General features: G+C 53.1%; 79 protein-coding genes across 79 annotated transcripts in view; 41 read left to right on the top strand and 38 right to left on the bottom strand.

Annotated features, from left to right (window-relative positions):
- The window catches only part of LTHEOB_10523 (AAA family ATPase), a gene marked incomplete at both ends in the record, with an annotated part of 3,075 nt that extends 2,383 nt beyond the window's left edge, over positions 1 to 692 (top strand). Inside the window, one exon of the mRNA XM_035507178.1 lies at positions 1 to 692. This exon is cut by the window's left edge and continues 36 nt beyond it. Within this exon, the coding sequence (XP_035367832.1) occupies positions 1 to 692 (692 nt within the window).
- A 334-nt stretch (positions 693 to 1,026) lies between these two features.
- LTHEOB_10522 (Hypersensitive response-inducing protein elicitor) lies at positions 1,027 to 1,479 on the bottom strand (the record flags this gene model as incomplete). The annotated part of the gene is made up of 2 exons (XM_035507177.1): positions 1,027 to 1,138; positions 1,208 to 1,479. 2 exons carry the CDS (start codon positions 1,477 to 1,479, stop codon positions 1,027 to 1,029), a joined length of 384 nt encoding a protein of 127 aa, XP_035367831.1.
- A 2,246-nt stretch (positions 1,480 to 3,725) lies between these two features.
- On the top strand, positions 3,726 to 5,536 carry LTHEOB_10521 (Feruloyl esterase b; the record flags this gene model as incomplete). The annotated part of the gene is made up of 5 exons (XM_035507176.1): positions 3,726 to 4,021; positions 4,070 to 4,109; positions 4,160 to 4,477; positions 4,527 to 5,167; positions 5,221 to 5,536. The coding sequence occupies 5 exons, from the start codon at positions 3,726 to 3,728 to the stop codon at positions 5,534 to 5,536; spliced, it is 1,611 nt and encodes a 536-aa protein (XP_035367830.1).
- A 630-nt stretch (positions 5,537 to 6,166) lies between these two features.
- Positions 6,167 to 9,812, bottom strand: LTHEOB_10520 (uncharacterized protein; the record flags this gene model as incomplete). Its single annotated transcript, XM_035507175.1, has 2 exons — positions 6,167 to 6,905; positions 6,988 to 9,812. The coding sequence occupies 2 exons, from the start codon at positions 9,810 to 9,812 to the stop codon at positions 6,167 to 6,169; spliced, it is 3,564 nt and encodes a 1,187-aa protein (XP_035367829.1).
- A 1,266-nt stretch (positions 9,813 to 11,078) lies between these two features.
- LTHEOB_10519 (ATP-dependent helicase Nam7 protein) lies at positions 11,079 to 16,140 on the bottom strand (the record flags this gene model as incomplete). The annotated part of the gene is made up of 8 exons (XM_035507173.1): positions 11,079 to 11,111; positions 11,347 to 12,850; positions 13,736 to 14,281; positions 14,506 to 14,863; positions 14,925 to 15,015; positions 15,121 to 15,617; positions 15,782 to 16,066; positions 16,119 to 16,140. 8 exons carry the CDS (start codon positions 16,138 to 16,140, stop codon positions 11,079 to 11,081), a joined length of 3,336 nt encoding a protein of 1,111 aa, XP_035367828.1.
- Positions 16,141 to 17,990: 1,850 nt separating this feature from the next.
- LTHEOB_10518 (uncharacterized protein) lies at positions 17,991 to 18,704 on the top strand (the record flags this gene model as incomplete). Its single annotated transcript, XM_035507172.1, has 1 exon — positions 17,991 to 18,704. The coding sequence occupies one exon, from the start codon at positions 17,991 to 17,993 to the stop codon at positions 18,702 to 18,704; it is 714 nt and encodes a 237-aa protein (XP_035367827.1).
- A 2,085-nt stretch (positions 18,705 to 20,789) lies between these two features.
- On the top strand, positions 20,790 to 21,470 carry LTHEOB_10517 (Toxin biosynthesis protein (Fum3); the record flags this gene model as incomplete). Its single annotated transcript, XM_035507171.1, has 2 exons — positions 20,790 to 21,060; positions 21,112 to 21,470. 2 exons carry the CDS (start codon positions 20,790 to 20,792, stop codon positions 21,468 to 21,470), a joined length of 630 nt encoding a protein of 209 aa, XP_035367826.1.
- A 420-nt stretch (positions 21,471 to 21,890) lies between these two features.
- Positions 21,891 to 22,765, bottom strand: LTHEOB_10516 (uncharacterized protein; the record flags this gene model as incomplete). The annotated part of the gene is made up of 2 exons (XM_035507170.1): positions 21,891 to 22,588; positions 22,645 to 22,765. 2 exons carry the CDS (start codon positions 22,763 to 22,765, stop codon positions 21,891 to 21,893), a joined length of 819 nt encoding a protein of 272 aa, XP_035367825.1.
- An 828-nt stretch (positions 22,766 to 23,593) lies between these two features.
- On the bottom strand, positions 23,594 to 24,337 carry LTHEOB_10515 (Steroid alpha reductase family protein; the record flags this gene model as incomplete). Its single annotated transcript, XM_035507169.1, has 2 exons — positions 23,594 to 24,171; positions 24,229 to 24,337. The coding sequence occupies 2 exons, from the start codon at positions 24,335 to 24,337 to the stop codon at positions 23,594 to 23,596; spliced, it is 687 nt and encodes a 228-aa protein (XP_035367824.1).
- Positions 24,338 to 24,820: 483 nt separating this feature from the next.
- On the top strand, positions 24,821 to 25,348 carry LTHEOB_10514 (Toll-like receptor 3; the record flags this gene model as incomplete). The annotated part of the gene is made up of 1 exon (XM_035507168.1): positions 24,821 to 25,348. The coding sequence occupies one exon, from the start codon at positions 24,821 to 24,823 to the stop codon at positions 25,346 to 25,348; it is 528 nt and encodes a 175-aa protein (XP_035367823.1).
- A 1,023-nt stretch (positions 25,349 to 26,371) lies between these two features.
- LTHEOB_10513 (alpha beta-hydrolase) lies at positions 26,372 to 26,989 on the top strand (the record flags this gene model as incomplete). Its single annotated transcript, XM_035507167.1, has 3 exons — positions 26,372 to 26,423; positions 26,476 to 26,594; positions 26,651 to 26,989. 3 exons carry the CDS (start codon positions 26,372 to 26,374, stop codon positions 26,987 to 26,989), a joined length of 510 nt encoding a protein of 169 aa, XP_035367822.1.
- A 287-nt stretch (positions 26,990 to 27,276) lies between these two features.
- Positions 27,277 to 27,963, bottom strand: LTHEOB_10512 (uncharacterized protein; the record flags this gene model as incomplete). The annotated part of the gene is made up of 1 exon (XM_035507166.1): positions 27,277 to 27,963. The coding sequence occupies one exon, from the start codon at positions 27,961 to 27,963 to the stop codon at positions 27,277 to 27,279; it is 687 nt and encodes a 228-aa protein (XP_035367821.1).
- A 1,299-nt stretch (positions 27,964 to 29,262) lies between these two features.
- Positions 29,263 to 30,348, top strand: LTHEOB_10511 (Beta-lactamase; the record flags this gene model as incomplete). The annotated part of the gene is made up of 1 exon (XM_035507165.1): positions 29,263 to 30,348. One exon carries the CDS (start codon positions 29,263 to 29,265, stop codon positions 30,346 to 30,348), a length of 1,086 nt encoding a protein of 361 aa, XP_035367820.1.
- Positions 30,349 to 30,830: 482 nt separating this feature from the next.
- LTHEOB_10510 (Ribonuclease t1) lies at positions 30,831 to 31,472 on the bottom strand (the record flags this gene model as incomplete). The annotated part of the gene is made up of 3 exons (XM_035507164.1): positions 30,831 to 31,120; positions 31,176 to 31,262; positions 31,316 to 31,472. The coding sequence occupies 3 exons, from the start codon at positions 31,470 to 31,472 to the stop codon at positions 30,831 to 30,833; spliced, it is 534 nt and encodes a 177-aa protein (XP_035367819.1).
- Positions 31,473 to 32,133: 661 nt separating this feature from the next.
- LTHEOB_10509 (uncharacterized protein) lies at positions 32,134 to 33,023 on the top strand (the record flags this gene model as incomplete). The annotated part of the gene is made up of 2 exons (XM_035507162.1): positions 32,134 to 32,518; positions 32,572 to 33,023. 2 exons carry the CDS (start codon positions 32,134 to 32,136, stop codon positions 33,021 to 33,023), a joined length of 837 nt encoding a protein of 278 aa, XP_035367818.1.
- A 1,430-nt stretch (positions 33,024 to 34,453) lies between these two features.
- Positions 34,454 to 36,459, bottom strand: LTHEOB_10508 (Nacht domain protein; the record flags this gene model as incomplete). Its single annotated transcript, XM_035507161.1, has 4 exons — positions 34,454 to 34,461; positions 34,818 to 35,554; positions 35,609 to 36,296; positions 36,387 to 36,459. The coding sequence occupies 4 exons, from the start codon at positions 36,457 to 36,459 to the stop codon at positions 34,454 to 34,456; spliced, it is 1,506 nt and encodes a 501-aa protein (XP_035367817.1).
- Positions 36,460 to 38,365: 1,906 nt separating this feature from the next.
- On the bottom strand, positions 38,366 to 39,037 carry LTHEOB_10507 (uncharacterized protein; the record flags this gene model as incomplete). The annotated part of the gene is made up of 1 exon (XM_035507160.1): positions 38,366 to 39,037. The coding sequence occupies one exon, from the start codon at positions 39,035 to 39,037 to the stop codon at positions 38,366 to 38,368; it is 672 nt and encodes a 223-aa protein (XP_035367816.1).
- Positions 39,038 to 40,202: 1,165 nt separating this feature from the next.
- On the bottom strand, positions 40,203 to 42,225 carry LTHEOB_10506 (Peptidase S8/S53 subtilisin/kexin/sedolisin; the record flags this gene model as incomplete). Its single annotated transcript, XM_035507159.1, has 3 exons — positions 40,203 to 40,753; positions 40,812 to 41,813; positions 41,865 to 42,225. 3 exons carry the CDS (start codon positions 42,223 to 42,225, stop codon positions 40,203 to 40,205), a joined length of 1,914 nt encoding a protein of 637 aa, XP_035367815.1.
- A 1,086-nt stretch (positions 42,226 to 43,311) lies between these two features.
- LTHEOB_10505 (putative vps9-ankyrin repeat-containing protein) lies at positions 43,312 to 47,212 on the bottom strand (the record flags this gene model as incomplete). The annotated part of the gene is made up of 5 exons (XM_035507158.1): positions 43,312 to 45,190; positions 45,246 to 46,017; positions 46,073 to 46,114; positions 46,167 to 46,787; positions 46,837 to 47,212. The coding sequence occupies 5 exons, from the start codon at positions 47,210 to 47,212 to the stop codon at positions 43,312 to 43,314; spliced, it is 3,690 nt and encodes a 1,229-aa protein (XP_035367814.1).
- Positions 47,213 to 48,811: 1,599 nt separating this feature from the next.
- On the bottom strand, positions 48,812 to 49,741 carry LTHEOB_10504 (uncharacterized protein; the record flags this gene model as incomplete). The annotated part of the gene is made up of 1 exon (XM_035507157.1): positions 48,812 to 49,741. One exon carries the CDS (start codon positions 49,739 to 49,741, stop codon positions 48,812 to 48,814), a length of 930 nt encoding a protein of 309 aa, XP_035367813.1.
- A 1,920-nt stretch (positions 49,742 to 51,661) lies between these two features.
- On the top strand, positions 51,662 to 52,351 carry LTHEOB_10503 (uncharacterized protein; the record flags this gene model as incomplete). Its single annotated transcript, XM_035507156.1, has 1 exon — positions 51,662 to 52,351. The coding sequence occupies one exon, from the start codon at positions 51,662 to 51,664 to the stop codon at positions 52,349 to 52,351; it is 690 nt and encodes a 229-aa protein (XP_035367812.1).
- A 196-nt stretch (positions 52,352 to 52,547) lies between these two features.
- Positions 52,548 to 54,412, bottom strand: LTHEOB_10502 (MFS transporter; the record flags this gene model as incomplete). Its single annotated transcript, XM_035507155.1, has 6 exons — positions 52,548 to 52,579; positions 52,717 to 53,761; positions 53,825 to 53,883; positions 53,933 to 54,045; positions 54,093 to 54,159; positions 54,211 to 54,412. The coding sequence occupies 6 exons, from the start codon at positions 54,410 to 54,412 to the stop codon at positions 52,548 to 52,550; spliced, it is 1,518 nt and encodes a 505-aa protein (XP_035367811.1).
- Positions 54,413 to 55,018: 606 nt separating this feature from the next.
- Positions 55,019 to 55,780, bottom strand: LTHEOB_10501 (Transcriptional protein; the record flags this gene model as incomplete). Its single annotated transcript, XM_035507154.1, has 1 exon — positions 55,019 to 55,780. One exon carries the CDS (start codon positions 55,778 to 55,780, stop codon positions 55,019 to 55,021), a length of 762 nt encoding a protein of 253 aa, XP_035367810.1.
- Positions 55,781 to 56,262: 482 nt separating this feature from the next.
- On the bottom strand, positions 56,263 to 58,006 carry LTHEOB_10500 (Aminotriazole resistance protein; the record flags this gene model as incomplete). Its single annotated transcript, XM_035507153.1, has 3 exons — positions 56,263 to 56,812; positions 56,873 to 57,631; positions 57,705 to 58,006. 3 exons carry the CDS (start codon positions 58,004 to 58,006, stop codon positions 56,263 to 56,265), a joined length of 1,611 nt encoding a protein of 536 aa, XP_035367809.1.
- Positions 58,007 to 59,374: 1,368 nt separating this feature from the next.
- LTHEOB_10499 (Acyl-n-acyltransferase protein) lies at positions 59,375 to 59,956 on the top strand (the record flags this gene model as incomplete). Its single annotated transcript, XM_035507150.1, has 1 exon — positions 59,375 to 59,956. One exon carries the CDS (start codon positions 59,375 to 59,377, stop codon positions 59,954 to 59,956), a length of 582 nt encoding a protein of 193 aa, XP_035367808.1.
- Positions 59,957 to 60,879: 923 nt separating this feature from the next.
- LTHEOB_10498 (Arrestin domain-containing protein) lies at positions 60,880 to 62,129 on the top strand (the record flags this gene model as incomplete). The annotated part of the gene is made up of 2 exons (XM_035507149.1): positions 60,880 to 61,057; positions 61,114 to 62,129. 2 exons carry the CDS (start codon positions 60,880 to 60,882, stop codon positions 62,127 to 62,129), a joined length of 1,194 nt encoding a protein of 397 aa, XP_035367807.1.
- A 346-nt stretch (positions 62,130 to 62,475) lies between these two features.
- LTHEOB_10497 (Carboxylesterase) lies at positions 62,476 to 64,220 on the top strand (the record flags this gene model as incomplete). Its single annotated transcript, XM_035507148.1, has 2 exons — positions 62,476 to 63,594; positions 63,657 to 64,220. The coding sequence occupies 2 exons, from the start codon at positions 62,476 to 62,478 to the stop codon at positions 64,218 to 64,220; spliced, it is 1,683 nt and encodes a 560-aa protein (XP_035367806.1).
- Positions 64,221 to 65,176: 956 nt separating this feature from the next.
- On the top strand, positions 65,177 to 67,018 carry LTHEOB_10496 (Serine threonine protein kinase; the record flags this gene model as incomplete). The annotated part of the gene is made up of 3 exons (XM_035507147.1): positions 65,177 to 65,809; positions 65,863 to 66,848; positions 66,901 to 67,018. 3 exons carry the CDS (start codon positions 65,177 to 65,179, stop codon positions 67,016 to 67,018), a joined length of 1,737 nt encoding a protein of 578 aa, XP_035367805.1.
- A 9,553-nt stretch (positions 67,019 to 76,571) lies between these two features.
- Positions 76,572 to 77,812, bottom strand: LTHEOB_10495 (Nucleoside diphosphatase gda1; the record flags this gene model as incomplete). Its single annotated transcript, XM_035507146.1, has 2 exons — positions 76,572 to 77,400; positions 77,466 to 77,812. The coding sequence occupies 2 exons, from the start codon at positions 77,810 to 77,812 to the stop codon at positions 76,572 to 76,574; spliced, it is 1,176 nt and encodes a 391-aa protein (XP_035367804.1).
- An 813-nt stretch (positions 77,813 to 78,625) lies between these two features.
- LTHEOB_10494 (Adenylate kinase 1 ATP binding protein) lies at positions 78,626 to 79,443 on the bottom strand (the record flags this gene model as incomplete). Its single annotated transcript, XM_035507145.1, has 3 exons — positions 78,626 to 78,745; positions 78,794 to 79,329; positions 79,386 to 79,443. 3 exons carry the CDS (start codon positions 79,441 to 79,443, stop codon positions 78,626 to 78,628), a joined length of 714 nt encoding a protein of 237 aa, XP_035367803.1.
- Positions 79,444 to 79,813: 370 nt separating this feature from the next.
- Positions 79,814 to 80,851, top strand: LTHEOB_10493 (Radical s-adenosyl methionine domain-containing protein 2; the record flags this gene model as incomplete). The annotated part of the gene is made up of 1 exon (XM_035507144.1): positions 79,814 to 80,851. One exon carries the CDS (start codon positions 79,814 to 79,816, stop codon positions 80,849 to 80,851), a length of 1,038 nt encoding a protein of 345 aa, XP_035367802.1.
- A 3,072-nt stretch (positions 80,852 to 83,923) lies between these two features.
- Positions 83,924 to 84,739, bottom strand: LTHEOB_10492 (uncharacterized protein; the record flags this gene model as incomplete). The annotated part of the gene is made up of 1 exon (XM_035507143.1): positions 83,924 to 84,739. The coding sequence occupies one exon, from the start codon at positions 84,737 to 84,739 to the stop codon at positions 83,924 to 83,926; it is 816 nt and encodes a 271-aa protein (XP_035367801.1).
- Positions 84,740 to 85,374: 635 nt separating this feature from the next.
- Positions 85,375 to 86,529, top strand: LTHEOB_10491 (Short-chain dehydrogenase/reductase SDR; the record flags this gene model as incomplete). Its single annotated transcript, XM_035507142.1, has 5 exons — positions 85,375 to 85,453; positions 85,504 to 85,552; positions 85,616 to 85,681; positions 85,738 to 86,196; positions 86,289 to 86,529. 5 exons carry the CDS (start codon positions 85,375 to 85,377, stop codon positions 86,527 to 86,529), a joined length of 894 nt encoding a protein of 297 aa, XP_035367800.1.
- A 2,041-nt stretch (positions 86,530 to 88,570) lies between these two features.
- On the bottom strand, positions 88,571 to 90,723 carry LTHEOB_10490 (uncharacterized protein; the record flags this gene model as incomplete). The annotated part of the gene is made up of 4 exons (XM_035507141.1): positions 88,571 to 88,630; positions 89,031 to 89,949; positions 90,002 to 90,197; positions 90,249 to 90,723. The coding sequence occupies 4 exons, from the start codon at positions 90,721 to 90,723 to the stop codon at positions 88,571 to 88,573; spliced, it is 1,650 nt and encodes a 549-aa protein (XP_035367799.1).
- A 1,909-nt stretch (positions 90,724 to 92,632) lies between these two features.
- LTHEOB_10489 (uncharacterized protein) lies at positions 92,633 to 95,625 on the bottom strand (the record flags this gene model as incomplete). Its single annotated transcript, XM_035507139.1, has 5 exons — positions 92,633 to 92,957; positions 93,022 to 93,453; positions 93,501 to 94,779; positions 94,834 to 95,241; positions 95,292 to 95,625. 5 exons carry the CDS (start codon positions 95,623 to 95,625, stop codon positions 92,633 to 92,635), a joined length of 2,778 nt encoding a protein of 925 aa, XP_035367798.1.
- Positions 95,626 to 96,896: 1,271 nt separating this feature from the next.
- Positions 96,897 to 100,861, top strand: LTHEOB_10488 (uncharacterized protein; the record flags this gene model as incomplete). The annotated part of the gene is made up of 3 exons (XM_035507138.1): positions 96,897 to 97,395; positions 97,448 to 100,103; positions 100,165 to 100,861. 3 exons carry the CDS (start codon positions 96,897 to 96,899, stop codon positions 100,859 to 100,861), a joined length of 3,852 nt encoding a protein of 1,283 aa, XP_035367797.1.
- A 622-nt stretch (positions 100,862 to 101,483) lies between these two features.
- LTHEOB_10487 (MFS aflatoxin efflux) lies at positions 101,484 to 103,705 on the top strand (the record flags this gene model as incomplete). Its single annotated transcript, XM_035507137.1, has 4 exons — positions 101,484 to 101,566; positions 101,607 to 101,783; positions 101,831 to 101,858; positions 101,912 to 103,705. The coding sequence occupies 4 exons, from the start codon at positions 101,484 to 101,486 to the stop codon at positions 103,703 to 103,705; spliced, it is 2,082 nt and encodes a 693-aa protein (XP_035367796.1).
- A 530-nt stretch (positions 103,706 to 104,235) lies between these two features.
- Positions 104,236 to 104,925, bottom strand: LTHEOB_10486 (uncharacterized protein; the record flags this gene model as incomplete). Its single annotated transcript, XM_035507136.1, has 1 exon — positions 104,236 to 104,925. The coding sequence occupies one exon, from the start codon at positions 104,923 to 104,925 to the stop codon at positions 104,236 to 104,238; it is 690 nt and encodes a 229-aa protein (XP_035367795.1).
- Positions 104,926 to 105,490: 565 nt separating this feature from the next.
- LTHEOB_10485 (Ankyrin repeat protein) lies at positions 105,491 to 106,345 on the top strand (the record flags this gene model as incomplete). The annotated part of the gene is made up of 1 exon (XM_035507135.1): positions 105,491 to 106,345. One exon carries the CDS (start codon positions 105,491 to 105,493, stop codon positions 106,343 to 106,345), a length of 855 nt encoding a protein of 284 aa, XP_035367794.1.
- Positions 106,346 to 116,308: 9,963 nt separating this feature from the next.
- LTHEOB_10484 (MFS aflatoxin efflux) lies at positions 116,309 to 118,261 on the top strand (the record flags this gene model as incomplete). Its single annotated transcript, XM_035507134.1, has 5 exons — positions 116,309 to 116,524; positions 116,576 to 116,836; positions 116,892 to 117,230; positions 117,285 to 117,465; positions 117,528 to 118,261. The coding sequence occupies 5 exons, from the start codon at positions 116,309 to 116,311 to the stop codon at positions 118,259 to 118,261; spliced, it is 1,731 nt and encodes a 576-aa protein (XP_035367793.1).
- Positions 118,262 to 119,836: 1,575 nt separating this feature from the next.
- On the top strand, positions 119,837 to 131,920 carry LTHEOB_10483 (Nonribosomal peptide protein; the record flags this gene model as incomplete). The annotated part of the gene is made up of 5 exons (XM_035507133.1): positions 119,837 to 120,068; positions 120,136 to 120,304; positions 120,353 to 120,538; positions 120,614 to 131,576; positions 131,837 to 131,920. 5 exons carry the CDS (start codon positions 119,837 to 119,839, stop codon positions 131,918 to 131,920), a joined length of 11,634 nt encoding a protein of 3,877 aa, XP_035367792.1.
- Positions 131,921 to 137,881: 5,961 nt separating this feature from the next.
- LTHEOB_10482 (Tyrosinase) lies at positions 137,882 to 139,925 on the bottom strand (the record flags this gene model as incomplete). The annotated part of the gene is made up of 7 exons (XM_035507132.1): positions 137,882 to 138,009; positions 138,070 to 138,502; positions 138,553 to 138,888; positions 138,946 to 139,037; positions 139,095 to 139,233; positions 139,315 to 139,593; positions 139,641 to 139,925. The coding sequence occupies 7 exons, from the start codon at positions 139,923 to 139,925 to the stop codon at positions 137,882 to 137,884; spliced, it is 1,692 nt and encodes a 563-aa protein (XP_035367791.1).
- A 520-nt stretch (positions 139,926 to 140,445) lies between these two features.
- Positions 140,446 to 141,543, top strand: LTHEOB_10481 (alcohol dehydrogenase; the record flags this gene model as incomplete). The annotated part of the gene is made up of 1 exon (XM_035507131.1): positions 140,446 to 141,543. The coding sequence occupies one exon, from the start codon at positions 140,446 to 140,448 to the stop codon at positions 141,541 to 141,543; it is 1,098 nt and encodes a 365-aa protein (XP_035367790.1).
- Positions 141,544 to 142,434: 891 nt separating this feature from the next.
- LTHEOB_10480 (uncharacterized protein) lies at positions 142,435 to 143,127 on the bottom strand (the record flags this gene model as incomplete). The annotated part of the gene is made up of 2 exons (XM_035507130.1): positions 142,435 to 142,947; positions 143,002 to 143,127. 2 exons carry the CDS (start codon positions 143,125 to 143,127, stop codon positions 142,435 to 142,437), a joined length of 639 nt encoding a protein of 212 aa, XP_035367789.1.
- A 611-nt stretch (positions 143,128 to 143,738) lies between these two features.
- LTHEOB_10479 (MFS monocarboxylate transporter) lies at positions 143,739 to 145,106 on the top strand (the record flags this gene model as incomplete). Its single annotated transcript, XM_035507128.1, has 2 exons — positions 143,739 to 143,929; positions 143,984 to 145,106. The coding sequence occupies 2 exons, from the start codon at positions 143,739 to 143,741 to the stop codon at positions 145,104 to 145,106; spliced, it is 1,314 nt and encodes a 437-aa protein (XP_035367788.1).
- Positions 145,107 to 147,571: 2,465 nt separating this feature from the next.
- Positions 147,572 to 155,371, top strand: LTHEOB_10478 (AMP-dependent synthetase/ligase; the record flags this gene model as incomplete). The annotated part of the gene is made up of 9 exons (XM_035507127.1): positions 147,572 to 147,836; positions 147,914 to 148,197; positions 148,252 to 148,616; positions 148,674 to 149,336; positions 149,394 to 149,849; positions 149,907 to 152,957; positions 153,016 to 153,239; positions 153,288 to 154,085; positions 154,134 to 155,371. 9 exons carry the CDS (start codon positions 147,572 to 147,574, stop codon positions 155,369 to 155,371), a joined length of 7,344 nt encoding a protein of 2,447 aa, XP_035367787.1.
- A 1,161-nt stretch (positions 155,372 to 156,532) lies between these two features.
- Positions 156,533 to 157,369, bottom strand: LTHEOB_10477 (uncharacterized protein; the record flags this gene model as incomplete). Its single annotated transcript, XM_035507126.1, has 1 exon — positions 156,533 to 157,369. One exon carries the CDS (start codon positions 157,367 to 157,369, stop codon positions 156,533 to 156,535), a length of 837 nt encoding a protein of 278 aa, XP_035367786.1.
- Positions 157,370 to 157,968: 599 nt separating this feature from the next.
- LTHEOB_10476 (Short-chain dehydrogenase/reductase SDR) lies at positions 157,969 to 158,962 on the top strand (the record flags this gene model as incomplete). The annotated part of the gene is made up of 2 exons (XM_035507125.1): positions 157,969 to 158,022; positions 158,072 to 158,962. The coding sequence occupies 2 exons, from the start codon at positions 157,969 to 157,971 to the stop codon at positions 158,960 to 158,962; spliced, it is 945 nt and encodes a 314-aa protein (XP_035367785.1).
- A 35-nt stretch (positions 158,963 to 158,997) lies between these two features.
- On the bottom strand, positions 158,998 to 161,144 carry LTHEOB_10475 (uncharacterized protein; the record flags this gene model as incomplete). The annotated part of the gene is made up of 6 exons (XM_035507124.1): positions 158,998 to 159,047; positions 159,102 to 159,704; positions 159,764 to 159,908; positions 159,958 to 160,677; positions 160,732 to 160,922; positions 160,985 to 161,144. 6 exons carry the CDS (start codon positions 161,142 to 161,144, stop codon positions 158,998 to 159,000), a joined length of 1,869 nt encoding a protein of 622 aa, XP_035367784.1.
- Positions 161,145 to 162,067: 923 nt separating this feature from the next.
- On the bottom strand, positions 162,068 to 164,066 carry LTHEOB_10474 (putative efflux pump antibiotic resistance protein; the record flags this gene model as incomplete). The annotated part of the gene is made up of 8 exons (XM_035507123.1): positions 162,068 to 162,091; positions 162,148 to 162,205; positions 162,266 to 162,350; positions 162,405 to 162,530; positions 162,585 to 162,657; positions 162,713 to 162,795; positions 162,855 to 163,908; positions 163,959 to 164,066. 8 exons carry the CDS (start codon positions 164,064 to 164,066, stop codon positions 162,068 to 162,070), a joined length of 1,611 nt encoding a protein of 536 aa, XP_035367783.1.
- Positions 164,067 to 164,858: 792 nt separating this feature from the next.
- On the bottom strand, positions 164,859 to 166,491 carry LTHEOB_10473 (putative cytochrome P450 oxidoreductase; the record flags this gene model as incomplete). Its single annotated transcript, XM_035507122.1, has 3 exons — positions 164,859 to 165,044; positions 165,106 to 166,134; positions 166,186 to 166,491. 3 exons carry the CDS (start codon positions 166,489 to 166,491, stop codon positions 164,859 to 164,861), a joined length of 1,521 nt encoding a protein of 506 aa, XP_035367782.1.
- Positions 166,492 to 167,193: 702 nt separating this feature from the next.
- Positions 167,194 to 167,959, top strand: LTHEOB_10472 (uncharacterized protein; the record flags this gene model as incomplete). The annotated part of the gene is made up of 2 exons (XM_035507121.1): positions 167,194 to 167,445; positions 167,504 to 167,959. The coding sequence occupies 2 exons, from the start codon at positions 167,194 to 167,196 to the stop codon at positions 167,957 to 167,959; spliced, it is 708 nt and encodes a 235-aa protein (XP_035367781.1).
- Positions 167,960 to 168,568: 609 nt separating this feature from the next.
- On the bottom strand, positions 168,569 to 169,627 carry LTHEOB_10471 (putative mitochondrial enoyl reductase; the record flags this gene model as incomplete). Its single annotated transcript, XM_035507120.1, has 1 exon — positions 168,569 to 169,627. One exon carries the CDS (start codon positions 169,625 to 169,627, stop codon positions 168,569 to 168,571), a length of 1,059 nt encoding a protein of 352 aa, XP_035367780.1.
- Positions 169,628 to 170,370: 743 nt separating this feature from the next.
- Positions 170,371 to 176,773, top strand: LTHEOB_10470 (putative nonribosomal peptide synthase; the record flags this gene model as incomplete). Its single annotated transcript, XM_035507119.1, has 9 exons — positions 170,371 to 170,978; positions 171,039 to 171,279; positions 171,337 to 171,426; positions 171,472 to 171,600; positions 171,640 to 172,116; positions 172,171 to 172,398; positions 172,462 to 172,667; positions 172,734 to 174,368; positions 174,421 to 176,773. 9 exons carry the CDS (start codon positions 170,371 to 170,373, stop codon positions 176,771 to 176,773), a joined length of 5,967 nt encoding a protein of 1,988 aa, XP_035367779.1.
- Positions 176,774 to 177,755: 982 nt separating this feature from the next.
- LTHEOB_10469 (Carboxypeptidase s1) lies at positions 177,756 to 179,685 on the top strand (the record flags this gene model as incomplete). Its single annotated transcript, XM_035507117.1, has 6 exons — positions 177,756 to 177,943; positions 177,993 to 178,135; positions 178,190 to 178,535; positions 178,667 to 178,757; positions 178,817 to 179,373; positions 179,442 to 179,685. The coding sequence occupies 6 exons, from the start codon at positions 177,756 to 177,758 to the stop codon at positions 179,683 to 179,685; spliced, it is 1,569 nt and encodes a 522-aa protein (XP_035367778.1).
- A 2,268-nt stretch (positions 179,686 to 181,953) lies between these two features.
- On the bottom strand, positions 181,954 to 184,665 carry LTHEOB_10468 (Heterokaryon incompatibility protein; the record flags this gene model as incomplete). Its single annotated transcript, XM_035507116.1, has 3 exons — positions 181,954 to 181,994; positions 182,116 to 183,675; positions 183,873 to 184,665. The coding sequence occupies 3 exons, from the start codon at positions 184,663 to 184,665 to the stop codon at positions 181,954 to 181,956; spliced, it is 2,394 nt and encodes a 797-aa protein (XP_035367777.1).
- Positions 184,666 to 186,087: 1,422 nt separating this feature from the next.
- On the bottom strand, positions 186,088 to 187,344 carry LTHEOB_10467 (uncharacterized protein; the record flags this gene model as incomplete). Its single annotated transcript, XM_035507115.1, has 1 exon — positions 186,088 to 187,344. One exon carries the CDS (start codon positions 187,342 to 187,344, stop codon positions 186,088 to 186,090), a length of 1,257 nt encoding a protein of 418 aa, XP_035367776.1.
- A 5,088-nt stretch (positions 187,345 to 192,432) lies between these two features.
- On the top strand, positions 192,433 to 193,619 carry LTHEOB_10466 (Iron-sulfur cluster-binding protein, rieske family domain protein; the record flags this gene model as incomplete). The annotated part of the gene is made up of 4 exons (XM_035507114.1): positions 192,433 to 192,763; positions 192,819 to 193,117; positions 193,167 to 193,339; positions 193,388 to 193,619. The coding sequence occupies 4 exons, from the start codon at positions 192,433 to 192,435 to the stop codon at positions 193,617 to 193,619; spliced, it is 1,035 nt and encodes a 344-aa protein (XP_035367775.1).
- A 781-nt stretch (positions 193,620 to 194,400) lies between these two features.
- On the top strand, positions 194,401 to 196,008 carry LTHEOB_10465 (Sugar transporter; the record flags this gene model as incomplete). Its single annotated transcript, XM_035507113.1, has 5 exons — positions 194,401 to 194,560; positions 194,993 to 195,103; positions 195,155 to 195,557; positions 195,612 to 195,724; positions 195,992 to 196,008. 5 exons carry the CDS (start codon positions 194,401 to 194,403, stop codon positions 196,006 to 196,008), a joined length of 804 nt encoding a protein of 267 aa, XP_035367774.1.
- Positions 196,009 to 198,815: 2,807 nt separating this feature from the next.
- LTHEOB_10464 (uncharacterized protein) lies at positions 198,816 to 199,959 on the top strand (the record flags this gene model as incomplete). Its single annotated transcript, XM_035507112.1, has 3 exons — positions 198,816 to 199,341; positions 199,394 to 199,558; positions 199,628 to 199,959. 3 exons carry the CDS (start codon positions 198,816 to 198,818, stop codon positions 199,957 to 199,959), a joined length of 1,023 nt encoding a protein of 340 aa, XP_035367773.1.
- Positions 199,960 to 200,374: 415 nt separating this feature from the next.
- LTHEOB_10463 (Peptidase M28) lies at positions 200,375 to 202,018 on the bottom strand (the record flags this gene model as incomplete). Its single annotated transcript, XM_035507111.1, has 3 exons — positions 200,375 to 200,474; positions 200,679 to 201,275; positions 201,711 to 202,018. The coding sequence occupies 3 exons, from the start codon at positions 202,016 to 202,018 to the stop codon at positions 200,375 to 200,377; spliced, it is 1,005 nt and encodes a 334-aa protein (XP_035367772.1).
- A 1,806-nt stretch (positions 202,019 to 203,824) lies between these two features.
- Positions 203,825 to 204,712, top strand: LTHEOB_10462 (uncharacterized protein; the record flags this gene model as incomplete). Its single annotated transcript, XM_035507110.1, has 1 exon — positions 203,825 to 204,712. The coding sequence occupies one exon, from the start codon at positions 203,825 to 203,827 to the stop codon at positions 204,710 to 204,712; it is 888 nt and encodes a 295-aa protein (XP_035367771.1).
- Positions 204,713 to 206,791: 2,079 nt separating this feature from the next.
- Positions 206,792 to 208,694, top strand: LTHEOB_10461 (Heterokaryon incompatibility protein; the record flags this gene model as incomplete). The annotated part of the gene is made up of 3 exons (XM_035507109.1): positions 206,792 to 206,794; positions 206,860 to 208,616; positions 208,667 to 208,694. 3 exons carry the CDS (start codon positions 206,792 to 206,794, stop codon positions 208,692 to 208,694), a joined length of 1,788 nt encoding a protein of 595 aa, XP_035367770.1.
- Positions 208,695 to 210,155: 1,461 nt separating this feature from the next.
- Positions 210,156 to 211,538, bottom strand: LTHEOB_10460 (Coatomer beta' subunit; the record flags this gene model as incomplete). The annotated part of the gene is made up of 1 exon (XM_035507108.1): positions 210,156 to 211,538. The coding sequence occupies one exon, from the start codon at positions 211,536 to 211,538 to the stop codon at positions 210,156 to 210,158; it is 1,383 nt and encodes a 460-aa protein (XP_035367769.1).
- Positions 211,539 to 211,737: 199 nt separating this feature from the next.
- Positions 211,738 to 214,452, bottom strand: LTHEOB_10459 (uncharacterized protein; the record flags this gene model as incomplete). Its single annotated transcript, XM_035507106.1, has 8 exons — positions 211,738 to 212,153; positions 212,213 to 212,428; positions 212,475 to 212,622; positions 212,671 to 213,003; positions 213,050 to 213,102; positions 213,162 to 213,214; positions 213,269 to 213,829; positions 213,878 to 214,452. 8 exons carry the CDS (start codon positions 214,450 to 214,452, stop codon positions 211,738 to 211,740), a joined length of 2,355 nt encoding a protein of 784 aa, XP_035367768.1.
- A 902-nt stretch (positions 214,453 to 215,354) lies between these two features.
- Positions 215,355 to 221,338, top strand: LTHEOB_10458 (Glycosyl hydrolases family 18; the record flags this gene model as incomplete). Its single annotated transcript, XM_035507105.1, has 10 exons — positions 215,355 to 216,683; positions 216,730 to 216,902; positions 216,951 to 217,674; positions 217,724 to 217,833; positions 217,884 to 218,067; positions 218,118 to 218,342; positions 218,396 to 218,890; positions 218,947 to 219,196; positions 219,246 to 220,281; positions 220,333 to 221,338. 10 exons carry the CDS (start codon positions 215,355 to 215,357, stop codon positions 221,336 to 221,338), a joined length of 5,532 nt encoding a protein of 1,843 aa, XP_035367767.1.
- A 602-nt stretch (positions 221,339 to 221,940) lies between these two features.
- On the bottom strand, positions 221,941 to 223,109 carry LTHEOB_10457 (Integral membrane protein; the record flags this gene model as incomplete). The annotated part of the gene is made up of 6 exons (XM_035507104.1): positions 221,941 to 221,981; positions 222,033 to 222,417; positions 222,472 to 222,533; positions 222,600 to 222,738; positions 222,794 to 222,907; positions 223,035 to 223,109. The coding sequence occupies 6 exons, from the start codon at positions 223,107 to 223,109 to the stop codon at positions 221,941 to 221,943; spliced, it is 816 nt and encodes a 271-aa protein (XP_035367766.1).
- A 676-nt stretch (positions 223,110 to 223,785) lies between these two features.
- LTHEOB_10456 (Cytochrome p450) lies at positions 223,786 to 225,800 on the top strand (the record flags this gene model as incomplete). The annotated part of the gene is made up of 7 exons (XM_035507103.1): positions 223,786 to 224,224; positions 224,284 to 224,334; positions 224,390 to 224,530; positions 224,581 to 224,915; positions 224,973 to 225,106; positions 225,157 to 225,554; positions 225,610 to 225,800. The coding sequence occupies 7 exons, from the start codon at positions 223,786 to 223,788 to the stop codon at positions 225,798 to 225,800; spliced, it is 1,689 nt and encodes a 562-aa protein (XP_035367765.1).
- Positions 225,801 to 226,063: 263 nt separating this feature from the next.
- On the bottom strand, positions 226,064 to 227,617 carry LTHEOB_10455 (Cytochrome P450; the record flags this gene model as incomplete). Its single annotated transcript, XM_035507102.1, has 1 exon — positions 226,064 to 227,617. One exon carries the CDS (start codon positions 227,615 to 227,617, stop codon positions 226,064 to 226,066), a length of 1,554 nt encoding a protein of 517 aa, XP_035367764.1.
- A 2,852-nt stretch (positions 227,618 to 230,469) lies between these two features.
- LTHEOB_10454 (Het domain protein) lies at positions 230,470 to 231,684 on the top strand (the record flags this gene model as incomplete). The annotated part of the gene is made up of 1 exon (XM_035507101.1): positions 230,470 to 231,684. The coding sequence occupies one exon, from the start codon at positions 230,470 to 230,472 to the stop codon at positions 231,682 to 231,684; it is 1,215 nt and encodes a 404-aa protein (XP_035367763.1).
- A 406-nt stretch (positions 231,685 to 232,090) lies between these two features.
- On the bottom strand, positions 232,091 to 233,080 carry LTHEOB_10453 (uncharacterized protein; the record flags this gene model as incomplete). Its single annotated transcript, XM_035507100.1, has 2 exons — positions 232,091 to 232,108; positions 232,160 to 233,080. The coding sequence occupies 2 exons, from the start codon at positions 233,078 to 233,080 to the stop codon at positions 232,091 to 232,093; spliced, it is 939 nt and encodes a 312-aa protein (XP_035367762.1).
- Positions 233,081 to 235,431: 2,351 nt separating this feature from the next.
- LTHEOB_10452 (uncharacterized protein) lies at positions 235,432 to 236,271 on the bottom strand (the record flags this gene model as incomplete). Its single annotated transcript, XM_035507099.1, has 1 exon — positions 235,432 to 236,271. One exon carries the CDS (start codon positions 236,269 to 236,271, stop codon positions 235,432 to 235,434), a length of 840 nt encoding a protein of 279 aa, XP_035367761.1.
- Positions 236,272 to 237,504: 1,233 nt separating this feature from the next.
- Positions 237,505 to 238,257, top strand: LTHEOB_10451 (Transcriptional protein; the record flags this gene model as incomplete). The annotated part of the gene is made up of 1 exon (XM_035507098.1): positions 237,505 to 238,257. The coding sequence occupies one exon, from the start codon at positions 237,505 to 237,507 to the stop codon at positions 238,255 to 238,257; it is 753 nt and encodes a 250-aa protein (XP_035367760.1).
- Positions 238,258 to 244,735: 6,478 nt separating this feature from the next.
- LTHEOB_10450 (Actin cytoskeleton-regulatory complex protein PAN1) lies at positions 244,736 to 245,402 on the top strand (the record flags this gene model as incomplete). The annotated part of the gene is made up of 2 exons (XM_035507097.1): positions 244,736 to 245,317; positions 245,385 to 245,402. 2 exons carry the CDS (start codon positions 244,736 to 244,738, stop codon positions 245,400 to 245,402), a joined length of 600 nt encoding a protein of 199 aa, XP_035367759.1.
- A 2,064-nt stretch (positions 245,403 to 247,466) lies between these two features.
- LTHEOB_10449 (Cyclohexanone -monooxygenase) lies at positions 247,467 to 249,427 on the top strand (the record flags this gene model as incomplete). The annotated part of the gene is made up of 2 exons (XM_035507095.1): positions 247,467 to 247,876; positions 247,930 to 249,427. The coding sequence occupies 2 exons, from the start codon at positions 247,467 to 247,469 to the stop codon at positions 249,425 to 249,427; spliced, it is 1,908 nt and encodes a 635-aa protein (XP_035367758.1).
- A 5,272-nt stretch (positions 249,428 to 254,699) lies between these two features.
- LTHEOB_10448 (Hainantoxin) lies at positions 254,700 to 255,011 on the top strand (the record flags this gene model as incomplete). Its single annotated transcript, XM_035507094.1, has 2 exons — positions 254,700 to 254,777; positions 254,832 to 255,011. 2 exons carry the CDS (start codon positions 254,700 to 254,702, stop codon positions 255,009 to 255,011), a joined length of 258 nt encoding a protein of 85 aa, XP_035367757.1.
- Positions 255,012 to 256,304: 1,293 nt separating this feature from the next.
- On the bottom strand, positions 256,305 to 256,670 carry LTHEOB_10447 (putative ankyrin repeat-containing protein; the record flags this gene model as incomplete). The annotated part of the gene is made up of 1 exon (XM_035507093.1): positions 256,305 to 256,670. The coding sequence occupies one exon, from the start codon at positions 256,668 to 256,670 to the stop codon at positions 256,305 to 256,307; it is 366 nt and encodes a 121-aa protein (XP_035367756.1).
- Positions 256,671 to 261,173: 4,503 nt separating this feature from the next.
- LTHEOB_10446 (RNA recognition motif protein) lies at positions 261,174 to 263,147 on the top strand (the record flags this gene model as incomplete). Its single annotated transcript, XM_035507092.1, has 3 exons — positions 261,174 to 262,155; positions 262,312 to 262,584; positions 262,645 to 263,147. The coding sequence occupies 3 exons, from the start codon at positions 261,174 to 261,176 to the stop codon at positions 263,145 to 263,147; spliced, it is 1,758 nt and encodes a 585-aa protein (XP_035367755.1).
- A 334-nt stretch (positions 263,148 to 263,481) lies between these two features.
- On the top strand, positions 263,482 to 263,862 carry LTHEOB_10445 (uncharacterized protein; the record flags this gene model as incomplete). Its single annotated transcript, XM_035507091.1, has 1 exon — positions 263,482 to 263,862. The coding sequence occupies one exon, from the start codon at positions 263,482 to 263,484 to the stop codon at positions 263,860 to 263,862; it is 381 nt and encodes a 126-aa protein (XP_035367754.1).
- Between the last annotated feature and the right edge of the window lie 4,761 nt (positions 263,863 to 268,623).

The following is a 268,623-nucleotide window of genomic DNA, read 5'->3' as shown; positions in this document are numbered from 1 at the left end:
TCATTCTCACGACGAACCGCGTTGGCGATTTCGACGAGGCAGTCAAGTCACGTGTACATTGCGCATTGTACTATCCGCCACTCGACCGCAGGAACACTAAGAAGATCTGGAAGATGAACCTGGAACTCCTTCAAAAGCAGAACGAGAGCCCAGACTGCAATGTGCCGGTTCGCTTCGACCGAAAAGAGATCCTGGAATTTGCGGACAGCCACTGGAAAGATGGAAACCGTTGGAACGGGAGGCAGATCAAGAACGCCTTCCAAACCGCCGTCGCGTTGGCTGACTGGGACAGTCTGAAGGGTTCATCTGGAGGTGACTCTAGACTCTTCGGGCCGCAGCTGGAACGCAGGCATTTTGAAACTGTTTCCAGGGCCAGCACCCACTTCGACACGTATCTTAGCGAAGTCCGGGGAGATGATGAGACTCGGGCTAAGATGAATGAGGTCAGGGATGATGAGTATGATCTTCCAAGAGGACATGGCCGCAAGTCGAAGCCTGCAAGAGGGAAGAATGCATCCGGCGGGAAGGCTAAGCACTTCGAATACTCGGAGTCAGATACATCGGAGAGCTCGAGCTCAGAAGAAGCAGAGTTTTCCGACGGCACCGACTCAGAATCTACCAAAATTGTTGAGCCGATAAGAAAGAAGGGGGCAAAAAGGCCTGATAAGCGTAAAGGGCGGAAAGACTACTAGTATCTTTCTTTATCTGAATCCAAATTCAAATCGCTGTGTTCATGCCGTAGTCAGATCAGAACTTGATATAAGCGTACATAGCCTTCCAAAATTGCTTGTGGATGTAACTCGTGCTTCATACTGCATATAGTAAAGATTTCATTCATTTTTTATATTTTGGTTTGATAGTAATTTCACGAGCGTTGAACATGGCCTGGGCTTTCACGAGAGAGGAACGATAGTAGCGTTTCAAAACATTATTTGTCGCAATAATCATGGCTAATCATACAATTGACATTCCCAACCCTTCCAAAGCCGGTGTTGAGCAATAAGCCGCGACGCTAGGCGAGCCAATTTACTGAAGCTCGACCGAGAGGTCGCCGACCTGGGTGCAGACGAAGTCGTTCTGGCCGTTACCGCCAGCGTGGCAGTAGACGGGAGGCTTGCCACCACCGTTGAGGCCGCGGCTATTTTCACCCCATCATCAGCAAAAAGTCCCTCATTACAAAAGCGAGAGCGGAGAACAGGAAACTTACACAGAGCCGTCGTTCTTGTGCAGCCAGAGCTGGTAGTCGGACAGGCCGTTCTTCTCAACGGAGAAGGTGAAGTCGGGCGGGCTGGCGGCACCGCAGGCGTTGGCGCCGTTGCCGGCGAGGGTGGCGGCGCTGACCGAGCTGCAGTCGGTGCCGTCGACCTTGAAGGAGACGGCCTGGAGGCCATCGTTATCGCGGATGGAGATGTCGGTGACCTTGACGGTGGTGGCGGCGGCGGCGAGGCCAGCGAAGAGAGCGGCGGCGAAGACCTTCATTTTGGATTTGGTGGTGGTGGTGGGGTTGGGTTCGGAGTGGAACGAGAGACTGTTGTTTTGCTGAGTGATTGAAGCTGTGGATGGTCGATTGAGAGGACTACTGGGACGTCTTTATATATCTCTCGTTGACGCCCCTTTTAGATCGTTGTTGGTATGGCTGCCAGCGTGATGGGTAACGGTCACTTCGGAGAGACCGTAGTATACGAGTTGATCGACGAGTCTACGTCATAGTCCATAGCCCGGCTCGGAACGTGAATACGAGCTTCTGGAAAGGTGGTGTTACAACATTTCTACAGGGACCTGGGGAGCTTCTACACCTCAATGGACGGAATATCACTCCAATTAGATGAAATTTCTATTCTCATGGCAATGTACAATGGGCAAAAAGATCGGTAGGGCTGAGAAAATGTTGCAGGCATCTGGAAAAGGGGCGGCGAGGAGTGGCCCGGACTGAGGCCGGGACAGCCAAGACATGCGGGGCAGCCCTACGTGCAACTCTTGTACCGGTGTAGCTAGTGGCCTCACACGTACATGAACCAGCAAACTGCCCGACTCTGGTCTGACCGTTGTGCCGGCCCCCTATGTGCCAGATGCTCACCGATGTTTGGACGTGCCTTGATGTCCTAATTTAGAACGGCAAAAATCGCCCGAGGACAACAGATTCATGCCCCACCACTATTTCTCCAATCGGATTCGGTCTCACTCCCTACCTGTATTGCTTAAGCCGATGCTTAAAGTAGCTGTGGTGATGCTTTAGGCCCCCAACCCAAGCTACTCTGGAAACTCGGGCGCAGTTCGGCTTCAGCCAAGCTGCTGACATTTCAGGTACCAGTGCTTCTGTCATCATCCAGAAGGCCCGCAATATCGCGGCGTTTCGGAGGTTCTATGGTAGTATGGCCGTAGGATGGCCCTGGCATAAGAGCGTGACCTGAACAACACGCAAGGGCCACGATTCAACAAAATGGAGAGCAAATTGGTCTTTGCTCGTATGATGGTAGCAGTCGTGCACATTTTGGTGACTGCTCGGTCATACCTTTACGTTCTTCAGACCGCCGGAAGGGGTCTCGGGCGTTTTCGCCCAATTGTAGCCTAATGTAGTATAACAGCACGAGTGTCTTCGGCTTATCTCCGAGAGCTCGGATGGTATGCCACCCGATTGGTCGGATCTGACTTTACGGGCGGCACCTATAATCTGTGGATTGGGATTGGCTCTTACGCTTCCTGGTGTCCACTTGAGTATGAAAGCTCTGATCTTCAGATACAGGACCTACATTCCTCACATAAGAGCCATCACCTCCGAGACTCCATATTGCTGAACCTTCTCGTTTGTATGTACCTTCAAACACGAACAACGCGGACCGAATCCCTCAGCACGTGAGGGCGGGCTAGTGGAGGCAATGGCCGGAAAAGACGTCGAAGAGCAATTTACTAAAAACTCCTTATCCGCTATTCCAGATATTATACCAGCAGCTAACCAAACATGCTCTCCTGTGGCTTAGTTATCGTCTTTTCACCGGACCTCTCAGTGTACTTCAAATTCGAAACGCTGATCAACGAATACAAAAACACAATTTATCAACGATTCCCATCGCTACCGTACCCTGACCACTTTCCGGATTCCTGTACTTTGCCCTGAACATTGACGGGTATGGACTTGGATGATATATAGTCTGTAGGACGTATTCAAATGCCGATGCTGCAAAATCGGCGTTTGCTATGCCTACCGACTGCATATTGAGACAAGCGGCCATGATGCCCCCCCAAGTCTGGTCGTGATGTGGACTCGTCGCTCTTATGTCCGAGGATCTCCGAGCCCTAACCCCTTCCACATCGGTGTCTGTTTAGACGCTACTTAGATATGTCCGACACGTAGATTTTATCTCCGATCTTGTTTGCGCCGCATTGCGGAGATTCTCTCGTGGGGTACAGTAGCGCGCCACTTTTCATCAAGGAAATGTGGCACAAACAAGCTTATTTGTAAGCCGATGGCGGTAGCTCATCACCTCCTCTCAAGGAAGACGTGTGATGTTTAGTATTCCACATACGCGTCCTCGCTTGGATCTACCCTAATGCGGACGATGCACCGCTGCTATAGTGTCCGCTGTTTGACCCCTCCAGATCCGGAAAACAGCAGTAACCGGTGCCGTGTCGTCGTGCCACCGTTGAAACATGATTATAAGAAGTAATGAAGCCTTGGATCAAGATCAGCACCACCACCATTCGTTTCCAAACATTTCCAATTGAACATGAAGCCTCAAACGGTCCTGGGCTCTCTGGCGTTGGCAAGAGCGGCGTCAGCGCTGAACTGCAGCGTTGATGCGTTCCAGTCTTTCTTGAACTCGAATGGCACCACTGCCAACGTCACGTTCGCCGCTGCGCACACGGTGAACAGCACGATGGTCCTTCCGGCTGACGCTGATGCCGCTCTTTCCAGCGACCTCCCCAATCTCTGCGCGGTGGAGGTCAACGTCACTGGTCCAGTGGCAGGTTCTCACTACAGCTTTGGCCTTTTCCTACCCGAGGACTGGAACGGACGTCTCATGTATGAATCTCAATTGCTCTGATAGCACGCACTACTAACAACCTGAAGCGCTGCCGCACCCGGAGGAGGCATCAACTGGCGTGATATTGTAACAGGTAACTTGCCTCACTTTCAGAAGTCATGCTAATGGCAATACAGGGTGCGTCTGTGAGATATGGCTTTGCTGCTGTGTCCTCCGACAGCGGTCACTCGGGTATGGACGGAGTGCCAGGCTGGCAGACTCCTGAGTCCTTGATCGATTGGGGATACCGCGGCGTGCACGGTTGCACTGTGGTGGCCAAGAACATCATCGAGGCTTGGTACGGCAAGGCCTCCAGCTACAACTACTTCACTGGCTGTTCCGTCGGTGGAAGGCATGCCTTGAAGCAACTACAAACTTACCCCGAGGACTATGACGGTGTCCTCGCTGGAGCCCCAGCATGGTGGACCACCCACCAGCAGCTCTGGAACTTGAAGGTGCCGTGACTTGACCCCTTCGTGCATATCGTGCTAACCGGTGGCATAGCAAACCACATACAATGCCCCGGCAAACTCCTCGCACACCATCCCGACGGCCATGTACGACGTCATCGGCGCCGAAGTCCTCCGCCAATGCGACCCCCAGGACGGCCTGACCGACCAAGTCATCTCCGACCCCCTCGGCTGCAACTTCAACCCGACCACGCTCCTCTGCGGCGCCGCCAACAGCACAACCGACTGCCTCTCCAGCGCGCAACTCGACACGCTCTACAAAATCTACAACAACTGGGTCGACGTCAACCAAACCTTCGTCTACCCGCACGTCGCGCTGGGCAGCGAAGCCATGTTCGCGAGCCAACTCGGCGACGGCAGCGAGAGCAGCATCTCGGGCCAGCTGTGGTACATGCAGAACGTCATGGGGCTGACCAACTTCACCTGGACGGACCTCGACTACGCCTTCCTGCAGTACGCGGAGCAAGCCAACCCGGGCAACGCCACCGCGGATGACTTCGACCTCGCGCCGTTCTACGCCCGCGGCGGCAAGCTCATCCACTGGCACGGCTTCTCCGACGCCACCGTCGCGCCTGGCGCGAGCGTTTACTATCACGACCATGTGGAACGCGCGCTCGCGCCGCAGGGCATCGACGTCGATGAGTTCTACAAGCTCTTCTTGGTCCCCGGCCTCGAGTACGCCCTGCCCCCTCTCCATGTCTCCCCCCCAACCGCTAACCCTCCCACAGACACTGCACCGGCACCCCCGCCTCCATGAACGCCGCCTGGTACATCGGCGGGCCCACGCAAGCCGGCGAGTTCGACGTCCCCCCTTCGGGCATCGCCGCCGACGCGCAGCACGATCCGCTGCTGGCCATCATGGCGTGGGTGGAGAACGGCACCGCGCCGGCCAGCCTCGTCGCGTCGAAGTTCAGCAACGACTCGGACCCCGTCAGTGGCGTCGCGCTGCAGCGGCCGATCTGTCCGTATCCGCAGCAGGCGAGGTACAAAGGAACGGGCGAGGTGGCGGAGGCGGGGAGTTGGGAGTGTGCGGGGTTGTATTGAACATGAAGCATTGGAACCATGCTCTGCGAATGGCAAATCTGCTCACGTGGTTTGAGATGGTGCAACGAAACAGCAAGTGCGGGCACGGGAGGAGGAGGAGGCTTTCAAGGTTAGGGGTCGGGAATAATTGTTTAAGGATTATGATTGACCACGAAGGCCATAAGTACTGGAAATGAACGTACTCTACGTAAATAGTCGACTGGAACTTGTTGAGTCCAGGCGCTGGCGGAACCAGTTGGTAGGCAAAGAAGAATCTGGCCTCCCTACTGTACGATACACGCGTGGTGTATCTTTCTAGAACGAATAAAATGCAAAAACTCTGACCCGCCGCCCGACTGCAGATCCTCGTCCTCTGCTTTAACTACGTTTTGTCTGTCTTTCGTTCTTTTCAGCTTTAATCCTTCAATAGATTATATTCACTATAAGGATTTACATAGAACTAGTAGTTGTAATAGTTAATATTATCATTACTTTTAATAATCTTAACCTAAATTATCAACACTGATGCGTACGGCAGCCCATAGAATACCTACGGGCAGCGTAGAACATGTGCGTCGCCGGTTGACTCACTACCAACAAACAACGAACGGAAGAGACGCCGACGTAAGATATAGTCTTCTAGCTAGTCGGTCAGATACCATACCCATGGTTAGTCTCAACCCCATCAATCGCAATCCCCTCGCAAGCCTCGACATCGCCATTCGCCAACTGCTTACTCGCCGCGTCGCCTCTCTCCAGCGTCTCGATCGCCTTGTCGACATTCTGGGCGATAAACACCTTATTCACCGTCATCTCCTCCTCGGGCGACGACGACGACGAGGGGTCATTCATGGTGACAGCACACGAGATAGTCCCAAAGCTGTTCCCCTCCGTATCCTCCGGCTCAAAAACCCAGTCGTCCTCGTCTCTCGTCTCGCCGCCGGCGACCAGGATAGGCAACAGGGCGATAGCCCTATCACCACTACCAATGTCCTTTTCATCAACGAAGCTGAGCGGCGAGACGCCCCACTTATCGACGGCGTCGCGGTCGTAGTGCAGCAGGCGGTCCTGCGCGTCAGCCACGACGACGTCGTGCATGTGCGCGAACGCCTGCTGTGCGTACGCCGGCTTGTTGGCGTTTGTTCCCTCGGGTGCTGCCACCAGCTCGACGCCGCCGGTTGCGCCGGCGAAGAGGTACCACTCGCCGCCGCCCGCCGTCACCGTGTCGAAGTAGAAGTCGCCGGCGGCCTTGGCGTCCTTGACGGCTTTGCGGGCGGTGGCGTAGACGGAGCTGCTGTTGAGTTGGGGGCGGCTGGGCTTCTTGTCTTGGGGGTCTGTGAATTGCTCGACGAGCCCTTTGGGCATGTATTTGGCGATTGAGGACGGGATCCTGTTGGGGGGAGGGAGAAGGTCAGCATGGTGGGTTTTGTGGTGGCGGTGAAAATAAAAAGAAGGGGAGGGGGGGAACCTACGGTACACAGCCTGAGACAATGGGTGGCGCTTCGTCCTGTCGTATATCGATGGTCTTGTACTTGAGCACGTCGACGTAGATGTCGTTGCCGGCGTTGACCTTGTAGTCGATTCCCCTGGTGCAGTTCTTGGTGTCGCCGTAGCTCGCCACGGCCTGGAGGTACGGCTCGCTCGTAATGACGAGGCCCACGTCCTTTTGGATCAAGGGGAGGTGCAGGGTGACGCCGATGCTGAACGGGGAGCCAAGCCGCACTCCGGCCCGGATCGACCCGAAGGCCTCGAACCGTGTCGTCCACGTAGGGACGAATCCCTCGAAAGAGACGGGCGCACTGCGGTCGACCAGGTCGACGGTAGACGTGAAGTTGGAGAAGGTGCCCTCGACGCCGGCCAGCACGTTGCCCTCAGCCTCGAGCTTTAGCGATGCCCGTATGTCCCACCGCACGGCGGGCCCCAGGGTGATGACCTTGGGGATGGAGAAGCCCGGAGGGATGGCGACTTCGGCGACGTTCCTCTGTCGTGACCACGGCGTGGCCTGGGCAAAGGCGTCCAGCCCGATCATGAGCTTCGCCGCCAGATCGCTGCCCTCGACGGTAATGGAACCCTTGGTCATCTGCATCTGGCTCACGCTGAAGCTGACGTGGCCCTCGACGTAGATTGTCGCCGTGAAGCCGCAGTCGACGCAGTAGAACTTGAACAGCGTGCTGGAATTTCCTTTTTCGTATTCCGTTTTGTTCTCATAGAGAAGCACCTGCGAACCCCACGGACTGTCGTCATCCACCTTGGGGAAAGGTGCAAGCCCCAACCCCTGCTGGACCCTTACCATACTCACGAGCGAATAGTCAACCTGGATGCTGAAATCCGGCTTGATATTGGACAGCGTCTCTGAGGCCTGTCTGACAACCTTGACCAACTTCTTGTAAGCCGACCTGATATACCCGCGGAGGCCTCGTGCCGTCTTCTGGGCGTCTCGGCGGACTTGCGCGTCGTCCTGAAGATTGGAAATGGTGCTCTGAGCCACCCTTTCGGCGACGGCCATCGGGTTGGCCTTTCCAACCTTGTTCTTCGAGCCACCACCCTTGCCGTCCTGAGCTTCCTCGATAGACAGCAGCCTCGCCGCCTTCCTCCTCGCCGCCCGCTTCGCAACCGCTTCGGACCGTGCAATGTCTGACGCCAGTTTGGCTGCCTTGTTCGCTGTTCTAAGCTTGGCTTTGGCCGTCCTTAATTTCCAGGCCATCCCCCAGTCGGCTGGATTGCGCCTGGAGTCGAATCGACGGTGGTAGTAATTGGCCCGGGCTTCTTCAGCGGCTTCCCTGGCTTTCTGGAGATTTTCCTGCGCGATGCTGTACGCCTCTTCCGTTACCTTTGCGCCCTCTTTGGCAACGACGGCGTCCTGGGCTACTTGTTCCTTCGGTCGCCTCGGTGGACCGTAGGGCTTATTGGCCGGCTCCGGCAATGGATAATCGTCGGGGTTCTGGGACTTCTGCTTCTTCTGTTCTTCCGGCGGACCGTAGGGCTTCTTGGCTGGCGCTGGGATTGGATAATCTTGGGCATTCTTGGCCTTCTGTGCCGGCTTGGGTTCCGGCGGGTCGTAGGGCTTCCGGGCTGGCGCTGGGAGCGGGTAATCCTGACGCTTCTCGATCGGTTCGTCGGATGGCTGCGCGCCTTCGGTGTCGATGATGCCGCTGTTCCAGATGTCGTAGTCCGGGTCGCCAGCCGTCCCGTTGGCCGGGCTGTCCTCGTCCTCGTAGTCCTCCTCGGCGTAAGTAGACAGCCCAGGGGCGAAGTCATGGAGCGCGTCGGCGAAGTCCTCGTCAAAGTCGAGGGCGCCTCCCTCATCATCGCTGTCGTCGTCGTCATCATCATCGTCGTCCGTCAGTGATGTACCAGTGTCCGTCTGGCTCGGTGAAGGAGCACCGGGCGTGGTACTCTGGGGCACGTTGGCGCCCCAGACTAGGTCGACGTGGTCGAAAAAGTCTGCGACGTCGATTTCCACGGCGTCGAGGAGGGCCGTGAGCGTGGCATCCGGGTAGGTTACGGCCGTCACATTCCAGTAGCTGTGCTGGCCGCTGGCCGGCGTGCCGCCGCAGTCTGCGCTCGACGTGATGGCGACGAAGTTCTCGTCCCATGCGGACCGGGCGAAATCCACAGCTTCCTCAGTCGATAGATCAACCTTCAGGCCCTGCGGGGCGCAGCTGACGTCTACGATTTGCGCCGAGTGCTCCAGGACGACGGCCGGGGTGGTGTGGTTTGCCGTCATTTCGGCGACTAGGTGTTTGGTCGAGAGATCCGAGTTGCCGTCCAGGGTAAAGGTCAACTTGGAGCTGTTTGTCGGAGTCAAGCTGTCGAGGCCCTCCGAAGGCTGGTTGCCGGGCACTGCGGGCAGCAATGTCGGCCAGCCAGACGCGTCCAGGGTGGAAGTCGAAGTCTGGTCATCGCTTGCTGGAGCTGGCGCAGTACTCGGTGCTTGAGAAGGCTCTTCAGGAGTAGATGAGCCTTCCGGAGAGCCCTCGTCGCCGTCGTCCGCAGCCGGAAGAGTGGCTGTGACATATGCAGTCTGGGTGGCGGTGGTGGTGGCGGTAGTGACTGTTGTCGAGGTGGCAGTTAATGTAGTGGCCGGAGTGCCAGCGTCGTCATCATGCGGGGCGAGTAATGTAGTGGCAGGAATTCCATCATCGTCATCATACGGGACACTCTTGGTAATGACATTGGTCACCTCAATAGTGCTGTGTACGGTGCTATCGAGAGGGGCATCGTCAACCTCAAGCTCTGGCAAGGCGAAGCCCAGAACAGACCCTGCAAGGGAGGCGATGAGGAGAGGACGGTGCATGGCCGTGAAAGATTGACGCTGCAAAAGCTGGCCGCGACTCACGGGAAAGGTGATCTGCAAGAGCTCATGTTGCTTCTAACCAAGGCGGAGAGCATGCATATATATGCATTGATAGGAACTTCACAGGAATTGAACAACACTCCGGTTCAACTTGGTTTTCACATGCACTACATGGTGATCAGGGCATTTAGCGAAAAGTTTAAATCCACAATGACAACTGTTAAACGCGCGTAAGTTGATTTGCGTTTACCAAATACGGTATAGCGCTTTGCCGACATCACCAGTCTGAGCTCAGGGTACCTCACGATAGACATCTTAGGTGATGATTTTTACTGGCGATTGGGGTACACTCTGCGTCATTGAGTTGAAACATTCTCGGCAGTACTCCCTTGTTCACCTCGCGCTACAATGTTCTGCCGTGGTACGGCGTCTATGAGCTTTTCAACCGCTTGTAGTGCCTCTTTCCTCCGTGTGCTTTCTCCCGTGTTCAGGAAATGTTCACCGGGAACAGAGCTCACTTATATCTGAGGACAGTGGTGAGCTGCTCTCCCTGGCCGTGTGTCGTTAGCAGATGTCTTACCCCTCAAACCCCTCGATATGCCAAGGCATTGAACCCGTAGCGCTAGGCCTACGAGAGCAGCCATCTATCCCTCATTCCACTTATTTGACGCTTGCAATTGAACTAGCAAATTTTATATGTCGCATACAGCTGAGTGGGTAGCAAAAGAGGACTGGAGAGCTGACGTGCGGTGCTGGTGCAACGGCTAGCGCGTTGCGGCTGAAAAAAACGGCCCCGTTGCGGCTGACACCATCCCTGGATTCCAGATCGATCATCTCCCAAGCTGCTTGCGCTTAAGACGGGAATAGAATTATACCATACCAGAGAACAACACACAAGAACAGCAAATTGGCCTGGAAAATGTATCGCAGTAGCTATGAGGTGGGCGCGGCGGATCGGAACTAAGCGCCACCCGCCCTTACCGCCCCTCGCAGCCAGTAGAAACTGTAATGATAGTGGTTCAAGGATCAATGATGAGCACAATTGGAATCCAGATCGAATCGCTGAGGGGCAGAGTCGCTTGGAAAATACATTGTTTGAATACCTCACTCTATGCTATGTAACGTGACTCTTCATAGTGAACTGGCTCTCAACGGGGGCTCCCTGGGGTCAGCGGGCTGCCATTGAGTCGTATTCAGTTTTGGTGAACTAGTATGAGGCGGGCCGTTACAGAATCCTTCGGTGCGATAGGAGAAGTGTAAGGTGTACTATCCTTTCTGAATAGTCTCCTTGGAAGAAATCTAAAAATGTCAGAGGATACTTAGTGGGCTTGTACTAATCATCGACCTCCGCGGATAGATAGCACAGGTTGTTTCAGGAATGGATTTGGGATAGTCAGGCCTCCTAAGCTCATACGTGAAGCCGCGCCTCAGGGCATTTTTAATATCTCACTATTGGGGGAGTCGAAGCTAACGTCAGGACGCAGGTGTCAAATTTAAAAATGGACATGTTCATCCGGACATTTGCTTCACGTACGCCTGTTTCAGCAAACCCGAAAAGCCTCTTTGTCCTGCAGGTACGACAAGTAGTTGCGGAAGAGTGACAACTTGTCGTGTTCAGAATGGAAATCACGCCTGTGATCGCCATCGCCAGCCCATTCGCGTCTCCGACAAATGTAACCGAGCCACGATCAGTGTTCGATTTTACGGTGTGGTAGATGACGATGGGCTTTTCTTGGCCTTGATAACCGTCGATGGTGCGCATTCTCACGTCGAAAAAGCTGCTCGTACCCCCTTTGTATTCAATGTACTCACGCCGCATGCCCGTCCACGCGTACTTGTCGTTTGTATATGCTGTCAAAATGACAACATCGTCTGAAGTCCCCTTCCGGCCTTGAGCGGGCGTGTGCGAGAGAAGCTCAAAGAGGGATTGCATCAACCGGGCCTGTGATCCTAGATTTACAAGCGATATCTCTCCTGGAGCTCTCTGGGATGTTGAGTTGACGGAGAAGCGCAGCGTTTTGCTGCGCTGGTTGCAGAGTGCCTCGTGGTAGGGTCCTGTTGTGAAGAAGTTCTCCAGGCCGCTGAGCAGGTCCTCATCTTCACAGTGGTAGGCGCTAGTGAGTCTTGTCTTGTACACTTCCTTCTCAACGAACTCCGTGCAACCAGGGTTGGCACGGTATTGCGTGATGAGGATGAGAGCGCGGCGGCTGAGGACTTTTTCCGCGTATGTGAGGATGGACGACACGTCCCAGGCTGCGAACTTGGACTCTCTCTGACTTGCTACCATGCAGGTGGGAGGGAGTTGATGAGGATCACCCGCAAGAACGATTGTACTGATTTTGTCTTGCGCAGTGATCGCTCTCAAGAATTGCGGGACGGAGGTAGCGCCAGCTTCCTCGTTGATAAGGTACGTGGCGCCGTAGTGTCGAACTTTGGCGCTATTTACGCCTTCGGGAGTTGTGATGAGGATATCTGTCTCGTTCAAAGCAACGCCCACAGTCTGCCTGAACTTCTGATCGAACTCCTGCTTGCCTTTCCAGCTGTTACCAGACTCAGGATCTGTCTGAACTCGTTCGGCTCGCAGCTCCAAAAAGCGGTCTGCCACCTCGTTCTCACGATTGTCTCTAGCCCATCTGATCGCTGTCTGGGCTAGCGAGAATCTGTGGTCCAGGGAGTTTCGCTGGGCACTGGTGGAAAGCCGGTTGCTGCCGTAGAGCAGCATTGCCTCATTCCCGTCGATGTGTGATATTCCCGATGGTTCGTTATCTTCCTCATCACGGGTGGAGAGGATGGACTTTTCCACCATGCCAATGTTGGCACGGCATAGGGATATGAAGTCGCCGAGGACGCCATGACTCGTTGCGGTTTTGTAGAGCGTGGCGAGGAAACTTCTGGCAGCTCCGTCAGTTGGCGCTACGACCTTCACCTTGCCGCCAAGCAACGCAGCTGCAACAGCGATGGCGGCGTCTGTCCGAGACTTTCCGTTGCCAGGAGGGCCGATGGTCATGGCTACCCCGTCCTTGATGTCATGGATAGCGCTGTTAAAAGCCGCGATCCAGGTCTGCACGTATGCCGATGAGTAGGACTTGGATGCGCTCGGATGTTGAGGGATTGGCCATGAGGAAGTCGACCTCCATGTCTCTCCGATGCTCACTTGATGATCGAGTTTCCCAGAGGGATGACTGGATGTCGAACATAGTGGGAGGGATTGTTTGCGTCGAGGCGGCTCGCTTGGATATGCTTGCAATGCCTTGCGCAAGGTTATCCACCAGGCAGCCGGCATCCTCAATGCTCACATGCACATCCTCAGAGCAATCATATTGAGACGGCCCATTAACGAAAGGCACATTTGATGGGGGCATCTGTTCTTGAATCGGGAAGGTGGCTGTCGAATTCTGGTCAACCATGTCTCGAATTTTCCAGAGGGATTGACGAAAGTAAATAAACATTGCTGCGGCCGGAAAAGTAGTAAGATATAAGTCAAAGCGCAGTGGGACCACAGGTGGAGCATGTGACTGAACTTTTAACCATGGATGTTCAGGGGGGCATTGCAGCCGACGGCTAGCGTTAGTTGAATTTTCGCTCATACCATGGGTAGTTGAAGCTGTCGTCCGGACGTGAATGTATAATTATTAATTCCACATTTGCATCCGGATGATAGCTTCAACTACCCAGACATGTTGATTTTCATTGTGATTCAGCAACGCCTTCCACGGAGTTGGAAGAGCAAGTCCTCTTGGGGAAAAAGAACACGGGTGCGAGGTAGGACTTTGCATGGAAATGCTTTCTGGACACCTCCGACGTGTTGACGACAATAATGAGTGAGCTGAAGTTGCTTAGGGTCTTTGTTTGTTGGCTGATTCGAAGAACCAGCTCTCTTGAGGAAGGAGAACACGCGTGCTAGACAGCTCTTAGCGTAAAACCTCTTCTTCGTGACCACTGAAGTGTTCGCCACAACGACCAGACCACGCTTTGCCCGAGAGAGGCCGACGTTCAAGCGGGTGGGGTCATCCAAGAAGCCCATGCTATCGTGGTTAGGAAGGTTCACGATCACGATGTCGGCCTGGCGGCCTTGATAGGCGTCGATCTTTCCCAGCGCGATTTCCCGCATGTCGGCGAGAGGGTACATGGCCTGAAGGCCAGTGAGCGCCTGGCGGTATTGAGAAAATTGAGCATTGTTTGGAGTCAAAATGGCGATCGATGATGGTTCAACACCGCGCTCCATGAGGCCGCGGACCAGGTGGCCAACCAGTCTAACATGCGTGTTGTTGAACACGCTGCTGTGGGCGTCGCACTCAGCGACGCTTTCGACGCAATTGAGGAGAGCCGCATTTCGCGGTAGCTTGAAATGTTCTTGCATGTATTCGCGGAACGTCTGACTGAGTGGATTGTCGTCGGTTCCTGGCGCAGTTCGGATCTTCCCGTCGTAGAAGGTGGTCGAAACCACCTTACAGATGCTGGAATGCATCCTATGTTGTTCATCAACCATTACTAACGGGTATCCGATCGTTGCGAAGCGCCCCATCAGCGACAAGGAGAATTGCTCTCGTAATGGGCAGGTGGTTTAAGCTGCGCCATATCTGCAACCAGAATCTTCGGCGTGTCCACAGCGTAGAATGCGAACAGACTCCATGAGTCTGGCTCGGGGACTCGTGCAGCCTCATCGACGAATATCATGGAGGGCTAGACCCACTCATAGAGCTTTTCATCTCCGGCATTGCTCGCGCTTGTAACGATGACGTCCATGATCTCGAAGACGTGCTTGCGTAATTCCGTGATCGTGCCGGCGAAATTTGCCCTTTGCTCCTTGTCCATTCGAACGTTCATCGCGTATTGCCTAAAATACTCGATGAACTTCGCATGGCGCGTTGCGTCGCCGAGAGGATCTTGTTCGTTGATTCCCGACACTCGTACCATCCAATGGCCTAACGAGCTTTCGATAAGCTTGACCCGCCTATCAACGATACCGGCGTAAGGACGGAAGGTAAACGTCTCGTATTCCTGTGAGGCGATTAAACTCGCAAGCATTTGGCTCAAGTCTTCCTCCTTCCCTTGGAGTATAGCAGGCTTGAGTTGCTACGCTGAGCCTCGGCATCACGCTCTAGGTCATACCACCTTCTCTGGTGATTTTCACCATGGTACCCTCTACGGGCTCGACAAGCTCGTTGGAGTAATGGACGAGCCTTAGTTGAATGGTGAAGATCTGCGTGCTTTGGATGCGACGGAAAGTAGCAGAGTGTATGGAATCTGCAGGGATGGCATCACCGATGATTCTCCTTTAAAGTGACCTCTCTCGGTAGAGGTTCACCATCATGACGGTCTCGAAGGAGTATCTGTCGATGAAGAACGGCATCACTTCTTCTCCATTCTGTTGGACCTGGTTTGGCGAGAGGTTCGGGTGGCCTTCAGCACCGACGAGCCATGGTGGCAATGGAAGGCTGACTTCGGCGGTAAGCAATCCGTATGCGAACGTGTCGGCCTTGTTCCAAACAGTCTTTTCTTCTTCGGGGTGCCAGGCCTGTGCGCAACGGAAGTTTCGGTTCTGCGCAAACCACCAAAAGGACGAGCCTTGGGTGCGAGCGTGATCTTGAGGGTGCCAGGCGATGCTCGGGCTGTGCCTCAGCATGAAGAATCTCTGCCAGTAGTTCAAGCTAGCAATGATTTTGTTGTCAACCTCCATGAGTGCCTCTATCCTCTTCGAACCTGACAGCGCAGTCAGGATGTGATCGTGGGTTGCTGAAGAGGACTCATTGATGAGCTTGCCGAACATGGCAGGAGAATACTCAGGAGCGATGTTGAGGGTCACTAGCGCAAGATTGGTATTCATCAGATGGTGCTTACGTGCGGTGATTGTGGCTCTGGCGTCAGCCGCCGCTGTTAATGCTGGATTGAGGACCGATTAGCCCGGGGGGCGAATTCGATGACCGGGATGCACATTCCACCTTGGCTCGGGTCTGGTTGGAGCATACCGCCATTCAAGTGAACCTCAGATGACGTTGTCTTGAGTCTGCCTTGGAGAAGCGTGACGTCCTCCGGGTCTTGCAACGTGATGGTGAAGGCGGGGTCAAGGCTGAACAAACGGCATCGTGCGAAAGGTTGGACAGCGTGGACCCTCTTCACAGAACCAAAGGTTTTCATTGAACCACCCTTTCCCGTCGTAATGAGAATGACTGGCCGAGCCGGAATATTCTTTACGTCCGGGGGCCTATCTTGGGTGAGGCGGGCGGTCTTGAACCAGTTTTCCAACGATTGGCCTGGCGGCTGTCAGCTCTGGCATTTTCTACATGGTAAAGCAGAGTATCATACCGCTGGTGGGTGTGGAGGCCATTGTTGTTGATGATCGCTCAAATTCAGTGTTTTGAACCAGCCTGCAGTGGTGACAACGGAGGTGGTGGGTGAGCGAGGATTGTGTATTCAGCAAAAGAAGGTCCCGACAGCGATGGCGCGCAGATCTAAGCCAGGACTGATGAGTTTGAAGGTTCGTGGTAGAGGGAGAAGAGTTGGAGGGTGCGTGACGGAGGAGGCGGGTGAAGATATTCTTGTGCAGCAGCCCAAGACAAGCGAAGCAAAGACGGCAGGCGCGGGACCCCATGTAGCGCCGATCCGGCCGCCTGTAGGTGATGCGAGAGCTGACCTTTGAACTTGTGTGCTGGACGGGGAGAGGCGTGTAATCGGGCGGAATTAGGGCGTGTGTGGTGTGGTGTGCTAATAAAATTTACTTCCAAGCTGCTGGGACGTGTTACGACACAGCTATTGACGGAGGCGTTTCGCGAGCGGTAGAGCAGAGCCCTGTACGGCCAGGCGGCTTTGCAGTAGGAAATTGACGCTGACGCTGCGGCAGGCGCGTTGCGAGTCCGCTAGGCGGGCTGGATCAGTGTGCCTGACGATAACCCGATTGGTCGGGCTGCACGACTCTTGGGCCGGACCTCATGGGGAGTTGCCACTATAAAGACTAACAGAGCTTCCGATGAGGTCCTGGGAATCATTCCTCACACACTACATCATGATTATGCGTGACTTGACACGCTCTCTATGGTGGCATACCTAAGCCAAAACATGAAGTGCCTCCACGAGTGAAATGTGGACGAGGATAGGCTCGAAAAGTCGCACCAACAGGAGTGAGAACGTGCGGGGCAGATGAACAGAATCGGGGGGAAGATACAGCGTGTGGGCGAAGGATTTGTTTGACAGAGGCGGGCATTGTTCGCAGGTGTGATCGCCAAGGGGGGTAATTCAGTGCTTTCTCCTAGGTAGCTCAATGCATCACACGTCCATCACCTCGATCACGGACGGGACCGTCGCTTTTCGTCAACGCCAATAGACATAACTCGGCGCGTCATTAGACCGCACGTGATTCTGCATCTGAATTTGGAATCGTTTGGCCTCCTGCTCTGAGAGCCTGCGCCCGATGTTCCGTTGTTGCGAAGTTCTCACCTTAGAAGCAGAGCTCGTTGGACATCAGCGAGCATAAGCTAATCGGAACTTCCGCACGCCGCAACTACCCGGCGATCAAAATTCCAGCTCAGCCCCATTGGCAAATAATCCTTGACCGGGTGAACAGTAGTCGCACTAGGGCCAATCATGTTTCTTGTGGGTGAGGCTGCTTGAGTCTTGATCTCACCTATTCGAGACTGCACAATGCAGTCCAGGTCATGATTCATTTTGCTGGACGCGTTTACTGGAATGCCATCACGGGTGTAGCAAACAGACCAGAGAACACGAAAAAGCGCGTCTCACGTGTCACGGTACCCGCGCTAGTATCTTCCACCTGCTCCGAAACATTATCCGTGCATTCTGACGCATTGCATCACCTCTGAGCCCATCTTTCACAGCCAAACATCTACCCTCACCGCAGGGTGCCGGCCTCTCACTCGCCATGCTCTGACCTGAATCGGCACAGCTTGCTGGCGCCTCTCTTCGCTGCTCACACCTCACTGTCCATGCCGACTGTAGATACTTGCCATTTCTCATCCTAGCTCCAAGGTAACGAATACCCACGCACCCGCTCCGCTCAGGTTGCCCGCTCACATCAGACTGAATGGGATGCTGGTCCCTAACAACGGATAGTGCTCGCCACCCCGGCTGACCTTTATGAAACCAAGTACTCAGACGGCGAAGCGCGGACACGACCTTCCACTCCCAGCGTACGATCTCGCAAACCCCAAACGCAAGCAGAACATGCCACGAGCCTCCCCCGAAGATGGCAAAGGTCTTGAGGATCCCCTAGCGCCAGCCAGCATCGCTGCCAGCTATCGGATGTTTGATGCTACTGCAGCGCCGGTGCCTCAACAGCTCAGCTATCACTTCTACTCCTCATTCCGTCCTGGTCCACGTGAACGGTCTCTCGACCGTGGCAGCATCAACAAAGTTATTCAACAAACAGTGCCCGAAAAGACCATGACTGATGGCTCCCATGTCACTGACGCAAATGACATCGAAATTTTGCAAGTAACGGAAGCCACGCCAGGTCCAGCAGCCAAGGGGTTGGAAGCAGGAAGTGACTCTAACCTGAAGAAGGACCTCACCCGCGGGCAGCAGGAATACCAGAACCCGAAGGAACATGAGGTGCCCACCGCTCCGAAGAAAAGATTCAGTGATATTGAGCTGCCACAGGTGGCAAGCAAGAAGGCGAAAATGACAGCGTCGGATAGCTCTCTCAGCCCCAATATCAGCATCGATGTGCCGGACAGCTCCAAGACACGTACAGAGGAGCCATACGTCAGCACCAAGATCATTGACGACCGGCCGGCACGAACTGCCGTCCAAAGAAACTCCTCATATCAGCACGAGCGTCATAATCAAGATGACACGGATGATGACGAGGATAAGCCGCAGGTGCTGACCGAGGGCCAGAATAGTACGTCTGAGTCTATCGACTGCAAAGTTTTCTGATTCAAAGAGACGAAACAAATGGCTGACCAGCATATCATGAAGCAGACTATAAAGCCCCCATTACAGCGCCCGACCAATCTTCGCCTGACCAATCCACTCCCGACCAATCCATTCCTGGCCAATCCACGCTCGATCGCACGTCCTCAGCCATGGATGCGATTACAGCGGCTTGGGGTGAGAAAAACGTAAACAGCATCCCCGGAAAAATCAAAAAAGACGTCTCATTGCAGGAAGTTATCGTCAAGTGGGTTAGCAGAAGCAACACGCCCAGATTTGAACACGCAAGGAGCTGGGTGAACCACGCTACCATCCAAAGACTTAGATACGGTGGTCATACTAGCTCCAAGAAGCGACGTGCTATCAGAGAAGACTGGGATACGGCTTTGCAGGGGTGTGCCGTCATTATGAATGATCCTGGTGGCATGCCATTCTTAAAGGCTCTAAATCCTAGCCATGTTGAATTGGAGGATTTTGCCTTGAAGATTGATGAAAAGACTGGCTTTCTGAAGGCGGACCGAGGCAGGAAGCCAAAGCCCAAGGAGGAGAGAATATCTACTCTATTGCAACACATAGGAGACTAAATGCTGGTTCGCAAACGCACCGGAGGCTACACGAAGGGAAAAGCCTGCGATAAAGGATGCAGACGCCGAGGCTAGTGAGCTATTTGATGAGAATCTAATTCAAGCTAGAAGTCTTTTAGAGAGCAAAGATACTTGAAGCGAAGAAAGCTTTCAGAAAGAAGGTTTAAGCGAGAAATATGAGGTAGTTAGATTTTAAGCCTACTGAGCACCAAGATATGGTTCCAAAATAATAGATAGCTACTCCTCGCTATAGTTCTTTCCCCAAATCAAACCGATTAATTTTTATCATTGAAAATGCGGTGCATTATTCTTTACCTTTTTCGCTACAGGAAAATCAACAGATTCGTACGATCCGCATATGTCTATGCTCTGTGATGATGACGCACCGCGCTGCGCTGAATGAGTCATCACGCTTGTCCGACTTGAAGCCTGGGTACGTCACTGAAATGGCGTAACAGTCTAAACATAGATGCACCACCAGTTCCCTCAGCCACTTTTCACTAAGACATCTGGTCAGTCGATCGTCTTTCACGCCACTCTGCGCCGAAAGCACACATGGCTATTCACACAAGGCCTACGGCGGCAGAATTTGTCCAATATCGCAACGATGCACCTTGTTTGAGCCTCGCCGGGCTTTCCCGTCGCCGATCACCTCACCTTAGCAAAAGTAGACGACACGGTGAAAGGTGATCTGATGCGCTTGCCAATTCAGGATTGGCACGGAACATGGAGTGCCGCCGGCAAAGCCCAGCCCAGCACTCGGGGCGAAACCTTAAACGGAGAGCATACCCTGACGAACGCCATCGCCCGTCCCTTTCCGACGCCTAAAATGATGCCCTAAGCCGTCCTAGGCATATCGCCTGGAATACAGGCAAGTCTGACCAATATCCCAGTCTTTAGCTCAATTCTGCATGAACTCAGCCACCTGGTCCGATACCCTGTCTTGTACACCAATCCGCCACCTTCTCTTGAAAACAAGGACCCAATGTACATAAAGACCGTCTAGCTCTTCACTGCGGTGCGGTAAAACTGCACCGCGAGACAGCTGACAGATCCGTTGCTGCCGGGCTGTGGTGGCAGCAGAGGAAGCGGTTTGGCAGCTGAGGCGTGCGCTTGGGCAGGCACTTCAGGGTCGGTGGTGCCTTCCTGTCAACCGCAGTCGCGCGCCACCACGACGAACCACGCTCCAGCGTGAAGTCAAACCGAACCATGGTCTTATCCCTCATCATTCCGCACTGTGGCTTCGTTACCACTTCTGCCGAAAAAAAAAGAAAAACTTCCCACTTCTGCCCGGGGAAAATCTTCCTTGTCTCCGCAACATGCCCAACACAAAAGGGCAGCCGCGCAGCCCTGCGGTAAGACATTTGCATCTTCCCGTCGCACGGCTCTTACTTACAAGCAGCGGACGTCCAGGTCCACAGCGGAAATCTCAGCGTCCCCCCAACATCCTGAGGAGCCGTCCACGCGTCGCGACGCATTGTTGCCACGGGAACCTCCGCCCGCCATGACATCAAGCCCCGAAGCAGTTTTCATGGACCAAGTCTACATCGCCATCCTCGATGTCGCACGGAAGATCAAGAGTCGCATGGGGCAGCAAGACACGTGCAGCGCCACCCTCTTCAAGTTCATCGACGTCACCACATTACTAGTCAAGCTGCAGGAGGAGTACGGCGCTACAATGCTGGCATCTGGTTTTTCCGAATGGGATGAAGCGGGTTACATGAGGGGCCTGGTCAACACGTGGCTTTGCTGCATAGGCGACGTCTTGGTCAATGGTAAATCACCTCATCCTCGTTCATAGATTTTGTCTCATAGAAGCTGTACAGGTCTCGCCGAGCGTTTATCGAAGACGGAACTGGACAGACAATCACTGGTTGGATCGGTGCTCCCTGCTCTGCTTGCCTCTGATGAAGCCAGCGACGTTTCACAATTCTTGTTTCACCAGGCGTACGACTCCGCTACAGCAGAGCAGCTGGTCGAGCTTGTCCAATTTATGGTCACGCAGATTGATCAGCTGGGCGAGACCTTCGATGACGAACTCAGATACCCCATCGGAGGCGGCACGACAGCACAGGACACCTCGCGCAAACCCACATTGAACTTCGCGGTAGGAAATCAGGAGGAATCTGGTCTTTATTGTCGCCTGAGGTCGATGTTCAAGCCTAAGAGTAAGGGAGATACCTAAGTGATACTGCGTGGGATGGGTGGAGGCTTCGTTCTAAAACTCCTTTGATTGTTCAATTGGGCCTTCGCTTTGTTTGGACCAATGCACAAGGTTTGTCGTGCATCATCGTCCTTTCATTGCCTCTCATAATGACATTCTTCACTGGGTGCAATCCCCGGAAAGACACAGCTAGACACTATTGTGTAGTGAAATGCATATTTCTAGTGCTCACAGTGTACCTGAAACTTGTTGATAGCCCGTACCCATGCCCAGACGTTTTGTAGCCTGCGCACGGAAAACGGAAAAGGAAAGAATGAAAGAATGAAAGAATGAATGGAGAAAGCCGCGATTATCTCCATTCAGGATAGGCTGCACCCTCTCATTTGCTGGTGCATCTGGCTTGGAAGAAATACTTCTCATCAATAGAGCTCCAGTCCCGCTTCATCTGAGCTCCCTTTGCCATTGCCCCTCTGTTAGATCAAGTGGATATTTCCTCGAGTTCCACAAGTCTTTACCGACGTCAGGGATGAAGAAGCCGATAAATCCGCCGAGAATAACCATAGCGAGTATAGTGACCATGACCGTGCGAATATCGAGGGACCACTTGGCACTGATCTGACGCAGCTTGGCGAGCTCCTCCTCCTCAAAATTACCGCTGCGAGTCAAAGGCTGGAGGCCGCCGTAGGCAATCCTCTTGACCTCCCACTTGCAGAATGCCTTGGTCTTCTTAGGCTCCTGAAAGGCGATGACATCTCCAGGGCGAAGGGCCCTCAGCTTTCCCTTGGAGACGACCTTTTCGTTTACGAAAATAGGCGGAACCGCCTTGTCCGGGTTACTATGCGAGAATGGGGTTATGACGATACCATTGCCGCTCCACTTCATGACGGCGTGGAACGTCGAGATGTATGGAGAAGGGATGTAAAGGCAATCAACTTCGAATTGCGGGCCGTCGGAAGCTATTCCTAACACTTTCTCCCGCCGAGGCTGAGCTATGGGGGTTCTTTTAGGGTTGTCGATATCTTCCGTTGACTGGTATTCTCGGTCGATGAGCACTTCGCCGTCGGGGTAGTTGATTACGAAGTCCTGGGTATACGTGTCGCCCATGCGCGCGCGGGGCTCGATCGTGACAACCGCAAATGCTGTGAACATGTCAGGGAATCTGGAAACTGAATGAACGGGCCGGAAAACGTCTTACCGGGTGCCATGGCGACCTGTTCTTGTTCCTGCCGATAGCGAGGGTCGATGAACGTTCCAGTGCGCCGCGCAACCGATGCTGCCTCAGCCAGCTTCTCGCTCATGGTCGACTTGGATGTCATCTGAGCAGATGCGCCGAGCCGCTGGAGGCTTGTGGGATCGTCTCTATCTTGGTGAGGTTGTGGATCAGGCGTTCGTGCGACGGGTCACCAGGGCGATGGCTTTTGCAGGAAGGTAAACTGGGTGGAAGAGGGTACGGTGTAAGGCAAAGACTTTAAGTGACCGGGCGGGCAAGTGGAACCGGCGGTTCGGTGCGGCACGTGACTGGTCAAGCTCACCTTTATGGCAGGTGCGTGGCGCAGGAATCTTGGGCTCATACGAGGTGCCCCAGCCCCAGCTCCAGCTCCAGCCCGCGCTCATCGGCCGCTCGTCTAGCACACATTCTACACGCATGAGCTGCTCAGCGGGCTAGGCTGGGGTCTCAGAGCTTCTTTCCCTGCCGTCGCCTTTCTTTGCCTATGTTTCGGCCACCATCTCCACGTTGTCATGCGTACCAGGGTCATAACTCTTGCCTTCAATTACATTATTCGCAGGGAACAACATTATATAGAGTAATAGATCGCTCGACCAGGGGTAGCTCCATGAATTGATAAGGCTCGGTGTTCAGCTCACCGGAAACTTCTTGCTATCTTAAAATGTGGTTTTGGAGGTGTAGGCTACCCTGAGAAGAAGAAAGAAAGGAAGACAGAAAGACCACGACATCCCCTCTGACCTTTGTTGGTGCCGCAGTAGTTGTACAATTTCACCCGCTCATTTTTGTGCCACCGAATTGCATGAGACCCTTTCACCCAATCTAGCCTTTTGCATGAATATGAAAACCTCGCCGCTCAAGTTCTGCTTTCCTCCACCGTTCGTTCATCATGGCCCTCCTCGTCGAAATGCCAATATGGCTACGCATTGTGCCGAAAGAAACGGACGAGGTTGCTGAAGGAGAATGCTTGCGGCATGATGAGGTTGAGTATAGCAATGACAACTGCGCCTAGAACGACTACGACGAAGATGATCACAATGGCAATCATCGCCATGATCGCGAGTACATGGAGGATCGACTTGGTGAGCTTCTTCCCCCCAGGGCCATCGCCATCGTTGTCGAACGAAGTGCTAGCGAGGATACTGTCAAAGTCGGCCTCAGGCTGATCCAACTCATAACAGGAGATAATGTCGCCAGTCTCAAGAATCCTGACACGTCCCACAGGGAGTGACATCCCGTTGACGAAGGTGGTGAACATCCTCTTGCCAGGCTCGCTGGGCATGATAGCCAGAGGCTTTCCCTTCCACTTGACGACAGTATGGAGCTCAGCCCTGAACATGTAGGCCGTGTTACAGAGGCAGGCAAGCGCCGATGCCTTCCTGATGGTCTGTGTCTTGCTTGTGGTCGCGGAGCCATGGCAGTATGAGTACTTGATGACAATGTTCTCGAGCTTCCTGGAATCAGGGTGGACCGGCTCCCAAGCTAGCAAGATAAACGCTGAGAATGTGTCAGGGACGCTAAATGTGACGGATGTAGGCCAGGACTGTGTCTTACCAGGTGTCACGAACCGATCACGATTCTCCTGCATCTCGGCGTCGGATAGGCTCACGTCCATGTTCGCCAGCATAGCCTGCTCTTCGTCCGTACTCGACTTGGCCGCCATTGCTACGACTGCAGATGGCTGTCTGGCGGCGTTGTTGTTCAATGTATCTCGCGGCGACCGGGTAATGCAACCTTTGTGCGATAGGCTGTTGGGGGTGAGCAGTTTTAAGGTGGAGTGGAAGAGGTGCGGTCGAGGGCGATGATTTTGAGTGCAGGCTCCCGCCGACGCAGCTCGGCACGTGACTCATGCATATCACCTCGCGGTCGCTGCATGCTTGCGGCCGCAGCCCAGACGGCAGTCCGCGCGAGTCATCCGCGCCTTCCTCCAGAGCTTCGAAACCTCGCGCAAAACTTCCTGTGATCGCATCGGCTTCCGCAAACCCTTCCTCCTTATCCCTGCACTGTCGTGACCGTAAACAACGGCGTGAATGTCCGAAGAACAGCAGAGGGTCGCACTGTCAGCTTCTTGAAGCAGTGAATATCTCTTCGCCCCATACTACAACAGGTGCTAATCATGCAAGCCGCAGCAAACACCACCTCCGCCATGTCCGCGAACGGCCCCAGCGCCACCCTCCGACCGCCGGGCCAAAACGGTCCTCAAGGCGCAAAGCCTTCGAGTCTCACGCCTGAAAAACGGTCCTACCTCATACAGTACCTCAACTCGACCATCGCGAACGAGTTGCCCGCCGAGACTCAAGACGACGTTCCAGCCAAGGATGCCGCCGTCGCCAACAACGCGCCCGATGCGGAACGCCGACTGACGCCAACCGACGCTGCTCTCAAACTACTTCTCATGCGCAAAGTCAGCGTGGCTCTAATTGCTGACTGGCGCGACTTGGTTCTTATGTTGCAAATTTGGCTCATGCGAAACGGGGTCAACTACATGATAGATTATCAGGAAAGCGACAATAACGTGGAATTTGTGTTCGAGGGCTCTGTGGAAGGCAAGAAGGCGGCTCAACACTTTTACAAGGTCTGGAATGGAAGGGCTCACACCGATGCTTCTGATTCACCTATTTGCGCCATGAAGATGATGGTTATCACGGACATCGTGTCACTGCGTAAGCAGTAACTACACCTTTTACGGTCGCACTTCTAGCATCAACCATATAGAAACTCCTCTAATCTCATGGCTGTCGTCAGTTCGATGTTTTCGTGACATTGTTCGTGTTCCAGATGTGAAGTCACAAATCTGGCTGTCTGTTACCTCTGGAGTTTGTGACAGGCTCGAGAGAGTCTATGGGTGGCGTACTTCCCACGTCGGAAGCTACTAATCTTGGAGCGGTTGCACCTACTGTGGTAAGACACAGATGCTATTTGACCGCAAATATCTTCTACCCTCGTGCCACAATCCCTCGTCACACTTCCTCCTCCTCCTCCTCTGACCAGCATGCGCTACTCCCATCCCACCTCTCACTCCTCCACGCCGTTCTTCTTCGCCGCTCCTCGTCGCTGCCCTCTTTCAGGCTCCTGCACGATATTCCGACACATTCACCACTTACATCGCGCCTTTGCTATCTTGCCAAGCTCATACGGAAGCCCGCGCCCTGCTTGGCCAAAATCCGGCCTTCACCAAGCCGAAGCAACTCACCGCTGTGAAACATCCGAAGCTGCTTCAAACCGAACTCTGGCGCTCCATAGCCTCGCTCAGCGGCCCCGCTTCAAATAGAATCTGCTTCAACCTCATCCTCTGATGCCGGTGTGCCCCACCACCACCACCGCCACGGACGTTGCACGTCATGTGGATTTCTTGTACAAGATGTTCGGAGATGAGGCAGAGGGCCTAATTCGAGAAAGGCGGGCAAAGAAAGGACTTCAACTCGGGCGATATGAGCCAATTCCTCTCCATGAGTACTCCGCCGACATAGTCCGATATCTCGCCTCTGCCGTCAAAGTAAGGCCCCTGCTAGGCGTATCTCACCACGCCAAAGGTATATTGGAACTGGTTGAAGGACGACTTGGCAAAGATCACCGTAACGGCGGAACGTACCAGAAGTCGCGCTCATCGCTCTTCACTCGATTGGACATTGAGCGACACCTCAAAAATCAATGCGCCGATGCCAGAGTTGACTTTGAGACTACGAAGAACCCCAGAATGGGCCAGACCAGAGGACGAAAAGGTCAGCGCCAGGAGAAGAAGCTGAAAGGTTTGTTAGCGAGAACATTCATACTTTGCAGGATCATACTGAGATGCAGCAGTGCGCCGCCTAGCAACACTCCGCATCTTGCCCACTGAGCAGCAGCAACCCCACAACATCAACGGTCCCCCCCCCCCCCCATACCAACTGATGATGGCTTCACTCAAGATGATACAAATCGTAGCTCATCTCCGATCCCCTCTTATTCTGAGCGGACCTCAATTGCAGCCCTAAAGTCGAGCTTCGAGACGAATGAGAAGGCGATTTCTGATGCCGCAACCACTCAGAAGACTCCATGGAAGAAGGTCGAGATGATGGAAGACCCGGAGCTGGCTGCATGGAAACCCCCCAAGTTACCAAATGGACCCCCGGCTGTGAGAGCGCTTTGGCTGCAGGAGGAGATACGCATCTGGGCCAAGGCTCGTGAAAACCCTAAAGACGTGACCCGCCATGAAATCCTGTTCAACACCACTAACCATGAGAGCGGCGGGTGGCGATCAAAGCGAGTACCCCCGCGCTTTGCTACAGAGCTGCTGGGGATTCCTCTTCCCATCGACATCCCGGACGATTTCTGAAACCGGCACAAGGTTGGTTTCCACGACATGTTTCGCGCAAGGACTGTATTGGTTTTGGTCTTCTCCTCAAGCTTTGTATTATCATCTGCTATCTATTGTGTTTACCTCCTCAGCTGAGCTTTCGTTTTGGGCGCCCACGAATTTGACTCTTCCAAATCCAGATTGCCAGCCGCATTTAACGAGACCCTTTATGCCCCGCAGACTCCCCCAGTCACTCGCCCCGTATGCTATCCACTAGTCCTCTCCGCCGTCCGAGATCAAGTCCCGTCGCGAGTGCACTATGCGCCTTAAGACCGGTGTCTCTTGTTATCCGAGCCGCCGATGTGGTCACCGGACCTCTTCTTGCTCTTCCAACCATGGTAGCTGTTCAAGAACTCAGAACTAGCCCCATCTGGCGCGCGTTGATACGTCATCTCGTTTGATGTGGTGACTGACTCTGAGTCTGGCACCTGCGGGGGACTGGCTGCGGGTAGAGTCGTCGCTGCTTGGAATGGACGGTGGTCATCGCTCATGTGGCGGTCTGGCTCGCAAAGCGCTGTGACGGCGTCCCATACGGCCTGGACTTCGATGGTATGGTCTCGGTGTGAGGCAGCCGGAGGGGGGTGGAGAGGGGGCCAAATCTCAGTCGGAGGACTCGGGGGGCGGGGATTGACCGCGGCGCGAAGCATTGGCGTTTGGGTTTGCTCGCTGTCCTGAGTGTGCATGACGGTGCTTTGTTTGGTTGGCGAAAGTGCTTCATCGCGCATGGTTTTCATGTGGTTCGAAGTAGGGTCAGGCACTTGCGTCATGGCGGTGTGGTTGCTTTGACCAGGCTTAGGTATGACCTGTGTGTTGCGAGAGTCTTGTTGAAGGCCGTCCATGACATCGAGCTGCTGTGTTTCTCTGGGAGTTTCGCCTCGTTGCCGCAGTGCTAACGCAGGGTGCTGAGTCGGCTTGGGAGGGCCTTCGGCGGTTGACAGCCACGGTGGAGCCATGGCGGCAAGGTGAGGTGGTTAGGAGAAGGCGAATGGCGGAGTGCGGGTGAAACTGTGGTTGACCTTAGAATCGCGCAGTCCTGCATGTGATGGACTAATCGGGTTAGCGTGAGATACGCAAACCTAGTCCACCTGCAATGCTGAACAGCGCATCTTCTGTCTGCTCGTTCTTTGCTTTGTTTCTTTGGTTGACGTTTTCTATCTGCTCGTCGGGTGCTTGCGGCGTGCGGGGGTTCTGGTTGGTCAGAACTAATCCTCTATCGAGCTTGGGAACACCATGCCCGCACATTAGCAATTGCCAAAAAAAAAACACTAATTCAAATGAGCAAAAAACTCACCCTGCTCCCCGGCAGACTTGAACCCAGAGGGCTCGGTCGGCTCAGCAGGAGTTGGGGGGAGAAAAACCCACCACGTAGTAGATTTTTGCTACCAGCCTATACCACCACACCAGCTGACTCGAACAGCCCTTCGAGGCACGGGTCCGTCCTCACGATGCCCGATGTAGGTGGCGCGATGAGGGGAGGACCGATTCTTTAATATATATAGTAAACATATGGCTTCGCGCACCTGGCGGAGATACGGGAAGCGAAGCCAGCCGTGTAATTAACGTCTGTAGAAGCTATGGGAGGAATGGAGATGTGTTTCTGACGCACCTAAACTCTAGAAACATGTCTGATCAGAGCTAAGAATCTCGCAACATATGACTGGAGCTGGAGCTAACGTCTGGACGTGTTTGTCAGGTTTTAAATTATACAAACATGTCCGGACATTAGCTTCAGCTCCCCAGGTAAGTCGAATTAATGCTGCGGACGGCGTCTGGTACCACTAGTTTCTCAGTGCTGCCAAGGCTGCTGAGCCGACCATTATCAGCACTGCGAATGTATCAGATGATCCCTCGATGCAGCTCAAACCACCCTCGCATTCATCACCCTTTTCCTCAGCACTGTCCCTGTTGAAGAGCTACGGCATTCTCGAAAGGGAACAAGTATAGATTTATGTCAATGAATGACTTTATATTCGTCTCTTCTCTGACTAGAGGCGATTACTTTATAATGTGAGGCCATGTACCGTCACTAGTGTCTGATATTTGGCTCCCTTCGTCCACGAGACCCCTCCTGTGGTAACCCCGATGTCCGGCTGTCACGGCTCTCCTTGACTCCTTCTTGGAGATTTCATGGTGTGGTGGCACAACATATCGAAAAAGCAACTTCATCTCGGCAACAAGCTTAAAAGCACTTCCTCGCCAACGTATTTGCCGCTTTCCTTCACCCCAAACAGCCACACGACATTCCAAACACCATGCCCCGCCTCACACTCACCCCCACCCTAACCCTCCTCCTCGCCCCCCTCACCACCGCCCAATTCACCCCCGTCACCCAATTCTTCAACACCACCACCTTCCCCCACGCCCAACCCGCCAACGTCACCCACCACCTCACCACCGCCCTCTCCCTCGCCTCGACCTCCGGCCCGCTGTACCAATTCTTCCTATCCCTCTGCATCGCGCAGCCCGTCTACCCAGCGCTGTTTATCCCGCCGAGCGGCTTCGTCGAGCCTTTCTCCCCCTTCTCCTCCCTCTTCTTCGTCGGCCACAGCTTCGTCTCATCCTGGGCCTACGACACCGGCGCGGGGCTGGTCGTCATCGACGCGCTCTCCAGCCCGGACGAGGTCGACGCCGTTCTCCTCCCCAGCCTGGCGCACTTCGGGTACGCCGGGGAGGATGTTAAACATGTGGTGCTCACGCACGAGCACTTCGACCACTACGGCGGCGCGCGCGTGCTGCAGGAGCGCTTCGGCGCGGCCCTCTACGCGTCGGCGAGGGCGTGGGAGGGGATGGAGGGGCTGGGGGCAGATGCAGGGCTGCCGGCGCCGCCGACCAGGGACCGCACGCTGGAGGACGGCCAGACGTTGGTCGTGGGCGACGTGGCGTTCGAAGTCGTGTTGACGCCGGGCCACACGCCGGGGACGCTGTCGCTGATTTTCCCGGTTTGGGAGGAAGGCGACGAAGGGGGCGGCAGCTGCGCGGATGACGGCAGCGGCACGGTCGGCGGCGCGAAGAAGGGTCGCGGCGGGCGGGGCACGCAGCACGTGGCGGGGTTGTCGGGCGGGACGGCGACGCCGGCGGGGCGGGCGGCGCGGGAGGAGAAGGTCAGGTCGCAGGAGAGGTTTGCGGCGATCGCGCGGGAGAGGGGCGTGGATGTGTTGTTGTCGAATCACCATGTGGCGGATGGGGCGTTGTGGAATGCGGATTTGTTGAAGTATCGGGCGCCCGGCGCGCCGAATCCGTTTGTGGTGGGTGTGGACGGGTTTGAAAGGTATATGCGGATTAATGCGGTGTCGACGAGGGTGATTGCGGCGAGGGAGGGGATGGGACTGGATGTGTAGGTCGTGGAATCGAGCTTTGGGGTGAAGGGGGGACGAGAGAGAAGTGCATGAGGATGCAGAGGCTGGGAAGTCAGGTCATCGCAGTGTTGTCATCTCGGGATATTGGGAGCAGCGGCAATCGGTTGGCATCAATTGTCATTGTTTACAAAGGATGGAATAAACCAAAGACTGTTATCTAAAGAATGCAGCGTAAAGAAATGATCGCTCAGAATTTCCTTCATCGAGAATTATTCGACTTGCGTGGGTAGTTGAAGCTACCATCCGGACGTAGATGTAGAATTATTAAATAAACATCTACGTCCGGATTGAAGCTTCAACTACCCACGTAACGACGATCGAATGGCTAAACAGCAGTTCGGAGCAGCGAGCGAATGGAGTACAAAGCCTCAGAAACTATGTCGTATCTTCTTGCAAACAAACTCTTCCAATCTCCATGTGGTAGTGCCAGTGCCGAAAGGCACAATTGCCCTCGAGATAAACCTCTAAGAGCTATCCTTCTTGCACCAGTTGAAGCTCGTCCCGCCAAGGCCTCGGTGAGAAATGACGCCGCAGAAGATGACAATAGTGCCATTGTTGAATCGGTCCCACATGATGACACGGTCATTGTCCGGGTTGACGCCATTCGCATAGGCCTTTCCATTTTCCATGATAGGCCACTCGACGAGCGCGCTGCCTCGGGCGTTGACATCGCACTCGGCCGGCAGATTACTCCGAACGTTGCCGCCGTTGCCTCCGTACTTCTTAGGGAAGCAGTTGCCGTTGTAGCAACGGGCTTTACCCTTGCCGTCAGCATTGATGGCAGGAGAGACTGGGGAAGATCGACTCACAGTCATCGTAATTCTTCCAGTACTTCTTACCATTGTTGTACGCCTTCTTGACCGCATCCTTGCCATATTTCTGTTGGTTGTTAGACGCTAGGATAGGATTTAGTAGGTCAATCTAATCTGCAAAAAGTCTTGACACGTACGACCGCAAATGACTGCTTGAGGACTAGGATTGGCCCGTTCAAGGAGCACATGTCGAGGTGCCGGTGACAGGGTGGCGTCTTCGGCAGCCGGGACAGCCGCACAACTGATTTGGGCAGCCGCGAAAAGGGCAAGACCAAGGATCTGGATGAAGTGCATCTTGGTAGTTGGTTCTCAAATGGATGTACTAGATTGGAACAATGGGTTGTTGTGCTGATTCTGGAGAGTTGAGTAGCCTTAATATATACATGATCACATTCGAAGGATGCGGATATGACGGCAATATCATCCCTTCATCGTCTCTTTCAATGGCTCGATTCAATCAACGAGGTGTGTATGGTTGTGTTGGTAGTGTCGGGAATTGCGGCAGCTTACGCCGATGCTGTAGCACAGAATTCCTCTGAGTAGGCCATTTTCAATCGGTCCGTTACCATTTCGACGTTTGCATGAACAGTGCGGCTGAGGTATGTAGCACAATATTCAGCTTCAAGCGTGGTGTTGATGGGCCGAGCCCTAATCCTTCACGATCGACGTCGGAGGGAGCAGTGGATGCAAGGGCGGTGGGGGCCGATTAGCCGAACAGGCTGACACACACCGCCGTGTGCGGCGTAGTATCAGCACTAGTTTCGGTACTGCTGCCTGTGCCCCTTGCTGAACATATGGAGGTCGAGTCCACGCCGGAGCTGTGACGTCGTTGTGCTGATGCGCCTCTATACATCGGCCCTGATCCATTGAAGTGAGCGTAACCTCTACAAACTACAAGTCTCTCTTTCATTTTGCGTGAACATCCCACATCCATACCCCGCAAACAAAGAACAACATGGCCGACGCGTGGGCTGAGAACACGCTTGCGAATCTACCAGTTGACGACGGCCCCGACGGCCGCAGAGTCGTCGACATGATCCACTCGTTGCTCAATCGCAGGACCTCACCCCAGGAAACGGCCGAGTCTCTGGCTTCACTCTACGACCCGCACATCAAGAGTGGCAAGACGAACACAGCGGCCCTATGGAGCATCTACTGCACAGCCATTTCACATATCGAGCACGACGAGTCCAGCTTCAACCTTCTCATCGAGACGCTGCTGAGCCTTGCCCGGCTTCCGGACGTCGTAGACAATAACGGCCAGCCCGTCAAGGAAAACGGCAATGTATTTTGGCGCGAGCTCCCCGAATTCCCTTTCTGGCTCAGCCAAGGCCCTGCGAGTAAGTCTTTGCCAAATATAACGATAAGCAAATGATGCTAAGAACTCGTACAGGCCCCGTCTCGCCAAGGGACATGCGCAACAACCCTCAAAGACTCACGCGATCCATGAGAGCAGCCAAGTTCGGGGCGCTGTACCTGCGCGAGCTCGACAGCCAGCCGATCGAGCATACGCCCCGCGGCCCGCGCGATGGCATGCGGGACGTTGGCCTGAACACCATCGTCGACGCCCTCCGCTGGGAGGTTGAGGGCGAAAGCGATGTGGAGCAGGCGCGGCTGGCGGTGCCGCAGGCGGTGACGTGGATCGTGACGGCCGGACGCAGTATGTTTCAAGCCGCCAAGGAGGGGTTTTCTATTGGGCCGGATTGCACTCTTGACACGGGCATGTGGAATTTGTGGAAGGGGCGGTTTGCTGCGCTGGCTGGGTTTGAGGGCGCTGATGGTGAGCTGAGGCGGGTTGCGGGTGAGGCGGCGGATGAGATGGCGAAGATTGAACGGGAGGGTTAGCTAGATAACGGAGACCTGGTTTGATGATAGCTTTCGAGGGTTTGAAAAATTTCACTTCTTCTGAGCTCAAGTTTTCTGTCTTAGTTAAATGTGTCCGACCTTCAACCGGTCGTGTTAGACGTGGTTAGAAACTCTTGAATTCCTTTCCGTTTAACACTTTCAATCCTCCTTTACACCGCACCTCGTCATTGCGAGATAATCAAAGACTACGTAATGATGGAAAAAGCCCAAGGGAAACAGCGAGAGCAAGTACCAAAGCATTCAAGATGAAGAAAAAAAGGCCACAAAAACAAACCGAAACAAATATCAAAACATTTTTGTTAATAACAACCGTGGATTTCTGAATTTCAAAAAACCTTGGAGAGTTTTCCCTACCTGTATTTGCGCATGGCAAATGATTGTAATCAGAATCTTCGTTCTTCGAAGTCCAACGTCTTGAGGCTGAGCTGGTGTGATTCTGATCATCCTTCCGAGAATACATGGGGAATAGAGACTCTGGTGTCTGCCGTCGGTCGACAATGGTCTTTGAGCTGGCCGCCAGTGCTAGGCCTTCAGGGTGGTGCGGGAAGTCCGGTGTATCAAACTCATAACTGTCACCCTGGCTTCTCTTCGTATCCTCTGGAGTTCTGTCTCTTTGTCCTCCTTCACGTCGTTCTCTCTCAAGTCGCCCCCTCCGTTCATTCTCTGCTAGAATCCGATATCTCCGTCTTGCGTCTCTTTCTTGCTCTCGTTTTCTATCTTCTCTTTCCCTGTCCTCCTCTATCTTCTCTCTCTTTCCCCTCTCAAGTCGTTCCGTTATTTCGTCTTGTGCCTCGGTTTGACGCCTCCGTATTTCGTCTCTCCTCTGTTGCAGATTTTCCGCTTCACTGGCTTCTCTTTCGGTCATTTCCTCTCGGGTTATCTCTTTCCCATCCAGCTCCTTGGAAAATTCCAGCATTCCGCAAAAGGATGTGACAATATTCCCCTGTACGATACGGTGCTGCATGTAGAGATCCTCTCGGAGTTCACGCAGAGAGAGTAAATTGGTTGCCCTTGCATGAGAGGTACGATTGGCAACGGCTTTACAAAGAACGGTGAGTAGTTCATCCCGGCCGTCAAGGCCGGCTTGGAGCATTTGTCGACGTTGAGGAACGATGCCTACGGAGGTGAGGATCTCAACGCAGACGACATCATCCATCTCGATTGCTTCATCGAGTTGGAGAGGAAAGATGGTGCTGTAGTCTGTAGTGGAGTGTTTCCACTTTTGTCCATACCAGGGCTGGCTCCGAGTTGTGTTGGACCATATAGAGGATGATACTCTGCCGTATCCTATGCAGACGCGGCTGTCGTGCATAGAGGATAATGCTTGAGCAAATGCATCTGGTTTTTTTAACGACAATAGGGCATTGATCTCATCGAGTGGAACTACCCATCCTTGTTCTTTGATAGCCCTAACCACCTGGTTTGTGTTAAGACTACAAAGGCTCGAGGCTGCCCTTCTCAGGACTTGGCGGCTTGGAAGAGTACTTTGGGACTCAAAGCGGATGTACTCATCGATTCCCACGTGATGATACTCAAGTATCATTTGCAAGAGACCGGCAACGCCTTCGTCGATCGACCAACGGAAAGCAGCGAATGCAGGTGGTGGCGGATTTCTCTTGAGTGAAGGAAAATGTGTTGGAGAGAGATCTGAATATTCTGGTATGTCCCAAGGTCGACAACGGAAAGTGAATTCTTTCTCGAATGCGATTCTATGGGCCATCACAGCTATGCCATTGTTGTACTGGGTTTCAGGTAGGTGATATGGCCAATTACCCGTGACATAGTCCAGCATATGGTATTTCTGCTCCAGTGGATTGTACTCTCGCTTTTGTGGAAATTTCAAAGTTATGTCGCGTGTTCTGTGGGTAGGTCGGAAGAAGCGGTCTGCGACCGTTCTGGCAATCGGAGAGAGCTGTTGTGGGACAATAGCCTCGATGAATCCTTCATTGAAAGGAACGGCAGTTTGATTTTCGGAGCGTAATGTGATCTGACTTTCGAAGTCGCTGAAGTGCAGATACTGCAGACAAAGTCGTGCGATCTTAGAATTCGCATCCGGCAGGATGCTGTGGTTCTGGGCATCGTCCTCGTCAGTCAAGTTGACAATGATGCTGAGCTCCCAGTGTCTCCGAATGAAAAACTCTCGGACGGTGTGGTGTGCGAATTTGACAGTTCCGTCCTCTGGATCAACGACAACTAAGTTACCACAGTCTTGTAGAAGCTGCTTTCCATCCAGCACGATCCGATCTCGAACGAGGCAAGTGTCATCTTCCCTAATCGCCAATGCCTCTGATAGCTCCTCGATGGTCAATAGTCGTCGAGCGCACATCAGCCAGCAGAATATCAACTCCACTCTTTCTGTAGAGAATGCTGTTTTTGAACCGAATATGCGGGTTACGATTCGCAGATAAGTCTTCGAAAGGTCTCTTGGTAGGTCTGTCAAGGCTCTTCGTATTTCATCCTCGCTCCTGGCTTCACAGAGCTCCGCAATCTGGAAGTGCACCCACAGAAACCTGGGGACTGTTAGCATAACAGTATTGGTGGTAAAATGAAAGGGGTTTCCATACATAGCTTGCGCGCCATCAGTCAGCTTTGCAACAACTTCCTGTTTTAGAAGCACGTTGTTCAGATTTAACTCTCCATCTTGGATCTTTTTGTCGATGGCATGTTCCACGAAGACTTCCATGTCCCCGCCTAGTTCCTGTGGCGACATAGTAACAGAGAAGCCCGAATACCAAAACACTTTTCGCTTCATTGACTCTCCTCGACAAGATGCAACAATTTTCACCTGGCATTGATTGACCTGCAATAGCCTCGCCATGGTCGTGGCCAGGATAACTTGCTCGTCGTCATCCAGCTCATCGAGGCCGTCCAACACAAGGCACACTTCAGTCGATTCGGCCAGGACCTCTAGGACCTTGGAGATGAGATCGTCGATTGGTGGTCGAAATTGCTGTTCATAGAACTGATCGATGATCCATTCTTGCAGTCCTACTTTCTGCCCAACGGGGTGGCCTAGCCATTGACGGAGTATCGTGGCAATGATGGTATACGCTGATAACGTTCGGCAGTCTGCATAGTCGCAGTAGTAATAGCATAAATTTGCTTCCCCATCGTACGAAGATGACAGGGTATCAATGACTTGTGAGGCGAGAATAGATTTACCCGACCCTGGTATGCCGAAGATGCCGAGCAGTGCTGAATCCGCCTGCGCAAACCAACGCAGGTAGTTGTCGTTGTCGAATATCCAAGTAGCTGTACTAGCACATCTCGCTTGTCGAAGTTTCTCGTGCTGTATTTGATAATTCACGGGTGACATTTTGTCCAATGCCTGCCGGAGCTTACTCTCTCTTCTGTTCCGCTCAATCAATGCTCTTGCATTTTTCTGGAGGATCCGCTCCTTCTTTGCTTCAGTCATGTGAGAGATGTCGACTTCGAGAATGATCTGCTTGTGCTGTTGTTGGAATTGCTCTAGGAAGTGCGCAAACTTGTCCGTGAATGGTGGCCACAATGATTTGCAAGAGAGAGTAAAGCTGAGCTTGGAAACTTTGTAAAGTTAGTCGAGGATCTTTTTGAATGATATCGAATGATTACCCTTTCGGCCTTTAGCAGTCTTAAATAAACACTTCACTTCCTTGCAGAATCGGACCATATTCAGGTATGCGTCAGAAAGCCTGAGTAGTAATCTATCATGATTCGAAAACAGCCTCTCGTAATCTTGGAACTGGGGGAGGCAGTTCCCAATCTGAAGGAGCATGTCGATGAGCTTTTCGAAAAACTCGTACGTCTGTTGAGCCATCTGTCGCGGCACGAACATATTAAGTAAGCCTCAGGTTGATTTGCATGACAGGTAAGAAGGACATACGTAGAGGACCACCCGCATACTACCCCATAAAGGTGCCATGATAGCGCTCACTGTAGACACATTTGAGATGACATCAAGCCCTTTGCCGTATCCATCAAGAGCGTTTACTAACGGCTTGAGCTTCTGCCGTAGTCTGTTGAGGGTGTCTGTCTGGATGAACCGTTGGTGCGATTCATTTGCTTCATTAAGAATGGTCTCCATTGAAGCATCTTCGTATAACCGTCTTTCGGCTGGGGACAAGTCGCGCAGAAATTCCTTTTTTTCCTCAAGAAAGCGATTCCTGGCCAAATCCCACGCATTGGTCGCTTGCGTCGTATTGGCAGTCATGGTGAACGACAAGAACGAAGTTCTCTGGCATCTGTAGGTAGGACTGGATGAAATTGGGGCGGAAACATCAGAAATCGGATGACAGAGGTTATAAGCTGAGCGCCTCTCGGATGCGCAAGGCTGAGCCAACACCTTCGCTGCGTTTATTGGATCACAGTCTGCCTTGCTTTGCATCAAGCCATGGCTGCACGTCGCCAGAGTTTGCATGAGGCTGATACGGCCCCCGTGCCATGATTGGATGAGTTTCAGTTCAATGCAGGGCTAACTTTGTGATGGGGGTGTGGCTAAGGCTGCGCCTCATCGCGCTTAGAGAGGTGGGGTTGCTTCGCGCACGTTGTTGTAGACGAGCTGCGATTGAAACAGCTTCCATTTGACGAGGCTTTACTGTTTGCCCTAAACGTGATTTCATGGTTGGGAAAGCCATGAAAAGAGTATCATACGGCTCATAATGCATCAACGGCTACGCTTTGACGCACTAATGCGGGGTGGCCACAGCCCTTATCTGTACAACGAGGCTGAAGGATCACCTTAGGCTGTAACGCCCCAGTGGACCAATAAATTTTCTCGGATCCCTGTCATGTACGATTTGGCCCCCAGGAAGCTCGCTTACAGCAGCTCCAGCCACTGTGACGATCGCTCCCCCTACGCGTTGTATATCTTAAAGAAAGCCAGGTTAACATAGCAGAGGACCAGTCATGCCGTATTGAATCAGCTTACGCGCATAAATGCACCTATCTATTTCCACCGTGACTGCCAACTTCTACTTCAAACGCCTGCTGCAATACATCAACGGCCGCAAGAGATGCCTGCCCTACACTATTACACGCGACAGCTGGTTTTAACGATTAGCGCTCAATAAATCAGACAGACTTTAAATAATCAGCTTCGAGGGCAGGTTCTTCTGGCCTTTTTAACTCAATACGGCGACACTGGGAAAAGCAGGCACGGCAACATCTGGGGCGTAGCTGGGAAGCAGTAGTGAACCATGTTGAAATTCTGACAGTCTAGCTCGAGGGGGTGCCTTACGACCACGAGTTCCACCGCTTCTGGGACTGCACTGTTTGATCAAAGACACTCATCTCATTGCTAGCCTAGGTAGAGTATCTGTTGGGCCTCGAGGCGGACCTCGAACCTACTCAGTAGAGAGCTCCAGCGCCCAACCGCTGTCCTTCTTCACGATGGTGAAATTCTCCATACCCATGAAGTTGAGCTTGGTGGCGAGGCCTTCAATGGCCGAAAAGTTGTCGGCACCGTTGTTGTGGCCGAAATCATCTCCCTCGAACCATCCCTCGATGACAGTCGAATAGCCCTTGTGCCAGTTGTTCCTGGCGCGCTCAAACTGCCTGATCTTATTCTCTGCGGCATTGTTTTCCGGTAGCCAGTACTGCAGGCTGCTCGCAGCACCATTCAGCCATTCCCTAGCGCTGGAATAGAAGTCGTCGACGGCGTTGGTCACGCCAATGAAGGTGTTGTTGGCAGAGGACGTGGCCTGGCGGGCCAGGTTGGCGTCTGTGAGCTTCTTGGTGCCGAACTGCCTTAGATCTCCAACTTGCTGGAGGGAATGCTTCGCCAGAGAGCCAGTCGCTTCGATGAGCAACTGCTGCCACTCCCGCTCGTTGTTGCTCTCGTTTTCGTTCGCCAGGTTTTCCATCCTTTTCTGGATTCTGTTTGTTTCGTCCAAAATCTGGTCCAAGGCATCCTTGGTGCGGTTGCGAAAGGCGTCCATAACTTTACGGGGATCCTCGGAGTAGGGCTTTGCCCCCGAAGAGAGGGAGGCGGGGACAACAGTAGAGTTTGCGGGCATTTTTCTATTCTATAGCGTTAATATCACGGGTTATGGCAATCATAATGGAGGCGGACTCTTACGTGGGATGTTGGTTGTTTTTGGGTGTAGGATAGAAAGCGTGTCGGATGGATTGAAGATGATGGCGGCGATGGGGGAGGACACAAGCTCACATTTATACACCTCTAATTTCTATTGAAGCCAAAATGTATTATCTTGAGGAATTTGTCGTAGGTTGCAAGGGATAATCCACTCTGGCTAACTAGAGTTGAGGGAATTAATGATGCAGAGTGTGTATGCCCGAAAACAACCATTGTGTTCCAATATTGCCTTGGGTTGTTGAGCTACTTTTGAACATGAGCACATGCGAAAACGGAGATGTCTAGTGAAAACAGACAAGCAACATTTTTAAAAAGGAAACTGAGGAAAAGTTTTACATGTGTGAGTTGCTAGCAAGGTACCCAGTAAGGAACTAAAACAGAAAGAGAAGATGGGGATGGAATCTGAAGTGTAGCCAATGCGGGGTGAGACCCCTGGCTGAGGGCCGAGCGTGGTAAATGTGCGGGGTATTTCACGTGTAAAGGGCTGTAAAAGTCCTGAACACAACCTGGATTACGTACTTTGGCAGGGAAGGAGGCTACGCTAAGATCCTTAATCCCTTCCCTAAAACAAATGCCCGCAACCTTATTGCCGGGGCTTGAATCATGTTCAACAGAAAAAGTTTGGTATTGAGGAATTTCACTATTCTTCAGTAGAATGCTGCTGCAATTTACTCCTCGAACCGTTGACCCTCCTGCTCACTCTGCATTGGTCTGTCATACTGGCAGCTGGCCAAGTATATCAGTGTGTGAATGCCGCGTCACGGTCGTATTCATCGCCTTGGTTATTGAGTGACATGAGGAAAATGGCGTCATACTCGAAAGGCTTGTCGATTTCCATAGTGTTCTCACAAATGCGGTGGTCCGGGCTATCATAGGTAGCACCGAAAACGATAGAGCTAAAACTTCAACTTCAAACAGCGGCTTAAACTTTTCTCACGCTCTATTGCATATTTTCACAAAGAACACAGCAAGCATAGACAGGCTACGCGGAAGCCAGCGTTCGCGATTAGCCTTGCGTAGTGTAGGCCATCAGAACGCGGATCATACATATATGTAAATGCACTACTACATCCCGCTCATCCCCATCACGGCAGCCCCAAAAAGATTTCCCTCAACTTCTCATACCTCGGCGTGCCCAACCCCGTAACCGGATCCCACCCCGGCCTTGCCGCAAAGCCCTCGGTCCCACACCCCGGGTTAGCCCCCTCCGTGATATCATTAAACGCCTCCGGGTGCGCATAAAAGATCGGATTCAAAAACCCCACCGGCCCCTTCCCCCTCTGCATCCTCTCCTCATTCAGCAGGTTGACCAACGACGCGACGATGGGCGTGCTGGCAGACGTCCCGCCCACGCCGTACGTCTGGTTCAGGTAGACGGTCGTGATGTTCAGGCCGAGCGCCGAGACGTCCGGGTACGCGCGAGACGTGCCGCTGTTGTTGTAGGTTTTGGCGTTGTAGGGTGGTGGGTACGAAGAGAGGTAGCCGCTTACGGCGGACTTCTGGTAGTCGGGGACGGTGAAGATGTTAGAAAAACCGCCTCCGCTGTAGTAGTCCAGCTTGTGGTTTGTTAGGTTTGGTTTCGCGACGGCGACTTCGCCGCCGGTGATGGAGGACGTGGCGAGTTGCGTTGCGCCGACTGTGGGGAGGTTAGCGGCGGGGGGGTGAGGGCGGGGCGGGGGGTTGGGTATACATACCGACGGTGACGTAGGGGCAGTTGCACGGAAACGACGGGGAGAACCGCGTGCCGTTGACGTCGACGTACGGCTCGTCGGTATTCAAGCAGCTGTTCTCGTAGCCGGCGTTGTACCGGTTGGCAACACCGGAGTCACCGCTGGCGAAGAGCACGCTGACGCCCTGCAATCCGAGCTTCATCCACTCGTGGCACTGCCTCCGCTGGTAGAACTCGGGTAGCGCAGCTTCGATCTGGTTGTATGAGAATGAGAAGACGTTCGAGACGGGCGCGCCGCCGCATTGCAGGGGCCCGGTGTAGCCGCCGAGGTTGGGATCGGGGTAGGCCGGGTCGACGTACGGCGCGTCGCCGCCCTTGTAGGTGCAGTAGCTGGCGTCGAGCGCGTCGAGGAAGATGTTGAAGGTTCCGACGCTGTCCACGTTGACGCCGTCGCCGACTTGGTACAGGCGGAGCTTTTGGGGCCAGATGATGGAGTAGGCGGTCTGGAAGTCGAGCGCGGACTCGATGACATTGCCTGCTTCGGCCTGGGTGGCGTTGGAAGCTTTGCCGCCGTCGATGCTGATGAATTCGGGGAGCGTGTTGCTGGGGATCTGTGGAGAGGTCCAGTTCTGGAAGAAGGGGACAAGGTCGGGGTCGTAGAGATAGTCGGCCCATTCGGCGATGCCCATTTCGTTCCCGGGGAGGCTGGAGTTGAGGAAGCTGAAGCTGTAGAGGGCGCGCAGGCAGTCGATGGTGATCAGCTCGTTGCAATTTTTCGTGCCCGTAAGCCCGGTGAGAGGGCTTGGCGCGGTCAGGGCAGGATCGAGGTTGGCGATGGGACGGAGGCCGTCAAGTTGGATGGTCGGCATTGCAAAATCAACATGACTGCTGACGTGCATTGGGAGATGGTACTCATCGCAAGCAATGCGGAAGCCACCGGTTTGCTTGTGCTCGAAGAAATGGTACTCGGTGTTGAACAGGCGCTCAGCCTCCTCCAAGGTGCCGTTAAACTGGATCCAGTTGCGGCCTTCGACAGTACATCAGCATGAATCCATAAATATGTTTCCCTGAAACCTACCAGTTGAGTATGTCAAACGAGAGGCATCGATGCCAGAGTCCAACAACCAGTTGGTAACAGTGTCCGTGGCCTCTCGGGATGGCGCAAAAGTATTGGCGATCTTTTCGGCACTCCAATGCTTGCCAAAGTTTGGCGACGCAGGATCGGAGACATCGATAAGAAATTCATCCGCAAGGTGGAGATTGCGCTGCTGGAGACCAATACGAATGGGAAGGATTTTCTGACCGTGAGCGCGCGACCGCTTTGTCCACTCGTGGGGGTGGCCATTGCGCTTCTCATGCAGACGATGATTTGAAGGCGCCGGCGCCGCAGAAACAAGGGCGCAGCATGCTGCAATGCTCAAGTAGCCAAAGAACCGCATCGTTCCGTGTTCCCTGATGCTTTCCGCTGCGTCCGAGACTGTATTTAAGTCTCCCCGACCGCTCATGTCAATCACGAATGCCAACAGTACCACCTGCCGTATCTGGTTGGGCGATACCGCCTAGTGTCGGTCTAATCGAAACAAGCATGACAAGCTTCTGATCTTCGTGCTTGGTTCCACGCATGTGGCTTGGCCGACCCATTATTTCCACATCTCTTATTGGCACGGTGTTGTGAGCACAAATCCTTTTTATTCTTTCCACAACCCGGGATACCCGTGCGGTCGCTTACTACGTCATAAGTAACAAGGATGTGACAAACAATTGCCGCAAGGAACGCGCCACCGACTTTTACCCCGCTTCCCATCACCATCATTAGTTTTTCCCCCATCGGTTACCTGATTGCAAGGTTACACCGCTTCCGAGCTCATGATTTTAATCTGTCTTTGCCGAGCAGCATAATTAATAAAGCAGCCACCATCACGCCGTAGACTTGTGGCGTTACTCCACTCGCTGATAAGGGACGTGGACATCTGTGCCTTGCTCTGCCTCTCCAGCGTCACTGCCCAAGTTCTCACCGACCACTATTACATCTCGGCTGGATGTATATCCTCGGAGGAGGTTCCACAGAGATCTCAATACAGGGTGCGACATATGAGATGACGGTAGGATAATAATACTTGATAGTATAGCATCAAAGCCTAAGTCAAGAAGGGTTTAACCGCACAATATTTATTCCGACATTCGAGGCAAAGGAAAGTTACTATTCAAGACGTCTAAGTTCTCTTTACGAACTCAGGTCGACTTCTACTTAACTGCGCGAGAATTTGTTATCTCGCTCCCACGAGCAGCCATGGGTTTATTAATCTCAATATTTGCTTTCAAGGGCATTAAGAAGTTTGTATAGTACGCTTAATAACATTATAAAATGTCTAGTACCTACAGAAATGCTAGAAAACGATTCCCATTGCAATATCTGAATTTCGAAATTAAGTCGAATAGTCAAAGAAAGTTTTGGGGTTTGCAAGATTTTATTGCAGGTTCGGCTCAATATTCCAACACAACTACACTTCGATAGCTACTGCACTCTACCTAGTGTTTTCAGGAAAGAGCTTTACAAATTCCGGCCGTGAGAAAGCTGCTAAGCTTCTTGCTGTGTCACCATCCGCGTCCTTGATATCAAAATCGACTCTTTCCCCGAGGCCAATGAGAAGCTCCGCAATCTCATAACTCCCTTTTACTATAGCAAGATGCAGAGCCGTTCCGCGATCCGACATGCGCGCATTGACATCTACCTTTTCTGGACCGAGACTACAAAGTGACTTGACGACCTTGACATGGCCTTTCCACACTGCCTCTAACAGGGGTGTCCATTCACCATGACGAATCTTCTGGTTAAAATTCACTCTTCCTTCATCGATGCGGATCAGCGCATCAACCACCGCATCATGCCCTCGCATTGCTGCCAGATACAATGGTGTGCGGCCGTATGCGTCTTGTGCATCGATGTCAACTCTGTCGACGTGTAGACTCCCAAGTGCCTCCACAATGGCAGCGTGCCCTTTGTATGCTGCGTGGTGAAGAGCTGTTTTACCGTCAGAATCGCGCGCATTGCCGTTGACCTGCTCTGGACCGAGATCTACGAGAAATTTCGCGGCATCCGAATGGCCTCTATTGACCGCTCTCATGAGTGGAGTCTGGTGTTGAAGGCCGCCAGCATCCGGGTCGATGGTAGGACAGGAGGAAAGTAGAAGTCGCATCATGTTGCAGTCGTTATTTTCTGCGGCACGCTGAAATGGATTTGTCAAGCAATTGTCATGGCCGCCATTTGGGTCCACTCTATCCGGTCCAAGGTCTATGAGTAGCTTCACAATGTCGCTAAATCCGTTCTTGACAGCTAGACTAAGCGGTGAGAACTCCGGATACCATGGATGTGGATGTGCGCTGAGGTCCAATCTATCGGCAGGGAGTTCAGTGAATAGCTTCACTATTGCGTAGTTCCCCTTCTCGATTGCGCGGCCAACAGCTGTCCATTCATAACGTGAATAGTTGATATTCACATCGCACGGTGAGCGCAAGTTAAGAAGGAAGCGAACAACATCCACGCTGTCATACTCGATGGCCACGCATAGAGGAGTATCCGTAAAGCTATCCGCGTAGTCAATGTCGGAGCTTGTGAAGCTGTGCCCGAGGTGATCTTTGACGATGTATTCGAATATGTTGCTGAGTCCAAAGCTCGCGAGGTAGTGAGACCATCGCCAATTCTGTGAATAACCCGGCATCCATTCATTCGTATAACAGGCCCCAATAATGTGGTTCTTGCTTCCCAAGAACATGAGCAGCAACTCCTCAAAGTCTTTCCAGGAGTCGTCACTGCAGCGTTTAATGTGGTGGCCCCAGTTCCGGTAAGCGTATTGAAAGAATGCCCACCGCGTGGAAAAGACCCCTAAAATAATACTGGTATTCCAAGCATAGTTCAATGGGCGGGTGACGGCAAATTCTCCAAAAGAGAGGTATGTAAGACAGGAGATTGCCATCTTTTCATGTGCTTTAAACATCCATTCCGGTCTGTTGTTCTCGAAAAATTCCTTTGTGGTATAGTGAACCAGTTGCACGGTGTTGGTCTCTTCATTGATGGTGACAAGCCCGGCACAAAGTGAAATGACGTCGGCGGGGTCTGCAAAGTCATCCTCGTCAATTGAGTCCTTTCCAGGTTTGATGGCAAGTGCGTGTTGCAGCTCCCATGGACTTAGAGGCCGAATGGCATAGACGACCCAAGTCAGAATTTTGTACGCCCATGCGCAGTCCTGGTCGCGCTGTTCGATGCGCTCGATTGCATTTCGGTAGGCCTTTTCTAGCTTAGACTGGCCCTGTGGAGCGCTCCTAAAATTTCGAAGAGCTCTTCTGATATCACCGGGAGTGTGTGCTTGGCTCAAAGTGTCGAAATGTAGCTTTGCCAGCAGGAACCTGGTAATAACAATCATTAGAAAGCCGTTAGTTTGCTTTATCGGTAGACACTTACATTCCATCAACTCCTTCCGTGATGCCTTCTACAACCTCTTTCGTCAGAGATGAATTTTTGCGAAGCACTGCAATTTCTTGGATCCTCGTGTCAAGATACATTCTGATGTCTTCCTTGCTCGCTTCGATTCTCAGTTGGATGTCCCATTCCAAGAGCTGGGTAACCTCAGGAACATTTCGTGATGTTAGCATCAGGGAGACTGCGGCTCTCCCATAGAAATCCTGGATTGAGGAAACCAGCTCAAGGAGGGCTTCATTGGAACATTCGTCAAGGGCGTCCACGACAAGAAAGATACGGCGGTAGTCCTGTGCAACGTCTATAAGAGTAGTGTTCAACTCGCTATAGGTAGGTAGGCGTTCCTCGCCCTGGCGAAATTTGCATTCTCGGGCAAGCTTTCTCAGCGCCGCAGGAAGCGAGGCTTTGTATGCTGATAGCTGTCTTAGTAGAGCTGCGACAAGACTGGTGCTGGTTTGCTCGGACTGCCTTGCGTATTCGCAGTATAGATAGACCACCGCCGTGTCTCTATCTTTCTCATGAACAAACAACAGTTCGTCAATGACGCGGGATGCCACAAAGGTCTTCCCAGCACCCGGTTTTCCTGGACAGAAAAGCGTGCTCTTTGATAATTTGAGCCATTCTTGAAATTCCTGAGAGTCTAGGAACCACTGGCCAGCATTTCCTTTGCGCTCTACATGCACGTTCTTGTGCTTTTCTCTGTGCGCTGATTTGCTGAGCCAGTCAAGGATCTTTTCATCTTCTTTACTCTGCCGAGCTGTAGAGAGATTAGCAACGTCACAGCATACATCATAGTTCTAAGAGCAAGTTACCATTCAAAAGTGGATCCAGGCGATCGTCGATATCAGAGAGTACTTCATAAAAAGTTAGACATGATCTGAGGTACGAGGGATCTGGTTCACTTACGCCGGTCGCAAATCTTGTTCGCGAGGTCGGCGTTCTCGACCGCCGTTGGTGTTACCTTCCCCAGCAATTCCTTTGCGTAGGCTGCTGCTACCATAGCAGCGTACAGCTGCCAGCGCTTGTTCTTGTGTGAATCTGCATAATCGCAAATCCCCCTGATCACAATGCAAGGAAAGTGATTCATGAGGCCGGCAGCCTCCATTTCGAAGCAAAGGACTCCAAACTCTTTCCACAGACGGTCCCTGTTTGGCCCGTTCTTCTGAACTTGATTTCCAGAAGCGATGAGCCCGTAATGGATAACAGGATCAGTCCCAGGACGTTCTAATCTTTCGACAAGTCTACACTCTTCGCAGCTCTCGCAAGTGTCCATGCCCCAGGGATGGTTGTAACTAGCCTCATAAAGCTTGTCTTTTGCCGAGTCGTATGAGATCTCCTCGGCCTTTTGCGGCCATCGCCGTCGAATACCAGCAAGGATATCCGGGAGTGCTCCAGATTCATTGAAAACACTTTCGGCCTCCATCTCTGCAAGAGCAGTCAAAAGCAGGTCTGGTGGTCTGTTGAGCATGCCGGTCCGCTCAAAGCCCTGGGTTGTGTCCTTTCCAAGGTCGATTTGGATAACGCCGCCTTTCATGATCAGGTCAACGTTACTTCATGAGATTCTATTAGGTCTTACCGAACTCCCCTTGTGGTTTGCTGACGACCACGTCCCCAAGCCGAACATCATGACTTTTACTTGGCACGCCTCCTCCAATGCCGACCATCAAGCCAAAACGAAGGTTGGGAAAGGTTCTCATCATGTGGGATGCAACAACGGCGGCGGAATTGGTGCCATATGATCCACTGGGCAGGCACGCAAGTACAACGTTGTGGTCACCAACTCGCCCGAGGACATAAGTGTTTGTGTCTCCAGCAACTGCGTTCGGCTTGTTCGGGTGTATTTCGTCCATCATCTCCTTGGCCGCAGCAAGCTCTATTGGAAGTGCAGAGATCCATCCAATGGTGTAGTCTTGGAGCGTCGTATCGCTCTTCTGAGCTTGTGCAGTCGCCATGGGCACGTGCACTCGGGACGTGGGTTTTGATGTGAGCTTTGCCTCCTTGGCTGGTGGATTTTCGTGATAGTCGTTGGCAAATGTTCGTCCGCTAGCTCTTGGTGTTGATTGAGCCGGCCCTTTTGATGGATCCGGCACCCTTTCGGGCCTGTTCGACTCTTACAGCGCAAGAAGGCCGTCGGGATTGAAAGATACTTTGTGGATGATGCAACACGGAATGTCCTTTGCAACAGCGAAAATGAGTAAATCATCATCAGTTGGCTCGCAGAAATCTTACAGTGTTCATCAATGAAATCGGCAAGAGCACTTAGAAAAAGCCAAAGGTCAGGAAAAGAGTACTGCTGTTTGCAAGGCTGGCGCTTACTACACTCGTGAGATGTGTGTTCGAACAACGGCGATCTGTGACTTAGGAAAAAGGAGCATTCCCTAGCGATGTGAAGCAAATTATAGAGTTGAGCCAAAAGAGGGATAAGGTCTCAAAGCAGAGGGGAATTGGGCGCTTTAAGGTCAGCATTCAGGCAGCGGCGGTTCAGCGCTTGGCAGCTGACAGCCGGGTTGCCGAAAGGATGTGATTTTCTTCGGCATGGGATGCAAGACCCCACATCCGAGCGAATCACTCTAGCGGGATGGTCCGCTCAGCTGCAATAGCTTACCGGTTTCGATTACCTACATATATTGTCTTGGGGGCTGAAGAGACGCGCGCTATTTATGGATCAGCAAGCGAGGTTGGGCGCTTAGTGCAACAACTTGTGCAAACCCCACTCTATCAAGTCTGCCACGAATGTGATAGTAGTAATCGGGCTTAGAGCCTGACGCAGAAGCAACGGTGTTTTCCTGTACGCATTTCCCTCAAGAATGTTCGGAAAAAGCGGATGGCTTCCCCATGTCGTATTGTCTCTTATTCACAATGAGAAGCGGCAATTGCGGAGAGTCCTGACAAAAATGAATAGTGTCAACGGCGATATAGATGTCTTGCTATCGCGAATGGTGCAAATGACTGGGTTGGTGGAAAAGGGTGACATACTGTGTGTGCTCTTGGTTACTCCTACCCGGTTGTTCTGAGACTCTACATACCCTTGTCATCACTGTACCTTTTCGTCTTCCATTGTAAAATCGGCCCAGTCATACGAGGAAGCCTTTGGAATAATTCGTAGCAAATGAAATTCCCCACACTGTGTAGGCGCCGTGTAGGCAGATCAACTGCCACATCAACAGACATTCTCAGAGGGCTTCCGATGATCCTCTGCTTTCTTGATCATGGCGGAACGCAATAACTGTTAGCTAGCTCTCAGGGACAGCTCGTGCGGCAGCCGCTTCAATGGCCGACATGTCCTCAATATTCTTCGTGACTGAATACCTTGGCGAAGTGCTAAAATTACTTCTACCCCACGCGCACTGAAAGGCGTCTTATCCCCACAACCACATTCCGTCATACTGCATGCATGTCGGCAATGGTTGCACTTCGCCATTTTCACTCGCAAAATCTGCACACAAAGTGATGACAATGTTGATACTATTGCGGTGGCAATCTGTTACTTAGTTTCGTACATTCGAGTCCGTGAAGCGCGAAAGAAGCTATCAAGCCTCTAAACAACGTGCTCAGTTCAGCAAAGCTTCTTTGTGCTCCTCCAGCCACTCTCGAACAGTCTTCGGCTTCCTGCCCAGGGTTATCTCAACGAACTTATTCGGAGCCCACACCACCTCATTCTGCTCCTCGTACCGGAAAAACTCATACAGGTATTTAACCTTCTCACCCATATGCGGCCCATACTCCTCGAAAAAGGCCTCCTTGCTCGAATCATACGCGATCTTCTCCCCCCAGACCTCCGTCATCAACTCGGCCACATCCTGAAACCTCATCAAATCATGCCCATTATTCACCGTATGAAACTGGCCAATGTGCCGCTGATTCGGGCTCAGCAGCAGCGTCCCCGCCACCTCGGCGATATCGCGCGGATCGATCCACGGGATCAGGCGCTCGGGCCAGATGAGCTTGCGCTCCTCCTTCAGGCCGCGCTTCATCCAGAAGAAGTTGTCCATGAACGTCGCGCCGATGTTGAGGTACGTCACCGGCAGCCCGCTCTCGTCGAACATGCGCTTGGCCAGCGCGTGCTGCACGGGCAGGCTGAGCGAGTTGCGCAGGCTCTCCGGGATGCGGCGCGGGTTGGCTTCGGGCTGCAGGCCGACGAGCTTGAGGATGTGGATGGCGCTGTTGTGCGCTTTGAGGGCGCTGATGATGTTGGTGGCGGCCGCGCCCTCGTCGGTGCCGCCGGGCGTGATGATGAAGACGCCTTCCATGCCGGCGGTGGCGCGGAGAAGGGACGGTTCGTCGGAGAAGTTGGCTTCGACGACTTCGGCGGCTGGGAAGGCGGCTTGCAGGGTTGAGACCTTTGCGGGACTGCTGGTTGCTAGGCGCAGCTTGATGGAGGGGGCTTCGCGCTGGAGGAACTCGGCGAGCGGGCGGCCGATGTGGGCGGCTGCGCCGAAAATGAGGACGCTCTTGGGAATAGGCTTCGTGTTGGGAGGCATGGTGGGATGTTGGTGTTGTGAAGAGTCTGCTTGGATCTGTATGTTGTACCGAAAGACTGTGGTTAACTGTGAATTGCTTTGAATTTTTATCGCTATTCATTTAGCTATCTTATATACAACCTTTTGATTTGTAATGCCCTCTGAGCAAAGTAAGAGGGTGGGCATCTATTGGTCCGGATACGGCCGGTTCCCGTCGGTTCTCTACGGATGCCGCACAGACTGAGATGTTTCATCATGGACGCCTATTACCTATTTCCCCATCCAGTAATAACAACTACTATTATTGCGACGAAACACTGAGTCATACGCCGCTTGGCCCCGCGATCTTGGCGATATTTCCTTCTGGTGACGTACTCCGTCGTCTCGGTACTGGCTGATCCACTGCAGTGGAGTATTCACAGATCTTCGCTGCTATGCTTTTGACTTTAGCCGGCGCTTTCCGTTATTCACCCGTAATAGGCGGTAACAAGCTAGGTTTTACTCTTGCCCGCTCTCTTCCGCACCTAAGATATAACTTCACCGCTTGCCCCTTTTATCGTCGGACATAAACAATGCCGACGCGGTTTTTGCAGCAGAAAGTATATAGCAGTCGCAATTCAATGACGGGACCTGGGATGCTCTATTTCATTGGATCGACTCCGATGAGACAACATCAGGTGGCCGCCAGTACCTGGCGATCGCTCACACCCAGCTGACCACTGCATCGGAGCTACTCCATCCTTAATCCTCAGCCCAAAATACAACTGGTGGTAGTTGAGGCGCGAGAGATGTGCTTAGGAGCAACCTGATGCGCTGGCGGCCATATTAAGACGATGGGGTTCGGAATCTGAGAGGAGCGCACGCGGGCGGACGGTATCGAGGAAGCCTTCGGCATCACCGCTTTCGAGCACAGCCATCTAGACGCCATAGGAACAGCGACGGAGGAGAGCGGGTCATTCACCTAATCATGCCAGATCTGTGCAATAAAAACTAAAACTAAATCTCATCGTGTTAAAGGAAAAGAAAGGGCGCCACTTAAAAAGCACGAGAAGGATTGGGAGAACTCACCACTTTTTCCATCTCTACCTCATGCACATCTCTTATTGCTTCCACAGGCCCCTGCGCAAAATGTAGCCGCAAGGGCAGACGCATCGGAAGGCGGTATGCTGGAAACAAGCGATGCTTAAAGTCGAGAGAGAGAGCGAATAATGTTCCTTTGAAATCGCAAGCGGAGAAAGACAATCGCGCGACAACAGATACGAGTGAAATAAAGCCGGCAAAGTTTAATTCAATTAATGCTCCTAGAATTCATGTGCTATTTATAACCTTTCAACGCAACCTTATCCATAAAGCAAGCATCAGCCTAAGTTCAAAGTTCCCACGTGATATAAACCAGCATGATGTCAGAGCATATCTTGAGTTCAAAGTGATGGTATTGAAGGATGATCGATTAGCAGCTACGATAGGTTTGGACTACGTGCAAAGCAAACTACACTAAGCCTAATCGGGCAACGAACATGTTGTAGCAAACGCAGCCGGCCTACGCCTGCTGACACGATCCTCAGAAAGAAACCACAAAATTGGATATGAGAGGTATGCACCATCAGACGAATCAGTGAGGCGAGTGCGCTGCAAGAAAATCTATCGCGAGCTTGGCGAGAAGAGGGTCCCTTCCCGATACAGGGATTTTAAGCGCTTGTGCCAACGTTGCTGCCTGGCGGTTGCCACATTGGTTTAGGGACGTCATGTGAATACGCGACCCCGCTGAAAGGAAAGGCGCGTCAACCTCGCATATGTGTGCGCGTCGCTTCTTCACCCTCCGCACCCACCATCCGCACTCACCACCCTGCCAAGCTTCATATCACTCAGGTCACAGCGTCTTGTACGTGCCATGGCCGCCTTTCTTCTACATCAACTGCTAACGATGCCTCAGTCTCAACCATGGGAACACGTAACCTCACTCTCGTCTACTACAAAGGCGCGTGGCACATCGCTCAGTACGGCCAATGGGACGGCTACCCGGAGGGCCAAGGCCTCACCGTCCTCCGCTTCGTCGCGAATCCCGAGAACGTTTCCAAGCTGAAGGCCGTCATCGACGCCGGCAACATGCTCTACGAACCCACGGAGGAGCAGGTCATGGCCTGGCACGACGAAAGGGCCCGTGCCAAGAGGGAATACTACAATCATCGGTCCCACGTCCTCATCAGCAAAATAGAGGATCTCGAAAAGGAGGAGGCGAACGAGCCCAAAGTGGTCCCGTCCGTCAGCCGCGATACGTGTGCCAAGATCCTGGGCCTCGTTGCCAATGCCACCGAGCCGGTCCCGATCGTCAAAGAACTATCGTTCATCGGCGACACCCTCTTCTGCGAGTGGGCTTACGTGGTTGATCTTGACGAGGGCGCTGTCGAGGTGTACGCTGGTCTCTACGACGCGCCGAACTTGATCAAGGAGGGCGCGGAAACCCGCTTCGTGCAGGATGAGAACTTCAAGGACTGCGAAGCTTTTCCGGATCTGGTTGGCAAGTGGATGCTCGACAATCTTCCCAGTGAGCATGAATTCCTGGGCTGGTTCGAAAAGAGCGAATGCCGTGAAATTCTGGGCGGCTGTGATGCTGGAGAGCACGAGAACTGAAGTGCCGCCTACAAAGGTGACCGAGGTATTCCAAATCTTCACTAACCATGACGTCGGTGAGGACGTGTCATAGGATCTCGGGTAGTTCTAGGTATTATGGCTTCACTACATGAGTCTCCAAGCTTAAGATGGAGATTGACTGCTCCCATACCAACTCTTCACTTGCAGAAGTATCATAAAACTCTTCTCTAGATCTTCAGACAATGCAAAGACTCATGGCAATGATCCCTGTTCCAGTCTGTCAGATGTCAAACCCGCTCACCACCAGCACACGCTCCAAAACCCACCGCCTCCAAAGCACCACGCCCACCCGTCACCTCCACCCCACCACGCGCAACCTCACACAATATACCTAAACAACGGACTCTTATCCCCCATCCTCCTCAACTGCTCCTCCGTAAACCTCGCCCGCACCTCCTCCTCGCTCCCCATCTTCTCCTTCTCAGCATTCAACCTCTCAAACGCAACTTTCAGAACCACCGTCGCCGCAATCGCCGCCAACGATATCCCCAACCCAAACCCAAACCCCAACCAATAATGCGGCGCCTGCGCCTCGAGATACACATTACTCCCAATCGCACCCCCCAAGTTCCCCATCGAAATCAGCAGCGCCATCCCCACCGCGCGCTTCCACGACGGCGCCAAATTATTCCCAATCCACGACAACACGCCTATCAGCGGCGGGTACACGCCGGCGGGGATGCAGAACAGAAACGCGTAGGTCAGCCCGGGCAGCCGCGGGTGCGGGATGCAGAGCAAGCCGAGGAAGCCGGCGGCGGCGAGGCAGAAGGGCGCGACGATGAAGGGCCAGCGCGTTTGGTGCTTGTCGGCGTAATACGAAACGGCGATGGTCGAGATGACGCCGAGGACGTAGATGGGGATGGTCAGGAGTTGGGCGTTGGCGGCGGAGTAGCCGAGGCCGAGGATGACGCTGGGGGCGGAGTAGGTGAAGCCGTAGAGGGAGATGGAGTTGCCCCAGTAGATGATGATGGCGAACCAGATCTTCCACTCCACCAGCGCCGCCCGTATCGTCGGCCAGTGGAACAGGTCCTCCGTCTCGACGTGGCCTGTTTTGGTGCCTGAGTCCGCCTGCAGCCGCCGCACGAGGAAGCGGCGCTCCTCGGGCTTCAGGAACGACGCGGTTTCGGGGCTGTTTGGCAGCAGTTTGAGACATGATACGCCAATAACGACAGTAGCAATGCCTTCAAGAATGAAGATCCAGCGCCATCCGCCCAGCCCCGCCACGCCGTCCATGTTCTGGATGGCGAAGGCGAGGAGGCCGGAGAAGGCGCCGGCGAGCGACGCCGCGCTGAAGAAGACGGCCATCCGCGTTTGCAGCTCGAAGCGCTTGTACCAGGTCGTGAGGAGGTACGTGCTGGCGGGGAAGAAGCCGGTTTCGGCGAAGCCGAGCTGAGTTTGGTGGTGTTAGGGGTGGGGTGGGATGAAGGGTGGTGGGGAAGAGAGGAGGCTTACTGCGACGCGGGCGCCGACGAGGCCGCCGTAGCTTTGGACGATGCCCATGAGGGTCATGACTGATGGTGTTAGCGGCTACTTTGGGCGTGGAAAGGAATCAAGGTGTACCTGTGCCCCACGCGATCATCATGGATGCGATCCAAATCGATGGCTTTACAAGCTTCAGAACGACATTGCTGGGGACTTCAAATAAAGCGTAGGGGAAGAAGAAGACGGTCAGGCTGCAGCGTCATTAGTAGATGGTCAATGGCTGTTTGGAGCAACGTACGCGATGTTGTACTGAGAGCCCGTCAGACCGAGGTCTTTGTTCATCCCCGCTACCTTTGCGTTTCCGACTACGAGACTTTCGTCAGCCAATGCACGTTGCATGTGGTGGTTATACGCACTGTTGCTCCTGTCAATGAAAGACAGAACATACAGAAGAGTCAACATGGGCAGCAGCCGATAGTCGACCTTGCGGAGAATTCGCCGGGTCTCCTTAGCGTCGAACTCAGGTACGTCTACATGTTCATCGGAGGTGTTCGTTTCGACATCCTCGAGGTGGTGCGGTAGGTCAACTTTCTCGCACTTTGCGTCACCTGAAGCCATTGTCGGAGTACAAAAAACTTGCGGTCTGGTTCTCGGGACAGATGAGGAACGATGTCACAAATATAGATTCCCAAGTACCGGTGATGACGCACTCGGTTGTTGCACGAGATGCGGGGAGCTTGGCAGCGAACCCGATCGGCACTCCAACCCCGCAAATGCGAGATCCTTTTCCTTCTCGCCGCAGCGGAGATTCGGGAGTGCGGGGTTGAGTGGCCCGGAATTTTTGGTGAGTTCGTCCAATGGGCTCTTGAGATTGTTCGACGGTGGGTAACGCCGGTGTTCTCGGCGATTCCGGAAATCCCGAACAACACATTCGGTCTTAAGACATATGACGGTCCCTCATGTTAATTTCAAGACGCTCGCCTGTTTTATTTACTGTTTGCTGCTCCGTTTGCTGTTTGCTGGTAGTTGGCCATCTGGTGGCCTCTAGCGTCTACGCTTCCTCCAGGTATTCTCTGGATAATCCGGCTCATCTTTTCCAATGTCCCATCAGGAATGTGGGCCAATATTTCCGCGCAGCTGACCTCAATGCAGGCCTTTCCGGTTCTCTCAAACCAAGCATCCTCTCCAATCCTCCATCCCTCCACGCGCATCCTCCTCTTCCCTCTACTCCCACACCCCCCTCTCCCTCACCATCCCCGCAACCTTCCCCCCCACCTCCGTCCCCAACGCCTCAAACCCCTCCACAACCCCCTGCCTATCCCCCACCCCCATCTCCTGACTCATCTTCCACTTGCCCCCCAAGTCCGTAATCTCAATCTCGATCCCGATAATCGCCTTCTTCAACGCATCCGTATACGCCTTGGGCGCATCATCCACCTTCCACGGCTTCTCGTACCCCATAATCCGCGTCTCCGACAGCTGCGAGAGCTCCGCCACCTGCTTCGCCAGAAACGCTTCCGTCGACGCGGCTTTGCTGTCGAAGTAGACGGTGGCCCGCCCGTACGCCTGCACCGCCGCGTAGTTCCACGTCGGGACGACCTTGCCCGTCGCGGGCTTGGTGGCGGTGTAGAACTTCGGCGTGACGTAGTGGTGCGCGGGCGCGTTGAAGAGGATCATTACGTCCCGGGACAGCTGTTGCGGGAGCGCAGCGGCGTCGGGTGAGGCAGCGGCGGCCGACGTGGCTTTCAGGTGCTCCATCAACGCCTTCGCTTGCGGGTTCGCCCGCGCCATGTGGCCGCGCAGCACGCCGAGTTCGGTTTCGCTGGCGTCGTCTTGCACGTCGAGGACGAAGGGGATGTGGCTGGATTGGAGGAAAGGGAACGAGGGGGAGTCGATGGCCGTGGTGAAGATGCCGAGGGGGTTGTCGCGGATGAAGGCGCGGAGGGTGGGGATGTGGCGCTCGGCGTGGGCGGCGCGGAGGTACATGGTTGGAGGTGTGTGTGTGGACGGAGGACTGGGGTGGAGGGATGGTTTGGGGGAAAGCAGGTGCTGCGGGAGGGATGATGGAGGTGGTGGTAGGTTTTATATCTCGTGGCCGCCGCCGGCAGCTTCGTGAGTCAACCGGAGGATTCATCATGGACGTTGGAATTCACCCCGCCGCCACCTTCGGCTGCACTTTCCGGAAGAGGGAGAACCGGGATCTGCGAGCTAATCGCTTGCAAACTGTGCCACGCGGTACGACTCCGCGGGCCGCGCGTGGACCCTGGGTAGCTTGTGCTGTCATGCTGCCAATAAACCGTTTCTGATTGGCTGCGATGACTAAACGCGTTCCAGCTCCGCTTTCATTGGCGCCGCTGTTGCCGCCAGGTACAACAACTCCTTGTTGGCTTATCACTACTTTCCATTTTCAGCTCTTTCCCCATCTTCACCCACTTTTGGCATTCATTCACTACGTAAGCTCTTAACGGCTATTCGACCTTGACGCCAAACTTCCCAACATCCCTCAACCCCGCACACCCAATCCCCACGGACAAAATCATGGCCGCAAAGCACGCCCAAAACGCCGCGCGGTACCCCTCGAGCAGTGCAGGCGGGGATGTCTTAACTGCATAATCCGACTGCTCCGTCACATTCGACGAAATAACCGCCATGACGGCCAGCCCCACCGCGCCGCCAAACTGGGCCACCGTATTGAACACGGCGCCCGCCAGCGCCTGCGTCGACGGCGGGAAGATGTTGGTGATGACGAGCGTCGACACAACGAATAGCACGTCGACAGCCACGGCCGACAGCAGCATCGCCCAGAACTGCGCGTACCAGTAGGACCAGGTCGGCTCGGCGATGGCGAAGAGCATCGGCGACAGCGCGCTGATGACGGAGGCGGCGAGGACGATCCAGTAGGCTGAGAATTTGTGTAGGATCATGCCCGTGCCGATGCTGAGGATGATGCCGGAGATGGCGTTCGGGAGGAAGCGGAGGGAGGTTTGGAGGGCGGGGAGGGATTGGACGTCTTGGAAGCTGCGGCGGGGGTGGTTGTCAGCGCGGGGGATGGGGGGACTGGTAAAGGAGGAGGCTTACAAGAGGCTGGAGTAGAAGTTGACGGCGTTGAGGACGGCCCAGGTGAAGAAGACCATGACGCAGATGGTCGAGAAGGCCGTCTTCTTCCAGAGCGCGTTGGGGATCAGCGCCGTCATGTTCCTCTTCGTGCGTAGGTCCATCCAGAAGATGAACGACGGCAGCAGCGCGCCGGCGATGCAGAGAAGCGCGATGTTCCTCCCCTGCTTGATCTGCGACGGGCCATCCGAAATCATGGCCAGCACGTACGACAGGATGCCCAGGCACGCGCTCGCCATGCCCGCCCCGACCACATCCAGCTGCCGGAACAGCCCGCCCCATGAATACCTAACCTCAGCCCGCTTCCGCGGCAGCGCCCAGACGGCGACGACGAACACGGCCATCGACACCGCTGCGGCCAGATACCACGAATACCGCCACCCAATCGAGTCGACGAAGAAACCGCTCAGGAACAACCCTAGCGAGAACCCTAGCGGCTGCCCGGCGCCCATGATCGCGAACCCGACGTTGCGGCGCCGCCCGCCGGGGAAGTACTCGGACATGAGACTCACGGCCGTCGGGAGGCAGCACGACGCCGCCACGCCCTGGCAGCCGCGGAAGACGATGATCTGCGTGCTGTTCTGCGCCAGCCCGCTCGCCAGCATCGACAGCGAGAGGAAGAGGCAGCCGACGAGGTACACGATCCGGCTGCCAACGTAGTCCGCGATAGCCCCGGCTAGCAGCAGCGAGCAGCCGCTGGTGAGCCCGTAGATGGAGGCGGGCCTGTATAGTAATAGCCGCGTCAGTCAACAGAGAGCGATTGGGGACGCAGCAAAAAAAAAAAAAAACAACGCACCAGAGCAGAAGGTGCTCCGGGATCTCCAGATCCTTGGCCATGGTCGGCAGCGCGACGGTGATGAGGCCGGTCGTCATGCTGCTCGCGACGAGGACGCCCGTTATCGCGGCGGCGATGGTGCCTAGCCGGAAGAGCGAGAGCTGCTGCTGCTGCGGCGCATCATCCGAACCCGATCTGCTGTTTTCTTCTTCTTCTGGCTCGTTAATGGACTGCCGTGCAGCAGCAGAAGTGGCAACGACTGCGATAGCTGCGCCATCTCCGTGCAGATGCTGCAGCTCGTGGACCACGGCTGTTTGCGACATGGCAGCGGCGTGAGAGGTGGAGAGTTGGCCGGTCGTAGAAACGAGGGATTCGCGCTAGGTTTTAAGCCGCAGGACCCACTGCGCCGCTAAAGTGGGCAGCCGCATAAGGTAGGGCGAGGCGAGATGCGCTTTGCGGCGGAAACATGGCCGGATGAGGAGTGGTCACAGCCACGTGATTGAAGGTCGAAGCAGCCTCTGCGTGCGTTCTGATTGGAATTGATGAGGCGAGGATAGCTGTTGTAGCTTATATTCAACGGCGGCGAGCTTGATCAGATATGCATCGTAGCTCGAGCAATTGTAATGGAAGAGAGCTGCAGCTATTTAACTCTCATGCACTCTCTCGGCCGAGAGACCATGTCCCAGATGGCGAGGGACCAGCTGTATACCGGAGCGGCGGCGAGGGAAAGAGGTGCGAACTTCATGCTGAATAGAGCCATGTTGAAGGTCCTGCAGCTCTGTTACCTGTCACTGTGGCTCTTTATATATCAGGCCTGCCTGTGGGATGAAGAGTATTTGACGACCTTCTCGTATTCGATGGTCCGGATTGAGGCACATGTCCTGATCGTCTCCTTCTGATTGTCGCTGTTGTTCTTCCGTACTCATCTGCATGAAATTGAACGACTGTTGTCTTTGTGAAACAACCTTACCCACATTTTCCTATCTTCCATTCTTGCCAAAATTTATGTATACAAACGTACAAACAACAATTGGATCACCCGATGGTTGGCCGTTATTGTAACTTAACTCAAGCAATATAAATGAAATTTTAAGGGAATTCCCCATCATCCGCAGTCATGGAAGAGCAGGCTGGTCTCCGCTGTGCATCGGAATAATGACCGAGTGACCCTCAGCCACGTGATTGCATGTCGATGTAGCTTGAACGCCGATTTTAATGGACTTGATGTACGGAAGGCCATTAGAACTTGTGTACCATGAGATGTGTTTAGGAATTCACCGCAACGTCAAAAAGATGTAGCTATATTTATTGTGAGACAATCTCTCGGCCGAGACAGTCCTCAGCCTCGGGCGCTTAGGGCATGCCCGTATTCGTACTTAAAGTTACCCCTTTGAACGGACGAGGCAATCCGCCCCGACTACATAAAAGTGTTCACGTCATACCGCTCACATAGCACAGAAAATCCTTTTCTACGCCCTACGAATTACATATCGCAGAACTAAGATTCTTGCGGCGGCGCACTAGTCGTCGCGGCCAATTTACTTTTATTAACCATGCACCGATTCCTGAAGCCACACCGCCGCACCTTCTTCTCTCTCAGCCGCAAACATCTCGGAAGTCCACTCATTCGACAACCGCAGTGTTTATTCCCCCCTCTTTCGTTCACGCCGCACCAAACATCGAACACAACCATGGCCGCCACAATCACCACCACCACCACCACCAACGGCCGGCGGCCACCACCACCACCACCAGTCCAAATCCGGCCCGCCGCACCCACCGACGCCGCCACCATCGCTACCCTCGGCGCGCACGTCTTCAGCGTGACATTCGGGCACTCCGTCACCGCCGACGAACTGCAGGCCTACCTCGCCAAAGAATACACGCCTACCGCCATCGCCAACGATCTTTCCAACCCGCAGAAAGACACCATCCTCGCCGTCGACCCCTCCTCTGGCGAGGTCCTCGGGTTTGCAGTACTTACCCGCGGCTCCAGCGAACCCTGCGTCGAGCAACTCGAGAGCAAGGTCGAGCTGCAGCGCATCTACGTGCATCCGGATGCGCACGGCAAGGGGGTTGGTGGGAGGTTGGGGAGAAGGGTGGAGGAGATGGCGAGGGAGCAGGGGTTTCGGTGGATGTGGCTGGGGGTGTGGGAGGAGAATGTTGTGGCGCAGAAGGCGTATGAGAAGTGGGGGTACAAGAAGGTGGGAGAGCATGATTTTGTGGTTGGGGGGGTTGTGCAGACGGATTGGATTATGACGAAGGAGCTTTAGGGGTTTTAGAAGAGGGCGTTAAGAGAGGGTGGGGGAGTTGGTGGGGGGGTTTTTGATGATATGGTTTTTAGAGTAGATGTTTAGAGCATGGGAAAAGCACGTTTCGAGCATGATTAATATGAGAGAATCATGTTGTCTACCAAATTACTGCAGTCGGAATTCCAGCAGGAGGCTGGCGTGGGAAGCAATTCCACCATATTCTGATGTGTTTACGTTTCTCCGCGGGAGAATTGATGATGTGGCCTTGATATCTAGCCCTGTCGCATGCATGGTTGCCGACGCTAAGCGGACCGGTGGTGGGGACAAGCGTGCTACCTAGCCACATTTCATTGCGGAGGATCCACTTTCCCTGAAAGCACTGTGCACTTGGGACCTGGAAAAGCGCGTAGCGGGCAGAAAGTGCAAATTCCAAATAATTCGGAATTTCCGAAATGTGTCCTCCAACTATCATGCAGAGGATGTGCCGAAAAAGTTTAATAAAAATTTAGGCTCAAAAGTCTGTGTAGCTCGCTGTTAGTTGCTGGCACGGAGTTCGGCACCGCCACAGCGGGACCTTGTCATCGATAGGGCGGGACGCTTGTTTCAGCGGGCTAGACTAATTTAAGTAAAGTATCATCGGCGGCCGTTGCAAAGGCTCTTGGACCTGGTGAGCGACTTGTCATGGCACATGCAGGTTAGTCATTGAAAATTTGCAGGCTCGGAAACTCCTGCCAATCGCACGTCTTACGTACACCGGTAACGTTCAAGGCTTCGCGGCGTGCATGCCGGCGCCGGAGAATCTTCCAAGTGGCCAGCGGGGGAAGGGATCGGCGAGCGGTCAAGGCTTAGCGGCGGGCGAACGTCATAACCTTATTTTGTCACAACCGCTCGAACCACCCATCCCTTGTTAGCTTTGTCTGACCGCTCGTCTCCGTCTCCTTTACATGGCCGCCGTTTCCCAGAGCTCCAGCACAAATGTTGCCGAGCTGGCGATACGTGTGAACACCAAAGGCAGCGCAAGCAACCATGGAGCATTCGGTTCAGGGGATGAAGTCGCAGGAGAGGTCGAGGTCAGCACGCGTGACGAGGCCCGCATCGAGACCGTGAGAGTATACCTCACGGGTGCGCATTCAACGAGTCCCGGACTTTGACGAGACGGTGTGCTTACGAGGCTGCAGGAAAGGCACGGACACGTGTCGAACACATCGTCTGGGCCATGCCGTCCATCATGAAAAAACGGCTGCTGAGGATGCACCAAACCATCAGACCATCGGGTGACGACGCGGCGTTGCCTGCACAAGGCAAACGCACATTCCAGTTCAGCCTCACCATTCCACATGGGCTCCCTGAAACCCATTGTCTATGTCCCCCAATGAACGACGACGACCATCTGCAAGTTCCACCAACCATGGGCGGATGGCACAGATGGGAACACGACGGAGAGATCCTCAGTGACCCAACACCCGACATGGTTGAGGTATGCTACAAAGTCACCGCAATAGCGACGCTCAAGGACCCCGAAGGCCGATCCACCACGGCGGAAACAGCTCAGCGGATCTGCATTGTCCCAAGTTTCCCGGAAGCCCCACCGCAGTTTTCAAGCAGCTATCGCATCCGCGAAGAGAGCATCGTCAAGCGGAACATTCTATCTAATAGACTAGGCTGTTTGGTCATGGAGGCGCAGCCGCCAAGCGCGCTCAAAGGGATCAAGTCCGGCAACGCCGTTTCCTGCAGAGTGCTCGTGCGGTTTGACCCCGCATCCCACGAGTGGGGGCCTCCGCCGGCCGACGGCATCATGCGGAAAATCCACGTCACGACGATATACACATCGGGGGCCGCCCTTGCTGCCGACAACTCCGACGGGCAGGAGCGCTCATATACGGACGCAATATCGTTACCTCCATTCAACCTCAGCGGCGTGCAGTGGCTGAAGAAGTATCCCGGCTGGGAGCACATGCAGCTGTCGCACGGCCGCATGACGCCGTCGGAGGTCATTGCGCCGTCGGCGGGCTACGTTGGCGGAGTCTACTACCTGCTGAAGCTCTCGATTCCCGTCGAGTTCCCGGCCGGCAAGATACTCGTGCCCACGTTCCGCTCCTGTCTGGTGTCGCGGACCTACGAGCTGGAAATCTCGCTTTCTCTCTCTTCAACAGCGCCTATATCCGTGCGTTTTCCGCTACAGATCTGTACATAGCTTCTACGTAAAGAAGCAGAAATGACAAATATCACGCTTTACGGAAACTCAAGATTTATTTTCCCCTCCCGTCCCGTCTCCGGCCGGTAGTGCAGCTGAATACGGGATCGTTTGCGGGCTTGGTAGTACGAGATGGTGCAAGCGCCACTGCGGAGACGGGAAGCGAGGCGGCTCACCTGCCTGATGCGCGATAAGATCCGCCGCACTTAATCTACATCGTCCGATACCTAGTGCTGACCCGCTCCAGACCCCACGGGAACCACTTTTAAGCTTCTTTTAACATTCGCGATGCCATTGCCCCCCTCCGCATTTTGCTTTTCTTCCCCTTCGCCATTCTCCCGCCATCATGTTCCTACCCCTCATCACTCTACTCCCCATCCTCCTCGCAGCCGCCCCCGCATTCGCCGACAACAATGCCTACCTAGCCCTCACCACCAACGGCCCAATCATCGGCCACCCCGCCGCCACCGCCCCAGACGTCGTCACCGAGTACCTGGGCATCCCGTACGCTGCGCCGCCAATCGGCCCTCTGCGCTTCGCCGCGCCGCAGCCGTACGTCGCCGCCGGCAACCCGAACAACGACACGGCGGCGCCCTTCATCGCCGGGCACTACGGCTACACCTGCCCGCAAACCGCCTCCGCCCGCGTCGCCTACCCAGACCGCACGCCGCAGGCGCAGCGCATCGTCGCCGCCTTCGCGGGCCAGCTCAACCACACGCAAAGCGAGGACTGCTTGACGCTGAACGTCTGGACCCGCACCGCCGCCGAGCAGAACGCAACGACGACGCTGAAGCCCATCCTCGTCTTCATCCACGGCGGCCGCTTCACCATCGGCGAGAGCCACACGCCCTTCTTCGACGGGACCAAGCTGGCCGCCGCGCAGGACGTCGTCGTCGTCACGCTCAACTACCGCGTGTCGATCTTCGGCTTCCCGGGCGATGCGGCGGGGCCGAAGAACCTGGCGTTCCGCGATCAGCGGTTGGCGGTGGAGTGGGTGCGGGATAACGCGGAGGCGTTTGGCGGCGATGCGGGGAGGATTGTGGTTGCCGGGCAGAGCGCGGGGGGCGCGGCGGTGGATTATTGGGCGTATGCGCACAGGGAGGACCCGGTGGTGGCGGGCATTGTGCCGATGAGTGGGAATGTGTGGAGTTTTCCGGTCAGCAGTGAGAGCACGGCGGCGGAGCGGTGGGCGAATGTTTCGGCGGCGGCGGGATGTGCGGCGGGGGTTGTAGGGGGGGATGTAGGGGGGAATGCAGGCGAGGATGCAGGCGGAGATGGGGTGCTGGAGTGTATGCGGGGGAAGGATTTCGAAGTTATCAAGAAGGCTGTGGCAGGGCTAAAACTGCCGACTGTGAGCGGCCAGGGGCGGTCAGAGGCTGTGTTTCAGCCGACGGTGGATAATGAGACGGTGTTTGACCAGGAAACGCTGAAGAAGATGACGGATGCCGGGGAGTTTGCGCGCGTGGTGAGGCTGAATCTCTTGTCCATTGGTGTGGTTGGAAGGGGAAGGAGACTAACGATTGGCAGCCTTATCTTGTCGGGAACACCCATTTCGAAGCCGGGTACTACCGCTGGGCTGCTTACGGTGCAGGAAGCATCTTGACAGACGCCCAGTGGGACAACTTTAACCTCGTTACTTTCACGTGCCCCAGCACCTACGGCGCAGCCGCGCGTGCTCGGTTCGGCGTGCCGTCGTGGGTGTACCGCTACGGCGGCGATTGGGATAACCTGCGGCTCTACCCCAACTCCTCCGCTTATCACGGCAGTGACATGCACGCGCTATTCGGCAACTCCGAGGAAGTCAGTGGGCTGCCGGAAGAGGAGGCGCAGGCTGGGCTGACGCGAGTGGTGATGGAGGCGTGGGCGGCTTTTGCGAGGGATTCGCGGGGTGGGTTACACGACCTGGGCTGGGGGGAGTATTCTGACAGTAAGATTCTGCCCCATTTCAATGCAGACACGTTGCCTGTCCTGACTGGTGCAGATATTCTCGTGGAGTTGGGCTTCAACAAGAGCGCCTTGCCGACTTTCGCCTCGCCACAGAAATATGCCTCCACATGCGCATCGCTGAACCTGTCATTCTACAGTGATTAGCGCCGCCAAGGAGGTCACTGGATGTAAGCGATTGATTGTTACACAAAATACGAGTTGATCGGCTGGCATCACAAGACGAAAATTAGTTTCCAAACTCTTGATTCGATCATCAATTAGCCGTGTCTCCGCATCTTAACTTGGCATTTTATTTAGTGGATGCGTTCGCCCTGAAATGCTGGTGAGATTGGCGAGGCTAAACTGACTGAGATTGTTGCCTGCATAAGGCTGAGGCTCAAGCATCATTTGTTCACCTGTAAGAGCGAATTGACTGCAAGATCATTCTGCCTACCCATCCAGCCCTGATTAATGATCAATGAAATGGTTCGCTTAGTGGGCTGTGTTAATTCAATGAGAGTTCTTGTGTTACAATTCGTAAGCCACCCAAGCAACCACACTCCGTATTCCAATCCAATAACCAAGTCATGGCGCTGGCTGATTTTGCCACCCGCATCATTCCACATCATATTTCGCACCTTCACGAAGAATGTGGGCCATGAGTGGCTTTCCAAGTTGCGCGCCCGCCTATAGCTGCAGACCTCCAAACCTTATTTCAAGCTTCAACAGACTACGAGAATCCCGCCAGTCGAATACAGAGGGTCTTCTGACCTTCTGTAGCACCAAGACACGTAAACGATGCGCAGACTTCCAGGCAGCAGTGGAGGCTGCCGTTTCCTGCATTGCCACTTGGAAAGCCTTTTTGGAAACGGCTAGCATGGCATCGAGATCACACATAAAATGGTTGTTTAGTAACAGAGATAAGGCCTTGTTATAAAACGTGAGAACACTTCGCATAAGATAAACCTCCTTAGATCAACCGCATCAAGTTATCACATTTTTGAGATTCCCTCCAAGTGGCGTCTTTATTGGAAATGCCATACAGATACATTTTGCTCACGTTGATCACATCCATTCCCGTCATTTATCCCATCGCCTCTATCCTTTCCTTTTTGTTCAGCATGGGGGATGCGAAAGAGGTGACAGGGTCCCCGAAGTCTGTCTCAAAACAACATGATTCGATCAAGCTACGAGACCGGATCTGCAGGGCTACGTTGTCAGTCACATCCAGCCGTGACCGGACAGAGTTCGTCCCTGCGAATAAGTTCAACGAGCTTGTCACAGAGGAAAGCATTGAAGCGGAAATCCCAGATTCCCCACGCGAGCTCATCGAGTTCATCTACAAAGATGCCAAAATGGTATTCATGACCGTACTTGACATCAAGGAACACGACAACCAGAGCGAGTTGGGGTCCATGATGCAATCGTTTCGAGCCAGTGGGTTTACCGACAAGCATTTACCGATCCGTAACCCTCGTGATCTTCTAGCCGAACACGACAATGGCCATCATTTTCCAGTACTACCACCCGATACTTTCGATCATGAAAAATGGACAACAGACGCAAAAGTACGATTCTACCGATCCCAGTGGACTTTTCTGGCTCCTATCTTCACGGAAGGCAAGCTCAAACATGACTTCCCCCAAGAAACTATGTTGCCTTTTACAGAAATCTCCCCTTCGGTAAGGGAAGGCTTCTTCAGCACTGTATCCCAAGTGAAAATCCATCCAGCTCACCAGAAAGTGCTGTGCAAGGTAAGCTACTCGTAATAATCCTCCTACAGGTGCAGTCTAATGTATAAACACAGGAAAATGGGAAAGCACTGTGCTTCGCGATCAAGGAGCTAAAGTATCTCGATCATGAACCTGGATATGATCCAGCAACGGCCTGGGAGCTCGAAGCAAACTCACTCCATCAAATTGGCAAGCTTAACGACTCCCACCTGATCAAACCGGTCGCAGCCTACAAGATAGGTATCCGCCATTGCTTCATCTTTGAATGGGCCGAAGGAGGAACACTACGGGATTACTGGAAGAATTATCGTCATCCAGTTCTCGACAAGGCACTCATTCTGAATGTCCTCAAACAACTCCTCGGTCTCGCTAAAGCTCTTGAAGTATTACACACCGGTTACGGAGCAGACAACCACTCTGAAGATGAAGCGAGATCAGAAAGCCACTGGCGCCATGGTGATCTGAAACCCGACAATATTCTCAGATTTCAGGATCTTTCAGAGGTAAAGGAGCTGGGGGAGCTTCGCATAGCTGACCTGGGTTTGGCGAAGCTGCACACATTTCGGACCAACGCGAGAAACAAACCAACGGGTACGAAGTACCTGACATCGCATTACGAGCCTCCCGAAGCCTTTACTCTGCCAAATAAACCAAGATCACGCCTGTATGACTTATGGTCCATGGGCTGTGTTATTCTGGAGTTCATCATATGGCTCCTTTATGGTTCTGACTCCTTGGACGAATTCGTAGATGAAAAGCTGGGGAAACATGAGCATGGCACGATTTACTATCTCATTGAAGGTCCAGACCTTCCAAGTCCGTCTGCCAGGATGAACGAGAAGATTGCTTCGAAATGGATGGATGATATTCTTCCGGTAGACCCGGATTGTCAGCCGGAGAAGACTGCCATTGGAGACCTGCTCATGATGGTCAAGACAAAGCTCCTTGTTATCAAGCTCCCGGATGATGGGTCTGGTAGTTTGACTCCAAGCAGAGCAAGTGCCACGGACTTCAGGACATGCATCGACGACATCCTGAAACGAGCAACCGACGACGAAAAGTATGCGTTCGTACAGAGAGATAGGACCGATCTACGACCTTCCGGACGGCAGACAATTGCTGGGCAACCACAAGAGCAAAGACCTCGATCTGCAGCATTCCTCACACCAGACATGGCTCGTCGTCCGCCTCATACTCAGCAAGAAGCTGGTAATCTATCTCAGAATGTAAGTTGCTTCCACCCTAGACAGACTTGGTCAACTCTCTAAATGTACAATAGTAACACATCTCGTAGATTGTACGTATAATCCGCGAGTAGTTTTTTACTTTGTTTTCATCAAAAAAAAAAGACGAGGAATACTAACACGTAAGACACTTTTAGACAGTACGTTAACTATATTCTCTGCATATAGGTTTATAACTAACAACTATAATAGTACGTAAGTAAATTCTCTATAGTAAATTAGAAAAATGTTCGTTAATCATCGTTCTATTTTTGGTAAAAGACTGTAAGTAAAAATATGAAAAAAAATCAAGAACGTAACTAATATCTCTATCTAGCACGTAAGTTTAATATACTTTTTTAACGTTACTATGTTAATATCAGCTGATTTGTGTATAATAATAGCTGGTACGTAACCCTGATCTTAATAAGATGGGAGGGCAATTTACTAATACACGGAGTAGCCGGTATGCGAAAATTTATCTATACGTATTTTAACAGTACTAAAGTATTACTAGTTTAATGACGATTGGAATTTCCACCTCGATAACGCATTTGCAACGTCATTTATTGGCCAGATCGATGAGCAAGACATCCGTTCAAAATCGTCTAACAGACAACAACTCTGTCATCGATGCAGACTTCTATGTTTTAGAGATTCGCCCATGCGCCTGGAGCAATCCCGAGAAAACCTATGTGGGAGTACTTCCAATTGCCCGCTCTGTAAGTTGCTGCTTCAGTTATGTGAACGTTTAGGTGTACAGAAGATCCGTCTGGGGAAAGACGGATCCATCATGAGAAACATGGATGATGGCCGTCCTATTCTTTCCATCTGTTCAGACGCATGTGAGTAAACGTGTTCCTACATCTTTTCTCAGTATCCAAAAAATAACGAAAAGCTTCGACGCAGCGCATGAAAACATCCAGGTTGGACTTCCAAACTTGCCTGTGGCTGGGAGTCGAACACACTTCAAATTAATGCGGCAGTGGCTCAAGAACTGCAACGAGAACCACATGTGCTGTTCAACTGCTTCCGGGTTTCTCCCTACTCGAGTCATCGACGTTGGAAACGGAAACACGCCGACTGTGCGGCTTTGCGTACCTAAGGAAGAAGGTCTTTGCAAGGCGCCCGGAAAGGCTGGCGGGAATCAAAGATTCATTGCATTGTCACATCGGTGGGGAGATCCGAACACGAATGACTCTTATTGTACGTTGAAACGCAATGTCTCCGAGCGGAAAGTTGGAATCGGCCTCTGCAATCTTCCTAAAACCTTTCAAGACGCCGTCACGATTACGAGAGAGCTTGATGTGCAATACCTGTGGATCGATTCTCTTTGTATCATTCAAGACGACGTGGAAGACTGGGGCCAAGAGGCAACCCTAATGGAGGATGTCTTTAGCTCTGCCTACTGTGTTCTTGCGGCCAGCTGTTCTTCAGGAATCAGTGATGGCTTTCTTAAGGGGCCCTCCGCTCGAAAGTCCGTTATGGTCTCCGAGTTAGACCCACCACTCTACATTTGCGAGTTCATTGATGATTTTGATCGTCAAGTCCTACAGGCAGACTTGAACAAACGGGGATGGGTTTTACAAGAGCGAGCCTTGGCGCGTCGAACTATCCATTTTGCTGAAGAGCAAACATACTGGGAATGCGGAGACGGCGTCCGTTGTGAAACGTTGACGAAAATGACAAAGTGAGTTTTATGGCTGCTTAATGGATACGTCGAGGATGCTAACATTGCCATTCAGTCGGAAAGCGGCATTTCTTGGAGATCCCGGATTTCCTAATCTAGCAATTCAATCATCTAAAGGTGGTAGGATCCGCCTTTTCCAGATGCTCTACCAACATTACTCGAGGCTTGCGCTATCACGTACAGTTGATCGGCCTCTTGCAATAGCAGGCCTTGAAAAGAGAATGATACATGCTCTCTACACGCATGCAGGAGTGTACGGTGGATATGGGATTTTGAAGAGCAAGCGCCCAGAGTATGAGAGTCTTCTCGGCCGAAGCCTTCTATGGCAGCGAGGCTCTGGAGGAAGGGTATTGAAACGAATCAAACTCACTACCCGAGTTCCAAGCTGGTCTTGGATGGCTTACGAAGGCCCAATCGACTATGTTGACCTCCCTTTCGGAAAGGTTTACTGGTATACTGAGGAGATCGAAGTATCATGGGACCAAGACACTCAGTCCTCACCATGGCATACCGGGGATAGATCGAACCCGGTGAAGCTGAGGGTCGCATGCAGATGTTTCACACTCAACACAGGAGATCGGGTCGAGCTTGATGACTGCGAAAAGACATTGGATGATAGTTGGAGATGCGTTCAAATTGGTTCAACAAAGGACTTCTACAAGAAGGTTTACGTTCTTCTCTTACGCCCAAAGCCCGCTGAACCGCGAAATGGGTGCTGGGAGAGAGTTGGAGTCGGATTATTCCAAGAAAGCTCTATCTCTTTGGTTCAAGAGCAATGGGTCGATGTAGGTTAAGATACGGGGTTTCTGTGGGACGCATCCAAGACAGGAACATGCCGATGCTGGAAACCTTGGCATCAGCTTTGCCTCCCAACCGCACGTTGTGATGCAGCACAATGGTACCTGCGAGAGTGGATGTAATGTTGGCTCATCATTATCTCATAAATAAAGCATTGGGTGGACAAGTGAGACTTGCATTGAGCGTGAACCCATGTGTAGCGATTCTCTTGATAGTGACTTGACGTCAGATGTAGTTTTCGGTGGTCGAAGCCCAGCAAGCCATTGTGAGATAATCTCACCCATGAATTATACGAATTAGTAAGTTCAAGACTACTCTTATCTCTGGCAATAACGAAGTTTGGCTTCGCCGCATGACCTTGCATGCATGGCACCGTGTTGGTAAGATATTCTGCTTCAAACAAAAGTAGTTAGGATGGATTCATGTCTTGAGCATAGCGGATATTCGGCCTAGGAAGGTAATTAAGAGTCGAAATTTCGCAGCCTATCATGTTCGACTGCATCTGCTCAGGCTTGGCATCACCACGTGATTGCAGCATACACGAGGTTGTGTGTGCCAGTGTGGCTGATTTATGGGGTAATTACCAAACAGCATATGTTTCGCGCCGCGCGGACCAAACAGCATATATAGGACCAAACAGCATACGTCGAAATTCTTTTTTCTAAAACGCCAACGTTTCCACGTAGATAAAAACTATTTTTATAATAAATAATATTTTTTAGCCTTTTTACTATTATAAAGATTAAAAAAATAACTAAATTTTAGTCGTTCTTAACGTTTTTTTACGCGATAAAAAAAGTCGATTTTAAAAGAGATTTTAGCTAAATAAGTCGATAGTTTTATTATAAAAATAATATTTTTTAATTATAATAAGTAAATATAAGTTAAAGTACTATTATATATATATAAATATACTTATATTTTAACTTCGTTGAGGCTTCTACGTTGTTGTAAAAATTTTAAAGATATGCTATTTGGTCTGCTCGGGTACTGAACATATGCTGTTTGGTAATTACTTCTTGATTTATTTGGGAAGATTTGTGGCGGTATCCTGTCAGCCACCTCTGGAAACGGCCTATTGCAACAGAGGAAAGTAGTGTGTGATGAGCTTCGACGACCAATGGCTAGAGGTCAAATGTTGTGAGGCATTTTTGCAAGAGAGCGATCGGCACGAGTTCACGGGCAGTTGCTGTCAGCATTGCTGCATCCACAGCCCCCACACCTGTTATCTGCCGATGGAACGTAATAAAAATGTATGCTGAATAAATAGCCCCGTTATAAGGCTTCCTGGATGGCTCAGCTGCTGCCCAACGTACGCGGCTGTCCACACCCCGACTTCCATACTCCCCTCCAAAAATGCACCCCCCTCCTCTATCCAGGGATTTACCGAGGACAGGAACGTATGGGCGCAGCGCCAGGGCGGCGTGAAGCCGACGATCACTCTTCCCCTCGGCTTTGATTCTGTTGGTTGTATTCTGAGAAGTCTTTCAGCCGTGCTGGCATTTTGTGGCTGGCTGTACTGCGGGCGCTGATCGTGGTTCGAGAGATAAGATCTTCAATCACGTTCCGCCTCAGCCTTGTCTTTCTAGCCGAAATAGGAATAATGTTACACGTGGGTATCACGGCAGTGGTTCATCCACTGCGGAAATGTGTTTGTCGACCGATAGAATATGCGGATACCTTAGTAGACGCACCAAACATCTTAGTTAAATTGCCTGAATATGCAGAGAAAGCTTTGAAATCTGTTCGTGCGGGGTATCGGTGCGGATCTTTGTCGCCAAGGCAATGGGCCGGACCGGTCCTGCTGCATCAATGAGGCTGAGATTCGAGCAGCATCTGATCGCTTATGTAGGCGAATGAACGCAAAGATTCTTCACACCAAGTCTTCATCCGATGCGATAAATCGGGCACCATCGCCAATAGAATTATTATTAATCTCGACGAACTAATCAGAACGAGGGTGCATATCATCGATTACAAATCTCCATGCATGACCCAACTACCAAACCCCGCTGAAGATGGCCACCGCTTACGTTACACAGCATTTATTTTGCGAAAATCGCATTGGCTGTTCGTCGCTGAACGGCTAAATCGGATGTTCGGCTACGAAATAGCTCGCCTCAAAGCAAGCGAGGTCAAAGCTCTCTTTGCTGAAGCAAATGTAGGAATTCTACGTTCAGGACAGGTGGATGATGAGAATGAAGTAGTTCGTTACCGCTAACGTGAACGGAGATCTCATCAACGAATGAATGGGCAGTGAAGTGACTGTGGCCGTAAAGTCCTGCAAGGGTAAAGTGAGAAAAGGCTTCAACCAACAAATCTAGATGGCCTCGCTTCATTGAAGCAGTGAGTTTCATCCCACCGAAGCTGCGCACCAAGCGATATCCCGGAATCCTACGCTCTCATCACGCTCGAGTTGGTGGACGACGGCCCTGGTAAAATAGGATCTGGCCAGCTTCGCCACCCACAGCCTCGCAAGGCAGGCTTGAGATTATTGATACCCATTGGTTGTGTGTTGGCGCCACGCTGCTATCGCTTCCAATCAACCAAAGAGCTTCAGAGACGACGCACTGCCGCGTTTTGGACAGCATGGTGAGGCGCTTGTTTCCCCTCTTTTCCTGACCAACTACTACAACACACGTCCTCATTTCCCCTCAACGCTTACCCACACGTTCTAATTATACTCGCTGAATCATAGAGGATGACGGGAGTTTCAACTGATTCGTAGCACCCAGGGACTGTGCCATGCTGGCCTTACAGTCGCATGTGAATGATCACTATATTATTTGAACAGCCTTACCCAGTTATACAGCGAGCTCTCAGCTCATACCTGTACTCTTCAACAGCTCCGTAAATCATTTCTTTATGTTCGGTATCACAGCAATCATCGGAATGATTCTATCATTGGTGTGGGGAGGCTCAGACGCAAAAGATGACAAAGGTACTTTACTTCCCCCGCACTAGCAATACTTGGCTGAATTCTCGTAGAGTCGCGTTCTTCAGAAGCCGCTGAGGATCCTCAACTATTGGACAAAATCACTAAGTGTTTAGTGATGAGCAAACTGGACAATAAAAGATTCCTCCCAGAGAAGTGCTTCCTTTCGATCTTCTCTGAAAAAAACACGAGAGCGGCATTGCTGGGGGCATCACAAGCCCTAATTGAATTCGTGAACAATAAAGCAACAAAGCTTTTCGCGACGGTGTTGAAGGCCAGCAGAAAGTCGAACAAAGAACTCGTCGCAATCATGGACTCCTTCCATGAAAAAGGCTTGGATGACACACGTCTGGCTGATGGATACGAACCTCAATGTGTATCCGCAGGTGACATCGAATGTGTGCATGACGATTTATTCAACGTTCTCCACAACAAGGAGTTATGGGACATGGCCGCCGTCCAGGGCTTCTTCGATCAACGATGGTCATTTTTAGCACCTGTGTTCAGTGCGTCTGAGTTCGGGCATGATCTCGCTCCCAGCGCCATCCTACCATTTGACTGGATTGAGCCTGATCGTAGCAAGAATCCTGTTGGAGGATTCAGCAGAGTTCAAAAGGCCAGAATACATCCCGACCACCATGAAATCATCTCAAAAGTATGAGCACCCATGAAAGAATGGTGGCATAATGTTAATTCCGTGTGCTTTTAGGATGGACTCGGACTTCTTGTTGCCATCAAAGAACTACAACCATCGCAAGACACAAGTTATCCAGATCCCAAAACAGCGTGGGAGCAGGAACTGAGTGCACTGACTGGTACGAGGAGGCACCAGCACAAACATTTAACCAGCGCCATTGCCGCCTTTCAAAGAGACAAGAAGTACTATCTCGTCTTCGAATGGGCAGACGGAGGCAGTCTTGAAAACTTCTGGGAAACGGTTCCAGTACCAGCTCTTAGTCCACAGCTCATTCAAGACGTCTTGGAACAGCTCCATGGCCTTGCTGATGCGCTTGTCTGTCTGCACGGCGATGGAAGTGGCGAATCGAAGGCCATCAAATCCAACACGGACAACTTGGGCGGGGATTCAAGAACGATTGACGCTGGCCACTATCGTCACGGACATCTCAAACCTGAGAACATTTTGAGGCTCAGGTGTTCCGATCAGCCGGAGAAACTGGGAACACTTCAGATCGCGGATCTTGGCCTAGCCAGACACCACACGATGGCCACTCGAGATCGGGTAGGACTAACTAGTATGAGATTCGGTACCATGATGTACGAGAGTCCCGAGGGTCACCCCGTGAGGGCCAAGTCCCAACCAAGAAGTCGCCTTTACCATGTATGGTTAATGGGATGTATCGTCCTGGAACTTGTCATATGGCTTTTGTATGGTCATAAAGGACTGAGGATGTTTAGAAAGGAAACACGAGATGGATCCATCATGGGCGACGGCATCCAGCAAGATTTCAACGGGACAAATTTCTACAAACTCGCAATCGACGGCAACTTCGATGTGAACAACGTTGTCAAGGACTGGATGCAAGCTATTCAAGAGGAAGATCCAGAATTCGTCAATGGCAAGAAAAGTGCTCTCAGTGATTTACTCAACCTTGTCAAAATGAGGCTCCTCGTCGTTAGGACTGATGAGAAAGACAATATTGGTGAAAGTGGGAGCGGCTCTGAAAGCGGTGAAAGTACCACAGGGTGCCGCGCAACTGCATCTCAACTCAAGAAAGAGCTGGGGAGAATTTTAAGCCAGGGGAGGAACAATCAAAACTACTTATTCACGGGCGCGAGTCGAGAGAATGTCGTACCCCCGAGCCAGACCAGTCAGCATCTAGCGGTACCCCCTGGAGGGGTGCCAACGGTTGTCGTTTCACCTGATGATTCCACTCCTTACGAAGAGACGAGCATTGCAGTTCCGCAATTGAATACCCAATATGCGCATGTACGTAGCAATACTCAAGAGTAGCCGCATTACTTGACATTCCACACCCTGGGACTCGTTCCAAGGTAGTCAATGGTTATTTTACTTACATATTATCAGGCGTTGACTGACACTTGGGTGTTTATCGTCGATAATGATTTTGCGATTGAGATCTTCCACGACCTCAAACCAGACTGCATTGTACCCCCTCGATCGAAGAGCGAAAATCTTTGCCATTGTTGCCAGAACCTAGGTCTTTCGGATCCGTACTTTCGGCTAGAAGCAGATGTAGCCAGTGTCTGCAAAAGAGCCCAGCAGTGTGACTTCTGCCTCCTCATGAGTCAAGCTTTTAGACGATTGGATGTTACCGGACAGGCTACGCTGTATCGGGATTGCTCGACATTGCGGATCCGAGACATTGACCGTCCTGCCCTGTCCATATGTCGGGATCTAAATATCTCGAAGCCTTTGAATGACATTCAAATTGGCTTCCCAGGCCTACCACAGGAAGGAGACGCACCACGTTTCAAGGTCATTCGCCAATGGCTGAAACACTGTGATCACCATCACACTTGTTCTCCTCGTGCCCCCACGATGTTGCCAACAAGAGTAATCGATGTAGGATCAGATGATCCAAAGATAGTGAGACTATGTGAGACGCAGGGCTGCCGTGGAAAATACGTTGCGCTGTCCCATCGATGGGGAAACACAGACATAAATCCACCATTTTCGACGAACCAAGAAAATATCGATATCCGCATGCGGGGTATTCACATTATGGATCTACCAGTGACCTTCAGAGATGCTGTCATTGTTACCAGGAAACTCGGCATACGGTACCTGTGGATTGATTCAATTTGCATTATTCAAGGAAGTGATGGAGACTGGAGTGACGAAGCGAAGCGCATGGAAGACGTATTCAGCTGCGCATACTGTGTAATTGCTGCAACTAGAGCTTCGGGTACCGCAGATGGATTCCTAAAACGACCATCTTCGCGAAGCTTCGTGACGTTTCCAGATGGCTCAGAAAACTGCTTTTACGTATGCGAAGCTATTGACGACTTCGATTAGCACGTTACTCAAGCGGATCTAAACAGGCGAGGCTGGGTAGATCAAGAAAGAGCTTTAGCACGAAGAACAATTCACTTCACGCAGGAGCAGATGTATTGGGAGTGTGGTGATGGGATTCGGTGCGAAACTCTTACGAAGATGAACAAGTAAGCCACCAAAAGACCGTTATATGCTACTCGAACTTACGACCATACAGCAGCAAGGCAGAACTGTTCGGAGATCCGGAGTTGCCCAAAGTTGCAAGGAACCAATCCAAGGGTGGAATAATTGCGTTCTTTGAGGACTTTTACAGGCAATACTCCAGATTGGCACTATCTGTAAGTACAGACAGACCAGTGGCGATCGCTGGACTGGAGAAGAGATTGATTCGCGCCCTCGGGGTTCATGGAGGATTTGGAATCATCGATAGCCACAAGCCCGGACATGGCAGCTATCTGGGAAGAAGCCTACTGTGGATGCGTGGCGCAGGTGTGGCATCAATGACAAAAATCCAGTTTAGCCCTGGTAGTGAGGTACCATCGTGGTCTTGGATGTTGAATCAGGGCGGTATCGACTACTTGGACGCCCCGTTCAACGAAGTGAATTGGGAGAGGGAAGAGGTCCGGTCGCCTTGGGACCAGAAGCTTCTTCAACGGTCATCGTGGCATACGGCGGATCGGGCGAGTGGTAAAAAGCTTACAGTTGTAGCGCGTGAGTTTGACAGCTCAGCACAAGGCACGATCATTTACGATAGAGGAACCAGACCAGAGGAGCAAGAGTTGAAGTGTGTTGTCATCGGTAGATCGAAGTCCGGAGAGAACGAAGACCTAAAGATGCATTACGTACTGATCATAGCCAAGTTAGACGACTATACGTGGGAACGCGTTGGGGTGGCAAATTTCATGGGGAAGAACATAGGTCTCCACCCTCCTGGTACACCAGTTACTATTTCCTAGAACGATAGTGCACAACTCATCTCGGTTAGTCCTTTTGTTCAAAGCAGAGTTGAGTCGGGAATCAGGGGGACAAATGCAATATCATGATGCGTATAAAGCTTGAAGAGCCCACTCAATAGGCGATTGAAAGAAATTTGAGACAATAATATCGTTACGCAGCGCGAATCTGTTGAAATAAGACGTTCAATAAATATTCTAGATGAGTCAAAAATCGAAAGTTGCTTTAAACATATTGAACGGCCCATCCGGTCCCTGTGAGAAGTAAAGCTCCTTATGCGATCCGCCTGGTGAGTACTCCGGATGAGCGTGGCTCCCGTACCCAGCGCCCCACCCTTCCAGCAATCCATACTCCGCACTCCACGGACCCCATGGCTGATCAGCCACATACATGTTCGTAAAATGCATGTACGCGGAACAGATGATGGTGTATTTGCGCAAGTAGTTCGAGTAGAATACGGAGCCGTACACGTTACAGCCAAACTTGCCATCCGCGTTCGCCGTCTGCATCCCATACTCCGTCGATGTCGGGGCAGGGATAATGCCAGGTATCTTCCACGTTGGGCTGTCGCTTCCCCCGGCCACCAAGAACTCGTATTTCGCAGCATCAAACGCATCATCCGACGCGGTCACGCGGCTCACCATAATGCCGGACGGGCCGCCCATCGAGTAACTGTAGATGTGGTCGCCATCACGCAGGATTGCCAGAAGGCCCATCTGCACGGCATCCGGGCCGCTGAGCAATGGCCCCAGGCGCGTGGCTATGGGCTTGGTCTCCCCGAGCGTGACGGCCACAACAGCATTGCCGCGGTCGACGAAGGATCCGTCGGGAGCACCGCGCCAGATCTCCCAGGCGTATGCGATGCCGTGGGTGTCATTGATGGCAGCGACGTTCGACGTGTCCATGCCCCACGCTGTCTGCGGTGCTTGCGGCGCGGGGTCGCCGGACCACGCAGTGGCGAAGTCGTTGTCCTGTACCAGGGCGATCCCCGTGGTGTTGACTACCATAACTGAATCGGTACCGTAGAAGGCAGGGCTGGGACGAGGTGCATCAGCTCCGCGTGGATGCGGGGGCGCGGATGAGCAAGGAAGAGGACTCACCCCATGGAGAACCCACAGACTCGCCAGTCACCGGCGCACTCCATGTCGCCGCAGTTCCAGATGACTTTGTCGCCGAACACGCTGCTGCGGCACTTATCGCCACCCAGCCCTTCCGTGCCAGGGGCGCCGGAGAACTGGAGGTTGCCGACGTATTCGATTTTCCATTTGGTGCCGTTCTGGGCCTTGAATGTTGCCGGGTCTGGGAGATCACCGGTTGGTAGAGCAGAGGTGAGCTTGGTAGGCGTTGTAGCATGGTCAGAGGCAGCGATTGGCGTTACTGCTCGTGCGCCCACAGCAACTGCTGCAGTTGTGGATAGGGTGGCCGAGAAAGCCGTGAGAAGTCGCATTGTGAGAAGGAATAGATGGTCTATGAAAGCAAATTTATGGTGGAGATTAGCTTCACCGCTGTGAGAGATCTTGAAATGATGGAGATTTTCACAAGGGTATTTAAGGAAATTATGGCTGGCCCAAACACATCCCTCATCAATGGCGAAGAATATCGAACGGGGTGGAGATTACGTTGATCCTCTTTGCAGTCCAGTAACCTCGGGGCGCCAACAGTCTGACTATATATACACGTTGAAACGGGCGGTTGTGGGAAGTACAAATCCTTCAGAGAATGACTTGGCCATCTTGGGATGAACTTGTTTCATGCGTTGTTTCTGACGTGCTAGTGGCTGCCTTAGCGCCTATGCTTAGTACCACCAGCCACGCAGGAAAGGAAGTCGTAAAGGCCAATGATCATTTATGTTGAACGTAAATGAAGTGTCAGTTTCTATTTGCGAGGAGTTCCAGGGCCTACGGTTCCTACAAGCCTATCGCGATCACCATCTCCCTCATCAAAATACGTTATGGCTTGCTAGGGATTGCGCAAGCCTTCCGCAAAATGCCGGTATTTGGTGGCCAGGTTAGGCGTTCAGCCGGTGTACATCCGGATGGAGTTGCCTTTTTGATGAAGCTAACCTCCATAAGCCCCGCCTTGTGTAATTCCCCAAAGTACCACGCAACGCCGTCCCTTCTTTGTTATTTATGCTTCACAAATATGATGATAAGAAAAACCTCTCCATTTCAGCGCTCTGTGAAACCTTGAGCAAGTGACACCCCTGGCACGCGAACATGAGGTAGTACCACACTACCGATGCTTCTCTTATTCATGCCCTTTACACGAGAAAATGCGCTTCTGACCTCCCTTCAACCATGATCTTCTGCCATAGTCTGCTCTCTCCGAGTGTCTTCGTCATCGTATCGACGTTTTCCTCCCTTGTTCCGTTTGAATCAATCTACGCTCGTTAGCATTTCACTCTCAACGTAGACTATTTGATACTCACATCGATCAGTTTGCGGCGCTGCCGATAGACTTCTTCAACATACACAGTCTTGTCCTCATACTCCGCGAAACGCCTTTCGAACTTCTCTTCGCTGTCATTGCTATCCCGCGTTCGGGCCAGATACCTCGCTCTCGCATTCTCCTTGGTGACGCTGAAACAAAGCACGATATCCGGCTTTGCAATTGGCATCACCGCGCCTTGATAGCTCGGAACGAGTGGTAGTTCGATGATGAACGGCCATGTGAGGAAGCCTTCTAGCTGCCCTGCGCATCGTGGAAACCCATCGATGAGAATGCCCTGTAATTCCGGCTCCGCTTGATAGAGGGCATCCTTGATTGCCTGGAGGATGAACGGGTTCAGATCGTCAGAGTCGAGGAAGCCCTGGTCGTCAAGCTTGTCCTGGATTTGGACTGCAAGTGGTGCGGTACGGTTTTCGCGCATCCAACTGCGGAGACTATCGCCGACCGAGTAGTGCTTCAGGTTGTGGGTTTGGGCGAGGTGGGTGCAGAGTGTGCCTTTTCCGGCGCCAGGTGGCCCTTGAAAAACTGTTAGAGCAGGTCCAAAATGTGGTTGAGGGTCTAAGCGCACGCACCAAGGACGAAGATCACGGCAAAGTTACGGAGCATGGGGATGGTGGGAGGCGTCTGCATGGTGTCGATAGGCCTCGAAGTCAATAGTGCTGGGATGCAGATGATGGTCCTAGCGTGGGTTGTGTCAAAGTGAGCAGGTGGTGCTGGCTCTTTATCGCCACACCACGAGCGGAAGTTTGATGTTTTCAGATGCGCATGACCAGAGAAAGCACCAGACGTCATTTGACAAACAAGTATGCCGCAGGTGGTCAGGTGCACGTGCCTAAGTCAATCAAGCATGCCGCTTTTTTTAAGTGACCACGTCGGGCAGTGATATTCGCCTCTGAACCTCAACCTCTGCGGCCCGCCGTCAACACCAACGCCCGAGGCTACACCGGCGAAGTAGCCAAGCTCGAATCACTGATCGGCCGCCGCATCGGGGCACCAAGTTATGGCTCTCAATTCTCTTCTGACAAGCGTACCGACGGCCTCATGGCTCTTTATCGCCATCCTCCTCGCCGTTGTTACGTTGACCAAGCACTCCAACCCAAGCGCTATCAACAACCCACCCGCGGACCCCAACGCCCCAGTCTCCGTCAACTACTTCCCGTCCCGCAAATGCAACTACACGTGTGGCTTCTGCTTCCACATGGACACGTCGTCCTACGTCCTCCCCATCGACGAGGCGAAGCGCGGTCTCCGCCTGCTCAAAGAGGCCGGCATGCGCAAGCTGAACATCGCGGGCGGCGAGCCCTTCCTTTACTCGCGCCTCCTCACTGAGCTCCTCCGCTACTGCAAAGAGGAGCTGAGCGTGGAAAGCATCAGCATCGTCAGCAACGGCAGCAAGATCACGGAGAAATGGATGCGCGAAAACTGCCAGTGGCTGGACATCTTGGCCGTGTCGTGTGACTCGTTCCACGCGGAGACGAACAAGAAGATCGGCCGCGGCGACGACGGCGGGAATGTGGCACGGCTGTTCCGCATTGCGGACTGGTGCAGGAAGTTCGGCGTCAAGTTCAAGCTCAACACCGTTGTCAACACGTACAACTGGGACGAGGACATGGTTGCTAATATCGAGCGCCTCGCGCCGTTCCGCTGGAAGGTCTTTCAGTGTCTCATCGTGGCTGGCGAGAACGACGACGAGACGAGGAAGCGGGATGCGCGGACTTTCTTGGTGACGGACGAACAGTGGCGCACCTTCTGTGACCGCCACAAACATCTTCCGTGCTGTGTTCCTGAGGATAATCAGACGATGGCCGGCAGCTACCTGCTTCTCGATGAGTACATGTGTTTCCTCGACAAGGGAGAAGGCGTCATGACGAAGAGCGAGTCCATTCTCAAAGTCGGCGTCAAGGAAGCCATGAAGCAGGTGGTTTGGGACAAGAAGTCGTTCGTTGACCGAGGTGGTGTTTATGACTGGGGCAGGTCGGACATGCAGCAGCAGAATGGTTGTGGTGGTGGCTGCAGCAACAAGGACCTGGAATTCTGATCGGACGTGTCAATCACACTTCGGAGTTTTGGGCTTTGGCGTTGATATTGGGACTTATTGAAGGTATCAGGATGGCAAGATTAAGTGTTGAGACATAGTTTGAGAATCAGTTGGGAAGGAAGAGGACGATGACTTCACGACCACCCGTGCTGTCAGAATGCCATAGATTGGAAAAAGGGATTAAAAGGTTAAATGGCATAGATAGAACGGGTCTAGATAGAGTCCTCTCATGAGCATCCCCAACTCAATCATCATCCTCAGTTGTGCTCAATCTCCCCCGCGTCTACTTCTAGCAAGTGCATTTTTCATCAGCCATTAGCGCGGAGCCGAACTGTGGTAGTAGAAATGATATTTGACAAAAGCCCTCTCCACTCTGCCACAATTTTGTGTAAGTAAATCAGTGTGCCTATTTTCCGGTTTCTTTTGCTGCTCAAGTCCCTATGAAACGCAAATACACTTCTTAAAAAGACTTGTTGATTCTTCATAAAAAAATACTAAATGAACAAGCAAAGGAGCGTTTCGTTTGCTCCATCTAAACAATCACTATATCCCTATAGTCCCCTGCGTCGTGAGTCCACGCATCAATGACGTTCTTATTCTCCTCTTCCGGGTGTTTGTAGACCTCCAAATCTCCCACCAATAACCTGCCCCTGTATTCATAGACATCGCCTTTTATGCCTTTTCCATGATGCAACAACGCAACAGCAAGCTTCATGCTCTCATACCCACCAAGATGCGGAAGCATTGCGAAACTGTCAAACTCAATCGAGTCGCTATTCGCTGTAGATCTGAAGGTCGATTTTGTCACTTTCATCAATCTGTCCCCTAAGCGGAGTGTAACAGCATCTCCGTACTCGACACATACAGTGCTCGAGAGCTGAGTCACAACATACTTCCCTCTTAACCCTCCTTCATCTAGTACTTCCGCCCACTGAGCGCTTGGGCTCATGGTAAGACTCCATCTATCAGAAGACGTAGTTTCATTCATTAAGAATGACGTGGGAGCCCAGAGAAATCCTTGGCCTTCCATCCTTTTCTTGCTACCAAAGATGATATCGCTTGGCACCTTCTTCAATGTCTTATACAGAATGCGCATGCGCGCCTCTGGGTCATGCGTTTTGAGCATGGGGCCCACATCGACATCCAGCAACCCTGCAATGACAATTGCTTCATCTCGTGCCTTTGAAGTTGATCGTATCCTGAGCATGCGGGAGACGTGTCCAAGCTCAAGCGTCCTTTGTTCTTCGGGGACACCAGCCATGACGGAAGATGATTGGAGAAGTCGGTGAAACTCGTTGCCCAGAACCTGAGTAACAGGGTTGAGGCGGCTTTGAAAAATCCTGTGGAGTCCGATATAGATCTCTGCAGCAGAGGCCATGGTGTTCTGGAACTGAAACACGAGAGATCCCGAGAGAACTGCCTCTTGAAGTGTCCAAAGCCGCTGCATCCATGGAGACGTGACTAGCATTAGGAGCAGTCTTTCGATGGAGGCAGAACTAAGCCCAAAGTGAATGCGTCTGATCTGCGAATCAAGGACCAAGGTGATTGCCGCGTCTCGATATGTTTTGGCCATGAGCTGGATTGCCTTTGAGCGTGTGCCGGGTTCGGCAGGAACACACAAGGAGTCAATCCAGATGCAGCTTTGTCCGTAGGCTTTCGCTCGGATGAACAGGCTCTCAATAACGCAGGAAGGCAGACCACGTTCTGAATTGCTCCCAATACCATCTGACCAAACATGCGAAATTGCAGCAAACCCTCCCTCGGAGTCTGTGCCGTCCAAGACATCCAGGTGGATTTGCTCCTTGCCTGTGCTTGATTGATTCCGAAGAGTAATGATGGGGATGCTTCCGGCATGAAGCCGCTTTGTTATTTCTTCCATGGGAGGTGAAACGTATGCACATGTGCAGCCCAAAATTTCGTGTCGTGGCTGGTAGGTTGATGTATCTATATCGTATGCCACGCATTGTTCAGGAGAACATTGACTGTGACTCCTGCCGAATTTTGGCTCTAATTTGTTCCAGAATGATGCATATTCGGCAACCGAATATCGATACGTGTTCAGCATCCGTGCCATGAATGGACACCAGCCAACCTTGACGAGGCGAGCAACAAGTCTTCTCTCCTCTAAAGGGGTGTATGCTCCGGCAAATCCTTTTGCGTTAGGTAGCATTGGCGTGTGAAGGTAAGTTCTTGCTGTGTTGATGGCCTCTCCGGTCAACGTCAATAGCCTGCATGTAGCGTCAAGCTCTGTCGGGGGAGATTGCGTTCCGTTGGAATCGTTGAGCGCCAGGTCTGAAGACGCGAGCTTGAAGCACCAGAACTGAATTTCTGACAGGATCTCCCGCACATCGTCGTTCCAAACCTCGCGTCGTGGCAATGGTAAATCTTGTGTGGACTTCTCCCATGTATCTAGTAGAGGTGCAATGAAGCGTGTGGAAACAACTGGTTTGTTCAGCCTTGTTCGCAAAAAGTCGCTTTCAGGTATTCGGCGTCCTGCAATGAACTCCAAAGCACCGATGAAGAGCCAGCTTTGCAGCATCGGTAGAAAGTTGCATACAAAATCGCTGTCAACCTTCGTTGACTTGAGCGCTTCCAAATCTACATGGCACAGTCCACGATTGAGAAGATAGTCTTTGAAGCTGCATGGAGGATGACTAGCGTGGTCATAACCAAGCCAACGTATTGGCCGTAAGGGTGCGTCGCCGTATCGAAATTGGTCGAGGCTTTCGAAGTGATCCATTCGTGGTACCCTCACCGCGGGTTGTAAGTGATCGGAGTTGCAAAGATGGTTCCTTGCTTACGCGGCTGAACAGAACAAACTTTTCAGGTTGCACGATGGTGACAAAGCAGTTGACAGCTGACAGGCTCACACTTGGCAGGACATGATAAGATAAGCCAATTGCGGGGGATCGTCTCGTAAGCCCGGCTTGTCTTATCTTGATAGGAATACAGATATACTCAACAGCTGTCTGCATGCATGTGCGAGGAATTTATCATAAGAGAGGTATTGAATCAGTCAATTGCCAAGAAGCGTTTCACAAGTGAGCATCTCATTTTCCAATAAACGTTCCACTACCTGGAAGTGTAACCTCCATCAACCATAAGCGCGGAGCCAGTGACAAAAGAGCTCCTTCCACCAGCCAGGTACAGCACACCATCAGCAATTTCCTTGGGATTCCCCATACGCTGCATCGGCACCGCCGTCATAACCCTCTCCGCCATAGCCTTCGCAACATCAGGATTCTTCGTCGTCAGCGGCGTCTCCGTGTAACCCGGGCAAACAGCATTGATGCGCAGCCCCTTGTTCGCGTAATCCTCCGACGCCGTCCGCGTCAGCCCAATAACCGCGTGCTTCGTCGTCGTATACGCCGCCGACAGCGTGATGCCGACGACGCTCTGAATAGATCCGAAATTGACGATGGACCCGCGCTGCAGCGGCCTGCCGTCGATGGACGACAGGATGGGCTCCTGCTTCAGCATGATCTGCGCCGCGGCTTTGAGGACGTAGAAGGTGCCGTTGAGGTTGATGTCCATGATGCGCTGCCAGTCGGGTGTTTTGGCGAAGGCGGCGCCGCCCTCGTGTTTCATGGCGATGCCGGCGGCGTTGACGGCGTAGTCGAGGCGGCCGAACTTTTGGGCGACGGAGTTGACGACTTGGATGACTTGGTCTTCGTTGGAGATGTCGATGGTGTAGGTTTCGATTTGGCACGGCTTGCCGTTCGGCTTTATGATTTCGTTCTCGATTTCTTGCTTGACGGCTGCTAAGGCTTCTTGGTTGATGTCGAGTAGGGCGATGCCGGCGGAGCCTTCGGCTGCGAAGCCTTTCGCGCATGCTCTTCCGATGCCTGAGGCTGCTCCCGTGATCAATGCGAAGCCTGGTACGTCCATTATGGTAATTGTGGCGTTTCTGTGTAGTGCTTGATTTTTCTTTCTTGCTTCAGCCGTTATATGATTAAGTATTATTGGTATGGACGGCGATAGATACTGCTTAAATAAATCTGGTGCTCATACACGAAGCAATTGATGCCCGGGTTGCACTTTCCTCATAGATTTTCGGCTACGTGCGGGGAACACTTTCCTGAAGGATAATCCATCCACTTTTGCCTGGGGCATACTTGCCTCGACCTCAATTCAATGCCTTTAGGGTATTTTCTTTTAAGTATAGTGCCATACTCCCCACTACATGCCAATAAGTGGCCGCAGATCGATTTGTATGGTGTCGCGACAATGTAGTGTGGTGGTAGAAGCGGGGGTGGGGGCCACTTTCAGGCGGGCGGGGTTGGATGGGATCTCACGTGGACTAGGGCTGAGGCGTTGATGCAGGGGCCGCGCGAAGGAATCTCTACCTATAGTCGCTATTAAGTTCTAGTAAGCTACCCGTGGCTCTGGCTTTATTGGCTACGGTATCCAATGTGGGGAAGTCCGAGATTTTCAGCTCAGCGTCAAACATAAAACCAGGAGGTTAGTTCTCAGCAAAGATGGTGTCAGCTCTAGGAAAATAATCTCTCCTATCTTCTAAAACAATGGCTTCATCACTGGTTGATTGCAACACGGATTTCGATGTCGGTGCGGTTCGCGGGAAAACTGCGATTGTCACTGGCGGTGAGTACATAAAGGCACTCCGTATTTCACTTGGTTGACCGTTTATGCAGGGGCGCAAGGAATCGGAGAATCCTACGTCAGAGCTCTCGTTAATGCGGGGTAAGGCATCCACTCGGAAAATAATATAACATTTCCAGAACGAATCTAACGTTCAAATCATAGCGCATACGTCGTCATCGGCGACATCGCCTCCAAACCAGCCGAAAAGCTAGTCTCCGAGTTCCCAGAGTACGTACCTGCCCCCAGCTGAAACCCATTACCCCAAATTCTAACAACGCCCCCAGCCAACTCCACTTCGCCAAATGCGACGTCACCCAATGGCCGGACCAAGTCGCCCTCTTCCGCGCCGCGCGCACCTTCTCGCCAACCTCGCTCATCCACATCGTCGTCGCCAACGCCGGCATCAGCACCAGCGTCGACAGCATCTTCGCGACCAACGAAGAATCTCTCGACGCGGAGCCCGCTGAGCCCTCGCTCGCCATGGTCGACGTCAACTACAAGGGCGTTCTCTACACGACCAAGCTTGCCCTGCACTGCTTCCGCCGCCAGCACGCGGCTGCCCTCGCCGACGGTGCCCCGCCGCCCGAGACGAGTCTCGTGCTGCAGGGGTCCATCGCGGCGTATTTGGATGCGTCGACGTTTTGCCAGTATGCGTCGGGGAAGTGGGCGGTGCGTGGGCTGATGAGGTCGCTGAGGCGGGTTGTTGGCGCGCATGGGACGAGGGTGAATACGATTTGTCCTTCGTGAGTAATTTCCAACCTTACCTTATGCGCATTGCCTCGATGGCGTGGCTGAGTGCATGCTGACGGGCGGCTGCTTATTTTTCGTGACACAGGTTCCTCAGGACGGCGCTGGTTCCGCCGCAGCTGATTGAACACCTCGACGCGAATGGTATTGCGCTGGCGTCCGGTGAAGACGCGGGGCAGTGTCTGCTGCGTATCGTGAGCGACCGCGAGATGAATGGGCGGGCACTGTGCGTTCTGGCTAGGAGCTTGGTCAAGCAGGCACCGAGGGGGTACTACGATATGGACTCGGAGGGAATTCTTGAGGGTCCCTGGCAGAAGATATTTCAGTAGTGTTGTTCCATAATTTCGGTATTAAGTCGCTATTCAATTTGATCCTTGACGCCATGAACGACACTAAATGATTCTTTCATAATGTACCCCAGACTAACCATTCCCCACGTAACTGTGGATGCCATACTGTATTCTTTGCAGGGGACCATGAGTGAAATTCCCGACCTCTCCCATCCTAACTCTGCAAATCTATTTGTATAATGAAGTCAATCTCGTTCGTCATATGGACTTTTTCCAGCTGCCTCTCGTGTTAATATCAAGTCACATTGGGAGATTTGGCTTTGTCTTACATGCAGAGAGTTCCGTCGTCACCTCCAGAGGCAAATATTGTGGGGTCATTGGGATGCCACGAGACATCATTGACGCATTCGCTCAGAGAGTGCTCAAGTATCGCCAGGAGCCTCGCTTCCCTATCCCAAACGAAGACACGGCCATCTGTGATATCGATCAGCGCAAGACCCAGACTAAAAGTCTCATTACATGCCTTCGCTGCCACTAAGCACATATTCGTCATTGGGTCCACCAAAAGCACCGCGGATGATGAACCATTTATGGGATGGACCATGAAATGCCCTGACCACTTCATAGCTCTCAGAGTCGATCATTATTAGACAAGGATTTGTACCACCATTGTTCAGAAGGATATGTCGAGAGTCCTTCGTCATGTCAACGCTTATTAGGCTTGCCCCATCGACAGCCAACTCCCCGATCTTTTCTTTTGTTTCCATACGGTACTTGTGAAGGCTGCAGTCGGTGATCGTCACGAGAGTCTGACCATCTTCGCTCACTCTGAGTCCGTTGGTCCGGTAGTTTTCGCCCCATTCATCACTTACGGACCCCGACTCGGTCCAGGACCTCAAACCATGCACACTGTCTTGTGATCCGACAATGAGTGTTGAACCCTGTGTGGGATCCCAATCGCCAGAGGTTGGAGGGGCATCAAAACCGCGGAGAACTGTCATCGTGGTGGACTTCTGAGTAATGAGTCAGTAAGCTTTTTTTTTTTTTTGAACTGAAAGGGTGGAATTTACTTGAACATCCCAGACACGAGCCATATCATCCTGGTATGTTGCCAAGATCTTTGAGTCGTCAGGGCTCCAGGCGATATTGGTCGTGCGGTAATCTGGTATTGGATCGCCATCAATGCCACTGGAGTGTTCCCTCAAGCGCTGTAGTGAAGTGTAGTTCTTCGTATCGTAGATGAGTATGTCACCACATCGACCGGTAATTGCCAGCTTTTTGCCATCGTGTGAAAAGGCAATGCGCCATACTTCATCTTGATATTCTGAAAGCCTGTGTAACAGTGTGAACGGTTGGCATTGCGTTTTCAACAATGAAGAGATTTGGGCGGTCTCTAGGATGCGGTGGTAATTGACGCTTTTGCGAACAGCCATATCATCTTCTGTACAGGATTCACAATCAAAATGCTCAGTCTGCAAGGCCAGGCCGACACAACCAGTAGTACTGCCATGATCCGGAAGAACCAAAACATATGACTCGGCAAGTTCGTCCATGAAGCCTTTGTTAAGACTCTCGGTTAGCCTCATGGAGAAGAGCACGTGTGATTCGGTCACTCGGGCGAATAGAACAGGCATATTACTGCTTTTAGTCTCCCACCCGAAGAGAAGAGGGCCGAATGCTGTTGTATCAAGTCGGTAGATATGGGTTGATTGTGGCATGCTTTCCAGAATCTCTCCCACAAACCATTGCTGCTGTAGATTTCTTGCGACAAGGGCGCTTAGAAATTCGTGAAACAGTCGTCTAACCTTGATGTTAGTGTCAGCCAGACGCATCAGATCCTTTATGGCTCCCAGATTTCTGTCCTTCACTGCATCTTTGACAGCTGTGTGCCAAAGCGCGCTTTTGACGTCTGAGTCTTGGATCTCTTGGAACACCATCTGCACAGCTATGATGGGCTGCTCCAAAGTGGCTTGATAAAGAACGGTCTGGCCAAAGAAGTTTCTACGGTCAACTATTGTCCCGGCTTGAAGCAGGTCAGGGACAATTGTGTGATTCCTTCGATGCACCGCTATCTCCAGGGCTAAACGGCCATGATGATCCAAGGCATTGATGTCAGGTACTCTTTGAATGAGCTCATGGGCTATCCATGTCAAATCTCGAGCAATGGCGAAGTGAAGCGGAGCGGATGCATTTGGGTCTCGAGAGATGAAGAGTCCCTTCCTCTGCATATACTCCATTTGGTAGGAGCTTCCAAACAGAGTTGTGCTAGTAAGCAGATCCAGAGCTTTCTCCCGCAGGGGACCGTCTACAGAACTGTCGGCCTCTGCATCACGCAGATGTATTGCCCAGTAAGGTGCGGCATAAGTGAAAAACGGATATCTGCTGAGACGGATGGAGAATAGATCCCTTGAGGGACTACAACCACTTTGGAACTCTCTTATGGAGAGGTATGCAAGACAAGTACCTGCGATATCCCGGTGTGCTAGAGGAAAGTGGGTCGCCCGACTACGTAGAAAATAGTCTTGAGTTGTAAGATGGACCAGCCTGATCACGTCGCTTGATTCATCAATAGTGATCAACCCAGCACAGATGTCGACTAGCGTTGTAACGTCGGGCATAGCTTCCAGGTCCAACGTGTCCTCGTCTAAATCCATGGCCAGAGCTTGGAGTAACTCGATGATCCTCAACGGTCGCTGTGCACACGAAATCCAGGCTAAGACGCGTACAGCTAGCTCTGCGTCGTCTTTGTTTTGCTGCTCAATGCGGAGCATAGCTTCGTTGTACACGCCATCCAGATGTTCGGGAATGGTATCGAGAGCTTTGCGCACTTTAGAGAGGCTATGCTTAGAGGCAAGCGAAGCGAGATGAAGCTCAGCCGCAAGAAACATGCCATTGGCTTTGGAGACTACTGTGCCGACTATCCGTTGCCGTAGGTCTGGATCGGGTCTGATGATGCGTGACAACCGTTCCTCGTGATCAATTTGGTTTTCGAGATATAATCGAATATCTTCCGGATTTGCGTGAATCTCCAAGGTCTGTGTCCTGGCTGGGTCGATTTCGACTTGTGTCATTGGTCTTGCAGTGATGAGAAGTCGTACTCGTGGGTCCTTGATAACCTTGCGCAATTCGCACAGGAGACCTGGTCGCGCTCGATTCACTTCAGAGCATTCATCGAATGCATCAATCACAATGTAAATGTGATCCAAACTGGAAACCTCATGTAGAAGGCATTTTGTCCATTCGTCGATAGACGGAGCCTTTTGTGTTTTCATGAAGTTGTTGTAAAGATTGCTGACTGTGCGTGAGATAGTGCTCTGTCTTTCGACGATCTGTCTCACAAGGCTCTTGACAAGATTCAGGGCTGTGTGTTCGGTTTGTTCCTTGTAATTGCAATACAGGAACGCGACATGAGCATTCTGTCTCTCAGTTTGAGACTCTAAGTGGTCGATTATGACGGAGCTGTGGCATGTAAGGACGATGTTAAAAAGGGGAAATACTTGATAGGACTTACGCTAAAATAGTCTTGCCTGCTGCAGGGATACCTGGACACCAGAGCACACTGGGGTGTCCGAGGAGCCAGCCCTGGAACAAAGGCTCGTTCAGGAACCACGTCCCAGTACCTTCCTGACGACGCCTGAGGTGGTCTTGTTGCTTTGACGCGAATGTAATCTTCGAAATCCAGTCCAAAACTTGTTGCCGTTTGATATCTTGGGTCACACATCAGCTGTGCCTGAAGCAATAAAAGCGACATGGTTTACCCGTGTTGGCCGACGAAATATCGTCTAGCTTGTCTTTGATAGCCAGTGACAAATTAAAGTGGTCTTGCGTAAGTGCCGCCGCTATCAGGGTCTGTAGTCGATGAATGTGTGAGAGAGCAGTCTGAGTGTCCTGTTTCGAAAGCGGCCACAAAATCATTTTGCCATATTTCTTGGCCCCCTTCGCAGGTTTGAGAGCTTTTGCGAGCTTCTCTAATGATTCTTTGAACTGTTCGAGTGGTCCATCGCCGCAGGCCAACTTCCGAACGCCGTCGAACCACGCATCGGTTGGATCGGTCGTCTCCGCTCGGGATTTAAGGTCGTTGAGCTGGCCAAGAAGACTGACACACTCTTTGGTGATTTCATTGCGCTCGGCGGGCGCGTTCCTGACGTTGTTGACGTACTTGACGATCTTTCCGGTGTATTCGAACAGTTGGGAGACGCTGACAATAAGACCTGTGACGGTAACAGGATCCATGGCAGCTGAGGCATAGTCCTGTAAAAGGAGAGTTCAAGTCATGAAGGTAAGTTGTATTCTCAAATGCTTTGTTGAGGTGCATAGCAAGGCTGAGCTTACGCCACGTCAGAAGCGGGGTCGCCAGCGGTGTCCAATCAACTAAGTGTATGGAGTGCGAGGCACACGTACGCTGGCTTGTGACGATAAGCAGCAGGCAGCAGCGCTTTCTGAGCTTTGTGGCGCAGGAAACTTTTTTTTGTGTACAGCGTGTATGATCTAAAGACTTTTTCGTTTAATAGCTAAATGTCTTTTTCCTTTTGCACAACCGTCTTCAGCTTTTTTTTTTTAGAAAGACAAACCAATAAGCCGAACACCTTTTAGGTGATAGGCATCCGAGATCAGCAAGCTGGATTCTTTCTAAATTTTCCTAGCTGGCAGTCTCCTAGCTGGCAAGGACATATACCACAAGACGGATTTCCGCACACATTTTATCTACGTTCGATGCCTCGCGCGCGCTTGGTCCCCATTGACTGTCCGTGCAGTCTTCTTCTTTCACTCATGGCATCGGCTGACTGTTGTTCCGAGATCCGATTTTTCACTCTGCTGTTCTGACTTTTTGTGGGGAGGTCGCATTGATCCCTGCATCAAATCCGGGATCGCGATCCGGCTTCCACGGCGTCACACGTTATAGAGGCTAAATACCTCCAATGATGGTGCACCAAGCACTCGATCTTACCTGCCTTCTGTGTACCTAGTGTCAGCATATCCTCGGAGCCCGGCCCGTGCCATCAAATGATCAAGCGATTATACATCAGTAGCAAGCATTAGTTCTCATATTCGTGAGATGAAAAAGCACCATGACGCTTCTTCGTTGGAGAGAGGGATTGAAACTGAGTAGTCTGGCACGTTAGACGATAGAAGTATTTTAATTTCACTGTAGTACTTGCAGTCGTGGTGTTGTTATGGCCAGATTAGTGAACTATCGAACAACCCAGCTGCCGAATATGAATATCCGCTTCTTGGTCTTTATGCATCCTATACCCCGCATGTTAAGTAGCATCCCCTTTGAAGCATCCCATCGGAGCTTCTAATGGAGCCTCTTGGCATTAAAAAGCATGAGCTGATGATTTGATGGCCTGCTGGGCTGATGGAGAAATGATCGGCGTCCAAAGTTGAGCTATTAAAGAGACCTCTTTTCTTCCTTTGCTCCCCACCTCAGCCTCACCTTCATCGAATCCTCTTATCATCCAAAATGCGCTTTGCCATCATCTTCTTCTTTGCCGGTCTCGTTGCCAGCGCTCCTGCCACCCTGCAGGCTCGCGAAGACTGCCCTGCCGGTGCCTACGGAGCTCTTTGCCCGGGTAATGCGCCCGCCGATGCTGTTTGCTGCGATACCAGGGGTGTAAGTCGTCGACAGTCCCATTTCTCTTGTTTTGTTTACGAGAACTTCATTGACTCGTCGGTGACTAGGTCGGGCATTGCGACGGCCCTGGAAGGCTCTACAACGTATGCAAGGTGGAGTAGGGAGACTCGGCCTTTCTTCGTCTATCCAAACGGCTTTACCGGCCAGTCATTCGAAAAGTGCCGCACAATTTCCCGTCGGCTGTTCATATAGACGAAGGTAGTTCGTGGTAGCTAGGGTCTTCGTGGTCAATTAAATGAAATTGATGGTGCACATGTAATATGTTCATTTGAGAAGTGAACATCGTTGATTGAGGAATATTTGCGAGAACTGATGTTCGTTGGACACAAAGTGCAAATTAACCGAGCTGTAGGCTCATTGAATATCACGAAATATCTGGACATTTCATGGTATCTGCTTCTATAGTCCTTTTCATATAAGTACAGTTTGGAAATGCCTTACAACTCTGTAGGCTGCGTCTCTTCAATACCATCACGCGTCTGCGCTAAGAAGTGGCCTGACTTCCTTCTAAAGGAGGTCTCCAGAATTGAATATCGATGCATCTGGATCCTCCTGGTACACACTGCCAACGTACTGCCCTTCCCCATCATCGCCACGAACCAAGCCCAGCGGCCAGCAGTCCGCGACCGCTCCATTCGTAATCGAGTAGATGATGCTGGGTGACTTGAGCGTCTCGATGCCCTTCTTGAGGTCCTCGACGACGAAGACCTTGTTCGGCAGGGCATCGTCCGTATACTTGCACACGACCGGGAAGAATATGTTGCCCGACACATCAACAGCAACCAATCCGCGCTTCTCAGTATTCTCCAGTGGGGCTGCGGGGGCGAGCGCTCTGATTGATGGGAATTTTCATATCAGCTGAGGCAGAAACGTTAATGGAGGGGAGGGGGCCATACACGTAGATGGAGCTGCGAGGCACCCATTCTGGCGGCGCGGTGCGCAGCCGGCTGACGCCGAGGCGGGCCATGGTGTTTCCGTAGTAGTGGAGCAGAGTGTTGTCGGCAGTAAGCAGCGCCGTTTCGTTACCGAAGCGGAAGAAGGAGGAGCAGTAACTGCCATCGTCGCTAGTGCCAACGTAGAAGTTGTCGTCGGCGCAGTTGAAGAGCGAGCTCCTGCTCCCGCTGTCGTCGTAGACGTTCACGCCCGCGTATCCGAAGCCGTCCGTAGTGCTGTAGGCTACAGGCTGGATCATAGGGTCCGAGTAAAGTATAATATCCGGATCGAGCTGGGGGCCGGATTGGCGTTTGCTGTTAGCTACAGCGGGACGCTCGGTCGATGGAGAATTGTTGCCTGCTGCTTCATCGGCAGCTGGGGGCCGCGAGCCAAGCCTTCATGTGTCAGTGAGGCTACCGGAGCGGGATTTAAAGAAGCTTACTTGATACACTTTGTCAAAAGTTCCTTCGATATCTTGTGGAACTCATACTCTTCATTGAATAAATTCTTGATTATCTTTACCGTTGCATGGCCGAAAACGCGATTTGTCCAAGTAAGTTTAGTTGAGATGCCTTGGCAGCCACCCGGTGTTGTCAGGCCGCGAGTGATGGACCTGTCTTCATTCAATGACAATTCGGCAGAGATTTGGGCAGTGCCAGTCAACGATGGGGTGTCGGTGATGCCAACTGTCGCATCAAACTTCCCTCCCAAAGCTTTCAGACCGAGACTCAGGGATACAGGCAAGCCGACATCAGCCGAAGCAGTAATATCTCCGTCTGCCTCAAAGATCGGGTTGAATATGGGGTCCCAGTTCTTTTTCAGTGTTGTTTTCCCTGTCGAGAGATCAACTCGCCACGACGCATCCGTCAACGTGAACGTTCCGCCGGCGAGCACCTTCCCGCTGGCCACGGCGTTGAATTGGAAGGCGGCAGAAACATCGAAGATGGGACCGACGTCAAATGCACCCGCAACTGAATACGGGTTCAACGACTTCCGGAATAATGACGTCTTCAGGGGACCTGAATCGTACTCGAGCTCGGCCTCAACTCCAAGCTTCAGCGCCAACTCGGTTGAGACGTCGACCTGAGCCCAGCCGTTACTCAGCCTTAGGAGCGCCCCTAAAATGTTGACAAACGATGTCTTGCCCGAAACAGCAAATGATCCCTTGGCACTGCAGTCGACGCAGTACAGATTCAGTGAGCCCGTAAAGCTGGACTCTTTTGCCTTCTTGCCTTTGCCCTTGGTGAAAGCTTTTCCCTTTTTACCTTTGTTGTTCGTCTTGCTCGAGTCCCAGCTGTACAGCAGAAGTTGTTTTCCCCACGGGGATTGACGAATCTTTGCCAATGAGCCCTGGACAGGTGTACACGAATTGTCGCTGCAGTCGCTCGGCTGGACGGAGGGGATCGAGAAGCTAAATCGCCGAGTGTTTGGCTGCGCAATGATAGGAAGACCTTGGAGAGCCTTCGAAAGTTGTTGTGTTGTTATACCAACTGGGGCTGGGGAGATTGGCGGTCCTGCGAGTGGATTGAGTTGTACTGAGAATCCGGGAAACCCTAGCGAAACAGCTTGACGTGCGACTAGATAATTTTCGAAGTTCTCGTCGCCGTCTTGGTCGATTCCAGGAACTGTCAGGTTCACATAGTCGGCAAATTCGAACTCGCTCATATCACCGTAGCCAAGGGCATCGTCGAGCTGGAGGTCGAAGTCGTCGCCCAAGCAAGCTGTTGGGAGTCCATATTCATTGTCCACAGGTGGAGTACATGATACACTGGAACTTGGCTCTGAAGTGGAGGTTGCTGTTGACGCCGTCGCAGATGCAGATGGCCGCCATAGTCCCCACTCGAAGGTGACGTCGTTAACAATGTCCGCAAAAATCTGATTGTCGCCGGACACCCTAACCGACAGGTTTGGCCGATCGAAGTTGAGCGTAGTGACGGCAAAGTAACAACGCTCGCCGCCATCGTAGTTTCCACAGCCCGGTGTGTTTGTGATGAGGAGCAAGTTTGTTTCGTTCCAGCTTTTGACAGCTGCATCATAGGCCTCCGGGGACCCGAACTGGATGTTAAGATGCCCGGATCCTGAGTGGAACACTACGTCGCTGACATGGTCTGAATGGTCCAGGACAACGGCCGTGTAGTTGAAGGCTGGCGTCATAGACGCTATCATAGCCTCCATGTTTGGATCTGGCTCAGCATTAGCCACTGTCCATTCAAGGATAACGTGACACTCTTACCACATGATCCACCTTCGGAGTAGAACAATGCAACTGTTTCACCAGCTGGAACGGGATGCAAGTTCTCGATGCTACTCGTATCCTGGTCCCAATGGATGGCAGGAAGGAGCACGGTAGTTGGAGACGCATTCGACGCAGACTCGGTGCTGGAAGTCACCGGAGAGTCCTCAAAGTCTGCCTCCGTACAGTCTGCGTCAAAGACATAAGCTGTCTCCGTTTTCGTCGTAACCTCGGTAGTGAGCGTGGTAAAAACCTCAACTGCTGTGTGTGTCTCGCCCAGGCATGACCTCAAAAAGGCCAAAGCAAGATAAGTGGCTGGGGCACGGTGGCGCATGATTGGGATGATGTGGTGAGGCTACAGCTGCAGAGCTGTGATCATTTATACAAGATCCCCGCCATTACCTGGAAATCTTTCCACTTCTTTCAACGAAAGCATGTAGAGAGCAGTGTTACTCTGACTCAAACTGCTATCCTCGCCACAGTGACTGCAGATGAGGAATGCATCGGCCTGCGTGCAGATCTGAGCACTGACCCTGATGGCACTTGGACACAAGGCGCCTGTCCGAGCAGACTTCATAGCTACCGATGGCTGTCTGCTTTCAATTCACGCTTTCCCTTCAATGTAAGCCGCACTAGCGAAGTACATGACCTTCCTCCAGGCGAACAGGGTCTCTGGTAAGCGCAAGCGGGTACAGAAATGATCAATCCGGAATTGAGGGGCGAGATCACGTCTGCTGGCCGCAATGGTCAGCGGGCACCCTGCTGCCCACTTATTTCTGGCTTTCCGTGAGCCATGGATCCATTCGCTGAGTTGTAAGCGCCAAAACAGTGGGATAAGAGTTAGATACCTACTCTAATTGGCTTAGCGTTGTAAGGTTAAAATCTCTGATGAGCATACCTATTGCGGGGTTGTAAGCCTGAAGCTACGGGTAGCTAGCGCGCCCCACAAGAGTCACTGCCTTACGACATACAATTATGAAAATCAGGATTTGAAGAGGATCGAGTTATCGCAATTTCTCAGGGAAATCTCCTTTATAAGATATACCCACCTAACTATTTTACCAGCTTCAGATGAAAGATTCGCATTGACTATGGCGCCTTTAGGTTCCTCATTAATACGGTAGGGTGCTCCATAAAGGGTAAGGTTAGTAAATGCTTGGGGAAGCTTAACAGCTACCAAGCAGAGCCGCTCAAGTGATCAGCCGTTGGCTTGCAAGCGGACCCTCAAACACCAATTACGCTTGCAGCCGGCCTCCGTCGAAGCACATGGCCGCAAACTGCTTAGCCGTCGAAACACCCGCGTGGTCGATTTACACGACACATCTGGGGTCGAGAACAGCAATATCGCTCAGTACGCTCTCGAGTAGCCCGTCAATACTCCGTGACAAACACAAACGCTGTTCTTGGCATGGTTTGCATGGGCTCGGCAGAGGATTCCTGGAGCAACGACAGACTGCAAACGATAGAAGAGGTCATGGAGGCAGCATATATATTTTAGAATTTGCGTCTCAATTCGAATCTTCAACAGCAGCAGCGGTGTGTACTTCGTTATTCGCAGATCACCTCTTGTCTGATTCTTGTGAGCGATTGCCGGCTTCCGCGGCCATGCGCCGTCCTCTCCTCATCGCCTCCCTTGCGGGGTCTGTTCTCGGCATCGCCCTACCAGAACATGGTATTCGCGATGTCCCGCTGGATGCCAACGTGTACGACGGCGACTTCGTCACTGTGCAAGCCACTGAGACTACCTACGTCATTGACACGACTGGCCCGTGCGAAGATGAGGATAGCACCATCGCCCCCACGACGACGACAACCACCACCACCACGACCACCACTACAACTACAACTACCACCACTACTCTGAAAGGCTCCCCAGCTCCTGAAGTTACACCCGCGGCAGTGCTTGATGAACCTTCAAATGGGTCCTCGACCTCAGCCGACAGTGGCCAGGCTGACATCAGCTATGCCTCGTCTTCTATCACGGACTCCTCGCCTTGGCCAACGATGCTGCCTGCAGTGCCTGGAAACCAGCCTGTTGTTGGCCTCGACTGCTTGGCCCCGACCAACAGCACCAAGTTCACTTTCACTTTGGATGGCAACTCAGGTAATTCCCATCCCAAATACATGCCCGTCTTATGTCCATCTCACACCGTTAGATCCATCGACCGAGCACCTTTTCGCTGAGATGACCGCAAACCATTCAACCCTTGCTGTTGTTTTGGAATACTCCCAGCTCGTCCTAAATGTCAGGTGCGCCGACCAGGGTCTGGAGGTCGATTTCTGGACTGCATCGGCATTAGAATACGTTCAGTCCGCCTGGGACGTGAACTTCATCGCCATTACCTGGAGTGCGGATTGCGGCTCGGCTCCCACCGGCCACCACAGCTACTGGAACGTAACCAGAGTGTCCTATCCAGACAGCACACTTACCGCTCTTCTTGACGCCACCGAGATCGCCATTGAGGACGCCATGGACCAAATTCACTTGATATGGGGCACTCACGTCCCGGAAGATCCTTTAGACTCTGGCGCTGGCTCTGGCTCTGGCTCTGGCTCATCAGATGATGGCGCTTCCAACTACGCTCCCAACAACGACACCGATCCCACTCTCTCCGATGACTCCGATGCCGACGTTGATGCGGACTGGGTTGATGATCTGGGCTACTACGACGCTGAGGGCAACTACTATTACTACAATCTCAACACCGACTCGGACGACGATGAAGAGGGCTACTACGACTTCGAGAACGACTTCTCGAACGCACTGCATGCTTTTGCTCCGGGGCTGACCACGTACATGGAAGACGATTTCGATGAGGATGACAGCCCGGCTAATGCCACCGCCGGTGACCCTGACTACGATCTTGAGTGGAGTGGCATCCTGCGCCGCGACCCAGCTCCGCAAAATAAAAACGGCGCCAAAGGGGGGACAACATCATCGACGAAAGGCGGTGCAGCATCAAATGCAAATGCAGGTGGGAAGGGTAGCACGCCAGCAGGTGGAGCAACAGGAGGTAAGACTGGCAACGCGCCGGCGAATCCTGCAGGTGGGGCAACAGGAGGAAAAGGACAAGTTGGAACAGGTAACCAACCGGCCAATCCTGCAGGTGGGACAGCCAACGTGCCGGCGAACCCTGCAGGTGGAACAGCGGGAGGAAAAGTACCAGGTGGACCGGGTACCTCAGGGACGTCCCCATCGGCAAATAATGCAGGTGGAGCATCGGGAGCAAACCCAGGAGGCGGTACAGTCAACGCGGCCGCGAATGGTGCAGGTGGAGTGCCGGGAGGAAAAGCACCAGGCGGATCGGGGACGTCGGCAGCGCCAGCGGCAGCAGCGAACGGTGGAGGTGCAGCACCAGACGGTGGCCGCCAGAGATCGAATTCAGTCGGAGGCCTCACCGACGCACAGAAGAACGTTATTGCAAACACCAAAAATACCGCCAAGAAAGACAGGATAGCCAACCAGAAGAATGTGGCTACTGTGATGGCCCAAAACGCGAAGCAGATCACCGAGAACGAGCAAAAGTCGTTCGATAACGCCGTTAGCAGTCTCGGAAAAGCCAAAACACAGGCCTCAGACGCCCGGAAAGATTATCTCAATGCGAAAGCCGCCGCAGACGCCAATCCATCGGACAAGGCGCTTGCTGCAAAAATGCAGGCTGCTAAGAAGGCGCTTGACGACAAGAACAAGCAAGTTACAAATGCCTCAAAGACTGTTCAGGATAACGCAAAATCGCTTAAGACGGCCAAAGACAAGGAAAGTGCAGCAAGGATTGCCAGTGAGCTCACAGAGCCCAAGAAACTTCTAACCGGAGCGGCGAAAGATCTAAAAACCGACGCGTTGGCCATCGCGAAGGCTGTGACAAAGGACACGCTGGCCAAGCTGGAGGAAGACAAGGGACTCTTCCAAAGTATCGTGGACAAAGCGACAGGTATCTTCGACTTCTTCAAGAAAGCCTATGATTTGATCCAGGATGTAAAGAACGTTGTCAGTGGGTCTACTCTCAAGCCAGAGTCTACGTTCGAGATCGACATTTCGCCCGCTCTCAAGAACCCGGATCAGGTTTTCGATTCTCCTTGGGGTGAACAGTATAGGATTACGAGCGGAGGAGAGGATAAGTCAAAGTACAGCCTATACTGTGTCGACTGCGGCATCCAAGCGAACATTCGTATTGCTGGCGAAGTACGGTTGAACATACTCGAGGGAAAGCTAGACAAAAGCACCATTACGGTCGAAGGCAGTAACATCAAGGCGAAACTCTTCCTCGGGCTGGAGGTCGATATTGAAGAAACAGCAGAAAAGACGTACAACATCTTTAAAGCCCCAATCCACCCAGGATTCAGCATCCCCAAGATCATTACGATAGGTCCGGCAGTGCGTCTGGACGCGCGGCTGAAGATGAAGCTGTACGCCAAGGGTACGCTTCTCGCGGGAGCCGAGGCTGGCTTCACCGACTTCAAAGCCACTCTCGACCTAGCTAACAGTAAGAATTCCGGGTTAAACGGCTTTGTGCCTAAATTTGATCCCAAGTTTGAGGCGTTCGGCTCGATCCGGGCAAGTACTCGGCTGGGATTCCCGCTTAGTATAGGCATCGGTATCGACATCCCCTTGGCCAAGTTCAACAAAGGTATTTCCATTGCAAATGAGCCTTTTATCAAAGGAACAGCAAGCTACGGCGTCGAAAAGAGCTGTCCTAAGGGCATCGATTACAGCGTTGGAGGCGGCAACAATATTTACGCCAACCTTCTCGAGCTTACAACAGTCACTTTCCTCACTTATACCGCGCCGCCGCTGACCACCGGCTGCTACTCGTAAGCCTCAACCCCTCCTCCCATAACTAGACCTGCAATTCTGACAGTATAACCTTAACAGGATCCCGACGGGCATTGCGAAGTTGCTTCCCGGCCCCCGCATCGCCGCCGTCGAGGACGAGGGCAACCACGTCGACCTGAATGGCGTGATCGACGACACCAAGAGCTCCAGCAAGCCCGGCCAGAGCCCCACGACCACCGATCCCGACAATTTCCGATACGGCAGCGTCACCGCCGGCAACGGCGTGTGGCTCCTGACCGCCGGCGACGACGGCGGCCTGAATCTGATCCCGGCGAAGCTCGCAACCACCGGCAAGCAGGGCGAGCAGATCGGCACGCAGAGCGCCTTCGCGTACATGAAAAACGCCGTGTCCGCCGACGATAAGCAGCGCCTGCTCGCCTTCTCCCGCACCAACATGGAAGATCAGAGCCTCGAGGTGTCGAAGCTCAAACTCGTCGACCAGGGCATGATCGCTGAGGGGGATGCGGCTATTTCTCTGATTCCGGTAGAGATGAAGGGTGGTGATACTACGCTCATGCCTGTCGACACGCTTGGCGATACATACTTTCCCGTCGCGTGCCAGGTCAGGAACAAGGCGGACCCGAGCGTCAAGCTGAACAGAGTGTTCATCGTCAAGGACGGCAAGAAGGGCGTTACTACACTGGGACTCAGCAGCGCGAAGATCGTCACCGGCGGCGAGTTCATGGAAAAGTGCCAGCAGATTGCGTTCGATCCCCCAAGCGCGGTTGGTTCTTGACTGAAAATGTGAAAAGGTGGTGAGGGGGAAAGGGTGTCCTGAAAAGCGATTATGGTGATTGAAATCAAGTCCGATTTACAGTTTTATTTTTAGCAAAAAAAAAGAAATGTAACCCTATTCGAAGATTAAGCCCATTCAAATGGTTGAAGCGTGTGGAGTATTCGGCATGTCACTGTTGCGATGATGCCGAGAGCAAAAGCTGCACCGCACCATGCACATAATTGACCCTGAAGATACTGAATATTTGGCCACGAAGCAGAAAAATGTGGCGTGGTGAGGCGTTAGTGGGAGCAGGCAACAGCGGATTGAGATAAGACGCTTGCGTTGAGGAATGGGCCTTACGTCATACAGAGGTAAGCAAGCTAGTCTAGGTTTGGGTAGCCTGGCGGAGGATTTGGGGGCCGAGGGCTGGTCGGACACTACAAAACCCCGAGACAACCCGCTTACCTTACTTGCGAAATACTCTCTCCGATCCCTGGCCAAATAGCCATCTGGACGCAACGATGTTGGCGATATGGCCCACGCCAGAGCAGGAAAGTCCAACGACGTCGCCCCCGTCCTCTCAACTGCGGAAGGCCCAGCGGGTGCTTGCGTGCGTGCTCTGTCAGCAGCGCAAAATCAAATGCAACCGCAAGTTTCCCTGCTCCAATTGCATCAGGTCGAAGGCATCGTGCGTCCCAGCAACCGTGAACCCGCGGAGAAAGCGTAGGTTTCCCGAGCGAGAGCTACTGGACCGCCTAAACAGGTATGAGGACCTCCTCCGGCAGAACAATGTCAAGTTCGAGCCGCTCCATAAGGAGGAGAATGCATCACCCAATGTCGAAGGAGCCAACCATTCAGACGAGGATATGCCCGAAGCTCCGGTGGTAGAGCAACCGTCCGGCTTGGTCAACGTCAAGCCCGAACCAGTATACGAACCCAAGTATGTGCAATAAGCAAAGCCGTGTCCATATTGACTAATTGTTTAAGGAACTTCTGGCATACCATGAGCCAAGGGGTATGGCTCCTAACGCCTGCATAAAACCTCTCTTACTGACATGCCGGCAACAGTTCCGAGATCCCGACAATGATAGCGACTCATCGCAGGATGATGTGCGCGAAGGAGTGGTGAAGAACGCGTGGGATCTTTTGTATAGCAAGAACGACCACCTCTTTCTGGGCTCCCGTAAGACGGCTGTCGACATCTCAACTCTGCACCCTGAGCCTGTCCAAATCCTTCGGCTCTGGCAGATATATCTCGACGGCGTTAACCCACTGCTCAAAGTTAATCACGCCCCCAGTCTGCAGGGGCGTATCATAGAAGCCGCCAGCAATGTTTCTCACACCAGCCCTGCCCTGGAGGCGCTGATGTTCAGCATCTACTGTGTTGCTGTCCAAAGCCTCGACGAAGACGACTGCCAGGCCATTTTCAAGTCATCAAAGGAAACTCTCTTAACAGCGCATCACTTCGGCTGTGAGCAAGCGCTGCTGAATTGTGGATTCTTACGAACTGGCGACCGCGACTGCTTGACTGCGTTATTCCTGTACCTCATCTCGGTTGGCCCACAGACAGACCCTCGATCTCTGTCTTCGGTGCTTGGTGTGGCGCTTCGCATTGCCCAACGCATGGGCATTGACAGCGAGTCAGCCAATGCTGGATGTAACCCTCTCGAGGCCGAGATGCGCCGCAGGCTCTGGTGGTCACTCGTCCTTTTCGACGCCCGCGTCAGCGAGCTGGCCAACTACAGGTCCACAGTCCTCGCGCCCACCTGGGACTGCAAGATCCCCTTGAACGTAAGCGACTCGGACCTCTGGCCGGAAATGCGGGAGCCGCCACCGGCCCAGGAAAAATGCACCGACGTCCTCTACGCCGCGGTGCGCAGCGAGCTGGGCGAATTCCTCCGCCACGCCGCCATCCACCTCGACTTCACCACGCCCGCTCTGAAGCCCATCGCGAAAGACACCAAAGGCAGTCTAGACATCCTCGAGCGCCGCCTCAACGACAAGTACCTCCGATTCTGCGACCCGCAGAACCCGCTGCACTTCATGACGCTCTGCACCACGCGCTCCTTCCTCGCCCGCTACCGCCTCGTCGAGCACAACAACAACAACACCTCCTCCTCTTCCCCCTCCCCCTCCTCCCCCTCCTCTCCAGACGACCAGACCGCCGCCCTCTCCCACGCCCTCACCTGGCTCGACGCCGACACGCAAATCATGACGTCCCCCCTCACCAAGCCCTTCCGCTGGCTCTTCCAGTTCTACTTCCCCTTTCCGGCCTACGTCCAGGCCGTCCAGCACCTCAAGCGCCGTCCGCTCAGCCCTGACGCCGCACGCGCCTGGGCCCTGCTGAGCGACCACTACGACGCTCGCTTCGCTACTGCCGCTTACCCCCCGTCGGCGACGGCGGAGGACGATGATGCGAATCCGCTGTATGGGATCTTTGCGCGCATGGTGCTGCAGGCGTGGCGGCCAAGGGAGGAGGCGTTGCAGAGGGCTGGGGAGGTGCCGGTGGTCGTGCCGCGGATTGTGGAGAGGTTTAGGGAGAAGATGGCGGAGGTGGCAAGGGCGGAGGCGGTGGCGGAGACGGGGCAGCAGGGGCAAGAGCAGGGGCAGCAGGAGGGTGGCACGGCGGCTGTGGATGCTGGGGTGGCGGATTTGGGGGGGATGATGGGAGCGGGGTTTGGGGGCTATGGTGGAATGATGTTTGGGATGGATGGGCAGCAGGGGCTGGGGGGGTATGTGGAACCGGGGCTAGGCGGGTTTCCTAATGCTGGCTTGCTGGGGCAGTTTCCGTTGGACGTTGGTATGGGACAGATGAATTGGGCCGGTATGGATTGGGGTTTCGGCGACGGTCGGGGCGGGTGAGACAGATGAAGCGAAGTGCGTGGGGTTCAGGTGATCAGTGTGGCTGCCTACTCTTGTACAACAGATGAGGATGCAGTGCAGATATCAAGTAAGGTGGCACTGACAACCCAAGCAATTTGTTGAGATGCAGGTGAGCGGCTTGTGTCAATAAAGCTGGTCGCCCGGGCTGTCGGGCTCGCTCCGAATGCATTTGAGATAGAGTCGATAGAAACAAAGAATAGATTTCATGCAATGCGCCAAGCCAAGGGAAAAGTGATAGCAGACCTTCTCCACGTATAAGTATCCCAGAGCGATTGTAGCACGTCTAGGTTACGTGCCTGCAAGATCCACTAGCTCGCCGGGGAAATGGGGGCTCGGGTTGTTGAGGTGATGTACAAAGATGTGAAACAAAGATTGGCAAATGACGACATTGCTGGCAGTTGCGATGGCCAAGAGGGGTATTCAGTGCTTTCTTTCGGCAGCTGAGCTTGTTGCCACAGCCCGCCGTCACAACGACATATTTTCGCCATGGTTGGAAGACGACGTTGGGCTTAAGCCGGGCAGCAGAAGACCTTCTTACCATGGCCAGTGCACTTGCCATTGGGGTCGTCGCCGTAGTGGCTCCGAGTGATCTCGTTGGTTCCATCAGGACACTGGGAATCGCAGTCGGGAGCCTCACCGTGCCAGCTGCAGCCGGAAAAGTCGCGCACATCAACGGGAAGAATCTGATAGATCTCGTTCGTATTGGCGGCGCTGACCTGGATGACCTCGAAGAGAGCGTTCCCATCGTCCTTGGCGTTTCTCTCCAGGATGGGCTTCTCGATGTTGTCGTAGGCGCTCTCGGAGTTGGAGGGGATCTTGCTTCCGTCCACGTACATGACCCAGGCGACGCCCTGGGCCTGCTCGGTGTAGACCTCGACCCACAGGTTCTGCACCTCGCCGTAGTCTTCCCAGAGTAGACCGTTCTGCAGATCCTCGTCCGTGTCCCAGATGGTGATGCGGCTGAAGTCGTCGTAGTGGTCGTTCGCCCACTTCTTCGCTGCGGTTTGCGTCAGGGTGTAGAAGACGTGCTCGATGCCGTAGTCGTTCCACAGATCCATCATGTCCTCTACTTCAGATTTCGAAGGCGTAGGGCGCCGGTCGTCGCGGCGTTGAAGGTCGGGGGCTTGGATAGGCCCTGCGAAGACGGACTGGGGAGCCTGGAGCGCGAGAAGGGCGGCGGTGAGGACGGAGGAAAGCATTTTGAGGTAGTTTTGAGGAGTTTTGTGATGAAGATGATGAGTATTGAGTGAAGACTGTTTGCTTGTGAATGATGATGCTGTTGATTGATTGATACTGTTGTCGAAGTGCTCTCGCATCACTTTATACCCAATGCCATACGACTAGTCATGGCTGTTGGTATTTGTCGTTATCTTCGGAGTTGAGGAGGGTTTGTTGTGTTGGTCCCATGTTAGTTCGACCAGATGTTACATACTGGAATAGCAATGCGGCATAGTACATGTTCTGCCAGCTTTGGAGTTGATTCTATTCTCATGGTGGCTCTGTTCGCTTGATGTAGTCGAATTGAGCACGGGCAGGCAGATCATTACCATGAGCGGCGTCAAGGCTCTCCAGGCAGCGATGGTAGTGCGGCACAGTACATACCAAAGGCACATTAAAGCGACAAGCGGGCCGATTGACACAGTGAGGGCGACAAAAATAACATGCACGTCCAAGGTAACATGTGACTTCGGGGTACACATATTAGTCCCCGTGTCGTTCACGCTTCTTTCCGCCGCACCCCACCCTCATCTCTCCGCTCCACCCATGGCAACCCGAAGCGAAGTTCTCGAGGCCTGCACCGATCAGCCGGCCGAAGCGGTCCTCGCGCTCGCGCAGACATGCGCCGCCGCCGATCGGCCGACGGAAATGCAGATGGCCTACCAGGCAGTCAAGCACGGCAACGTCGCTCTGCTCCGCTGGCTGCTGCACAACGCCACCACGCCCGTGTCGCGCGGCATCCTGCTCCTCGAGGCGGCCAGCGCGCGCTCGCAGCCGTGCATGCAAGCCATCCTCGACCTGGGCCTGGACATCAACCTAGCCAACGACCCGACGGGCCTGCGCCCTTCGACGGATCGCGTCGGCGGCGTCCTGCACCGCGCCCTGCGCAGCCCGCGCTGTCCGCCCGACTTTTTCGCCTGGCTGCTCGAGCGCGGCGCCGACCCGAACGCCGTCGAGACCGGCGCCCAGCGCCACATCCTTATCTACGCCATGGCGCACGGCGACGACGACACGGCCATGCCCATCGTGAAGCTACTTATCGCCTACGGCGCCGACGTAAACCGTGCTAAGGCCCTACATTACGTCGCCTCGGTTAACGATATTAAGAAGGCGAGGTTCCTTATCGAAGAGGCCGGCGCGAACGTCGATGAGCCCGGCATCCCTGAAAAGGATTTCTACTGGGAGCGAGGGCCTGGCACTCCATTACATACCGCTGTGGCGAGAGGCTACTCTAGTATTACTGGCTACCTTTTAAAGCAAGGCGCTAGTCTAGATACTAGAGACGCGATTAAGGGTATGACTCCATTAGAGGTGGCTGAGGATCGTTGGGGGCCGCGAAGTGTCATCACTGTCTTAAAGTTATGGCGTAAGAAACGTCAGAATAATGAACCTAGTACGTAGTTGAAGAGCCACTTGTAGCAATGGTACGATTAGAGTCCGATGCATACTCAGATATTATGTGGACGCTGGTTGGCCCTGCTTCCTGTTCTGGGTTTGGTGATGTTTGTTGATCCTTGGAAGGCATGCGTCCAGCTCCTCCGTTGCGATTGTCCTTCGTTGCTGGAAGTAATGATTTGTCATAGACATATCCACCCCCGTATCGGCATGGCGGGCGCAGGGAGCAGTTTGACCAAGCGGATCCAGCTCCCTGCTGCTAAAGGAGTAATTCTTGTGCTGGTCGGTCTTTTATAGCTAATGGCGTAGCTGTTGGATCGTATCACTATTTCAATACGGTAGAGGCTGTAACAGCAGGGTGAACATCTATATAAGATTAGACGTCGACTCCACGCTTACCTCGCCACGCTGAAAAGAAAACGCACACTGCTATTAGTCAAGAACGAACATATCTGTAGCCGCGATCCAGCAAATACTTTCGAGAATTACACAACCTACTGCAGAATCTAGGATGCTAAACCAAGCGCCTGTTATACTAGGCCTGGGGAGGCGGGGAGTAAACTATCGTGCTGTCCTTCGCGTGTCTTTTCGCAGAACTCCATCCGTAAGGAATAGGATTTGAGAACTTCGGACATTGGCATAATCAAATAGACTAGGCTATCACAGATTTTGGACTTGGTAATGATTTTCGAAGTTCGCCATGATTTCCCCCTGCTATTTCCACAATACGACCGTAGCAGCTGCGGGCCGCACCAACGTATAGCCAGAAACGAGCTTCAAGGCCAAGTTGACACACGACTCCGGGAGTGTTCTAACACTCCGACATCGCAGATGCTGAGAAGACACCAGGCGAACGCGGCGGCCACCGTCTGGAGCAGACCGACCTGGAAGAAAACGGACATGGTCTCCGCAACCGATGCGACCGGAGTAAGGCCCGGCTGACGGGGAAAGAACGCTCCCATAAATCTCGCTGGTCTGATGAAGGCAACGGTCGCGATATGAACCAAAGCCGCGAGAGCAAAGACGGCGTCTATTATAGAAGAGAAAGTCCAACTCTATAAGACTTGAAATATTTCCTTAAGTCCGTTAAGGGGAAAGCCTTCCCGTACATTACCGCCTTCTAGCTCTAATGAAATCCTACCGCCCATCACTCCTTCTATCTACCCACCGCCTTCTTTTCTCGCACACAGGCATACTGGACGCTACTACGGGCCCTACCACCGCCCCGTCGCCGGTACCCGCTGTCCCGCCCTCCACCAGGCCAGCCGTTGTCGCACCGCCGCCCGCGCTAGCCGGCCCGCGCCCATCAACCACGTAATGCGCCGGTGCCATCGACAGAGTAGTCTAGTACGCAAGGCTATCGATCTGACTTTCATGTGTGCGGGTAACTACCGCGATCAGAGACATGCACCCTTGCCTCTGAGAATATTCACCACTTTCTCGTATTGCCCCAATCTTCTCATGCCAGTGAACTTTCTCCCCTCTTCTGCCCCACCGAGCGGCGTCTTGCCGAATCGATTCCTTGAATTAATGTCCACTTTCTCTCCAAGATCCACAAGCAACTTCACCACATTTGGATTCCCCTTAGATGCTGCAAAATAAAGCGGCGTCTGGCCGTATACCGCCTTCGAATCAACGTCCACTCTGTCTCCAAGATCGATGAGCATTTTTACTACCGCCTCATGCCCGTTCTCTGACGCGAGACATAGCGGCGTGCAGTTATTTATATCCTTCCAATCAACTTCCACTCTGTCTCCAAGGTCGATGAGCATTTTTACTACCGCCGCATTCCCGTTCTGTGACGCGTAAGATAGCGGCGTCTGGTCACTACCATCCTTCGAATCGACGTCCACTCTGTTTCCAAGATCGATGAGCATTTTTACTACCGCCTCATGCCCGCTCTCTGACGCGAGAGATAGCGGCGTGCGGTTACATATATCCTTCCAATCAACGTCCACTCTGTCTCCAAGGTCGATGAGCATTTTTACTATCGCCTCGTGTCCATTAAACGCTGCTAGAGAGAGCGGCGTCTGCTCGTCATTATCCGTCGAATTAACGTCTACTTTTTCTTCAAGATCGATAAGCATCTTTACTATCGTCTTGTATCCACGAGCTGCTGCTGCAGAGAGTGGCGTCTGACCGAGATAATTCCTCAAGTTAACATCCGTTCTGTCTCCAAGATCGACAAGCATCTTCACAACCCCCTCGTGTCCATGAGTTGCTGCATAAGCGAGCGCGTAACCATAGGTTTTCCTCGGGTCGACGTCTAGTCTCTCTTGCGCATCGATAAGTATCTTCACCACCGCCTCGTGTCCATGCTTTGCTGCATTACTGACCGGGTAACTGTAGGTTTTCCTCGTGTTGACGTGTAATCTCTCTTGGGCATCGATCAGTATCTTCACCACCGCCTCGTGTCCATGCTCTGCTGCTGCATAGAGAGCCTGATGATATTCAGGCTTCGCGTCGTCTTTCACTCTATCGAGAAAAATCTTTACCACCGCCTCCTGTCCATGCTCTGCTGCTTCACAGAGCGGCGTACCGTGAAATGGATAGTCATGCGGCCTGGCCCCGCAGTCGACGAGCATCTTTACCAGCGCCTTTCGCCCATTCATTGCTGCTAGATGAAGCGGCGTTCGAGAATTTCGATCCATCGAGTTGACAGCTTCTAATCTCTTCCGTTGGTTTGATTGCTCATCCATTAGGAGTTGGAAGTACGTGCTCAGGCCAAAGAATGCAACTATATGGATCCTTGACCATTCTGGAGATTTGGAAATCACTTTCCATGGTGAGACTTGCGTTTCTATGACTTGGCATGCAGAACTGGTATAGCCGTCGTTGAAAAGAAACGTCCAAGCAACATCTTTCACGTCAGCTTCGACATCTTGAGAGTGCTCCCCCCAGTAGCATGCCGCGTAGCTAAAGAATTCGTGCTTACTAGCACGCTCCATGTACTCTTCCTCCCGAAAACATGGACCCTTGGCAAAAGCGTCGAGAGTAAGGTATCGAAGGCAAGATCGTGCCAAATCTGCTGGGGCGGATTGAATCCATTCAGGGGGATATCTCTCAAAGTACTCTTTTGCCGTATAGTGGACGAGCTGGACAACATTGCTCTCCTTGTTGATCAAGACTAGCCCCGCACATAGCGAAACGATGTTTGCGGGGCGTGGAAAGTTTTTGCTGTGGAGCTTTCGGTCACCGGGTCTGACTGCAAGTGCATGCTGGAGTTCGCTTGGGGACAAGGGTCGTCGTGCGAGGATAACCCATGAGAGAACTTTCTGGGCCCACTTCTTCTCGTTGGGCGTCTGATCGGAAATGCGTCGGAGAGCTTCGTCGTAGGCTATCATTAGGGGGTATGTGTCCCCTTGAGGGTGCATGAATGCGTCAAGAGCTTCTTCAATTTCTCCCTTAGTTTGTTTTCCTTGAAGAGAATCGAAATGAAGTCTCGCAAGAAGAAACCTATAGTAAATTATGTTAGTTTTTATCGTAACTTCACGGTTTATTACTAACATTCCGTCAATAGCCGCAGAAATATCATGTTTGATCTTCTGTTGCAAAGCTTCGTCCTCTCGTACCCAGTCAGGTAGCTCGCGAAGCCGGCTTTGTAGATAGATCTCGACGTCTTCCTCGCTTGCGCGGATTTCCAGTCGTGGGTCTGCTTGAAAGAGCCTCTCTATTTCCGGAACAGGGCGAGATGTTGCCAAGAGATTGATCGACGTTTCTTTCTGCAAACGAAGAACTGAAAACAACAACTCTCCACGAGTTTGCTCAGAACACTCGTCGAGAGCATCTATTATGACGAATGCTCGATCATAACTCTTAAGAACGGAGGTAAGCGTCTTGTTCACTTCGTCCCGCCTAGGCCTTCTTTTCTGCTTGTCACAAACTCTGTACAAGCTTAAAATGAGATCAGGAAGTTGGTGATCGTCCTGGGAAAATTGCCGCAATAGTGCGGTGAGAAGGCCATCAGTTGTCTGTTCATATATCCTTCCGTAGTCGCAATACAAGAAGGCAACGATTGATTTGTTGCGACTAAGAGAAGCCAATAAGTTCTGTATGGCAAGCGACACGATGATGGTCTTTCCAGATCCCGGAATCCCGGGGCAGAATAGCGTTCGGCCGGGTTTGTGAAGCCAGCTCTGAAATTCTGAAGAGTTTAGGAACCATTGACCGGTTCCTTCTTTGTATCGGTCGCTGTTGATGGAGTCGGCGTATTTTGCTTCATGGTTGGACTGACTAAGCCAGTCAAGGATCTCATTGCTCTTTCTCTTTCCAAGGTCTGCCAACTAATTAGATAGGATATAGAGCAAAGTTTACAAGCAGACCTACCGTCTTGGACCGGCCGGAGACCATGGGTTATTGCGGAAGTCACTTTAAAATTTGAAAAGGTCAATTTGAGATCTAAATATTTCAGTCAAAGTGATATCTGACTAACCAGTTCCTGTTATCGTCTCCCGCAGACTTGCTATCTCCTTCGCGAGAAGTGTAGAATCTACTGCGTTGGCGGGGATCTGCTCTAGGAGCTCCCTTGTATACGCTGCCGCCACTGCCGCAGCATACGGCTGCCATCGTTTGTTCTTATGTGAGTCGGCATAATCGCAGATACCTCGAATTACAACGCATGGAAAGTCATTCATAAGGCCTGCTGCTTCCATCTCAAAGCAAAGAACCTCGTGTTCTCTCTGAAGGCGGTCTCTCGTTGGACCGTGCTTAATAACCTGGTTGCTGGAGGCGATGGTACCGTAATGGATGACCGGATCGTGGCTTTCCCGATTTTCCCTGCAAACTAGTTCATTTACATCGCAATTCCTGCAAGCCTTCTCCGCTGGATTGTGCTCGTAATTTGTCTTGTAGAGATTGTCGTCCGAGAGCCGATAAGAGAATTCTTTTGCTTTACCTGGATATTTCTTGTGAAGTCTCCCAACGTAGAGCGGAACTTTCTCGGATCCCCCGAAATGCTCCGCTTCCAGTTTTGTGAGCGCTGTTAGTAGCGCAGTTGGCGGTCTATTGAGTATTCCAGTGCGTTTGAACCCAGTTCCGGTGGCCTTTCCGAGGTCTATCTGTACAACGCCACCTGGAAGTATAAGCTTGGATAACTAAATTACAAAGGAAACACTATCTTACCATCCTTTCCCCGTGGCTTGCTCACTACAATATCGCCAAGTCTGATATCGTGGTCTTCGCTAGGAGCTCCGCCGCCAATGCCCACCATTAAACCGAACCGTAAATTTGGGAAAGCCGACAGCATGTGAGAAGCAGCCACTGCGGCTGAGTTCGTTCCATAGGATCCGTTGGGTAGACCAGCCAGGGCAACGTTGTGGCTTCCGATACTGCCCAGAGTATAGGTATTTGAATCCGCTGCATTTGCCTTTGGAAGGTCAGGGTGGATCTGGTCTAGCATAGCTGCGGCAGCTGTTAACTCGATCGGAAGAGCACACATCCACCCTATCGTATAATCTTCATGCGTGAGGCTGCTGCCTTCGGAACGTGGGAAAGTCTCAGGCACGGTAATATGGGCAGGGTCCGCAGACAGCATATTCAGTCGGGGTATCCTTGGTTCTGTCGTTTCAGGTCCCGTGCTTGGTGCTTGGTCTTTTGGAGCTGCCGTCCTTCCAGGGGAAGGCGATGCGTGTTTTGAGTCATCGAGAATAGTTGATTGAGAGACTCCTTGATCAGCACGGGGGTCCGGAGTTTCCAGCGATGGCCCATAACTATTCAAGAGAAAGGCACAAGAAAGTTAGTATCAGTTCCTATGCATGTAGATGGAATAGCTACGTACTGTTGTTTGATTGTGACGGGCACTGTTCGGAGTAGTCGGCAAAATGCGACCGTAAGAAGTCCAAGTATTACGACTTCTACCAAACTAAATTCCATGCTTTACCACGCGTAGCTGTCTAAAGCAGTTTCATGTCGTGTAGTCTAGAATGTCTTGTGGGAAAGAGTAAATGACGAAAAAAGACAATTACGCCGGTTGGGTAAAAGTATCTTCGGAGGGGCTGTAAGCACTGGCTTAAAAGGCTCAGTGAGCGCAAGCAGACTTTGATCTACTTCCAAGAGGCTACTCAGCCTCGTCATCTGTACTCCACTACAGCAAAACGACCCCACCACTACCAATAATCCAGCGAGCAACTACAACAGCGAATATGCAGGTAGGCGCCGAGAGTTGTGCCCCTTGGTTTTATTGGCCAGTGCTGGCTTGGGAGCCCCACGCTGAAGGTGTGCCTAGCTGTGTTGGCACCTGTGCGCGTAAGTACTTCGGCACAACTGGCTCCACCTGGCAAATACCTACCAAAAAAACCGCCCCCACACCAACTTAAGTTTCTGTCGACAACTGCGGACATACACCTGCTTAGAAAACATAGTGTCGGCAAGATCTGGGACTATCTCATCAAGAATGACAGCTGTGGAGCAGCTAGGGACATTTTAACGCAATACCAGCTTCCTCACTACCTGATTCACCATCCAAGATCAGACACGAACACCAGCAGCACGACCAACGACACGACGTCCCGTGCCCAACAACATGGAGAGGGCTGACTCAGAAGCCCTACCCGTACTCCGTTAATTGTCCTCCACGTCCGTCACGCAGAACTCGCGCAAGTGCTAAACAGCTCAGTTGAGAGATCAATAAAGGTGAACAAGGCGGTGTGAGCGATGCTGTCGGCAATTCGACGGTGCTGGTCCAGGCAGGGACGAGGCGGGCCGGGCCGGGCCGGGCCGGGCCGGGCTAATAATAACAGGAGTACAGGCAGCACCGTGCGCTGACAGACATGTCGCTGCACGATGATGAGATGGAGCGACAGAGTGGAGATGGCAGAAGAAGAGTGACTGGTTGTGAAAGTTAGGTGTTGGCTCCCCAAAACTTCTCGACCGAGTCGAGTGACACAACGTCTTTTAATAGCTTCAACCATTCTTCGGCCCTGAGAACTAAGTCGGCCTTTGACCTGTTCATCATTTGTTATACAGGTTCGCCTGTGAGGTTCGTACCTACGTGGGTGAGAAATTGAGCCTCTGAAGACTCACAGCACTTGACTGAAGCAAGAACTTCGATACAAAGTTGTAGCTCCCCGACAAGTAGAATGTTCTCACAGGGATTGATTTTTGGTGCGCTCCACTGCGACCAGGTCAAAACCAGGTGTTTGTCATGGAATTTGGCCAATAGCATGTTGTACGTTGGCGCCGAGCTAACAATTACCTATTTCCCCTCTGACCACAGTATTCGCGCCGCACGGCCCGAAGTGGCATGGATCGACATAATCCCTGTAGCGGAGCGCATGACCTAGCCAGACTAATAAACTTTGCGCAAGGCTGAAATCTGAGCCTTAGACTTCTTCTTTGCCACCGCTGGCCGGGATTCACGGCCACCGAGATGTTCAGCGCACCGACATCCGTACCACGGATCGCATTGTGGCGGTGCCGCAAGGTCGGGAGACGTGTGCACCGGGCCGCAGCCTTCTCGTACAAGCCTCTGCAACGCACAGACACCATCCGCATTCTCAAAGTCTTCCCTGGGGAACCTGGTCAACCCATCCGAAGCAGCCTGATCCATGTGAATTTGTCCGAAAACCCTCGTTATCGAGCAGTGTCTTACACCTGGGGAAAACAAAGAGGATTTCAGCGCATCGAGTGCGATGGAAATATCATGCAGGTGACGCGAAGTAGTTTCGCTGCTCTTCAGAGAATACGAAGTCGGGATAACGAAGAGTCGGTTTGGATTGACGCTATATGCATCAACCAAAACGACACAGATGAGCGGAGTGCCCAAGTCCGCATCATGAAGGACATATTTAAGCAAGCTACCGAGATCATAGTCTGGCTGGACGCGGGCTTTAAGCATGCTGCTGCCGCATTCTGTCTCATTGAGAGGATCCATTCGAGCTTTGGGCCTGTTGAACAGATACCTGGATATCCGGAACCAAGTAGAGCCTTCTTTTCCAGCACCGATAACTCACTCTCCCGTGCTTTTAGAACAGAGTCACCTTCACTTTCCCTCGTTCTGAAGCATCCATGGTTCAGAAGAGTATGGGTGCTACAAGAGGTCGGGCTGTCAAAGCGGGCGATGGTCGTTTGTGGCCGTGAGCAGATCGAATGGTCAAAGATTGTCTTCGCCAATGCATTTATCAACGCGCAAAGTTCAGCACTCCGAAATACGCTTTCTCTTCAATCATCATGGATCAGGCGTATGACGAACAAGTTTTGGCACGACCATAACGCTGGCTTCCTTAGGCTCCTTCATCTCACACGGACCCACATGGCTTCGGACGCCCGGGACAAAGTCTTCGCACTTCTCAGTCATCCCTGTGCTTCGCGGATCCATATCGACATCGACTACACCGCACCAATCTCGAAAACATACAGAGATATCGCTGTCTCTCTTTTGCGGGATCCTCACACCAAGAATCCTTTGGATGTTCTCTCGACCGTGTTTAGGGAACCAAGTTTTCGTCGACCCCACCTGCCATCATGGGTTCCAGACTGGAATACCACTGGTAGAACCGCATGCTTGAGCTTAGATGGAAAGGATTGCTTTTCCGCTGGGCGAGATACTAGGCCTTCTTTCCACCTTCGCAACAGCGATCGAGTTCTAGATGCTGAAGGCATTCTGTTCGACAGCGTTTTAAGCCAGTCACATCACTTGCGGATGCGTTCATTTCTGCCAGGTCATCGCGGTGACCTGGACCACAACTACCAGAGCCCAATCATTGATATCTGGAACGAATTATGCAACAACGAGCGGAATTCTTATCCCACTGGAATACCCGCCTGGAGAGCCTACTGCGACACGCTGACCGCGGAGAATTTTTTGTGGTCCTCACGAGGGCGAGAGCATCCCTATATCCCCAACGGTAGTCTTGAACACTCGCTAGCTCTTTTATGGGGATTGTGTAGCCAGAATGGGATAGAGAGTCTGGTTCCAGCGAGACTTAGCACGAATCACCTGAAATCTGCTCTCGCTGCTTCCAAGGACGAAGAGATGTCTGTACTTTTCTTTCAAGAACAGGTGTCAATGGTCTGCAGGCACAGGCGCTTTTTTATTACTGGCAACGGCTATTACGGGCTAGGGCCGCATAACATGCAACCTCAGGACAAAGTTGCTCTCCTCTTTGGAGCCCGTGTCCCTTTCATACTAAGGCCGTTTGGAAATCGCTGGAAGCTTGTTGGTGAATGCTACGTCAACGGTATCATGCATGGCGAAGCTATAGACATGTGGAGACAAGGAAATCTTGAAGCTACAGCTTTTGAGATTGAATAAGCGTTTAAGTCTTTTTACCATTGTCTACGAAATTCTGCTGGGTCTGTTGTATAGAGGAAACGTCTCCCACTGTTTAGTTTCGTTCTCAAGATATTGTTAATTGGAAACGATTTAGACTAGACGGTCTGGACCGCTGTGGTACATATTCTCTTCCGATTTCTCGGAAATGGGGCAGGCTGGCATGACACTCAGCCATAAACTAAGAATTAATTGATCATACAACTAGCGCGAATGGAGTCGGGAAACGAATCAGTTGATCAAGCTTCTCTCCATCATTCGGTGAAAATATGGATAAATTTTTAAATACGATCAAAGCTATCTCGTTGATAATTTTTTTTGATGTAAGCAGGTAGAATGGACAGCATTACAGCCTAGTGTTTGAAAGACATCTGGACTGTGATTATAAATGTGGTTTGCGGAAGACCTGCTCCGCTCGGGCAACGATGTTTTTGCCTCTTGCCCTTTGCCCTTTGCCTCGGGCGTTTGAAAACCCCGACACAGAAATTGGCCCCCACCAACCCTCTCGGGCTCTAGTAAACCCCGACGGACAACACTTTCTAAATTCTTACCCCCTGCACTTAAAAGTCAGAGTTTCCTCGCCCACATCTGGTTGCGAAACACCATTCTGCTCATACTCATCTTGAGTTCCTTGTTGTTTCATCCACAGCTCCGAATTGCGAGAGATAAAACTCGCTGCGTTCGAGTGTATCATAATCACCATGGAGTCTCAACGGCCTACAACACCCGAAAGCGCTAAATCAAATGTGCATTCAGCAAATACGGGGAGCTCCTCTCCCCATGCTACGGTCACACCTGATGCGCCACCAGTCGACGACACATACCAGCCACAGTCGGCCATGAAGGTCTTCCTGCTGCTCGCCTCGGTCTTTCTGAGCATCTTCCTCGTTGCCCTTGACAGACTCATCATCTCAACAGTAAGAATATCGTCCTCCTAGCCAGGACATGCGCTGATAGATTTTGGCTAGGCCATTCCTCAAATAACAGACGAATTCCACTCTCTGCCTGACGTTGGATGGTACGGAAGCGCGTACACATTGACGTGCTGCTCGTTCCAGCTGCTGTTTGGAAAACTCTACACCTTCTACTCAGTCAAAGGTGTCATGCTCACAAGCGTCCTGCTATTCGAACTTGGCTCCGCCATCTGCGGCGCCGCCCCTTCATCGGCAGCCTTCATCATCGGAAGAGCAATCGCCGGCATTGGCGCCGCTGGAATCTTCGCTGGATGCGTAAGTCTGTCGTTCCTACTCGAGCCACTACCTGCTAACGCGGATGCCATGTCAGATCGTAAGCATCGTGTACGTTGTCCCCCTGGACAAACGTCCGCAGTTTCAAGGCATGTTTGGCGCCCTGTTCGGCATCGCTTCTATCGTGGGCCCGTTGATTGGCGGCGCCTTCACATCCTCCAGTGCCACGTGGAGATGGTGCTTCTACATCAACCTACCCTTCGGCGCCGTGGCAATGGCCGTCATTGCCTTCTGCCTCAAAGTCCCTGACAGAGACACCACCAAGCTTCCCTGGACACAGAAGCTGGCTCAGCTCGATATTCTCGGTACTACGGTTCTGATCCCCGGTGTCATCTGCTTTCTGCTCGCACTGCAGTGGGGCGGCAATACCTATGCTGTGAGTCTTCCCGAATGTGATGTCAATTTGACCCCATGTACTGATACTCTCTAGTGGAGCAACGGCCGAATTGTAGCACTATTGACTCTTGGGGGCATTCTTCTTCTCGCCTTCGTCGCCATCCAGATCCTCCTCCCCAAGACCGCCACCATCCCCCCACGCATCTTCAAGCAACGCAGCATCGTCGCCGGCTGCTGGGCCACCGTCTGCATCGGCTCATCCCAATACATCTTCGGTATGACAACCACAAACCCACCCACCCCACACCACAGCTTCCCCGCTAACCCTTCGCTGCAGTCTACTTCCTCCCCCTCTGGTTCCAAACCATCAAATCCTCCTCCGCCGTCCAATCCGGCATCCAACTCCTCCCGCTCCTCCTCTCCATGGTCCTCGCCTCCATCCTCGGCGGCATAACCAACACGCGCATCGGCTATTACACGCCCCTCGCCATCGCCGGCTCCAGCATCATGGCCGTCGGCGCCGGCCTGCTGACCACCTTCCACCCGAGCACCACCGAAGGCGCGTGGATAGGCTACCAAGTCCTCTACGGCTTCGGCATGGGGCTGTGCTTCCAAGCGCCGAACCTCGCCGCGCAGACCGTGCTGCCGACGCCCGACGTCCCCATCGGCACGAGCCTGATGTTCTTCAGCCAGCTGTTCGGCGCGGCGATATTCGTGTCGGTGGGCCAGAACGTCATGGACAACGAGCTGGTGCGGCGGATGAGGGCGCTGGTGCCGGGTTTCGAGGCGAGCAGCGTGACGCAGGGGGGCGCGACGGAGGTGCTGGCGGGCTTGCCGGCGGAGCTGAGGCAGGCCGGGCGCGTGGCGTATAATGAGGCGTTACGGAAAGTGTTTGTGATTGGGTTGGTGCTGGCGTGTCTGACTGTGCTCGGGACGGCGGCGCTGGAGTGGAGGAGCGTGCTGAAGAGGGCGGAGGAGGAGAGGAGGAGGGGGAAGGGAGAGGGGGTGGTGGCGGCGGATGCGGATCCGGATGCGGATCCGGAGAAGGCGAAGGGTGAGAGTAACGCGTGATGATGGATGTTTTCTTGTTGAGGGGGTACGGGTTACTTTGGAGCTCTTGAGGGCAGTTTAATGTTTTACTTTGAATTATGAATATTAGAGATAGAATAGACTAGTAATGTTTACTTACGTTACGAACTTCAACTTGTTGGCAAACAGTGTATGAATTCCGACTGTGTGGTTGAACCTGGCGAAGGATTCCACTAGCTACTATGGCAGGGATACTTGTACTGTTAGGCTGCCTCGGCCTAGAAACTATAAAAAAATAAAGATCAAGATACTGAAACGTAACTTGTTAAACAAAGGGATGAAGCCTTTCAACCTCCAGAGACTCTAAATCCACATAGCGATGTAGTTTATACCAGGAGTTGATACTTCCACTCTTCACATCAGTGCATGCCTTCTTAGTCCGTGTGATACTAATTGAGTGCCAGTGAGGCTTAGTGGGTCAGATACAGATAGAAAACCGCCAAAAGAGACAATCCCTGTGTCTCGTCCTATCTGTGCTTAGCAGAGACGGGATGAAATTGCTCATCTCGGAGCTTCACGTGGGGTTGCCTTGCATCTCCCGCTGCAATCCCAAGTAGTTGCAATCGTTTGATGTGACGCGCCACGTCCCAAAGAGGCATCCGGGCCGGGCCGGGCCGTGTATGCAAATAGCAGGGGCAGGCCATCTGATTGGGCGGGCGTCGTCGTGAACGGCGATAACACTACATCGGGTTACATCCACATCTACGGCGTAAGTTCTAGGCGGGCAAGGCGTCCTCTTGATTAGTGGTGGCAACCTCTCTAAATTAAATGTAGCCATAGTTTCGGCCAGTAGGATAGCAAGTCGGGATGAATTCGCCCCATTTTGCTGCGACCTTCGGCACTGACGGATCAGGACACCGCCTTGCCTCGCTGTCACGTCTTATCATGGCTTATTGACTGCGTGTGGGCTGCACGTGCTGCGTCGAAGGAGAGGACGGTATTGGCTCGGGGATGCGGTAGACGAAAACCAACTGTTACACACTCGGCAATTGGTGGGGACAAAGGGGACCCCACATCTCGGTATGGATCGGGTCTTCGTGTTAATATTCTTTAGCGATGTAGTACGAAACTCAACGGTCGGCTAGTACGATTGAAGGACATCATGAAGAACAGATGTTACACGTGTACCTTGATCAACAATTGTCGAGGAAAGAGAGAGAGGGAGAACAACTAGAAGCAAAAGTGGAAGATGTAGAAAGTGAGCCGTGTGGAGGATCTTCCCTGAGCCTGGTCTCTGGTCCCGAGACATCCCCCTTGTTAAGAACCTGTGCTCCACACTAATAAATCCTGCAGGTGACGCTGGGCAATCACCGAATCACGGGCGGATAGCCCGTATCCTTTTACATGCCGTTCAACGCCACAAGAAGTGGCTGGCTGCCGTCATCTCCTACCTTGCAAGTGATGCATACACCGGTGGATGAGGTGGCGTATCATGTCACGGAAGGCGATTTTAAAACAGATTGAAACGCGCATTAAGAAAGTTGGAGCATCATCAAGAGTGGTGACAATCCATCTCTGCTTCTTTGACAAAGCCAAGCTTGTCTCTTTCACTTCAACATGAACAGCGAGATCACGAAGGCCGAGATTGCCGAGACCTGCATCCATCAGCTCATCTCCAAACATGTTCGCTCTAGTCCCAACGACGAGGCTGTCGCCTCATCCTCGGGCGAATCTCTGACCTACTCGGCTCTCGATGATGCCGCCGAGCGCGTCGCCCACCAGCTGCGGGCTCACGGTGCGGGTCCGGAGCGGTTCGTTGTCGTCTGTTTCGAGAAATGTATCTGGACAGGTGAGTTCACGGTGCCGTGCCGCCTCTTCCCCGAACAGAGGGCAAGAAGCCTGACCGCCTTCATCAGTTGTCGCCATCTACGCCATCCTGAAAGCCGGAGCCGCCTTCGTGCTCCTCGACCCGGCGCATCCCGACGAGCGGCTCCGCATCATCGTCCGCAAGACAGGAGCGGAAGTAGCCATTACCTCGGCAACTTGCCACCACCGCCTCGCCTCGCTCGTCCACACTGCCTTGACGTTGGACGGCACCACTCTGACCACGTCGTTCCCGCTTCCCGATCGCAGCCCCACCACTACCGCCTCGCCCGCCTCAAGCAGCACCAGCATCAGCAGCAACAGCAGCGACCATGACCCACAGCAGCAAGAAGTCCGCCCCAGCAACCTCGCCTACGCCGTCTTCACGTCCGGCAGCACCGGCGAGCCGAAAGGCGTGCTCGCCACGCACAGCAACTTCTTCCACTTCATCACACGGTGCGGCCCGCCTCTCGGCCTCGCCGGCCGCGCTGGTGCCGGCGGCGCCCGCACACTGCAGTTTGCGTCGTATAGCTTCGACGCGTCCATCATGGAGATGCTGGGCGCGCTGGCGGGTGGCGGGACCGTGTGTGTCGTGTCGGACGCCGAAAGGCTGGACGGCGGGGCGCTGGTGGATGCGGCGCGCCGGCTGCGCGTGAGCTGGACGTTTCTGACACCGACGGTGCTGGTGAAGCTGTTGCCGCCGGAGTCCGAGGACGCGGGCTCCCGGGACGAAGACGGGGGCAGCATCATCCCCTCCCTCCGCACGCTCGTTGCCGGCGGCGAGGCTATGGTGCCGGCCGTGGTCGAGCGGTGGGCGCACCGGGTCGAGCTGGTCAACGGCTACGGGCCGACCGAGACGAGCATGATCTGCGTGTCGAGGCCGGTGCCGCCGCTGCGGGCCGGGGCCGACCCTGCGAACATCGGCCGGTGCCTGGTCGGGCGCGGCTGGCTGGTGGATCCGGACGATGACGGGCGGCTGATCGCCGACGGCGACGACAGCGTCGGCGAGCTGCTGCTCGAGGGGCCACACGTGGGGCGCGGCTACGTGCATGATCCCGAGAGGACAGCGGCGGCGTTCATTGGGAGGCCTGCGTGGCATGAGAGGCTGTTCCCATATGAGGCGGGTCCGCACGCATTCTACAAGAGCGGTGATCTCTGCCACCGGGCGCCCGATGGCTCGTACGTCTACGTCGGCCGCAAGGACCGGCAGGTCAAGATTAACGGGCAGCGCACGGAACTGGGGGAGATTGAGCAGGCGTTCCGGCAGTATCTGGGAGCTTCTGAGCACATCTCTGTGGAGCTGATTAAGCAGGCGACCGGCACGTCGACACTGGTCGGGTTCGTTACGCTGGGCGACGACGGCGGGGGGAACGGCGCGGAGATGCAGGAGCGCGTCAATGTGAGGATGGCCGAGGTGCAGAAGCGCGCTGCGGAAGTGCTGCCGGCTTTCATGGTGCCGAGAGTCTACGTGGCGGTGCCTGAGCTTCCGCTGACAATGACCGGGAAATTGGATCGGAAGCAGCTCCAGGCGCTAGGGGCGGCACGGCTCTCAGCGGTGTTGCCGAAGCCAATCGAGCGTGAGGCGAGCGCAACCGAGGCAGCACTCCGGGCGGTGTGGAGCAATGTGCTCAACATATCGCAGGAGGCTATTGGGTTGCGGAAGCCATTCCAGAGCTTCGGAGGTGATTCCATTTCCGCCATGCAAATTGTCGCGCAGGCGAAGAGCATTGGCCTCAGGCTCTCGGTGCAGCAGGTTCTTCGCCTGAGAACGGTCGAAGCGCTGGCTGGACTGGCAGACGGGAATGCGGCGCTGGTGGCGAATGAAGTGGAGGAGGCCGAGGTCGAGGAGGAGCTCGACACACCCTTCAAGCTCTCACCCATCCAGCAGCTCTTCTTCGACATCTCCCCCAAGGGCGAGAATCATTACAACATCAGCCAGCTCGTCAGGGTCACGGAGCAGATCAAGCCGGACGCTCTCGTGGCAGCACTCAAAGCTGTTGTGGCTCGGCATGGCATGTTGCGAGCGCGCTTCTTTGCAGACAGAAAGGGCCGGTGGTTCCAGTCCATCAGCGACGACGTCGAAGGTTCCCTGAAAGTCGAGTTCCACAACTCGTTCGACTGGGCTGAGCTGATGCCGCTCATTTCAAAGAGTCAGCGGAGCATCGACATTGAAGATGGCCCTTTGCTGCGCTGTGACTTGATCCAGGCCGAAGAGGAGCAGTTGCTCTTCTTGTGCGGGCACCACCTTGTAACGGATTTTGTCTCGTTCCGAGTCATGTTGCTGCAAGTGGAGCAGATCCTGAGATCTGGAGAAACAGAACTTCCGCGGGCCTACTCCTTCCCCAGGTGGCTGAAGCAGCAGGAAAGACATGTCAACAGTCTTGCAAAGGCGGCGACACGGGCGCCGTACGATCTTCCGGTCCCCGATCTGGGGTTCTGGGGTCTGTCGGGCGAAACCAACGTCTGGGGAGACATTGCGGTGGAGAAGCTGGCAATCAGTCAGAGTATGTCGGCGAAGATAACGGGCGGGGAGCTGCAGGCAAGTACTGCGGACATGCTGCTGGCGGGCGTGATTCACGGGTTCCGGGTGGCATTCCCCGAACGGGAAATGCCGGCCTTCTACGTCGAGGGCCATGGCAGGGAGCCTTGGAACGACCACATCGACCTCTCTCAAACCGTGTCTTGGTTCACCACCATCACGCCCGTGCTTGTGGCGTCGGCAAACCAGGATGATCCCATGAGCACGCTCTTGGACACTCAGGACGCACGCGAGCGCTTCGCTGGAAATGGGTTGCCTTGGTTCGCATCCAGTATCTACGGCAGTAAGCAGCGCAGCCATGACATGGAAGTCAGCTTCAACTACGCAGGGGCATACCAGCAGCTGGAACGGGCGGAAGCTTGCTTCCAAGCAATGCCCGACTTCGACCTCTTGAGCTTGGATGGGATGAGCCCGACACTGCGGCGATTCGGGGTCATCGACATCTGGGGAGACGTCAGGCACGGCGAGATTGTACTCTCCTTCGTCTACAACCGGAAGATGAAGCACCAGGACCGCATTGGAAAATGGGTTCGGGAGTCAGAGAGGGCGATTGCGTCGATTGTGAAGCAGCTCTCGGCAGGCGAAGCAGCTGGGAAGCAGCCGTCGTTTCCACTACTCGGGATACCGCCCTCCAAGGTTGCTGGCTTTCTCGACTCGGTGCGGCAGCGCATCGGACACGACGAAATTGAAGACATATACCCGTGCACGCCAGCGCAGCACGCCTTCATGCTCAGCCGCATTAGCGGAAGAGGGCGGCACGAAGCAGGATTCATCTTTGAGCTGCAGTCGCAGCAACACATAGACACAAGCAGGATCCGGGCGGCATGGCAGTCGGTAGTGAATCGGCACGCGTCGCTGCGGACCGTCATCATCGAGAGCAGCCGAGGCGACGGCACGTTCGACCAGGTGGTGCTGGCAAATTTCGAGCCTGCAGTGGTAGAAGTGGCGGGAATGAGCGTGCAGGAGCTGGACGCACTGCCGATGGTGGATTGGGTGGCAGGGCGGCCGGAGCAACAGCTGACAATCTGCCGGCTCTCTCCAACTGTGGCCGTGGTGCGGCTCGACATCAACCACGTGCTAGTCGACGGCCTCTCGTCGCAGCCGCTGCAGCGCGACCTGGAGCTGGCGTACGACGGGCTTCTGGACTCGCTTCCGCCGGCGCGATGGCGCGACTGCGTGGCACATGCGCTGGGCGGAGCGGCGTCGTCGGAGAGCGCGCTGCGCTTCTGGACGGCGCGGCTTGCAGGGGTACCACCGTGCCCATTTCCGCTGCTCGCCGACGACTTTGATGGACGCGACGAGCGAATGACGGTCGAGGTGCGGCTTCATGATGCGCAGGCGCCGGTGCGCTTCTGCCGTGAGCGGGCGTTGACCATGGCGGACCTGGCGAAAGCGGCGTGGGCGCTGGTGGTGAGGCGCTACACGGGCAGCGGGCAGCCGTGCTTCGGGTGCGCCAACAGCGGGCGCGACATCGAAATCGAGGGCGCAGGCGACATCGTGGGCCTGTTCGCCAACGTGACGGTATGCATGGTGCGCGTCGACGAGGCGGCAACGGGCGAGGACTTGCTGCAGCAGGCGCAGGAAGGGGCGCTGGACGAGTTGCCGCACCGGGCGTGCTCGCTGATTGAGATCGGACACGCGCTGAATGTGGCCGTTGACGGCTTTGTCAACACGACGCTGTCGGTGCAGAAGCGCGAGGGCGCGCAGCCGGTGGGCACGGGCCGGTCGGTGGCGGTGCGCGAGATCGGCCAGGTCGACGACAACGGCTCTGGCGTCATCGGCGTCGCCTGCACCACCATCCAAGACCACGAGCTCGAGCTCGCCCTCGAGTGCCGCCAATCGCTCATTTCGCACGCCCACGCCGACAATGTCGCCGCCACCTTCGCCCACATTCTCGACCAGCTTGTGCGCGAGCCCCAGCTGCCCGCCGCCCGCCTGGCCACTCTCAGCCCCCGCGACGCGTCCCAAATCCGCCGCTGGAACCGCGCCCATCACGCGTCACGAGATGCCTGCATCCATTCTGTAGTCGCCGAGCACGCCTACCACCATCCAGACCGTAGTGCCGTTGATGCTTGGGATGGCTGCTTCACCTACGCCCAGCTGGATACCCAAGCCGAAAGGATGGCTGCCCACCTGACTCAGCTTCACGTCGGCCCCGAGACCCTAGTGCCTGTTCTGATGGAAAAGTCCCTGTGGACCATCGTCTCCATGCTGGCCGTCCTCAAGGCCGGTGCTGCCTTTGTGCCGCTTGCCCCCGACAGCCCGCTCGAGCGCCTGCAGCACCAGCTCCAAGACACGCGCGCCACCCTTGTCCTGACTTCCCCCCGCCACAAACACGTGCTCGATGGCAGTATCCAGCAGGTCGTAGTGTCTAAGGACTTTGTTGAGAGCCTGCCACTCCCCGAGCAGCCCGTCGAATCGGCCGTGACTCCTGCAAATGCCGCATATGTCATCTACACCTCCGGCTCCACCGGCCGCCCCAAGGGCATTGTGCTGGAACACCGCCACGCCCTGTCTAGCGCTGCCGGCTACACCGCCGCCCTTGGCATGGGTCCCCAATCGCGCACTCTTCAGTTTTCTGCCTACACCTTTGACATCAGCATCGCCGAGATCTGGGGCACTCTGACCGTCGGTGGCTGCGTCTGCCAGCTGTCTGACGACCAGCGCATGGATGATCTGCCTGGTGCCATCAACGCCTGCCGCGCCAACTTCCTCTTCATGACGCCCACTGCTCTGGCACTTCTACGCCCTTCTCAAGTGCCCTGCGTTGATGACGTCGTCATTGGCGGAGAGCCGCTCCGTCGTGACCTTGTCGTGACCTGGGCCCCACATGTCCGCTTAAATAACGGCTACGGCCCAGCTGAAGCCGCTGTTCAGGCTACGCAGAACTCGAATCTGACGCCTGCGACGGAGCCTTCATGTATCGGCCGCAGCACTTGCTGCAAAACTTGGATCGTCGACATCGCCGACGACTCCCGCCTTGCTGCCGTCGGTGCCGTGGGTGAACTGTGGCTGGAAGGCCCTGCTGTGGCTCGAGGATATCTCGGCTTGGAGAAGGAGACCGCCGAAGCCTTCGTGACCCGGCCTGCCTTTTTAGACGAGGGAGCCATGAACCGCTTCTATCGTACCGGAGACCTCGTGCGCTACGAAGTCGATGGTAGCATCAGATTTCTTGGCCGCAAAGACACACAGGCTAAAATACGAGGACAACGCCTGGAGCTATCTGAAGTCGAGTATCACGCCTCTGACATTCTCGACCAAAGCATGACCGTCGCCGCTGAGATCGTCGTGTCCGCCCAGAAGGACGTGCTGACCTTGTTCGTCGAAGGCTCGGATTCATCGGCAGAATCTAAGCTGCAAGCACAACTTCCCACCAGACTTCCAGGATACATGGTGCCGTCCCAAATATTCCTTGTCCAACAACTTCCACGCTTGGCAGCATCAAATAAACTGAACCGCACCGAACTACGCGCCCTCGGCGCTGCCCTGGCGCTCAGTGCCGCCACCTCTCTGCCCGCCAAAGAGCAACCGCACGGGCACGTTGAGGTGCTGCTGCAACGCTTGTGGAGTGAAGTTCTCGATATTCCGGTGCTTCAGATTGGTGCACATGACGGTTTCCTCCGGCTTGGCGGGGATTCGTTGGACGCAATGAAGCTGGCTGCTGCAGCTCGCAGGCGAGGCTTCGCCCTCAGCGTCGCCAGCATCATGACCAAGCGGACATTGTCCGACATGGCGCTGGAAATGAAGGCTGCCAATGCAAATGAACACGTCCACATTCCAGCCTTCTCACTCATCAAACACGACAGCAAGCCGGCTGACATCGGTAGCCAGCTGGCGAAGGAGACGGGCATCGCGGCGGACTTCATTGAGGATGCGTATCCCTGCACGTCCCTGCAGGAAGGCCTCTTCACGGCATCTCTAAGGCAGCCGGGCGCCTACATTTCCCGTTATATCATCAACATCGGTCCGCAAGACGACGTCGAGCGCCTGCAGCAAGCATGGCAGTCTGTGCTCAAAGCGCACCCCATTCTGCGGACACGGATCGTGCAGCCGCAAGGGATGGGTGCGATGCAGGTGGTAGTCAGCGCCGAGGTGGAGACCGCCTGGCAATATGCCGATGACGTGGACAGCTACCTCGTGAGGGACCGCGCCGTTCCGATGCAGCTGGGCGACGCGCTGATCCGATTTGGCATCGTGGCAAACACCAAGTTTGTCTTGACCTTGCACCATGCCATATACGATAGCATCTCGCTTCCTCTATTGGCTGGCGCCTTGAAGAAAGCCTACCGCGGAGAAAGCGTCCCGCGAGCCCCGTCCTACAACCATTTCATCAAGTGGATGTCGAACCTGGATGCTAAAGCCTCGGAGAGATTCTGGGCATCGTACCTGGACGGCTGCTTGGCGCCGTCTTTCCCTCCTGCCTCTGCCCCCGCTCGTGTTTTCAACGCCAGCCTCATTGCCAAACGTCACATCGCCGTCAAGAGGAAGCATGGATCCAGCCTCACAACCGCCACCTTCCTCCAGACTGCCTGGGGCATCCTGCTTGCTCGATACAGCGAAGCACGGGATGTTGTCTTCGGCGTCACACGATCAGGTCGCACTGCCCCCCTTCCCCAGATCGATGAGATGACTGGCCCGACGATTACTACGGTGCCCCTTCGTGTTCAGCTGGGCGACGGTGCACAGCCAATCATCGAGTTGTTGAAGCAAGTGCAACAAACGTCGACGCAAATAATCGAGCATCAGTATTTCGGCCTTCAGGCTATCCGCCGCGTGAACGATGATGCGAAGATGGCATGCGAGTTCCGCACTTTGATCGAGCTGCACGCCCCCGGAGCCGAGGTTGCCATCGGCAGTGAAGACGGCTTCGATATCCTGCGTGGAGAGCAGGACGACGGTGACGTTGCAAATTTCCACGTCTACCCTCTCGTTGTCACTTGCTCCTTTAGTGACGCGGGCATTGATGTGCAGGCTGCTCACGACCCGGAGGTGCTAACTCCCTTCCAGATGCAGCGCATGCTGGGACAGCTTGACAATATCCTTCACCAGCTAGCTCATGCAGACTCAACGATGAAGCTCGAGGACATTGATGTTGTTAGCGACGACGACCGAGCTCTCCTGCGCGAGTGGACCACTGGGCACACGCCAGTGATCGAGAAGTGTCTGCACAGTCTTTTCGAGGAGCAGGCTGCCAGAAGCCCTGGACGCCCTGCCCTTTGCACAACTACGACTACCATGAACTATGCGGAGGCGGACATGTACGCGAACTGCGTCGCCCACCAGCTGCGCCTCCGGCTCCTGGAAATACAACCTGGCTTCATCGCCATGTGCTCAGAGAAGTCTGTCTGGGCCATCGTAGCCATGCTCGGCATTCTCAAGGCAGGCCATGCTGTTGTTTTGATGGATCCCAGTCAGCCGGAGGAGCAGCTGCGCAAACTTGCGGAAACGGCTGGCATCAGGTTGGCACTGGCCTCGCCATCAGCCGCTGCAAAACTGTCCTTCGTCGATCTTATCACTATTGACTCATCTACTGTCCAAGCATGGCCCGAGTCAAGCGAGCGGAGCAGCACCAATTCCCGCAGCCCAGCGTTTGCCATCTCCACTTCCGGCAGCATCGGAGAGCCTGAGGTCTGCGTAATCGAACATTGCAGCTTCGCCTCTGCTGCGCGCTGCCATGCGGCTGCCTTCCAAATTGACGCAGAAAAGCGCGCGCTGCAATTTTCCTCGTACGGCAATGGCGCTGTGCTCATCGAGATGCTGCCGGTGCTGCTGGCCGGTGGCTGCGTGTGCGTGGCCTCGGAGCAGGACGAACTTGTTGACAGCATCAACAGCCTGGACGCCAACTGGGCCATCCTCACGCCCTCATTGCTCGAGCAGCTGGGCGGCCCACAGCGCGTCCCTCAGCTGAAGACGGTCATCACCGCCGGCGAGCGGCTCCAAGCCCACGCCGTAGCCCGTTGGGCGCCCGCGCTGACGCTGCTGCACGGCTACGGCCAAGCCGAGGCGAGCGGCATTTTCACACTCACAGAGCCCTTGGCACCCGGTACCAATCCACGCAACATCGGCCGCTGTGTTTCCGGCCGCGCATGGGTCGTCGAACCCGACAACCACGAGAAGCTGTGCCCCGTGGGCGCCGTAGGTGAGTTGCTAATCGAGGGTCCGCACCTGAGTTCGGGGTACATCGACAGCCCTAACGCCACGGCCGCCACGTTCGTCACCAGGCCAGCGTGGCTAGACACCGTGGAACCGGCAGAGAGGGTACTGAGGACGGGCGACCTGGTGCGCTGGTGCGCAGGTGGGACGCTGGAGCACCTCGGCCGCCGGGACACGCAGGTCAAGATCAGCGGCCAGCGCGTCGAGCTAGGTGAAATTGAGGACAGCCTGCGCGAGCTGCTCACGGCCAAGGGTGGCGTTGACGGCGTCGCGGTGGAGCTTGTGAACGGCCGCCTGGTTGCTTTCTTGGTCCTCGCTGGCAACGCTGGCGAGGCTGACGTCCAGAGGAAGCTGGATGATGCTGTTCAGGGGGTACCGGAGCAGCTCGTGCTGCGTCTCCCCCGCTTCATGCTGCCCGCCGCCTTCCTGCCACTGCAGCGGCTCCCGCTCACGCCGGCGAACACGCTGGACCGGAGGGCGCTGCGGAGTATCGGTACGGGGCTGCTGGCGCAACGTCGCCAGGCTAATTTCGTCAGTGCGAAGGAGGAGAACTTGAACGATATGGAGAGCCGGCTGCTGGTGTTATGGAGGGCCACGCTCGGCCCGCGGGCGGAGATGACTGCCGACAGCAATTTCGTCGAGCTTGGAGGAGACTCCCTCGACGCCATGATGCTCGTCTCCTCAGCGCGCCGTCAAGGCATCCACCTGACCGTCGCCGACATCTTCAAGCACTCCAAGCTCGCCGACATGGCGCTCGTCGCGACGAGGACCGCAGCAGGAACCAAGGCCGAGAACGGATCCAAGACCGGCTACCGCCCGTTCTCCACGCTCCGATCCGAGGGCGATCTGGACGCCCTGCTCCGCCTGCACATCGCGCCGCGGCTAAACGTCAGCCCGGCTGACATCGAAGACGCGGCGTGGGCAACGCAACTCCAGACGCAGATGGTGGCGGCCTCGCAGCTGAAGGAGCGGCACGCCGTCTACTACCTGACGCTGGACCTCTCCGCCGGCGGTCGTGCCATGGACGCCGAGAAGCTCAAGGATGCGTGCAGGAAGGTTGTCGCGCGCTACGATATCCTCCGCACCGTCTTCGTCTACTACAAGCACCGGCTGCTGCAGGTCGTCGTCCGCGATCCGGATGTCGAGATCGAGGATCAGGATGTTGGGCCAGGACAAGCCAGCTTCGAGGATGAGACCAACGCGTATGTGCGGAGAGACAGACAGCGACCAGCCCCTATCAGTGAGCAGGGCGTCCGCTTTGCTGTTCTGAGGGGAAGTGACGCCACACGCCTCGTTATCCGCTTTCCTCACGCCCAGTACGACGCCATATCCCTCTCGCTGATCTTCTCTGCTATCGAATCCACTTACCACCAGCCCGCGTCTTCGCCGCCGCCGCCATCACCACCCTCCTTCCTCGCTTTCCTCCACGCCGTCCAGTCTCTCCAACCCGCCGCCCAGCGCTTCTGGCAAACTGAGCTTGCCGGTATTACCCGCGTGACGGATATCGTAGAGCGGCCGCACGACCTGCCTCCGAGCGCCTGGTTGCCCGTACATCCACCCAAGTCGACCCGTACTCGCGTCCTTCGTGGTCCGGAGAGAGGACGTGGCACGAGGTTTCCGTTCTCGACTGTGCTCAAGGCTGCTTGGGCGGCGGTGCTGGCGGAGCTGTCGTCCAGCTCCAGCAAACCCTCCTCCTCCTTGCCGCCGGATGAATCACCCGATCAACCATACGACCATTCATCCGACGAATCCTCTTCCCCCCAACCATCTGACGACCAATCATCCCAATCGTCCAACCACCCCGATGATGACAACCTTGAAGGAAGCGCCATCGTCTTCGGCGAAATCCTGGCCAACCGCTCCGCCGTGCCTTTCCCCCGCGTCGACGAGGTGGCTGGGCCGTGCATCACGACGGCGCCGGTTATTGTGCGCGGGCTGCTTGGCGGCCGATCTGCATTAGAGCCGGCAGAGCTGCTCAAGCGTGTTGACGACACAGCACTCAGGGCCAGGCCGTTTCAGAGTGTGGGGTTCTTTGAGCATTTGGGTGGGTTGGACAGTGGTTTCGGGGACGAGGAAGGGAAGATGGAGGGGAGGAAGCGCCAGCGGACCCTTCGGCGGTTTGGCTCGGTGGTGCAGCACTTGAATAAGCATATGGCGGGGCTGCTGGATGGTGTCGGGGAGAAGGTGGGCAATGAAGGGTGTGTTGGCGGCGGCGGCGGCGGCGGCTCTGAGGAGAGAGTCGGGTGGGTGGGTGAGCCGTGGGATTTGGCGGATGTGACGGTTGAGACGAAGGTGGTTATGGGCGAAGAGCAAGTGGAGGGGAGTGAAGAGGGGGGAAGAGAAGCGGTGAGTGTTTCGCTGCATTCGTGTGATGAGGTCGTGCCGGCGGTGTTGGCAGAGGCGATGATGGAGAGATTGTGTGGGTGGATTGAGGTGTTGTGGGCGTGTGAAAGTGAAGAGACCAACAGTGTCGTGGCTAATGGCAACGGCCTACTGGAGGTGGGATGGCAGAGGAAGAAGGGCGAGGGACTGAGGATTCCGGTTTCTATGCCTGTGGCTGCTGCTACAAGAGCGACCGTTGGGACTAATGGTCTTGCTGATGCTGCGGCGCCATCTCGTCATACCCAGGAGCGACAGCAGCAGCAGCAGCAGCAGCAGCAGCAGCAGCAGCATGAAGAGAAATTGGCATTGTGTTTGGAATGCCAGAGGGAAGTCCTCCTTGGAACGAAGATTTGTCAGAACGAGCCACCCCCTGCGCCACTACTATCACCGGATGCATCGTTCTTTGATAAGATGGCGGCGGTAAGTGGTGATCCGTTGCTAGGGGCTGGAGAGTTGGCGAGGGTTTACCGTGAAAGGGGAGTGACCGATATGTGTGTGGAGTATATCATGGCGCGCCCGACTTCGAGGATGCAGGCAGGACTCATATTATGAGGCGGCGATGAGCAGTTCTGAGGTTACTCGATGTCTTTTATTGTTGTTGTTTTCCTACCAAGCTATTCTTCTGCTCTTACGAATTCTCTTCGTTGAAAAAAGTCTCCTCCGTAGACTATGGTACCCAGAATGGTAATGAAAGCCACAATCAAACCAATTTGAACAACGTTCAGCAATGCCTCATCATACATCACTCCGCCTATCCCAACTAAATGCGCCAACAGCTCAAGGAGCAGCTTAAGCTTAAGGAAACGCGACCAGTGCGGCAAACGGCGCTTGAAACGCTTCTATCTCGAATTCCCGTAAAACGAGACATTGATATAATAACCTCAAAGTCGACCAACAAGTCTACGAGCGACATCCGGATACCAGGGCCTGTGTCGTCTGAAGAACCGACTTTATTTCCCTGTAAGCTCGGCAACTCTCTTTCTCAAAATAGAACATTTTGGATACCGGCACTTAACGCCTTCGGGGGTGTCAAACTCTCGAAGCAATCCAGGTACGAAAGGGCTGTCCCGCCAATCTGGTTAGTGGCTTGCGAATCTGCACCAGATCCGAGTAGCAGCTTGATGCCATCCATCTTTCGCTACTTGTCCTCTCTCCTTGAAAGTCGTTGTGATCCCACTACCCAGAATAGGTGCAATTTCCCCTTCGTCATCTTTGGTGTTGGGGTTCACTCCAGCTTTGAGTAGTATCTCAAGCGCTTCCGGAATGTTCGGTACTGAATCTGCCGCATACATCTCATGACATAAGATATGGGGACGTAATCCAGCCTAAAGAAGACGATGTGTCGCCGTCGTATGTACCAGTGCTTGGCGCCACACCATGACGTGTTCTCAGATTCGGGTCGGCTTTCCGGCCAAGTAGCTGGTTCACGATACTTGGGGGACTCGTGCTAGTAAGCAGTTTCCGAGGCGTATCCCCTGATTTGTTTTGTGCGTTTACGTCGCATCCGGATTGAATCAAAAGCTGAACGATATCGAGTTTTTCCGGTGTGGAACGGGAATCTTGATTGCCAAAAGCGTCGTAGAAGGCATAGTGTAAAGGGGAGTTACCGGCTGAGTCTCGTGCGTTGATATCTGCACCAAGCTCCAGCAAGAGCCTGACCATGTCGATATTTTTCGCTGAAACGGCCCACGACAGCGGTGCTACTTTTCTTCCCAAGGACTTCAGATTCAAATCTGCCCCACGGGAGATAAGCTGCCTCACTGCTTTGGCTTTTCCTTTCAAGACTGCATCATGTAGTGGAGATTGGCCATTCTCGAAATAGGGTAGAAAACCTCTAAAATGTAGAGATATGGATTGATCGTTGATCCTCGCTCCTGCATCGAGAAGAACGTGCATTGCTTCTATATTCTCCTCGCTGGCGGCTGCATGTAGAGCGGTACGTCCTGTGTAAGCTTCTCGATAGTTTATTTCCGATCCACATTTGAGTAGTAAAGACACCACTGCGCGATCACCCCACAAACTGGCAAGATAGAGTGGTGATCGCCATGGAGATCCAGTCTTGTATTGGACGCATACTCCTGCTGCAATCATGTTTTGGACAACCTGCTTTTGTTGCCCAAGCAGAGCGTAGGCCAATGGTGTGAGAAAATAATTTGACGCTGGTGTTGCGGGAGATTCGATGTCTGAAAGCATTTTCTTTTGTGCACTCTCACGAAACAGCCCAGTCACGGCGAGAAGGTGGATGAGCCTCGCATTCTGACAGGGCCACCCCGGGATCCGGGCTTTCAAAGAAGGTCGAAATCTACAAACCCATGAATGTAAAGGGGATCCGAAAGTTTGTTCAAGTGGAATCCAGAGCTCTATCATTCGCTCGTCATCAGGCCAACCAAACGTCTCCATGAGGTCGGCGAGAAAGAACTCTTCATCTCTCTCCTTTTTCAGTTCTTTTCCACTGACCGCGTGCAATATCCAATTATCCCATGCATACGAGATGGCTGGGAACCTAGTGATCCATGTTTCTCTTGGAAGGCGATTATATAAATGGTTTGGTTGCCGAAAGGAATTGCGTATCTCTTCAAGAAATAGATACTTGAGGCAAGTCATAGATAGTTCGAAATGCCCAAGTCCTATTACATCAGCCTTAGGCAATCCTGAGAGGAGCGCCAATCCTCCATGCCAGAGTAGAAAATCCGGGATGGACTGGTGAATGAAGCCCATCTGGCCCGATTTGAAAGAGCCGTTGATTTCAATTAGCCCTTTAGATAGGTTTTGGATCTTCGTATTGAAATTCTTCTCCTCAGTGAATTCGTCTGACTCTTCGTATCCGCACACCGTTTTGCAGGCCATTTTGGGATTGATAGCGAGAGCATGCTGGAGAAAAATTGGTGTCAGAGGCTCCGCAGCAAGCGCGACCCACTGGAAAAGCTTTGTTCGCTGTTTGAGCTCGTGTTCTTGCTCATCCTTGGGTTCCAGCAGTGCCGTGTATAGATGGTTCAGACCACTGGGTAGGCGATCTACATTGCTCATGGCAGCCTGGAAAGTATCTCCCTTCTGCTTTGTTTGTATGACCGTCTCGACAACCAATGATGTCCACTGAAAAATACCTTCGGATTTCCCAAGGATTTCGGTTTTGAGCTGGTGCTTTTCCGAGGCATCAAAAGTATCCTCAGAGTCTAGTCGCCAATTTAGAACATGCCTAATGTCCGAGCCGTTGAAATTCTCTATAACGATCGTCTTGCCATTGTTGAAGCTGATGTCTGGATAATGTCTGCAAGCGACACAAAGCGATAACTGACGCGTGGATTCATCTCCCAATAAGCTGATTAGAGTCTCGAGGTCTTTGAATATCTCTCTGGCTTGCGCCTCGCCAGCCTCGTCGAGTGCATCCACGAGTATAGTAACACAGGTTTTCCCGCACAATTTGCGGAGGCCGTCGAAGAAATTCTGGCGAATTTCACCCTTCATCCAGGACCATTTCTCATCCTGTGTAGCCCTGCCAGCTTGCCTTGTGTACTCTTCGAACCTCGTTGTGAGACCGGAGAAGGATTCCGGGGAGTAAGGATAAACCTGATGCAGAAGAGAGCGGTACATTCCGAGAACCGTTTTTTGGAGTTCCGTGCCTTGGCCATGGATGAAAAATGATGCAACAGCCCCGCTGGTTGAAGACTTCACATGCTTCAGAGCATGCTTCATGGCCATCGATTTACCGGACCCAGGCTTGCCGCGTATCCAGAGAAATCCATTTGAACTTTGAAGCCACTCAGTGAAAAGCTCATGTGTTCTCAGCCAGTCACATGTGCCTGGAGATGGCTCAAGTGAATCCATGCGCTGGTACTGCTCACGAAATCCAAGCGATTGGTAACAAGCTTCGTCAAAAAGTCAATTTTAACAGTTATATACAATGACTTCTTTGACTAACCTTCCTCAGTCTTTGTCATGGTAACCATTGGTGCTGATAAAAAGTGAAGTGAGCATATAACTGAAATGTAGGGGCGAAGGAATCTTACATGCTCCGTGGCTCTCAATTTCTTGCAGAAATGCAGTTACCGTCACATACGGCTCATCGTACGCGCTGCCAAATTTGATTAAATTGCTGTGGTCGCAGTCGATCGGGGAGACGCGATGTCCTTGGGAGTCGTCTGGCCGACCATGTGTCGCTGAGTGCGTATCGACCAGGACTGCTGGTGATCCGGACATGGACCAAGTCCCGTCCTCCTTCTTGATGTTAGCATTCTGCGGTTGGGTTATTATTGCTAAGCGAGCACTTACGTTCTGATGCGCTGTTGGAGATTCCTGCGTTTCGTAAAAATTCAGAATCTCGCACCGAAGCTCTCCGATTGCCGCAGAGAATGCCTTGGCTTGAATACGTAGCACAGGCGAGTTGTGGTCCAAAGTGTGGAGGAATCCACGGTTGGCCTGATCACCAACCATTGGTATAAGAGAACGAATGTCCATACCCTGGTTTGGAACTCCGAAGAAAATAACTCCTCTAATTGCTGCGAAGGTCAAATTGTCTGCATCAATGGGGCTGCTCCGTATGAGGCTAATGGCTTCCTTGACCACTATCCCGCCAAGGCTGTGGCCGAGAAGAATTAGAGGTTTTCTCGCGTCCTGCCGCACCTGTCTGATAGCAGTTTGAAACTTCTTCCCAATATCCAACAGGTTCTGGAATGACCGGCTGTCCTGCAGCTTAGTATCGTAGCCGTAGATGATGATCCTACAGCCTGGAAAGTCCTGAGGCAGAGAGTCACGCAGCCACATGTAGGAGCTCTTCTTCTTTTTGAAGGAACCGAAAGCGTGTCCATTCAAGCCAGAGATGGCAATAAGACTAGCGCCCAGATGTTAGAACCACTAGTTTGGCCAATTTCAAACATTCAACCTTACTCCAATTTCCACTCATCTGCAGGCGGACAGTAGAGGGTAGTGCAGCCATGGAAGTGCGTATCGATCGCGAGTGTGACATCTGGCGGTGCCTCGATGGTCCAATTGCCACAGCCGTCCGACAACTCCTCCGGGATATCAGCAAATGTGATTGTGGCAACCATCTCACGAGGCCTCGAGGCGTCGACAGCCAGAGACTTGACTCGGACTCCAGATGCATCCTGGCAGGAAACAGCTTGCGCTACCAGCGCTTGGAGGTCTTCTCGAGTTGTTCCAGCTCGTGTACCCCTCACACGAAAGGTGGTGTAGTCGGTCGGCGGCATGCCGTTGCCTGGCGACCGCGCTCAAGGCTGAAAGCTCGCCGAGGGGGCGAATTCAGCGGCGAAGCGAGTAGAACGCTGACAGTTGTCAATTTGAACCTTTGATAAGATATTTTGTATGTACATCGATGGAGCCGTGAATGAGTTAGTTCTTAAGGGTTCGGACGGGAACAGATTTCGGGGTGGGGAGTGGAAGAGGCGGGGTTGTTGGGGGCGATGCGCAAGGCTGAGCGCACCACCCTGCTCTGCTGACGGCTTGGCGTATATGCAGCCAAAGTGTGGCGCGGCAAGTAGGCATCCAATGAGTAATCGCTTCACACTGCATAAGAAGACGGCGGCTATAATCCCTGCTACTCACTCATATCAATTCCGCATTTGAAACGTTGATCGTGATGCTCGCTTACAGCGAAGATGAAAGCCGACATCAGGGGGTTGTAGTGTTTTTGTATTTTTCAGGCCTTTAGCGCGTGCAGTGCAATGGGGTCTATGAACAGTTAAGCCGCTCATTGTGTCATTCTCCGAGGTTTTCATTGGCTCGGTCATGACTACCTGAAAAAGTATGACCACTGACCAGGAAGGCGGTTTCCCAGCTCATGGGCCCCCCTTGTAGGATCACCCTACCTTGATGAATACCTAATTTAGCGGGGAAAAACGTGAGATGCCATGCATATGGCGTTTACGCTGCGGTGGGCCGTAGTTGCTTATCTCCCGCCCTGATTCTCCACTCCACCTTCCGTCCCACATACTTTTGACTTAGCGCATGATTACTAAGGGATTTATCTATAATGCCTCACTGACATCTAACCACTAGTGGTATTGATCTCTTGACCACTAGATAAGCCCTGATAAGCGTTCAAGAAGGGAGGTGGCGAAGTTGAAGTGGAGTACCGGGGCGGAAGAGACCATGGCGCTCAATGCAAGCACTTTCCAACCCACTTCCGCGTGGTCTTTGTCAGCATCGCAGCTAAATGCAGATCTATCTTAATTCGCGCCGCCCATGCTCAGACAACACTTTTCGCAAACTCGAACTCCAGTTAGCATAAAAATTACTCGCACTTATGCGGCTCCGGTTGTCGAAGCACCAACCTCCCAATGCGCTGACGATGTGTCATGTACTCAATGATGAACACTGTGTACAGGCCTAGAAGTTTACCATTGTTTTTGTGTGCAGTGTCTCCCTGGCGCCGTCTGGTAGGCCTGTTCGTGCTATCCTGCGTGCACGTGGTGTTATATGCAGAATTCGGTGACACATTCAGAGACAAATTGGGTCTGGCGGAGGTCTTGGATTCTGAAGGCAACTTTAAGTCCCTCATTCGGCAGCTAAAAGCTCGGCTGAAGTTGTCGTAGTCATTGAAAGTGTTGCTTGTTCTAAGGTGTGGTACTGGAAATTCTTGGCCAAAAGTCACACTCTCAGAGTCAGGTTTGCGTGCGAGCCCAACCGACCGTGTAGCTGACACATGACCGTAGTTTTGGTGAAGGAGAAAATTTCATCTTCATACTTGTGGCTATTTACATTGATCTAACTTAATTCTTCCGCAGAGCGTTGAATATATCCTCGACTTCCTCCGCAATGGCCAAGACCTTCTCCTCCTCCAAGCGTTGACCCACAACCTGCAGGCCGATCGGCATGTCATGGAAGACTTCCGGAATATCTACAAGTTCTCCGTATTAGCACAAAGTGAAGAAAGGGTGAGGATTCCACAGAAACTTACAATCACCGGCAACCGCCTTGTCAAAGTCATTCAGCGGCTGATAGTCTTTGAAGGGCAAATCCTTGGCCATGTCTGCCTTCGTCGGAGACTTGACGACAGCAGCCGAGTAGTCCAGCACATTGAAAACGCCCGTGTAGCCAAAGTACTTGCCCTCGGTGGGCTTGTAGGATGCCGAGGGCGCCGCCGGGGCAATCAGAGCGTCAACCGGCTCACCCGACCGCGTGAGCTTCTTCGTGGACTGCCAGTACTCCAGGTAGCGAGCCTGGTACTCGTATTTCTGTTTTTGGGTGGCCCAGAGGTCGTTCACCGTTCCGACCGGAAGGTGGCCGAGCTCCTTTCCGTATGAGACGGAGATCTCTGGAACGAGCGGCTCGCCGGCTTCGGAGGCGACGGAGTGGATGTCTTTGCCTCCGTCGGCGGCGAAGGTGTTCCACTGCAGCTGTATGAGTATGATAGCAGGGCTTGGGGGGAATCGAGACGTACAAGAATTTGGAATGCCTCGGCATGTGCAGGCGGGTTCCATTCGATGACTTCGTGGCCCCTGGCTTTCAGTGCCTCAACCGCCTCGTTGATGGCGCGCTGGACTGGAGGGTGAGGGTTCACCATTCCGTCAGTGCGAATGACACCGAATGTCAGCTTCTTTGTTTGGATCTTGGCCTTGACCGCATCTTCATCCTCTTGTCTCCAGGGAATCCTGTTGACCTTAGGGTCCGCAAGCCAGGGTTGGGTCTGGATGATGGTCTTAAGGAGAAGGCGCAGGTCGGAAATGCTGTGGCCCATAGGACCAATAACAGATTCAACAGTCTGGTGGCCCTCCATCTATATTTGATCACATGTGAGCAATTTTTCCGCAGTTCAGGTGCTAGTCCTACTTACGCTATTTCTTATCCCGAGGTATGGGACACGTCCATGGGAAGGCTTGAGGCCGACGATGTCACTCAGAGCACATGGTAGCCTGATAGACGCTCCTGTACAAATACATGATTAGGAATCGTCTCTTGAAAATGCGGCCAGGGCAGACTTACCGACGTCGGAGCCAAGTCCAATAATGCTTCCTCTCATCGCAAGGAGAGAGGCTTCACCACCTGACGAGCCGCCAGAAGAAAGCAGACGGTTGTGTGCATTGCTCGTGTAGCCGATGATGTTGTTGTTTGTTTCAATTCCCTGTTTTAATCAGCACCACCAACCAGGGCTTTGATTCCCTCTTTTTGATTAGGAAAACAGATGACTCAAAGCATTACTCACCATCAAGCTGGTTGGCACGTTGGTCTTGCAGTAAATGACCGCGCCCAAGGCCCTCAGCTGCTTCACCAACCACGATTCGGTCTCTTCTGTCTCAACATTTCCCAACCAAGCAATGAAGCCAACGGACGTCTCAGCTCCTTTGACGCGAAACTGGTCCTTGAGAGAGATGGGCAAGCCATGGAGAGGACCGACTGGCTTGCCGTGAGTGCGGTAGTGAGCATCAAGGGCCTCAGCCTGTGCCAAAGCATCCGAGAAGAGAACCTCGCTGAGGCAGTTTGTCTGAAACAGGTCAACCAGAGATACAATGAAATCGAATGTTGGCTTACCAGTTGATGGGCCACGGTAGCACGGTGGCAAAAGGCTTTTGCAACTTCAAGAGCTGTGAGTTTGCCATTGGCTAGCTCATGAGTGAGCTGATCGGCCGTGTAATTCTCGGTGATGGCCAGCTCCTGATCAGACAACACGTTGCGCGGAAAGGTGGTAGCGTCGGGTAGCTCCACAGCAGACGGCACGGTCTTCAGGCGCCAGTGCTCGGGCAGCAGTGCGTGGACAGCCTCGCGCTTTTCGCGGCCAATGCGCTGCCAGTGGGGCTCTTCTGCAGAAGGTGACATGGTGAGAACAAAAGACGATGGTACGCGGCAACAGACGACAGCTTGCAGCCCGATTCGGCTCGGCGCAGCGGGTATTAAGAGCAACGACCCGGGCCGATAGTGCATACAGGTCGGGAAATGCATCCTCGGGCTTAGAAATTGCAGTTTCATAAGCTCCCATTCTCCTTTGGTTGTAGCATTCCTCTGCTGGCGCGTCCTTCTTGATCGAGATGAGAGGGCGGATGGGTTACCCGATACGGACGGTGTCCGACCACACGTGGATGGTCGGGCGCCTTGATTTGCGCACGCCATCTCCAACATGGTCCCCGCATCCGTCAGGCACGACTCATGAATATCGGCACGAATAATTGGCAGCCGCTGACCAACCGACCATACCACGCGCCCGAACACCACCGAAAGATGATAAAGCAATATCAGAAGACAATAAAGCAGCCAAATCATACAGCGCGAAGGAGAACGTGCATTCCACCCGCTTCTCGCATATTCGCCTTTGCACATTCCTCGCCCCACCACCACCATCATGTCCGCCACCGCTCAGATCCTCACCTTCTCCGAAACCTCGTCGGACGCGGCCCGCGTGGTCGGCGTCCACACCTCGCCCATCCCCCCCACCACCCCATCCCTCATCCCCGCGGACGCGGTCCTCCTCCGCCTCCTCGCCTTCCCCATCAACCCGCAAGACCTCATGGCCATCGCGGGGCGCTACCCCGTGAAGCCGGTCCACCACCACGCGGACCAGCCCATCCCGGGCAACGACGGCGTCGCGCGCGTCGAGGCCGTCGGCGCTCAGGTCAAACATCTGCAGCCGGGCGACCACGTCATCCCCAAGCGCCACGGGCTGGGCACCTGGCGCTCGCACGCGGTGCTGCCGGCTGCGGACTTGCTCAAGGTCCCCGCCGCCATCGAGCCGGCGGCCGCCAGCCTGCTGAAGATGGGATGCGCCCCGGCGTACCTGCTGCTCGAGGATATGCGGAACCTCCGCCCGGGCGACTGGGTCGTGCTGAATGCGGGCCGCGGCGTCATTCCGCAGATGGTCACGCAGTTCGCGCGGATCCGGGGATGCAGGACCATCAGCGTCATCCGGGGCCGCGGGGATTTTGAGAGTGTAGCGCAGACGCTAAAGGAGATCGGCGCGGATGTCGTGGTCAGCGAGGAGCAGCTCGAGCAGGCCGGCGTCACGGCGCATCCGGAGCTGCAGGCCGCCGTCGAGCAGAACCGCGTCGTGCTGGCGCTGGACGCCGTCTTCGGCGCGTCGGGCGAAAGGCTCGCCGCGCTGCTGGCGCCGGATGGGACGTTTGTCAACTACGGGTCGCTGGGCGGCGCGGATGGCGTGCTGCGGCTGTCCCAGCAGACGCTGTTCTGGAAGCAGATCAGGTTCAGGAACTTCCGGCTTTCGCAGCAGTTCGGGCTGCGGTCCGTCCCGGAGCAGGAGAGCTTGCTGGGGTGGTTCGGGGAGTTGCTTCTCCAGGGAAGGCTGAAGACCCCGGTGGTGGAGAAGGTGGCTTGGGACCAGGGGAGTGGCGCTGCTGATTTGTCAGAGACGGTTAAGCGGTCGTTGCAGCTGGCGACGGAGAAACCGCTCGGTGTGAAGAAGCAGGTCTTCGTCGCACAGGTGTAGACTCTTGGGCATGTACATAAAATTAAACACTGAATGAGAAATACTTCGATGACGCGTCTAAACAAATGAACATTGGAAGTGAAGCTTTTGAACACCACCCAGGCACGTGACACTTCATCCGGATTAAGGCTCCTTCTCCGCTGTGTACAAGACATTCTATCAGATATGTTATGATGAAGATACCTAATCCCTACAGAGTATCTTAGACTGCATACTCATGCGTGGAAGGAGTCTTGCTCCATAATACTTACACCATACGGCTCTTAGTAAGGATATGCTAGTAAGGATCTATTTGACAAGTTTACGAATAAAGTTTAATTTCAGAAATAATTAGAAATTCGAAAGAGAGAGAAATAAATAATTATTAAGTCTAACTCTAGCGGCACACACTCAAGTTTCTACTATAGTACAAATATTTTTAAAAATCGCGGTAGAATTTTAGCGACACGATTAAATTTTAAAATTTATAAATTTTATCACAATGCCTAAGCCTGCAGATACTGACTGTGATAAAAATGAATATTTTTGTTTTAGCACGGTCATATGAATTATACGTGCATTTTACGTGGTAGTTGGGTTTGGGTCGCTAGAGTTGGTTTTGGGGGTTTCACGGCAATTGGAGTTGGTGGTAACCACCCTAGAGCGAAATCACAAAGCAACAGATTAAGGAGCTAGATGAGCAACCTTCTACTAGAAACACACGATTTGAGTTTTTGAGCAGAGTGGGCCGTTCTTAGAAAGAGGGCGTCTGAGGTATGAGATCTGCACATTTTCAAATATTCACGAGGTGCCACGTTGGAATTTGCAGTGATGAAGCAGATGAAATGGATGAGAAATGATTGGATATATTCTACAAGAGCCACCGCGGAAAACTAGACCAAAATTCCAAACCTAATCCGTGAAAGTCTTTTCCTTCTCAATAGCGGCAGCATTGAACTTGCGCAGCATGTCCTCGAGCCCAGGAATCGGGGGGTCGAAGTCAATCTTGGCACTGTTCATATACCTCGCCAAGAACGCATAAACAGAGTGGGTGAAAAACATCTCGGCTACAGCCGTGTCGCCAAAAACAGACTTCAGTTCCTGCATGAGCGGCTCCGATACGCGGGTCGCGCCGGGGCTGTTGATCTCGTCAACAAAGCGCGTGAGCAAGACTTGGCGCTTAGTGAACAGCTCGGCAGGAACGGGCTGCGAGCGGTTCCGCAGAGCATCGAACTGCTGTTCGCTGAAGCCAAGCACCTTGGCAACGGGCGCATTCACATCCCATTCATAAGGCGCGTCCAGGGTGGCGGCCGTGCGCAGGACGATGATCTGCCAGTCGGTGGCACGGAGCTCGCGGTCGGCGTGCCAGCAGAGGCTCAAGAGCTTCATGAAAGTCGGGAAGAAGATGGGCGCATTGGCGAGGAGCTGCAAATGGTCAGTGCATCATGCGATAAGAGTGGGATCCAAGGACGCTCTGACCTTGAACACGTTGCGCTCAAATGGCAGAGTGTTCAGTGCGGCTGCAACCTCGGGCGGGGCTGTCTTGGAATCGACATAGGGAAGGATGTGCTCGTTCGTAACGGTGCGGTCGTTCCAGGAAGCCATGGTGAAAAGATGGAGATGATTGCTTGTCTGTCCAGTGAGTGCAGCGAGAGCCTCGTCTTAAATGCTAAGTTCTTAGAAATCAGCCACTTAGAAATCAAGCCCTCTTCGAGCAAGACTCGGAACCATGACTGGTGTTGAGAGGCCCCGAGGTTCGCGCCGAGGGATCGTCCAGGGTCGGCGGCAAGCGTGAGACAGTCCCTTGGTCAAGGCGTCCCGTCGCCCGGGCCGACTCGGTGTGGCGCCTTAGATGGATTTAAGCATCGATAAGCTCCGGCCCGGTACGCTTTCTGTTTTCAGCAGTGCATCCGCCTCGGCCTGATTCATGAGGTGGGGGGAGGCTACCCTGCCGCTCGCCTCTGCATTACTCGAGCCAAAGTGGAGGCGAGCTGGCGGATACTACCTCCATTGGGAACCCGGACCGCCTCCACCTAAAAGAGCGCATGCAGATCATTCGAAGCAACTCCTTCGAGCAGTCGGAACGCTCGCACGCCATTCTGCAATGAGACAGCCGCACTCTTAAGAAGACAAATTTCATATTGTGATTTCAGCTGCGCCAAACAACTCCCACTCTTCAGCATCACAGCTCTCAATTCTTTGCCCACTGTGATAGCATGTCCCTCCCGCTGAACGACCCGAACAATATGGAGGAGAAGAGCTCGCTTGAGGCCTCTGGCCAGGTCACGCCTGTGGAGAAGCCCGAGCAAGCTCAAGCTCAGCCTGCCCCTGCGAACGAGCCACCGAATGGTGGTGTGACGGCTTGGCTGCAGGTGCTTGGCTCGTTTATTCTCTTCCTAAACACCTGGTATGCTCCAGCTCAATCCTTTGCAGAGAGCAACTAACTAACAAGATGCGTCAGGGGCATTGTCAACTCGTTTGGTGTCTTCCAGACGTACTATGCCTCGGACATGTTGTCCTCTCAAACGGAGTCCAACATCTCCTGGGTTGGCTCGATCCAAGCGTTCCTGTTGCTCATCATCGGTGTCGGGACCGGCCCACTGTTCGACATGGGCTACTTCCAGACCCTGCTCCGGACGGGCGGCTTCCTCATCACCTTCGGCATGTTCATGACCAGCCTGTGCACCAAGTACTGGCAGGTGATGCTGGCCCAGGGCATCACCATCGGCCTCGGCAGCGGCTGCCTCTTCATCCCAAGCGTCGCCATCGTCTCGACCTACTTCACGACGAAGAAGTCCTTCGCCACGGGCATCGCGGCGAGCGGCAGCAGTCTCGGCGGCGTCATCTACCCCATCATCTTCACGCGGCTGGAGCCGCAGATTGGCTTCGCGTGGGCGACCCGCGTCATGGCCTTCATCATGCTCGGCACCATGGCCGTCGCCGTGGCCGTCATGCGCGTGCGCGTCCTGCCGCCGCAGAAGCGCCGCCTCGTCGACCTGGCCGCGCTCAAGGAGGTGCCGTTCCTCATGTTCAGCATCGCCGAGTTCCTCGGCTTCATGGGCATGTACATCCCCTTCTTCTACGTGCAGTCGTTTGCGATTGAGAACAACATCATGAGCTCCGACCTCGCCTTCTACATGCTGTCCATCCTCAACGCCGCCTCTGCTTTCGGCCGCATCATTCCGAACTTCATCGCGGACAAGACTGGCCCGCTGAACATCCTGGTGCCGTGCTGCGCCATCTCGGCGCTGCTGGCGTTCTGCTGGATTGCCATCGACAGCACGGCAGGCGTTATTGTCTTTGGTATCTTGTACGGTTTCTTCTCTGGCACATTTGTCTCGCTGCCGCCGACGACGGTCGTCAGCTTGTCGCCCAACCTTGGAGTCGTTGGTACTCGTATGGGTATGAGCTTCTCGTTTGCTGGTTTCGGTTTCCTGGTGGGTAACCCGGTTGCCGGAGCCATCCTCAAGGATCATGGATGGTTGGGAGTTCAGATCTTCTGCGGTGTCATGGTCGTGGCAGCCGCCGCTTGCTGCGTGGTTGCTCGCTTCGCAAAGGCCCCGGCACTCATGGCCAAGGCTTAGAATGGCTCATAGTGTAACTGCATGTATGTAAAAGAGATTGAGTGGAAGTAGCGAAGATACACAATGAAGAGACTAGTAGTATCGAAAATTGAGGAGATGTATCACTCTGAATTCATGTTATTTCTTACTTCCCAATTATTGTTCATACTGCATGCACCAGATGAAGCAAACTGCTGGGTGAAAAAGTCTTGCATGCAGACAAAGAATGTTCGATTAGTGACTGTGGTTTGTGTATCCGTATACCCGAGCTGTGTGAAGCAAACTACACTAAATCCAATCGGGCAGCAATGAGAATGTGGCAAACGCGGCTCTGTGGAGTCATGCCGGCATTCTCCTCAGAGCTTGCTGCTTAGACTTAATCAGCTACCTTAGGTCATCCAGCATTAACTATCACATAGGCACGGACAGATGGATGGTTAGTGCAGGGATGTTCCGACATCACTTCATCACCCAATCACTTCAACTCCTGTGCGATCGGTCGATGTACAACAAGGTTCCTTCAAACAGAAAGCCTGTGCATTTGAGAATTTGGCAACGTAATTCTTTTGCCATACAGCCTCGCAGGGGTGCTTGACCGGAGGACGGATGCGGAAAACTCCATACTCCCGAGCTTATTCAATCACTGAGCTGTGGAGAAGGTGAGACCCGATTGCGCGGCAGTGATTACTCGTCAATGCACTAGGAACTATTAAGGGATTCACGAACATCTGTCACATTCGAGTTTGAAGAGGTGCTGCAACTTGAGTCAATGTTGTATAGTTTTGCCGACGTCGCCGGTCCGGAGATAAACACACTCCTACTAGCGGGTGGCGAAACAGAGCCTAAGAAGGAAATAAAGATGAAGCCGTGAAACCTGACTCAAGTAGCCTATGCATGATAGCTTCGTCAGCGCTAATCAGCGGATAGCAACGGGAGGATTCGCCAACTGCTCGAGCCGCGCCGCCTCGACGCCGCTGACGACTAGGCGAATACGTTGAATTTCAATCGTGTTCGTCATGGCCGGGGTTGTGAAACTCTACCGACTAACCGGATTGCGTCGAAAGCCACCCGTGTTCGTCATTGCCAGGGTCTTGCAGGGTGTAACAGGGGGGACTTCCGGATCGGGAAGAGCATCCGCCTCGGTGGAACGGAGGCATTGCGGCCGCGTGGGATGAGATCTTGCGGGGTCCGCGCATCCGCATGGCCCTGCCTTGAACGAGAGGGTATGCGGATTCGGGTTCGCGTGGCAAAGAGGAAGGACCATGCGGGGTAGGGAGAGCGCGGCGAGAGCCGAGTGTAGCGGCGGCTCGGCAAATTGCTTGGGTCGCCTAGGCAAGACTAAGCTGATCTGGCCATGACCAAGCTGAGATCGTGGCTGAATGGAGCTGCGGAGTACTCGATGGAGTACGGGAGATCTGGGCGAGACGCAGGCGTGCACCCAAATCGCCGGGCTGCCTGAAGGTCTCCATTGCGGCTCGCCGGCCGTGCGTCGCCAAGGCGCGGAAGTCTGAACGGTTCCTGATAGCCACTAAGTCGGACCCGGCAATCAATCCCCGGTTGTGCGTCGAGGGCACTTATTTTTTCCCCGATGATCTGAGGCTCTTTCTGTCCGAACATTAGCCTAAGCGCGTGTCGGCCGGTCCAGCCTACCAGCGCGGTTAGACCAACTGCGAACCCCAAGGAACAACAAGAGTTGTGAAACGGGACGGTCCGGAGCTTGGACAACGCCATCCAGAGCTTATGTTCAGACCTGTGTTGCTTGAGCTGACCGCCCGGCTTGGGACCACAGCCAAGAAGAATAGGATATTTTGAATTCATCTCTCTTGGTGTTGATACAGGATTCATTTGACGGAAGGTCCATGGCCAGAGTCCAGACCTGATGCATCCCACTCCCGCTATATCACGCACTAACTAACTGTGGGGGACTCGCAAGGCCGCCCAGACGGTTCTGTTTCCCCGAAAATTGGTTCCCACGAGGCGCCTCGGCTGACGGTTGGAGCCAATTGATCAACCACGCGGCATATTTGCTTTTCCTCGTAACTCGTAAGGTACTCACAATCTCATCGAATGACACAATGGCCAAGACCAATGAGGTATTTTCGTTCCCCCACCGGATGAAACACCACTTCGCAACAAACCACTCGGATTGGTGAACGCCCGCGCGGTCCGCACAACGGAATACGGATGCGGCCAAGCCGGCCATGGCTGGACTTGCGCAAACTGTAGCATCATCGAGTCAGTAGCTCCCAACATGCTAGCCAGCAGAGAGCGTGAGCCAAGGATGCTGCTCGATTCGCCATCCAACGGTTTCAAGGCGGACGAGAGCGGAACGGAGGCAGAGTCAGAGTGCAGAGAGCGAGAGAGACAACGAGTCAACGTCAATTAATCGCGGTCATGGACTGCAAAATATAAAGCGTGTAGTCAACTCATGGTCTTACCATCAGCAAGTTCTCTCTTTCGTTTCCATTGATATCCCTTCCAGCACAATGGCTCTCTTCTACCACCGTGCGGTGGACCTGCTGTCCGACGATCCCTTCGACCATGTGGAGGTCGTCCAGTGGCCGTCTCCCGCCCAGTATGAGCACGCTGCCCCCACCGAGATCGACGACGATATTCTTGCAACTGCGGCGCAGACCCAGATTGTAAGCAAAGAAAAGGCTCAGTGGTGCAGGGTTCGGATTATTCTTCCAACAAATCCGCCTCCCACCATTGAGCGTATCGAGTCCACATGGAGACAGATCAGCTACCACCGTAAGTTTACAGCCAATCGGAACATTTCCGGTCGGATGACTACCAGTGTTTTGCATGCATGCTTACCAATTGCGCAGACTCTTGCCTCAGGACCGTTCTCCGCACGGACCCCAAGACTGGAAAGGTGTACCACAGGGTCCTCCGACGCATATCCGACATCAAGTGGAAAGGGCGCAGGTCGTCCGCTTCCACGACATCGTCTTCTCAAGTCAGCGACATCTCGGATGATGACCTTGCCCACCTCACGGTGGAAGAAGCCCCCGGAGCCGGATACCATGTGTACCTGCACGTTCGCCGGGCGTTGGTTGACAGCACCTCGCTCGGAGTTATCAAGGTCAACTTTGACCTGCTCTACTGCGGGGTGCCTGTGCCAGAATCAACCCCATTCCGAGCGTACGCACGGTACATTGCCCAGACCAAGGATGTCGAGGCCTCTCACAAGTTCTGGGCGGATGCTCTCGAGAACGCCAGCACGAGCAACGCGGTCCGCCCGGTCGAAGCTGTGGACGGAAGTCTTGAGTTTGCCCAGCGCTCGGCAATCTCAGCGGAGCTGAACGAGTCGATGCTGTACAACATTTCCGTCGTGGAATTGGAGTACGGCATCCCTCGCCGCGTTCTGTTTGAGACGCTTTGGGCCATCGTTCTCCAGCACCACACCGGCTCTGACGAAGTCATTTTCGGAAGTGTCGGCCGTGACATGGGCTTCTTTGGTGCCGACTCCTGCATCGGCTGCCTCGACCAGACCTACCCGATCCGCCTCAGCATTTCCGGTGATGTCAAGTTCCAGGAACTGGCCAACGCTGTCAGCTCTTACCACCGGATTGCTTCGCAGCACAGCTACATCGGCTACCACGAGATTCAGCGCCACATCCACGGAAATGCCGTTGAGACTGTAGTCAACTACACTCCCAGTCTGAACTCGCCGTCTACCGCTGGACAGCTTACCTGCTTCCCCCTGGCCCTCTCGATCAACGGAACCAGGCCGCTGAAGCTCACTCTCTGCCACACCCCCAGCATCGTGGCTGGCGAGGCCGAGTTGCTTCTCTCCCACTTCATTGTTTCCCTCCGCAGCGCTTTGCAAAAATTCTACCTCCCCCACTCCCTTGTCGGAAACATTGAGATTGACTCGGACGAGGAGAGAACTGCTATCGTCAAGGGAAACCGTTCGACGAAGGAGGAGCACCCCAGCACGATTCCCCGCCTGTTCGAGGAGACGGCAGCAGAGCGTGCGGACACCATTGCCCTCGAGGATGAACACCACAACAAGCTGACGTTCGCTGAGCTCAACAAGCTTGCGAACAAGGTGGCGAGGCACTTGCAGTTGGGCAAGGGGGACATCATTCCCGTCTGCATGGACCGTTCGATTGAACTCATCGTGTCCCTCTTTGCAATCCTGAAGTCGGGAGCTGCCTACACCATCTTGGATCCCGAGGGTCCCAAGGAGCGCAATCTCCAGATTGTTGAAGATTCCAAGGCCAGGATTGTACTGACGCAGAGAAAGTACGCCATCCTGTTCGAGAACAGCCGGGAGATTGAGAACAGCTTGGAAGCCGCCAGGGACGCCGACAAGCCCATCGACGACTCCGACCTGAACCTCGACATCCGCACCCACGACAAGTGCTACATCGTGTACACGTCGGGCTCGGCCGGCAAGCCCAAGGGCGTGGTCCTGACGCACGGCGCCGCGACCAACGGCATGGCCTACCACAAGCTCAACGACAAGACGCGCTGGCTCCTCTTCTACAACCCGACCTTCTCGGCGGCCCAGCGCACCATGCTCTCGACCCTCGTCCACGGCGGCACCCTCCTGATCGTCAACAAGAGGACCCTCGAAACCTCGCTCGTCGCCACGCTCAACGACCTCCGCGTCGAAGCCCTCGGCATCACGCCCTCGGCCCTCACGCTGCTCCACCCCTCGGACGTCCCGCACCTCAAGCAAATCACCCTCGTCGGCGAGCGCATCCCACAGACGCTCGTCTCGCAGTGGGCGGACCACGTCGAGCTGCGCAACACGTACGGCCTGTCCGAATGCACGCAGCTCAACTTCGGCACGCGGCTGCACGCGTCCAGCAACCCGCGCGTCATCGGGCGCCCCGCCGACACGACGAGCGCGTACGTGCTCAAGCCCGGCTCGACGGACCTCGCGCCGCGCGGCGTCATCGGCGAGATGTGCCTGGCGGGCCCGCAGCTGGGCAGCGGGTACCTGAACGAGTTCGAGCGCACCGCCCGCGCCTTCATCGACAACCCGTTCGGCAAGGGCAAGCTGTACCGCACGGGCGACTCGGCCAAGATGCTGCATGACGGCCAGTTCGAGATCTTCGGCCGGATTGATTTCCAGGCGAAGATCAATGGCCAGAAGGTGCAGCCGGCGGAGGTGGATCGTGTGCTGATCAGGCATGATGCGGTTGAGGCGTCGATTACCACGGCGGCTGAGATTGCGGGCCGCACGGTGCTGGTTGCGGGACTGGTGCTTGAGGGGGGTGTGGAGTGGAAGAGCGCGGTGCAGGACGTCAGGGCCCATGCGGAGCAGTACTTGCCGGGCTACATGGTGCCGTCGTTCTGGATGCCGTTGGACGATATCCCCACCAACATCAACGGGAAGACGGATGTGAGGGGCTTTCGAGCCAAGGCTGAGAGTCTGGGTGTCGAGGGCTTCTTGAAGCTCATGGCTGGTGGTGCTGCCGAAGCCCTGACCGACAAGACGCAGATCCAGATCGCTGAGGTGTGGGCTGAAGTTCTGGGTTTGGATATCAAGACGATTGGTAAGGAGCACTCGTTCCTCCTGCTGGGTGGAAGCTCTATCCAGGCCATCAGGGCGCTTGCCGAACTGAGGAAGATTGGATTCGAGACGGATATGGCTTCGCTGCTGAGCGAGACTTCGCTGGAAGAGGCTGCTTCGACTTACATCAGGCTGGCTGCCGATGCGGATGCTGATCCAGAGCCATTCGAACTGATCAAGGATGTCAAGCTTCGCGAGTCCTTCAAGCTCCAGCCCGCCGTTCTGGACGCCTACCCGGCCACCCCGCTCCAGCAAGACTTGCTGCCCTCTCTGGAAATGGACGAAGACCACTACTCGTACCAGCGCGTCTGGGATCTCTCCAACCTCGACCTTGACAAGCTGAAGGCAAGCTTTCAGTCTGTGTTTGAGAAGAGCGACATCCTGCGCACCTCGTTCGAGCCTAACGGACGAAGCATCATCCAGAAGGTTCGCACCGACATGTCGCTTCCGTGGGTGGAGAGCTCCCTCAGCCTTGACCAGTACCTGAAGCACGACAAGGACAACAGGTTCAAGATGGAGGGTCCGTTATTCAGAGTCGGTGTTCTTTCCAAGTCGATCCTGGTCGTTACCATGCACCACTCTCTGTTCGATTTCTGGTCGTACACATTCCTGTACCAAGATGTGGCTGCAACTTATCTTGGCAAGACTCCGGCTCCCAGACCTGCTTTTAGCCGCTTCGTCCGCTACTTGACAGCCCAGGATGCCAGTGTTCACCGCCGCTGGTGGAGGGATTACCTGAAGAGGGCTGAGCCAACGCTGCTGAATACCGCTCCGGTTGCCAACATCACGAAATTGAGCAAGACACTCCCCGGTACCATCCAGGATCTCGCACACCCGTTGGGCCTCACGGCTGGTGCGGTAATGTACGCTGCCTGGGCCATTGTGTTGAACAAGCACCTGAACAGCCACGATGTGACCTTCATGACATCGCTGTCTGGTAGGGATGTTCCTGTCGGCGGCATCCAAACAATGGACGGACCAACCTTGACCATTGTGCCGCAGAGGATTACTCTGGATCCCGAGCAGCCTGTCTCAGAGCTGGCCAAGAAGACCAGCAGCGGCCTTTTGGAACTTGCTCGCCACGCCCAGTTCGGAATGCGTAACGGCATGAAGGCTGCCAACATGAAAACGGACTCGGTCGATACCTTCTTGAACATCCTGGTCAAGACGGAAGACGATGGCACAACCGGCAGTGTTTTCAAGCGTTATGGACCTCGGCCTCACTGGGGTCTCTACTGGACGACGATGGAGGTCGAAGAGGCGCCCACAGAGACGGCCTTCCGCATTGCTGGCCTGATGGAGGAGCGTCGCCTGAAGTTCATCATGGACGCCTTCATCGAGACGGTCTACTCGATCGTCAACAACCCCACCCAGACCATCGCCGAGATCAGCATCCTCAGCAGCTCCGAGTCTAGCTTCCTCAACAACGAGCTCTCCAACCGCGCCACCCTCCACCGCCCCTCGCCGTCCCTCCTCCACGCCCGCTTCGAGCAGCACGCCGCCGAGAGCCCCTCGGCCATCGCCATCGACTGGCAGGGCACCGAGCGCGTCACCTACGCCGAGCTGAACGGCTGGGCCAACCAGCTCGCGCACTACCTGATCGCGCACGGCACGCGCGTCGGCGACCGCATCCCGCTCATCCTCGACAAGTCGATCGACACGATGGTCGCGCTGCTCGGCGTCATGAAGGCCGGTGCCGCCTACGTGCCCATGAGCCCGGACAACCCCGTCGAGCGCAACCTCTTCATCACCGCCGACGTCGGCGCCAAGACGCTCGTCATGCACCGCGCGCACGCTGCCTTCAACACGCACCACAGCCTCCCCGCCGTCTTCATCGACGACATCCGCTCCGAGCTCGCGGCCCTCCCGACCACCGCCCCGGCCATCACCATCCCGGCGGATTCTCTCGCCTACATCATCTACACCTCCGGCAGCACGGGTCTCCCCAAGGGCGTGCAGCTGCCGCACCGCGCCGCCGCCGCCGCCGTGACCAGCATGGAGGTGGCGGAGAGCCGTGGTGAGGGCGAGTGGCGCACGCTGCAGTTCGCCAACTACGTCTTCGACGCGTCGGTGCAGGACTTCTTCAACACGCTGTCGACGCGCGGCACGCTGTGCATGGCGCCGACCGAGAGCCTGCTGTCGGATCTGGCGGGCATGATCAACAAGATGGCCGTCAAGCAGGCCATCCTGACGCCCACCGTCGCGAAGCTGCTGAAGCCGGAGGAGGTGCCGACGTTTGAGACGCTGATCGTTGGCGGCGAGCCGCTGACGCTGGATGTGGTCGAGTCGTGGAAGGGGGCCGGGAGGAAGATTCTGAATGTTTATGGGCCGACCGAGACGAGGTATGTGTGCAGCATGTTGAAATTTGGGAACTGCGGAGACGCTGACTTGGGCTTTTAGTATGGTCGTGACGACGAAGGATGTGCAGCTCGGCGGCCGCATCGGTAACATTGGCTCCCCCTTCCCGACGGTTATGGCGTTCATCGTAGAGCCTGATGGAAGTGGCCTTGTTCCTTATGGTGCCGTGGGCGAGCTGTGCATTGCCGGTCCCCAGGTGAGCGACGGCTATGTTAACAGGAGCGACCTCACGCAGGCTAGCTTTGTCAAGAATGAGAAGCTGAATGGTGAGTATGGACGAAACCTTGCACCGCTACTGATGCTGACGTGGGCAGTGGACAAACTTTACCGCACCGGTGACCTTGCCCGCTGGCTGCCAGGCGGCGAGATTGAGTGTCTCGGCCGCAAGGACAACCAGGTCAAGATTCACGGACACCGCATTGAGCTCGGCGAGGTCGAAGCTGCTGTGCTGAAGACTGGCGTGGTCCAGAACGGCGTCGTCATTCTCGCCAATGTTAACGACAAGCCCCAGCTCGTTGCCTTCTGCATCTTCGACTCCACCGACGTCGTCGAAGTCCAGCCCGCCGCGGATCACATCGACAACTTCGCCAGCTTCAGGGAGAACCTCACCGGTCTGACTCCTTACATGATCCCCAAGATCGTCATTCCCATGGGAGAGTTCCCCAAGCTGCCTTCCCGCAAGGTTGACCGCAAGGCTCTCAAGCGCATTGCAGAGGAGATGGATCAGCTCGCCATTAGCGAGTACGCGCTTTCGGGTCCTGGTGAGAAGCACAAGGTCGTCAAGGTCGAGACTGAGCAAGAGGCAATCCTCGAGTCTATCTGGTCCGACATCTTCAAGCTTCCCACGTCGGAGATTGGAAGGGAAGCGAGCTTCTTGTCTCTTGGTGGAGACTCAATTTCGGCCATCAGTCTCTCCAGCATGGCCCGCAAGGCCGGGTACATCCTGTCGGTCACCAACATCTTGCGATTCCCTGACCTTGCTGCCATGGCTTCGAAGATGCAGGTCGATACTGTCGATGATTCTAAGCCGAAGAGGGAATTCATTGTTCCCGAGGAGGCAAAGACCGCTGTTGTGTCCGCTGGATTGAACTACGAGCAGGACGTGGAATACGGTAAGTTTACAGATAAAAGTCAGTACATACAGAGCTGACACTATCCAGTTTACCCTTGCCCTCCGGGACAAGCCGAGTTTGTTGCCCAAGGACACCGCGAGGAGCAGATGTGGGCTTTGATGGCTGTCCGCCGCATGCCCGCATCCATGAGCCCTCAGACCTGGGTCGACGCCACCACCAAGCTCACCGAGGTGAACGACATCCTCCGCACCTCCTGGCTGCAGGTCTCCGGATCCGAATGGGTCGGCGTCGTCCTCAAGTCCTCCCAACTCGACGTCACCATCGCCGACGTCGCCGACGAGGCCTCCGCAACCGCCATCATCGAAGACTTCTGGGCCACGCGCTTCACCTTCGGCAAGCCCATGATCAAATACGCCATCCTGCGCTACCCCGACCAAACCTTCGACCTCGCCATCAAGCTCAACCACGCCGTCTACGACGGCACCCTCCTCCGCATCTTCGACGACCACTTCGCCGCCATCCTCTCCAACACGCCCTTGCCCCCCTACGAGCAATTCAAGGACTTCGCCTTCCACATCTACCAATCCGACAAGCAGGCCTCCCTCGCCTACTGGAAGCAAACCATGGCCGGCAAGGCCCACACCTACCCGCTGCTCCCGACCCCGACCCACGTCCCCCGCATCACCGCCGCCACCCGCCTCCCGATCCCGACCCAGCTCGACGCACTGGCCGTCGCCTGCGGCGTCACGCCCGCCATCATCTTCCAGGCCGCGTTCCAGCTGTGGCTGGCGCGCGCGACCGCCAACGTCGACATCTCCTTCGACTACCTGCTCAGCGGGCGCAACGTCGCGCTCTCCAATCCGCAGACGATCAACGGCACGTGCGCGAACTTCTTGCCCATGCGGCTGCAGGTCGATAAGGCGGCGGACCTCAGGTCCTACTTGCAGGATACGCAGGACCGGTTCTGGGCGCTGACGGAGCACGGAGATGTCGGATTGGACGAGATCTACGGTGCGGTCGGGCTGGAGAGGAAGGAGGTCGGCAACAGGACGCTGTTCTTGTTTCAGCCGTTTGAGCCGGCGGTGCAGGAGGAGGCGACGAGGTGGCTTGTTATGGCGAAGAGTAAGGTGAGGATGTATCAGCCGTACGGGTTGGTTGTTGAGGTGGCGAAGGCGGTGGGTGATGGGCACAGGTTGACTGTTATGTACGACGATGCCATCTACACTGCTGAGGCGGCGGGCAAGATTGCGGAGGATATTGCGGGTATTGTGACCGAGTTTAAGGAGGCGGGTGAGGATGGGAGGAGAGTGCTGGAGGAGTTGTAGATACTTGTTTTCCTTTTTTTTTTTTGTTGAGGCGTAACATTTGTAAAAATTGTTCAAGGGTTTGTTACACTACTGACGGACTATCAGGTGGATTTCAGGATATTCGTCGCCTTCGTTTGATATTTCCTATTCCTCAGTTTGTTTTTCATTTTTCTTTTCTCTGTTTCCTAGTATCATAGACGCCTGGCAGCGTACTTTTCCTTAACTAGATCTGTAAATTAAGATATCAAGAACTTGCACATTACTTCTATGGCAACGATCAAAGTCTGTGAGCAAATATTTGATACGGATGAATTTCTTTTCGCTCTTAAAAATATGTGCTGATAGTACTATTAGAGCTAATGCTTGGCTCCTTCAAGTTTCGGAATTCGTGAAACAGTTTTACAGGGGAGACTGGGTTCTTCGAGTAAGACGGAAATATTCTATGGGTTTAGGCCCTAGTGCGGTCGGGAAATAGGCCTTGCCAAGCTACACTCTACTCTTTCAGGCTCGTGACAGTGCGGAATCATCGGCCTGGCCATCTTTTGTAGTAAAAACGCGCAATATTTGTCTTTGAAGTGAATCATTGATGGTATTCATGTAGAAAGGCTTTGATATTAGCTCCATATATCCAACGCCCCAGAAAAAGTGATTGCTAGACCTAGAGGTGACCATCGACGACGTGGTAATTTTGGAGTCAAGCTGAGAGGTGTGGCCTGTGACCAGCGCATAGCTTTCCGTTTTTGAGGCATTAGTACCCGGATTCAGGGATGAGAACGGCATGTGATACAACCTGGTTCAGCTCCTCGGGTTGAACCAGGGACCAGCCCAACCAGATTTGAACTTCGCTGAATTTGGTCCAGACCACGGATCTTTCCATGAAACGATGCAAGGGTGCAATCAGCGGCGTCTAGCTGTTAAATCCAGGTGTTCGGCTACTTCAAACTGCAACCCCGCATACCAACTGCTCACATGTGGATGAAGTAATATCAACCATCAGCCATGGTGATGTTTGGCTTTTTTCAATCTCTAAATAAATGCCTGCTAGCCCTTCGTTACGCAACAATTAATACCGCGTGTATTTGATATCGTCCACAATCTTCTCCGCTAGCCCACAACAAATATAGAGAATGAATTCCATGACGATGATACTTCTCGCATGATAGGTCAGCTCTTTAGTATCTACCATAGTCCAGCCTTTCTCCCCAGCCTCCAGACGCTGGGCAAAAACGTACACAAGAATCCTGGTAGGATGTTCTTAAAGAGATTCGAAGGAAATCCGGTCCACGCCACTTGTTCTCCACCGAGGCTAACCAGCCCAACCTCCTTGCCAATCCATTTCTCAGGATCCCCCTCAGTATCACCAGAACACTCTTTTCCCTCCACAAGAAGTATCATTCCTTCAGCTACGTCCGTATACCCGATTCTCATGCTTATATTCGTCTCGCTCAATCGCACTCCGTAGCTTTTCGGGTCCTGGACTATCGCGCCGGGCTGCGGAAAGATGACAGGGATCCAGGGGAACATTCGAAGATACTTCTGCGCATTCGAGATATCTTCGTAGAGGTCGTACAGAGACGTGTGGATAAACGTGTAGACGAGCGGAGGGAACAAGGCGTTGAGTTTGTCGTTGATGGTGCTCGACGAGATGTACACAACAGTGGGGCACTTCCAACGCTGACCGTTGCCTTTGGACTCGTCACGGAGGACTTCGAGTGCTTTGACGATCTGCTGTGCAGACCGGACCGCGAGAGAGCAGTTCGGCTCAGTGTTGTTCTGCGCGACCGTTGCGAATACCGCCGATGTTCCCCTCAAGCACTCTACCAAGAGCTGCGTGTCGTTCATGTCTCCAATGTAGCGGGTGACGTGGGAAGAATTGCGTGACTCGGGGCAAATGCTGTCAAGTCGGCTTTCAGAACGAGCGTAAATATTCAAGTGGACGTCGCTGCGTTTATGGAGGAGTTTGAAAAGCTCTGAGCCCGTTGAGCCGGTGGCACCGAGGATGGCGTAAGTGATCATTTTGTTTGGAAATTTAAATTGAGGGACGATGGCAATGGTGAAAGGTCAACAAGATACTGATAATTGTGGAAAAAGAGCCTCAGTATTCGATCTACTTAAGTATCCCCTCTGGGTGACTATATTTGAGCAATGATGCACTGAGGCCCGCTGCTCGGTTTCCGAGCTATCTCGGCCGACCTTCGTCTTTACTCATTCGAGTCGGCGCGTCCCGCCGTCGTTTGAGACCCTCGGGCGTTTGCGATCCGTTATCAAACTGCACTCTAGACCTGCATGATTTGTTATCCACGTGGTGGAAAACAATGTTCAACTATATTCCAACTTCGCGGTACTGCACAAAAAAGGGGAAAGATCCTCATCGTCGGGTCGGAAGATTCTACTACTAAGAATCGGGCCTCGGAAACCATGGAGGGCCGAGAATCCGACCTCCGAAATTATGTACTGCCGCATGCCCACCAACATGAAGGAAACAGTAACACACTATAAACTAAAAAGCTATTTTCTTTATAAAATGTCTAATTTTTCTAATACTTCCTTCTTCAATTACTGCTTAGTTATTTTCAAGACAACGCCACGCACAAGTTCGCATCACCATATCCATCATGTCTGACACTCTCGGTCTGATGCACTTGACTAAGAAATTACACAAAACTCAGGTGAGTAGTTGTAGTCCACGAATGCAATAAACTAACAGTGAGTATGAAGTACCCTGCTATTGATCCCACCAATCCAGCCAACTCTGCCGCCGGCAAAACCGTTCTCGTCACCGGCGGTGCCAGTGGAATCGGCCTTGCGATAGTCCGAGCATTCGCCGCCGCTGGCGCATCCACAATCGTCTACCTCGGCCGTCGCATTGCCATTCTCGACGAGACATTCAAACAGCTGCGTGAAGACTTCCCGCGAACCACGTTCAAAACGTACGGAGTCGACCTCAAGAACAGAGAAGCAATCGAGAACATGTTTGTAGAACTGCGTAGTAGCGGTGGAGACGTCGACGTCCTCGTGCTGAACGCCGCATATACCGAGCAAGGCTTGGCCGCGTGCGCCTACTCGCCCGAGGAAATGCGTCAAAGCTTCGACACCAACGTGCTCGGGAACATGAACGTCGTACGCGGATTCCTCGGGCGCGCTGCCGATACCTCACGCGTGAAGCGCAGCCGTACCATCATTTCCGAAGGTCGCGGTGGTGGAGATGAGGTTCCGGTGGAGACCTCGGACAAGGTGATCATCGACGTCTCCACTGCGTCGGCGTACCTGACGATTCCTCTCAATGCCATTTATGGCGCGAGTAAGGCGGCGTTCACGCACATGATGCAGCACGTTCAGCTGGAAAATCCGGCGGTCAGGGTTCACAGCTTCAATCCTGGGATCGTTTTCACTGAGGGGATGGCACAGGCGGGATTCGCTCAGGATCATGGGTACGAATGGGATGATGCGAGCTTGTCTGGCGGCTTTGCGGTCTGGCTTGCAAGTCCAGCGGCTGCATTTTTAAGCGGGAGGTTTGTGTTCGCGAACTGGGATGTCGAGGAGATGATTGAAATGAAAGATAGATTTCAAAGTGATGAAAGACTCTGTCGGATCTTGCTGAATATATAATATCAAATGATCAATACTAAATTGGTTCGATCTAATTAATTACGCGTGTATTTGATATCGTCCGCAATCTTCTCCGCCAGCGCATCTGTAAGGTGGTCAGCGTCCGCGATGACACAAAAGAATAGAAAAGAGAACTTACAGATGGTGCTCACCGGGTGTCCCGGAGGCAAAATGGCAAACGAGCTCGCATCCACAACCCTGAGCCTATTGACCCCAATGACGCGGGCGCGATTGTCCACCACGGCCATACGATCGTCCTTCTTCCCCATTTTACACGTGCACGCACCGTGCCATATGGTATTGAAAATCTGCTTGACCTCCTCGAGCACCTCCGCATCACTTTGCGCGCGGCCGTTCGTGTTGGGGTAGTACTGGGGGCCAATCAGCACGGGGTTCATGGCCCGCGAGTTGAACAGCTCTTGCACGCGCCTGTACGCGGCGACGGCGACGGCTTGGTCGGCGGGATCGCTCAGCCAGCGGGGGTCGATGACGGGCGGGTCCGCGGCGTCGGCGGACGAGATGGACACGGTGCCGCGGGAGACGGGGGCCATGAGGGCGCCGACGACGGCGGCGTAGTTGTAGTTGTCTTGCGGCGTCTCGGTCACGTAGTTTTCGTTGTCGCCCAGGAAGGCGGAGACGGTGAGGTATTCGATCTCGGGCCAGTCGGCGGGGAATTTGGCGAGCGAGTCTTTGACGTTCTTCGGAAAGGTCGCCCGGATGGCCGGCGGAATCTTTTCGAATGCTGTATGTGTGTTCCGTGTTAGCAACGATGCGTTGGCAATGATGGAGACTACAGCATACCGAAGAAGTCGCCTCCTGTGTTGGTCATAATGCCGGCTTGCCACCTGTTGAAGTCATCAGAGGCACGGGCGCGAGTCAATGGATTTCTCATCGACGAGCCCGTCACCACATCGACGCGCCAGCTCGGACCGAAGAAAATTTGGTCCTGCAAGCATCAGCCAGCGTCGCGCCAAACGGTGAAAGGTACAACTGACCCACATGTTCTCCCCCACACCGGGCCGGTCAGCAACGGTCCGAATGCCGAACTTGTCCATGGTCGGCTTCGGCCCGACGCCCGACACCATGAGCAGCTGCGGGCTCTGGAACACTCCTGCCGACAGTATGACTTCCCTGCGGGCGGTCAGCGTGTACTTCTTCCCGGCCGTGTCCACGGCCACGCCCGTCGCCGTCTTCCGGTCGTCGAAGATGACCCTCTTGGCCAGCGAGTGCGTGAAGATGAACAGGTTGGGACGCCGGTACGCGGCGGGCGACAGGAAGGCCGTCTCGGACGACGCGCGCACCTGGTCCTTCTGGATCATCTCCAGCACGTACGACGAGCCGAACAGCCTGCCGCTCGTGAAGCCGTCGATGGGCTTGATGCCGATCTCGGCCATGCCGCGCTGCACCCACGACGAGATGGCCTGCGCGTAGTTGGAGAAGGTCAGCGTCACCTCGCCCGCGTTGGCGCCGAAGCTGCGTGGGTCGTACTGCGCCGTCGCGTTTTTCGCCCGCTTGCGCGCGTCGGGTGCTATGAACGATACGCTCTTCTGCAGGTACGGCAGGAACGACTTCCACCGGTACGAGTCGTCGCCGACTTGGTCTGCCCACCAGTCGTACGACTGGATCGTGCCGCGCTGATACGCCATGTAGTTGCGGGCGGACGACCCGCCAAGGCATTTGCCGCGCGCGTAGTGCACCTTTGCGCCCTTTACGCCCTGCGCAAGTATTCAGGAACAATCGTTCTTGGTGTCGTAAGGTCGGTCACTCACTGGCTGCGGCGTCGTCACGAAACCCCAGTCGATGGCCGGGTTGTAGTTGGCCGTCGTCTTGTCCGAGCCCACCGACGCGAACAGCGGGATCTGCGACACATTGCCGTTCTCGATCTCGTAGTAGCCGCCTGCTTCGATGACTGCTACCGTCCACGCCGGGTTCTCCGACAGTCGGTTGGCGAGGGTGAGTCCTGTCCCGACATCAAGTTAGCGTTTTGATCGGTAGACGGAGGGGTGGCCAAAAGCTCCTGACCGGCTGTGCCTCCCCCGACGATGACGTAGTCGAACGTCTGATCTCCAGGCACGCCGAACGAGGATCCGGCAAGCCGGTCATATCCGTCGTATCGGCCGGCCGGGCTCGCTTGGATGCCGCTGAGGGCGAGCAACACGGGAAGGAGACTACGTGCTTTCATCACTCTCGACTGTCGCTTCAATGCTCAGTGAGGATGGGATACGTGATCTGGACATATTTAAAGCACCTATCCCTTTGGTTAGCTTCGAGAATACATCATGAGTGAGGACTATACTGCTTTCAGCTTAGCTCGACGAATGTCCTGGAGGGAAACCACCATTTTTGTGCGACGGCTGGGCAACCGCGCTTAATTGACGGCGCTACTGACACTTTAATCTAGAATGAAAGGGGTAGTAGCCTGTTGCGGAAGCATGTGTCGTGGTCCTTTGTAGGATTGTGATCGCCGAGAATTGCATTTTTCAGCCTCGTCGAGGTATTCATCCCACCAAATTCTTAGTCCAACTAACCAACTCCTTCCTTCACTCACATGAACTCATTTTGGCTTCGCCAGCCTTGTTTGCGGAAATTATTGTCTCTTTCTCGCACATCGCGTTATGCTCTCAGAGTCACAGAAAGTCTAGATTCTAGTATATATATATGCTTTACGCCACCCAGCAACTACGCCATTTCCTACGTCAGCCTCGTCCCGCACCTGCCCATTGGATTCCAACAATGGAAATCAGGGATGAAGGCTCTTATGCCTCTCTGGAATAGAGAAAAGACGGTGCCTACTGTCACGGGAAGATCGTCTCTTTCAAGTACTCCAGCGGTGCCTTGTGAAACCCTATTACTCTAAAAAGCGGAGGCAGCTGCTATTTTACATAACGATCAAATCAATGGTAATTCTTCTGCGCATATTATGTCCATTTTTATACAGAATCTATGTCGATGAATGACTCCAGGCGCCTCTATCTAATCTATAAATCTCTAACTGATCATGATATACAAAACGATATTCGTGTGTAATCCCTCTAGATATGAATCACAACCAAGCTGGGCGGAGCACCAGTCCTTGCGCGTGGTCGAAACCCCTTAATTCCCAGGCTACGCATGGAATGCTCTGTTCCTCTGTACCAAAAGTTTTAGTGTTATTCTACCATCATCAAGAATTTGCCGAGTCTTACCTTAAGAAAAACAGATACGACAAGTGCAACTGCTGCAGCTGCATATGCGGGGATGAAGCTGAGTCCGTCAGTATGTGGCACTCTTTTTTGCCTTCCGGTCGAGAGAGTAGAAACTTACACCTTGCGCAGGGCATCTACGACAGTAGCAAGCACTAAACCACGCTGCTCGACAGGGACCGCCTTCATTGCGTTGGAGGAAGTGCCTTGAAATGCGTTAGCGATATGGCTTCTTGATTTTACAACTAACAAGAGCTTACCACTGATAATAGACCTGATTTGCTGCACAGGTACGTTCGGCAACAGTACTTGTAAGGCTTGCGTAGCACTGTTGATGAAGACAGCTCCGGAAACTCCTAGGCCGAAAACGATTCCGATGAACTGGGCTGTGGTAGGCAGTCAGAACAAATTGGTGTCAGACGAGTTTCAGTCCGGCTTACCGAGCATCATGTATGCTATTCCGTTGGCCGTATCTTCTTGGGAAACAACGGTATGGATGGTGGCGTATCCAGCCTGAGAAAAAGTATTCGTCAGCACAGTTGACAGCACTCACTGAGAATTCTCTTACCTGGATGAAAGATCCGCTTCCAACCGCAACGAGGATTTCGTAGCCATATATTTGTGCAATATCGGTGTTGATATCCACCAGAGCTGGGAGAAGAATCAGAAAACCAAACCAAACCAGAGGATACTTGGGGATCTGAACTCACACAACAATACATTACCGACCAACGCCAAGGCAGCTCCGACAACATACCAGGGCTGGTAGTACCCCCATTTCCCCATCAAATACCCGTTAGCGATGATAGCGGCGCTCAAGAGCACAATAAGCGGCAACATGCGCACCGCAGCGCTCAGCGCGTCATCGCCCCTCGAAAACTGGAAGTAGATGGGGAGGTAGTAGACGGGAATGAAACCCGCAGCATTGCAGGTGGCAGCGCAGACGAACAGCAAGTTGGCCTCGAGGTTGCGCAGCAGGTGGGCGGGGAACATGCGCTCGGCCTTCGTCGTCAGAAACGCGTACTTCTGCTGCACGCCGAAGACGACGAACAGCACGGCCGAGACGACAAACAGGGTGATGATGTTCCAGCTATCCCACGCGTACAGGGCGCCGCCGAAGTTGATGGCGATGATCAGGCACAGGATGGCGGCCATAGAGAACAGCGCGCCGAGGAAGTCGAACTTGGCGGCGCGCGCGAGCAGGCTCTTGGCCTGCGGCTGCGGGTCGAACGGCGGCAGCAGGAACAGGTAGACGGGCGCGCACACGCCGCCGATGATCAGGTTGATGTAGAAGGCCCACCGCCACGACACCTTGTCGAAGCCGCCGCCCACCACGGGGCCGAGCACCGTGCCCACGCCCCAGATCAGCCCGACCAGGCTGAGGTACGCGGGACGTTCTGCGTCCTCGGTGTAGACAGAGATGAGCGTCAGGATCCCGCAGTAGATGCCGTTGCCCGCGGCGCCGAGGAAGACGCGGCCGACGATCATGGCGGACATGTTGGGCGCTGCGCCGCAGAGGGCGGAGGCGGCGAGGAAGATGAAGACTGAGATGATGTACAGCCATTTGGCGTTGTACTTGGCGTACAGCTTGCCCAGCGGTAGCACCGTCACGATGCTGCCGACCATGAAGCCGACTGAGAGCCATGGCAGGAGCTCGACGCTGTTGAATTCGTTGACGATGGAGGGGACGAGATCTGCCGTGATGGTGCCGTCCAGCGAGTAGATGAACATGCTGGACAGGATCGCCACCACGACGAGGAACCACTGCGGGATGGTGTCAGCCAGAGAGAGAGAATCAATGGGGTGAGACAAACTTGGAAGCCACGAATGGTACGAGTAACGCCTGGGTTTTGTTTCTCAGAAACATCTTGGACATTTTCGGTGTCGACAAACTTCTGGCAACAGGATTGTTCAGTGGACATGGTGGAAACGAGGGTGGAATCCGGTGTCCTGTGCTGCTGCTTGGAGGGATTGAAGGCCCTTTTTGAATGTTTAGAGCACTCTCCTACCAGTTATACATGTTCATGTTTAAGGCGGTTGCGTTTCCAGATCTGGCAAGGGCATTGTGGCCAAGTAGGCCGCGGGTGGCATCAGCCAAGCTGTGGCGTAGATTCTAACCTCAGCAATACCGCAACGTTGCCGCAGCCTAGTGTTCCTCCCGATCCATCTCACTGGTAAATGTGGCTGCTGTAACGTCGAAGTAGGTTTCCAGTGGCTGGTCAGGATCGCTAGTCTTGGCTGGTAGCAACCACCGGAATCTTCCGCCACTTCGTGCATAACTATAGTCTGTCGTTATGTAGCACTCGGTTACAGCCGAATGATACATCTTGGCTTTAGCTAGACGGTTGGAAGCAGGCTAGATGTCTCGGCAGCTGACGATTGCTACACCACCAAGAAATTCCCCTTTGTCAATTCACAACACCGGCGAAATTCTAGAAGAAAGCCACTGCGCTTTAAGGTCAACTCGAAAATATCGTCTATGATTGCCAGAAAAAGATGGTAAATTATTAATTGCTCATTCATGTACAAACTACGGTACTGAAGGCGATTAGAATCGAAGATTACGCATGAGAGGATTGTTGCAGATTCTAGGATAGAAAGCCGGAATATAATTTCTATGAATATTCTATGCACGTATTTCAAGCTAAAAGCAAAACGTTCTATGGCCAAAGAATACAATGCAGAAATGATCAAAAAAAATGAAACGAAATTCATCAAACACGCGGAGTGAAAATCATATCAAGGTTCGTCTGCTTCGTGAACCAGTGGCCCAAGACTTCCCACTCCTGCTCCGGATTCGCCAACTTGAAGTCAAAGCGGCGCATCAGGGCCGGGATGAACTTGATGATCTCCATCATGGAGATATTCCGGCCGATGCACACGCGGGGACCGGCGCCGAACTTTGCACAAGAATTAGCCACGACACTCCACTTTCTCAAGACCAATGATGTTGTTACTCACCGACATGTTGCAGCGCTTCATCTCACGCACACGCTGGTCATCTTCAAACCAGCGCTCAGGCCGGAACGCCTCAGCATCCTCGCCATACACCTCCTTATTCGCGTGCATGACCCACGAATTGATCCCGACAATCGTGCCCCCAGGAATAGCCTGGCCCGCAATCTCTGCGCCGCCCGCCGGCACCTCGCGCTCTAGCACGAACCCCGTTGCCGCGTGAGCGCGCAGGGCCTCGGTCACGACGGCCTGCAAGTACGGCAGCTTCGCGGCATCGGCATAGCGCGGCGTGGGCGCCTCGAGCTCACCAGCCGCGAAAGCTTCGTCGATCTCCCGCTGCAGCTTGCCGTAGGCGGCGGGGCTGCGGCATAGAAAGTACAGGATGGCGCGCAGGCCGATGGCGGTGCTGTCGGAGCCGGCGATGAGGTTGGTCGTGGTCAGGCCGATGATTTCGGTCAGACTGAGCTTGGCGTCGTCCTGGGATGAGACTTCGAGCAGGCGGGCGAGCATGTCGCGCTGTAGCGGCTTGTCGTCGTTTTCGATGCTGGCCATGCGCTTGGTGATCATCTCCACGGCGAAGTTCTGCACCTGGTTGCTGCTTTCGAGCGGGAGGAGGCGGTGCACGAGCGGGTTGCCGAGCAGCAGCTTGTGCAGCCACGGCGCTTGGCCGATGATGGAGAGGTACGCGAGCAGCCCGTCGATGGTGCCGATGCTGTTGCCGACGTCGGTGCCGGTGCGCAGGAAGCCGAGGTCTTCGGAGAAGTTGATCTGGCCGAGGGCGTCGAAGGCGAAGTACTGCGCCCACGTGCCGATGTCGAAGGGCTTGGTGCCGCCGGCGCCGACGTCGTGGATCTTTTGCAGGAAGAGGTCGATGACGGGCTGCACTTGCGGCTCGAGGTCGCCCAGTGCCGTCATTGAGTACGCGTTGACGGAGGACCGCTTCAGGTGCGCGTGGTACTTCTCCGAGCGGGTGGTGAAGAGGTTTGCTACCAGCTTGCCTTTGTACAGCGCCTCGACGATGGGGTAGAAGGCCGTCTGGGATGTTGATCAGCTGCTGAGACTTGTCTGTCTGAAGAGATTACTCACCTTCGTGAAGATCGGCTTGAAGCCGTAGATGATTGGAAGAGCGGCCGGGTCATCCACCGAGATCATGTTCGGCCCGATCCTGACCAGAGGGCCGTGTTCCCGATGAAGGGCGATGTTCCGCTTTGGCATGTCTTGGTGCCATGCCGCATTGATCTTCCAAAAATTGCTGATACTGGCAATGCCTGGACCTGGGATGTGCGAGAGTCCCGTGAAGTATCTTGTGTACGCCACGTAGGCCACCACGAGAAGTGGCAGACAGATGTACACGTTGGTAAAAGCGGAGAAGATGACTGAAGAGAATGCCATGGTAGAATGTGCTTAGAGGAAAGATGTTGGAGGAGAGCAGTTGATGTGAGTCTTCAGTGTATATGAATGTCTCAGCCAGCGGTAGGGATTCTATTCTTACATGCCCAGCCCTGAGATACGCCACTGAAATGGTGGATGGATGGTAACATTTGCCAAGTAATAGTGCTGGTAGCCAGACTCCAGCATGGCGTCGCGAAGGTCACCGTTTGAGGCGGTGCACGAGGTGTTGCAATGAGATGTTGTGTTTGTTCTGTGTAAAGCCTCGAGAAAAGCCATGAGGCTGACACTATGGACGGATGTTTCCACTTTGGTAGTACTAGTATAGTGGCACCATACCATGTCCGGGGAAAGAATCAGCCGCACCACATCTCGCCCATCGAAGGGATGGCGCTAAGAACCCTGGTACCATACGGACCAGCCAGCGCATGTGCTGCTGAACCGAATGCCATAACAGGGTCGCTGTGCGGAGAATTGCAACCCTCGCCAAAACGCCTCTTCTTCCATTTTCCTCCGTGTTACATCTGACCAGGCTTGGCCATGCAGCCCACAACCATGACCAGAGACACAGTCGTATCTGGATATGCGCCTCATGCTGTTTATCACAATTAAAAACCCCCGCGGGGTGCGCGCCATAAACAGCCTCAGACTTCCACATTCCTCTCTACAGCCCCAAGACTTCTACTCAAACAATTTCTTTCCACAATGTCCAACCACACGAACGGTGTAGCCAACGGTTCAGCCAACGGTGCTGATCCTTTCCGCAAAACCTGCCTCGTCCCTTATGTGGACCCCAAAACTGCGCCTCCTGCAGTTGCGGAGAAGATCAATGTTCTTCCCTTCCGCCGGAACATCTTCCTGCTGCTAGGCCACTCCGAGGGCCTGTTTCCGCACCTGATGGGCGTCATCGGCGGCTGCTTCAACGGCAAAGTTCGCACAGTCCCTTTGCTGGACTGGGTAAGCAGTCTCTCTCCGTCTTCCCCGTCCGCCACACCACTAACCCCAGCCTTTGCAGCAACTCATCGTCCTCCGCACCGCCAGCACTCTCGGCGCCAAGTACGAATACGACGTCAACCTGCCCGTGGCCGAAGTCTACGAAATGGACCCCGCGAAGATCACCGCCATCTCTTCGTGCAGCCCGGCCTCCGTTGTCGCCGGCGACGGGCCATGGTCGGCGCGCGACCGCGTCATCCTGCGCGTCGTCGACGAGCAGCTGGCCACGTACACGAACGAGCCGCAGACGATCGACGACGCGCTGCAGCACCTGTCCGTCGCCGAGCTGGTCGAGGTGCTCATCATCCTCGGCACGTACGCCCTCATCGCGCGCGTCATCCGCGGGCTGAAGATCGACGACGATGTGCCGATCAGGCCGGAGGGCTTGCATGAGATGCTGAAGAAGTCGGTTACGCCGACTGTGCCGAAGAAGGATCAGGGCGGGGTTGCGGCGGCGGCGGCGGCGGCGGGACAGTAGTATGTAAGCAAGTAAGCTGCAGCGGGGCGGCCGGCCGCTGGGCGACCCGAGCTTCTTGCCTGTTCGGGTAATGCCAAGAGCGGCGGCCGACGACATTCGTTTCTGGGAATGGTGGGATGTGGCGTTGGGGGTGTTTTGGTAGATTTTTTAGACTAGAAATGTTTGCTTGGGATTGGGAGTTACATTTTTGGGTTATGTACATACTTGCCCTTCATTCTTTTGGTCGATATTCCGCATTCTAGAACGTCAATATATTCCGTCAAAACCATAATAAGTTGACACTTTAAGAGCCACGCGATTAGTAGAGATTATGTATATTCAGAGCTAAGGTAAACAGACTTTCTCTTCTGGTTCAATACTACGTGCGACTCTACGTACTTCAAATATTCTGTGGTATTTACTAAAGAGAAACGTTCGGTGACAATGTTGTGGATTTTGGAGCACAATTTCAAGTAAATTTACAATACTCAATTTCAAAAAACAGAGTTCTAAGATGCATATCTAAAGTTAAAAAAGAAGATGGAGCAAGCTGTTACATAGCAAGAGCAGGAATGCAATCTCATGATAACGACAAAACATGACCAAAAGCAGACAAGAAGAGCGCACCCCTCAATGCTTGAAAACCAAAACCTGCTTCCGCTGCCCCAACGCCCCAGCACGAGCAGTCTCGACAGCGGCCTTGGCACTGCGCTCAGCAGCACCAGCGTCAGCTACATGCCAGTCGACGCGCTCCAGCCCCAGCGGCGGCAGCTTCAAATCCCCCCGGTTAAACAATCTAACAAACCAATCGCACAGCTCCCGCTGCTGCGCCGGCGACCGCAATCCCAGCTGAGCGGTACCGCGGAACGCCTTCATGGTAAGGTTCCGCGCGAACAGATCAGCCGCATCCAGGGCGAGCTGGGCATTGGGCCCAGCCAGGAAGCCCAGCTGCACGTAGGTCCCGCCGGGTGCCAGCGCCTTGACCAGCGCCCGTCCAGCCTTGCCGAAAACGGAATCGAGGGCGAGCGCCACTGACAGCGCCTGAAGCTGGGCGAGACCGTCCCCGGTTTCCAGCTCTGACTCGGTTAAAACTAGCCCCGCGCCCAGCCCCAGCAGCGCGTTCTTGACGGCGGCGAGCTCGGCGGCGGGCCGGTCCCGCACGATCTGCGCGACGCGCACGCCGCGCATGGCAGCGAACTGCGTGACCATCTGCGCGACGGCCGACGTGCCGGCGTTGACGACGATCCAGTCGCCCGGGCGCAGCGGCGCCATGTCCTCGACGAGGCAGTAGGCCGGCGCGACGGTGATGCGGAGGATGGCGGCGCAGGCCATGTCCTTGGGTGCTTCTGATAGTTTCTGGAGGGCGGATGCGGGTAGCGCGGCGTGCGTGCGCCACGTCCCCAGCCCGAACCGGCTTGGCACCACGATGTCGCCTGGTGCGAGCCCGGTTACGTCGTCGGCGACGGCCGTCACTTGGCCCACGCCGTCGTAGCCCAGGACCCCGTTCCCGCTGATATGGTGGGCGGGCTTGACGGGGTAGCGGTCGGCCAGGACGAGCATGTCGAGGGGGTTGATGGGCGCGGCGAGGAATTTGACTGTGACGTGGCCCGGGTTGAGAGTGTCTGGGATGTTGAATTTGTGGAAAGCAACAGCCTCGCTGCTGTGGGACTTAGTGATGGCGTGAGGCATGGCGTATGTGGATGAGGAGGCGTGGGGGTCAGAGATGAAGAGCTGAGGAGTAGTAGTGTTTGATGGTAGCTATCGTGGGGTATGTCTATTAAAAGAGTTCCAGATGGGGCGCTAGATAGGGACGAAATTGTTCCAGGCCAGGGTCAACCATAAAAGCACTCATCCGGGGAAGCCGGCTAATTTAGCGCTGACCAACGGTTTCTCTCGCCTTGGTTACCCCGTGGGGTTGTAGAAAGTGCGCCAAGTTGCAGTCTATAGGACATTTCTTACACAGTGGCGTTGTTATAGGCCCATCTCTCTCAGAATTGCGTAGCATCTCCTCCAGCCTTGCGGAAGAAACCGAGCACCAGCCTCCCATACAGACGGAAGAAGCCTATCTTAGCCTAACGGTCCTCCACATTCACCTTTGATAGGGCTGACCCGATGACACGGTTACGGAGCTTAAGGGTCGAAGTAGCAGGACTATACTGGAAAACCTCAGTGACAAGACGCGTCAGCAAGCCACAAGCAAACTGCCAAGGCAGAATTTCAGAATGTAACTCAAGAAACTACGAAGCATCTTGGGATATATAGGACCATATCACCTCCGACATCAAGGATATCATCACCATCCAACACTTCCAACCACTCTCAACAACAACAAACCACAACTAAGCGGCATTCACTATCTTTTATTGCCAAACATCTCAATCATTCCTCATCATATCCACATCAATTATCATTTTTATTTCCAATCTATCAAAATGGTCCTCACTGCCCCCCGTCGCCAGAGCCTCCAGCACTCCCAGATCGAGGAGCTCAAGAGCACCACCAACAACAACGGAGCCGGACTTCTTCACTCGCTCCTCGAGACGCAGGCCGAGAAGCATCCTGAGCGCATTGCCGTTCAATTTGAGGATGTGCCAGGGCTCAGCTACAACCAGCTGAATGGCATGGCCAACTCGGTTGCCCGCAAGCTGCTTTGCGGCCGCGGCGCCATTATCCCTATCGCCATGGAGAGATCCATCAGCATGGTCGTGGCTGTGTTGGCCGTCTTGAAGACGGGAGCTGCATACGTACTCCTCTCTCCTGACGCCCCCATCGCCCGCAACCAGTTCATCGTCGAGGATGTCAAGGCCCCCTTTGTCCTGGTCGACGAGACCACGACGGGCCAATTCAACTCTTCCCTAGAAATGCCCATCACTCGTCTGGTGCAGAGGGCCATCAAGGCCCCTCCAGCCCACTTCGGCAACCTCAACCTGTACCAGAGCCCCTCTGACATTGCCTACGTCATCTACACCTCCGGCACTACCGGCCAGCCCAAGGGAGTGTTGCTCTCCCACTTGGCAGCCACCACTGGCATCTCTGCCATGTCAGCGCCCAACGGCTCAGAGCCTCCTCGCCAGCTGCTGTGCCATTCGCCCAACTTTAGCGCCGCACAGCGCACGATCCTCGGGTGCCTCTGCCGCGGCGGCACGCTGTGCCTGGCCAGCAAGGAGAACATCACGCTCGGCCTCTTCAAGACTCTGCGCGAGATGAACGTCAACTCGCTGGAGATCACGCCGAGCATGCTGATGCTGCACGACCCGGCGACGCTTCCTTCAAACGTCAAGTCGATCACGCTCGGTGGCGAGCCCGTCAGCTCGGCCCTCGTCGACGCGTGGGCCGACAAGGTCTCTCTGACCAGCGCCTATGGGCTGAGCGAGTGCACGCAGCTGAACATGCGGCAGCGCCTCTCTCGCGGTAGCCCTCCAACACTCCTCGGCAAGCCAACCGACAGCACGACCTGCATGGTCCTCGAGCCGAACAGCATCTCCCCCGTCCCCGTCAACACGCCCGGCGAGCTCTGCCTCGGCGGCGGTCAGCTGGCCAAGGGGTATTTGGGCCTCAAGGAGAAGACGCGTGCGGCCTTCATCAAGAACCCCTTCGGCGCGGGCCGCCTCTACCGCACGGGCGACATGGTGGTGCTGCGCGACGACGGCTCGATGGAGCTGGTGGGCCGCATCGACCAGCAGACCAAGATCGACGGGCAGCGCGTCGAGCCGGGCGAGGCCAACGCGCACATCTGGCGGCAGCTGGGCGTGGCGCAGTCGCACGTCGTGCCGGCCACCGTGCTCGGCCGCAAGGCGCTCGTCGCCGTCGTCGTGTCGGACCAGACGGTCGAGTGGCCCGCTCTCGTCCGCGAGGCCCGCGGCATGCTGCGCACGCTGCTGCCGTCGTACGCTGTTCCGAGTTACTGGGTCGAGGTCGAGCAGATGCCGCTGAACACGTCCGGCAAGGTCGATGTCGCCGGCTTGGTTGCCATGGTCGAGGGGCTGAGCGCTGAGGAGCTGATCACCCCGACGTCTTCGGTGTCGTCGACGCCGCCGGCCGGCACGCCCCCGGATGATGCGTTCGAGCTCAAGGTCCTGGACGCCGTGGCGGCGACGCTGTCGCTCAGTGCTTCGGCTGTGTCCCTGGACGCGTCGTTCCAAGAGCTCGGCGGTTCTTCGCTGAACGCCATCGTCTTGGTCGGCAAGCTGAGGGCTGCAGGCGTCCAGGTTTCTGTGCCTGATGTCCTGCAGGCCGAGACACTGCGCGATCTCCGCCCCGAACCGTCCCTGGTCATGGGAGAAGTCCCGGCCCCGTTCTCGCTGCTGCCGGAAGCTGCATCTGCCAGGCATACTCGCGGCCTTGAGGACGCGTACCCCGCGACGCCGCTCCAAGAGGGACTCTGCCTGGAGAGCATCATCGGCAGCGCCGACTACGTCTACCGCCGCACTTACCGCATCCAGGGCGTCCAGCCCGCGCAAGTGCGCCAGGCGCTGGAGACGGTCATCTCCAAGAACCCCATCTTCCGCACCTCTTTCACGCAGTCCAAGCGCTCCTTCGTCCAGTCCGTCCGCAAGTCCGTCAACCTCCCCTGGAAGGAGTACCGCGGCGTGACACTGGAACGCGCCATCGAGGACCTCAAGGAGGATCCCCTCGAGCTGGACGGGCCCCTCGTCCGCGCCACGGTCCTCGACGACTCGCTGCTCGTGCTCGAGATGCACCACTGCCTATTCGACTTCTGGTCCAGCAAGTTCCTGGCCGCCGACGCGGCCGCCGTGCTGCGCGGCGAGCAGCCCGTGGACCGCCCGCCCTTTAGCGCCTATGTCGCCTTCAACAGGGCCTACGCCAGCGAGCCCGCTCCCCGCGCCTTCTGGCAGGAGTACCTCGCCGGCGCCAGCGAGACGGTCGTCGACCTGCCCCCGGCAACTTCTGAGGATTCAGAGGAACCCTTCGTGCTGCGCGCAGACATGGGCGACGCCCTGCAGCGCCTCAGCAGTGCGACCGGCGTCACCATCGGCGCCGCCGTGCACGCTGCCTGGGCCATGACGCTGGCCAGCCACCTCGGCACCGACGAGGCCACCTTCCTCTCCGCCTTCGCCGGCCGCGACGCCAACGTCGCCGGCATCCTGTCTCTCAACGGGCCTACCCTCTGCACGGTCCCCATGCGCATCACCGTCTCGAACAGCGGCTCGGTGGAGGAGTTCGCCAAGGACACGCAGAACAACCTGTGGAACGTGTCCCGCTACGCGCACTCCGGACTCCGTGATGCTCTTTCCGCGGCCTCGCTCCGCCCCAGCCTCTTCAACACCATGGTCAACGTGCTGGCCGTGCCCAAGACCGACGCCTTCGCCGAGGACAGCGCCCTCGTCCCCGTCGACGCCGATACGCAGAACTTCACCGGCTACGTCTGCCTCGAGCTGAACGAGGCCGACCCCTCGCGCGTCAAGCTGCTCGTGCCCTTCGCTGGCGTTGATCGCGGCGCCGCCACGGCTCTGCTGGACCTCTTCGTCGACACTGTCGAGCAGGCCACTGCCAACAACGCCCCCAGCACCGCCGCCGAGCCGCAGCAGCTGCCTACCGTGAAGGAAGAACCCTCATCCTTCGGCCTCGCCCACGCCGAATTCGAGCAGCGCGCCGCGGCCAACCCGTCCAAGGTCGCTGTCGTCGAGAGCAGCGGGCGCAGCTGGTCGTACGGCGAGATGGACGCGAAGGCCAACAACTTCGCCAAGCAGCTGGTTCAGCAGGGCGTCGTTCCCGGCGAGATCATCCCGCTCTTCATGGACAAGTCGGCCCTCACGCTCGTCTCCATCCTCGCCATCCTCAAGGGCGGCGCCGCCTTCACGCCGCTCGATCCGCGCAACCCCCGCGAGCGGAACAGCTTCATCGCGCAGGACGTCGGCGCCAAGCGCATCATCACCGACGTGCGGAACGGCGAGGACTGCGCTGCCTTCGGCCTCGATGCCATCGTTCCCGAGCAGCTGGACCTGGACGAGGGTGGTGGTCTGCCTGTTGATGTCCCTGGACTCAGCCCGGCCAGCACCGCGTACCTGATCTACACGTCGGGCTCGACGGGGCTGCCCAAGGGCGTCGTGGTGCCGCACTCGGCCGTCGCGGCGTCTGCGGAAGGCATGATCGAGGCGACGGCCGTGACGGCCGGCTGGGTGTCGCTCTGGACGCTCAACTACGTCTTCGACGCCTCGTACTACGACGTCTTCACCGTGCTGTCGGCTGGCGCTACGTTGTGCGTTGCGCCGCAGGACGACGTCATGTCGGACCTGGCTGGCCACATCAACCGCATGGGCGTCGAGCAGGTCATGCTGACGCCGACCATGGCGAAGCTGATTAGCGGGGGCCCGAGCGAGGTTCCGAAGCTGAAGGTGCTGAATGTTTGTGGTGAGAAGATTGACTCGAACATTCAGGAGTGGGCGAAGCAGATTGATGTTTACAACGGGTAAGTACAGCTTTCAGTTGCAGTTCTCAGGCAGTTACTGACCAGACCACAGCTACGGGCCCACCGAAGCCACCATCCTGATGACCGTCTCCAAGGTGGCGCCTGACGGCGACCTCAACAGCATCGGGCTGCCCCTCCGCCACGCCACGGCCGTCATCCTCCCTGCCGAAGGCTCGAGCCTGAAGAGGCTGCCAGCCGGCGAAGTCGGCGAGCTGTGCGTGCGCGGCGCCCACCTGGCGACGGGCTACCTGAACCGCCCGGAGCAGACGGCCAAGGCATTCGTCCGCGACGCCGACGGCGAGGTGCTCTACCGGACCGGCGATCTCGCCCGCTGGGCCGACGACGGCTCCCTGATCTGCCTGGGCCGCAAGGACTACCAGGTCAAGCTGAACGGCTTCCGCATCGAGCTTGGCGAGATCGAGAATGCTGTCCTCCGCACCGACTGTGTTGATGCATCCATCGTGTCTGTCGCCGAGCTCGCCGGCAAGAAGCAGCTCGTCGCCTTCGTCGTCCTCAAGGGCGACCACGAGCCCAACACGCAGAAGCTCCTCTCTCCGGAAGACAAGCTGCCCGCCATCGCCGACGTCATCGACGGCATGCACACCATCACGCACTACATGATGCCCTCCGTCTTCCTGCCCTTCTCCGGCTTCCCCACGCTGCCGTCCGGCAAGGCGAACCGCAAGGAGCTCGTCGCCCTGGCCGAGACGCTGTCTAAGGCCGACGTCGCCAGCTACGTTCCCAAGAACGATGACGAGGATGCTGGTGAAGTTGAGCCCGTCTCCACCGAGGCCGAGCGCGTCATGCAGGCCATCTGGGCGGCCGTGCTGGACCAGCCGCTCGAGGCCATCGGCGCCAACTCGTCGTTCCTCGCCCTCGGCGGCGACTCCATCGCCGGCATCAACGTCGCGGGGCAGTGCCGCAAGAAGTCGTACAAGATCGCCCTCTCCCAGGTGCTGGCGCTGCCAACGCTGAGGGAGCAGGCTGCTAAGATGGAGAAGATCGAGCTGGCGCCAAAGAAGGCTGCTCCCGCGGCCAAGTTCACAGTCCCCGAGTCCGTGAGGCGGGTCATCAGGCAGGCCAAGTGCGAGGACGACGTCGAAGACATCTACCCCTGCGGCGCCGGCCAGATCGAGTTCCTCACCCAAGGCCGCAAAGACCGCCAGTACTGGAACCTCACCGTGCACCGCGACCTGCCCGCCTCCTTCGACCTCGACGCCTGGAAAGCCGCGACCACGCAGCTCACCGCGCGCAACCAGATCCTCCGCGCCTTCTACGTGCTCGCCGACGAAGCCGACCCCGCTTCCTGGTACCAAGTCGTCCTCAAATTCCCGACCCTCGACTGGGACGAGCAGCTGTACTCGACTCCTGAGGAGAAGACGCAGCTGGCCGAACAGCTCCGCGACTCCCGCTTCGCGCCCGGCACGCCGCACGTCCGCTACCGCGTCCTCCGCTCCGCCGCAGACGGCACGCGCACCCTGGCCATCAAGCTCGACCACGGCACCTACGACGGCACCCTCCTCCGCATCTTCCAGGACCAGTTCGCCGCCATCGCCCGCGGGGACCAGTCCGTTCCGCCCGTCGTCGACTTCAAGCAATTCATCACCTGGGACGCTGCGAACGACCGCGCCGCCGACCTGTCCTACTGGCACACGCGCCTGCGCCACCCCGCCCCGCCGCCTCGCCCGCTCCTCCCGCTCCCCACCGCGCCGGCGACGGACCGCCTGCGCTTCGTGCCGCTGCAGGCCGACGTGGATGCTATTGCGGCCAAGTACGGCGTCACGGCCATGACCGTCTTCAGCGCCGTCTACGCGCTCGTCGCCGGGCGCGTGCTGGGGACGGACGACGCCGTCATCGACAACCTCGTCGCCGGGCGCAACGCCGACATCGACACCGGCGACGCGCAGCTGCTCAACGGCACCTGCGCCAACTTCCTGCCGATGCGGATGGGGCTGTCTGCCGACGACTCCACGGTCTCGGACTGGATGGCCGCCGCGCAGAACGACTTCTGGGAGTCGGCCGAGCACGGGCGCGTCGGACTGGGCGACATCTACGGCGCGGAGAGGGACGCAGCCGGTGCCGCGAAGCTGCTGTTCGTCTTCCAGCCGTTTGCGCCGGCGCCGGTCGGGGCGAAGCCGGATCCGATAAGCTGGCTGGTCATGAAGGCGCAGCAGAAGATCTACATGGTGATGAATTACGCGCTTGCGATTGAGGTGCAGAAGACGTTGAGTGAGGAGGGGAAGCAGGGGTATAGGTTGAAGGTGCAGTGGGATAGCAGGGGGTTGAGTGAGGAGAAGATCGATTTGGCGATGGGGTTGTTTGAGGGGGTGTTGGGGAGGTTGGGGGATGGGGAGAAGAAGGAGCTCAGTATGGACAGGATGGTGGAGTTTGTTGGTGGGTTTTAAGAGTTTTGGGAGATTGGATTGGATGGTACTTGGTTTGTTCGTTTCTGGATTTCAATTTCGTCGATTGGTTTTATTATTTGGTTTTTGTTTTTTGCTTCTGGTCTTAAAATTTGTTTCCTTCTTTTGATCGCTTGGATGGTTTGCTGTTTACTCTGAATTGGCTTCAAGACTTATAGAAAGCGTTGGTTTACATAGATCGAGCGTGCTTACAGCGATTTCCTTGGATTAGTCATACATCAAATTTATCTCTCTACATCAAAGCCATGCTTCTTTGCTGGTCTTGTGCGCTGTGCCCTATCCACCGAGGGAAAGGTTTACACGCATGCTTTGCACACCGCCGTCATCGCCCCATGTGGGCGAGCGGAATATACCTTAGGGAACGGTGAGCGAAGCCCCAATGCAATATCTGGAGGGCCCTCCAGACTGCATCGTTGGACACAACAAAAGTCCCGCATTGGCTCTTAGCCGGATTTTCCGGCAATAACAGCCAATAACATGGTGCAAAGAAGGCGTAAAACAGTTGGTGGCGGTGTTCCGGTCCTGGCTCCGGAGTGGTGGAGCGCATCTGAGGTCTGTGCTGCGAACACCAGCAAGGCACAGGTTTACAACCTTCTAGTGCTGATGGCGAAGCAGAGGAGTGACAAACCAAGCAAGTTCCAAGAATGGATCATTGAGCTTGGTTTGCTAACGGGTATTGTTCTCCTATCGCGCCCTTGCCGCGTACTTCCCCGCTCACTTGTCTACTTACTGACATTACGGCCCCAAATGGCTTGCTGTTGGTCCACTTAGCTTGTACAGCACTTATTGATTGAGATCCTGAGAGCCGGAAGTTACCTAGGGAAGGCAGCAGCTTACTGCGCCACAACATCCGCGTGTTTCCCTGAATGGACAGGGATCGTGATCCTGCATCATCAACAACAACGATAAAATCGCTTTGACAGCACCATGAATACCTACCAACTCAGCAGGAGATTCGTTCAAGATGTGGTCTTCAGGTTCTCATTTCACTTCGACATTGTTTGGTCTGGCGCTCTCGCTCAACGCTGTCTCGGCCCAAATTCCCCAGGAACCGACCGATCTCAAAACCATTACGGCCCCCAATGGAGCCACGATCCGCTACAAGGAACCTGGAAAGTCCGGTATCTGTGAAACCACGGAAGGTGTAAATTCGTAAGTTTCAAAGCATTCTACAACTAATTCAACCACTGACAAGTTCGAGGTACTCTGGCTTCATCGACACCTCTGCCGACAGCCACACCTTCTTCTGGTTCTTCGAGTCCAGAAATGACCCCGAAAATGATCCCGTTACCGTGTGGATTAACGGTGGACCTGGCTCCGACTCGCTCGTTGGAGCATTCGTTGGTATGAATTACTGCAGACCAATGTAAAATTCGAAAAGCTGACATGGTTGCACAGGAATCGGCCCATGCAACCTCAACGAGGATGGCACCACAGAGATTAACCCATTAAGCTTCAACAACGTCTCCAATGTGCTTTACATCTCGCAACCCATCGGCACCGGCTTCTCCTACGCAGACCTTCAGGAGGGGTCTCTTGATGAGAACACAGGCGAATTCCTCAGTGCGGATATGGCCAACGTGACGGGCGTCTGGTCAGTTATCAACGAGACGACTGCCATCACCACCAGCGAAGATGCTGCAATCGCTGCCTGGGATATTGTCCAAGGGTTTTACAGCGCGCTACCGACCTTGGATCCCAAGATCAAATCAAAGGAGTTTCACCTTTGGACTGTGAGCTGGGGGTAAGCGAGCTTCCGAGTATGCCTTTTGCCGTTCTTCGCTGACATATTTGACAGAGGACACTACGGGTTCGACTCACCAAAGACCTACTGCCAAAACGCAAGCATTGAAGCCAGCTGACCACTTCTCCCAGACCCGCCATCATGAAGCACTTCAAAGACCAAAACGACGAGATCGCCGCCGGCAACCTCGACGGCATCTCGCTCGACCTCAAGTCCCTCGGCGTAAGTCCCCCTTTCCTCCCACCCATCACACCCCCACGCTCACCACCACCCCCACACAGATCGGCAACGGCTACATCGACACCATCACCCAAGGCCCCTTCTTCCCGGAGTACGCCACCAACAACCCGTACAACATCACCGCCTACAACGCCACCATCCGCGCCTACGCCGAGCTCTCCCTCTCCCTCCCCGGCACCGGCTGCATCGACCAGGCCAGCACCTGCCGCGCTTTGCAGGCCGCCCTCCCGCGCAACGCCATCCGCGACGCCGTCTGCGCCGAGGCCTGGGCCATGTGCTTCGATGGCGTCGAGGGGCCGTACCGGGCGGTGTCCGGGCGCGACCGGTTCGACATCCGCGTGAGCGAGGAGGATTCGGTGCTCGGCGCGTTCGAGCCGCTGCTGGCGGCGTGGCTCAACACGGGCGAGGTGCAGGACGCGATTGGCGTCGCGAGTAACTATACGCCGGAGAGCGTGCCGGTGCAGTATGCGTTTTTTCAGACCGGGGATGGGGTGTTGGGCGGGTTTCAGGAGGCGTTGGGGGAGTTGGCGGATGCGGGGGTGAGTGTGCTGCTGTTTAATGGGGATGCGGATTATGCGTGTAATTGGTTGGGTGGAGAGTGAGTATTTCCCTTGGTTCTGTGGGGAGGGGGTGTGGATGTTGCCTTGCTGACGATCTTCATTGCAGGGCGGTTTCCCTCGCTGTGAACTACACCGGCGCGGAGGACTTTGCCGCAACCGAGTACGAGTCGTTCGTGGTTAGCGGAGAGGAGTACGGTAAGGGCAGGCAGTTTGGTAATTTGGCATTCCTGCGCGTCTACGAGGCGGGGCATTTTGTTCAGCTGTACCAGCCGTTGGCTATGTTTGAATTCTTCAACAGGACGATTCATGGGCTGGATATAGCTACGGGGCTGGAGGCTGTATCTGTATAGTGGGTGTAGATGGCAGGCTGGAAGGCTTGAGGGACTGGGAACGATTCCAGAAAGGCCACGCCTTGTGTTCGACAAAGCATTGTAGTACAGGGCCATTCCTCCTCTGCCTTGTGAAACATGTGGTCTCTATGTAATTAATTCATTTTCTAGACGGAGAAAGGAATGTAATGTAAGGAAAGAGAGCATCAAGAGAACTTCTCTCGGAGCTTGTTTGGCCAGATTAGCAGCATTTCAGGATTTTAATTTCAACTGCATGTTCCCTCTCCGCCCTCCAGGTTGAATGCTATCCTTTCCACCTCATTGTTCCCGTATCAGAATTTATATATTAGTCGGGCAACTCAACGCGATTAGTAGTTAGCATCTAGCGGGGAAAGACATTTAGCACATTTCTTACTTCTGAGAGCTTTAGATACAGCGGAGGGGGAAGTACAGGCGAAAGTGTAGCTACAGGGGGGAGAATATCTGCAGCCAAGGGTGCATTCTCTGCAACAATCTTATTTTTGTTTCACTGCCGTTTTGCTCTGGAAAAGCTCCATTCCAAGGCACATAAGCAGTGACTAGCCTCAGATAATTACCTTGCTTCTACCACCAGAGTGGCGGCTAAGCCTTTGCTCATGCAGAACTGCAACGTAGCTCAAGAGTCATATGGCGCGGAATTATATGTATCAGTTATCTTTAATACCATCTCCTTGCCGGTAATGTGGCGAAGGAAGGAGTCAGGGGACAAAGAATGCAAGAAGACTCAATAACGAGGAAAGACCTTTTTGAAAGATAAAAGAGGGAAACGACGAACGATAATACCATGTCAACATATGCATTGATTGTTATCAGATCGTCTTGACCACTTTCCAACTCCAAAGTCGTTTTAACCATGGGCAGTGAAGCCGTTGAGGAATATTTTGTTCGTGAAATCTATCCAGCAGGCGACACTCTCCTCCTATGTAGCCCAAGTGAAGTGAAGCTCCTCGTCCACTCAATCTTCTTGAAGAACGCGTCAAAAGCATTCGAAGCTATGCTTGGCCCCAACTTCCGCGAAGGACAACCACAAACGAACGGCGGACCTCGAGAAATCTCGTTGCCAGAAGATGACCCATTCACGATGGAGATCATTTGTAACGTGGCACACTCTCGCGGCATTCCCCACACAATTTCACCAAGCCAGTCACTAGTGATTGCTTACGCAGCCGACAAGTACGATGTCGTGTCTATCCTCGTCACGTTGGGTTTCCTTGGCAACTAGGTCACTCTCGTGGAACTTTCGCATTGAAGATATTTGGAACATGATGATTGCCGCATACGTTCTGAAGGATCCCGAATCCTTTAGTAGAGTGAGTGCGAGTATGATCCTCAATTACAAGGAGTCGTTTCGGAACATGCAACCTCTTCTTGGCAACATCGTACTACCAGATATCATACGTACGTGTTCTCCTACCGGATAACCTGAGCATTGTTGCCAGATCGTGGCTATGGTCATTCTTAAAGAGAAACGTAATCGAATCCGCGTGGATATCCTGCAGCTATTGCTCAGGCGAGCATGCTGCGGCCAAGCAAATTGTCGCTGTGGATAGAACGCAAAGCATACTTTTGCATGGATATAGATGCTCGAAGAGAATCGGTTACTGCCAGAGGAAGTCGGTGATCAAAATCTCGAAATCACGATTTGGAAAATCGAAAACATGCGAGAGTCCCAAGATGCTGAGGAGAATACGGAACGTTACAACTCACGATGGCATAGGAAGCCCGATTGGCGATGTGGCTTGATTACTCAACTGAATGAATTCGGGGAGGCTGCTGGCGTCTGTCTCGAGACACTTCGAGATATTGTGGCAAATGGAGAGTGCCGTAGTGCTAAGTAGAATTGACAATGGCTGACAGAAGTTGGATGCAATCTTTGATGACTACTACATTCACTACACAAAGTTACAGCTGCAGTCTCGATTCTACACACCCGATAATACCTTGAACTACTGCTACTTTGCCTAAGTGAGCTTATAGCTCCGTCGCCAGCCATACCTCGCCATTACTCTCAACGTATGCATGGCTCTCGGTATGTTGCATACGTTACCAGTCCAAGCATGCTAGAGGCATCCTTAGATGTGTAAACATTTGAATAATAAAAAAACCTCAATTGACTACTTTACATCTATCTTCTCTACACTAACAATATAGTTTTGAGAGTAGTCTTCGCCATTGCCCATTTTCTCAGGTAGATATACCCAAGTCCAAGCCGACGTGCAAATGGTCCCTGGCGATCAATTGCCATTACAATCAGAACAGGTGGCGGTTGGAGTTCAACACAATCCGGAGTGCTGAAATTGTAACGTCTTAACACATCTCGATCAACAAGATTCGAGAAGCCCGGTGGCGGTTTCCCCACGAATAGCGCTATGAATTCTGTCATCCTGCAATCGCCATCGCTCATCCCGGTACGCAATTTGAATTCCTTGAAGTTCAAGAGCGTCCCAGCGTCATCGATAGACCATTCTCTTTCCCATGGAGTAATCCCCACATTGAAGTGCGCGGTCTGAGCACGAGTGAAAATCACGCCAGGATGTTGTAGGTTCTTCATGATATCGTCGTCGTGAGAAGCAATTTTCCAAACCCTAGACTCATCGTAATGACCGCTAGAGGCTGGGCTGAGGCTGACCTCTTCGAAAAAATGATGCGGTTTGGGCCAGCGTTTTTCGAGATCTTTTCGTGAAACAGTGAACGGGATTTCATCTTCCCAGTATTCGTCCATTTCTCCAAATTGGAAGGGGCATTCGGCTTCAATGCAGCCCGCAGTCCAGGCAATCGCAAGAAATGTTCGAGCATATTCATCCGGCCAGTATTCGTAGTAGACGCTGTTGATACTGCGAATAGTCCCTTCATCAGAAAAGGCCCACCTCACCAATGGGAACCACGGCGATCCCAAGTTCTCATCGCCATACTCGATTTGGCTTTTGATGGATGTCCATGACCAACTCGGAAGTATTGCCCCTTGTGCTCTACGAAGTATTGGGCGCACGGAATCATCTGGAACACTCCAGAGAAGCGCTTCGTCGAAATCGCGCTCCGGTAAGCCATAGATAACTCTCGTGTCTGGATATAGCATGTTCTGGATTCCGCCAAAGGCATTATAGATGTCAGATTGGTTCGTAAAGGCTCGGCTAGCGTACTGGCTGGCGAGGCTAACATAGCTCCCAAAGCCTGAGCCCAGACGCAATGTCGAGTGAAGTTCTGTAGAACCGGGTTTCAAACGCTCTTCTGTGCCATACTGATCTTCACGGTGGCCTCCATCTTGGCACACAAACCATACTTCACTTGGTGTGAAATAGAGCTTTTTCTTCGCCAAGATAGCTTCCTGATAGGTCCAGCCGCGGCTACCCCATTTGGACCGTCTAAGGGCCTTCTCGAGTTCTGGAAGGAGGCGCGTAACCTCAAATTCAAGGACACGTGCTTGAAATTGACTTTGGGCGCGGGGTCTGCTAACTCCTCGAAGTCCATCTTTAGCCCCGTTAACACATGCCGCGACAATGACAAAGTCTGCGGAAGAGTAGATCTGCCCCATCAGCTTCAGTTGATGCAGTTTGTCCGAGTCAGAGTCTTGGATGATGCAGAGACGGTCGACCCAGAGGAACCTCTCCCCGAGTTCAACGCATACTTTCATGGCGTCTTGGATGGTTGCAGGAAGATCATCTAGACCTCCAGGTTTCTCAAACATCTTGATGGATTCTTTTGTCAACTGTGCCTTTTCATTTTCCGGTCCGGTGCCCCAGACGTAGCTTAAAGCCACGAACTTGCATCGGCGAGACGGCAATCTTGTGACCATTCTCTTATGGACATCAATGACGCGAAATCTGCGGTCCCAGAATCCAGTTATGTCGGAGTTACACGGCCTGTGGGCGCGTCGGCATTCCTCAAGCCAGCTCTTGACTTGGTTCCAGTCAACCTTCTTTCCAAGAATAGATGGCTGCTGATCTGCTTTACGCGCATCTTCGACCGCCATGTCTGTAAACAACCATTAGCAGCTGTTTTAACTCTATCATTTAATCTCTTACTCTTGGATATTCCTGAACGACGGAGTCGATGCCCGAAGTACCATGTACGAAAAGATCCATCCTTCCGCCGTGTTGTGCGGAGTACAAGACGACTTCCCTTGAACCACAACAACACCTCCTCATCTTTGATATCTTCCCCGTCAATACCTTGAGCCTCAAGGTAAGATATGACCCTGGTGATGAGGCCGCACATAGAGCAATCTTCCTCATATTTGCGGTCGTAGACCTCTTTGACAGTGCCCATGCACGCCCCCATACCCGTCCAATAACTGAAAATATGGTTGTTGCAGAGCAAGAGATGTCTGAGGCGGAGATGTCTACAGAAATCACACAACTCGTCATCGTCCTCATCGATGGCATCGGCGCACGTCGAACAGCTTCCATGGAATACGAGTCGTGGATCCCCATGCCAGTTCTCGGCAACGTAAGGAAGTATGATAGCTTCCTCGTTATCGTTACTTTTGGTAGCCTCGTGAACAAGCACATTTGGCCACTTCTCACAGAACTCACACGGGAGACGGTCCGTGTCAAGATTCTTGTTCTCACAATCCTGGTCCTCAGGATTCTCGTTCCCAAGGTCCTCGTCTTCAAGGTCTAGATCCTCGGAGTCTAGGTCTGGAAAGTCCTCATCCTCAGAATCCTCATCCTCAAGGTCCTCATACTCAGAATCCTCGTCGTCAGGGTCCTCGTCTACAGAGCTCTCGTCCTCAAGATCTAGGTCCCCAAAGCCTAGGTTGAGGCCTTCATACTCAGAATCTCCATCTTCAGAGTCCTCATACTCAGAATTCTCATACTCAGATTCTTCATCCTTAGAATCCTCGCCCTTTAGGTCCTCATCTTCTAATTCTTCGCTCTCGGGGTCTTCATCTTCAGAATCCTCGCTCTCAAGGTCCCGCCGTGTCGGGACAGGAGAATTGTTTTGGTGGTCTTCGTCGTCCATAAGTAGAGCCTTGGGTGGTGCTGTTTACAACGGATTAACGAGAAAGAGAAAATTTCAAAGAAGCGCGTGTGAAGAGCATTTGTGCTCCTTACTGACGAGGACAGGTGGATAACTTGGCCTTGAGACAAGTGACGTGGCGTGGGCCCACTCCGGGACAGCCCACATTATCGGCACTTACCGGAAGCCCACCTTCCTCGTACCAGGCCTGATATATACGGCAGTAGTATTTTTCTTCCTTCATTTTTCCTGGTCGATCTCATTCAAGGGCACCGTTGTTTCCCAGAATTCATCTATTCATTCGAGGCAGCCAGGCGTACAGCAACTGATGGGCCAGCCCTCTATATAATCGCATCGTGCAAAGCAGTGACGGCGCCGTAACAAAGGCCGCACAGGCTGCTAAAGCAGACGCCGCCCCAGTTGATGTGGCAGATGTGGCAGCGACGACGCTCGGCAGCAGCCAATGGCGACGGGCGTGGGTGGGGCGGTTTTGGGAAGGCCTCCATGGACCAGCTGCTAAGCCCCGACTGCGATGTGCCGGACACGACATTGGAGCTTCCGTAGAGCAGTGCAGTTTTTTTTATTCGGCAAAGTTGTTTTGGCCTGAGGCATCTCGCCATCTGCGCTCTGCACTCCCCTGCATCGGGGCCACCGCAGCAGCACTGCCTCCCTGCACCCACCTGCGAGGCCGCCTCAGCTGAGCCTTGCAAGGCACGCATACGCACGTGCACCAGCCAGGCCGCTCATAGCGCTGCATTACATCAACTTAAACTACATTTCCACGCACGCCCTCCTGCTGAGCTGAGCTGATTGCCTGCCGGCGCGCCGATCCAACGCAGACCCTCGCGTGCACCTACGCTGACGGCAAATGCGCCCTCTACCTTTGTTCCTGTCGGCATGTGTGCGCTCTGACGACCGCCGCCGAATCCCAGGACCGCTGGCGAGGACGTGTTTATGGTGTTGTGTCGGCTGCTACCTTACTTGGATGACTTGATTGTACAGTCTTGTTATTGATATCTTAATGGAATAGCGCACGGATATGCTCTCGAGGCTGCTTGTGAAGGAAACCACATCCGAGTCATCCTATTTCTGCTTAACAACGGTGCGGAAGTCAATGTTTCTGGCGGAAAAGCCAGCAATACGGCACTCGTGGTAGCAGTATCAGAAGGTCATGAGGAAGCAGTTCAGTTGCTTCTTGAGAGCGGCGCGGACCCCAACATCAAGGGCAATCACTTTTGGGAAGGTGTTGGTGGTGACTTTGAGACCTGGTCTCTCCGCCTTGCTGCTGTGAATGTGAAAGCGACGACGAGGATGTTGTCCATGAAATCTATCCAGCAGGCGACACTCTCTCCCTGTGTGGCCAAAGTATGTATTGGTTACCATTTAATATAAGCCATACGATTTATCACTCTCTACCCATGCCCCTCAAAGACCCTGCTTCGGGAAAACACTCTCACACGCATCCGTCACGCAGACGACTCCAGTCTGGCTAACCCACACATTCTTCCCATTAACCATCCGGAAAACATAGTACGGCGGCTCATCAGGCAGCTCCTCGGGCGCCACCGTCGGCGACTCGAGGGAAGCCGCCCAAAAAGCGTCGGTGATATGGTGCTTGCGCATCGCATCGACGGCATCAGTGATGTTCATGGGCATCTTCTCGACATCGAGCGAGTGCATGCCAATGATCTTGTGCGACGAGAACGACGGCGGGCACCAGTCGCCCCACCCGCGCGACTGGATCGACGCCGAGCCCGACGGCGTCGAGAACCGGCAGTCCAGGTGCGACAGCATGTTCGGATCCCTGACCGGGTACGGCATCCCGTGCGGCAGTGACGCCTTGACCCAGAGCAGCTGCGCCTCCGGCACGATGTCGCGGACGATGCGGACGGCGATGAAGACGCGCCCGAGGAAGTCGAGGATCGCGCCGTCGTGCGGCTTGGCTGCTGTGCTGCCAACTTCGTCTGTTTCGGAATGCGATTTGTGGTGGTGTTGGGCCAGGACGTTGTCCAGGACGACCACGTCGACGTCGTAGACCTTGCGGATGAGCCCGAGCCCTTCGCCGGCGAAGCGCTCTACGATCACCTGGGTTTTTCCCGTGTTCAGCGAGTTGAGCGTCCAGGTGATGATCCCGTCTTCGATCGAGGAATTGACCATGAATAGCGCATTTTGGTCGAAGAGCACCTTCGCGAAGCCGCGGCCCGATGGTGAGATTGGTTCCTTCACGGTGAAGGGTTGTTTGTACAGCGCGATTATGGTGTCCGCGTTGGGAGGCTTATGCATGACCTCTGCTTCATGATGGTGCTTGGGAAATGGAGTTCCATTCCCATTGCCAATCGACTTGGGAAGCTGGCTGCCTCCCCAGCCAAGCCAATGAACCTTCACCCGAAGCCCGTCTGGGTGGTTGAGTGAAACAATGATGATTTCATTCGCAGGAGCAGCAATGGCCAGGTTGGGGATCTTGAATGATTCCTCGAAGATGTAGGGCATGTGCTCGACGGGATATCTTGGTGTCCACCCGTCTAACTCATACTTCAGGCCGCCCATCCACACGACAGGTACAAGCTCAATTCCATGTGTCCCATGCGGTGCACGGCCTTCGACACTGATGTTGAGCTGATGCTTGATGGGATCGTAGGTGGCCGCAGCACGGTCGAATGAGATAAGTCCAAAGGTAGTCATTGTGATGATTGAGTTGATTGAAGGAGTTGGAACGATTGATTTAGCATGGATGCTGATGTCTGAAGGTACAGCACGAGTTATATAAAGATTTCTCTACGTCCAGTGGGGATTGTACTGATGGGATCTATTTCTCCCAGCAACACGTTCCGTGTTCGAGGAGCGTACCGATCATGGGAACATTCCTCTCACCGCGTCAGTTGGCGCTGATTGGAAACGGAGGTTTGTAAACTTTGCTTTTATCTATGGCTGAAAATATGTGTGCTTTGGATGCGGCCATGGTATGACAAGCTTGTCTTTCGTTTTTAAAAGCGCAAGTAGGTGGAAAGTGATCGCCTCACGGAAAGCTACCAGCCCCTCCATTTCCAGGCACCGAGTACTGGGTTCATGGGTCTTCAACTAGAATTCGCCCCGGCGGAGTAACCCGGAAACCGCCAGAGTCTGCTGTAGAGCATGTTAAATTTCCAGTCGGCCGGTTCTATGTAACCCAATTAGGGAATTAACGTTCGCTTATGGACGGATTCGACGCTGACCCGAAGCTCCCACAGAATTCCCGCACTGGCGGGTGAGCATTGGCTCGCATACCATTCCTGAACCGTATTCATTCCTGAGCCATGCTCTCATTTTCTTACTTGAGAGTTGCCCTAGGCATCCCAACACCACGTTTAGGTGTTATTCACGTTCTCCTTAATGGTATACATTCCGCCTACCGGTCTTACCACCATTGTTCAAGAGGGCGGAGCCCATGGAAAGACACCATTTTCAGAGTACTATATATGTGTGCCTGACCTTCTCAGTAGTCGTAAACATCTCCTAACTCTCTTCTTCATCGACAAGCCCGCTCCACCCGGTTAAAGAAGTACCTGCATTTCACGTAAGATTCTCCCTACATGACATAGTCCATATCATGCACTGACGATGAATATGACTTTCAGGAAAATGGTCTCAACTTCGACCAACGGTCCCGTGCGGCGTAGCTGGAAGCAGATCCTAGACCAAAGGATCGACATCCTTCAGTTCGCAATCCATCAAGGCGATTCACAGCTTCTTACTGCTATAAGTGCGTAAGATCAGTCGGATGCGATTAACTAGCCGGCCACATTCTACCATGAAGTAAAAGCCCCAGGACCTACCATCTTTAGTAATGGCTTAGACGTCATGGAGGCCTTGGAGCACTGATGCTTAGCCGCCGTCAAGGCCATTAGAGCAAACATAGAAGAGGTTTGGCATGGTGGTCAGAACCTGCTACACTACTCAGATTACTCTATGACGCGATTCAGGCATGAACATCCCGCATCGTGTCCAAAAAGCAATAACCCCTCACCGGACATTTCTCCCCAAAAGAAGACCAGTACCTTAATACACCAAGCCTGTAAGGGTGAATTTCCATTATGCGTTAGGTCTAAACTTTTGTTACTGCTAATGTCGGCCTCGGAGGCCATAATTGCGCCCGAATATTGCCCTATATTCGTCGTGCTAATGCCCGACTGGTCCAGCGGGAACGACCGCATATTGCGGCCTGTATTAGGGATGCAGCCAGAGGGCTTTAAACTTGGGCGTTGCCCCCACTGACCTTAAGCTGCTTGGAGAAGACAGATGGCTGCGGCGGCGCGGTAGTAAAGTGAGAGGTGAGAAGGTATGCTGAAATGCGGGGCTGGCTAGCGGTAGTCGAAAGTTGAAATTTGCCGTTAAATCATTTCGATTTGATAACTATACTAGAGGCTTCCCAGGTTCCACCAGTAATCTTGTCTCATTTCTCTCTCATTTTGTACACCATTTAGAAGAGATGCGTCAAGTTGGATAGGCTCTTGGAAAACAAACCCGTCAAGCGGCTCTGTTTGCCCATCCGCATCCGATCGCCATCGACCTAGAACCTCTGCTTGCTGTAACGCCGGATCGGGGCAATTTTGCGTTGCTTCTGCCATTGATGGAGTGGAACCATTCGTTGTAGGAGAGTCAGGTAAAGGTTGCATAACAGCAGCTTTCTCTGAGTACAAAGACGGATGAAAAAGCGTATTTGTAGAGGTAGAGCTTGACTGGCTGACCGAGGAATAATTAAGGATCTTCTGGAGAATCGCGGCCTTGGTGTTCGGGTCTCTCGAAACGGTAGAAGTGCTCTGGGGCTGTAATTGCTCAAGACTTACGCGATCCAAGTCTTGTAGGAGTTTGACCTGCCTCGATCCGTAAGCACCCTGCCTCAACACTTTGGACAGAAGCATAGTCACCATGCATGCAATAATAGGCCAGAGATGTGCAAGGGAGTGAAGGAACTCCACACATTTGTTGAAGTTTTCCTCGGCATTTTGTCGCGTCTGCGCATTGCCAACCACCCGATGATGGTCAAACACTGTAGCAGCCACTGCAACGCAGTAAGCGCAAAACGGATCCACGATCGGAAAATCCTTTTCCTTGGCTATGTCGATGAACCGCGCAATCCAGTTTGAATGCAGCTTCACGAGATCGGAAGCCGCTTGGCTGAAGGTGCGTGGGACACTGGCAGCTATCGGGCCCAATCGAACAGAAAGCAGATATGGATGGTTGAGTAAGCAGAGAATAGCGGTGTACAAGAACTGTATAGACATGAACGGGGCCCAGTATGCGCGGTTTTCTTGAAGGGTCCAGTTATCAAGGCCGCGTAGGCCTTGCTCGAACCTATGTTTGTCCGGATAGCCGGATTCAAATTCCATGAGGCTTGACACGATTGCTGCATATTCGGAGTCGACTGTCCATAAAGGTTTGCCGGCAGCCGCTTCGGAGTTGGACGAGTATTGAGCTACCTTCTCCCAGACATCGTATAGCATCAGTGAATATGCAATTATCCCGCTGTCTCGTCCTGAGGTGTTCTCGTCAGCCTCTGAGATGGCCTGAATCTCACCTCGTGAGGTTTTCCCAGGGCTGGCTGGATGGAGACACATGCTTTGCTCGCTAAAGGGGGAAGCGATTCGTCGACTACGGTTCCCAGTCATACAGCCCAGTAAATACAGACTCCAAACGCAGCGTCGTCGTTCTTCTGTCTCAAAACGATTGTAGGGCCTTTGCGACAACTCCTTGGTCATCCCGGACAATTCGGCGAGGTGCATGGCGTTCTCGAGTTGGAATAGAGAACGGTGTGTATTTCCAACTGTAGCGCGTTAGTTGGACATCCCAGTTACAGCTGGATGGTCATACCATGGAAGTCAAGGAACGATAATAGACAGAGCGTCTGGATTGTAGAAAGTTCAACGGTACCACTGAGAACCCTCTCCGAAGCCAGACGTCGCGCAGCTTCTGCATATTCTTTGGCTGCAATTCCTGGGTCGTCTTGAAGGGTGTTTGCATCTAAGAAGCGGACCCCCACAGAAGCTATTGCGTAAAGGACTGCCGAATCTCGCACTTCATACGAATGATCGAATGCCGGGGTGAATAGAGGCAAAGGTTGCGAGTTGCATCGATCCAAAAACAAAGCCACGATCTTGTCCATGACATTTTTCGCTGGTAGCGTTCTTCACAAAACGTTAGCCGAGAGGTGAAAATTTAAATGAACCATGAAAAGGCTACCTGTATGATTTTCGTGCCCGCGATACGTCGTTCTCGCGGCTTTGAGTCGGAGATGACCCCAGCAGATTCATGAGAGTGCGAGTTTCTGAGGCTCTACCGGACTCGTGCTGTGAGCTAGATACTTCTTGAGGTAGACTAGAGATTGTCAGGTCAGGATACACCTCGAATGATTTATTAGACATAAGAGAGGACTCTAACCTTGTCTCCCTAAGAACTATACCTATCTTGTCTTCCAAGGCGGCTAATCGAGCTTCCTAAGATACGATGTTAGAAAGCGACAAGCCATGGTGACTCTTAGAATAGATTAAACCATTGTGGACTGATGGGAGAATGGGAGTGAGGTAAATGCAACCCAATCATAAGGCATAGTAGAACATAATGAGAACCGAACAAGCGACCCAAGTAATTCTAGGTGCATTGGCCAATTATGCAAGCATCTCGCTCGTAGCTTAGTCTTACCATCCGGCACTCGATCTCAGTAACCCTGTCGCTGTTCTCGCTCCCATCTGCGTAAGAGCATGACTGTCCGAGCCTTACGCAAAATGCGCATGCGGGCTTCTCCCCTGAGCATCGTGTCTTCTTCCGCCTTAGCTACATCAGCATTGTCGTGGAGCCGGCGGATTTCGACGAACTGCTTACCGACAACTTTCACAGGCTTGATGTACCCTTTTTAGAGGACGAGTGGCATTCGTAAACATGTTCTGCGGACCAGTGACGTTTACACTATTTACTTGTCGATGTTCAAGGTGGGGAGGCCCGAGGTGTTTGTCTATCAGTCAAAGTGGGGTGATTGTCAAACTCGCTCGCTTGGAACCCTCGGCAAACAACATGCCGAAGCGACTTTCGATCCTGTGTACCGTGGCATTCGTTCTTCATTCTCCACAGTCGTTCTTCCAGAATTCGTGAGACGGAGAAAATGCTTTTATCCATGATGCGTCTCGTTCAATTAGAGCATCTACGGTAACAGTAGCGCTAATATAAGAAAGGAATTCCACCAGGTAACGTGAAAAGGGCCGGCCCGTGGGCGAAGGTAGCGATGCACCCGAGAGGAGGCCTTGTACAACGAACTGCGCGCCAATGCTCAGCCAGGTGCTTTTCCACTTGTCGAGTACATGTTCTGTAGTGCTACTGCTGCTGGTGCCCTTCTCATCTGGATGAGCCAGCCGGAAGATACGTCATGGAACCCGGCGGCTGAGCTGCGCCTCAATTATCGGCCCATGATGCATTCTCTCGCAAGATACACACGAGCGCCGCTTACTAAATTGTCGTTTTGCATACTGTGCAGCGTGCTTATGCAGGCTACAAGCACTTTATTACAAGTCTCGCTGCGTATGTAGCCTTGTTGGTCGCGGACCATATCCGTGTCGGGTGGCCTTATCTCGTTCCAGGGTATGCCGGGTATGATTCCGTGCTGATAGCGGATAGCGGACCGCCTCCGTCCCCACTGGGTTACCCCACCCCAACATTAGCCGTGCCCGATGGAGCTACCACACATCTCAAGACTTATATGTCATTACTCGGAATCGGAAAAACACGATCAATCTGCACACCAGAATGAATCGTTTCTTCGGCTATTCTTCGACACCTGGAGCAGACGAGCCATCTGCTCCGCAAGGTCTTCCCGCATCATGGTATCGCTCTTTGGAGATGTACGAACTTGAGAGGCGCGCCATCTTTTCCAAGAAATGGTTGCTTGTTACTCACAGGCATCGCTTCTCCAAGGCTGGTGATTACGTTCGCTTCACTGAGGCCGGCTTTTCCTTTTTCCTGTGCATGGACCGTCAAGGCAACGTGAACGCATTTCACAACGTCTGCAGACACCGAGCGTATCCTGTTGTCAATGAAGATAGCGGGACTGCAAGCATCATTGCCTGCAAGTACCATGGTGAGACGCTCTGATTGCAGTGCTGTCTTGTTTACTGATAAGATGTGCAAATCAGGCTGGTCGTACTCTCTGAACGGCAAGCTTGCTAAAGCACCACGTTTCGACACTGTCGAAAGCTTTGACAAGGCGAAAAACGATCTCTACCCTATCCATACCCACATCGACGCACTTGGATTCATCTGGGTCAATCTTGAAGCCGCGAAGGTGCCGAGCGCAGACTGGACAGATGATTTCGGAGGTGTGGATTTGCAGCCTCGCTTAGCTCAGTTCCAGATGGCCGGATACACTTTCGATCATGCATGGTCGATGGTCGGAGACTATAACTGGAAGACACTGGCTGATAATTACAACGAGGTAAGAAACTACATATCACATGGAAGCGTGGCTGACATGTTCCACATAGTGCTACCATTGCCCTACAGCGCACCCAGGTGTTGTTTCTGTATCAGATCTGTCGAAGTATTACGTCGATACTCAAGCCGGCCATATCCAGCACTTCAGCACCGACAAATCCGAAGATGCTGGCCTCAAAATTGCAAGCACTTTCTACTATCCCAACGCTTCACTTACTTTATCGTAAGCCTCTTACCAGAACGATCCGCAATGTCGTACTGACACCCGTAGGCCTCATTTCTTCTATATCATGCGCTGCGTCCCGGCCTCCGTCACTACCTGTTCCATGGAGTATGAGGTATACCGGCACAAGAACGCTACCGATGAAGAGTTCCACAAAATCGACTCGCTCTTCAAGCAGGTGCTAAAGGAAGACAAGGATCTTTGCAACGCAGTGCAGAAGAACCTTAATGCGGGAGTATTCGTCAACGGAAAGCTACATCCTTTCAACGAAAAAGTATAGCTCCCTCTCCCATCCAAACCCATGCATTGCTGGTCCTGACGTATTTTAACAGGGACCGTTATATTTCCAGAAGCTCGTCCGGAAAAATGTCATGGATCACAGAGCTCAAGAAGAGAAGCTGGCTAAAAGGATTTGGCCCATGACTCCTGCACCGACGATGACAGACAAACTTGAGGAGGAAATCAGCTTCTGCGAAGGTTTAGGTTGCGACAGCCCGGAAAATGGGGCTTTGGCGTGGTAGCTGTAGGACCAAATGGGAAACGAACAGTCGCTCTGGCACTTTGCGTTTGTGATTTTAATGCAACAACTTCAGTCTATTGCATCAATCAATTGTGTTGTATCGTGGAACAGGTAGAAGATGTACATGCATAGTTTAAAGCGAAGCCAGGGTCATCTTTATTTGCCACATCTAGCCGCCCTTCGATACATGTCCCCCATTGTCAGTTTGTACAAATTAGTGGTTCTGTTATAACCAGGTTGACCTAGTGCGTAAGCACGGAATCGGACCGATCCCAGCCGGGCTACGTGTGCTCGTAGAAGCTAGTACGGGTACTCTTTTTCGGCATATCAAGCTCATTGAAAGCTATTTCTCCCCGCCTTTGGCTGATTATAGTCTAAAAGAGGGGTAGTTGAGGGGTTGAATTTGCAATCTCCGGTCAGAAGATAAGAACCAGCGGACCCGATCCGTTCCGGGAAGTGCAACTGTTCTTAGCATCTCGGCCAGAATTTACCATATAACCCTCCTCTTCCCACACTTACCTCGACCATTCTACTACGCAACATGATGGAATGCGCGACCCCAAAGTCTGCACGGAAGGCATCCGAGAAGGATCCGGTCACCAGCATCGAGGCCGGAGAGGTCCGGGAACTCACAAACGCCGACATTGAAGCATCCTACATCAACAACGGCAAGTTACTGGAGGAGTCCATTGAGCGGATTGGTATGGGCCGATACCAATGGCAGCTGTTCTGTACCTGCGGGTTTGGATTCGCCGTAGATCAGGTAGATCCCCTTTCATTGTACTTCAAAGACAACAGCTTATCGCCAAGTAGATTTTACTTATCTCGGTCACCGTCGTTATGCCTCAGATCCAGAAAGAACTGTCAGCACAATATCCAACTCTGGTCACGGTTGCTCTATACGTGGGTTTGCTTATCGGCGCGATCATCTGTGGTACTCTGAGTGATATCATGGGGCGTCGCTTCTTGTGGCAAGCCTCTCTTTGCGGCACCGCCATATGCACCCTCATCTGTGCAAGCTCGCCGAACTTCGCTACGTTGTGTGTATTTGTTGCTTTCATGGCAGTTTGCGGCGGTGGAAACTGTAGGTGATTGCTTAGCTTTTGACCTGGGGCGCGCTAACTTTCGACCAGTGGCCATTGACCTAACAGTATTCATAGAAGCACTTCCTAAAACGCACACCTATCTTATGACAGGTCTGGCGGCGACCTGGGGGGTTGGGACTGCGATTGGAGCTTTGATAGGTGAGCCATCGAACGTAATCAACTTTCAAATTGAGACTGACGCTCGGACAGCATGGCCTCTTATCGCCAACTACTCTTGCCCACAGGATTCTACTCCAGCAACATGTCATCGGAGCGAGAACATGGGCTGGCGGTATCAATATATCACCGTCGGGGGCATGTGTTTGGTCATGGCGATCGTTCGTATCTTCATCTTCAGGATGGAGGAATCTCCCATCTGGCTCGCCTCTCAGGGCGAATTAACCAAGGCAGTCGCAAACATCAACCGAATTGCAACTACGAACCGATCGGACCATCGCCTGTCAGTTGATCGCCTTGCACCGGTTGCCAAGATGCAGAAGGGAAAACCCCATTTCCAGTTTGATTTGCGCCGCTTTACCGGTCTGTTCAAAGGAAGAAAACAGGCGCGCTCTATGGTTTGTTTGATAGTTCTATGGATGACCATGGGAATCGCGTACGTATAATTCTTTGAACGTAGTGAGAGTCTGCTGACGAGAGAACACATTAGTTATCCCATTTACTCCCTCTTCCTTACTTATTACCTTCAGGCCCACGGTGCCAAGCTTGGCGATGGTAGTACTTACCAGACGTACCGTGACTATAGCATCTCAGCTACTGTCGGTATCTTTGGCCCTATCTTAAGTGCTTACCTCATCGAAATCCCCTGGATTAGAAGAAGGCGAGCAATGACCATCACGGCTTTGATCGCCGGAGCATTTGCCGGCGCTTTTACCTCCGTACGAAGCGAAGCATCGAATCTAGCTTTCTCCTGCATGGTGAGCTTTTGGCAAAATGCATTTTACGCCATTCTCTACGCGTAAGAATCTCCGTGTTTCAGGTCTCTCTTTAGCGAACGTAGCTCTAAGCAGTGTGCTAACAAGATTATAGTTATACACCTGAAGTGATGCGTACCGAACATCGCGGCACTGGTTGCGGCCTTACATTGGCTTGCGGCCGCTTAGCATCTGTCAGCGCGCCACTCATTGCTACCTTCTCGGGTGTTACAAGTGCAACCCCTATATGGGCCTGTTGTGGCCTGTATGTTGCCATCGGTGGAACATCACTGTTTCTGCCATTTGAGCCAGGAGATCAATAAGAATTTGATGGAATTCGGTTACGAGAGCCTTAGAATGGGATCAATCTGTGAGGCTGATGATGGATTTCTAGTTTTTCTTCCTACCCAGTGAGTAGCGTTGGCTATAGACATTTACACCATAACCGAGGCAAATAGAAAGATTCAACCCTACAATTCACCCGACATGCTAAGAAACTCCCAAGCTCGATAGAAGAAATTTACCGTTGTACCAAGTTCGTAATACTGCCACTGCAGTTTGAAGGAAGAGCTGGGTGGGTGGGCCGTGCGTAATTACCGATGACGTATATTTCACGCTTGGAGGCCGGAGCCGGTCCGGGTCCGTGTTATGATAGTAAAAAGACGGAGGTTCACCGGACAGTTTCTATTAATAAAGACAGTCTCGCCTCCATGTTAAAGTCTCGCCGGCTTACGTTTTGGTTCGCATAATCTAAAGAATCTTTCTTCCGTTGCAGAACTGTTTACTACATGTCTATTGAACCAGAGCAATACCTCATCAATGCGAACACGCATGCGCCTAATAGCAAAATCCCCGTTCTGGTATATCGATGCGTACTCCCACACCCTCTTACCGCAGACACTGCAACCACATTTTTAGAAAGGAACGAGTGGGAGAAAAAGGTTTATGTCCCCACGTACTTCTTAATACTCAGCTTGCTAACATTTCGGTCTCAGGGAACGTTCAGCACAGTCAGAGTGAAGCATTTTCATCCCAATACTCATGAATGCTACGGTAAGATCCGAAGAACAAAGCTGGGTACTGGTAGTGCACTATGCTGTTCTATGGTACGCTGACGAGAATCTCTTCGTTGAAGGCGTCTTCCAGGGTTCCTCAGACCTAATTTTTGGAGAAGGCAGTGCAGACAAGAGTGGTGGTGTGATTGTCTCCGTGAATCCTGGTGATGTGGTGGTTGTCCCAGCTGGAGTGGCGCATGCCTCGATTACAGCTACAAGCGACTACCGTTACATTGGCGTCTATCCAAAGGTGTGCCATCTCCTCTGCTAATAGTAGGTAAACAAGCTGACATCACTGTTGGGGTCGCCTCGTTGGCGTAATGAGTTGGGAAAGACGCCCGTGGACCACGCAGCACTGTGGCAGGAAATTTCTAAAGTTGGGATTCCTTCTCATGATCCCGTGAGAGGAGCTCATGGTCCGCTAGTCGAAATTTGGAAGAATTCCATGGCTCGCTAGAAGAGGAAATCGCTCTCGATGATTATCTGATAAAGTAGTAATTTGTCGTTTCAATTGATACGTAGCTGACTGCTGTGAAAAATGCCTATACGCGAGTTGGAAGCCTGACTGAATTTTGAGCTTCCCTATTTGTGACGGCTAACCTCCCATTCCTGTCTGTTACTATTCCAATGAAAAGTTGCATAAATTGTGCAGCTGGAAACACGTACGAAAGCCTATGGGCCAAGGAACCAGCCAACGTACCGAGCGACGGATTTCGGCGGAGGTGCCCGCCTTAGATTCTGACGGAGATATCTACCCGCCTCAGATCATTATGCCGGCCCGGCCCGGGCCCGCGCCGCCTTATCATCGGACTAGCGATAGAGAACTCTTGCTCAGTCGATGGACCAGTGCGGGGAACAATGCGGAATTTAAGTGACAAATACCCTTCGGAAACTGTTTTATGTCCAGCCGCAGCAGTTGCGCTCATTATCCAAAGAATGTCATCAGAGGAGACTCGAACAAAGCAGCGACTTCGCTGCATCGTCGTTGGAGCAGGGTGAGCAAAGCTCGTATTATCTCTATTTTGGGTTCTAACCATTTTTTAAAAGAATATCTGGGATCCTCATGGGTCAGTCATTCGTTCAGACGATTACACTTGTGGGCTAGGTGTTGATCAGGGGGAAAAAAGCGTACAAGCTTCAAACCCATCTAGCAGGTTACGTTGATTTTCAGCTTTTCGAAAAGTCCAGCGACCTGGGAGGAACGTGGCACGAGAACAGGTATCCAGGTGAAAACTCCACCTTCTCAAGGTCCAATCAGGATGTTCCTTTGACCAATCATAAATCAGGGTGCGCCTGTGATGTTCCAAGCCATATTTACCAGTATTCGTTCGCCCCGAATCCGTACTGGACGAAATAGTGAGTGCCTCTTTTCCTTCTGCTGGCCTTCCACGCTTCGGGGCGGACTGAGCTCAAACTTCGTCTGGTAGTTATGCGACATCAAAAGAGATTCAAAAGTACCTCAAATCAGTCTGCAAACGGTTCGATCTCGAAAAGTACATCACGTACAACTCAAAGGTAGTGAGCGCCATTTGGCAGGAAGAGCAAGGAACGTGGAAGGTAGAAGTAGAGGGCAAAGCAACGGTCGAGAGCGATGTCCTTATCAACGCTGGGGGCATTCTGAACAACTTCCGAATGCCTGACATCCCAGGACTATCCGGTTTCGAAGGCCCACTGCTGCACACAGCTGCTTGGAACGAGTCCGTGGATCTCTCGGGAAAACACATTGCAATAATTGGTGCGGGAGCAAGTGCCGTGCAAGTTCTTCCAAGCATTCAGCAAACATGTGGCCAAGTGGATGTCTACATTCGCACACCCTCATGGATCTCCCCGCCTTTTGCACGCAGTAAAGAGGGTCCCGTCAATCCTCCTTACACAGTGCAAGACATGCAGCAGTTCCGAGACGATCCTATCTTCTCAGTCAAGACAAGGAAAGAGATGGAAAACCATTTCAATGGCATGTTCAAAGCTTTCTTCAAATCGACTGAGGAGCAGCAGGACTTGCGCGCCAAGTTCGAGTTGCGCATGAAGAATCTTATCAAAGACGAGGACTTGCAGAAGAAGCTGATTCCATCCTTTGAAGTAGGATGTAGGCGGATCAACCCCGGGGAAAGTTATCTGGTGGCGCTGCAAAAGCCGAACGTGCAGGCTGTTTTCGAACCGATCGAGGCCATTGCGAAGGAAGGTATCCTCGTTGGCGGTCACGTTCGACGGGCAGATGTTCTGATTGCTGCTACTGGCTTTGACACAACGTTCCGACCGCGCTTCCCTATCATCGGACGGGAAAACAACAACTTGCAAGATCTGTGGGAATCAAACCCTGTCTCATACATGGGAACAGGCGTGGCGGGGTTCCCAAACTATCTCATGTTCCTGGGACCAAATACACCAATCTCAAACGGTAGCCTAATGGGTATGATGTCACGCTGGAATATCCGGTGTTCGTTGAAACTGAGTTTTGGCAGGTTCTCTCGAGGCAACAAGCGATTACTTCATCCGAATGCTGCGCAAAGTTCTGAGAGAGGATGTCAAGACATTTGACGTCGCCGAAGCCGCCCAGAAAGATTTCGACACACACACGCAGAGTTTTATGAGACAAACGGTTTGGACAGGAGCTTGTAGAAGCTGGTGTAAGTTACTCATTAATTCTTGTCTCGATTTGAAACTTTTCATGTAGCTCACGTGTCCGCTCTGGCCAGTCAAATCCGGTCCTGGAGGCAAGGTCACAGCTCTGTGGCCCGGAAGCTCGCTTCACTACATGCAAGTCCTCGCAGAGAACAAATGGGAGAACTACAGTTGGACCTACCGTGGGAATCGATTTGCTCACTGGGGCAAGGGCATGTCCTGGATCGAAGATCCTGCTGGAGATGGCTTGGGCATTGATGCATCCGAAGCTCTGCGATCTCGCACAATTCCGTTCAAAGGGGCAGACCTTAGCTACTACATTAGCGAGTGTGAGCCACTCTCTGTAGATGACATTGATGACCACGCAGGCGTGCAAGAGACACTGGTGGGCGATGTACATATATAACCCAAGGGATAGAACACACGCGGTAGCGTATAGTAGGTTCAGCCTATATATCTTTCTTTTAGCTTATTCTCGTTATTAATTATTATAGGTTTGGTATATTGCTACTAATATTCTTACTATCTAACCACATGCGTCGATCTATATTCTACGTAAGTTTTTTACTTACTCTTCCTATATACCTTCTTACCATGCATGGAGATTAATGCACCCATTTCTTTTTTGCTGCCTGCGGCGGTATTGATGGTTGACTGAAGGGATGAATCGCAGTTTGCAGCGGGAAACCTACCGAGGCGCTAACATTACCTACATCGCTACAAACTGACTCTCTGTCGCGAGTTGGACAGCGGAAGACGTCTTCTACCAGTCTCTAAAGCGGTTTGTGTAAGCTTCTGGCGCTACCTAGCACAGTAGGTACCTAGAGTGGGAGCCCGGGCGAGATGACCCGTTGGCGTCGCCTATCTGACACGGAGGCCAGGTTCAGGGGCGACGGCGACCAGTCAAAGAAGTTGTTACACCTATGGCTACTACTGTTAGATACACTAGTCAATTGAGCACGAGAAGAAAGGTCAAATGAATAGAAAACGCATACACACTTTTGCCATCACACAGGTCCAGATCCACGCTTCGTAATCCTATCTCTGATATCTACAATGTAGTCGTAACTCTGCTACCGCTTTAAAAATGCTAAAGCGGCTCCACTATATGCGTCAACTCCAAACCTTAACGTCTCCAAGACAGGCGCAAAAGAGGCCGAATGGGTACTAGGTACCGCTTGCAGTTCTCCCTCGTTTTTCAATCTCTCCCACAGTCTCTGGTCCGTGGCGCCGTACATGAAATAGACGCTCGGACGCCCCACGGCCGTTGCCAGGACGCCGAAATCCTCCGAGCCTCCCAGACCCTGCGCATGTGCATCGTACGCGTCCCCAAAATGAGCGCTGAACACGTCTTCCACCTTCCGCGTTGCCATCTCGTCATTGACGAGGAACGGGTAGGCCCGCTCCTCGACGAGTTCGGGCGGCGGCGCCCCGGCGGCGGCGCTCTCTGCATTGACGATGCGGCGCAGAGCCCCAAGCACGTGGGCGCGCGTGTCTGGCGAGAAGGTACGTACGTCGATGCCGACGTGTGCAGTGTCTGGAATGACGTTCACGGCATTGCCGGCGTGGATGTAACCGACGGAGACGACGGCGCCTTCCTCGGGATCAACCTCTCGAGCGGCGATGGACTGAAGCCGGACTATCGTATGGGCCGCTGTAACAATGGGGTCGCAGGTGCGGTGGGGTTGAGAAGCGTGCCCAGAGCGGCCATGGATTTTGAGTCTGCGGGAGTAGATCAGTCATTGTAATTCTAGAGCAAAGAGGGAGAAGAGTGTATGTACGTGTATGAGTCCGCTGCTGAAGCTAAAAGTCCGCGACGTGTTCCAATGGTCCCTGAAAATGACTTAGCGCTTGCCAATTCTTTCGTGTCACTGCTTATTCTTACCAGCCTTGCGTGACATGACATGCCCCCCTATAAGTACGTCCGGGATGGGCACCTTCTCATACAGCCCGCCATCTATCATCGCCTGCGCCCCTTTTCCGAGTTCCTCAGCGGGCTGAAAGCATAATACTACCGTGCCCCTCCACCTCTCTCTCGCCTTCAGCAAGAGCTCCGCGGCCGCTATTAGCGCTGATACATGCATGTCATGGCCGCATGCATGCATGACCGGCTTTTCCACTCCATCCAACGCTATCATACGTTTATTACTGGCATACTCAAGCCTCGTTTGTTCTTCGACGGGGAGGGCGTCCATGTCTGCGCGGAGCAGAACAGTGGGACTACTGCCATGTGGATCCTGATTGTGTAGAACAGCGGCGAGGCCGTAGGACCCGATCTCAGTGTGGATGGACGTTTTTATGGAGGGGAAGGCATCGAGTAGAGAGGTCAGACGCGCTGATATAGTAGCCGCAGTCTCACGCTCTTGGAAGGAAAGCTCGGGATTTCGATGGAGATGCTTGTAGAATTCCTCGTAGGTGGTGAGATCCGGGCGGTAGGTGTTGATTGTTTCGCTGATCTCTGACATGTTGTTCCATTGGAAATCCTACCGAGAAGTCAAATTAGGTGGTGTGAGAGTATTTAAGTGAATCGGCTCGGATTGCATACGAGAATCCGAGATGCGCACACGTTGCACCATAATCCTAACGAAGGAAACATCCCTGCTAACTTGTCTTGTCTTGTCTCCGAAATCACGCCATAAACCCCAGGCGATACGTGTCCCAATCCCTGTTACAAGCATAATAGCAGTTCACCAGGCGACGAGGAACCCATAGAGCAACTCAACAAAGCAATTGGCTCCAGATAGCGCAGACACTAACGTGAGTTCTGCTCGGCTCCCCGTTGAGATCTCACACATACATATTTCCGTGGTCGGCTTTGCAGAGTAGCAGGTAGAAAAAGTCAAATTTTGTTTTGGTGCTACTCCGCAACGATATTTCAAGGAAAGAAAAGCAAAACAAAAAGAAAAATACCACAACGCAATCGTGCGCAAAGAATGAAGAAAACAATTTGCGTTCAGAGTCGCTAGGAACGCTTGAAGCCAGCTATCTTCGATAGAAAGTAAATCTTGTGGTCGCGAATACATATTTTCTCATTGGTAAGAGCTTGTGAGAACTTCTGATATCCCTCGGTGTGTATGTGAACGTCAACAAAAGACTGATCGAAGTACCTTAATATCGTAAGAAATATACATCAGTATCAATCCTATACCCCATCGAAAAATAAATACTTACCGTTCAATAACAACTACGACTGGTTGATTTTCTTTGGTAGTGGACCGATAAAATTCATACTGCCATACAGCAGGTTCGTGATCGTGAACGTATTCCGCAACAGTTTGAATAAGCTCGGTCAACTGCTAGAAGTAAGCCAATGCAGAAATTCGAGAATGTAAGGTTGATCTACCCTGTCGACCTTCTCCGGGTCTGGATACATGAGGGCGATGAAATGAATCTGGTTGGCCATTTTGATTGTGGTATGAAGGAAAGCGTGAAGGAGAGATGGTAAAAGCGAGTTATACTATATATATATAGTTATTAAGAGTAGAGCTGTTTGAGAAGAAAAAAGGAAACTAAGCTAGACTAGGAGATAGGCTAGAATCTATTAGAGTCGGAGCTAAACTAAACATTTCCGTTAAAATTTGTCCGCTGATGATTACCTCCAGTACATTTTGTCCGCTGAACAATTATCTCCGCTATAACTTCTCCGCTATAACTTCTCCGGCAAAGTATCTTTGCTATGTTAGAGAAACATCAACTCTGCCGCTTGGTCCATGTAACCGGAAGTGTGTGTGGTTCTCAGAAGCGGACTGGTGCGAGAAAAATTCTCGCGACAAAGGATCGAATGATCGCAGCTACTAGCGCTGCTACGGCACAAGATGAGAGTGAGAATTGTGAATGCATTAATAGTGGCCCGGTTGACTAGGTTGATTGGATAGCTATCTATATGTTGTCGGGGTACTTTCCCAGATCGCTCTTGGAAGGAACCGTGACAAGCGTGGTTATCGGGCGCGGCGCAGGGGCTTTTCCGCTTGGAGCTGCAACTCTAACTTCTAATCCGTTCTCTCCTGCGGCTGCGCCGTAATAATGAATAGACGGTTTAGCAATAGGCGAGCGGCAGGATTTTGATGAGGTGAGCAAAAGGCGGAGAGGACGGGAGCACTAGTACTGAACCAGGACCCCAGGACCCATGTCGAATTCATTCGAGGGTCGTGTTCCGCATCCTCCGCCGCTGTCATTACCGAGGTAAACGGAAATACCAAAGCTCCAACCAACTCTGAAACCATCTTCAACATTCATTCTTCTGGAGTAATGGTCACTTTCTAAGAGCCATCATGGAAGAGAAAGCTTTCAAATCTATCCTGTACGAAACCTCTGCTGACGGAAAGACGGCGTTCATCGTCTTGAACCGTCCTGCGCTTCTGAACGCTATCGATGAGCGCATGCCATACGAGATCCGCTCTGCTGTCCGTCGAGCCAACGAAGACCGGAATGTCCATATCATCGTCGTCAAAGGTAACGGCGCAGGCTTCTGCGGAGGCTACGACCTCCAGGCCTATGCCGAGCGAGCCGAGCGCGGGCAGACCGGCGGCAGCCAGGACCTGCGCAACGGATACGATCCCCTGGAGGACTACCGCATCATGGGCGAATACACTGCATGCTTCGCGGAGCTCTTCCACAGCCGCAAACCGACCGTAGCTCAGGTCCATGGCGCCGCGGTGGCGGGCGGCAGCGACATCGCGCTGAGCTGCGACCTGGTGGTCATGGCCGACGACGCGCGCATCGGGTACCCGCCGAGCCGTGTTTGGGGCTGTCCCACAACGGCCATGTGGACGGCTCGGATCGGTGCCGAAAAGGCAAAGAGAATGCTTTTTACGGGGGACTTGATTAGTGGGAAAGAAGCTGAGGCCATTGGGCTTGTTATCAAGGCTGTGCCACGTGCTCATCTCGAGGAGACGACGCAACTTCTTGTGGGCCGCATCAAGAGTGTTCCCTGCAATCAATTATGGATGTCTAAGCAGGTGGTGAACGGTTTTATTGAGCCGCAGGTGGCGAGTGCGCAGAGGTTAGCGACTGTATTTGATGGCATCACGAGGAATTCTCCCGAAGGAGTGGCATTCCAGCAGATGGCGCAGAAAGAAGGCTTCAAGACGGCTGTTTCAGCTAGAGATAACCCGGGAAGAACGGATAGATACCGGAAAATGTGGAAGAGTATGCTCTAGTTACTATTCAAAATAGCGTATTTTGGCCAGTAATCTATCGACTTTGAGAAGAAGCTAGAAATGCTGCGGTGTAGGCAACGTCGAATGAATTTCCCACCTTTCCCATTAGCACTTGTTTGCTGCGCTTTGCCTTGAATCCTTCCAGGTCGCCACCTGCGTATTTGTCTGCAAGCATGCCGACGAAAGAAGTGTGCATGACCCTAGACGGATTATATGAGAAGTTGAACATCGTAGCAAAATGGAAAACCTAGATGACCAGTCGCGCTGCAGCGGCGTTGAAGAAGGTAGAAGTTTTTATTGATGTAAGCGTGAGCTTCTACTTATATTTGATGAATACTTACCAGCTTGTCTCGTAGGATGATATCTAGAAAATTAAAGCTGCACATAATGCACAGACACCAGGCGTTAAATAGGCCATCTTGGATCGAATCGATGTTTTAGAGGACGCAGCAGCTTAGGCTTCGTGGACAGCTCCAGTGTTTTAAGGGTTTTGGGAGTTTTGGATTTAACGAGCATAATTACACACTTACCTCTGGACAAAAGCTCTAGCTACCTATTACATGAGCGAATTTTTGATATGGAGCTTATTGACTATCTTAAGCATATGGCTGCCAGGTCACTCTGCTCTTCACATTGTCTGTCCATTTGGGCGCGTGCGATTGGGTCAGGGCGGACGATGCTGTACCCCGCGCCGGGCCAATGTCAATAGAATAGCACACATAAACCCTGTTCATGTAGCTGAAAATACGTAAATGTTATAAATTGTATTCATTCGTCGGTCCTTCTAGACCCAGCCTTCATTGCGACGCTTTAAAATAACTTGCATACTCGTCTTGCCAACTGTCATCTGCATGCAGGTGGCCGGGTCGCAGTATACCCTGACTTTCGGCTGGCGCGGCAGTGGATTTACAGCCTAGCTTCACCTATCAAGTCAGCAAAACCCCCTCCAGCAAAGACACTGGCGTCATATGCATGTGGCAAACCTTTAGGCAGAAACGCTTCTACACTAACGCAGCCCTGCATCTCCCACTAGAAACATTCTTCTTCGCATAAATGACATATCACAGAAAACGCATGTCAGATATCATTAATGGCGCAAAGAACAGGTGCTCCCCGCATTCTCACATGTCAAGAGTGCCCTTGTTGAAGTCATATCACGTGAGTTAAGTACACTACTATCTATATATCCACGCTCTATCCTCCATGCCAGTACAATTGAGAAATATACCCATTCTCCCACTCTTTAGCCTAAGATTAATCCTCGGCGACTCTACTCTTTCACCTGCTAAACTTCCTTCGTAATTTCTTACTTGTTAATTCTATCCTCAGCGTTTTCACTTGTTCCCCATTTTTTGTTCAGCATATTTTAGATCCAAAACTCTTCACAACTCCAGTAAAGTAGCCTTGATAACGCTCCAATGGATAGCAACAGGATACTCCACACGTTCGTCCACAGCTATCGATCGGCCTCGACCATCCTCAAGGCACCCTCAGCGGAGCCAGTCGCTCAACTCTACCTTCTCTCCCATCCCCTCCCCGCTGGCGTCTCCGCGGTGAATATATCGCTAGTGAGCCGCGACCAACGCTGGGCACCGCCCCAGCCACGCGCATCAAAATCGTGGTTTGATGCGACGATCCTGCGGCCTGCTGTACAGACGGCCGCCGTGACAACAACAACATTACACCTGTCGTAAGCGATGACGTTCGCAGCTCCCCTTTAGATTTCCTGGATGACCTTACCCAACAAGGATGGGACTTTGTGGATGTACCAGGTAGTTCTTGTGGTGGTGTTTATCGCGTGTGTGAGAACCGGGTTTCACCTGAGTGGCAGGCACGCGAAGTCCTTTGGGAGGCGAGGGGGCAACCTGATGTGGGTGCTAGACGTCATCACGGAGCAAAATTTGTAGAAGCATTGAGAGAGGGAGATCGCATTGCCGTATGGGCGAGATCTCAGGTAAGTTACTTCACGTTTAGTTTCATCGTTTTAAAACCTTATAAACGCTAATAATTACTCGAACCACCTCATAGTCCTTGGACTGGGTAAGCTATATAAGACACATCAGGATTGTCATAACCGTCATGGTATGTAGCAAAACAAGCAGCAGCGTCCGTTACAACAAGATACTAACATAGACGGATAAATCCAGGAATCGCCTGATCTATACTGGTTGCCTCAGGCCTATAGTCCCGGTCACGCTCCTGAGCAGGACCATGATGATGCGCGGGAAAACATCTTCTTTGGTAGTATCGGCCAACGCATCTCCAAAGAACTAAGCGACAAAGAGATGTTCAAGAAGCACGGGTTCTCCTGGCCACATCAGAAGATGACTGAAGAGATGGACGAACCAGGATTTTCGGAGATCAGGACCGAAATGGCACCCTGCGAGCCTTGCGCATCATGCGGTGGCCCAGTTGGGCACATCTTTGCAGTCAGTCAGGATTACGAGAGGGCTTACTGTAAGGAATGCATGCATGCAGCTGACGTCGAGCACGTCGTCAGGCCGAAAATGGTCTTCAACGAAAATGTGGACCACATCCTAGACGAAGGACCGTGCGTCACAGATGCAAACAAGACAACAACGAAGAGGATACCAAACGAACACTATACTGACTACAAGCCGCTGGACAAGGCAGCCCACGAGATCCGACTAGTGTTCATTATGCCAGCTAAAGATGACAATGAGCCTGTCAGCTGTGTCCTACTCGAGTTCAAACCTCCGGTTCAGCAGCAACATCACTATATTGCGCTATCGTATTGCTGGGGAGAGATGCAAAACCAGAGAGCTATTACACTCGCGCATATGCCAACTGGACCCGATGGTGGTGGTGATTACTTCACCCGCTTCAAGCCGTTCCGCGTCACCGAAAACCTCCACAATGCTCTGAGGAGCTTCCGAAAGTGGCAACGAGAATATTGGGATCCCGGATTCGGACGAAAACCCAAGTACCCACACTTTTGGATTGATGCCCTGTGCATAAATCAGAACGACAACGAAGAGCGTTCATACCAAGTCGGGATGATGGGTCAGATATATGCAAGTGCGGCGAATTTGTGGATATGGCTTGGTGAAGACAAAGCAATGCAAGAAGCTGCCAAGAGGGTCAAAGCCTATTGCAATGTGGTGCGACATGAGATCACCTCAAACGTGGATTTATCTGACGACCAGTTGGAGAAGCTGTCTCTGATTGCCGGCACGTATGGGGGCAAGGCGCACCTTCCGTGGGATCTCGTCCGAACACTTTCCCGTGTGTTCGACCGGCCTTGGTTCACTCGAATTTGGGTGCTGCAAGAAGTGTTCCGGACACGTGGGGAGGCATGGATCCATATCGATCCGGAAAACTTCGTTGAGTGGACCGATGTACTGCTGCTACAGAGACTCTCACAACGGATCTGTGCCCACGAACAGAAACAACCAAAGACTCCGGTTCCTACCATATGGGCAGAGTTGGTCCGCATCCGCTACACAAACACTCCTGATGCGTCTTTGACGGTTTTAGAGTTGTTTCGTATGACTTGCACTAGTTTCAACTCCGGCGATCCTCGTGACAAGCTATTTGCGCTCTTTGGCTTGGCGAGGGAGATGAACAGGTTGTCGACATCTGATTTGCCTGCAAGACTTGCAATTGACTACGACAAAACTGAGAAGCAGCTTTTCTGCGACTTCACACGTTGGTGCATCGAGAATTACCGCAACCTTGACGTTCTCAGTGTTGTTGCCGAAACCGTCCAGCAATTACGTCCTGATCAACACCGCGACGAACAGACAAACGACGTTGTCGAATTTGGCTATCCCTCATGGGCACTTTGGCACAGAGGAAGACCGGATCCTACGAGAGGCAATCTGGCGCTTTCAGGCTCACAATTCAGTCTTGCGGAGACCAAGGCTATCGACATGGATGCCCTGTGCGTCACACAATCTTTTGACTTATTGAGCCTACGTGGAGTACGCATAGGAACCGTAAGATCGATTTCCCCCCGTAAGTGGAAGATGCTTGCCAACGAGGGGGTCCTGGAACAAGTTACTCCTCACCTCAAGTCAAAACTTACTATTCCAAGGAACTTATACAAGGTCTGGATGATGATACAGAAGCCTGCGGATGACGATACGCAACCAACGCAAGACTGGCCTGGACACCCGAGAAGTTCTTACAATGGAAACTGGGAGGATATTTTCAGGGATCTTCTGGAAACGATCCTGCTCAGAAGCCCAGAACCCCGGGCCAGAAATGTTTGGGAGGAGCCGAGTTCAGCGAAGCCTCTTGCTCAATATTGGAAAAGCTACGATGCAGACATGCGAACACTGCCGCCAAGGATCCGTGAGTCTCTGCAACAGTCCCTCGAAGAGACCATCGAATCTAACACGGAAAGCCTTGGTTTATTGAGCTTCGATTTATCGGGACCTATCGGGAAATGTCTGTTCATGTCAGATGAGTGGAGACTCGGCCTTTGCCCATCTGAGACTCAGCTGGATGATACTATCGTTGCGTTGTTTGGAGGAAAAGTGCCGTTTATTTTGCGGCCCAAACAGTCTGCGCCACGACCCCAGCAAGTAGACGGGATTGAGTGGGAGCTTATTGGAGAGTGCTTTTTGCATGGAAGAATGAGCGCGAGTATTATTGATGAGAAGCTACAGAATGGAGCTACGGCTGAGCTTTTCCATCTTTCATAAGTATAACTCTACTTGTATATAGGAAATAGCAATGAAGTTTGGCTTAGCCGAAAGCTACTCTGCAATCGTGCTGGTCTCGTCGCTGTCACCTGGGTGTAGCGTTCATCCGCAAAAAGAGTCTGGACCCTGCATGGCACCGAATGATACCGGCATCGATTGCAGAGTCGCGTCTAATGGAATCCAACTCGGTACACCTAGTATTTCGAATACCAGCCGTCAGAGTAATGTAGACTCTAATGATCTGCAGTTTCCAGAAGGCGAACAAGGGCTTTTCCATGGATTAGTAAGCCCAATTGAATATATGTATAAACATCTAATAGCGGCTAACAGTGGTAAACAGTTTGAAATAGAATCATCTCAGGATAGAACTGGGCTGGATATTATTATGGACGTGGGCTTCAATAATTCGTTTCTGTAACAGTAGGCATTAAAGCCAAGTTTTCCGAAAGAAAACTCTACAGAAAAGACCCGTACACGTGGAATGGATAGCAGCACCTCTTCTCCGAGTATCCTTATTAGGGGTTCTCAAGCACTAATCTACAGGTATGAAAGTAAGCAAACTTTCTAAAGCTCTGAGAATACGATGCTTTGTTGGACTGGTCCTGCCAGCACCAGAAACGGTAGCTCTATTGTCTACAGATAGCAATTTTTTATAACTCCTAAGCGCAAATCTCCGGAGGTGTAGGATGGAGATTGTGTCGTATGAGAAATCCAAGAGGGCACATTCTTGTTGGCATTTTGGAATACCCCTTTATTCAATCGAACAATAGCTCTTATAGATTCCCCGCCAACCTCGCCGCCACGGCCGCCATGCCCGGCGGCCTCCCCACCAACAATTCAACCGCCTTCGCTACGGTCACGGTTTCATCATCAGGATTTCTCCCCATCAGCTGCTTTAATGCACCAAGATCCGGGTTTGCTCTCACCAACAGCACGCCGTCTTCATTCTTGTTTTCCAGCGCTACCACAAACACACTAAGCCCTGACATCTGGACGCCGTGGCCGAGGGTGTGGGCACGATGCTTGTCGATAGCGGCCTCGATTCTGGGGCTGGAAGGAAAGATGCGGGAGTGCAGGGCGGATTGGTTGTCGAGGTAGCCGATGCAAAGGTCTGGGCGTGCGCGCAGCTCAAGGTGGCAGCGCTCGATGCTGGCGGCCAGGGTCGGAGCCTGATGAAATTCGATGCGAACAATGGTAGTGGAGGGGAGGTGGTACAGGAGAGAGGCGGTGAAGGAATGGGCGACGGCGGTGAGGTCTTCGCTGCCGCTGAGATCGTAGACGATGTAGCTTAGGTGAATATTATTGTGAGAGACGGCTTCTGTTGGGATGTTGTCCATGATGATATAGGTGTCTCCAGCGGTGTCAACCTCTGAAGATATGTTGAGGTGGTGCTGTGGACGAGTTGCTGCACCTCCCTTTTTTCCACCTTCACCCTCGTCTTCTCCCGCCTTCGCCGCACTCTCATCATCTTCAGAATTCACATCTCCCTCATCCACGTCCTCAACCCTCACCCTCCTCATCTCCCCCTCAACCGCGTCCCACACCCTTATCCTAACAGCCTCCACCTCCACCCTCTCCAACGCCAACTCCCCACCCTCCTCAACCTCCAAATCCCCAGGCACACGTACCCTCCTACCGGCCCCACCTCGCCGCTCAAACCACACGAAAACCGGCCCATCCTCCTCTGCCCGCACCGCCAACAACACCGCCAACCCCCTCGGCTTCTCATACGCCGACGCCGCGAACCCAGGAATGCTGGCCGCGCCCCCGCCGCTCCGCGCCCGGATCTCGCGCCGCTGATGCTCGACGCACGCCAGCACGTCTGGCATGCCTGCGTACACGTCGATCCTGCGCGCAGTGCGCAGTGCGGGCAGCTCATCGGGCCCGCTACCGCCGAGGAGGAGGCGTACGGCGGACAGAGCGGCGCCTGCCGGGTCGGTGGTGGTAGGCGGCGCCGCGCTGGTGGTGTAGATTTGGAAGGATGTCGCGGTTGGTGGTGGTGATGACGATGAGCTGCCGAACCACACGGCGTGGGCGGGCTGCCCGGCGTGGTCGGTGGTGCGGGCGGCGTGCCAGGTTGGGAGCGGCGCGGCGGTAGCAGCGTGCAGGCGCTTGCGGGGTGGGAGGTTGGTGGTGGTGGGTTCGGGGGCGGACATGGTTGTGGTGTGGTGGGATGGGGGGAGAAGCGGCGGTAGAAGGAAAGGAAGAGAGAGTCAGGCAGGTAGGGATGTCGTAATATAGCTTCGATACAAGCATAAGCGAGGCCGGTCTTTTCATGCAGGCACCGACAGGGTACTACGTTAAGAAGCTTCGGCCCGCTTGCTTAATTCAGCCCGCCCCCAATAAAAACCCGAGCTAAGCAGCAACGCCAACGCAGTACCAGTACCCCAGCCAGAACTGGGTATCGCATCCGCTCCCATCCTCCTCCAGCACCGCATTCCACGCATACAATTCCGCCGCCGTGATGCCATTCTCCTCGGCGAACAGCGAGCAGTAATCCCCCTCGGCGGCCTGCGCATACTTGTTGCAATTACTAACAATGCTATTACCCTGCGTCGGCGACGGCACCGCCGCCGTCGTTGTCGTACTCGCAGCAGACGTCGTCGTCGTCGCCGCGGGCGTCGAAACAGGCGCGTCCGTCGTGCCGACGCAGTACGCGTACCCGGCCCAGAACCCGGTCGAGCAGTCCTCCGACACAGCTGGGTTCCACGCGAGGAACTGCGCGGCGCTGATGAGATACGTCGTCTCGACCGAGGCGCAGGAGTCGCCGTCTGTCATGCGTTCGTCAGTGAGAGGGCGTATGTATTGCGGGGAGGAGCCTGCGTCTTACCCTGTGCTATGTACCACGCGTTGCAGTTGGCCGGCTGCCCCGTCTGCGTCGGGCCCGGCGCCGTCGTCGAGGGCACGGCCGTGCCGGTTTGCGTGCCCGTCGTGGGTGGCGCCGTCAGCGTGCCCGTCTGCGTCGTTGTTGTTGTCGAGTTGTCGTCGCCGTCGCTACAGCCGATCAGGTCGACGTAGTCATCGGTGCGGACGCAGTACTGGTATCCTGCAAACGTCAGATGATGCATGCAGGTTGTGCCGAAAGTGCTTACCGAGCCAGAGCCCGCTACAGTCGGCGCCGACGGCAGGGTTCATGGCGTAGAACTGGGCGATGGTGAGGCAGGTGTAGTCGAGCACGTCTTGGCACGTCAGCCCGGCCTCGACGTCGTAGTAGTACGTGCAGTTCGCCACTGCACCGTCCTGCCGGGCACTGTCAGCTACGTAGTCTCATCGAAGGGGAAAACATACTCTGATAGGCGCAGACGTCGTTGTGGGAATTGCCGGCGCTGGCACATCAACCCAAATTGCGCAGTAGCTGAGCCCCGTGGAAAGACTGCAGTTGGCAGACGATGCATTGAGCGACGGGTTCCAGTACGTCAGATCTGTCACGCTGATGCCCCAGAATCCCGCCACAACGTCACACTGTGTCGTGCCGTCCACTGCTGCGTCTGGAAACTGGTAGTCGTCTCCGTCCATGTAGATGTTGCAGTCTCGACGAGTGCCCAAAGCGAGTGGTAGCCCTGTTGAGCTTGTCGTGTTGGGCGTGAAGGTGGCATCCGGCCAGCTATCCCATGGAATCATCTTTGACCGTCAGTTGCTACTCTCGTAAACAGAGGTGGATGCTTACAGAGTATGTTGGCGTGGCTGTGACGTATCCGGGGCGGCCGGAATACGTGTTTACTGAGCAACACCGTCGTCAGCAAACAGGAAGCAAGCTGAAAATATGTACCATCACTTACTGTCGCCTACGGCCTCCACGCAGTAACTTTCGTCTGCGTAAAGATTAGTGCAACTGTGCAAATTGTTGTCAGCAAATTCATCTGGCACAAAGAGGGAGGCGGCTTACTTCTCATTGATTGCAGGGTTCAAGAAAATAAAGTCTTCAAGGCTGATTCCAAACTTGAGGGTGAGGAGGTTGCAATAGTCTCCAGCAACAGCTTGGTAGTACTGTCCACACTCTGTATTGGTTCCATCCGCCACATTGGTTGGCACAGGTGCCGGCGTTGTGGCAGTCGTGGCTGTGAAGGTCTCGTTGGGCGTGATATACTTCTGGCCAGGCTCATCGATGCACACTTCAAAGCCAATGCTGCTGTTCAGGTTACTGCAACCTGCGTTGATCGAAGGGTTCCATGCATGTAGCTGCACGGTCGATATACTGTTCGCTGCCGCCATCGAATCGCAAGTGTCGTTCTGCTGTACTGTGTACACGCTGCACGTATTCACGAGGCACAGCTCCCCTGTCGTGGGGAAGTCGTTGCACCATGCTGGGAGATTGTTGTCAGTCATCAACCACATGGTGCCGATTCCCTGCGATTTTGCTATTGAGTGGCAATCATCGCCGCTCTGGATTGAGTATGTCTTTGCAGCACAGGTCGGCGTAGGTGATGGTGTGGTGGATGTGCTCGTCCTACAAGACAGTCAGTTTGCGTAATGGATCAGGCAGGCCACCACTCACAGGAACGAGAGAGTTGTCGTGCTCAGAGGCAGACCTGTGACCCCGCAGCTCGATGTGAGTTGCTGATAGACAGATTGCGCCTGCAGCATCGACCCGTCGTAGTAGGGGGATCCTGCAGCAAACTGAAGAGCTTTGACGGCGCAGAGGTCGCATGCAGACAAGTTTCCGCCGCCTCCGGATGCAGCCGCAGCTCCCAGCACTGCATTGCAGTACCGGCCCGAGTCCGTGCGGCATGTCTGGTTATAGTTGTACCTCACGAGGTTTGGCACGGTTTCGATGGGGGCACTCTCGTTGTATGCATCCGTCCAGGGCACATCGTGGCAATTGCCAAAGATGCCCGCTTCCCAGGACGCCAGGGATTTGTCGCACTCCGACGTGCATGCCAACTTCAACAGGGTCTCATTGTAGTAGTTGCCAGGCCTGAAGGTAAAGACGACGGGGATGCACTGAAGGTCCGCCATCCAGGCATTGCCGCACGCCTGTGAAGCGTTCGCCGGCACAGATGCATTGGAGAAGATTTGCAGGGCTAACGCCCTGAACGCAAAGGAACCGACAAACAAAAAATTGAATAGCATGACGGCAGAGAGATGAAGACTGAGGATATGAAGGAACGACGAGTATGGATTTAGAGCGGATGAACCTCGACCTTCGCTGAATACAAGGACAGTAAATTCAGAAAAAAATTGTAACGTGATATTGGGTTGCCTCCGTCTCTGACTGCCGACCACGGATGTCCAGGCGATGGTGCCTGGCCGAAGGATCGCAACCGCTGTTCAAAAAGTCGTGTGTCTGCAAGGTACCACCGTTCCGGGGTCAGGTTGGCGAGTGGGGGCTGCGCGGTCGAAGTTTGAGCTGCCTAATACGGGTAGAAGCCGGGCCGGACCGTGCCAGGCGTAGCCTCCGCTCCGCTAAGCTCGTGTTGTGGCGTTGCTTAGCGGCGATAAGAATACTACAAGCCCTACTACTCAGCCTTAGCCAATCTACCCCGCTCCACTATGCAAATTACACAATGCCTGTCTGAAGGGTCAAATGACACACCACCCATCCGCAAAAAGCAATGTCGCCTCGAGCTGTATGCCCTTTGCTGCACAACCCATTTACTGTTTCAGCCCCCAACATCCCAAAAGTGCTATATCTCTTTCTTTCTAATGCAGTCCTTCAATATTGCATCGGAGCTGAGGGTTGCGAAATGCCTGGAAATGGCTGTTGGTCAATTTTCTATGCACCACTGTCAGGCGAACCCACCACGAGACCCTCAAAGAGTCGGCTTTCAACGACTTTCTCAGCATGTCGGTTCCGCCCTTCGCTTGAAGGATTCAGTACCATGTGCTGGATGATATGAGCCCTATTCTGGTCGGTAAGGCGGTCCGCTGCCCTGTGATAGCATATTTGTGACCACTCTGATCCCGCTGGTTCTCGCTCGAAAACACACCCGAGCTCTTTGCTCTCCTCGCTCCTTCTCAGCTTTCGTTGAATCATGGTTCCCTACAATCGAAGATCGATCATTTCTCTTTCCGTTGTCTCCCTCTCCTTTTTTCTGCTGTTCAATGCGGTCTTGGCTTTACCATCCGGCCTCAAGCCGCGGTCTGAAGATGTCCAACCGACCTGCGAAAACCCTGCGTTCCCTTCTTACTTTGACTTCTCCGTAAAGTCCCGATCTGATGACCCTGGGAAATGCCCCAATGTCTCTCGGCTTTTCCGCAGGGAGTCAGCAGATGCCGACGACTACTCCTGCTCGGAAACCAAGCCATGCAAGAACGGTGCCTGTTGCCCCAAGGCCACTGGGCAATGCAACTATGGACCAGACGCGTGTGGCACAAACGGAGAGTCCCCCAATGACGTCTGCTGGAGCAACTGCGATGCTCATGCCGAGTGCGGCAGATACTCCGACCCGCCCGGTAAAGAATGCCCTCTCAATGTTTGCTGCAGCGAGTACGGCTTCTGCGGAATGACGGACGACTTCTGCGCCCAGACGGATGATCCGGACACAGGCTGCCAGAGTAATTGCGAGCAACCAAAGTCTGGCAAGTCTGACACAGACGTCCAGAAGCGCATCATCGGCTACTACGAGTCCTGGGCGCACGACCGCAGTTGCCAGGGCATGGACTTCAAGGATATCCCTGTCGAAAGCCTAACCCACCTCAACTTTGCATTCGGCTACATCACTCCCGATACCTTCGAGATCGCACCTATGGAAGGTGTCGATGCCAAGCTGTTCTCCGACTTCACTGCGCTCAAGAAGCGGAACTCGGGGCTCAAGGCGACCATTTCACTCGGCGGCTGGAGCTTCAACGACAATGACACATCAACCCAGCCAGTCTTTTCGGACTTGGTGTCGTCGTCCTCGAATCGCCAGAAGTTTATCAACAACCTTTTCTCATTCATGCGACACTACGGCTTCGACGGAGTTGACTTTGATTGGGAGTATCCCGGAGCACCTGATCGCGGCGGTCATGACGAAGACGGCGAAAACTATACCCTATTGATGAAGGAGTTGAAAGACGCAATCGCAAAGCAGCCCGAGGATTACGAAGTCTCTTTCACAGCACCAACTTCCTACTGGTACCTACGGTGGTTCGACTTGACCAACATGATGAAACACGTTGACTTCATGAACCTCATGTCGTATGACTTGCACGGCGTCTGGGATGCCGATGATCCAATCGGCAGCCATGTTTTGGCTCATACCAATCTTACCGAAATCAAGCAATCCCTCGACCTTTTGTGGCGTAATGACGTGGACCCAGGAAAGGTCAACCTCGGCCTGGGGTTCTACGGCCGTTCTTTCCAACTGGCCGATAGCTCTGTAAGTTGCCCAGACCAATGGTAGAATCTGAACTGACCATTAGCAGTGCTGGCAGCCTGGCTGCCTCTTCAAGGGCGGTGCGACCAAAGGGGCGTGCTCGAAGAACTCGGGCACCCTGACGTACAAGGAAATCATGGACGTGATCGATACTTATAACGTATCGCCCTACTACGACAAGGAAAACGCCGTCAAATACATCACGTGGAACAAAGACCAATGGTACTTCATCCCTCCAAACTACCTTCAACCGCTGGCTAACCCACCCAGGGTTTCCTACGATGACAAAGATACCTTCCAGCAAAAGGTCAAATTTGCCAACGACCAAGGGCTTTCAGGCCTCCTCATCTGGGCCGTCGACCAAGACACGACCGACCTCGCCGCGCTCCGCGGCGTTCTGTACCCAAACGAGCTCAAAGCGTTCAACAGCGAGGCCGACAAGGCCGACTACTGGAAGGAGAGCGGCGGCGGCGACTGCCGCGTGACCGAGTGCGGCGGCAGCTGCAACCCGGGCGAGGTGCCTATCACGACGCAGCCGTGCGGCCAGTCGACGGGCTTCTGGGGCGGCTACCACTCGGACAGCGCCGACAGCACCCTGTGCTGCCCCGTCGACGCCGCGCCCGACAAGAAGAACTGCCAGTGGCACGGCAACCCCCCGCTCTGCGACGGCCAGTGCGACCCGGGCCAGGTCGCCCTGGAGTCGAACAAGTGGGGCGACCACGGCGACTACTGCACCGACGGCCTGAAGTTCTACTGCTGCGATGTGCCAGACGCCAAGGCGATTGATTGCAGCTGGAAGGATTCGTGCTCGTCGGATGAGACGCTGATGACGTTCGAGGGCTCGTTTCTGGAGACTATTGCTGACTTCTCTCAGTTCTTTGGTCTGGTTGGCGAGGCGCTGGCCGAAGTGCTTGATGCGTATGATTTGGATTTCGGCAAGATGTTTTGCTGCTCCAAGGAGGAAGCCAAGAACTGGAAGAACTGCGCCTGGGCGGTGAGTCCTATGCTGATGCCGCTGAGGGATTTGAGCTGATACCAAGCAGGGCACAACCGGAAAAGGTATCTATAGCTGTGATGATAACCATTGTGCTACCGGCCACCAGGTGGAGCTCGCAAAGAGCGAGTATGGTGAAGGCCAAAATTGTTTCCCTCAGTAGGTTCCCTTCTCTCTGCCAAATGTGTCAAGACTCTAATCTTTCGTAGCCTGGAACGGACACGTGCATTCTGCTGTGACCCGGAAAGCGGCAAATCACCATTCTTGCCGGTGCCTTTGGAGTATCTGTTCCCCAATCCACCTAGTGATGACGAGGCGAATCCGGAATTCAAACTCGAAACCGATGACACTTGGGGAACCGGGGAAGATGAGGGCACTGAGGGAGATCCTAACGTAAGAATCAAGTCCATATATACCATGTTTCCTGTAACTGATGGAAATAGAAATCGGCGTTTGGGTTCGTCATCATCACTTCCCCCGAAGAGATACAACAGTCTTTGGACAAACGAGATGGCTCCCATTGGGAAGTTTTCGATTGTTTCAACTCCATCAGCGAGGAAGAGCAGACCGTTCGGATGGTTTGCACGGATTATTCGGAAGACAGCAATTGCAACAAAATATATCTCGGCCACGGCGTGCCTGGTACCATCCTGGAGATGCCAGATGGAGTAAGTAGAAGTTTACTAAGGAACTTGCGGATAGACGGCTGACAAACGTAAAGTGCGGCCCAGGAAAGTACGCTGTTGCGAAAAACATGACCGTCTCCGAAAACCAGGAGCTGCCGCATCATATTCGCAAGCGAGAATTCATTGGCCGGGAGATCTACGACTTGACCTTTGACTATGACTTTGCAAGAGTCCCTCGCGATCTTGGCGAGAGTCTGATGCGCATCGACTTCTCCAATGAAGAAGGCTATTGGAACAACGTCGTCAACAAGGCCGGAGAAACGAAACGCAAGCGCTCTCTTGAGGACGTTGGCAGAAACCACAAGCGCTGGCTTGAGGATGAATGGCGCGATGACGTGCATTTCGGGGCGCTAGATAAGCATGAGATACACAAGCGGTGGTTTGGAAGTGGCGTCATATCCTGGTTGAAGAACCTCATCACCACGGGGACTGCCAAAGTTACCGAGGAACTCAACCACCAGGTGGACGAAACCATCACCGCCATTCTGGTTGACGAACAGTGGGGTCCCTGCCCCGTAGGCCCTGCCACTGTAAGTTACGCCTGGTGGCTCAAGAAAAAGATGATGGCTGACCTAGACCGTCTCAGGCGCAAGCAAACATCAAAGCAGAGATATCGGCTCATCTCCAAGTGGACACCAGCTTCGGAATCACCATCATCACGACACTCAATCTTCCGAATCCTCCAGACCTCAGTCAGTCGTACTTGTATTTCAAGAACAAAGGCTCGGTTACTGCCAGTTTCTCACTCGACGCGGTTGCATCTTTGACTTACGACTCTGGAGATATAAAGATGATCGGGCTGGATGACTTCCCAGGAGCAACTTTCAGGGTTCCCGGTATGTAGCGAGTTTTCAATCCGAAGGAGGCCTTGCTCACGTTGCGTAGGTATCGTCACAGTAGGCCCCAATGTTGCGGTCTACGGATCCCTTTCGGCATCATTTGTCGTTGCCGGCCACTTGGATGCCCAGGTCAACATCGCGTCTTGGGAAACACAACAAACGTACCCGCAGGAGTCTGGATACGAACCAAAAGCCCTCGAGGATCCAAACCGCAGTGGCTCTCAAACACTTGGAACGCCCGAGTTCAATTGGGAAGTGTCTGCCTCCGGCCAGGTCGAGGTTCACCTGAAACCTACCGTTACCTTCGGTATTGTTTTCGATGACAGATGGAAGGTTGACAATGCCGCTGTGCATCTTGTTGCTGACGGATCTGTGGTATTCTATGCGAGTGCTGCAGCTGGTAGCGATTCGAGCACATGTCCCTTCAAATACGGCATCAACGCACAAGCGCAGCTTTACGCCCAGCTAGATGCACCAGACCTCTTTGGCTGGGGAGGCACCACCAGGATACCAATTGCAGAGCTGCCCGCAAAAGACATAACACCAGGCGGAAAAGGCGAGATCTGCCCGGCCCAGGAGCCCACCAAGCGTGACGTATGGACTCTCAGAGCCCCATACCAGACAAGGCAGCCGGATGCTCTCAATCACTCGAGATATGTTCCAGCACTGGATCCATGGGGAAATGCATTACCTGCAGCTCTGAGCTTCATCGAACCTGCTGGCTCTCTATCCAAGCGCGAGAACCACGTAATTCCGCCCATGTTCACGATCCCCGACAAGTTCAAAAAGTGCCCTGGTGGTGGAGGAGAAACACCCGGAGAGGCGTGCGAGCTGTGCTACACCATCGGCTTGGCCGAAGATGACGACTCCTCGTCCAAGGCTCGCCGAGCACTACTAGAGCGAGATGGTGATGATTCATCCTGCCCGTATATCCTGCCCCCTCCGGATGCACTCTGCACGGAAGCCAAACTTTCGAAGAGGGTACTGTACGAAACAAAGACGTACTCGTGGAATGGCCAGGCGTACCCCTTCTCCGAATATCCTCAATGTGGACTCTACAGCACAGATCTGCAAGTTTCAAAGTAAGAAAAACTACTATCAGTGTTCTGATTAGCATGTTGACCCGTAACCAGGTGGTATATGCCAAATAACGACCGGACGCAAGCATGCACTCCAGCCATCGTGAAGAACAGCATCCGCAACAAGGACAAGACGGTCGCCGGCGTTAGCGTTAGTAAATTTGCTACGGATCACGTCTTCGAGGTTGGTATCATTACCATTTTCCTCCAATGGCTCTCGGGCACCTCAAAGAACTACGCAAACGGCGGACCCATCCCCTTCCCTGCCGGCTGGACCGCAGCAGACACGGCGTGGGTCGAGCAGGTGCTCGGGGTTGCGCAGACAGGCAACAACAACGGCTTCCTCTTCCAGTACAACGGCAACAACTGGGACTGGCTCGACCACGTCGCGTCCGAGGCTCTCGGCAGCGCCCTCAGCAAGGAAACACGCGGCCTGCTCGCCGTCCTGCTGCAAGACGTCAACTCGGTCAAAAAGGACTGGACGCAGGGCAACCAGGTTTCGCCGCCGCCGACGACGGGCTCGCAGTCGGGCGCGACGCAGGACGTGCGCAACTCGGCCGCCGTCTTCCAGTACCTGCAGCACGCCGACATCCGGCCGCGCTGGACGCAGCCGTCCAACGAGGTCGAGGCCATCTGCGACGCCTTCGACTCGGCCTTCACCTGGGGCCAGTCGCCCCAAGGCACCACCGAGCCGACCGGCCCGCAGCGGCCCAACGGCGTCACCAGCTGGGGGCTCCGCACTCTGTGGTGCTACTGGATCGACAATCACATCGACCGCGCCCAGCGCAACATCGCTAGCTACCTCGCAACCTCCCAGGCCGTCCTCAGCAGCTTTGCCGGCGGCCAGAGCCAGGTCGCCGCCCACTTCATCACCAACCATATGACGTCTGGCACCGGCCTGGCCAATGCGAATCAGATGCATTTCCCGCGCGCCGCGAATTGGGCCAACAGGCCGTTGCCAGGGACGAACAGTGCGGCGAGCACCTCGAGCAGATACATGTTGTGGGGTGATAGCCGAGTTGGGGGAACGAATAACGCGTTTGGTCCGCTTGGTGTATGAGAAGGCGGTGGGAGTCATGGGAAAAGCATTGCAATGGAACGCATATAGCTACTAAGTAGAGTGATGAACTCTAACGTCTCCGCGTTCCGCCGTTACTAAACTCAGTTGATATCGAAAGCCGGGGTTCTGCCCACGACAGATCGTCTCATCCGTCTTAGAGCCTGATGAGTAATTTCGCGAATCAACAGTTCCGAAGCTGCGGGCCGGCCGCCTCATTCTTCCAGCCGCCCCCAAAACCCGTTCCCCTGGCCACGTCCCGGCCACAACCCTGCCCACGGCCTCATCGACCCCACATATTTTGCGGGGTATCGGTAATGCGTAGAGATGACGCTGCCGCGTCATTATGATCACGAGATTAGGGCTGGGCGGGAGATTTGGATTTGCATGCCCGCTGTAAAGATTCGGCTTCTACGCTGTGGTATCATTTCCAACATACATTTCGTGCTATCATAGACTAATAAATACAAAATACTTGTGGTGATTGTTTGCGAGTATCTGTTCTTGAATCAAGGAAATAATTTGCGTTCTCCATTGGAGGGGCTCTGTCCCCTATATGATAGAGCTCAATCTTCTGGGTGCCGTAGAGGATAACCATGCGTATCCTAATGCGGCGAGTGAGTGACAACTGCCCTGTCCTTCGTTACTAACGATTGCTCTGAGATATTGTTCGCTTTTGCCGTCGGATCTGGCCAACCTCGATTCTTTGATGCCGACCGTGATTGCTGTCCGCTCGATGGAATATCGGAGAGCTGGTGGTGCTGGGAATATTTTGATTGCTGTGAGCTCAATGTTCCATCCCGCCAGCTGGTCCAGAGAGCTTTCATGGAAGGCATGTTGGACGCGATGATAGCAACATTGATCTCGAAGGAGGAGATGATGATCATCTTGCCCAGTGTCCAAGTGAAATCGGGACTTCTGGAGAATTCGAGCAGTACCACAAGACGGAGCGCGGAGACGAGGACGGCGGCACCACCGGTGCAGATGACACTAAGCACTTGGAGTTTCCGGCGCAGGGTCATCTGCAGCTTCCAGACTGTATGAATTGGAATGATGAAGATGGCAATGTCCAACGACAGCATCTGCAATACGACGTCAGTTACTGGGATCCTCAGAGCACATGTCGGTATCCTTACAAGGGAGTAGGGGACAAAGTAAGTGACTGAGCTGTTCAGGCAGATGGTGTCGGGGTATTTTGCTGGGTTCCAAAATGCTTCGAGCGGAATGCATTGAAGGCAATAGAGTACCCATATTCCCACCGTACAAAGAGCGTTGCACACCATTGCCATGTAAATAAGGATGCGGAAAGATTGAACGTGAGAGAGACGCATGTAAAAGAGCAGGAAGCCCATCTTGAGATGGAAGTGCATCCAGATGTAGTAGATCTCGATGGCGAAAAGCCCCTGGCCCATTCCTGCATCAGACAAGATTCATTCAAGTATTCCAATGAAGACATACCTTGAGGAGTTGAGTGATGTAATCAGGGTGCTCGGTTTGCACTTTTATGATGTGCAAGCCGGCACCATATTTGAGGAACACATATAGGATAGCTTGGAGCCCTGCGTTGAAGAACTGCTACAAGTCAACATTTATCCATCAAGTCCAGGGGGTGGCCAACAAGTAATGTGATAGAAGCCCAGTCGTCTAAGCCGAATGATTTAATGAAGAGCCGTATGTAGGTTCGAGCAATCGTAGTGACCGTAGCAATAGCGAATAGCGGTGTGATTGTCCAGTAGCAAAGCGGCTGAAGTGTTGACAGCGACATGGTGTACATCTATTGTCTGCATCTAGAGTACAACAGGGAGGTGTGGAGTTTTGGGCCCAACGCATAGCGGAAGCTGCTCCAGGGCTTCTTAGACCCCGGCCAGACCTTGACCCAAGTGCAAACGGCACGGGACGTGATTCCGCAGCCAGGGGACCGGCTCCTTACATACCACGGAGAAGAAGTCGTCGTCGGCAGTGTTTCATGCGCGGGCGCCAGCAGTCTGGATCCTGGTGCGGCACAGTGCGGCGTGGTTGAGCAGGGATGTGGCACGGCACAGAACCGAAAACGTCTGTCTTTGGGGCTTTAGCTCTCCTAAATGGGGTCGACGCTGTAATTACATGGCGTGAGTGACAGGCCAGCCGGCTAATGCAGCACCCCGGGCAGCGGTTTGAGTTGCAGACCCCAAGTTCGACCACAGTTCCAGACCGTCGGTAACGAACATGCATGGCTTGAATCAAGCCGCCCGTTCTCGGTAATAGCTCCGAGCACAGACTTCCGTCCCGCGGAACTCGGGAATGGGGCCGCGTGGTGCAGGTCTTTCCCAAAGGTGGGGCGTGTGGTGTTTTCGCCCCCATGCCAGCGATAACACAAAAAGCGAGCTGTATCATAGGCTTGCGCTTTGGTGCCTTCATCTTTTCTTTTTCTTGGCACATCCTCCGTGCCCAACGCATCACGCCTTGCACACATGATGAACCAACTCCAAGTTGCCGGCCTTGAGAGAGGTCTGCAGGCAGGGCTTTTGCACTCTTTCTCGACTGCGTTTACACTGGGCGTTCTGCTCCACTGGAGCATCGTCCGGTTCGAGGTTGACAGCTATGGATGGCGGTTTGTCGGAATTTATTTGGTGTCTACATCCGCTCTGTGGGCATGTTACACTTCGATCGGCCATTTTCAGGCCTCCGAAGCAGCTTTTCGAACGGCGTTGGTGGCGTTCGCCTTTAAGCTTGGTCTTGCCACGAGCATTCTCGCCTACCGTTTGATCTTCCACAGGCTGCGGAAATTCCCTGGTCCAAGGCTGGCCGCAGCCTCACGATTTTACGCAATGTATCTGGCCTGCAAGAATACCCAGCTGAGTGATGAGGTGGAAAAGCTGCACAAGCAATACGGGGATTTTGTCCGCATCGGTACGCGTCATTCCCGTCCTCTGTTGTGACGCATGATTCATGCTCACCACATGTCTTAGGACCCCGCGAAATCTCTGTCAATCGACCGGCCGCAGTACAGCTCATTCATGGTGCGTAAAATATGCAAAGGGAAATGAAGGCAGCCTTGAGACTAACCATGGCAAGGGCCCCCGTCGGCGTGCAAGAAATCACCATGGTACGCCCAGGTCACGAACGACGTTACTAAATGCTCCCTCAACTCTGTAAGAGTCTCGGAAGTCCATCGGCAACGAAGACGAGCTTGGGACCGCAGCCTGGGCGTGAAAGGTACGATCAATTAGTCACAGATCTGAAGTCAATTTGACTCATTGAATCAGCACTCGCGAAATATGAGCCTCGAGTCAAGGCCAAGACAGATACTCTGATTAGTCAAATCCGGAAGTTGGAGAACAGTCCAGTCGATGCGACTGACTGGTCAATGTTTTTCTCTTTCGACGTCATGGGCGAAGTTGGTCTCGGGAAGGATTTGGAAACTCTGAAGTCGGGCAAGACGCACCCTACCATCAAGGGCATTCACGACTCCATGTCAATCATTGGTTTGCTCACACCAGTTCCCTGGTTGTTGACCATGCTTGCAGCAATTCCTGGTGCGGCAAGCAAGCTCACTGCCTTTATGAATTATTGCGCTGGGCAAGTGAAAGACAAGCAGATGGTGCGGCAGCTATGTGCCTGGAATTACTGATTGGGAAATGCTGACTGGTCCGTCTAGGAAGTGGACAAGGACGCTGATCCTCAAGACATCCTTTCTTACCTGATTAAGGCGAGGTTCGAGAACGACAAGTCCGCACCGCCAGGTGAAGGTGCACTGCACGAAGATGCCCGTCTTCTTATCATTGCTGGCAGGTCCGTGATGGCCATCCATCCCCTTTTTGGCATTTGCTAACGATTACAAGTGATACCACCGCCAATGCTCTTTCCAACACGCTGAACTTCTTTGCTCGTAACCCACGCGTCCTCAAAAAACTCCAAGCTCTGCTTGATGAATACTTCCCGAACGGTGATTCCGACTGGTCCTACGAAAAAGTCAAGCAAATCAGCTATCTCGACGACATCATTAACGAATCTCTTCGTCTCCGTCCTCCTGTACCCAGTGGCCTGGGCCGCCTGACGCCTCCAGAAGGACTCCAGATTGACGAAGTGTATATTCCTGGTGATAGTATTGTTTCTATCCCTGCACAGACGCTGCATCGTGACTCTCGGAACTACGACAACCCTCTGGACTTTGTTCCTGAAAGGTGGAGCGATGGCAAATTGAACCCAGAGACTGCTCCCTTCATCACATTCTCTCGAGGTAAGACAAGATGGCTTGATGGAGATTTACCAACTCCCTGCTGACGTGTGAACAGGTGCGATGAACTGCGCAGGCAAGCAGCTTGCCAAGCTGGAGCTTCGTATGTTTTTGTCCCGCGTAGCTCTCAACTTTGACATCAGCTATGCCCCAGGTGAGACTGGAGAGAACTTCGAGAAGAATCAGCAGGACACCTTTACTTTGACTCTTCCACCGCTGCCCTTGATGTTCAAGTCGCGGAAAGCTTAAGATCATATTCGGATTAGAATATACTGCCCGTCAATTGATCTTGTAAACATGAATTTCAATGTTCCTGAGAAATTAGCAGCCTTTTAGGAAGCTAAGATCACTACTTGTGACAAGTATGAGAAGGTGCAAAGCTACCTTCAGAAGCTTCTGTCTCGTGACCATACTATGTGTAGGAACTTGTGAGACTCGTGCAATGAAGCCGCCGCTGAAAGTATGCTTGACGTTCCTTTTCTACAGTAACAGAGAACTATCGTTCTAATACCTTAATCCTTTACGCGGATATGTAGCCCAGCCTGAATCTGTTGATCGCGAATCCCATTCAAGAGTTTATCAATATCTTTGTCCTGTGTCTGCCATTCCCTCTCAATGAGCTCCTCATGGCGCTTGCTGCGAGGTTTGAACAGAGCGGGGAATGGCTGTGGCTTTGAGACAAAACCAGAAGTCAGGGCTAAATCGTCAACCTCAACCTTTTCCCCCGTAGCCGGATCAACGGCGTGCTTGATATCAAACCCCCACAGCAGGCGGGCGATGAGAAGAAACATCGAGTTCCGCGCAATGTGGCGCCCGGTACACACACGCCGACCGAAGCCAAAGTGCCTGCCATCCGGTTGGCCCAACCAGCGCTCCGGCGCGAAACTCAAAGGCGCATCCCACGCCTTCTCGTCCAGGTGCATGGTCCAGTAGGCAGGCAGTACGGTCGCCCCCTTAGGGATTCGATAACCCATGTACTCGTCCTCGCACCGCGTGGCGTGCGGGATGCCGCCCGGTGCAATATGCCTCCACCGCAACGTCTCTTCCACGCACGCACGGATGTAGGGCAGCTTCTCCCGATCAGCCAAGCAAGGAAACCTCTCGCCACCGACTACCTCATCCAACTCGCGCTGGGTGTGCTGGAGAAACTGCGGATACGCAAGGCAAGCCAGCACGAATACCTCCATGGCAGCAGTCGTAGTGTCCAACCCGGCGTCGGCCAAGATGCCCACATCGTATGCGAACTCGAGGTCGTCCATCTGGGCCGCCTCACTGCTGGCGTGCAGCTCCTTGGTCCAGTTCCAAGCCTTCGACGACAAGCCAACGGCGGTGTTGCGGGTGTGCAGCGCGCTCTCGATGCGGAAGAAATCGTCGGCCACGCGCTTCCACGGCGCCAGTGGACCACGCGGCAGCACATTCAGGAATGGCAGCGCGTCAACAACCCACGTGCCCACGCGACCGGCGTAGCCAAAGTTCTCCTGCACGCGGTGCGCGTCTTTGAGCGGCTGCTCGTCGCCCGTCTCAATGCGGAACCCGTACGCCAGGCTATACACCAAACTGGCGCTGTACCGCTCGAAGCGCTTTGTGAAATCATTCCGCGAAAGAAACTCGTGCAGCAGCAGCTTCGACTCCATGTCCTGCAGCGGCTCGTACGTCGCCGCCGCGCGCGGGCTCAGCACCGGCGCGTCCATGCGCTGGTGCAGCAGGTACCGCTCGTCGTAGCGCCGCAGCAGCTGGTGCATGCCCTTGGTCAGGTTCTCGCCCGCCATGACCATCCGCGGCCGGTCGGCGTACACGCTGCCCCGCTTGTCTAGCAGCTCGTGCGCCACGTCCTTGTCGCCGATCATGATCATCGTCGTGCCGCCGAACTGGGCGCTGATGATGGGGCCGTACTGCTGGAACCATTTGTGGTACGTGCGCCAGGGGACGTCGTGTGGCGCCTGGTGGAGGTTGCCGATGAATGGAAGTCTCTTGGGTCCAGGTGGCAGGCGTCGGTCTCGTCGTGCTTCGTATAGTAGTCGGAGGGCGATGATGGAGATGATGGTCAGTGTGACTGTTGCCCACATGCTTGCTTCTTTAGTTGAGGAAATTCATAATTCGAGAAGAACAACAGAAGTGAGTGGAAGCCATGCGTTATATTCGCTTTCATGTGCATGGATGAAACCCTACATGCGGTTCTAGCGGACCGGCAGTTGCTTGCAGGGGGCGGAAAACCACACGGAAACAGCCCTGGTACATACATACCTTCCCATTTCTGGACCATGCCGGGGCTTTCATCTGTTTCAAGATGACCTACTCATGCTGACTGATAAACCTTTATTCTTCACTTTGACTTTATTATGCGACGCAGTTTGTGTGGATACGGACTGCTGACACGCTAAAATCCTCCCCATCATAGTTCATATCGCTCCCCTGTAATCATGTTTAACCTGATTGGACAGCACATGTCAGGGTTGTAGGCAAGATGCTCAACATTGCGCAAATGGGTGTTTCCCTTAGATTGTTCCCCACTTCTTGCTCATACAAAATCGTAGCTGCCAGGTTCGCGTTAGAGTTTAGCTTCTAACTAAGGGAAACTTAAGATCCATCATCACAGGGCGAATTGGTAGCCGGAAAATTCCATCCTACTTCACCGATTATTCCTCAACCGAAGAGCTGAGCAGCTTCATCAAACGTTTAGCTAACGACCTGTCTCTGAAAGTCTCTGAAACGAGCAAGCCAACTTCATGGTTCAAACAGTCGATCAACTCTTCTGCACTGCAGATTCCCACATAAGGTTAAACATGTTGTCACGGATGTGAAGGAAGCCGTACTGGCTAAACAGTTATAAATTGGATTTGATCCTTGATGCACATGCTCGTATGGTTTACAGAGTAGGTGTGAAGTCACCACTTACAAGACAGAAATCTCTAGGATGGGCAGCCGGAGGCCTATTTGAAACAAGAGGGGTAAATTGGTCTGATGATTAATAGGAGCTGGACCGCGATGGCGGACATGAGGGCATTGATCAATATAACCCACGTGTTTAATTGGTTATGTTGAGTAGATCTAGAAGTTTAGAAGTAGTGGTCATATTTACTTTAATATCTACCTACGGGCGTGGAGTCTCACACACGATTCCAGCGGGCCGGAAATTGGACTGTCTTGGCAAGGCATGCGGAAAAGTACCCACTTTCCAGTCTGTTTAAGGATTGTCGAAACATTATCTCTGGTAGAAAAAGCCCACATGCGTTAACTGATGCGGACTATTGGGCACTTTGTTTTTTTTTCCTTCTTTTTTTGGTGCGGTGTAGTCTACGTAGATACGAAGTGGGGCTACACTAAAAGTGTCACGGCGTTTAAGCAGAACAATTTCCCTTTACGTCTTGTAGTAGCTCGTAACTTCACCTGATGATGTTGATCTGATTGGTCAACACGTGTCGTAGTTGTGGGGAAGATGCTCATCAGCCTTGCGCAAAAACGGTGGGTTTCTTTGAGCGCTTCCCCACCTGACGTGATTGGTGCAAATGCACAGCCCCCACGCTCGCTTCTGCTCTGACGGCGCGTAATAAAACTATGGAGAAGGGTATGAATGTCATAAACACTCAGACGACAGCATTTTCATTTTCTTTTCTTGCGGTATCTCTTCACAGACCAGCTTCTTAGCATGGGTAACTCAAAATCCTCTCTTGCAGCCCACCCTGAGCAACCAGCAATTCCTTTTCAGCCCCAGCCATTACGAGTGCCTTCTTGTCAAGATCATATTCCAAAACTTCCAAATCCCGCGCCAGGCTCCTACTTCGCGACGCAGTATGTCGGTCGATACCCAGACTGCAAAGAAGAAATACGTTTCAATATCTTGCGAAACCGATACTACGAAACAGATCGATTCTATTACAAAGATTATGTGCAAGAATGCGTCTCCGACGACGGCAGAGCGCTTGAGTTCATACGATATCTTCAAGAATGGCTGATTCTGGGATTTTTGGCCGAGGTTGCTCGCCAAGGCCGGGCGACTTGTGATCTTGGAGACTTCATTCGGGAGGTCAACGGCACTAAATACCTCACGACAGTTAAATTGCCCAGCTTCACCACTTCTTGGGTCAGCAGCGTAGCCCGAAGGATCACCGAGCACGAAGATTCTAGATTTGTGATTGAAGAAGTCGATCAAGTCTTCCTCGATGCCGAGCCCCATGTAAGGAATCTGATGACAGCCAATTTTGACTGCATCCCGGAATCATATCGCGATCTATTCCAGCGAACGACCATTGCCATCATGTCCGTATTCGAAGCCTTCAACCATGCGAGAAATGCTTGGGCAAAGCAAGTGCATCACCATGCAGCTCAGATTCAGCCGAGCTACAGCAGCGCTTTCACCCCTACGTCTTTTGGATTTGGGCTTGAAAGTGATTCTGTAATAACGGCACTGCATGAGCGGGGCTGGTGCCTCAGCGAAATTCAGAGGATGAGAAAGACTGTAACATACAGTGACGGGCTCATAGCATGTATGCAGTTGCAACGGCGCCGAGTTCACACCGACCACAGCAAATGCTCATGGTATAAGTGTGATGCTTCTCTCACCGAGAAAAAGAGGTATCGGCCCCGTCATTTTTGCTCAACTGGAAAGTGCGGTTCTATCCAGGCACCGACATCCAACATTGCAGCGGGCTTGTACAGCGGCGCGCTGCCTGTTTTGGAAGTAGTACCAAGCCGCCCATACACATTCCGGCTGTGGGACGGTCAAGGTGGCGGTTTCGTTGCCATATCGCACGTGTGGTCGCACGGAATGAGCAATCGGGTTGAAAATTCTCTCCCGAACTGCGTCATTGACCAGATAGCAAAGTGGATTCGGCCATATTTTGCCCCCGGTCAACCTGTCTGCTTCTGGATGGATACGCTTTGCGTCCCCGTTGAACCTCGATTCAACGAAACTCGAAAGATGGCAATCAGACGCATGGCTGATATATACTCCAAGGCGCACAAAGTACTGGTTCTTGACGCAGAGCTCCTTCAGTGTTCCTTCCGGGATCCCTTTGAAGTGGCATTACGGATCTTCTTGAGCGACTGGTCGAAGCGTCTCTGGACTTGCCAGGAGAGCGAACTGGCGGACGAAATTGTTTTTCAGTTCTGTGATGGGGTCGTGGGGCCTGGAATCCGGTACCCGAGGCTTGAAGAAATCGTTGCTGGCGCGGTTGATGACGACTGGCAATACGCTCATCCACATTCACTGCGGAAGCTCATGAAGACACTGTTCAACCTGATCGGCTTGGAGATCAAGAATGGCTCATTGCACAAGATCCGCGGGAAATCCCGTCGCCAGGAAGCTTTCTCGTTGCTGTTGGACTTCCGCACGACCAGTCGTCTCGAGGACGAGCCTGTTTGTCTGGCCAGCATGCTCCGCCTGGAGCAGGATCGCATAGCTGCGATCCAGAGTGCTCCTGCCTCACAGCGGATGATGTCTTTCTACATCAACTGCGGGTGGCCATCGTTGACTTGGGCGTTCATGGCGTCCCAGTCCTCGGACCGGCTACAGATCCCGGGCTTTCGATGGGCGCCGTCCTCGTTCCTGGGCGGCGACAACCAGGGAAGTTGGCCTACACTCAACGAACAGGGCGACGTTCCAGATCCTGAAAAGCTACCGGAGCGCGCCTTTGCCGCTCTCAAGCCGTATGACTGGACGTATATGCAGTTGATGCCCCATCCCAGCGCGGGGGATCCCGAGTATGTCCTTGAGATCAAGTGCCCCGGCTTCCGCCTCTACAACCCGAGCGGCATCAGCTTGTCAAGTCCACCGCATCAGTTTTCGTTTATGTACCGCGACTGCATGTTCCGCGCCAGCCTCGATGACATGTACGACGACTTCGAATTTGGGCACATGGCCCTGGTCCTACACAACGACCCTCAAGCCGTCGAGCGCTGTTACGTTGAGCATGAGACGTTTCAGACCAGGGCATTTATCATCAATCATTACGATCTGTACGCCGACGTGGCGAGCTCACAGCCCTACGTCGTACCGTATAGCTGCGTGGCGACCGTCTGGTGGCACAGATCTGGCCAGAGAGACCGGTCATTAGTGGGCGCGAGCGACCTCCCGTATCAGTTCAAAGTACACGGTGAGATGCTTCCCTATGGAACCACTTGGCTAATCTCCTAGGGAGAATTCGTGGAGGCTTGCATAGTCCAGTAAGGTCCTAGGGGAGGAAAAGCAGGATCGAATTGTGGTCATGTTAGTGAAACATTGGCGAGTATGATGGACGCCTGATGACACATCGAATGTCAATCAGAGAAACACGCCCCATTATGGCTAAACAACTTGTCATGGCGGGGAAAGAAGCTTTGGTGGCTGGTCAATCATGGTTTGAATTTAGTACATAATGTACAGAATGTGACATAAAGAGGAAAGTCTGGCGTGCAGAGCATGGACAAAGGCATTTGAGAATAGATCACCAAAGCGGCCACGATGATAGCTCGGTACAATGGCTGCGTTCTGCATGCAGGAGTCAAGCATGGCAGAACAGCCACTATGGCGAACATCGTTGGGAGTGGAGGATTGTGGCATCTTATTCCTCAAGCGGAGGCTACTTTTGCATTAGCAGATAATATTGTAGCTGGGGAGATAATCAACTTACCAATGTTGTCCATGTGGTCATGGGCCTAAAGGCCACACCGTTCCTAGGCGCAGCGAGGTCGATGACCTCGTCGTCTCCATCCTGCCAGGGAAGATCGTAGACGTACCAATCGACCCACCCCTGCCGGCTCATGATGGTCGTAACATCGATATCCCCATCGTCGGTGACATGCGGGATGGGGAGAATGTAGGCCTTGTGGCCAAGGCCGTTTCCTTCCATGGGAACAGGGTGAAGGCCGAGCTTCCTCACCGCACCCAGGCGCTTATCCGACACCCAGCGCTCGCCCCAGTATCCATTCCTGTAACTATCACCAGTCCACTTCAGCTCTTCGCTGCTGTCGTTGATGGTGTAATCGATGCGCTGCTTCTTGATGACCTTGCACCTCAGCTTCGGGTAGACGAACAACTGGTGGATGGGCGCATTGCCGCTGGTGCCCTTGGTCTCCAGGCTCTCCTTGGTCGTCGTGGAGCTCGAGTACCGGAACGAAATGTCGCTGGTCGACTTGACGTTGGCCGAGACTCCGTAGAAGGTGCCGCCGGCCTCGATGGTGACCTCGGCCGACGTGCCAGCATTGAACTTGGTCTCGGTGATGGTCTCCTCCTCCCTCACGTACGTCGTCTTGAATGACGAAGCCGGCATGGTGTCGCCGTGAGAGACTTGAGGCACCCACGCCTCCGGCTCCACGACGTAGAGCCAGCCATTCGTCGAGTACCAATGCTGAGTGTACCAGCTACCCTCGAGAACGGGGATGATCATGCGTTTGGGGAGCTTGCCGAAGTATTGCGCTTGGATGCCGAACACGGCTTCCAGATCCTCCGTTGAGAGGTCGAAGCCTTCAGGCTCGGCCAAGTACGGCTTGACAGTGCCGAGCCTGTTGTGGTCGAATCGGAATGGCGCCGAGCCTTCGCGGTCAAAAGTCATGTTGATGGAGGGGGAGAGATGAGAGATGATGGGTGAAGAGATGGGAAGGTTGTGGGATGAGAGGAAAAGCAAAGGCATGGACGACCTCGAACTATATATGAGAATCTATTATTTAGTGGACACTAGGTTCTCCTCGCCTAAGTAGGTCAATTACACCGTAAAGGTCAAGCAGAATTCATCGCGACTCGAGCTGATCGGAATGACCTTGCCGCCTTCAGTCAGATCTGGCGAATCCAAGGACAGAGTAACTACAGATAGACACGCCCAGTGTTGCAGGTCGGCTGAAAGTTCGTGCTAATGCAGATCACCGATTACGTGGCTCCATGATTCGGGTCATTCTCCGTCATCGCGCACGGTAGGCAAGATTCCGAGATCCCTGCCATACGCACGCAATGCAGATCCCAAACCTTGATTTGGAAGAACCAGGAAGCCGATCTGCGGACTTGAACGGGGATGTCTAGAGATATGCAGTGCTAGGATAGAGTTCGTATTCAAAGCAGCTGAAGAAGTGCCAAGTCAAATGTCAAGGCATTCACTACAGGTCAACAAAGTCGGATGGCGAAAATGCTACAGCAACCATGTTTTCCCCCTTATCGCGGGCTAGTAGTTAACGCACTATATTATATCCTGTGATAGACAATCACGACAGTTGCAAAGCAAGAATAGATTGTCAAGACATCAATATGCGACTGACCGGGCCTGCGTTCGCGGTCTTACCGCTCGGCGGACTTTCCGAAATAGCATAAAGACGTCAACTTCAGCTGACAATTATTGTAAGTATACGATATACACTGCGCCCTGGAACAATATTTCAAATATCAGAAGCAGCTGAAAATTAGTGTCGTGTATTGCGGGTCCTCTGCGCTGCCATTGCCCTTTGCTGATGTGTTGCGCTGTCATCGCCACCGACGGCCCCACTTTGCCCCTGACATCGTCGCTGCCTTCAGTTAATCCACCACTCTGCAACCAAGAGGCTCCACTGGGGGATCTGGCTGAGAATCGCGGGCCTACTCCACTCCCCAACTTCTTTAGCGGACTGATCTGCGCTCAAGCACGGCCATTCAGCTGTCAACGCGGAGCAACCTCCGCTGCACGGCCTTCAACAAGCCCTACCCCACCACACATGCGACCCTCTGCGACACGAAACCGGATGCGAGTTTCTATCCATAGACGCAGTATTGCCTCTTGTTAGTGGTGGAGAGGAAAAATCTCATCTGATCAGCTTGATCGACTTCCATAGTGCACATAGACACAAAGTGCAAGTCACGACGCAAAAGTGGGTCGAGCTGAGGTTTGGTGCGTCACCATAGATCTCGGGGGTACTAGCGCGACGCCAAGATAGGCAAATCGTCGTGCGTATAGCATTTGCAACGTTTCATTGGTTGCTTTGAACAATGACAATTCTTAAACTCCACCCATTTCGGAGCGATCGCAGCAATAACTCAGTTTCTCTCGTGCATTAGCGGCAAGGCCCGTGCCGCCGCTTGCGATCCGTTCGTTAAGCTCATGGAATATACCGCCTCACGGAGAGTGCAGCTGGACAGCCTGTGACGTTCTTGCTGGATGGGGTTGACCTCCACCTACGTAGGAGCGCTGCGGTACTGAGCGTAGGCATCTCGCGCCTCCACATGCTGAGCCTTTCTTGGACAGCTTGAAGCTAGCTTCCGCACCATACCTAGTCTAGCACACCGGTCGCCCCGCAGTTTGCGCTGTCTTTACAGCCTACTTCGTAGCCTCGGTATACAGTATACATGTGGGCAAAGCTTGGACTCACCTCGCAGGTAATCTCGGCACCGGTTGCAGATGTCTCTACATATCTTCTCACCTCATCGCCTAGCTTCTCTCCATCTACTCTCCATATTTGTAGCGGGTTGTGATGAATTCATTATTCCAGGTGCGGGAACTTCGCATGATAAAAGGTTTTAGTGAGCTTCCAGAGTCACAATAGCAATGGAGCTGGTGGCGCTGCAATTTGTTGCAAGACAAGTTCACATTTATCCATCTTCAATGTAATCCAAGTTGTTTGGCACGAGATCTCTCTTCGGTCCAGCTGTTAAATCTGACTTGATTAATTATGCCTTAGTGATGGTATTAGCAGCGGAAATCATACAGAGCGTGTAAGAAACGGTCCATCTGCCTTTGGATACATTGGGGTTCACAATTTTTCCAAGTCCAGAAAACCGCTCCGGAAGAGATATGCCGAAGCAATTCGTTGCCGAAAGACTCTCATCACTCCCCGCCTCGATGAGAGCACGCAATGCCTTGCCGGCAGAGTATAACGGTTTCCGAAACATGTCGATGTATATTCATGAGTTGAGACAAACTGACACCGCTTAAACACGAAGACTAAGCTAAATTGCGTCACGGGTGATGACCCAAAGCTTCTTGGTGAATGGTCCATGAGAAGTCCAAGTGACATGCACACCAGAAGTAAGCCCAATTACATCGCCAGCCTTGAAATGGTGAGTCTTTCCAGTCTCGGTCTCGACCACAGTGACCCGCCCTTCCAACAGCAGTATCGTCTCATCACCCAAAATCCCCGTGTATGGCGTCACCAGTGTGCCTTTCTCATCAACATTCGTCCCCGCGATGCCTTTACCGGACCTCCAGATGCCACTCAGCATCGTGCCGGACGAGCCGCCTGTGCGAATAAAGAACAGCTCTCCAGCAACTTGCGGACCTTCCTTCGGCTCGGTGAAGTGATAGTCTTCCCATTTCTCAGGGTTGTCGGTGACGTGATGGACAGTCAACTGCTTGGGTGGGTCGTCGGTCGGGCTTGTGCCGCTCCAGATGCACCAATACTTCTTGAAGGCTGGAGCCTTGATGTCCCAGTGGACTTCAAGGCCCTTGGGGGAGCTGATGATGGAGCCAGGACCGGCTTCGAAGCGCCCGCCGGTGGAGGGCACCGTGAGAGTCACTGTGCCGTCGATGATGCAGGCCGTTTCATCGCCAAGGGGGGAAGAGTAGACGACTTGATGGGAACCGTCGTTCGATGCGCCAGGGGATGTTGGGCCGGTCCTCCAGAAGCCGGCTGTCAGGGAGCCAGAGGAGCCCTCTGTGCGTATGACAGTGACTTCTCCATGGACCTGCTTTCCAAGCGTTGGCTCTTCCCATTCGAAAGAGGTCCACTGCTCGGATGGCGGGTTCTGGACACCTCCATGCACCACGTGGGGAGGTGGGACAACCGTCATTGTTTGCGACATTTTGGGAAGAAAAGAGTTCAGTATGATAGGGAAGGCTTCAGGCAGATCGATGAGATGCGGACAGTGACATCGGATGTGTTCGTGTTCTCCTCTTTTATGCCTTCTCAGAGCCTCCCCGCATCTTGGAATTTGGCCCCCTTCGTAATCTGCTGCACATGATCCATTACCTCGGCCAATCCATTGCTTCAATGCCTGTCTCCCATCCTCATTCCATAATTCGTCAATTCTTCCTCATAGCCCACCCTTATCTCCTGCCATTTCTTGGGCCGTGGGATCTACTGATATGAGTTACCTCCGCTTATCTCCTCCATTCCCGTTTTTATGAGGAGGAAAGTATCTAGCCCATGCAATCAGCAATAAGGAAGGAAGGCCGCTACCGAAATCCCGGTCTACCTATCAGAAATCGGACTTTCTATCATGATGGAATATGTAGTGAATGCTTACAGACTTCTGTTTTACCACAATAACTTGCAATTTTAGCCAAACGCAACCAGGACATTCTTTTAAACCAGTCTCGGCCACGAGAAACTTTTAAAGGCTCTGAGAGTAAATTTGTACTGTATATTGTGTACTTCGACAGCGACCTTACGGCTTCTTCGGCTGAACGGATATCTTTGTGAACTCTGATAAGGAGGTCAGGTTTGAATAAGACTTGGCGCTTCCCTCACTTGTGGCTATACCCCACAATCCATCTCGCGTGGTTTAAGGTTGAACCTACTGAATTTAGAAACGGTCGTGTTAGATTTGTTCGGATGGACATACCGAAGTAAGATTAAGCTGACCGATATCCGAGTTTAAGGTTATACTTGCTCCATGCAGTAAGCGGGTGGGCGATCTATCAACAAAACCACAACACCATTGCTGCTTACTCGAGCGATCTCGAGGATGATCAATCAGCCGATTTGATCGCCAGAGCAACGTTGTCTGATAAGGCAATGATCCGGAAGAACTCGGCACTCCATATCACGACGACCCCGCACTGATTGAAACAGGGATAGGCGTGGGGAAAATGCACACGTAGACAAGGACCCCATGTAATCTTATCAATCGGGGTTTAATGGCCAATTACGGCCACTTTATTACTTATCTTACTTCGTTTCTGATGACCTCATGCCCAAGGCAGTCGCTTTACCATCAGCTTGCGGGGTGTATATATTGTGAAGCACCACGCTTCAGGATGGCATCAGACCATCAAGGGCAGATATCATTCACGACACCAAGATGTATCTTCCCAAAGACCACGCAGAGTACGACGTCCCCACGCTGCACAACTTCATCAAAGAGAATCCCTTGGGAATCATTGTCACTTCATTGCCATCGCCGAACTTCCCCGCCGTCCAGCTATCCCATGTCCCATGGGTTCTTGACATTCCTGACGACAGCAGCGGGCTGGGGAAGCTACGCGGTCACATGGCCAAGATGAACCCTCACTCGAAAGCCATGATCGAAGCGGTGCAAGCCGCCAACCCATCCAACGGCCCACTCCCTGAAGACGTCGTCATCGTCTTCAACGGCCCTGTCCACCACTACGTCACGCCGAAGTTCTATATCAAAACCAAGCCGACCACCGGCAAGGTTGTGCCAACGTGGGACTACACGGCAGTGCAGGCATATGGCAGGGCCACCGTCTACTGCGACTCGCGCAACCCGGAGACCGGCGCTTTCCTGCAGCAGCAGGTTACTGCCCTATCGAACTACGCCGAGACCGACATCATGGGCTATACTGGCGAGGAGGGCAAGCCATCGGCGTGGGAGACCAGTGATGCGCCGGATCGCTTCATCGAGTTGCTGAAGAAGAACATTATCGGCGTGGAGATCGAAATTACCAGACTGGAGGGGAGGTTCAAGATGAGCCAGGAGATGGATAAGGAGGATCAGATCGGCGTTGTCCAGGGATTCCGGGCGCTCAATACTGAAGTTGGACTGATGATGTCCGAGACTGTAAGGCAGCGTTGTGTGGTAGTAGAGAAGTAGAAATAGAGGAGATACGTGGGATGACAAGTCTCTAAGAAGTAAATCGACCAACCAGATGACTGTAGACTTCCCGCGTCACTACTCATGTATACCAAGCCCCATGCTAGAGGACCACTCACAGCTGATTATTCCAGGATAATGGCCTTTGGATGGGCATTTGCCTCAACGAAACTCCTCAACAACACCGAGATATTGTACACCCGATGCCCAATGTTTCATGTAGGCCCCAATTATGTAGTACTCAGCCATGTAATTGGAGAGGTTCAGCAACCATGTAAATCATAGTAAAGAGAGGCAAACACCAGAAAAACGTGGTAGACTACTACTGGATGCTGACTACACGTATGGACGAATTTCACCTTTTATTGCAATCAAATCGTATGTCATCGAAGATATGTTCCCTTACAACTGTCGCTATATATAAATAGCGGTATGCATCATTAGCCAGCAACGATGATTATTGATGCTTGTTACAATTTAGTTTGATGGTATATTTCAACACAAGAAGGTGCAGCCAAATAAGCGAATACAAGAAATTGGCACCTTCCACTGATCGCACTTAATCATCTCTCAACGACCGTGTGCCCGGTACCCATGTTCTGTCCTATTTCCACACCCTGCCTACCGCTTTCCAGTCCGATTTATATCGTTCTCGCGTGTGCATGTTCGTTCCTTAGGGATATCGTCTTCGTCCGGAAGCAGAATGTAGAGCCACTTCGCCTTTCCGACCATGATCCGCGCTCGGCTCGAACGCTTGAAATGAACAGTTCGGAAATACTCGAAACCTTCCACCGAGCTCGAATTCGAGGACACGTGAGCTCGGTGGATCGAAGATCCATGGCCATCGCAGCGCTGGATGTAGACGTGGACGACGTGTCTCCAATGCGACGTTAATCGGTACACGATCGCGGACCGACCTTGCCAAAAGTCAGTGGTTGAAATTGCCCCCTCCATACAAGTTCTCCTCACCTTCGACTTCTCTCAGTGGCCGGAACTTCAAAACATCGTTTGATGAATCATTCGTGTCCAGGATCAACACATTCGTAGATCGGTTTTTGAAGCAACCGATGGTTTCTTCGATTGCGGGAATCTCACTTTCTGCTTGAATCAGTTGACGGCGTGCGCATTGCTCATGCCTCTTCCTTTCGTAGCTGATTCTCTTCAGATCAACCTCGTAAGGTTGGCGCAGCTGTTCATCTTGCCCACCATATCTCATATCGTCTACTACTTTGCTTGTCGGTGACGGTGAAATGAATGAGATCGACTTGGAACCTCGCTGGGCTCTATCGGAGAAGTTCAAGAAGTGAGGTAGAGTATCGTTGGCTTGAAGGATGTAGTTGTAGGTCTTACGTGTAGGGCCGCAATGTGAAGAGCGGGGCTTTTAAGGGACAGCGTTGTCCACGGGGACTCGCTCACCGGGCGGCTCCGCGCCTACCAAAGCCACCCATTTCTTGGGTGTATGCAAGAGTTAGTCAACGGCGCAATAGAGGTGGTAAGACGGGATTAGGCCGCGTGAGCGGGCTGTGAAAGACGACACAGGCTGCAAGGCGTCCCAGCCCGGGGTGGTCACACCGGCTAGCGTGGTAACCCACTCAGTTGCGCAACTTCCTGTGACTGCTTTGTGAAACGTAAGCAAAATCCCTGAAAGTGCTTCTGGTTGGCCTTAGAAAGCCCGTAATGTCCATGTGGCTTCTGCAAGCTAGTTTCACCTTACCCAACGACTCCTTCTTGCATACAGTGGCTTGCGCAACGGTTACTAGCTTTCGGTACAAGGGCTTTCTACAGTTAGCTGTTCCTGGTATATGCTAGAATCGTATACATCTATAGAGAAATAAACCTGCGCTGGAAAGATCCATATAGTGTTCAATTTTCGTCAAGCGGCTGTGAGGTGCAGCTGTTAGAATTCAAATCAGTGTGTATGGATTATTGGACAAAATTTATGAAGGTGTTGAACATTGTGCGGTCGAAGTAAAAATTGCGCTTAATCGAGGTTTAATCTAAGAAAAGGCCCTCTACTCCCGACGCGAACGCTTTTCGCAATGCGTTAACTTTATAATTGCACTGCATATGTGGTCGTAAATTGCAAGCATTTTAATACTCGTATATGATTGCATCGCCAAGAAAAATTCATCATCTTACTTTTCTGCGTGCATTTCAGCCCCATTGTGGCTGGGAAGACCCGTTGCCTTTTTGCCTTGCGCGATCATTGAGTTCCTGTTACGAAGGCGGGCCCCCGAAAATTTAAAAGGCATGGGCAAGGTCCATGTCACCAAAATCTACCATTGGCAAGTAGGCCTGCCTGAAGCTTGCCTTATTGTTTTGACAGTCAGAGACGTTTCGAGATCAAGAATGCAAGAAGGGACTGAACACGAGGACCCATGGACGAAGAAGGCTGTGCTTTCATTTGGTAAGTCTCGCGCCATATTGACTTTCTCAGAGTCTGATTTCGATATGAGATGGCGGCGGCGTAAGAGGTTTTGCCAGCCTCTTAATTCTCGAGGCTCTCATGGACGCTATCGGCGAATATGAACAGAGCCACCCAGATGGTCCGCATTTCTCGAGCTTCCAGCTACCCGACATACACGGTCTTCAGAGAGCTACTGATCTCAATCCACCGGTAGAAGTACCAACAAGACTACCTACGCAGCCTATCAAGCCGAAGAGATCTTGGACGCCGAAGATCCATTTGAAAAGAACCTCCCAGACAGAAAATCTGCACATGAACAGAAGAAAGAAAGAAAACTCAGCTGACGCCATAGAATTGGTGAGAGTTGACCCAAGACCGACGCAAACGACGGAGTACTATCTTCCATGTCACTACTTCGACTACATGGTTGGCACGAGCACCGGGGGGTAGGTGACATATTTCCAACTCGATGTAAATAGCTTACGAACAGTACTAGATTAAATTCGATCATGCTTGGTCGTCTTCGAATGGATGTTCAAACCTGTGTTCGAAAGTACCCCGATATGGCACAGAGAATATTCGGCAGCCCAAGACATTTCAGGCTCAATGGAGTCTTTGGGTCGAAGCATGACCCGGCCCATCTCGAAGCTCAAATTAAACAGTTGGTGAATGAAAGAATGCCGCAAAAATACCAGAAAAACGGGAAGGACGACACAAAGTATCACAAAATGAGCTCTCCACGAGACCTTTGCAGAACGTACGTGTAATCCAATCTTATTTTCCTAAGGAAAGCGTGCTAATATCACTCTCTTAGTGTCGTCATATCTAAAAAGATCCAACTGGATGGCACATCTGAACGGGAATTTCGATTCCGAACATACGAGCAGAGAGAGCCGAAGCCTTCAGCGACAAGCTCTGAGAGTGCTGGGGATGTTCCGATCTGGAAGGCAGCTAGAGCTACGTCAGCAGCTGTGCCCTATCTGGGGGTGATCAAGATAGGACAGTTCGAGTACAGCGACGGCGGTAGTATGTTTAACAACCCTACCCGCCAGGCTTACCGTGAGCTGCGTGACGAAGAGCCCCAAGAACCACATCCTTTTGGCATTATGGTTAGTATTGGCACAGGGAAGAAGGCTGACAGGCCCAGAAAACGAAAGGTTGCGAAGGGCTTCGCAAAGACATTGAGGGAAAGTCCTTGGCGTGCTATAAGACATCCCCGATCCACTGTTGTGAATCGCATCAAGCACCATCCACTCTGGAAAGCCGGTCGTCGTGCGCTAGCGGAACTCCTTGATGGCGAGAAAGTTCATGAAGAGTTTCGGAAGAAAATGTCAAGAAAGGGTTGGAGCGATAAGTACTTCCGCTGGAATGACCCTCACATAGGTGTACTCAAATTGGATCAGTGGAAGGATGGGAAAGGAACCAACGAGCAGTTCATCAGAGAGAGCGTTCGAAAGTACCTTTACCATGGACCGGGAAGCACCAGCGGAGACGCAAGCAGCGTCAATACCGACAGGAGCAACTCAGAAAAGGCTATGGATAGCATTGAGGCATGTGCAAAGCGATTGGTTGATTTGAGAAGAGCTCGGATCCGAGACGATTCACAGAGGTGGAGGCGGTTCTCCAGATGCATCACATTTTCATATCCAATCTGCAAAGGTAATTTCGAAACGGGGGATTTCAATATGTTGAAAGAGCACGTTCAAGGAACACATCCTGAAAGCGTCCAAAACGATCACGACTCATGGATACGCTGGACTGAGCCCCACGATATCTTGCCGAATTTTTTGGCGGACCATTTTGATTGTATCTGAGCGCATTTCTTTTTGTATTTTCCATTCTGCTTCAATCTTAAGATTAAAAACGTTTTCTATTTTAAATCGAGCGGATACGATGTTTGCAATGAATCGGAAGAGTGATTACAAAGGTTTTCTATCACCAGAACCCTGACTTAGACATTCTGAAGGCCTTACTACCCGTTACCGAGCGCAGACACTATTCGTACAAGGGAGCTTACGACCAAATGAGACTGTGTAGCTTTGCTATCCCATCTGGGGGAAAAATGAGATGGTTTTCATGGTAAGCCGGTGTACAGTTGACCGGCTGACCGGCTGACCGGCTGAGCTGCTGATGAGGTGATGTATGTTCAGATCCAACTCCTTACCAGTGCCCTGTTTCGAGTGTCTGTTGCGTGATGTATGAACTGGAGGGGGCAGCTAGTGGAAATTTGGCTTTTTAACAGTCGTGAGGGCTAACGTTAAGGCACTACGTTTGGTGAATGATGCTCTACCGGATGTCAAAGCTACACGCCTTTTCCGCGTGGCTTTCTGTGTAACACCTTATAGATGGCGGCCAAGTCTGCATCTCGGCAATGCCAAGCGCGTATCACGCACGCCACGCAGATCTCAGTGCAACAAGACGTCCAATGATTGTATTGCTTGCCATCGGGTGAGTTCGTCACATGTGCATCCGGTTACATTGCCACATGCCATGCGTATGTGCGGTTGACGGGGTCAGTGGTTCCTCCTACGTCGGTAATAGCGAATTCCGTGAAGTTGAAAAAAGGAAAGAAAAGAACAGGAGTTGGTTTGCTATTATTTTCAAAATTGATAAAGCAACGCAGGCTACGATTGTTTTACTGTAACCCGGCCAGAATATGTAGCCGAGTCATGCTCTCTGCCCACTGATCCATTTATTGCATGCAGAACACGGGAAAACGAAAACAGCCTTGAAGCAGGCAAACGTCCGCCTTTTGTAAAAAAAAAAAAAAGGCATAATGGTCGCTTATTCCACGCGGGAAACACGCGAGAGAGGCGTAAGACAACAGGGATTGACTGTTCAAATGTCTCGGAATGCGCTTCACAGGGATTCCCAAATTAGCCAACCAACGCATGCAATGGGCCAGCGCTTACGGAAGGCTATCGCACGGGAAGCCTGCAGCTCAAGGGATATATTCGGATATATTATTAGAGCGTAGAACATCTAAGCAGGGGTTATGAATTGTCTTCCAAGGCTTCTGCGTCAGAGACAACCAATCAGAACACCGAAGTCACCCAAGGTAGCTGCGGTTATTTATAATTCTTTCCCGATATTGTAAGAGCCTCGGCATTGCACCGCGCGTCTACATTGTCCTACATACTAAACCATTTGATTGGATACTATAAAATACTCATAAATTACACACTATGTTGTGTACAAAAATGCGCCTAGTCGAAGGAGATCATTGGAGGGTACATTGCGAAGGCCCAAAAAGATTGAGAGTAACTGAGTCAACAATTCGGAAAGCATGTAGACAGATCGGAAAAAGCGCACCAGAGACAGACATGAAATCATTCTGTGCAATGCCGAATCTGACCTTGATATGCATGCATCGTTGGTCTATTTCGAATCTCAGGCACACTAACATAGACCCGCACTGGAAGGATGTTTGAAGGTTCCGGGAAAGCTTTCTGCTGCCTAACTTGAGTGTCGACCTCCTCAGAAAGGATCCCGCTGTGTTTCTCGTTTGCTCTACAACCGAACTCACTACACCGCTGAGATGTGGCCCCCATCTGACAGTAAGGATCTTACGGTCCCCTAGGCCATGGGATTTCTCGATGTCGACTTTCATGAACGCTGTATAGTGTTGCATGGCCCCCGGTACGGGTAGCTTGTTCCTTGGGAGCCGGCATCTGCCCACCGATCAGACACTATTGGATTCCCCAGAGCCCGGTTGATCCTTGAGGCACAGGTCTGCCTTCTGAAGTTTCTTCGTGGAGTCGTGAGCCAGATTCTGGAAGAGGCTGATTTAGGAAGCCCCTCTGGGTCTGCAAAGTGGGCAGAGATGGTCAAGTCAGGCTCGAAGAAGAGTGGAGACGTGGCTTACTGGTCCCAATTCACATACTAGCCTTTCTCCGCGCCACCAATATTCAACATGGATGCCACAATAATCGAGACGAAGGCTCAGATGGACGCGGCGGCTGATCACATCTGGCTTCTTCAAACGCAATCATCTTACATGCGGCGATACGTGCGGTCCATCCAACAGAATGCCGCCTTGAACGAATTTGGCAGCGAGTAAATATTCAAGTCATGGTTGGGGAGCTATTCCACGATATCATCGTCGTCTGGTTCTGGCAGTCCGTGTTGGACGAATTCTACAATGCTAAGAACTGGCACGGTCGTTTCAGGGACAACACTGCACCTGGACAGCCATTACCGCGAAAGTACGACGAAGCCCTCGGAGCACTGGAGCTCTTGCTCGTCAATTCGATGCATAGTCAGTCGAAGCACCTTCAGGCAATCATTCCTCAACGGTCAGGCTTCCATCATCTGTGGACATTCGAGCGTATTCCAGGCGGCAAATTCACGATGAAGCGTAAGACTAACAACTCCATTACGAAACTATTCGACGAGGACCCGCCGGACTGGTGTTTGATGCAGCTCCAGGGCGCACCGGATGAGCAGCGCCGCTTCGACTATGGGATGCTCTTCGATTTCCTCGACGAGCACCTCGCCCAGTGCTCCGCAAAGGAACGCGCTCGGCTGGACGAGATCCTGTTTGCAAAGCTGTCCACCTACGCCGCGACCTCAGAGCTGCTCTGCGCAATCCGTCTCCATCGCCCCCAGAATAAATTCCGCGACGTCTTAGTGTTACGGCACAGCCTCTACAGGGTTAGAGAATGTCGGAATAAGGGAAGAAGTGGAGTGCACTCGCACGGCGTGAAAAGGACCCACGTAGGTCACGTGGCCCACGTGACGCTAAGAAGGTGCTCTGTCTACTCTCACCCTCGGTGGCCCGAGCCACTACAGAGCAGTCAGATCAAACAAACCTACCCCCTCTACTCTATAGCGAACATTCGCCAAGAACGACAGAGCATATAGAGCAGTATACTAGATTATATAAACCTTTTCTATATATATAAACCACACTTCTTAGATAGCTTTAACCTTCGTAGTCAACTTTAACAATAGAATTTAAACTCTATTAGTAACAAGGCCTTCGCACACACAGTACTCAGTCGTATTGATACTCACTTCGTTTCCAACCCTCTTCTTATACCCACTCAAGGAAAACCCCTTCGACAGGTTTCCACCCTCTTTGGTGTTTGGATCCTTAGAGGCAGAGGCCCGCCGTTACACTTAGAAGTCATACAGAACGACGATCGGCTGGCTTGGAGGTTTTACGTTAGAGCGAAAGAACCACCCCAGGACGCACAGAGCACTATGGCGACACTTCTCAAGAAATTCTGCGATGTAGGTCCACCCAGTAGACGCAGAGATACGGCTTCTCTCAAGCACTTTGAAGCGACCAATCGGACTCTTTAAGACTTCTGGAGATCTGTTGCAACAGCCCTTCGGGCGGAAGTTGCAGCACAGCATCTTCCGGAAGGCGATGTGGAAAAAATTCTCGGGTTCCTCCTGGGGCACGAGAGTCCCGAGCACTTAAAGGCATTGCAGGCCGAGAAAGAGCGGATTCTCCGAGAAATTGAGGTTTCGGCAGCACCAGCAGGTGGTGAAGCGTACTTTGGGACCGAATTATTTGTTTCAGCACTTAAAAAACCTGACATTCAGCAGCGGAAGACGAAAGTCAAAACAAGGCCACAAGAGTCCACCGTCGAGCGCGACGCAATCCATGTTGCCACTGACAATAGTACTCCAGAACAACCCGTAACACAAATCACTATGGCCCACAAGCGTTCCTTTGATGTTTTCATGGCCATGTTCCCGGCGTCTAGCCAGGAGGCCTCTAGACTTGTTGACTGGGATACGTTTGTTCTCGCCATGTCCGATGCTGGGTTCTCAGCGCGGAACAATGGCGGCTCGGCCGTCGTGTTCCAGAACAACGGGCCTGAAACGTCGGTGCACGGAGGGAAAATCATCTTCCACAAGCCACACCCAGTGCCGAAAATTGACCCTGTTATGCTGCACTCTATGGGCAAGAGAATGAACAGGTGGTTTGATTGGCGGAGGGATACTTTCATCTTAGGATCTTCCTGGAACGTCAGATTGGTAGGCTCTAGTTGGTGCCTGGATCCTATCCCCCATTCTTGCTTTGTTCTCGCTTTCGCTTGCTTTTTAAGCAGAACGCAATATTTCACGCAAAGAGAAACATCCCAGTGGCCCGTAATGCAGAATATCGTAACTCAGACATCGGCAATAATAGAGGCTCCATACTGATGTGGCTCGGCGGTGGTAAATAGGTCAGCTGCAGCTCCTGTAACCAACGTATTAAATCACTTGGAAGCTTCGTAAAAGATTCCTTCCGTAACATCCGCGGTGACCGGATTGAAAAGGCTTCCACGGACTCCGCGGGCACCGGGCGTCGACGACATGCACGGACTCCGCGGAGACCGTTCTTTCTTGGGCAAGATACTATTCGTATTTCGGACGAGCCAAGAATGCACAGGCCAGAGATTTCGTAGTAAAAACGTAAAGCTGGCAGGCAAATGAGAGGGGCCGGATACAGCTGACAAAGTGTAACTTGCAATAATAGGTCGCTTGCACTAATTGGTCTGAAACGGTAACGTAGAAGGCCATTTCGCAATCCGCTCGTGGAGTAACTTGGCGCCAGGATATAGAGTCTTAGCACAATATGTAAACCACCAACTGTAAGCCAAATTCGGTCGGTCGAGTCGGGAGTTTTGCCTTGGATAGTATCCGGCCAAAACCGCCTCCTGGTACAGGGCATGGTTTCCGCTCCTCAACGAAGATTTAAAGTAGATGCGATGGTACCCTTTGTGATTAACAGAGCAAAGACGCACCATTCTTCCTATCAATTTCCATTCGCAAGAACCATCTCAAAGCCTGATACAAAGCAGCCATGACGAGCTCAGCCAATGCCCTGTTTCAAAAGTACGCAGAGGAGCGGGACAAGCGCCTCCGCCCCGACAAGCTCGCCCAGTACATCGACTTTCGAGACCCATCGCTCTTGTCCATGGATGCCGACCTGTACGTCGACTACGATGCGCTGGCGGCCAAAGATCGACCGCTCAAGGATAATTCCGACATCAAAGTTCTTATCGTAGGTGGAGGCATGTTTGGTGTGACGACTGCATATCGACTGGTCACCGAAGCCGGCATCAACAGCAACGATATCGTCATCGTCGACAAAGCGGGAGGCTTCGGTGGAACGTGGTACTGGAACCGTTACCCGGGTGTGGCGTGCGACATCGAGTCCTACTGCTATGTCCCGCTCTTGGAAGAAACTGGCTACATGCCCACGCGCAGATAGTGAGTTGCTTTCGCCTATTGTAGGTCGTTAACAATGGGCTTATGATTTACAGCTGCTACGGCCATGAAATTCGGGAACACCTCGAGAGAATCGCCAACACGGCGAATGTCCGCAGCCAATTCTGCACTGCTGTAACACACCAGCAATGGGATGATGAGGCCAAGCGGTGGGCTGTGACTTTGCGACACAACCCCGGTCCCGGACGAGAGCCAGAAAAACTGAAAGTCTACGCGCAGTTCCTGGTCTTAGCTGGCGGCATGATGAGAGCCCCTCACGTTCCCAAGCTGAACGGAGTCGACGTTTTCCGCTCGGCACCGAACAAGTTGCTGATGCACACCGGACGCTGGAACTGGTCTCACAGTGGAGGCTCTCCGGAGAAGCCGGACCTGGAGGGCCTACGGGGCAAGCGAGTCGGCGTCATCGGAACGGGGGCGACGGCGATCCAAGTCGTTCCTCACGTGGCGCGGTGGGCAAAGCACACTTATGTCTTCCAACGGACACCCTCCTACGTGGGCCCGCATCTGCAGAAGGAACAAACTCCGGAGGACTGGGCTCGAGTGGCATATAAGCCGGGCTGGCAGGACGAGCGGATGGCCAGTCTGGAAGCAATGTTCACTGGAGAACCGGATGCTGAAAACATCGTTCGAGACAGTTGGACCGAGATACCCGGGATGAGAGTGATGACAGGTCACGCCGGCCGACTCATCTCCAAAGGGGAGGAAGAGCAGCACCTGAAAGAAGTCCTCGAGCTGGATCATCCATGGACGGAAGCGATGCGCGCTCGCGTCGACGCCCAGGTGAAGGACCCTTTAACAGCTGAGAAACTCAAGGCTTGGTATCCCAGCTACTGCAAGCGTCCAACATTCCACCAATCCTACCTTGCCCTCTTCAACGAGCCAAACGTCAGCCTCATTGACACAGATGGTCACGGTGTCGAAGCCTATACCCCGAATGGTGTCCAGGCTAATGGTGCTGAGTACGAACTCGATGTACTAGTACTTGCCACTGGATACACTGTTGGGATACTCGACAGCTGTCCCTCATCAGGGCTCAACGCTCCTCTTCTTGGTGTGGGCGGACGGTCTCTCAAAGACAAGTGGGATGCTGGCGACTTTGGAACTTTCTACGGCGTGATGACCAACGGATTCCCAAACCTCTTCTTTGCGTCCAATACTGGTGGCTCCGTGTCGCAGAATGCGACAAGCTTCTATACGATAGCCTCACGTCTGATCTCGCACACGGTAAAAGGAGCTCTTCAGCAAGCTGAGAGAATGGACACAGCTACGGTTGAGGTCTCGAGGAAAGCTGAGGACGAGTGGACGATGAGTGTTGCAAAGCGGGCACGATGGTTTTCCCCATATTCGGCCTGCACTCCAGGGTTTGCTACAGGCGAAGGTATCTTGCAGGAAGTGAAAAAGCAGACCGAAGAAGAAGAAATGGAAGCTGCGAAAAAGTCTGGCTGGGGAGAAGGCTCTATCACCTTCCGACGGAGAGTTGAAGACTGGATGGCGACAGGGCGGCTCGATGGCTTACTTGTCCGAAGTAACTAAAAACTTCGCGCGCTGGAAGCCAGCAAGAAACTGTCGCCTGTTGCGACCCGCTAGATATTAGTACACGGCAGGTAGAGACAATTACTACATTTAGTTTGGCGTTGCCCAACTAAAACTATCCACTTCTCAGTCCCAGCCACCGCACTCATCGCTGCCGATGCACTAGTTGATTTAGTTTACTAAGAGAGGTTTCCCCGAGTCTAGGAGCACCTGCTTGATCTCTACGCCTAAGGTCGAGAGTGTACCGGTGCTTCATTGTCGATGAACTGGAATTTTCGGTCGTGGTCTGATTTTATTATGCTTCTTCTACAGGCTTTCGGGTAATCGGGCTCACGGTTAGTTTCGGCTCACTGGCTGCTGGAACTTTGGAGACGCTGAGGCCAAATTGGTCCGCTCGCTCGCTTGCGGGGCTCGGGCCGACGTGACATGTCACTCTTCAGGAACGTCTGTCGCCTGATCGCAACACTTCTCCATCATCATCAACATCCTCTTTTGCACGGTATACTAGAGCTCTTTCATTTCTAGCTTAGTCCACTGAAAAAGGTACATGACCGCCTCCCTGACGGCCAGTCTTTCAGTGCTCAACGCCAGCCATTAGTGCATCCAATGCCATCGACCTGTCATCACGCATTGCCACATCTCCACACTCGCTCTTACTCGCCACGCCAGCTATGCCCGTTGATGATGCATTCGCTTCAGGGCAAGACTCTCACGGTCTCCTGCAACAGTCCTCGCTTCGGTAATTTCCAGCTCGACCACTCTTCTGCGGCCATCCGCTAACCTCGTTTCAGCCGCGACGCCCAGAGACGGCGCCGTGAAGTTCGACGCCAGTTGTTAGCCATCACCCCTGCCAACTCCAACCCTCAACGACAATCTCCATTGTGGTCCAAGTTGCCGGCCGAGATTCGTAACGAGATCTTCACTCTCGCCGTCTCTCAGCATCTTGACTTATCCCGTCCGTATCCGAAGAACAGCGTCTACCATAGGCCTGGCTACACTCATGCCTTTCGTGTCTGCACTGACCTTCTCGCCACCTGCCGCATCGCATGGTGGGAAACTAATGCCATTCCACTAACGAGTTCTACCCTACCCATTTGGAAATACGGTGGCCCTTATCCTGGGCCCAATTGGCCATTTGCCGAGTTTACCGCCAGGAATACCGCGCTTTTAAATCACGTTCAGTTCTTTATCTCCCGACTCAACGGTTTTTGGTTTTCCTCACCACCACCACAGTTCCGTCCAAACCGCATGACTGTTACCATCCCGCATATGTCATGGTACGGCTGGTACCTCAGCGATCCTTTAACCACTTTGGACACTTCGCGCAGTGGTCTCAGCCCGCCTGATGTGAAGTTCTCATCATCCCTAAGGGAACTGATCATTGAGTTCGAAACTTTAGAGCGGATGAAGCACCAGCTGGATGAAATAATTGAGGCTAGAGCAATGAGCTGGCGCTTCTATCGAGAAGATGGTATAAGCCTTTCTCCGGCTCCTAGTCTACTAAAGTATTACAAGTGGACGGGTGCTGCCGATTTTGGAGGCCGAGACTGGCCTTTGACACGTAGCACCGAAGAGACCGACGATTACTACGTTGTTGCTCTGACTTACACACAATCTTGTTAACGCGGAGTCCTCTTTATGCTCATGGCCGTGTAGCTAGTTTGTATGCATGTAGACCTTTGAATCCTATTTCCAACCCTTTTCTACCTCTTTCCAATCCGCTTTACATCTTCCTCGCCTGATGTAGCTATACAAAAACCTAATCGAGGTCATCCTTCGCCATTTGATGGGCGCAGCGGTTGCGGACGTACCCCGCTTCGTCTCCCCCGATCTCTGTGAGGATAAAGTTTGCGTCAAAGCAGGCGCCATATTTGGGAGTGATTGATGATGCGGATCGGCACTCAATTACTGGGCCAGATCAGATTACTACTGGAGCTGTTGGATCAGGCCAGAACCTGCTGACCCAAGCCGGGGACCGGAAATGGAGGAGTGACAGGTACGGCAGCGAGCGAAATCCCACGCACGGCAATGTACGGAAAACGGCACCACCGACGCTGCTTAAGATTTTCCCAGAAGTAGCAGCAACGTGCAGTTGACGTGCAGACATGCTCCCGAGATCAAATGTCTGCTACGCTACTGATCGCTTTGATTTTGTTCGCCATTCCCTCTAGTAAGATATCTAGAAGCATCAGTGCGGCACCAAAGAATTGTAAGATAAATTGCATGAGCTACTTAGTATGCGAACTCTATAAATCTTGCAAAACCTTACTGTGTGGACTATTAGCGGTTGTGGGGCCGTTCAAGGGTGGCAATACTGGACCCCAACGGCGCCCCAAAACCAAGAATGGTAGAATTTGAATTTAATTACTAATAGCAAAAACGGTCAGGTTCGGCTGAACCCAGCAGATCTCTATGAGCAACACAGCTTGGATGGCTTTTGGACTCCTTAACGACGGCGAACGAAGCCACATCGCAGCAGCAAATATTAAATGGCATAGAATTGGAAACAACCCTCGATTTCTCTTAAAGATAGCTTGTAGCATCTCACAGGCACCTCAGCTCAAGCTTTTCGGGCCGGGCCGTCGTTCCAGCGGCCCGCCTACAGCGCCGTCTCGGCAAATCTAACTTAAACCGGCTTCGGCTTAAATAGCACACCTGATCCATCCGGTCTGCGGAGTCCATCCGGTCCTCGATCTTCTTGAAACCTCCACGTGGTGCGTGCCAGGAGACCTTGGCTTCGGTGAGGAAGACTCTGGTGTCACGTCAGCAGTCGAGCAGAAACCAAAGAACGGTGCCAACGCACTGGTTGCCGGACACGGAAAAGTCGGCTTGAATGGCTTCTGGTCATGCGCATCGAATCAGGAATGGCGGATGGGATGGCTCAGCTGTGGTAAACGCGCTCGATAGATCTGATGCAGCACCGTCCAGCCTTGCAGCAACGTCTGCGCAGTCTGCATCGCTATGCCTACAATAGTCTTGAAGTTTGCAAATCAGCGCTCATTCTCGGACCTCAGCTATCAGGCGTTATGACATAGATTAGAAGATACAGGTTAATAGGTAGGGTAGCTCAGATTGTTGGGGGCCGCCCCGAACCCGGCACGGAAGCAGAACCCATGACCCAGCCCCACTCATTGTTGCCTTATAACTCGTGAAAGCTGTCACTGTAGCGTAGATTAGAGACTATATCTTGATGCACATATATGTGGTACTTGTTCAACTTATCAGCACCGTCTGCACTTCTGATTGTGGCGCCTGCGCCGGTAGTTGGCGTTGATGATGTCCCCGAAGACGAAGCGGCTGGACCAGCCATGCAGTGGGCAACGGCGCGCTGGAAAGTGCCAGCAATCATCTTCAAAAGATGACCTCTACGCATAGAGTTGTGCAAAAATTATGCCTTTCGAATCCAGAACAGTCGCGCAAGTAATGCCATCGAGGAGGGTAAAATATTCGTTGCAGCCCGGCGTCGAGGAACCTACACCAACAAAAGGCAAGCGTCATTCCACAGCATCAACATTGTGAAACCACCAGTTGACAACGGCCGTTCAAGTGTGAGATATCTCAGGCTGATGCCGATGTCGTACAGCCAGGAGCTACACGGATGATCAACTCCCCCACCGCGCAGGGGCATGCGGCTCGGGCGATGAGAGAGTGGCATGTAGGACAATGTTGCGGCAGCTGTACGGAAGAACCATCAGCTTTCTGAGCAGCTACAGCAGGAAGGGCGAATAGATGCTTGTTTTGGACAGGTAGACGCATACAGTCTGCGTCGGATCAATCGGTTAATGAAAGACTCTGGGATGGAGGTCAGTCAGTGTTTACGTCATACGAGTCCGTAAAGATGTTGAATTTGTTCACTTGGTCCTCAAACCCTTTCAGTTCCTCCAGCCTTGGGGTGCTCAAGCTGTGCGTTTCCCATAATGTCACGTTGATTCGTAGCATTTTGTATGCGTCCCGGACGTTGATGGCATGAGTATGCTTTCTCTGCGCGACATCGTGTAGGACCTGACTTTCTTTTAGGCGGATCCTGTTGCGAAACGAGGATGACCATGCATATAACTTGTTGTGAAACAACGATGACCTTGCATATGTCGCACTGACCTTTTGCCCGATTTTGTTGTGGATCGCGGATGACCATGCATATGTTGATCATCTCACGTCAGCCACATGCGTTAACCCCACACACAAGCCTTTTGGCAAGCTTTGCTAAATTTGAGCATCGGTTCTTTCGCCCTTACCAATACTTCGCAGTAGTGTTAAGTATTGATTGCTTGTGGAGAATCGTCATTGAAGACCTGCGGCAAGTTTACCTCCGCAATTTTTTGGAAGTCCAAACGGCATACATAGAGTGTAATCACTTAATTGCAACTATCTTTGTACGCTTGGCATGTAACATGCTCATTGAGTTGAGATGTGCGCCACCCGTTAAGTGTGCAGGATGCTGGACTCGTTTGGGTTAGTCCCTACATTCCCGAGATGCTCGTCCAACCCTATGCGAGGATTCGCAATGATGTCATGGCTGAAGGCAGTAGCATCCTTCTCTGAAATCACATTTGCTTTTCCTAGGTGTGGAACTGAATGTATCCACGCGTAGGTATTGCCACATGGCTGCAAAGAGACAACCCGTAAGTGCGAATGTCTTTTTTAAAACAGGCCCCCATTTTCTGTGGAGCAGCTGGTAAACGTTGGTGTTGGATTGGAGACCCGAGTAAACTTCGCTTTTGTTGATGGGGGCTGGAAAACAAAAGAAGTCGGAAAACGTGGGGGCCCAACAACAGTTTTTGGTCTAAGCCTCGGTTGCCGTTGCGAAAAATCATCAGGGGCGAAGAGCAGACATTACCGTAAACTGTCTTTCAGTTTTGCGAGATGTGCAGATCGCATGCGATCCTTTTTCCTGTTGTAGAGCACCTGCCGTTGGCAATGTTGGTCCGAGTTTTGAGAGAATCGTTTCTCGGCCCCGAGGAATGCCTAAAGCAGCCATGTGTCAGCAGATCGCATCCGTCCTGTTGTCAGATCCCCGTGCAACCCGAATTCACTGCTCCCGAGCCTCCCGAGTTGCTCTGTTGGATTTCTTTGGTATTCTGCGTCGACGGAAACAGAGAGTGCAGAGTATCAGGCCGAAAATCTATAAAGTCCACTACTCCTGCGCTTGTAACTGCTCATCCACAACAGCATTCTTCACTCTCCACTGCTCGACATCACATCCCTACACTTTCAAAACTCAAACTCCAAACTCGACTTCAAAACTCGACTTCAAACCTCTTCATCAACAACCATGAAGTTCACTCAGATCACCCTCATCGCTGCGGCCCTCGCCTGGCCTGCTTTTGCCGCCGTCGCTGCCGATCCCTCTGTAAGTCGTCGAGTTATTATCCGCGTGCAACGCAACACTAACCAACACATCCAGGAAAACCTCAACGACCTCGTCAGCCGCGCCACTGTTCAGAAGTGTGGCGATGGCCAGATCGCCGACGACTGCAAGAGGTGGTGCGGTTGTTCTGGAAAGAAGGGAAAGACTCTTTGGTGCGACGAGGACGAAGTCTCCCTGCAGACCTGCAAGGATATTGGATGCAAGTGCAAGAACTAGGTGGACGGGGAGAGAGAACGGGTTTTACAGCATTGCCTCGGTTTCTTGTTTTGATGGGATCTGCTCATGAGGATTCCATGCCGCTCGCTCCTATTTGTTTGTCGCTTGGGAAGGTTTATCATCTACGCTGGCTGTAGGAGTTAGTCTATTCAATCAATCGCGATTTATCTTTTTCATATTCGACAGAACGGGTTTTCTACCAGCCTTGTATGTACATTTTATACATCGCGCTGTTGCTTGTTCGCGCCTCTACTAAAAAGTGGAAGACCCATGGCAGCTTCCTCGGTCGCAATGAGATCTGGAGCCTCATCAGTTACAAGGCTGACACCTTTCCCTACAGGTAGAATTCTGCAGCATCATTAGGTCCAACACAAAAAAGCGCGGCGTTGTTACCAGCAGTACCGTAGCTGTCGACTCACACGGCGTGCACGAGAGCATCTCAGCATTCGCAGGTGCTATTACCGGCTCAGAGATAATTCATATTCAGCACGACAATTGCCTCGCTCGATTAGAGCTCGGAGTAAGCTCTAGAAACAATTCTGATAGCCTCTTTTTCTTCTGCATGGGTCCAGGTTGGCTCACAATCGCAGTGACGTTTCAACTTCTCGTCAAATACTCCGCCCTCGAAGCTTACATACTAGAGACAGATAGTTAAATGTCAGCTTAATGCTAATTTACTACAGGCCCTGCGCTTGTTCACTCCTGATTTGCCACGTGGAGGAACCTCGAGGTCGCCCATCATCTTCTTTCCAGGAGGGTCAGCCTAGTCCATTGCCGCCAATTATGTGGTCTTGGACTAGATGGTTCATTGGCCACACTCGGGCTTGCTAATTTGTTTTTTGACTTCCTCAATACCGGGAAGTGGTGGATTCAGCACTCGCTTCTGGAGCGCTCCTGGAAGTTGTTGTAAGGGCGCGGCGTAGGCACCACCGAGAAAAGAGTTGAGAAGGATGGTGGCGAGCACAACGAAGCGTGTCTAGGAGGACGGAGCTGCCATGTTGTGACAAGATGAGCACGCGCAGATGGAGTCGATGCAGCATGTGTTGAGTGAATAAGGCCATTTATGTAGAGTGAACAGCTGGTTTTTCCACCCAAACCGTCATGCGGGATTGCAAACCTCCAACACGGGAAGAATTTCATGAATTTAGCACATTCTATATTTGTACGTTCTGCACCAAATTTCAGCTCCCCCATTGTTAGAAGCATGAACTGACAATTTCGTGTGCGCCAAGCGTAACATTTGACCTGCTATTACCTAATGAAAACAGCTTCGGTACTGGTTAACCAGACTTCCTAAGCCGATCCAACCTTCCATTGATTCAGCGCATCCCTGGCGCTAATTCCGTGGTCATCTTTAAGCTCCATGTCCGGGTTCTCAGCCAGAAGCAGCTCAACGGCGTCTGCGTGACCTCCCCGAACAGCCCAGTGGAGAGGAGTCGAGAATCCAAAGAATTTGAGATGCGTGCGAACCCGGTCGGTCAAGACTTCGTTGATATCGGCGCCACGAACAATGAGCGTGCGCATCTTGGGCAAATGCCCCATAAACGAGGCCATGTGCAGCGCTGCGGTCCCTGGGATGCTTGCACCGGCGTCCAGTAGCATCTCGAGCAGCTCTGCGTCGTCGGAGTTGGTCCTGCGGACGGCCAGAGCAACAGGCATCAGGCCCCCGCCTCCAGGGAGGAAGATGTTGGGGTCACAAAAGCAAATGGTGTATCGATTGAATAGCGGCCCAGTCAGAGCTAAAAGTGCCTCAAAAGAAAAAGCGTCGAGGATAGGTTTGTTCTGCAACAGCTGGATGTAGTCAAGACATTCTTGTGTGCAATCTCTTTTTATACTAGTAGATTAAATGTAGTGATCTTATGACATTACCCTGAAATAAATTAAGAAAAGGCGATACGTGGCATTGCTTTTCTAATTTGCTTAAGTAAAGTGCCTCTTATATTTGCAATACGGGTGTTAAAAGGCGTCCGTAACGATGGCCAAGCTCCAAATTTTAAAATTTTAATACCTATGTAACGGCGGGCCTCTGCCCCTAAGGATCCAAACACTAAAGAGGGTGGAAACCTGTCGAAGGGTTTTTCTTGAGTGGGTACAAGAAGGAGATTAAAAACGTAGTAAGTAAGACGCGACTGAGTACCGTGTGTGCGAAGGCCTTATTACTAATAGAGTCTAAATTCTATTGTTAAAGTTGACCACGAAGGTTAAAGCTATCTAAGAAGTGTGGTTTATATACACGTAGAAGAGTTAATAATTTGATATACTGCTCTGTATGCTCTGTTGTTCTTGGTAGGTGTTCGCCATAGAGTAGAGGGAGTAGATGGTTTGATCTAGGTGCTCTGTAGTGGCTCGGGCCACTGAGGGTGAGAGTAGACAGAGCACCTTCTTGGCGTCACGTAGGCCACGTAACCCACGTGGGTCCTTTTCACGCCGTACGAGTGCACCCCACTTCTTCCCTTATTCTAACATTTCTATCCCGGTGGAGGCTGTACCGTAACATCTAGAAACGGGATCATTCGGTTATGACCGGAGTAGGATTAATGCAGGGTTGCACGTCTATCTTCAAGCGTCTATGTTAACCAGGGTCTTATGTGTAAGCAAATAAGAACCTCTCAAACTGCTTAAGAGCGGGGCGGCGCACTAAATTACTAAATATATTCATTGCTACAGATCCGGGTACGACCGCTTATCGAAGGGTGTCTCGCGCATAAGCCATTAGAAAACCCCGGATTTGATGATTAGCCTCCCGGATCGGCACGAAATCGGCGAGCCATTTAATAGCGGTGAAATGATGTCGAATGACGTAAATGGACACGATCAAATACGAGTCACCTAACCACCTACGCTGGTCCTCGTCCACATCGAGAGAAAAGGTACTGTCCTTCACTGAGCCAGAAACGTAGGTTTTTCCGAAGTCTAGGCGAATTGCGGAGATAATGTTTTGCCAAGGACGACTAGCATAAGCATTGGCTCAAGTGTTGAGGACTCTGAAATGCAATGGGCCGGAAGTTTCTAGTTCTTCTTGCTCGAGACGGGTCAGAACTTTTAGAGATTCTCTTGGAACCTTCAGCGTCATGCAGATAACTTCGGATGGATATCTCGAACTGCCAAGAGCTTTTAGATGTTACCATCGTCTGACCGGAATGCTCTCGGAAGGCAGTGGACCATGTTACGAACTGCTACTGAGCGACTCGTACTTACCGAATCATCCGGCGAAGATCGCGGAACCCGTGTCGCTTCTATTAGGTCTGAGCGTTCAGGCTGGCTATCTCGGCCCGAATTATGGCGCAGCCCGGGTCTACGCCTTACGTAGTAAGTGGCGGTGTGATTTATAACGACTTTATATTTCAATCATTCTTATTCAGAGGGTTGTAGCCAGGTACTTTAGGTACTCGAATACTCGATGAAAATAGCCACGGCCCCGCTCATATAGAGTGAGCAGCTCGAGTTTTAGCTAGTCCTAAACTATCCTCTTTTAGCTAGATTCAATATATTTTCAACCTTGGCGCCCCACCGACTACGACCCAAGCGAGCCTCTGTTTGAGTCGGTGATCGCCCAATAACTAGATACCGGTTATTACCGTCTACTTGCGGGGCGTATTCAAACAATAAGGCCTCCAACTACGGCGTTCAGTTGGGAAAAGGATATACAAATTTCACCAATTGGATTCTAGAACTGAGTTCTGCGCTATGATACCAAGGATGTAAAAGGTGATCTCACCCGTGGGTATATTTCCGCCACTTACCGGGTGATGGTTGTCTGAGGCCGGGTTTCCGCTTATAAAAATTGTAGAAGAAAGTAGTATATAAAGGCCGTCGAGCTCTTATAATCGTAAAGCCACTCATCTTCGTCTAACTTTCCTATAAGACCCCTAGACAACGCTACTACTAGGCCTACTATTATTCCCTCCAAGATGTAAGCTTTAGTTCAACGAGTTAGTCCCCACGTATCTCTACTAATTAGCATAAGGCTACTTGCATACAGTCTCCCCTTTCTAGGGGCCCTAATGCCATTCACCATGGCTGCCTCTCTTCCTCATGGTATTCAGCCGCTCTCTCATGCCTTACAGCCCCGCCAAGGCTGTATTGCCGGAACCCGCACGGAGTCCGTACGTTCCGGTGCGATCGATCTGAACATTGCCAACAAAGAGTCCGAAGCCTCATGGACGGAAATTCCGAACATCCAGGAGGGATTTGGAGTCTGGGATGTGAGGGCCTGGTGGAACGAGGAGGGGACGAATGACCGTTACTTCACGGTCGACTTTCATGCTTTCGGTGTATCGCCGACAAATGGTAACTTCAACCTATGGTTCTCCACGCCTATTGAGGGCGCGGAAGACACTGGAATTACTATCGAGTCGATGATCAACCATCAATTTTCGAGCGGTGGTGATGGTGACTTTGAGTATTGCCTCGAGAGTACCAGCCGCAGCCTTAATTATTTCCGATTGATTCTTACTACACCAGCCTAAGCCTAATCCGAAGAGGTTGATGGTGGAATCACGTGTAATTAGCTTTCGGAACGCAGCTCTAGCTTAGCCGGAGGATAAGAGGGAGGCCTTTTCTACTCCTCCCTCTTCCTTACTAAGAATCCACTCATTTAACTGTCCTCAATAATATTTCAATACTTATAAGCCTAGAAGCTCGATTGAAACGTAAATGGCTACCAGGGTTTGCTCGACATGTGCCAATATTAATCGCAGCGCGACAAGGGGTGGTTATTCTACTCAGGACCGAATAGCACAAGCTCGCCGCAAGGTGGCCGGACACGGCTGGATTGGGGCCGCGCAAATGCAACTAAGAGCCGGGCCTGGCTTCCGCTCAGCCTGCGACGGACGCACCCCCAGAGAAGCGCGGCCTCAGCAACGCCCGGACGATGGCGGACGAGGCATCTGGCCCCTGGCAAGCCCTCGACTGGACGGCTCTACCGCAAGGTCCAATCTTCGACCTCAGCCGGCAGTCTCTGGAGATGATGTTCGCGTGGGGGGAGAATTTGCTCAGAGCTTACGATGTGGAAGCTACCATGTAAAAACTACGGATCATATTTGGGATCAAAATTTCCAGGCGGCAATTTCCAGTGCCCCGAGTGTGAGGGCTTGCATCCGGTGCACTCGCAGAAATGCATTGGCATACTTCTACAAGAAGACTAAGCTGAGGAGAAAAGAAAGAAAAGTTAAGAGGAGCAAAGGGTCGCTAATAAACACCCGTCGCTACGCATAGACCAGCGGTTGCGAGGAGCAACCGCTTCGCTTCCTTCTCGCATGCGCTTCGCCGCAGGATTATCCAAGGCACTTAACGGGTCTAAACCGTCACAGGAAGCTATAAATAGACTCGAGCGGGGTTGCGCAAATCATCGAATGTTGAACTCTCCAGGCTCCGTACAACGGCAAGCCCTCTCACACCAGCCGAATTCCGTCCTAGACACGAATAATGGTCGTTTGCCGATTTTTCGAGCAGGGCCGCTGTCACCGGGGAGATACTTGTTACTTCGAGCACGCCCGCCTTCCCTTCACTGGCTTTCGACCGGGCGCACGATCCTTCAAGCCGCAGTCGCGTCAGGCCCAAGGACAGCACGCAGCAGTTGAGGAGCCAATGCAGCCCGACACTACTATATGTCGTTTCTTCATGCAGGGGAGATGCAGGAACGGGTTTTCGTGCAGATTCAGGCACGATGGACAACAGCCTCAGCGTCAGGAAGATCGTCGGGATTCTGCAGGTATTGTTGAAGGCATGAAGAACCCAACGCCCTGCACTTTCTGGCTCCGGGGTATATGCTTGAAAGGAGCCTCATGTGGGTTCAGCCATGAAGACATGGCCCCGACCACGCTCACTAGCGACGTGAGCCTGGATTCTTCTCAGGGAAATGTTCTCACACCGCATGGAAGCAGGTCCGACGGACGATTCGGGGCACATGTTTCTCACGTGCGCTCATCCTCTATCGTAGAGCCTGGGAAGGAACCATTCAGGAATCTTGGTGGAGCTACCGTGTTGTTCCAGGACGGAGCCGCCGTGAAGTCAGTGGCGCTGCCTTCAGATTACTCTACGATCCAACTTTCAGGGTTAGCTCCCACTACCAATATTGGCCAAATCATTGCATTCGTCACCGACCTGGGCTTCCACGGCGTGGATGAATCCTACGTGCGATTGAAGCCATCCCTCAACAGTATGGACCAAATCGCTGAGGTCAAGGTAAAAGATCCAACATTCGCGCAACAATTCATCCAACGTGCTGGCACGAATCTGGAAATCCAAGGGAAAACGGCGACCGCAGCCCACATCCAGCGGTTGGACTCCGATGCGGGCTCCGAACCATCCGCGAAGAGGCTGCAGCTGAACTCTGTTTTGTGCAGCTGGTACAACCCCTCAAGAATCGTCTGGCTACATTTTGGCAGCGAAAAGGCCGCTGTAAAAGCGGTTGAGTTCCTCAATGGGCTAAGAAAGCTGCGAGGGCGGAAGCTGCAGACAAAGTACCAACCTCCGCCCATTCATGCGTACTGGAGTTCTCAACCTGTCATCCACTCAGTTCAGGTTGGGAACCTTGATGTGGAGACAACCCAAGAAGATCTGCGCAGGTTTCTAAGGGGCCGCGAGCCTGGAAACATAAAAATGGGCCCGAAATCCTACATGGCAACCCCACAAGAAGCGTCGTTGCAGGTCAAGGATTCCCTCGAAGCTTTCGGCCAATTGACCGACTGGGACGTATCTGCAGAGGCTCCAGGAACCCGTTCAAAAGCCATAGCCAGATTCGCCAATCCGGAAGACGCTCGACGTGCATCAGCAGGACTCAATGGAAAGAAAACTAGTGCGCTAGGAGATACCAAGCTTTTCGTCAACACAGTCACCTCTATCAAACTCTCAATCCTCAGTATAATCCTTAACGCCGTCAGGGTACAGCTAGAGGAGATTAAGGCACGAGTCTGGGAGTCAACGTATGTACACATCAAAGTATACAACAAGCCAACGCACGGCATTCACACGGCTCTGAGGATCTTCGGTGGGGATAGACGTGCGGTTTCCCAAGCAAAAAGCTCCGTGGAGAAGCTTTTGGCTGGCACGATAGCCAGGACTGGAGACAGCCTTATACGCGATCCATTCTTCTTCGGCCCTGACGCAACGGCTTATTTTCAAAACCTGATGGACACGCATGGTGTGTTCATATACCGAGATCTGAAAAGAAGGACCTTGCGAGTCTACGGGCCTATCAAGGCGATCGCACAGACCACGGACTCCCTTCTAGAAAAGGTGGAAGAGCTATTAAATTTCGTGCACACTATTTTGCTTACTCCCGATATGATGCGAATAGCTCTGCAGGGTGGGTTCAGACGGCTCGTTGCAGTTTTCGGCAAGGAAGTCGTCAAGCTCAATATTACCAGCTCGCCCAAAATGATCACATTCCAGGGCTCGTGCCAAGATTTCCAACGCGCACACACCATCTTTCTGGGTACACACAACATTGATTTGGAGCGGCGGACAAGGATCGCCACTATGAAAGGCACTGACGAAGTCTGCCCTGTCTGTTGGATGGAACCCGAGGATCCTGTTAGCGGCGCATGCGGTCACACTTATTGCAGAGACTGTATGGCGGGCCAATGTTCTTCAGCCGCAGATGGAGCCGGTTTACCCCTTCGCTGCATAGGCGCCTCGGCAACATGCGACCACGTCTTCACACTCACAGAAATACAAGACACAATTCCCGAATCGGTCTTTGAGAATCTGCTCGAGGTTTCCTTTATGTCGCATGTCCGCGCCCAGCCCGAAATCTTCCAGTACTGTCCAACGCCGGACTGCGACCGGATATACCGTTCAAGCACCGATGGTCGCATCTTTCTCTGCGACAACTGCATCACCCCTGTGTGTACAGCGTGCCACGTGGTGGCTCACGATGGCATCACGTGTACAGAGGCAAAGGAGCTGGGGAGCGAAAACGAGATTGCGTTCGAAAATTGGAAGCAGGAGCAGGAGAACGTCAAGTGTTGTCCAAAGTGCAAGACGGTCATCGAGAAGACGTACGGATGCAACCACATGCAGTGTCTTGGGTGCAAGGTTCATATCTGCTGGTTCTGCCTGGATATTTTCGATACCGGACCCGAAACCTACGCTCACATGCAAGAGCGACATGGTGGGATCAACAATCATTGAGCCGTTTCTAGGCAGTTGTAGCAAAGACAATCCTGAGTCTTAGCCGCCATCATACCTGGATTGTGGGTTACTGTCGGCGTACCCCCCACACACGACCGGAGCTTAGTCCTCATGATTGAGCACGGTCCTCATCCGAACATCCGAACGACGCGGCGACCCGCTGCTTCTTGACCTCCGCATTCTCATCAACACACAGAGGCACCACCGTGGGGTCAGCCTTCAGGTTGTGGCTCGACATCAAGCTACTCTCTGCACTATTCGCTGCAGTCCTCTCCCTGTCGTCATTCCCACTACTGATCCCAATGGCCACGACCCCCGTCCACGTTACCTTCCGATGTTCGGTCACCTCAAGACTATGGCTATCTTCATTGACGGCACGTACTCCGACAACGGTACCCTGGCCATCGACAGCCGAATCCCGCGCGGTGGATTCGCTTTCATCTTTAAGCTCGGCAACGCCGCAGTGGTATCGGGCACGCTAGAGCAGAGGGGCCAGGAGGGTACCGAGCACCCGCATACCAGTAACCGCACGGAGCTGCGAGCCGTCATCACAGCGCTAAGATTTCGCTTCTGGTATGGCGAGGACTGGGAGCGCGTCGTGCTCATCACCGACTCGGAGTACGTGGGCACCCACGCAACGGCACGGCTACGCAAGTGGGCCGAGCGCGGCTGGAGGACAAGGAGCGGCCAGCCGGTCAAGAACCAGGATCTCTAAAAGGCACTAAGCGATCGGATTGAAGAGATGACTCGTTACGGCTGCGAAGTCTACTTCTAGGTGGTGCCGAGACGCTGGAACACGCTTGCCGATGCCGTAGCCAAGGCTGCGGTTAACAAATCCTAGTATACGGAATATAGTAATATTAAAGACGTGCTAGTATAATATTTTATTAGAAGATAAACTAGAACTATTAAAAATAAAAGAATAAAGATTTTAATAACGTAATAAGAGAAAAATATAACTATTTTTCTATATAGTCTAATTTATTAAATACGTTAAGCTTTTAAGTATATTAAGTATAATACTAGACTTTTATTTATAAGAGTCTAAATATTTAAATAGATATAGAATTATTTTTTATTAAATATATATATTATTATAATAAATAATTTATTATATCTTTATAAACTATATATTATAAAATTAAAATACGAGTTAATATTATATTAAAACTTAAATAGAAAAAGATAAGTATTACGAAATATCTATAGAAGAATAGAAGTTAGAAATACGGCGCTAAGCGAATCCCCGCGCCGAGAATCGATAATTACGCTTATTACTTAGTACTACTACTAACGGTTATAACGCTAAGACCACACCTTTATAAATATAACCGCCCGTTATAACCTACCTCTATATAACGGTTAGAAATTACGGTTATAAAATAAATATTTTCTTATATATATAGCGCACTTATTTATAGTAGATAGAACCTTCGTAGTTAATTTTAATTATTACTATTACGCTAGAACCCGGAAAAAAGAATAAGATAGAAGCGTTAAGAAGATATATAGCGTTAGATATTTACTACCGCTATCTAGAATATTACTAGATACTATATATAGAGAATAGTAGCCGTAGTTAGATAGAAAAGATAATAAGAGGGGTGTAAAACAATAATTAGAATTAACTACGGAGGTTCTATCTACTATAAATAAGTATACTATATAAATAAGAAAATATTTATCTTATAACCATAATTTCTAACCGTTATATAAAGATAGATTATAATAGACGGTTATATTTATAAGGGTATAGTCTTAGCGTTATAATTATTAGTAGTAGTACTAATGTTACGGAATTAGAATACGGGTCAAGCGGCGCAGCAGAACTTATAGACGGACCGGATCATTCTATGCCGAAATACCGGACGCACCTAACCTACTTAGGTGGCTAACAGCCTAACCCCACAAAGCTAATCTTCCTTAGCCACTAGCCACCCCACTATCCACACCAATACCACAGTCTGGCCAACTAGCGGCCAATCATAGTATATAGAGCACACTTATTTATAGTAGATAGAACCTTCGTAGTCAATTCTAATTATTACCTTGCACCCCTCTTATTATCTTTTCTGTCTGACTACGGCTGCTATCCTCTATACCTAGTGTTTAGTAACATTCTAGATAGCGGTAGTAAACTCTTAACGTTGCGTACCTCCCCAACGCTCCTACCTTAAAACCCCCTTTCCGAGTTCCAGCGTAACACTTTAACCACCACCCTACAGACACCAAAGGTAAGTAAAAAACCCATCGAACTAACTATAACGACCTGGGCTAAAATCCGCGCCGCGCTCCCCAACACGGAAGAGCAACTACACAACATTTACCTAGTAATTTCTAGAGAACCCGATACGAAAACCCGCATACTTATATTAGAAGCCTACGCCGCTAGAATCGCTTTCTTAACCCGTAACGTTAGTAGACCCCGTCTATCCCCCGACGCTTCCGAAGATTACTTCTTAGTCCTACTAAACTACTTTATTAGAGGACAGGCCTTCTCGGTTAATCGCACTACAAGACCACGGGGGCAACCTCCCGCCGCGGAAGCTACTCTCACACCACCCGCTTCAATATAGGTGTAGAACCTAAAGTTTAAGGTTAAAGAATCAGACATATTTAACGAAACTAGGAGGAAGTTAGACGAATTTCTACGACAACTATAAACCTACTTCTATCTATTCGGAACGGCCTTCCAAGATAAATCTTAAAAAATCTTCTTTGCCGGGTTATACCTCCGTAGCAACGCTGCCCGTTAGTTTAAACCCTATTAAGAAGACTTTAGCAAACTAGACCAACACGAGGAAACTATAGAGCTATTCTACAACTTCGATAACTTTACTAAGACACTCCGAGAAACCTTCGAAGACAAGGACCAATATTAAGATACAGTCTATAGAATCTAGACCCTTAAACAAACTAGCTCCGCCGCAACCTACACCACCTAGTTCAGACTCTATACCTTCCGACTCCAATAGCCCGACAACGTCCTTAAAATATTATATTACGAGGGACTAAAGGACCACATTAAGAATAAGTTCGCTAGAACTAAGCTACCTAATTTATACTAGAAGGTGGTCCGCATCGCTATCTAACTCGATACTTAACTATACGACCGTCGTAGAAAAGCGACCCGGTCGAACCGCCCTACAGCCAACTCTAGCTAACCTAGAAATATAACGAGTCCCGGCGAACCTATAGACCTCGATAGCATTAGACGCAACGAGCCTCTATCTTAAGAAGAAAAAGACCGACGCCGTAAGAAAGATCTATACCTCCGCTGCGGTAAGAAGGAACACTATACCCGCTAATACAAGGGCGGTAATAAGATAATACGCCAAACCTCAGCCATATAAGTAACAGAAGTAGAGGACTCCTACGACAAGCAGCATTAGGCCGATTATACCAACGACGAATACGAAAGCCACCGTAAACTAAAGAAGACCTATAGATACTAGTCGAAGGCAAAAAACTAAAAAAGCCTCCAATCTAGGGGCGGGTAGAGGCGCAGCCCCCGGCGCCCCTTTAGATAACCGTAATAACGACCGGCAATACTAAAGAAAAACTCTCTTATACATACACCACGGATGACAACGAACCCCTAGTAGAGTATATCGAGCACCTTATTATTAACATACTCGCTAATAGACGCCGAGCCCGCGTTCTAATCGACTTAGCTAACAGAGGCAATTATATTAACTCCCGCTTCGTAAAAAAACATAACATTAAGTTCCGAGAAAAGAAGCACCCCTACGAACTTATTACCGTAGATGGTTTACCCAGCACATATAGAGGAGGATTAATACTCATAAAAACCTAAGAACTCGTACTGGCTAGAGGAAAACACCGAGAAAGAATATGCTTAGACATTATAAAAACCCCCGGGTATAACATCATTTTAGAACGTCCCTAGCTCCGAAAATAAAAACTATATATCGACTAGAAGTCCGAAGAAGTAAAGTTTAAATCTAGAGAAAAGAACGAGGCGCGGCAGCTGTTTAGCATCACAGCGGCGTTAATACAACTCTAAGTAACCTAAAGCGAGCTAATACGAATTAGTAAGATCTCCAAGAAAGCCCTCAGAAAAGAAGTTAAAAACGGTACTCCTACTAGAATCTTCTAGGTGCGCGCCACCCCCTAGAGAATTAAGATCGAGACCTAATAACCTCTAGAGGTTCGGTAAGTCTATAGAATCGCTTGCCTCTCTAGAAAACGAACTATTAGTCCCTAGAAACCCCGAGACTCCCGAGGACGCATAAAATACGACCTTCGGTAAATTAGCGCTACCAACATCGAGAACCCTCTAGACTAAGTATTCCTACGATACCGCGAGTTTAATCTCTTTAGAGAAAAAACAAGCGAAGCCGCCCTACCCGAATACTAACTATAGAATTACGAGATACCCCTAATATCAGAAACCACGCCCAAGTTCGGGCCCTTATACTCTATGTCTAAGAAAGAACTTTAGGTACTCAAGAAATATATCGAAACCTATCTAAAAAAAGACTACATACGACTATTCTAGTCCTTAGCGGCCTCCCCTATCCTATTCGTACTAAAACCAGGCGGAAAATTACGGCTATACGTAGACTACCGAGCTCTAAACGACATAACCATTAAAGACCGGTACCCTCTACCCCGTATCGACGAACTACGCGACCGACTATAAAAGGCTAAATACTTTACTAAGCTGGACCTTAGAGACGGCTATTACCTAATTTAAATTAAAAAGAGAGAAGAATGGAAAACGGTATAGCGAAGCCGATTCGGACTATTTAAGTACTTAGTCATGTCCTTCGAACTTACTAACGCCCCTGCCACCTTCTAAGCCATAATTAACGACACCCTCTAAGAATATCTAGACGTCTTCTACACGGCCTACCTCGACGACATCCTTATCTACTCTAAAACCCTAGAAGAACACTAAAAACACGTAGAAAAAGTACTTAGAAAGCTATAGAAGAGGAAGCTATAAGTTAAACCCGAAAAATGCGCGTTCCACGTCTAAGAAGTAGAGTTTCTAGGATTTATCATCCGACTCGGCGAGGTTATAATAAACTCTAAGAAAGTAGAATCTATTCTCAGCTAGCCCGTACCTAAGAACCTTCGAGAAGTCTAATCCTTCTTAGGCTTCGCTAACTTCTACCGCCGATTCATTAAGAACTACGCCAAGCTAGCTAAACCTCTAACCCGCCTTACCCGAAAGAATACCCGCTTTAATTAGTAAAAAACACAACAGAAAGCCTTCGAACTACTTAAAAGAGCGTTCACGAAAGCATTAGTCCTCGCCCTCTTTAATCTAGACAAGCCTATCTACCTAGAAACTAATGCATTCGACTACGCTATCGGGGCCTACCTTAGCCAGCTAGACGACTAAGAACGGCTCTATCCCGTAGCTTTTTACTCCAGTTAGGGTTTTAGGGTTATTAGGGTTAGGGTTAGGGTTAGGGTTAGGGTTAGGGTTAGGGTTAGGGTTAGG

This window comes from Lasiodiplodia theobromae, assembly GCF_012971845.1.
Source record: "Lasiodiplodia theobromae strain AM2As chromosome Unknown scaffold_39, whole genome shotgun sequence".
Lineage (NCBI taxonomy): Eukaryota > Fungi > Ascomycota > Dothideomycetes > Botryosphaeriales > Botryosphaeriaceae > Lasiodiplodia > Lasiodiplodia theobromae.
The sequence above is the reverse complement of the archived record's forward strand: the minus strand, read 5'-3'. Positions and strand labels throughout refer to the sequence as shown.